General features: G+C 42.6%; 3 protein-coding genes across 3 annotated transcripts; all 3 read right to left on the bottom strand.

The window, feature by feature from the left end:
• Positions 1-59,091: 59,091 nt before the first annotated feature.
• LOC124470814 (protein phosphatase 1 regulatory subunit 15B) lies at positions 59,092-77,294 on the bottom strand. Its single transcript, XM_047024938.1, has 2 exons — positions 74,473-77,294; positions 59,092-61,754 (listed from the first exon to the last, which is right to left on the bottom strand). Exons 1-2 carry the CDS (start codon positions 76,474-76,476, stop codon positions 61,554-61,556), a joined length of 2,205 nt encoding a protein of 734 aa, XP_046880894.1. The 5' UTR covers positions 76,477-77,294; the 3' UTR covers positions 59,092-61,553.
• A 19,852-nt stretch (positions 77,295-97,146) lies between these two features.
• Positions 97,147-236,225, bottom strand: pik3c2b (phosphatidylinositol-4-phosphate 3-kinase, catalytic subunit type 2 beta). The gene is made up of 33 exons (XM_047024937.1): positions 235,941-236,225; positions 230,080-230,962; positions 229,627-229,727; positions 229,050-229,210; positions 227,903-228,023; positions 219,078-219,189; positions 218,780-218,859; positions 206,991-207,054; positions 206,744-206,890; positions 206,539-206,572; positions 204,364-204,559; positions 192,410-192,532; positions 190,231-190,398; positions 173,890-174,001; positions 169,522-169,664; positions 153,277-153,465; positions 152,746-152,839; positions 152,364-152,458; positions 151,769-151,949; positions 151,508-151,615; positions 151,260-151,352; positions 133,869-133,998; positions 133,577-133,713; positions 133,143-133,312; positions 130,933-131,089; positions 129,022-129,131; positions 128,303-128,504; positions 128,036-128,160; positions 127,713-127,830; positions 119,940-120,027; positions 119,287-119,393; positions 119,062-119,190; positions 97,147-97,820 (listed from the first exon to the last, which is right to left on the bottom strand). The coding sequence occupies exons 2-33, from the start codon at positions 230,893-230,895 to the stop codon at positions 97,629-97,631; spliced, it is 4,803 nt and encodes a 1,600-aa protein (XP_046880893.1). The 5' UTR covers positions 230,896-230,962; positions 235,941-236,225; the 3' UTR covers positions 97,147-97,628.
• A 1,393-nt stretch (positions 236,226-237,618) lies between these two features.
• Positions 237,619-243,606, bottom strand: LOC124470638. The gene is made up of 6 exons (XM_047024586.1): positions 243,313-243,606; positions 238,903-240,606; positions 238,304-238,372; positions 238,109-238,183; positions 237,832-237,898; positions 237,619-237,739 (listed from the first exon to the last, which is right to left on the bottom strand). Coding segments are annotated over exons 1-6 (2,211 nt in total). The 3' UTR covers positions 237,619-237,737.
• Between the last annotated feature and the right edge of the window lie 44,752 nt (positions 243,607-288,358).

The raw sequence follows: 288,358 nt of genomic DNA, 5'->3' as shown, positions 1-288,358 counted from the left end.
TGCTGTGTATTGACAATGAGGGGTCTGGGGGTGACATTGTTGTGGTGGGGCGCACGACAGCGGGGTACTTTTGCCACATTCCTGTGGCGGTTGAAGGGACACCGTGCACGGCCTTGGTGGACACGGGGTCTACTGTGACGATTGTGTGGCCAGACGTAGTTCCAGTGGGGTTTGTGCGACAGCGGTACAACTTAGAACTGTCACAGGTGAGACGGCCTTTGTTAGGGAAGAAAATTATGTCACTGACAGTGGGGGAACAGACGGTCCAGCATTTGGTGTGGGTGGCTGGTGTACAGGACCCCTGTATATTGGGGTTAGATTTTCTTATTTTCCGGCTGCCATTCGGACTTAAGCGCGGGCACCTTAGCTTTTGGGGACGGGCCTGAAGTTAGGATGTCTACACCTGGTAGGCTGTTTAGCGAGGGGGGCTGTCATTCTACACCTGGGGGGAGGAGGGGGAAGTGATTCGGACCCGGCTCCTGTCCACCAGCTGTCTCCAGTGGCCCCCACCTTTGTGCCGGGCGACAACGCTGACACGCTCCCATCCACGTCCCCTGCCCTGCCTCCACCTTCACAGGCTACGGGGGTCCTGACTACGCACTGGCAGCAGCGGAGGAGGTTGTCAGGAGAAACAGTGAGGGACTCGACGTGGAGCAAGGTGAACAGCTGAGACATCTCATGACAGAGTTGAAGGACGTACCACTAACGTCGCGTGTGGGGGGAACACAACGTCGGCCTAACTCACCTAATGCAGCATGACATCGAGACGGGCAGCGCTTGACCAGTCAAGATCAGACCTCAACGCATCCCACTGGCAAGGCAAAAGGCTGCTGACAAGGCTGTGGAGGAGATGGAGACGGCGGGTTTCATTGTGCCATCTAATAGCCTGTGGTCTGCTCCTGTAGTCATGGTTCCTAAAAAGGGGGGCAAGCTGCAGTTTTGTGTGGATTAAAGGCGGCTGAATGCGGTCACTGAGAAGGACCTTCCCCTTATCGATGAGAGCCTTGACACGGTGAGGGGATCTTCCTGGTTCTCTTCCCTGGATCTACGTAGCGATGTTGGCAGGTGCCCCTCGCCCCAGAGGACCGCGCTAAGACAGCGTTCTCCACCCACCGAGGCCACTGGCAGTTCAGAGTGCTGTGTTTTGGACTGTGCAATACTCTCGCCACATTCTAGCTTCTGATAGACCGGGTGTATTTGGACGACATCTTGGCTCACCGCACATCCTTTACCGAGGCTCTGAAGGCACTCAGGGCATTGCTGGAGAGGATGGTGGGGGCGGGTCTGAAGCTGCACCCTGAGAAGTGTCCCTTTATGAGAAGGGAGGTGACGTTCCTGGGCCATCGTGTAGGGGGGAGGGGCATCAGCACCGAGGCTGATAAGATGGAGGCTGTAAATAGCTGGCGTACTACGACGTCAAAACAGCAGGTAAAAAGCTTTCTGGGGCTGGCGTCCTACTACCGCATGTTTGTGAGTGTTTTTTCCGCCATTGCTGATCCTCTCACAGGCCTGTTGGGAAAAGACAGGGAGTTTTGTTGGACTGCAGAGTGCCAACAAGCCTTCAGCTCCTTGAAAAATTCCCTGGGGGAAGCGCCCGTCCTCACCTCACCTTACATGTCATTGCCCTTCATACTGGACACGGACGCTAGTAACGTGGGTAAAGCAGTGGCGGAAGTGAAGCAGCTGGGGCTCCTTGTGTGCAGTGAGACTAGCCTGGTCGGCGTCAGTGAGTGGAGGGAAAAGCAGGCGGAAGGGGCCCCCCGGGCAGTCACACGCCCCAACTCCAGCAGTTCCCAGTAGGGGCTGTGGAGAGGGTGGGGGTAGACGTGATGGGCCCCGTCCCTGTGTCCGAGGGGGGAAATAGGTGGGTGTTGACAGCCATGGACTACTTTACTAAATGGTCCGAAGCCTATGCCCTCCCAAAGCAGGAAGCTGAGACTGTCGTCAACACACTGCTAGGAGGGTTCGTTAGCCGGTTTGGAGTCCCAGAGGTCATTCACACAAACTAGGGAAGGAACTTTGAATCCAGAGTGTTTGCTGAGATGTGCCATGGCTGGGGGTGGAGAAGACCCGCACTACGCCTTTCCTCCCTCAAAGTGACGGTTTAGTGGAGAGGTTCAATAAGACTTTAGCCCAGCAGCTATCCGTTGTCGCCGCTCTGCACCAAAAGGCAGTGTTGTGCATGAACGCGTTCAAAAGAATCATAAAAATGAACGCGTTCATTTTTATGAAAACGATGAACTGAACGAAACTTAATGACAAATAATGAATTGAACGGTGAACACGTTCATATTATCTGAGGTCTAGCTAAAACGTTACGGAGGAAGAGACGCTGTCTAAATCGAATGCTTGCACCATGTCGTTGCTCAGTGCCCGTAAAATGTTCGCTATGTAGCCTAACCTAAACCAACTAACTCGACTTTGCATTACGTTACCCATGATTGCTTCTTAACACATGTAGATCAAACAAGCAACGCTAGGTTGCTAGGTAACGGAAGCTAACGAAAGCTGGCTAGCTTCCGTTTCTGAAAAATAACTCACTCTGCTGGCAGCGTCGGAAATATATAGAACTCAGGCACCATGACCATGTGAATGCATAAATGTCACAAATGAAATGACACAAATGACATAGGCTATATGATCATTTATTTATACCTTAGCAAAATACAAATGTAAACAAATCTTTTTAGTGCCATTTAGTCCAGTGCTTCTGTGGCTTTCAGTGGTTGTTTAATGTGGCTTGTCCATATATTAAAGCAATTAATATTACTAATAAGAAAATAAAGACACATTTACGTTTCGGCATGGCTGCAGATGTCATGTGCTGTTGTAAACAATGCACTAGTGGAGGCGGTAAGGTGCTTAGTGTTGCCAGATTGGAAATGCCAAAGTATCATACCAAAGGCTCAAAATTATCGTATTTGGAGGATAATGATAGTGCATCTGGCAACACTGAGAAGGCGGTCGACCAATGACAGTTTTCTCTAGTCAAGAGCTCGCGCAAGAAGGTGGAACGTAAGGGAGATACACTTTTCAAAACTTGTAAGGGCGTAATAATTAGTTTGTGAAAGACATAGACATATATACATGTATACAGTCATGGCCGAAATTGTTGGCACCCCAGAAATGTTTCCGGAAAATCGAGTATTTCTCATAGAAAAGTATTGCAGTAACACGTTTTGCTATACACATGTTTATTCCCTTTGAGTCCCAAAATGGGCTGGTCAAAATTCTTGGCACCCTTAACTTAATATTTGGTCGCACACCCTTTGGAAAAAATAACTGAAATCAGTCGCTTCCTATAGCCATCAATAAGCTTCTTACACCTCTCATCCGGAATTTTTGACCACTTTTCCTTTGCAAACTGCTCCAGGTCTCTCTTATTGGAAGGGTGCCTTTTCCCAACAGCGATTTTAAGATCTCTCCACAGGTGTTCATAGGGATTTAGATCTGGACTCATTGCTGGCCACTTGAAAACTCTCCAGCGCTTTGTTGCCATCCATTTCTGGGTGCCTTTTGACGTATGTTTGGGGTCATTGTCCTGCTGGAAGACCCAAGATCTCGGACGCAAACCCAGCTTTCTGACACTGGGCTGTACATTGCGACCCAAATTCCTTTGGTAATCCTCAGATTTCATGATGCCTTGCACACATTCAAGGCACCCAGTGCCAGAGGCAGCAAAACAACCCCAAAACATAATTGAACCTCCACCATATTTCACTGTAGGTACTGTCTTTTCTTTGTAGAACTCATTCTTTTTTCGGTAAACAGTAGAATGATGTGCTTTACCAAAAAGCTCTATCTTGGTCTCATCTGTCCACAAGACGTTTTCCCAGAAGGATTTTGGCTTACTCAAGTACATTTTGGCAAACTGTAGTCTCGTTTTTTTATGTCTCTGTGTCAGCTGTGGGGTCCTCCTGGGTCTCCTGCCATAGCATTTCATTTAAATGTCGACGGATAGTTTGCGCTGACACTGATGCTCCCTGAGCCTGCAGGACAGCTTGAATTTCTTTGGAACTTGTTTGGAGCTGCTTATTCACTATAGTCCACCGGACTATCTTGCGTTGCAACCTTTCATCAACTTTTCTCTTCCATCCACGCCCAGAGAGATTAGCTATAGTGCCATGGATTGCAAACTTCTTGATAATATTGCGCACTGTGGACAAAGGCACATCTAGATCTGGAGATGGACTTGGAACCTTGAGATTGTTGATATTTTTCCACAATTTTGGTTCTCAAGTCCTCAGACAGTTCTCTTCTACTCTTTCTGTTGTCCATGCTTAGTGTGGCACACACTATCAAAGCTAAGTGAACTTCTCTCCTTTTTATCTGCTCTCAGGTGTTTTTATATTTATATGTTACTTGCCCCAGGTGAGTTTAAAGGAGCATCACATGCTTGAAACAATCTTATTTATCCACAATTTTGAAAGGGTGCCAAGAATTTTGACCAGCCCATTTTTGGAGTTTGGTGTGACATTATGTCCAATTTGCTTTTTTTCCTCCCTTTTTTTGTTTTGTTCCAATACACACAAAGGGAATAAACATGTGGATAGCAAAACATGTGTTACTGCAATACTTTTCTGTGAGATATACTTGATTTTCTGGAAACATTTCTGGGGTGCCAACAATTTCGGCCATGACTGTATATGTCTATGGTGAAAGACCCAGAGAAACACAAACATCCGACGAGACGAAATCCCGGACGTTTTTGGAATCCCTGCCAGGACGCATTTTTTAGGGTTTTGAAAAGAGGACATGTGTGTCCTAAATGTTAAAAAACAAGTTAGTCTTTCATTCTCACTTTCCACATAAAAATTATGAAATGAACTCAACTATGAACGCGTTCAGAATTTAAATGGTGAACTATGAACATGAACGATTCATATTTACTTGTATGAACTGAACTTTGAACGTGTTCATGAGAGGTATGAACGTGCGCAACACTGCCAAAAGGACTGGGATACCCATCTCCCTCTGGTCTTCATGGCGTGTTGCTCTGCCATGCAAGATTCCACCGGCTGCTCTCCTGATGCTGGGAAGAGAACTGTGCACGCTGAAATGGCGATTGGGCATCTACCGGGAGAAAGGGGAGCTGCCCCCGGCCTCGACTATGCTGGAAAGCTCCAAGACCGGCTAGAGACAGCCCATGAGTTTGCCCGGCTTCAACTAGAGAGTGCAGACACGAGACAGAAGCCCAACTATGACACACACACACTAGGAAGACACTTCGACGCCGGCGAGCTGGTCTGGCGGCACAACCCAGCCAGAAAAAAAGGTTGGTGCCCGAAACGAAAAGACGATTGGGGTTGACACTGGGAATGGTGGGGACAACCAAGGGCCTGACACACAAACCGAGCCCTTGCTTCAGACTGACACACCGACTGGGACCCCGACTGGAACAAGGACCAGGTCAATTCTGCCCTACAAAGGCAAAAGACCGTAACTCGCCGAAGTGTAGAACGGAGAAAAACGACTTCAAAGTTTTTGCACTTTCAAAGTAGTTTTCCTGCCAAATGTATTTTAGGTAGGACACTGGAAATCTAGCAGTTTGATGTTTTAGTGATAACACATTATCTAAATTAGAAATCTTTGAAATTGTTGATCTTAAACTGCACTTTTGACCCCTATTTTGAAGTTACAGTAGTATACTATAGTCTATCGTAAGTGGTCATGCCAAGGAAAAATACAGTAACTTCCGTTTCTTCGCTCACTTAGTTGCTTATCACGATATAAACTCTGTATTTTATAAGCCAATGTAACATACACGTGGATACCTGTCACAAGACTCACAAGACAAGAGTGTTTTTGATTTAACTGCCAGGGTAAGATACCTACAAACGACTCATGTTTGGGATGTTTGGTGTTGAATGCCAGCGAGTAGGCTAGGCTAATACTAGATGTGTTTGTTGTTGCTAGGTTACGTATTAGTTAAATTGAAACCGTAACTCTATTTGAACGTTTTTGAGTGCCGCAAAACAAAGGCAAACAACCGTAACTGATTTGGCTGGCTTTCTAAAGCCAAAGCAGGCTTTTGGAAGTTACGGTGAAGACAAAAACCTTATTTTCTCTGAAAAACAGACAAGTTCATGTAAGATATTTGGCCACATGATAAAGCAGACCTTAACTGTTCCGAAAATTAAAAAAAATCATTTTCGACAAAATTGAAGTTACGGTCTTTTGCCTTTGCACGGCAGAATTGTTGGGGAGGAGGGGCCCACGGACAGACCCAAAAGGGTCGGGAGACCTCCGGGTTGTCTAAAGGACTTTGTCTGCGCCCTCGGGGTCGAGGGCTTGTAAAGGGGGAGGCTGTGTGGTGACCCTGCACTGTAGGAAGTGGACTAAGGAATGGTCAGGACAATATTGGTGTATTACGGGGGGGGTCATCTTGAAGTTCCGGATGACAACAGATGTTATGAGGGGAGGTTTTGGGCAGGTTCGGGGCTCTTGAGTTGTGGCTGTTGTGGAGAACCTGTGTTCCACTGCTATTAGCAACTGCTGGTAATCTGCTGTGTTAGCCTGTTGCTAACGAGTTCTATTACAGTTTTTTTACGATTGGATAAACACCCAAATCAAAAGTATTACACAATTTCCTTCACTCAAGAAGCAAAACAACGGCTCAGATTTGCACCACTATAAGCACATGTCAACATCACACTTTTTGCACTTTTCCAAAGCACTGACAGTCAAATTACCACACCTATGTGGCAGTTGGTTAAACACAGCCATCAGGTGCGCAAACACATGATTGCTTAACTCTTGTGCTGCCTTCGGGTCACATGACCCAAAGGTTCATAACTAACCATCGTTGTGTTTACCCAATTTTACCCAATACAATATTATTATTTTTTTAAGCGTTGCAATGTGGGGGGTCTGAGACAGCCCAGCAGTTAAAAGAAAATGCTTCACTTTGTTTTTGTATGCGGTAAAGTTGTCGCAATACAACGGTGGGTCACAATGACTGAGGCCGAAGCGGAGGCCGAGGCCGGGGCAGGAGAGGCTCAAAGAAGAGGACCAAATTTGTCTGATGAAATTCGCGCAACACTTGTTGACCATGTAGTAAACCATGGGTTGACACTGAGGGAGGCTGGACTACGAGTTCAGACGAATCTTAGCAGATTCACAGTGGCATCTGTCATTAGGACCTTTCGATGAGAAAAGAAGTAAAACATTATCTGTTTACAGCTGCTTATTGTATGCACCATATCAGCACTTTTGATACCCCTTCCTGTGACATTTTACAGTATGTTACATGTACTTTGTTCTACATGGGATTGAGGGTCTAGCACGACAAGGAGAAAGGGCGCCCATATTCAATGATAAATGATTCTATGCTTTATATTGTATAAAAACGTAAATTATAAGTTTTTCTGTTTTACTTTTTCTCCTTCCATTTTTATTTTATATTCAATGTTTTTACTGTACCCCTGATTTTGAAAGGCACTTTCTAAATATAATGTACTTACTTACTCCCCACAAGCTCAGAGAGAGTAGTTAGCATGTTAGCATGTGTCACCCCTGCAGCATGTTAGCATGTGTCCTTTCCACAGGCACAGACAAGGGAGAGCTGTTAGTATGTTTGTATGTGTGTCCCCTGCAGCCTGTCAGCATGTGTACCAGCTGCTCATGTTAGCATGTGTCCTCCCTACTGGCCCAGCCCAGAGAAAGCTGTCAGCATGTGTCATCCCTGATGGGCCAGCCCAGGGAGAGCTGTTAGGATGGAAGATAAGGTGGTAGAGGGGGGTAGAGTGGGTAGCAGACAGATGGGAAAATTAGGAAACATTTTTTTTTAAATAAAAACATTTAGGATGACAACAATTTTCCATGGCTGCATCTAGGGAACAGGAGGCCATATAGCTTCCCTAGTGTTCCCTAATATGGCCCTACCCAGACAGACGGCCAGCTACGATTACATTAACCATATAATCCCAGGATAGCACTGACACAGGAGTCAGCTCTGGGTGATTTTAGGGTTGGGAGAGGTGAGGGATGGGAGAGGTGAAGGTTGGGAGTGGTGAGGGATGGGAGAGCTATGGGGATAGGTGAGGGATGGGAGAGGTGAGGGATTGTAGAGGTGAGGGATTGTAGAGGTGAGGGTTGGGAGTGGTGAGGGATGGGAGATGTATGGGGAGAGTTGAGAGATGGAGAGGTACGGGTAGAGGCGAGGGATGAAAGAGGTGAGGGTTGGGAGAGGTGAGGGATTTGGATACTCTAATGAGAGAACAATTGAGGGGCATATTTGTGTGTGTGTGATCGTGTGAAGGAAAAAGTTGTTCAAAGAACTACACTTTGTTCTCTATATGCAGCCACATGTGCAGGTGGCAGCATCTCATATAAACATACAGGACCTCATGTAATTACCCTATTGCGCCCACTTCAGGCATATTTGTTTCGCAATTTATGAGTAAAAGCATGGCGAGGTATGTAGAAAAATGCCTCAATGAGGTATTGCCGCAGACTGCCTGTCGCGGTAACTGAAAATGGTAAATTGCGCTTGTACATGCATATGCATTCACGGGAGGGTCATGGAAAAGTGGGAGTTTCCTATAAAAATATGGGAGGGGATGCGCAAAGTGCGCCTAATTATTTATTCGGCGGTATGTACAAAAACCGCTTGTTAAAAGCAGACGTACACCAGGATGTGCGTATGCCTCCTGGTGAAATGGCAGTCGTAACCCGAGCAAGACGAAGACATAGGGCAAAGGATTTTTGCCACAAGGACCACACTTTTTGAGTTGAGTGAACACGAAATCATTAGACGTTACAGATTAAGCAGCCACACAATAGTACAGAGACTGGAAGAATTACATCGAATCTCCGACTCCGACATTCCATTCCAGCAGTTGTTTAACACCTCGCTACATTACAAATATTGGCATCAAGATCATTTCAAACAGTCATCGCTGTTTTGACTTTGGTGGCTGATCTATGATAGAAAAAGAGAAGGAGGCCCATTCTATTGCGCTTTTAAATGCTCGCAATGTACGGTAAAGTGGGCGGAGAAAGGCGCTGATTACCTGATGACCTGCAAGTTTCGTAAATACAACGTACACTGAAGTTTCACAGCGTGTGCAATCTGCGGGTTGGCCATGGCGCTAATAACGCTACTTTAGCGAATGTACGTAAATGAGGTCCACAGTGTGTGTGTGTGTGCCATCTTTAAATCCCCATCCACCCCAATTCCTCCCTCGTCCTCTTATGCCAGGACAGCTTCATCCCAGAGCTGTGATCATGCAAGCTCCTCAAAGCACATCACAAGAATAGTTCTAATCCACTGTGGTAGACCGGCGAATATCCCCATCCCTGTTATGTCTAACTGGCTAGTCAGACTCCCTCCGGAGATTACGCTCTGAGTTCTGTGGTGGACAACCCAGGGATATGACTCTGCAGTTCTGCAGGGCTGCAGTGACACAGCACAAACACACCCCCGGGCTCGGCCTGGCACGAGAAGCTAAGACCCAAATGTGCACATAAAATATCTCGAAATCCACACAGTTGTCACAGGAAAACACCTGTGTAAACAAAACACACACATCAAAAATTGGGAAAGAAGAGGATTTCATTGCAGCACTGACAACATTATTTTTAGCGTGTTTTGTTTTTGTTCGATATGCAAATTGTCTTTGCCTTCAGAAGCCAAAATCAAACACTGTTTGTTCCACTCGGCAGAAAAAGAGTCTGAAAATCAACGCCTGCTCTGTTTACAAAGCTGGTTAGAGCTCATACAGACACAAGGAGGATAAAAAGAATGTGTGGTAGAGAGAGAGGCAGAGAGAGAGGGATAAAGAGTGTTTGTGTGTGACAGACTCGGACACACAAGAAGAAAGAGAGAGATGTAGAGAGTTTGATAGAAAGTCTTACTTTGTTTATTGAACTTGAACCATAGATAAAGATAAAAGGAAGCAGCTTCTGTAGTGTACATCTGTCCATGTGAGAGGATCTGGACCTAACTAGAACCACTGGTCATCCAAGGCTAGCAGTACTCATCTGCTGGTACAGTCTGCTTAATAGTTGACCGGAATCAGCAAATGTGCACCACCCCACTGTGTTTTGGCAGATTGGCTTCCATATTAATGAGGCTGTTGTCAAAAGGCATCTCTCACATGTACACACACGCACACAAAGTTGAAAGATGTGACACATGCTAACCCTGATACTATACGGTTACGGTCTCCTTCATCTGACATCAGTGACTTTGAGCTTTAAACCCATCCCCTCAAACACGTCACAGTCAAGTCACTTCCCATTCAACTAATCATTTATGTATCTATATTTGTTCATTTAGGGCCAGGAAGTTAACTGTGAATGATGTTGTGAATGAATCTTATATGACTTTCTATATTGTAGGGAATGAAGTCTGATTGTCTTAAGGTATTTATGACCCGAGGAGAAGTTTTGGAAGGGTCGGTGAAGTAGCTGTTTGACCTTTTGCCATATACTGTTGCCTTATTTGTATTTAATTAACTCTTCTTTTAAAGGGGCGATTGATTGCAAAACCGATTTTACCTTGTTATAGTTGAATAACGACAGTTCAGTGGGTAAAATGAACATACAGTGAATATCAAAGTCCATTGACACCTCTTTCCTATGCAAATCTCAAAAAGAAAAATATTTGGCTGTAAAACGCTAGCTTTTCAATAAAGCCACCGGTGTGACGTAGGACGGGGGACCGCCTTTTTGGCTCTTGTCTGTATCTTTGTCACGCCCCAAAATGTACATCCAGACCACCCCGAGGTAGCGTCTATCTCCGATACTAGTTTAGCTGCGCGCTGCTCTGTGTAGGCTACTTATAAGGAATTACAAAGAAGAACGTTTTGAATTCTAACAAGGATATTGAAAATGGACCACGGTCGTAAATGCTGTGTTCCAGGCTGTACAGGGAAGGCTAACACTTAAGGCCGATATATGCTTCTGCGTTTTTCGAAAAACGGACACATGGGAACGCCCTCGTCTCCGTGGAACGCCCTCTACAAGCTCTCCGTCAGCCCTCGTAGAGCTTGACGTGCACATCCTTAATTTTGTAACTGTCCGTCGTAGCTACGGAGAGCTATGGGGACCCCCTTGGCTGTGATTGGTCAGTATTAAGTACCGCTTGCGTCAGGGGTAGGGGCGGGGTTGCCGTGATAGCAGGACGAACAGAATCCTTTGACCGCCATTGCTTGTAAAGTTTTTACAATTCATATTTCAGCTAAACGGTACATGTGAATCAGAATCTGAATTAAAATGTGATGAGAAATGGGCAGTGTAGTTGCTGAAAATATGCGTATTTTATTGATGGAACGGCTAATTTGTAAAATTGCTCCGACTTTTTGGTAACCTAGGTAAATAAACACTCAACGACGTCTAAACAAAAAACCGTTGCGCCACCTACTCTTATGGCGGTGAATTGTTTTCAGCACCCACAGCCTACGGAGAACCATAAACGCAGTCTATCCGTGCGTATCTGTGCGTATCCGTGCGTATCCGTGCGCCCGCTCATCCGTAAACGGAGACGCAGAACCATATTTCGGCCTTTAGTCTTCCCAAGGAGCCAAACATTCAACAGGCATGGCTGCTGTTGTCTATGAGAAGATCCCGGCGAAGTTCGACACTTAATCATTCATTTGCTCTGAACATTTCACCCAAGACAGTTTTGACAACCTTGGACAATTTCAAGCAGGATTTGCTAGGAAGCTGAACCTGGAAAGAGGTGCTGTTCCGACCGTATGCTCATTGCAACCGCAAGCTATAAGGACAGTATGATGTTGTGCTAACAGTTATTAGCAATGCTAACGTGTCCTGTATATAGCATACCAGGTAGAATGCTAAATACGTTTCTACACACATCAAATGACTCTAGCTAGACTAGCTGTAGTCGGCATTAGAAGGGAAGCTTCCGAAAAAATTGCCAGGAAACGAACAGCAGTCTGGCTTATTGCTAACGCCTGTCTAGATAATCTATTTGAAAGAACTGGAGAAAGGTAGGTGCTAGATACAGGATACGTTAGCATTGCTAGTAACTGTTACTAGTAACACCTAGACTGTAGGCATGTAAACTAGTTTAGTTTGCTAACGCAAGAGCACAGGTAGAATGTGTGATAATTTAGGATAATATGGAATGTTAAAGAATGTTATGAGGACAACCTGTGAGGTTATGCTGGATTTTACAACGGCATGGAATGCCATATAGCCAATCACAATCAAGGATGGGAACAAGCAGTTTTAGAAAAATCTACAATTCACGATGCATGTTTGTCCAGATCTTTGTCATGTTATTTTTCAGCAAGATATCTAGAGCTAGCTAACTGAAGAGTAGAATCACGATATGGTTTGGTTGCTAAGCTGTAGCCTAACGTTCTACCCACCTAAATCAACCCAGTTTGCTTCAATAACAGAAGTGGAAACAAGTAATGTTATCATTTCAAATGAAATGTAGTCAATCTGTTGAAAACAGTGTTGTGTAGACACAATAGATTTATTTGCGCGTTTTTATTTCAAGTCTCCACCTTCGGTGTTTCAGTGCTGCTGTTGGCCGTGTTGCGTTTTTGCTCCCCAGCTTCACTCGTTGAAAACCAACCAATCAGCGCGCAGCTTATCTAAATATTAATGAGCATACCATAAAAGGAGAAAAGCTAGTGTTTTTTCCCGGGAACATTTCAGACGATCTATCAGGGGGCATAGAACAGCACCCGGGCCATTTTCAACCCAACCAATGTTACATACCCTATTCGGAGACCTTATGGAAAAGTGTGAAATACCCCCAAAAAACAGTCAATCGCACCTTTAAATGACCACAAGGGACAGATGGTCAGCTCCTGTAGCTTTATGACCTCCTGGTATGGGGAGAGATGCAACATCAAAGAACTTTGGGACACCTGGCCTGAGATTATATGGTTTTAACTGTCACTGAGAAGAATTAGCCAATCACAGAGACGGCTACATTGATTGATTGACCAACAGAATGACCATTTGTTATAAGTTTCGATAAGGCAGTGTGTATGTGATGTGCTTTACCACTCTTCCGAATGACCCGTAGCTTACATATCCTTCGTTATGACAGGTCCAGAGTACTCTGTTTGAACTCTGTACAAACTAAAAATAAATTGTATTAGACCACCATCTTGACTATTCAAACTACACAGCACCGTTAGAATTTTCCTCCCCACCATCCCCGCCTCTCTCCCTCTCATTTCTCTCCTCATCTCTCTCTCCTCTCCCTTCACTCTCTACCTCTTTCTCTCCATCTCTGTCTCTCCCTCTCTCTTTCTATCACTGTAACTCAAAGTGAGTTACAGAGTTTACAAAGTAAACTGTAAAATTAGTTTACTTTGTTATGGTTGAATAACGACAGTTCGTGGGTAAAATGGACATACAGCGAATCTCAAAGTCCATTGACACCTCTTTCCTATCTAAATCTCACAATTAGAAACTGCTGCTGTAAAGCGAGCGGTAAAAAAAAAAAAAAAGGCTCCACCTTTTTTGATTCTGGTCTGTACCTTTGTCACGCCCCAAAATTTGCTGCGTACTGCTCTGTGTACTTCCACGGAATTACAAAGACAAACCTTTTTCAAGGATATTGAAAATGGACTACGGTCGTAAATGCAGTGTTCCAGACTGTACAGGGAAATCTGACACTTTTCAGAGTCTTCCCAAGGAACCAAACACTTGACGGGCTGTGATGTTTGTCTATGAGAAGATCCCTGTTGCTCCAACCATTTCATCAAGGACAGTTTTGAACACCTGGGACAATGTAAAGCAGGATTTGCTATGAAACTGTTGCTGAAAAATAGGTGCTGTTCCGACCTTATGTTCATCACAACAGCAAGCTGTAGTATGATGTTGTCGTTAACAGTTATTAGCAATGCTAACGTATCCTGTATCTAGCATGGGAGGAATGTGAAATGATTTCGTTTATTGGCAATGGGGCTAACGTTGTTTCATGTTCCTGACTGTGTTTCATTCGAATAAATAACCTGTGTTGTCATGTAAATCTACAATTCACGATGCATGTTTGTCAGGTTATTTGTTATTAGTGTGCAAGATAGCTAACTGAAGCTGAGTTGAATCACGATCATTTGGTTGCTAAGCTGTAACGTTATACCCACCTAAGTCGATCCCGTTTGCTTTAACAACAGAAGTGGAAACAACTAACGTTATCATTTCAAATGATATCTAGTCAATCTGTTGAAAACAGTGTTGTGTAGATACAATAGATTTATTTGCATGTTTTTATTTCAAATCTCCACCTTCGATGTTTCAGTGAGTGCTGCTGGCCGTGTTAAGTCTCTGCTCCGTAGCTTCACTCTTTGCAAACCAACCAATCATACACATTCATGAGCATACCATAAAGGGGAGAAAACCTCTTGTTTTATTCCAGGGCTATTTCATAGGGTGCATTAGGGCGCATAGAACAGCACCCGGGACATTTTCAGCCCAACCAATGTTACATACCCTATTCGGAGACCTTAAGGAACAGTGTGAAATACCCTATAAAATCAGTAAATTACCCTTTAAAGCTCTTAGCGTTCTCTAAGCGGAAAACGCCCCCCTCCCAATGTCCCCCCCAGCCCCAAACACAGTTTTTGACTGCTACACATGCCATATATCGTTGGACTAGAAGCTACCATTCTTCTGATTGATGTAAACCATTTCAAGATCTAGTCGCAACAGCAGGTACAATCAACGTCTTTGTCCGACCACAAACGGGTCAACAAAGTGAAAGCAAACAGAGACCTACCTCACCTAACAAGGCTCAGAGTTGTGTTGTTTTGCAAAACATCCCAACAAAAATTGTCTGGTTACATTCTCAAAGGAAGGGTCGGCCCAAGCCTTTATGGGGCCTTAAGCAGAATTGATTTGGGGGCCCCTCTGAGTCGCTTAAAAAATAAATTACATTACACTGTAATTTAATGTGCTCTTGGGGGCCCTGATGGCCACGGGGGCCCTAAGCAGCCGCTTAGTTCGCTTATGCCTTGCGCCGGCCCTGCCCAAAGGTCCAATCTATCTAACCAAGTAAAGTATTTTGTCCAAAACAATGTATACATTCATAAATATCCATGAACTCATGTTGCATCATTCTGAATTAGCAGACTGAAGTGTCCAGTACTCAGAAACACTCGGTCAAAACTTTGGTACCCTTTAAATAAAAAATTATATTGCGGTGTCAAAATGGCCACTTTACTCGACCTGTACAGTCTGTACCTTTCGATTGACCTGATCCTGTCCATAGCCTTCTAAAGCCAACCAGATGGCTCCCAAAATCTGTGCGTTCCACTTTTCTGCATGTGTAAGATAAAGCACTCTGTGTTAATGCTTCAGTTGCTGTGTGTCAGCATGTTATTAGGGGATTTTGATATGGGATATGATAGCTCAAAGTACCACCTTATAGAGAACAATTATGAAAATACCTTTTTATCTTAAGTATTTAACCATGGTTTATCAAGGGTCCTTAAGGAGTCGCCAAAGGGCACTTTTAGAAAACACCTGTATGTACCCTTAGAAAAACATGTTTAAAATATTCATTTATTGTGGTATTATATTCGACTTTTGACTTGGATTAGGTAAGGCTTCATGATGTGGTCCCATTGTGTCTTCCAGCTAATTCCTCCCACCTAAAGGCATCTGCAGGCATCTATATGCAACAACAAAAAAATTGCAGAAATAAAAACCTTCTCTTTCACTGTGTTCAAGCTTCTACTAGTCAGAACCAGTAGCACAAAGGGATTCTGACAACAGGGAAAATAACTTCAGTGTCACTTTTCAAAAGACACCACAACCATGCATGTACTCCAAATTGTTCAAGAACAGCTTTCAATTGACTGGGAATGCTTTATTTAGGAGTTTTAGGCAAATTTGACCAGATTGTTAAATGTTAAATCTCACTTCCCCTCTCCCTATCTCTTCTTTCATGTTATTGCCCTCCCTCCCTCCTCCCTCAGTTCAGTAAAAGGCTTTATTTGAAATACATTTGTAAATATGGCCAAAGCAACAACAAAAGTATGTAACAATGATAGGGAGAGGAGGGAGAAGGTTTAGCAAACATTAAGTTAGAAAAGACACCCTAACTCGATATAAAATCATATTTCTAATAATAAAGTACAAATATGATATAAAAAGTATGCTTACATGGAAATATTTTTTTTAACTAGGATAACAAATTACTAAAAGACAAACTCATTGTACTATGTATAAGATATGTATCACCACTGTTCCTCCTCTAGACATAGATATCCTTCATTTGTTTTTTAGTTACTCAATCAGACAGGGCCGGCCCTAGGGTTTTGGGGGCCCTAAACAAAAATAGTGTATGGGGCCCTTTTGATTGCCCAAAACTTTTTTTGGGAGGGGGCCCAAACCAATCGCAGGGCCCTAAACAAATGTTGAGTTTGTTTATTGGGTCAGGCTGGCCCTACAATTAGACACACACCACTCCCCCAAACGTCTTACATCTTTCTCTGTCCCTAACACCCCCCCTCTCTTTATTTTCCTCTGTCCCCAACAACCCCCCCCCCCCCCCTCTCCATCTCTGTGTGTCTCTCCCTCCCTCTCTCTTTTTCCTTCTTCTCAGACGGAGGAGTTGCCCTGGCTTCTGAAACTCAACACTGGGTTGCCATGGTAACTAGGGGGGTTTCCATGAACAGCAGGGGACTTGACCCTTTAAGTCACAAGGTGATCATCAGGAAACAGGTAGAGAAGGTGAAGGCCACAGTGAGGAGCACAGACTAACCACCCTCACTGATTGGCCTCCAGCTACCTCTTCCAAGCCCGGCCTGGGACTGGTCAGGGAAAGCAGAGGTGCTTGAGAGTTGTAAAAGATAAAAGAGAAGGGAGAGAGTGATGGAGGCAGAGAGAAAGGCTGAAAGAGAGAAGGGAGAGGAAGGGAGGAGGAGGGCAAAGACTGTTTCAGTAGAGCTTTACCAAGAACTGTTCACAACAGCTTCTTGCTGCTTAGAATATTCTACTAAAACCTTATCAGTGTGTGTGTGGATGATGTGTGTGTGGATGACGTGTGTGTGTGGATGTGGATGAGGTTTGTGTGAATGGGTGGATGACGTGAGTGTGTATGTGTGTGCGTTTGTGTGTGGATGATGTGCTGTATATCTTAATCACAGACCCTGGCTACTTCCCCCTTCCCTAAAAAGCTGCAGAAAATAGGCACTGCAGCATTAAATGTTGTGCTAAAACACACACACGCTCCCTAGTAAAGCAACAGACACAGCACAGGTTTGACTGAGCCAATCTCAAACCACAAAAGCTTCTTTTGAGAGGAAGAGAGAGAGAGCAATAGAGAAACAAAGAGAGAGACAGAGAGAGTGAAGTGCCAAGGATAAGAGTAGCAATCAAAAGAGATGCCTGTCCGGGCTAAACCTGGCCCAGTCCCATAGCCTGATCTGACAGGGTGCATGATGTGTGTCTGTGTATGCATGTGTGGGTTCCCTCATGTAAAAACATCAGCACTAATCCAGTTTGATTGCCAACATCAGAAGCACCTTCAGTGCTGGTTTTCACACACGCACATGCTTACGCAACACCACTGCACAGCACCGGACACTGTGGCAGTAATGGGACAGTCTAATCCTCACTGGGCTGTCAGGGTTTATCAATGCTAATGTTAACATTAACTGACACACACACACACACCCCCTTTAATACACATTAACCTTCCTCAATCCAGCCTTCCTCACTGCCAACACCCATCTCACACACATGCGTGCAAGTGTGGACAAAAACACACACAAGCCTTAAAAATACACACACATGCAAGTGTGCGCACACACACACTCAGACTCCCCCAAGCCTGAAACAACACACACACACATGCTGATGAAGTGAAGGCAGCTGATCGCCTGATTCAAAGTCCTCCTGATCCTCCCTCTGCTGAGGTTTAGATCAGCCTGGCTTGGCTTGACTCGGATTAGCCCGGCCATGTGGCCTGCAGCATGCGGGGAAACACTACTGACACACAAAAACACACCTTCTTATGTGTGCAGGCATGAGAGACTGTGTGTGTGCAAGACGGTGTATGTGAGTGAGTGAGTGAGTATGTGTGTGGGACACTGTGTAAGCCTGGGGATGAGGGCACAGTAGAACTGCAGAGTGGCAGCCAATGTGTATTATGCTACAAGACCAAAGGTAGATAAATACCATGGCAACAGATCCCCCCAAGTCCCAGCTCTAGCCCCAGTCTAAGTCCCAAACCAACCGAGCCGTCCCTGGTTCCCAGTCCTAGTCCTAGTCCAAGTCCCAACCCAGTACCAGTCTCAAAACACTTTCACAAGTTGATCTGCCAGCCCAACATACATATTCATCCACTGCATACACACACACATACGTGTCACCTACCAGCCACCCACTGACGCCGATTTTCACCCTCCAGTGTGTGTATGTCAGACAGCCTGATGTCCAGAGATCAGAAATCCAGGTTGGAAGCAGGCTGGAAGCAAAAAAAGAATGACTCAAGGAGAAATAACCACCTCCTACAACCCAGACAGAGGGATAGAGACACAGAAGGAGACTTGAAAGAGGTAGAGGGAGGCTGCACAGCTCCTAGCACTGTCAGTGACTGGGAAGAGGAGACAGGACAACACTAGCCATCCCTGTGTCAGGAAGGGACAGATCAAGGAGGGAGGAAGAGAGGGAGAGGGTGGCTGGGTGGTGGAGCGTGATGCTACGGAGCATGCTCAGTTGAAAATCCCAGGATATTTAAATGTCACATGACCACTCCTCCCTGTCAGTCACACTGTTAGCAGTAGAGATGGAGGACGAGACAGAAAGAGGGGGAAAGAGGGAGGAGGGGGAAGGGAGGGATGAAGACAGAGAAGGGGAGAGGAGGGTAGGAGGGGGGAAGGGAGGGATGGAGACAGGGAAAAGGAGAGAGGAGGGGAAGAGGGGTAAGGGAGAGGGATGGATGGAGACATAGATTGAGAAGGAGAGGGGAGTGGTGAGGGGAGGTGGGGGAAGGGAGTGATGGAGAGTGCCCCGTGACTGGAGGGTGGAGACATAACAGCTGGTCCTCCCCCTTTTCATTAGAGAGAGAGGAAGACTTGTAATCGCCCCCAGGGCACACAGTCAGCCAATGCCAGGGCCGTAATGGCCAGCAGCTGATTAACCCTTTCCAGGAAGGCGTGTACCTGCAAGAAACAGCTGTTTTGGAAATACTGTCTTCAGATTATTATGTAAATATTTTTATGTATTCATAATCCATACACAAATACCATTAAAATCTAAATACATATAGAGACAGAGAAAGAAATATACGAGATATATACCTTAAATACATTCTTCCACAGCTGCAGTTTTGGCCAATGAGGTTAACATATTTCTCAGTCAAGGCAAGTAATTCCTAGAGCAAAGCATTTACACAGCTGTAAGACTTAAAATAACTCAATTAGATTGCAAGGCCCCTCAACTAACAGTACGTGGCCTCCAGCGGCGCATCAAAGACTTGCGGGCCCGAGTGCAGATCTCACCAAAGGGCCCCTTAACCTATCGTCAGACGAAATTATTGAGTATTGTGCTTAGCGAGGCGCAGGGAAATGTAATTATGATATACAATACACATTAAGGGTTGCTACGATATTCCGCGACGTCGTACCTTGGTCGGCTGGTTACGTTATTTTTTGGTCCCATGGACAACGTTGCCGCGACGTCGTACCTTGGTCGGCTGGTAATGTCATCTTTAGGTCCGTGGGCAACGTGAAGTGCCTTGCCCAATGACACATCATTTGGCAACCTTCTGATTTAATAGCCTGATTCCCTAACTGCTCAGCCATCTGACTCCCCTTTAGTATAGGTAGACCACATATTTAAGATTCCTATATGTTGAATGTATATACCTTCCTGCCAAAGTAAATTCCTTGTCTGTGCAAACTTTCATGGCGATTAAAACACTTTCTGATTCTGAAATGCTGCCTCGTTTATGATTTAGCTTGAGTCAGGCTACACATCACACAAACATATTCCTCCTAACATTGGCTATCTATTATACCAAAACAAGTAGCCTTCTGGGCAAATGAGGTCTGCATATGAAATATAGGTTACTTAATAATTAAGTAAATTATTAACTTCGCCGTTACGGACTAGCAACGTCACAAAATTACGTTGCTAGGAGGTCGCGGTTACGGACTGGCAACGTCGGAAAATAACGTTGCCACGACGTCGCGGTTACGGACTGGCAACGTCAAGAAACAACGTTGCTAGGAGGTCACGGTTACCGACTGGCAACGTTGGAAAATTACGTTGCTAGGAGGTTGCGGTTACGGACTGGCAACGTCGGAAAATAACGTTGCCACAACGTCGCGGTTACGGACTGGCAACGTCACAAGATTACGTTGCGGCAACCTACTGGCGCCCCACAGATGCACGGTCCCGCAACGTCGCCAAATGCCTATAGGCCTATACGTGCATTTTATGACGTTTAATAGCCATGTGTAACTGCATTCAATTAGGATACCAGACAGTAAACGTTATGTGATTAGCCTACCCTGGTGGCTGAGTTTCACGCTCATTGCTGTGGAGCTGGGGGTCGGACGTAGCGTCCTCTTGAACACTCTTCGCCACAAATGCAAATTATTTTGCCTGCTTTGCCACCCTCTCATCCTGCTCTTTGCGTTCTTGCCGCTTCATGCAGACACTTTTGTGTTTGAAGGGCAATGGGTAGCCTACTTATCGCTTAGCCTACTCAACACCCAACGCAATGCAACACATGGGAAACAATCGCAACATGTGTGGGTGGGCGACAACAATATTACCCAGACATCTATGGAAGTGTATTAGATTCTTTATTCAAATGGAAAAATGCATTTGTCAAATGGCAATTCAATGCGCAAAGTGGCAATGCAATCCGCAATTCAAATGGTAAGCAGTTATCAAATGGGAATTCAATGTGCAAATGACAATGCAATCCGCAATTCAGTTTGTATTATTTTGAATAGAAATTTGAATGAACACTTATTGTATGGAGTTAGATTAGTTTCATAATTCAAACAAACAAAAATAACACGATTCAAACAAACGTAACACGATTCATACAAACATAACACGATTCAAACAAACGTAACACGATTCACAAATGTATTTCGTGATTCACAAATGTAACACGATTCACAAATAAATGACCGTATTACATTAGTTTGCAACCTGACAAACACAAGTTACAAATCCCCGCATCCGTTGGTGTGAATCCCTGCATTCGTTGGTGTGAATCCCTGCATTCGTTGGTGTGGATTTTTGGAACTTTCCTGACGCGCTTAGATTCACAAATGCATTTTTTCTAAAAGATATCCTCTGCAGCCTATAAGATCGTCTCTTCCAATTTTAGCCAATCACATTAACGTGTCTATTTGGTCTTCAACAACCTGCCATAATGACGGACATCTATGGAGTTAGATTAGTTTCATAATTCAAACAAACAAACGCAACACGATTCAAACAAACTTAACTGGATCCAAACAAACGTAACACGATTCATACAAACTGTCACGATTCAAACAAACAAACGTAACACGATTCAAACAAACGTAACAAGATTCACAAATGTATTTTGTGATTCACAAATGTAACGCGATTCACAAATAAATGACCCTATTACATTTGTTTGCAACCTGACAAACACAAGTTACAAATCCCTGCATTCGTTGGTGTGAATCCCTGCATTCGTTGGTATGAATCCCTGCATTCGTTGGTGTGGATTTTTGGAACTTTCCTGACGCGCTTAGATTCACAAATGCATTTTTTCTAAAAGATATCCTCTGCAGCCTATAAGATCGTCTCTTCCAATTTTAGCCAATCACATTAACGTGTCTATGTGGTCTTCAACAACCTGCCATAATGACGGACATCTATGGAGTTAGATTAGTTTCATAATTCAAACAAAGAAACGCAACACGATTCAAACAAACTTAACTGGATCCAAACAAACGTAACACGATTCATACAAACATATCACGATTCAAACAAACAAACGTAACACGATTCAAACAAACGTAACACGATTCACAAATAAATGACCCTATTACATTCGGTTGCAACCTGACAAACACAAGTTACAAATCCCTGCATTCGTTGGTGTGAATCCCTGCACGTTGGTGTGGATTTTTGGAACTTTCCTGACGCGCTTAGATTCACAAATGCATTTTTTCTAAAAGATATCCGTTGCAGCCTATCAGATGTCTCCAATTTTAGCCAATCACCGGAGAATGTCTAATATGGGTAGGGCTCTGAAACACGGAAAATGACTAAACAGGAATCCTGCCATTCTCAACAATATTCAATCACGTATGATCATCGGTTTGATAAGATTAACAAGCAACATTTCACAGGAAAGTTCCAAAAATCCACACCAACGAATGCAGGGATTCACACCAACGAATGCAGGGATTCACACCAACGAATGCAGGGATTTGTAACTTGTGTTTGTCAGGTTGCAAACTAATGTAATAGGGTCATTTATTTGTGAATCGTGTTACATTTGTGAATTACGAAATACATTTGTGAATCGTGTTACGTTTGTTTGAATCGTGTTACGTTTGTTTGTTTGAATTGTGTTGTGTTTGTATGAATCGTGTTACGTTTGTTTGAATCGTGTTAAGTTTGTTTGAATCGTGTTGCGTTTGTTTGTTTGAATTATGAAACTAATCTAACTCCATAGACATCGTCTCCTTCAGATCACGAGCAATGTTGTCTGGTAGCATGTAGGTGAAATGTTGCTTGTTAATCTTATTAAACCGATGATCATACGTGATTGAATATTGTTTAAGCGTATTACTTCCTTTGTTTACATAATTAGGGTTCATTGTCAGCTGCGCCTTGCATATTTAAGGCGGCTGGCACTCCAGAGGTAGCCTCGCCTGGCAGCCTCGGTGCACGAAGACTCAGTCGAACAAAGACAGGGAGTCTACTGGCGGGAGTCCACCGAGGAAGGCAGATGGGGCCGGATCACCTCTTCTGATAAGTATCAACCTATTTATATTTATATTATATCTTACCTAGAACATTTTCATAGCATGTGTTTCTTTAGCATTCCTGTTCATTACACTACCCGTAGACGGAGATATGTCACAAAGTATATACGGTCTACTTCTAACCTTCACTACCTATCCAGATCTTCTCCACCTGCACTCTCTCTTTCTTTAGGGCTCTGGAACTGCCAGTCTGCTGTGAACAAGGCAGACTTTATCCCAGCGTTTGCATCTCATGCTTCTCTTCATGCCCTTGCGCTGACTGAGACATGGATCCGCACAGAGAACACTCCAACTCCACTCACCCCGCTCAACCGGGCGGGGTGGTGGGACAGGGTTGCTTCTATCCCCACATATAAAATACACATCCACACCACTCCCTGTTACTGCCAAATCATTTGATTATGTTATGCTAACTGATCCTATCAAAGCATGCTTATTGTTCTTTACCGCCCACCAGGACCGCTAGCCGACTTTGTGGAGGAGCTGGACATGCTCCTCAGCGTCCTCCCGGATGATGGAACCCCCCTGATAGTCCTTGGGGACTTCAACATCCACCTACAAGGAACGCAGGCCGTCGACTTCTTGTCTCTCCTGACTTCCTTTGACCTGACGCTGCTGAGCACACCGGCGACCCACAAGGCAGGCAAACAGCTAGACCTCGTCTTGACACGTAACTGTATCACTGACTTAACCTCTGTAACCCCCCTCCACACTTCTGATCACTACTTTATCCAATTCTCTGTCTCTCTCCCTCCAACCCCTCCTACCTCCCCTCCCCTTGTAACTTTCCGCCGCAACCTCCGCTCCCTGTCTCCCTCCCATTTCTCCTCTCTTGTAACATCCTCCCTCCCTCCCATTGACGAGTTCTCGTCCCACCCCACTAACACTGCCACCGACTCCTTGTTAACCACTTTAACTGCATCACTTGACTCTCTCTGTCCCCTGTCAACCAGGCCTGCGCGATCTTCTCCCTCCTGCCCGTGACTTACGGATGTTATTCATGAAGAGCGGTCCACCCTTCGAGCAGCTGAGAGGAAATGGCGCAGGTCCAAAGACGGTCTGGACCTTGATAAGTATCACTCCCTCCTTAAATCCTTCTCACATAACTGGTGCTAAAACCCTCTACTTTCTTAACAAAATTAACTCTGCTTCAAACCCCCACAAACTTTTCTCTACCTTCTCCACCCTTCTTAACCCACCTCCCCCACCCCCTCCCTCCACCCTGACAGCAGACGACTTCTCCTCCTTCTTTGAGAAAAAAGTCGCAGACATTAGCAGTCGGTTCCCTAAACCCACCTTTCCTACCCCCTCACCCTCCATGACTGACCCTACTAAACGTCTAAACTCTTTCTCTCCCCTGTCCGAGGCAGAGCTCTCTGACCTCATTCTCTCTCATCGCCCCACCTCTTGTCCCCTTGATCCTATCCCCTCCCCTCTCTTTCAAAACATCTCCCCCTCCATCATAACTTTTCTTCTCCATGTCCTCAACTCCTCCCTTACCTCCGGCACCTTTCTCTCTGCCTTCAAACAGGCCAGAGTCACCCCTCTACTCAAAAAACCCTCCCTTAACCCTGCCATCCTCCAGAACTACAGACCGGTATCACTGCTACCCTTCTTTTCAAAAACAATTGAACGTGCTGTATCTAACCAACTGTCTCACTTTCTCTCTCAGAACAACCTGCTTGACCCCAACCAATCAGGCTTCAAGACTGGCCACTCCACAGAGACTGCCCTTCTTTCAGTCACCACTGCCCTCCAGTCTGCCAGAGCGGCTTCCAGGTCATCCGTCATCATTCTGCTGGACCTTTCTGCAGCGTTTGACACGGTTAACCACCAGATCCTGCTCTCCAGACTTTCTGAGATGGGCATCACTGGCACTGCACTCCAGTGGATCTCATCCTACCTGTCGGGAAGATCCTACCAGGTCTCCTGGGGCGGCAAACTGTCAGGCCCTCGCCAGCTCTCCACTGGTGTCCCACAGGGCTCCGTCCTTGGCCCCCTCCTCTTCTCTCTGTACACCACCTCACTTGGACCAATCATCACCTCCCATGGCTTCTCCTACCACTGCTACGCTGACGACACGCAGCTGTACCTGTCGTTCCCCCCGACTGATACGGGGATCTCAGCTAGGATTGAGGCCTGCCTCGCAGACATCTCTGCCTGGATGACCGAGCACCACCTCCAGCTGAACCTCGCCAAAACAGAACTTCTCATCATCCCGGCTAAACCCTCCATCTCCCATGATCTGTCAATCACCCTGGGATCTGCGACGGTGACCCCTTCATCCTCTGCCAGGAACCTTGGGGTTACCATGGATGACGAGCTCTCCCTCACGGCCCACATTGCCGCAGTCTCCCGGTCTTGTAGATTCACCCTCTACAACATCCGGAAGATCAGGAGATACCTGTCTGAGCACTCCACCCAGCTGCTAGTCCAAGCAATGGTCCTCTTCAAGTTGGACTACTGCAACTCGCTGCTCGCTGGTCTCCCAGCATGTGCAACCCGCCCTCTTCAGAGGATTCAGAACGCAGCGGCCCGCCTGGTCTACAATCTACCCAGACGCTCCCATGTTACCCCGCTCCTCATCTCTCTCCACTGGCTACCCATCAACGCCCGTATCAGATTCAAGACCCTGGTACTGACCTTCCGAGCAGTGAACGGGACTGCACCCGACTACATCAAGTCTCTCCTGCAACCTTACACCCCCACCCGTCACCTACGGTCTTCCTCAGACAACCGCCTGGTGGTCCCACCGCTCAAGACTGCCAGGTCCCAACACAAGCTCTTCTCCTGCCTGGCCCCCCAATGGTGGAACCAGCTCCCCACCTCCATCAGGGACACCGACTGTCTCCCCACCTTCAAGAAAAGGTTCAAGACACACTTGTTCCGGGAGTACAACGGCACTTAGGAATGCTTGGCTAGACCTGTTGCTAGTTTCCTCCAGGATCACAATGACTCTTATTGAGTGACTTGTTGCTCTTGTAGGTTAGTTATAACGAAGTTAAGTCTTGTACTCGAGCTAGAAATGGAGCTAGAAAGCTGACAAAAGTATCTGAATTTGAATATGAAAGATCTGAAATATTTGTGTGTCGAATTTAATAAAACTGAATTATTTTGCTGTTGAATATATAATATATGAATTATTTGTATGGCGAATTTAATAAAACGGAATTATTTTGATCCAGAGCAACTCTTAGCTTTTGTTCTGAGGTAAAATTCGGTCCTTCTGAAATCGTCTACTTTTCCCTGTGAAAGCAAGCTGTTTCACCTTTGGCCTACTAGACACAATCGGAATTTCCCCAAACTGAATTTCAGCAATCTGAATTTCAAGAATCTGAATTCCCACAATCTGAATTTTAGAAATGTGTATTTCTGGATCAAAATAATTCAGTTTTGTTAAATTCAGCATACAAATAATTCAGATAATATATATATTCAACAGTAAAATATTTCATTTTATGAAATTCGACATACAAATATTTTAGATCTTTCATATTCAAATTCAGATACTTTTGTCAGCTTTCTAGCTCCATACATCTGAGGCAGCTGTCACAGCCAACCTGAGATTTTGGATAAACATTAAGACAAATTTGTGGAATGATAATGATGATCAAACATTAGGAATGGCAAAAACTGGCACTGTCACTTATAATAACATTACCTCTTATACAAAGAAAACACTATAAACACTATAAAAGTATTGTATTCAATACCAGTTGACAAACTATTACCCAGTGAGTGCCGCCATCCAGATTGTCCACATCCCTGCATAGTTGGGGTGTGTCAGATCTTATAGCCCCAAGATATGGAGGGGGGGGGATTTCGGCAGGTATGAAAAAGAGTGTTGCCAAAATCCTACACCCCTTCTAACTTTTACATTTTTGCAAATAGTATCTAAAGCTTTTTCTGGCACACTTTACAGGGTATGAGGAGCCACCAAAATAAGTTGGGGGTGTGTCAAATCGTATAGTCCCAAGATATGAGGGGGGGAGGATTTCGGCAGGTTTGATGTTATTCTCCATCATCCCTGAGCCCAAAAAGCCAAGGCCAACAGGACATAATGACTACAGACCCGTCGCCCTGACTCTGCCTCTGTGGTAATAAAGTCTTTTGAGCACCTGGTGCTGGCACACCTCAAATCCATCACAGATCCTCTCCTGGACCCCCTGCAGTTTGCCTACAGTTTGCCTACAGAGCCAACAGGTCTGTGGACGACGCAGTTAACATGGCCCTCCACTTCACCCTACAGCACCTGGACTCCCCAGCATCCTACGCCAGGATCCTGTTTGTGGACTTCAGCTCTGCTTTCAGAATCAGAATCAGAATGGGATTTATTCGCCATGAAAGTTTGCACTGACAAGGAATTTGCTTTGGCAGGAAGGTGCATACAATAAACATATAGGAATCTTAAATTTAAATATGTGGTCTAACTATACTAAAACTAGCAGTAATAAGTGGAATACACTAAAAGTGGGCATAAAATAAAATATAAATTGACAAATTACAATATAAAATACAATATAAAATACAATATAAAATACAAAATTACAGGAATTGAATGTAGTGCAAAAGTAAAAAGTTTTAAGACATGAAGTCATTAGAGTCAGTGTGAGCTGTTGGCCTTGTTGAGGAGGCCAACAGCGGAAGGGAAAAAACTGTTTGTGTGGCGTGAGGTTTTGGTCCTGATGGACCGCAGCCTTCTGCCGGAGGGGAGTGTTTGAAACAGGGAGTGACCAGGGTGGGAGGAGTCCGCCACAATCTTCTTCGCTCGTCTCAGGGTCCTCGAGGTGTGCAGGTCCTCGAGGGAAGGCAGATTGCAGCCAATCACCTTCTCTGCAGTGCGGATGATACGCTGCAGCCTGCTCTTGTCCTTGGCAGTGGCAGCAGCGTACCAGATGGTGATGGAGGAGGTGAGGATAGACTCAATGATGGCTGTGTAGAAGTGCACCATCATTGTCTTTGGCAGGTTGAATTTCTTCAGCTGCCGCAGGAAGTACATCCTCTGTTGTGCTTTCTTGGTCAGGGAGCTGATGTTCAGTTCCCACTTGAGGTCCTGGGAGAGGATAGTGCCCAGGAAGCGGAAGGACTCCACAGTGTTGACTGGGGAGTCACACAGGGTGATGGGGGTGAGTGGGGCTGTGTTCTTCCTGAAGTCCACAACCATCTCCACTGTCTTGAGAGCATTGAGCTCTAGGTTGTTCTGGCTGCACCAGGTCACCAGGTTGTCCGCTTCCCACTTATAGTCAAACTCGTCTCCACCAGAGATGAGCCCAATGAGGGTGGTGTCGTCCGCAAACTTCAGGAGTTTGACGGACGGATGGCTGGAGGTGCAGCTGTTGGTGTACAGGGAGAAGAGCAGAGGAAAAAGGACACAACCCTGGGGAGATCCAGTGCTGATGGACCGGGAATCAGAGACTTGTGTTCCCAGCTTAACGCACTTCTTCCTGTCAGACAGGAAGTCTGTGATCCACATGCAGGTGGAATCAGGCACGTTCAGCTGGGAGAGCTTGTCCTGAAGCAGAGCGGGGATGATGGTGTTGAAGGCAGAGCTGAAGTCCACAAAAAGCGTTCATTACCACAGAGGTCAGGGCGACGGGTCTGTAGTCATTATGTCCAGTTGGCCGGGGCTTTTTGAGCACAGGGATGATGGTGGAGGATTTGAGACAGGCTGGCACATGGCATGTCTCCAGGGAGGTGTTAAAGATGTAGGTAAACACCGGAGACAGCTGGTCAGCGCAGTTCTTGAGGGTGGCTGGAGAGACAGAGTCCGGCCCAGCTGCTTTGCGGGGGTTCTGTGTCTTGAACAGTTTGTTCACTTCTCTCTCCTGAATGGAGAGAGGGTCGTCACTGTAGATGGGGGAAGGGGGGGGGGGCCTCACGGGTGGAAAAGGGTTGTTCAGGACTGTCCAACTGTCACTTTCAAATCTACAGTAGAACTCATTCAGGTCGTTGGCCCGGCGGGAGTCGTTAGTGGAGTAGGGGGCTCTGGGCTTGGAGTTGGTGATCTGCCTGAGGCCTCTCCAGACAGAAGCAGAGTCGTTAGCAGAGAATTGGTGTTCTAGTCTCTGCGAGTACAGTCGTTTAGCCTCTCTCACCGCCTTGCTAAACCTGTTCTTCGACTCCTTGAATCTGTCCTTGTCCCCACTCCTAAACGCTGCCTCTTTGTCCAGCCTCAGCCTTCTGAGTTTAGCTGTAAACCAGGGTTTGTCGTTGTTGTAGCTCACCCTGGTGCGTGTTGGTATACAGCAGTCCTCACAGAAGCTGATGTATGATGTCACAGCCTCTGTGAGCTCATCCAGACTATTGGTAGCAGTCATGAACATGTCCCAGTCAGTACAGTCCAAGCACGCCCGCAGTTCCTCCATGGCCTCACTGGTCCACTGTTTCGATGTCCTCACAGCAGGCTTACAGCGCTTAAGCTTCTGCCTGTATGCAGGAATCAGATGGACCATGGCGTGGTCTGAGTGACCCAGTGCTGCTCGGGGAACCGCATGGTATGCTTTACTGATAGTAGAGTAGCAGTGATCCAAAGTGTTCTCTTCTCTGGTAGGGCATTTGATGAATTGTCTGTATTTGGGGAGTTAGATTGCCTTTGTTAAAGTCGCCTAGCACAATAACCAAGGAATCTGGATTTTCATGCTCCACGCTCAATATCTGGTTTGCGAGTACACGTTGAGCCTCGTTGGCGCTAGCCTGAGGGGGCATGTAGACGCCGACCAGTATGAATGAAGCAAACTCACGTGGCGAGTAAAAAGGTTTACAGTTAATAAAAAATGTTTCCAGATCAGGAGAACAATGCTGCAGAATCACTGTCACATCTTCACACCAGCCACTGTTAATAAAAAAACAAATACCACCGCCTTTAGTTTTGCCAGAAAGCAGGGAGTCACAATCCGCTCTCAGCAGTTTGAAACCTGCTAGCTGTAGTGCAGAGTCTGGGATCATTTCACTCAGCCATGTTTCCGTAAAGCACAAAACGGAAGATGAACGAAAGTCTCTGTCTTTCCATACCAGTAGCTGAAGTTCGTCCAGTTTGTTGCTCAGTGAACGAACGTTGGAGAGAAATATCCCCGGTAACGCTGTGCGCACTCCGCGCCGACGAAGTCGCACCAAAGCACCGGCCCGTTTACCTCTCCTACGATTCTTCGCTGCTAGGACAAAGCCGAGAGTGGCTTTGACTATAATTCCCACTAAGTCTGCCGCTGGAAGCAGAAAAGTGGGAAATAAATCCACAGGGGTTGTAGTCCTGATGTTAAGAAGTGCTTCTCTTGTTAGAGAACCCCGGAAATCTTGGCAGAACACTGAATCAACAGACAAAACAAGACAAAACAGAGCACACCGAGCTACCGTGGCTGCCATCGTCGGCGCCATCTCATAAATATCAACACCATCATCCCCATCATCCCCGCCCTACTTCAGGACAAGCTCTCCCAGCTGAAGCTCTCCCGGTACACCAACAGCTGCAGCTCCAGTCCTCCATCCGTCAAACTCGAAGTTGGCGGACGACACCACCCTCATTGGGCTCATCTCTGACGGGGACGAGTCTGATTACAGCTGGGAAGCTGACAACCGGGTGACCTGGGGCCTCATGTATAAAGGATATTGCAGCTTTCATACCATAAGATGGCGTACGGCCAATACTCGAAAAGTACCTACGCACAGAAATATGCAGATGTATAAAACCGGTCGCACGCTAGGTCCTGCGCACCTTTCCTTTATAAATCACAATCAACGTGAGATTGACCGCAAGTGAACGAGCCACTGACCCCGCCTTGCCTCCTCCCATAAATGAATATGCAGATGGACTATAAATGCGCTCCTGAGGTCATTACTTTGTCTGAATTAATTATTTATCTAATAAACGCTGCACCAAAAATGAACGTTATATAATAAACGCTGCAGCATTTATTCTAACAAAATACGGTAAAATGGCTAAACACGCAAAAAAGAAATAAATCACAGACTGTGAGATCGAGGTTCTGACAACAGAGGTGAAGGCGAGAAAATGTGTCCTGTTTGGCGGCCACAGGTGGTGGCGCATCGTAACAGTGATTTTGTCGTTCGTTTGACACCCTCAAGTTTAACAGAAGTTATTTAGTGGTTGCGGATTAAACAGAAGGCTATATAGCATTTCCTGTTTTGGGTTTTGATGTGATCATCCACATTAATGATCAAACTTGTATTTCTATGTTTAGTCATAGTCAACGTCATAAACGTTGTAGTGGTAACTTTATGTTGTAATGTTTGGTGAGTTTTGGCACTTTTCAGTTAGAATTCGCCATGTTACAGAGCCAGACAAGATGTTGCGGACGGTCCGCACATTCTCACGTCTGCTCAAAATTTTCCGTGACAGCCCGCACATTCTCACGTCAAGTAAATCTTTATACATTACAAAATGTGCTTGAAAACTAGCATACCCAAGCTTTTTGTGCCTACGCAACGTTTATACATGAGGCCCCTGGTGCAGCCAGAACAACTTATAACTCAATGCTCTTAAGACAGTGGAGATGGTTATGGACTTCAGGAAGAACACAGCCCCACTCACCCCCATCACCCTGTGCAACTCCCCAGTCAACACTGAGGAGTCCTTCTGCTTCCTGGGCACTCTCCTCTCCCAGGACCTCAAGTGGGAACTGAACATCAGCTCCCTCACCAAGAAAGCACAACAGAGGATGTACTTCCTACAGCAGCTGAAGAAATTCAACCTGCCAAAGACAATGATGGTGCACTTCTACACAGCCATCATTGAGTCCATCCTCAACTCCTCCCTCACCATCTGGTACGTTGCTGCAACTGCCAAGGACAAGAGCAGGCCGCAGCGTATCATCCACACTGCTGAGAAGGTGATCGGATGCAATCTACCCTCGAGGACCTGCAAGGAAGATTGTGGCCGACTCCTCCAACCCGGGACACACTCTGTTTCAGCCACTCCCCTCCGGCAGAAGGCTGCGGTCCATCAGGACCAATGCCACACGCCACAAAAACAATTTCTTGCCATCCGCTGTTGGCCTATTCAACAAGGCCAAGGGCTCACACTGACTTTAATGACTTTAATCACAATCTGCACAATGACACGTTGCCACATTGCAATTTGCACTATATTACACTATTTGTATATTTTGTACTATTTGTAGTTTTTGTATTTTTATGTTGTAAATTATGGCTACTTTATATTTTATATTTATTCTAAATCCCCTTAGTATTAGCTAGACTTTGTACCTTTTGTAGCTATAGTAAGACCACATATTTAAGATTTAAGGTTCCTATATGTTTAATGTATGCACTTTCCTGCCAAAGTAAATTCCTTATCTGTGCAAACTTTCATGGCGATTAAAACCCTTTATGATTCTGATGAAAAACACTGTTGCCAAAATCGTTGTTGGTTTTTAGGATTGTTAAATTGGTGAGGTAGCATGTGAGGTAAAGAGAACTCATACACAGTAGCCTACTGCAATGCATACAAGGTGCAAGTGCAGCTCAACATTAGCTACGTCTATTTTCGTGAGACAATCATTCGATCAACAGATTTTACATTTAGCACGACATACACATCGTATAGGCTCTGAAGTGCAGCACAACATAACTTATATTTTAATGAAACATGAATTAAATAGCCTACTGACAGTTTGCTCAAAGACTAAGACGAAGGAACCATAGGCTCAACACTTAAATCTCCCCGGTTCGCCAATCAATCTACACATAGCAATACACTAGGAATGCAGTGAGCGTTCACGCGTAGGGGAGTGGAATTCTGCGAGGGAGTGAGAATTTGTTCCAACAGGGGGCGCTGTTTAGCTACCACATTAAATTGCCATTTGAATAAAGAGTCGAAAAAACCGTATCAATATGAAATGCATTAAGCGTTCATATTTTTTTAAATTCAAAACAGGCCCGTAAAGAATACCCCTGCAGCCCCTGCACCGCGGGGGGGGGGGGGGCCTCGTGTGAGGTCCCCCGTTTTTTTTCAATTGGAATTACATGGGATGCACACTATGGTCTTATTGTCTTGTCTGTGTTTCCAGAGGTGGTATGAAAATGAAGAAAAGTATATTTAATTGTGCTTTCTTTGTTAGCTAGGTAAGTGACGTGACGAAGCAGGTCAGGTGGTCACACAGACCGGCGAGCCCGCTGCAAATAGGTAGCTAACTGTAGGAAAATGAAAACGCACATTTGAAGGCGGAATTTAAATGCCAAACTTACAAAAAATGTGACAGGTACGTAACAGATGTAGCCACGCTCCGTCACGACAAGGCTCTTTCGCCACTCACTGGGCTCGAACACAAAACCTCCGACTTGCCAAGCGTGTCCACTACCAACTACGCCAAAGAAAAGCTAGCTCTTCGTTGACGCGGGTGGCCTGTTACATACCTGAGGAGCGAGTTTCACGGTTCTAACTCCGTTACACTCACCCCTCTGAAACTCACTCCGGCGGTTAGCTGCGCTAACCTCGTGAATCTATTATTATACAGCGAAAGCAGTCAAAATTATTTTAAAGTACATTACAGGTTACATTTTTTAGATCCATCTCATTCTAATTATTAATGTCTATGAAAATCTATTATGCATTGCACATTGAATCTTTTTTTGGTACTGAAACTGTAACCTTAATTACTGCCAAAACATTCTGAAGCCCTATACTCTTATACTAATAATTATCAATTGGAGTATTAATGGAAAAAAAACTAAAAAGCTACAAAAAAACTAAAAAAAAAAAGCGAATTTGAAGGTTATACTGTCAAACTGACTGAAGAACGAAATAACGACGTGAAATAATGAAGATAGTGTGGCTCATTAGCTAGTCAATTCCCATGATGCAAGGCGGTAAATAGTGTAAACAATTGCTGATAAGTTTGCAGTTTGTTCGAAATACAAATGTAAATTCACGAATTTCGTTTTTTAAATGTGTCTGCTTAGAATGTACTTTAGTGTTTTGTTGCGTGGCAATTGTCATTGTTGTGCTGGTTTACCTTTGTAACCATTAGTTAAATAAGTGTTACGTTTCATGAGAAGAGCTGGATTCGAAAGTTGTTCATGCCTCTGCATTAAGTAGCTTCTTTCAGAATCTGCAGTGTGACTTTTTGAGGGCCCCCGTTCTCGCCATGTGGTGCAAGATCTGAGTCGTCTGAGGGGCCCCTAAACATTTTTCTTTATTAGTAAGTCATAGTAAAATTATGCTTATTAAGTTTACTTCTTGAGGTACTTACATCAATTGAAAGTGCACTTGAAAGTATTGCAAAGTATACTTTGAGGCTCTTTAGGAAGTATACTTCATGAACTGAAAGTGCACTACACGGGTTACTTTACAGTATTCAAAAGTAAACCTTAAAATGCACTATAAGTGTACTTTAAAGTGTACTAAATTACCTAAAAAGTGGGCCAATTCAGTTTACTTTGTACAAAAATAGTATATAAATAAGAACACTGCTAGTATACTTTAAGTAACATGATAATATACTTTTTATACTAAGTATACTTACAAAATAAACTTGAAGTATACTTCTTTTTTGTAAGGGTAACATTACTGTAAGGGGCCCCATTATCGTCCACAACCGTTTCTTCCGTTAATTTCTTAAAGAAGATATGCAGCAGCAACGAAAGAAAGTATCTTATCGATATGTACACATATTATATTGCTGCACACCAAATTACAGCTTCTTACTTTGAGATTTGAGTATCTAAATACGCTCTCAAACCATATGTAGCATCTGCCTTGCGCAGCGTCAAACTGACATTTCTCCATTGAAAGTGGTTGGGTGGATGATAATAGGACCCCCTGGCTAACTGCTAAAATCAGGAAAATAGCTAGCTAACGTTATATTTTGACAGCTGTACTGCTCTGTCTGTGTTGTGGTTCCTAGCGTTAACAGCGAGTCTCCTTTTCAAGAGCAAGGAAAATTAGCCTTCTTGCTCCTTTATTGACTTCCTATCAAGCTGACAACATTGAAATGGAGTGAAACTACAAAAAAGAGAAAGTAGAAAAAGTGCTTAATTAGCCTATAAAATATATTACATAACTGACATTATTAGCAAACATGCTAACGTATGCGACATAGTAGTATCGTGCAGTTGCAGCGATTGCGTTTGACTATTTACAGTAAACATACAAAAAACATAATCAAATTTACAATAACTCATTGTATTTCAGTTATATACATATTATGATCGTGTAAAACGTAGGCTACAGTCATTGCTTTCAACAAGTTTCACACGACAGATCGAAAATACATTAAACTTCACAGCTATTTGACAGTTGCTATCAGAGCCATAGAAAAAGAGTATATAGTAAAATCTTTTTCTATGGCTCTGGTTGCTATGTGAACGATGCCCGGTTTGTGTACGTTCCAAACTTCCTTTGCTTTCCCAATCTCTATGGGCGTCAAAGTAAAAGTCCCATTCACCGTTTACACTTAAATCATATTCTGTCACGGATAAGGGAGAGCCAGGCGTGCGCCAAGCTTTTTTTCTGATTGAATAAATTTCCCTCACAAGACAAGCTTGAGTTTTGATGTTGTGCATTTATTATAGGCTATGACTCTCAGAATGTTCCAAAAGTTCAGTTGATCGTGTCTGGGTCCTGTTCGGCCCGTCGGTAATTGTATTAGGCTACATTAGGCTATCCCTTACATATGTGGGGGAGGGGGGGGGTGCTCTCAGACTTATTCTGCGGGGGGGCCTCATGTGTTTCCGTTACTGGCCTGATTCAAAATGTACAAACTGAATGGCGGACTGCATTGTCATTTGACACATTGAATTACCATGTGTCAACTGCTTTACCATTTGAATTGCGGATTGCATTGCCACTTTGGGCATTGAATTGCCATTTGACAAATGCATTTCCATTTGAATAAAGAGTCTTAATACATTTCTATAGACATCAGTGTTGTGCATGAACAAGTTCAAAAGGAACGCGTTCAGGCTATACGTTCTTTTTTTATGAGAACGATGAACTGAATGCAACATAGTGACAAAATGAATTTGAACGGTTAAAGGAGACATGAAATGCTGTTTTTGGATGCTTTTATATAGGCCTTAGTGGTCCCCTAATACTGTATCTGAAGTCTCTTTCCCGAAATTCAGCCATGGTGCAGAATTATACCCAGCTAACACATGACGTTGCGGCAACGTTGCCAGTAAGTGCTCAGTTGGTAACCCGCGACGTTACCTTCTGGCAACGTCGTGGCAACGTCGTAGCAACGTTATAAAGGGAATGTTGCCAGTTGGTCCCATGGGCAACGTTGCCACGACGTCGTTCCTTGGTCGGCTGGTTACGTTATTTTTAGACCAGTGGGCAACGTTGCCGCGACGTCGTACCTTGGTCCGCTGGTTACGTTATTTTTAGACCAGTGGGCGACGTTGCCGCAACGTCATACCTTGGTCCGCTGGTAACGTCATTTCTAGGTCCGTGGGCAACGTTGCCGCGACGTTGTACCTTGGTCGGCTGGTTACGTTATTTTTTGGTCCCATGGACAACGTTGCCGCGACGTCGTACCTTGGTCGGCTGGTAACGTCATTTTTAGGTCCGTGGGCAACGTTGCCGCGACGTTGTACCTTGGTCGGCTGGTTACCTTATTTTTTGGTCCCATGGACAACGTTGCCGCGACGTTGTACCTTGGTCGGCTGGTTACGTTAATTTTGGTCCCGTGGACAACGTTGCCGCGACGTTGTACCTTGGTCGGCTGGTTACCTTATTTTTAGACCCGTGGACAACGTTTCCGCGACGTCGTCCCTTGGTCGGCTGGTTACCTTATTTTTGTCGCAGGACAACGGATCTTGAGTGCAATATAGTGGTTTATATATATAAATGTAGACACTGCATGTAATTCATGTGCTGCTCACCCAGCTAACACATGACGTTGCGGCAACGTTGCCAGTAAGTGCTCAGTTGGTAACCCGCGACGTTACCTTCTGGCAACGTCGTGGCAACGTCGTAGCAACGTTATAAAGGGAATGTTGCCAGTTGGTCCCATGGGCAACGTTGCCACGACGTCGTTCCTTGGTCGGCTGGTTACGTTATTTTTAGACCAGTGGGCAACGTTGCCGCGACGTCGTACCTTGGTCCGCTGGTTACGTTATTTTTAGACCAGTGGGCGACGTTGCCGCGACGTCATACCTTGGTCCGCTGGTAACGTCATTTCTAGGTCCGTGGGCAACGTTGCCGCGACGTTGTACCTTGGTCGGCTGGTTACGTTATTTTTTGGTCCCATGGACAACGTTGCCGCGACGTCGTACCTTGGTCGGCTGGTAACGTCATTTTTAGGTCCGTGGGCAACGTTGCCGCGACGTTGTACCTTGGTCAGCTGGTTACCTTATTTTTTGGTCCCATGGACAACGTTGCCGCGACGTTGTACCTTGGTCGGCTGGTTACGTTAATTTTGGTCCCGTGGACAACGTTGCCGCGACGTCGTCCCTTGGTCGGCTGGTTACCTTATTTTTGTCGCAGGACAACGGATCTTGAGTGCAATATAGTGGTTTATATATATAAATGTAGACACTGCATGTAATTCATGTGCTGCTCAGCCCCAGCAGGTCATTGGTCATCAATGTTCTCATATGCAGACACATCGTAAATTAAAAAAGACAGAATGTGGAATATAATTTAGTCTTTCATTCTTTACTATAAACATGTACAAAAGCAATCAATGTGTGATGAGTAACATGATTAAGCAAACATTATTTGTAGGCTATAGCACACCAAAGCTGTATGACATGCAAATTTGTGCTCCAATAGTTTTTTAATAGGCCTACAAAATTGTTAAATGTGACCAAAAGGTAAGCGACTCTTAAGGGTTTCATTTTCAAAGACAAGTCATCACAGAATATTACAATTCTTCCTTAGCAAACCTGCCCCTCAGTCTGCCCCTGAGCAACAACTTTGCGCATGCCCATTTCAAGGCATAGCTGAAACTGGGCTTCCTAAACAGTTTTTGCCGGGGTCCTACCGTCTTTCACACAATGGATTTTACCTGGAAATAAGTTACTTCAAAGGTGAGTTTCTTTACAGACATAGTTTTAAATATATAAACATATTTTTAGAAATTGGATGGGGCATATAGGTTTGAAATTGAGTTGTTTATAGCGTTATATCAGATTCACATTGTTTACTAGTAGGCCTACGTTAGAATTTCGCTAGCTAGGTTAAACCCTCCAGAAAGTTGTTTTGAAATACTGAAAATGCATACATGTTATCAAAGTTTAGAGTCTCAAAAATCACCCTCAAAAGAATCAGTGAAAATAAAAGTTCAGAACTGTTAGAAAACCTTGTCCCAAAATAGTTTATTTAGTTAGCTAGCCCTGAATTTTCAAAGACGCTAGCGCGTGGCTGATCACGTTCACAGTCGGTCATGGCATGCACAGCAATGGCGTCTGTAAAAGTATCATGTCACTAATTCTTCCAATTTGTACATGACATTTGTTTTTGGATAAGTGTATTCGTTTTAACCTTTAGATGCGTGAGTTCTAAATATTTCAGACACTTTCACCAGAGTACGTGAGTTATTTTTCCAAAACGGAAGGTATGTAGCTTTAATTAGCTTCCGTTACCTAGCAACCTAAGATAATACTCGTACCAATGCTACTACTTGCTAGTGTTACTTGTTAGCCTACTAATTGTACATTTTGAAGCCATACTGTAGTGTTTATCATATAGTTTCTGCCCATCGGAAAATAGTTGGTTGGAATGTTCAGAATCACACATGTGCGATGCTACGCTGTGGGGCCCTGCTTTCGAACGATCACATATGTGCGATGCTTCTTCAATATCAATATACTAATAGGCTACTATGTACGTAAACTACATTCCACTTTCATTTCTGTACAGGTGATCCGACCACCATCACAAGTACTGTGTCCCTTGGAAATTATGGTAAAGTAATGAATGACCGTTTATAACAGTGACAATAATTGTATGAGCCATGGCAACCCTAAAGGCTATGCTTTGAAGCAAAAGTATGACTTAAAACGTTTGCATCACCAGATGCCATACCTCTAGGTGTCAACTCTGGTCTGGTGGAGGAGAACCCATAGGGTGCCCCGGAAAACAGCTGGCAGCCAGGCAAGTGCAAATATAAGACACTCAAAAAAATACTCATACCATTGCCATTGTAAGGCATACCTAATTGTAAGGCATACTTAAGTTGTTCTGATCGTGGGGGAAACATATTTGTCAAAACAACAAATGTTGTCTTACTAATGCTTTGTATACCCCATTCAGCTGTACCATCTTGGGCAAAGACCAATCAAGGTAACATTTGTTATGTACATCAATGTTACAGCTAATCTAGAAGAACCACAGTGTATGCCAATCATGCAAACTCTTGTAAACTTGTTTTACTTGTCTTTAATTACAGACACATTACAGGTTATGCTCCGGAAGATGGAGACATTGGAAGAGAACCAGCGAGAGGCTCTCCTGTTCAGGCGACCACAGGGCAGACACACTGAAGAGGTGCCAGTGATGGACCTACAGGTGGCCCAAACACAGGCTGAACTTCAAGACCTTGAGGAGTGCCTTAAGGTGCTGGAGTTGCGAAAGAGAGCGGTAAGTGTTTGGAGATCCCACAAACTATGGCTTACACGCATTCAACGTTCACATTGGTGCTGACAATAAGTTAATGACTTCTAATTCCAGACGCTGTGATGAAGTAGAAGACGGGACTGGGAGAGAAAGCTGTGGAGCTCCGCATAGAGGAAACACTCAAACACACCCCGGCAGCCCATTCAAAACCAGCCAGGTGAATGATCATGTTTGCAACTTCCATATCCAATCTTTCACATGGCTATGACACAAATCTAGAATCACATAATATTTTAATTGATGACGTATATTATTTTAGATGTGATTTTTTTAATGACTTGTATAGCCCCTTTTCACACGTGCGATTATGTTAATCGAACACTAACTTATTTTGTGCTTCCTTGTCAGGGCCAACAGACAGAACTCATAGCGGGGACTGGAAGAAGATTTTAATTCATTTTTTGCACTTTGTTTGTTTGGCACTTTTGTTTTGCAGTGTTTGTTTTGCAGTGTTTTTTTCTTTGCAGTGTTTGTTTTGCAGTGTTTGTTTTGCAGTGGCACTTTTTATCACGTATGTACATATTTTGGCCATTTTAGTTTTTTAATTGTAAATGTTACATGCATACTTTGTGCATTGTCATTTTAGCAGATGCTCTTATTTACAGTAAGTACAGGGATATTCCCTGGAGGAAAGTAAGGTGAAGTGCCTTGCCCAAGGACACATCATTTGGCAACCTTCTGATTTAATAGCCTGATTTCCCAACCGATCAGCCATCTGACTCCCCTTTAGTATAGGTAGACCACATATTTAGGATTCCTATATGGTGAATGTATATACCTTCCTGCCAAAGTAAATTCCTTGTCTGTGCAAACTTTCATGGCGATTAAAACACTTTATGATTCTGAAATGCTGCCTCGTTTATGATTTAGCTTGAGTCAGGCTACACATCACACAAACATATTCCTCCTAACGTTGGCTATCTATTATACCAAAACAAGTAGCCTTCTGGGCAAATGAGGTCTGCATATGAAATATAGGTTACTTCATAATTAAGTAAATTGTTGACGTTGCAGTTACGGACTAGCAACGTCACAAAATTACGTTGCTAGGAGGTCGCCGTTACGGACTGGCAACGTCACAAAACAACGTTGCTAGGAGGTCGCGGTTACCGACTGGCAACGTCGGAAAATAACGTTGCCACGACGTCGCGGTTACGGATTGGCAACGTCCCAAAACAACGTTGCTAGGAGGTTGCGGTTACCGACTGGCAACGTCGGAAAATAACGTTGCGACGACGTCGCGGTTACGGACTGACAACGTCAGAAAATTACGTTGCTAGGAGGTTGCGGTTACGGACTGGCAACGTCGGAAAATAACGTTGCCACGACGTTGCGGTTACGGACTGGCAACGTCGGAAAATTAACGTTGCCACGACGTCGCGGTTACGGACTGGCAACGTCACAAGATGACGTTGCGGCAACCTACTGGCGCCCCACAGATGCACGGTCCCGCAACGTCGCCAAAGACGTTGCGGCAACGTATGTTTGGTCATCGCGTGACGTTGCGACAACGTCAGGGCAACGTAAATGTGTTAGCTGGGTAGCCACTACGAGTAGTCCCACAATGAGCTTTCCTCAGAACGCGCTGTTTTGGTGTCTGTAGCTTTAAATGCTAATGAGGAGGAGAGGGGCGGCAACATGCGCTAATGTTTACAACGGATGTATCGCAATGTCTCGTAGCCCACGTTGCTGTAAGATGCCTCGAATTGAGCCATTCTCATCTGATAACTCTGGTTTGCAGAGGTGCACACTCAGTCATTTCAATGAAGAGAAAGGCGGAAATCGCGCGCCATAACACCAACAGCAGAACGGTTTTCCAAATAACAAAGAAGTGTACAACACTCGCGTTACAGCTTTGTATTCACACACACACTTGATGCCATCTACCTTTACATTAGCGACAGTAACTCAGCTAGCTCGTAGCCCCGTTGCTGTAAGATGCCTCGAATTTGCCCATTCTCATCTGATCACCCTGGTTTGCAGAGGTGCACACTCATAAATAATTTCAATGAGGAGAAGGCGGATATCGCCCGTGCCATAACACCAACAGCATAACGGTTATCCAAATAACAAAGAAGTGTACAACACTGGCGTTACAGCGTTTGTATTCACACACGTACTTGATGCCATCTATCTTTACATTAGCAACAGTAACTCAGCTGTTAGCTGCAGAGCTAATGTGTAGCCACATTCCAAGGGTAGCAAGCTAGGTAACCATATACAGTAAAGCAACAAAATGATATAGCGTTAGTTGACTTACTTGTCCAAGGTTTGTAGCTTGACCAAGGAGAGTTAGTAATGATCCAGAATTTAAGTTGAGGAAACAGTAGAGGTTGAAATGTTTGGCGCAGACATACAAAACTGTGAAGTTGTGTCGGCGCAATTCCAGCAAAAATCAAATTAAGATACTGGTTGTGCAGAAGCTTGGATGAAGGAACAAAAAAATTAGTTTTGATTTGTACATCCAAGCACTGAGCAACTGTTATGCTTCGTTTGTTTGCTCGCCATGATGTCTCTCCAGGAAAAAACGATATCGCACTCGCCCTTGCACGGTGGTAGCTCAGTTTCTCATGGGCGGGCCAGATGATCTGGACGGGCAAAGCAGAGAGAGGGGAGGTAACCTTCCCCCTATCCACGTCACTACGGGGAGATTTTCAAACAGAGCAATTGAGCCTTCATTTTGTCAAAGGCGGAGAAGAACACGCAGGGCTTGGTTTACACTAAAATTCTAGCCACTGGGGGACCAAAGGTAGGCTAGGGGAACTCATATTAATGTTAAATAACCTCATAAAATGAAGTTTTCATGTCATGTCTTCTTTAACACGTTCATAGTATTTGAGGTCTAACTTTAAGGAATGTTTTTGTTCTCCTGAGGAGAGAGGCTGTTGTTACCCATGATTCTATGGAAGCAAATAGTGACCAAAATTAAAATGCACTTTCCATGCTTTTTCATTTTAAGAATGTAGCTGCATTATTTGACTCATAAATTTAATTAATAATCAATTATCCTATTTGCATTTAAATTTCTTCTTCAAGAGTGCTCAATCTTTCAATTAATTAAAATGAAAAATAAATACACATTTGAGATTACATTTTCAAAATATGCCCCAGCAAACAGATACCAAAATTCAATTTGAAATGTAAAATTTGAAAATTAAAATGCATTTCCAGAAATGCTTTTTCATGTAGAGCATGTGGCTGCATTATTGGACTCATAAATAAAATTAGTAATCAATCATCCTATTTGCATTTTCTTCTTCGAGACTGCACATGCTATGCCATAATCAAAAAGAAAACAAAGCGGACATTGCTTTTTCGTTTTCGTGGTCTGCCCTTAAAGTACTAGCCTGGCTCTGCCGTCCTACGTACTTCCGCTCAATTTAGATTTTGCTTCTGTACTCGGTCTGGCCATTCAGTACGTAAGTCAGATTTTGCAGGTTAATTTTTAACCGGCCAATCAGCGAACAGAGGGAGTGGCTGAGAACGATGACGTTGATGTTGTGCGCTAGTTTGTGTTGTAGTTCCGTAATGGTGGCGGAGAAAGATGCGAGCGACGCCTTTCGGTCCTTTGTGGCAACGCTGTCGAATATCCAACAGCTAAAGCCGGAGCAAGAACAAGTTTTGCTGAGTTTTGTTGGTGGCCATGATGTTATGGCCCTCCTCCCCACGGGGTTCGGGAAAAGTTTGATTTTCCAGCTATGGCAGCTGGCTCTGTTACAGTAGTGGTGAAGGAATTGGCTAAGGCGAACGCTAGCGATTGGTTATGGCAGATCAGAGTGGTTCTGGGCAGATCCAATAGTTTTAAACTTCAACAGAGCACCCGCCTACAAGGAAGTCAACGCTTGTCAATGGAGCGAGGCCAGACTCTGTAAAAATGAAATATACGAGAGTCTGGTTAGGACCAGGCTAGCAAAATACTGCCCATAATTCGAAAACGAAAAAGCAATCTGACTGGCGCAGCAGAGTGACGTCAGCAGCCGCTCTTCTTCAGCTCCCTGCTGACCAAGCTACCCGTCTTGGTAGGTAGGCTACCTGTATTCCCAGCACTTCGTCTACTTGAGTAAGTACAATAATATACTAAATTATAACCATGCACAGAGACCGGAAGGGTACTTATATACAGAAATAAATAAATATATTCATATAAATCAAATAGCAAAAAAAAAAATCTGGACTTTTTAATTTCAGATTATAATGGTAGACAAGTGGACCGAAGACGATGTCTGCATATGGCTACAAAACATACATCTAATTGATTGCAAAGAAACCTTCAGAGGTAAATTCTGCAATGTAATCAAATTTTAATTGACAAAATATCTAACACACTTGCAATTACTGCACAACCAGATTTTAGTGTTGTTTGCAACATAGAAGGATGCAAAAGGAGATTCAAGGAGTTACAACTTGTAACTTACAAGTATGAGAAATCTTATAGAAAGCATAGAGAAGCTTTACACCCAGCAAGTTGCAGTCAGAAAAAGCACTCTCAGAGCAGATTGAAAAAGAGGAAATGTTTTATATCAATGATAACAATGATGAAGATAGTGAAAGATGTTTATCTGGAAATGATTTGGAGACACTTTTGTCTGGACTGAAACAGCATGTGGCTCTTTTCATCCTAAATATTCAAGAGAAGCATCTCCTTCCAAAAGTCACAAGACACAATTGTTACAAACCTTCAATTCATACTTCAATTTTTTCAACAGCATTATGCTGAAATAATCAAATTCCACTTGACCATTTCAGGATTTAAATTAGAAGACTTGGACAATTAGCTTTCCAATGAGAGAGTATTTAACTGCATTTGAGTATGTGCAGTCTGAATACAAACTTCATGTGAATGAAGATAGTGTGGTAATTCGATCTTCTCAGGTGCACAAGTACCATCTGCAAGCACTGAGAGAGTGAAATATCAAAACAGACATACGGTGTGGTCAGTGAATGTCCATTAAGTGAGCTGGAGTACTTTGATGTGACAAGTGCATTTCCCCCTGACTCAATGCACGACTTCTTGGAGGGCATTGTACCTATTGTGATCTGCCAAGTTATCAAGGCATACATCCCTTGCATATTGTCTCACTGGATAGCATCAACGCTGAGTTGGAAGCATTTAAGATAGGGAAGAAGGACAGGAGTAACATCCCACAGAAGTAACCACAAAGTGTGTTAAAGACCAACAGACTACAGGGATCTGCAGCTCAGAATTGGTGCCTCTTCAGAATTTTGCCATTTCTCATTGGACATTATATTCCAGAAGGTGAGGTCCATTGGGATATTTATCTGAAGTGTCGAGAGATAGGCAAGATCCTTTTTTCACTCGCCATAAGGAAAAGCACCATCCCTGTCCTCAGCTTTCAGATAGGCGAATTCCTCTCCATTTTCCAGTCTGTGTTCCCAGACACTTTCACCCCCAAGCTCAATTTTCTCATACACTATCCCCGTCTGATTTACAGTTTGGCTCTTTGAAACCATTATGGTGCATGAGATTTGAGGGAAAGCACCAATATTTCAAAAAACACCTGCAATTTTAGAAGCCTGTGCTACACCCTCTCCAAAAGGCATCAGTTAAGTCAGTGCTGGGAGCTAACATCACTGGATGTTCTTCACCAAAGCAACTACACTGAAGGTGGACGACTCATTCCATTTCGGGCTTTGCCATAGGACATACAGGAAGGTCTAAGCGGAAAAAGTGGGTGAGGACATCCCTAGTGAGTAGAAACTTAGTCAGCTGTCTCTTGACAAATAACATCAAATATACTGTGGGTGACAACTTAATCGTAGATATTGTGGAAGAGGATATCCCCATCTTTATCAAGATTGACAAGATTGTTCAGTTCAGGGGTGTTTGGATGATCATTGGACAGTTGCTGATACCAAAAGCATTTGACAGCCATTACCATGCCTTCAAACTGGAAGACCAGAGAAAGTGGGTTGTGGTTCAGCCAGGGGAAGAGATAGATTATCATCCTCTTGACACTTACGTCCATGATGATGATACATTCATCACACTGTATCACTGTGCAAAGTTCAAGGTGAAAATACCGTAGTAATTTACATTTTAATTATTCAATTCATGGCTAAATTGGTGCACAGTATAACATGAACGAATGCAACAATATTAAAAATGTTAAAGAACAGCAAATTGATGGGGAGACTCTGCTCGGCCTCACTGAAAGGATGGTCGAAAAACCTTTCCCTGTAATGAAGTTACAGGTGATGTTTATGAAGGAATTAACTAAATTAAGAATCTCCTCATCCCCAACACAGTAAGTAGGACTTGTTCATTGTTAAATAGAAATGGTTGTTGGCATTCAAGTCTGAAATGTTACCATTAATTTAACATATTTTCACCCAGACAAGAAGCTGAAGTGCCCATTGATGTCAAAGTACCATGCACTCAGTAGGTACATTGGTTTTAATGAAAGATTAAGGTGCTGTGAAAATGATACAAATAACTTAAGACTATATATTCATCTATAGAGACAAGGACCATGCAAGTCATATGTGGTCCAACCATGGTCGGCAGTATTCAGTCTGCCGATTCAAGTTCAAGTCTTTTGTTTGTCAGGTACACAGAACAACACAAGGTTAGACTGAGCACTGAAATTCTTAAGACAAGACAACGCAAGCACCTGGCATAACACAACATATAAGTACACGGAACAAATTTACATCTACGCTGAGCTTAAATAAGTGAAACTTCCGAAATATACAGATAGCAATAAATAATCGACTATACTAACCCTAATACTAAAACTTCCTAAATTACAGATAACAATAAATAGTACACTATACTAACCCTAAATGCACATAAAACCTGTTTCAACCCTATAACCTATTCTAACCTAAGTGGAGTACAGTACAATATTTGCAGATCAGTGACTAAGTCAATGATCATACAGGAGCCTGGTGGCGAGGTACAGTGAGGTACAGTAGTGCAATGTTACTGATAGCGCAACCAGTAGCTGAAAATGACAGTGTATAAGTGACTAGTGTGCAGTAAATCAATGTCCATATCAGTGTCCATTCAGAAGCTTGATGGTCCTTGGGTAAAAACTGTTATCCAGTCTGCGTGTGCGCGACCGGATGCTGCGGTAACGCCTGCCAGAAGGCAACGGGGTAAAGAGACTGAAGGATGGGTGGGAACAGTCTTTTAGAATCCTGCCGGCTTTTCTTAGGCAACGTGTGTGGTAGGTGTCCTGTAGGGCTGGGAGCTTCCTGACGATGATGAACTCAGCAGAACGGACCACACTTCGTAGGGCCTTGCGGTCCCTGTCTGTGCAGCTCCCATACCACACTGTAATACAACCAGTCAGAATGCTCTCGATAGTGCATCTGTAAAAGTTAGTGAGGATGACTGAGTCCATACCAAACTTCTTCAGTCTCCTCAGGAAGAAGAGGCGCTTACAGGCCGCTTTGACCACCTTGTCCGTGTGAACCGACCAGGTCAGGTCATTGCTGATGTTCACCCCGAGGAACTTGAAGCAGCTGACCTTCTCCACTTCCGATCCATTGATGAGTAGGGGTGCATGCTCCTCCTCCTGCCGCCTCCTATAGTCCACAATCATCTCCTTGGTCTTGCTGATGTTAAGAGAGAGGTTATTGTCCTGACACCATGATGTCAGGGTGTCAACTCCTCTGTAGGCTGACTCGTCACTGTCAGAGATGAGGCCCACGATGGTGTTGACTGCATTCGTCAACGTTGATGGTGACAAATGCAGTTTATTGACTGAGGACCAACTGTTTTCAGGTATCCAAATCACAAGATGTATGCTGATGTTCTGGGGAGTTTGATCACCAGATTTCCATTCCTGAGGGATGGCAGCTCTTCTGGACATGTATGTATCATTAAGTATTGGTATGGACAGTGTTGTTGTTGTTATTTTATTATTCTGTGTTCGTTAGTGTGTTCAATAAAAAATGTTTTATAAAAAAACAAACTGTCTCCCTCAATTGAACACTTTTTCAAACAAAAATGTCACAACGTGAACTACCACTTGATGGAATCCTTATGTCTAGGAGACCTTGCTGGAATGCCTCCAGAATAAATTCAAAAAGGAGAGGATTCCACTGGTAAATGACTCTGTTGTTCTCCAGATGAAGAAGAAGTATGGGACCAAGAAGAGAAAATCCTCTGAGGACCTTACTCCAGAACAAGAGGTTTGTTTCAGTAATCGGGGTCCACGGAGTCTTAAAAACAATTTTACAAATATAATGTATCGTATTTTCTATTATGCAGTTGTTGAATATACAGGACAATACAGATACTTTTGCAACAAAGAGAAAAGAGCCAGAGACTCTAATGAAGATGCCATTAGATGATCCTATTCCCTCACAAGAAGTATTTTGGTTTGTTTTCCTTCATTTCAGTAATGCTGACTATGACCAGTTTCAAGGAGCACATCAAAGCCATTAATCAGGAGATGCGCAAAAAGCAACCAGACTATGCCCAAATAAAGATAAAGATGAGGCGGACTCTATTCCAGAGAATAGAGCAAATGAAAGGGCCAACAGAAAAGGTCATTTCTTGGAGTTCCACAGCTTGTAAGTACAATTTGCTCAAGCCAGGCAACATAAACCTAAGAATGGTTGTGTTCAATGTTTTATTTACTGTTATGATCTTGTGTGTGTTAAAGATGCATTATGAAATGATGATGCAGTTTGGAACAGACATGGAAAATAACATGCAAAATGCCCTAAATGTGATGGCCCCCACGTCATCAGAGCTGCAAAGCAGGGGGAAAAAATATTAGCCACCAGCCTACTTGAGCCAGATGAGACCAAAAGAGATGGCAAATGTTCTTTATATTATTTTTATATATTTTGTTGTCTTTACCAAACCTGACGGTTCCCTGTTAAAAACAACGTTATTCTTGCAGTGATTCTAAACTGTATGAATGAAAGTCTGAACTATTATTTGAATGTCTGCTAGCAGATGCTGCCCTACTGTTGCTGCCTGGATTGTTCAAAGAGAACACAAGCTTCCTCTACTGCGTAGATGATCTAAGTGTTGAACGTTTTTGTTATATTATTTAAATGTCATATTTTCAATGAGTCACTAAATAACTTTAAATCGGTTAATTTTTTTGATTGTTGGATACATTTTACATGTTCATGGCTTGATGGTAATACCAAGCCCTGATGTTTGCCTACTAATTTCTTCTTTTCAGGAACCAGTCAGCCCAAACCCAACCATTGTGCTCCATGGCTCGGCAAATCCCCTCAAAGCAAACTTTGGCAGCATCCAGCTGGATAAAGTTACAATTCTGTCTGCAGAATTGAACTGTTGCTAGGCAACAATACTCCTGTTCCTTAAACCTTTTATTGCTATTGTTTTCTTTTTGAATTGTTTCATATATGTAGAGTATGCTTCTTAGGATGGCATAATCGAGTGTAATCGAGTTTTAGAATAGATGTAAATAGTGTTTGGTAAATAATCTTAATGTTATACTCTTTGTTTGTTTGCTTGGAATAAAATACATATTTGTCTTAAAATAGTTGTTTACATGGTGATTTATTATAACATGTTCTTCTGTTGATAGACTTTTGGAACTAGTTGTTTTGTCTTTTTTATTATACATTCCTGAATCTATAGAGTGCATACTACAAACTCAAAATATTAGGCATTGAGAGTAGCCTTATATATTATCATTATTATTATCATAAATTATTTTTGAAAATATTCAAAGAACCCCTTAATGGTTCCAAATAGAACCATTTGGTTTGACTTCAAAGAACCCCAAGGGTTCTTTTAAATGAACCCTTCAAAGGGGTTGCATATAGAACCTTTTAGGGGTGCAATATATGAAGCAAGCGATAGAACCCTTTTTGGTTCTATATAGAACCATTTATTCTAAGAGTTTATACAAACCGTCTGCCATTCAATGTGAGCCAACAGCACCCCCTAGTTGTGACCAGTGTTGGGTAAGTTACTTCAAAAAATTAATTAATTACTAATTACTTCATCAATATTGTATTTTAAATACTTTTGTAATTACTCTTTCTGAAAAGTAATTTAATTACTCGATAAGTAATGTAATTTATTACTTCTTACAATTCCTATAAACCTTGACCGGATAGACAACAGAAAGGAAATAATTAAATACGAGTCAAATTTTGAATAGTTTAGCCTTTTAGCTTTTTAAAACATCTTAGCTTTTTAAAACATAGCCTATTAATACTTACATACATTTTCGTAACAAACATATCTTTCTTTACTCTTTAGTTACCAAATAATATGTGCATAACAAGAGCTTAACTTTAAGTTAGGGGAGTCAGATGGCTGAGCGGTGAGGGAGTCAGGCTAGTAATCAGAAGGTTGTCGGATCGATGCCGTGCCAAAATGACGACAAGGCACTTCACCCTACTTGCCTCGGGGGGAATGTCCCTGTACTTACTGTAAGTCGCTCTGGATAAGAGCGTCTGCTAAATGGAAATATAAGTTAAACATTACATCAAGCTGATGAATGAACAGAATTCCTATGAAAAAATATCTGAATAACAAAAAAAATATGACTCTGCAAAATTCATGAATAAAATAAATGTAAGTACAAAATATACAAATTACACAAAATAGAATTACTCTGTAAAATATCAAGCTGTAAATTTTACATTTTTCAAAGCAATGAGCACCATATTTCAGACATTTACATTTAGTTTTTGGATACATAATACTGTAGTAATTTCAGATTTTTTTTGGATCATACATACTGTATGATAACATATGTTTTTCAGCCAAATAAACTATTTCCACTATTTCTACTAAATTCATTTCTACTGCTCAGCCGACAGCCCTGCCTCATTTTTGAAAAAGTGGTTGTATCTCATTAATGTAAGACTCTCAAAACGTTTGCTTGACAGTCTGTTCCTTCTGGGGGTGAGCACAAGATTGCCCAGACTGAAAAGCCTTTCCACTGGTGCGCTTGATGGTGTGGCTGTGTTTTACCTCACTGAAATGACCTTGATCCTGGGAAACTGTCTAAGAACACCCACCTCAGACCCTGCAGATTTCAGATATTCCATGACCTCTGTTTCAGCAGAGTAGGCACAATCCTCCTCCTCAAATGATAAAAAGTCATCAGTGGAGTCAGCAGGCTTCTTGTCATGTTGATCATTATGCTGTTGGTCTTCAAGGGGCAACCCACGGCACTCTGTTGTAAGCATTGCCCTAACCATGTCTTTTTTCTCTTCTTCTCTGATCCAGCGTAACTTAAATTTGGGTTAAGTGACTGCAGCCAGGAGAGCTTCTTTGTTGTCCATCATAGAGGAAAAGCGTACCTTGATTGCCTATGAAGGGAAAAAAGGGAGAAAAAAATACATCAGACACTTCACTTTATACAGGAGTATGAAAGATAATATACCAAGAATAAGTACCAATAGATAATAACCAAGAATTTAGCAATCTATATAAATCTCAGATTACCTGAACGATGACATCAGGGAGAGATGCTGTCATCCTAAAATCATCCCGCAGTGCCAGCGTCCTGGACATTAGAATCTCCAGAGTTGGAAGAAGAGTTCCAAAATAGCAGTTATCTTCTCCTTGCAGTATGTCTAGGGCTACAGTGAGTGGCTTCAACACATTGCCATATTCCTTTAGGAACAGATACTCCCTATCAGAGAAGCATTTTATTCCAAACTGAGTGCAAACAGTATTTAACTCAGCAACTGGAATGTCAGTGATCCTGGACAGGGCGTCGTGAACGGAATTCCATCGTGTTGAAGTTGTCACAATGAGCTTTTTCTTGAAAAAATTCTCTACTAACTCTGAAGCCACAGAAGAACGGTTTGCTTTTGTCCACAATGCAGAACACTTTGAAATTGCATTTTTCTAGATGACTTTGGACTCGTTTTCTTTTAGCCATTTCTCAACATCATGACAGATTAAGTTTAGTGTGTGTGATGCACACCTTAAGTGAGGAGGGAGAGAAAACTGTCCATCTGAGTCTGTGGAGAGAGACTGCTAAACGTCAGTAAATTGTCACCTCTTCCTCTGACTCCTCTGACTCCTCATCACAATCTGATTGTTGGAACATTCTAAAAGCTTTGACAAAATTGGACCCGTTATCTGTCACAGTTGCTGTCACTTTAGAGTTAAGTCCATATGCTGAATGGACTTGCTTGATTTCATTGGCGATGATATCATACGTGTCTCCCTTTAACTTTTTTACAAGCTAATGCTGCATGTCCACGTAGAAAATAAATTGGATCAATCCAATGTGCAGTCATTCCGAGAAAACGTTTGTTATGGCTCGTCCAAATGTCGGCAGTTGTGGAAATATATTCCAAACTCTCAAATGTCATTTTAAGCTCTGTTTCCATGTCGGTGTTACACTTATCTAGGTACGAGGCAAACGTTTTTCGATCAGGTAGGGCTGCTTTTTTGCTACACACAGGTACTTTATGCGCCTAAAGTATGGAGATTCAACAGTACGCAGCGGTAGCATCTCTTCCACTGTGTAGCCTGCAATCATCTTTTTAAGCTCACTTTCAGACACTTTCTGCACTGGCGATGTGAAAGAAAGTTTTGCCTGCTTAATAGGTGTTGCTGAGGTAGTATCTGTTGATGAACATGGATCACTCAATAGTGTTCTTCGAAGCTGCTTTGTGAGGTGCTTCAGGAGATTACTGGTACTAGCCGCAGCCGCAGAGAGTTTTGGCAGAGAGCCCAGGACATAGATAGCAATTAACATGAATGTTCTTGTCAACTTTTGACAAAAAGTGAAGTATTTGGAATATTTCCATTTGCTAAAACAGCTAGGGATACTAGCTTCGGCCGAGTCCGACATCTTCAAACCGCTAGAGCCCGCGCTTATGCAGCAAACTCACATCTTACGTACAGCTACAGCTAACGATTTTAAAGAGGCAGCACTTTTAATCGATACATTTAGATTAAAATTAAATATTGATTTATACAGAATTGTTAGACTAATTTACAGTATGTAACGCAAGTACATTACAAGTAACTGTAATTAAATTACTTAAAAATTAACAGTAATCCCTTACTTAACTTTTTCAGTGGATAATAAAGAATTTATAATAGCCTACATGACAATAAAATTCGAGAACTGTTATCATTAGCTGCATCACGGGCACTGTGCCCTAGTGAATATAGCAACGGGAACAATGCTCGCACAACTTTATAAAGGATGCATGTATTAAAGTTATGTATTGTGCTTATTAAATTGATGTCTTATGAATTTAGACGTGTGCTCAGGCTTAAACATTGTGTCTTACACAGGGTGTGGGAAACAGGCTGTATTTTGTGTCGTTATCTCTCCATTTCAGAAGCAACCTTGAAACCGGGCTGAGACAGCACCCGAGCAGGTGGGATGCGTGGGGAAGAACAAACTCCCTGATACACGAGAGAACAAGCTCAACCCTTTTTTTAATGTTTCTGTTTCAATTGCACTGTATAATATATGCTGGGGCAGGGACAGATAGCCAGTTGGACTTCGTGAACCAGCCCAAACTCTGTTGCGGGTAGGAAAATGTAGACAACCCCAGAGCTCTGTACTTGTTGATTTCCAACTGCTGCATTAAAGCTGATATTATCGGACCTCTGCGACTCCAGACCACTCTTTCTAGAACACATATTTGTGTCATTGATTACCATCATTACATATTGGATTAGACACAAAGATATTCAGTCCTTCAATAAGTAGGCTAATTCAATTACAGTAACGCGTTACACCCAACACTGGTTGTGACAGTGGAACAAGACAAAAAAAGAACATTGAAGTCAGCGTACCTCTGTGGCCATTTTACAAATACTGTTTTTCAATTAACACACCTCAAAAAAAGTTCGAAAACTTTATTTTGGTCGATTATTCCTCCCCTTCAATAATACCAATTGGTATTGTATTTTTTATCGATGGAAAGCCTGATTAGTCACCTTTACAATGAAGTACATACAACTTGTAAGGATTGTGCATTCGTGGAATGAGCAACACCTAACCGTGTGGGTAGCGGCCCCCAAAAATGGCCAAAATCCCCTGCAATATTCTTCTATTGAGTTTCTGCTGAGTTTATTTTAACATCAGGGAACCAACCAACACACAGCAGATACTGGTCTATCTAAGGATTACAAGTCAGTACGTTTCCATGATGGTATCAATTCGAATCTAGCTTTATTCGCATAATGCTAATTTTTGGGGCAACTGCTATTATCCTGTGAATAAGCCGAATCATTGGCCGAAAGCATGTCATCCCAGTACGATACGTGGCGCTGTTTTCATTACAACTAGAACTTTCCGCTTGACCTCTTCACCACTACCAACAACATCAACATTTCGAGAAAGACGGCGAACGGAGAGCAAGGTGGGACCCTACGCCCCTCTACATTTCGTGCATGGTGACAATAGGAGTACTGCAAACCAAACGGCGCTAATGGCTTGCGTTGTTTGTTTCTGCCGGGCCAGCTCCCAGCAGCGACAACTTATCGTCTTTTTCGACTTCCAGGGGTCTCATGTATAAAGGATTGCGCAGCTTTCATACCAGAAGATGGCGTACGTCCAAAACTCGAAAAGTACCTACGCACAGAAATATTCACATGTATAAAACCGGTCGTAGGCCTACGCCAGGTCCTGCGCACCTTTCCGTTATAAATCACAATCATCGTGAGATTGACCGCACGTGAACGAGCCACTGACCCCGCCTTGCATCCTCCCATAAATGAATATGCAAATAGACTATAAATAGACTTTTCAGACCCTGAAAAGATGCCTATCCATATTTTTCTAGGCCTACCCAAAAATATTATTCTGGCAATGCCCCTGCTGTGAGATCGAGGTTCTGACAACAAGGTGGGGGCGAGAAAATGTGTCCTGTTTGGCGGCCTGCCATCAGGTATTAGCGACAAAAGAAAGTCGGTGGAGTGGAAACCTATCACTATTTGCGCCCTTTCTTGTTTTTAACCTGTAGCACTTTGAGATTTAGCTAAAGGTAAAGTGCATTACAAATACAATTATTATTATTATTATAGGGCCATCTATGCTTAGGGTTCAGAGAACCGGACAATGGCAGAAATTAAGAAGAAATGGTCCGATATAAAACTTAAAATTAAGAAACGAGTGGTGGCGCATCATAACAGCATGGCAGCTATAGGGTTAGCGTGTAGGGTTAGGTAACAGCATGCATTTCCTGAGTTATTTTGTCGTTCGTTTGACAGCCTCAAGTTTAACAGAAGTTATTAAGTGGTGGCGGATTAAACAGAAGTCTATATAATATTTCCCATTTTGGGTTTTGGCATTTTGATGTGATCATCCACATTAATGATCAAACTTTTGTTAGGGTTCCTCCGTCAGGAGGACCCTATTGTGTTTGTTGGTATTATTATTAGGGTTCCTCCGTCAGGAGGACCCTATTGTGTTTGTTGGTATTATTATTATTATTCTAGTAATTTATCTCATGAACACATTGGTAAAAAGTTTTGAAATTTGGCATATTGATACAACATGCCACAACTACGGCCCAAACACAGACTGGCCCACATCAGACCATAGGGGGCGCCACAGGAAGCGCCCAAATGTCCGATTTTCAAAGTGATAGCATTTCCACCCCATTGCTCCAATTCTTCTGAAACCTGGTGTGCATGTCTTATTTCTCATGGCTACCAAAAAAGCCTCAAGGAGCCATAAGGTCCGCCTGATCGATTTTCCTGTACAGTGATAATTTGGGAAAACCTTCAAAATTCCTCTTCTCTTGAACCAAAGGTCTAATTAACTTGAGATTTTGTACAGATATGTATCATTGACGTATTTAAAAACGTTACTTATAGCAATTGAATAATATACTAAATAGCTGAAAGGGGTGTATTTATGTAAATTTCCACATTGCCTCAATATGTTTGTGTCACTAAATCAAAGTTCATTTTAAATGATGGGTTTTCAAACCTAATAGGCTTTAAGGTGACACGCCCATGAAGTACCATAAACAATTTCACCTTGATATGTCAAAATATGACTGAATTACAGCTGTTTGAACTTGGACCATATCTGACAATGCTTGCCATTGGAGAAACAGCTTTTTTTTGTTCAGTAACTGAACATGCCAATACTCAACACTGAGAATAGCTCAACGAGCTGGAACGGTGACCTGCAAAGTACAAGGTCGTAGGTTCAAATCCAGCAACACTGAATCTGTCTTAAATTTGAATACATGTTTAGTTAAACAGGATGACATCGTTCTGAAGTACCATGCGCAATTTCACCTTGATATGTCAAAAAATCATTGAATTACAGCTGTTTAAGCTTTGGCCGAATCAAACAAGCCATGCTACAGGATATACATCTTTTTTGGGGGGGGACAGAAACTGATCTGAATTTCTCAGCCTTGCGGGTAGCTCAATGGGTTGAAGCGTTGTACTGCAAAGCATAATGCCACAGGTTCGAATCCAGGCACAGTCTTTTGGCCTGTCATAATTTTGATTACTTGTTTAGTTAAACAGGCAGACATCATTCTGAAATACCATGCACAATTTCATGCAATTTAACCTTGAAATGTCAAACCTTTCTTAACCTTTGTCCCAAAGCTGACAAAAAACTAATACTCATATCACGCAGTCGGAGCACAGCCAGATAATCAGCGTCAGCACCCTTGGGTACCCAGCATGCAGTGCGGCATGTCCAAAAATGCAAAGACTTGTGGAAAATAGTTTGGTTACAACAGCTTTGCGAGGGATTTCACTTGTTGTGTTTGTTCATTTAGATGTTTGTAATGTTTTTGTTGGTTAGTTAATATAATCTTGTTGGTCACCCTGATTGTGTATGTTGTATAGTTTAATCGGACTAGAGAGTCGGCTGCTGAACTGATACAGGCTCTTCTTGCAAGAAGCTGAATATGAAAGCTGTCTTGCCCAGTTGACCACATGATTTCAGTTAGTTGTGCATTGACTGAGAATCTGGAATGAACGGTGGCCAAACATGAAGTCGTTTTGCTCTCTTGTTGTCAAAAGTCTCGATCTTGTGCAGTGTATATGTTTATAATATTTTGCGGAGGAACCCGCATCGCTGCTTGCAGCTATATTTTTTTGTTTGTTTTTTGAATAGTCAATATCATAACCGTAGTAGTGGAAACTTTATTTTGTAATGTTTGGTGAGTTTCTGCACTTTTCAATTAGAATTCGCCATGTTACAGAGCCAGACAAGACTCTGCGGACGGTCCGCACATTCTCACGTCTGCTCAAAACTTTCCGTGACGACCCGCACATTATCACGTCAAGTAAATCTTTATACATCACAAAGTGTGCGTGAAAACCAGCGTACGCAAGCTTTTTGTGCGTACGCAACGTTTATACATGAGGCCCCAGGTCACGACCTGGGAGGGAGGGCGGCGGGATCGAGAAGGGTCCAAATGCAGTGCTCCCTCCTCAGGCCCCTCTAAACCGGAACTCTCTCCTCAGGCCCCTGAAGCCGGAACTCTCTCCTCAGGCCCCTTTTTTCATGTGTATCCGAGGTATTAGCGCCACCGCTGGTCGGAGGATACAGTAGGCTATTTATATTAATAGGCTAACTTACATTGAACTTCGGTTTTAGCATAAGTCAATAGTGTTTAACATAGCGGAAATTAGCATTGCGGCTAGCGTTACGTACAGGGTTCTAAATTAACACCCACCAAATGTGGCGCTAAACTGCCAAACCTATTTTCTATGCTTGCCAGGGGCAGAACAGTGATCATGTTCGTAATGTTAGCAATACGTAATGCTCGCCGCAATGCTAATTTCCGCTATGTTAAACACTATTGACTTATGCTAAAACCGAAGTTCAATGTAAGTTAGCCTATTAATATAAATAGCCTACTGTATCCTCCGACCAGCGGTGGCGCTAATACCTCGGATACACATGAAAAAAGGGGCCTGAGGAGAGAGTTCCGGCTTCAGGGGCCTGAGGAGAGAGTTCCGGTTTAGAGGGGCCTGAGGAGGGAACACTGCAATTGGACCCTATTGGCGGGATCTCAAGCATGTGAAAAGACGCTGAGTCCTGGAGCGGGTTGCACCAACAGGATTTAGGACCAGTCGACTGGCGTAACTCAACGTTCTATGTCTAAAATGATGTTGCGCCTGTTGCACCACGCTGACTTAAGCTGCTTTTTCCCTAAGTCTAGTCCTAAATGTTACGCCCTGTGGAGAGGAGTCTTATGTTAAAACAGAACGTTTTCTGTGTTGGTTTCTATAGTAGGCTAATTTTCACAAAACCGTTGAGTGCAGCTAAAACAACAAGTAGCCTATACAATGGCGCGTCTAATTTATAGATTGTATAATGAACGCGCTTTAAGACGTGAGAGAGTAGTGCGAGACAGAACTAACCCGCTGGATATGTACAATGATGAGGAGTTATTTCAGAGGTTTCTTTTCAGTAGGGTTGAGATTTTTTCTCTAGTGGACGACGATTTGCGCTTTCAGGCAGACCGAAATGCTGCCCTGACGCCAACGTTACAGTTTTTAATTGCACTGAGGTTTTATGAAAACGGTGCATTTAAAAACACCGTGGGGGACATGATCGGCGTGCATAAATCTACAGCTCGTAGAGTTATTCGTAGGGTCTCGCTGGCACTGAGTCGCCGCCTACCGCATTATGTCAACTTGCCTAACGAGGCCGAGGCAATCGCTGTCAAGCAGCGTTTCCGCCAGGCGTCTGGCATCCCTGGTATCATCATGGTAAAAATGTATGGGTATCATGGCAACGCACGTTCCATTCTAGAATTCCACGGGCACTTTCATGAACGCGCATGTTACCACCAGTCTTAGTTAAGACTGGTCGTAAATTCAGTTGGTGCAACAGGCGTTAGATATGGGCCTAAGACCGTTCTTAACTAAGACTGACTTAGGACTTATGACAGTCTTAGCAAAGACTAGTTGGTGCAACCCACTACAGTTCATAGTCCAATTCACCGTTTACAAGCATGCAATGTCCGAATTATCAACCGACTCGGATCGAGTTATCTCAGGGTGTCGATCGGATCGTAGTTGGACCGCAATTATTCGAACAAAGGTGCTTACAAGTGATAATTCTATTTCAGTCCAAATAAGCCAGTAATTCGAATCCATGTAACCACGGTGACTGTTGAAACTGTAGACCCAGGATGTCAAACACAAACTCAACATCTAGTCATTAAGTTTCTTGAAGACTGTGATAAACTCTTTTGATAGTGCTTCTGAATAGGATAGTCCAAGGTTAGTGTATGGACCTTGCTTTAGGCATAGGAAACCAAAACAGCTTTGGGCATAGGAATCCAAAATCTTGCCACAAAGTTTGAAGCACAGAATTGTCTTGAGTAACAATTTATGCTTCAGCATGAATCAAGGCCGTAATCATAATACATATTGGGGGGGACACATCCCCCCCAATATTCAAATCTGGTCAAAATGTCCCCCCCAATATTTTGATATAGAAATATAAATGTGCTACGCTACAACAGGCAGCCACGCACGGTGTCCGGAATGATAATTTAAAAAAAATATTAGTCCCCCGCAATGTTGACTCCATGCTACGGCCTTTGCATGAATAAATCCATAGATCTAAGGCTCTTCTCCATTGTTAATGTGGCTTAATTTGAACTAAATGAACAAAGCAAGGTCCGAACAGTAATGTTTAGTTGACTTTGGTGTGGAAAAACTTTATTGGTCTGCACAGACCCCTGACCTAAACACCATCAAACACATTTAGGATGAATTGTAACGCCATCTGCAAGCCAGGTGTAATCACCCAACAGCAGTGCACAAACTCCTTAATGCTCTTGTGACTGAATGGGAAATTCCCCACACACACACCAAAATATTGTACACAGCCTTTCCTGGAGAGGCAGCTGTTATAGCCACATGGGGGGAAACTCCATATTATTGCCAATGCCTATGGATCTAGAATGGGATGTCATAAAATGTCCTTGAGGTGTAATGTCTACGTGTCCCAATACGTGTCTTTATAGTATATAGTAACTATATAATATGTATTTCGGTATTCATTTGAAGATATTCAGATGTTCAAATCCTCAAAAGAAGACAGAAACGAGTCATTTCCCAATAGTGATTTAATTCCACAGAATACTTATTCCATTTTGTGAGGCGCAGCTATCAAACAGGACAACTAACCCAATTTAAAATGTTTTTACAAAAATAAAACAATTTTGTTGTTAATTGCACTGATTAAAATAACACAAAACAATATTTATATATATGTGGATGTTGTTTAACAATCTGAGCACATCTTAGCGCCTCAGTCACATGCATCCCTCTTTTAAGCCACCTCGATATGGTAACTCCATGGCCACTACTAGTCTGTAGTAGGGGTTAATGTGGAAGAAGGGTCTAGGGCGGAGGTACTCAATAGGCGGACTCCAGTCCGGATCCGGACCCAGACACAATACAATTTGGACTTAAAACAAAATCAACTTTCTAATTTAGTCATGATCCAAGCGATTTTTCATTGGTGTGTGAATTTGCGCTATAGCCTATATATTTTTCCTACTATTTTTCTATCTTCCGTGTCCAATCCAAAAGGTCCAATCAGGAGCTGTAATAACTGTGGGCCACGCAGGTTGTGTGTGTCATCCGCAACAACGCAGGCTAACGATTTGCTAACGGTGCCCGTTTCTTCCTTAGCGAAAATCCCGACCAAAAGCTAAAAGTTTATTCCGAAAATCGCAAATTTCAGACCGAGTGGACTGACAAGTATGCATTTGTGCTGCCGGTGGGGAGCTCAAACAGATGTGTTTAATCTGCAATGAGACGGTTGCCCTTGTCAAAAGCGGTAAGGTGAAAGGTCACTATTACACAAAGCATAGACACTTGGAACAAAATTCCTACCCCCAGAACTCTGCGGTAAGGGCCAGAAGGGCCTTCCCCGTCTGCTTCCCTGGATGGCCGGGTGATAGAGCGTCTAGAAGGGACCAGGTGACAAAACGTCTAGAGGGGACCAGGTGTCGAATGTTAGAGTAACACACACTTAATCAAAACCAATACCCATAATCCTTTGCTTCAGACCAGAAATAGCACTGGTGAGGGAGGAGCTTGGTTGCGTCGGTTAAAAATACCTGGACAGCTTGAAATATAGAAGGGGAACAGACTGGTAAGGTGTGTGGTGGTAGACTGGTAAGGTGTGTTGTGGGAGACTGGTTAGATGTGTTTATACTGCTGACCCACACTTTGTGGGAGGGTGGTGCTCCTATTTCTAATACTGCTGCAGAACTGGACTAGATAGTCCAGGACCACAGCTGGCTTATCTTTGGTGTTAGCAAACAGGAGTTGGCAGAAGACCCGGTTCAATGGGCTGAACCCTTGTTATACAAAGGAAATGAGTGACGACTCTTTTTAGACTGGACGAGGTTTCTGGGTAAACCACAAGCATTTAACGACTAAATGCCTTTCCAAACGTTTGTTTCTGCGATTAAAAATAACAAAAAACTAATCGAATACAGGAGAAGGTAGTTTGTCAGTATTTTGCTGGTGAGGGTTTCCTGGAGTCTGGTCCTGTTGGAACATTACCATGAGAAGGGAAGGGGCAAGAATGTGTTATGAAACTGAAACTGCCTGTGAGCGAACATCAGATGGTATGCAGATGCTCTTGTAGCTCAGCTGCTTGCCGAGTGTGTGTGAGACAATGTATGGGTGTGAGGGAGGAATCACCAGCAGCGCTAAATTAAAAGGAGCAGACATTGGGGAAATGAAAACATTTAAACATAAAACTGTGTAGCCAGTTCTTCCTGAACAAATCAGACCATGGAGCCCATAGGGTACCTCTCTATGACTATGTCTCTTCAGAGGAACATTCCTGTTTGATTTAATGATTAGACTGGCTCATGTTATTTAGGTTAGGTTCAAACACACAACAGCAAAACAAGGTGGAGAACATGGGTTTTGTATGAGTCTGGATGAACACTGAAGTCTTTCATCTCACGAACACAAAGGGGGGGAGGGAATCTCCTCTCTGTAGTATCGATGCTGTCTGCTGTGACCCAACCAGGAGGGTCCTGAGGGCCGAATGGAGATGTAGCCCAGCTCCTCCTCTGAGCTCAAGTCAGAAGTGAAGCGGTCTGGTTCCTCCTGCTCCTCAGCTGTGCTCACACTGCTGCTGGCCCAGTCTCTGATAGGCCAGCAAGCGGGAGGCGGGCACCAACACGTGACCTATGGCCTCCTCCACTTCTTGTATGCGTCGCAGAAAGCGGCAACGGTCACGGGCCAGCTCCTCCCAGGGGCCACGCCGGTCCTCCGGGCCGCTGTAGAACTCCTCCACCTCCTCGCAGAAACGTACCTGGAGAGGCGACACCAGGGTCCAGTCACTCAAACACACTGCACAGATCCTGCTGTTAACACTACCGGAAACACTTTGCCTTCAACCGTAGCAGTTCTGCAGAGCAGCCGAGACCTGCTACAGCTTGTGCAGTTACACACAAGCATCTACTTGCACATCTTTTACTTTCATTCAAGAATGACTCAATTAGATATACACAGTAATTAGCTAATGATGTGCCTATTGGCTATTCAACCCGGTAATAGTTATGATGTATGGAAAACAAGAACACCGCTGTTATATCAAAAGCTGGCTGACCATTGTCAGTTTGCAGGTGAAGAAATTAAGTGCATAGTTGTATTGAATCCTGTGTTTTCACCAATGACCTGGGTTGGTTGACTGCAGCTTGTGTTGTACGGTCTTGAGTTTGATACTTTAAATACATTTTCTATCATAAGATGGGTTTGAGACAACAGGAAGAGCATGGCTGTGTGTTTCATGTTCAGAAAATGTTTTTCTAACAAGTCCTGAAAAATTGTAATGTAATCATCAAACAGATGAATTTTCATCTGTTTCATCCATTTACCAAGATGTTATAACGGTTTCATTAATTCACCAACAACTATGAAATTAATGTGGGGTGTAACCAAGTCCGCTCAACGCAATGGCAACGTGGCTTAATTAAAGCGAGGGTTGTTGGCTGGTGCTGAGTATGCCTGTGGAGCTCAGCAACGCTGAGGGCCCTGGATAAAGGGAACGTAATTATATGATGGCAAAAGCACTGAGACTAAACACTCAAGAGGCAGAAAGTGTACGAAAAAATGAAATGGGAAAAAAAAGTAAATCGGTGAAATTAGATTTTTCTTCCCTCAATCTTCTCCCAGGTCATTATGTCTTTTGCTAAGTAACATAAGTGGGTGTGTACTGGGGACTGTGATGCAGGAGCAGGAGGCTGGCTGGCTCAAATGACTCGGAATGACACGGCACACTCATGGATAATTCTATTTCAGTGGAAGTGAAATGCCTCATATTTCTACCAAACAGACTGCCAAATCTGGGGGGGGGGGGGGGGGGGGGGAGTTGAGCCCTGTCTAGCTTAGTTACTGCCTTCCTATATGGCTTGCCTCTCCCTCTGTCCCTATAATGTCTATGTGCACGGCTGGCTCAGAATTGTTGCTAAAGCATAGCCTTTAAAGGGGTGATTGATTGCAAAATGTATTGCCTTTAAAGGGGTGATTGATTGAATAACAACAGTTCGGTGGGTAAAATGAACATACAGTGAACCTCAAAGTCCATTAACACCTCTTTTTTTGCAAATCTCAAGATGAAAAAATTTGGCTGTAAAACGCTAGCTTTTCAACAAAGCCACCGGACTGACGTCAGTCCGGGGACCGCCTTTTTTGGCTCTGGTCTGTATCTTTGTCACGCCCCAAAATGTACATCCAGACCAGCCCACTCACTGGTGTTCTTGCCCAGTCCGAGGTAGCGTAGATCTCCGATGCTAGTTTAGCTGCGCGCTGCTCTGTGTAGCCTACTTCTAAGTAATTACAAAGAATAAAGTTTTGAAGTATTACAAGGATATTGAAAATGCACCACAGTCTTAAATGCTGTGTTCCAGGCTGTACAGGGAAGGCTAACACTTACAGTCTTCCCAAGGAGCCAAACATTCGACAGGCATGGCTGCTGTTTGCCTATGAGAAGGTCCCGGCGAAGTTCGACACTCAAATATTCATTTGCTCTGAAAATTTCACCCAAGTCAGTTTTGACAACCTTGGACATTTTCAAGCAGGATTTGCTAAGAAGCTGAACCTGGAAAAGATGTGCTGTTCCGACCGTACGCTCATTGCCACCTCAAGCTGTAAGTAGGCTACAGTTTGTCGCCAACAGTTTTTAGCAATGCTAACGTCTCCTGTATCTAGCATAGGTACAATGCTGTTTCTAAACACATCAACATACTTTACTTAGCAAATGACTCTAGCTAGGCTAGCTGTAGTCGGCATTAGAAGGGAAGCTTCCCAAAAATAGCCAGAAAAAGAATAGCAGTCTTGCCTATTGCTAACGCCTGTCTAGATTATCTATTTGAAAGAACTGGAGAAAGGCAGGCGCTAGATACAGGATACGTTAGCATTGCTAATAACTGTTACCGAAAAAATCATACTACAGCTTGCAGTTGTGATGAACGTAAGGTCGGAACGCAGCTCTTTTCAGCAACAGCTTCATAGCAAATCCTGCTTTACAGTGTCCCAGGATTTCAAAACCGTCCTTGGTGAAATGGTTTGCGCAAATGTGTCGAGGGGTCGAACTGCACAGGGATCTTCTACACTACGGTATAGACAAACATCAGCCATGCCCATCTAGTCAATGTTAGCTAGACTGTAAGCTCATCTGCTTTTTATTAACGCTGATTTGCAAGGAATGCAAGAACAGCTAGATAGCAAAAACACCTAAACTGTAGGCATGTAAACTAGTTTAGCTAGCTTGCTAATGCAAGAGCATAGGTAAAATGTGTGATGATTTAGCCTAGTTTATTGGCAATGGGGCTAACATTGTTTCATGTTCCTGACTGTTTCATTCAAATAAATAACCTGTGTTGTTATGTAAATCTACAATTCACAATGCATGTTTGTCCAGATCTTTGTCAGGTTATTTTTCAGCAAGATATCTAGAGCTAGCTAACTGAAGCTGAGTTGAATCACGATATACTTTGGTTGCTAAGCTGTAACGTTTTACCCACCGAAGTCAATCCAGTTTGCTTCGACAACAGAAGTGGAAACAACTAACGTTATCATTTCAAATGATATCTAGTCAATCTGTTGAAAACAGTGTTGTGTAGACACAATAGATTTATTTGCGCATTTTTATTTCAAGCCTCCACCTTCGGTGTGTCAGAGAGTGCTGTTGGCCGCAGGGGCGGTCTTTCCTACAGGCGGTATAGGTGATCGCCTATGGCGCCTCAGAGGGGGGCGCAAAAAAATGCGCCCAGCAAAAAGAAAATAAAGGTGCAACACTGGATTTAACCCTACTGGAGAGAGTTGTGGGAGACGACGATGATTGGTCAAAGTTGTGGGAAAACTGCGGTGATTGGTTAAAATTGCAACGTTGCGCTGAATTCGTCTGAATTGGTGCGATCGCAACATCGCGAATTCCTGGAGGGTCTGGTTAATACAGGCAGTGAAAAATAAATGTATCGTCAGCTAAGGCAGCCATTGTTTGCCAAGGCGGAGCCAGAGAGGATACCATGGGAGATTGCCTACAGTGTTGGATTTACCGCTTCGAATTGAAATTGGAGGCCATATTAGTAAAGACAAGTTTCTTAATATGTATTGTCAACATTGTCAATTAAGTTAGTAACTTTTTACTTACAAATAATTTGTTTTTGGGAGTGAAGTGAGTTATTTCAGGAAAGAATTACGTGACCGGTTTGGCCGTTTGTGACAGGCAGCTATGACAGTAGTCGCACTGTTTAGCCTCGATTTTAGCAGATTTCTGTGAAACTTGGAAAAACAACATGTACTAGCTAAATTCTGTACACTTTAAGCCAAATGTACATGCCTTGTTTGGCCAATTCGGTCGATTGTGGAAGAAAGTCGAGTGTTTTTTTGTTATGGAAAGGAGTATCCAGCCATAGCGCTAGCTACTTTTGGAGGGGAATTCAGTTTTTTCAAAATATTTCACTAATCACTAGAATGGTCATAACTTCTATATCTAAATATATTTCTAATCTGTCTTCTGTTATAAATTGCAGACAGATTTGTGGATATTCCATCTACTAGTTCCTACATCTGTAAATAAAGTGGTTAAAAATGAAGTTGTCTGATAACGTATGGTAGATGGAGAAGATTTTTGTAAAAAATGCCTGAAATCCCCTTGATAAAGGATGATTTGCCTTAAGTAATCATATATTAATTCACATCATAAAAATCCCCTAGTTCTCCTCTTCAATATGGTATAAACAGTTAAGGTGTATGATTTAATTCATAACATATGAATATCATATTTCAACAGCATATGGAATGTTCCGAATTTTGGCTTAGGCAGGAAAAGTTTGAAGCTACAGACACAGAAACGGCATGTCCTGAGGAAAGCTCATTGTGGGACTGCTCGTAGTGGCTGTAATTCTGCACTAGTTTAAATAATTTCCTAACCTAGCCTAAGCATGTTGTTTATTTTAGTGAGTGGCTTCTTCAACAATTTAACTTGTAGCGGACAATACGGGTTGCTGAAAAATTGATCTGGACCAACATGCATCTTGAATTGTAGATTTACATGACAACACAGGTTATTTATTTGAACGAAACACAGTCAGGAACATGAAATAACGTTAGCCCCATTGCCAATAAACTAGGCTAAATCATCACACATTCTACCTATGCTCTTGCGTCAGCAAGCTAAACTAGTTTACATGCCCACAGTCTATACCTTAGCGTAGAAGATCCCTGTGCATATCGACCCTCAACACATTTTCGCAATACATTTCACCAAGAACGGATTTAAACCTAGGACAATGTAAAGCAGGATTTGCTATGAGGCTGTTGCTGAAAAGAGGTGCGTTATGACCTTATGTTCATCACAACCGCAAGCTGTAGTATGATTTTGTTGGTACCAGTTATTATCAATGCTAACGTATCCTGTTTCTAGCACCTGCCTTTCTCCAGTTCTTTCAAATAGTTAATATAGACAGGTGTTAGCAATAGGCTAGACTGCTATTCGTTTTCTGGCTATTTTTCGTAAGCTTTTCTTCTAGGGAGTCAAGTGGCTGAGCGGTTAGGGGATAGGGCTAGTAATCTGAAAGTCGCCAGTTCGATTCCCGGCCAGGCCAAATGACGTTGTGTATCCTGTTTCTAGCACCTGCCTTTCTCCAGTTCTTTCAAATAGTTAATCTAGACAGGCTTTAGCAATAGGCTGGACTGCTATTCTTTTTCATTCAAAACTGTCTTCGGTGAAACGGTTCGAGCAAATGAATAAATGAGTGTCAAACTTCACAGGGATTGTGGTAGAAATGTTGGTCATATGCATAGATTAGGGCTGTCCCCGACTAAGATTTTCTTTGGTCGACCAAAACTCGACTAAGACGTCTGAAAATCGACTCATCGAACTTTGAAATGCTTAAAAAAAAAATACAAAAACGTACAAACATTTTCGCCATCTACCTCAATGGCTGCTGGACATTGCAGATTCAGCCGCTAATAGCCTACTAATAATAAGACTTGTATCACCAGTCCTGTTGTAACCGAATGCCGATGGTATTTAGTATCTCTTACAATGTACTACAAATTAAAAATATTGTTTGTTTAACATGCAAATAATCAGAGCGCGCTTATCACTGCCTGAAAACTTGCAGCATGTGAACTTAAGTAGAAGCTGAGTGGGGAACGTTGCAACAGAGAAAGATGTTGTCTTGGCCGGAGAAGATAATGTCATTCGATTTGGATGTGATTCTTATAATAGGCATATTCCTTTTTCAACCCAGCACGTTAGTATGAGTGAAGTAGGGCTAGACCAATTTACGTTTTTCAGGTGGTAGGATACATTATTTTCGACGTTGAACTATGAAAAATAAACCGTTGTTGGCAGAGTTTGCATTCAACGTTTTTTGAGTCACCCGGTACTTTGTAAATATACGTTAATGAAATGCCGCCATAGCACAGATGTCTTTGCCATTTTGACTAATAACACCGACAAAGTAGGCTATGGCAGAGTTTGTAGTTCTGCAGCCAATTGTGCTTGTGCAAAATACCAAACCAAAACAAAGCGCAGATTAACGAAAGGGAAAACAGTAACACCTTTTCTTTTAAATTATATATTTTTAGAGTTGGTTTATTTGTCTTAAATAATATAATCTACAATTTCTGTTGAACATTTCGTTAATTGAGCAATGATGAAACAAGCGGGAATCAGATCTCACACTGTCATATGGCACCTCGACTAAAACAATCTTAGTCGACCAAGAGCATATCGACCAGAAAATTGACTAGTCGACCAAGTGGGGACAGCCCTAGCATAGATGTATGTGTATGAAATCTATAAGCTTCTATGTTCATTGGTAAGAGACAGGAAGGGAAGATAATTAAGTTGAGTTCAAAGGAATGTGAGGTGCTGATGGCCCTGTGGGCAGCTTGCCCTGGGGGATGGGTGAAGCATCTTATATGGCCTTCTGTCCTCTGGTCAGTGTAAGGGGTCAATGAGGCAGTTGCTCTGAACTTCGGCTAGAGAAGGACTGTGTCCCGTTTCATTGTTTATGTTAATTAAAAGTATTGTTTGAAGATGACCACACAAAGGACATTTGGCTGGCCAACTCCTAGGGTTTTATTATCTACTGCCCTGGAGAGAGGTGCCACATCAAAGAACTTTGGGACACTTGGTATGGAGATGTATTGTTTCAAGCTGTCACTGACTTGAGTGACCCAATCACAGAGTTTGCTACATTGATTGATTGACCTTATAGAATGCCATTTGATCTACAGTTTATATAAGGCAGTGCATGTGTGATAGTTCTCTATCACTCTTGCGAACGATTTGTGACTAGCGCACCCTTCGTAATGACTGATCAGCAAAGCTTTGTTTAATCATATGTAATTGTATAATCTAAATAAATTGTATTGAAACCGCCATCTTCGACTATTCAAATCTACAAAGTCCAGCTAGAATTTTCTTTCACAGGATCTTCTCAGACAAACATCAGCCATGCCCGTCGAATGTTTGGTTCCGTGGGAAGACTATGACTGTCAGCATTCCCTGTACAGCCTGGAACACTGCATTTACGACCGTGGTCCATTTTCAATATCCTCAGAAAAACTTGGAAAACTTCTTTCAGTTCCCGTGGAAGTAGGCTACACAGAGCCGTGCGCAGATAAACTAGTGTCTGAGATCTACGCGACCTGCATTTGTGTTCCTGGGCCAGAACACCGGTGGGCTGGTCTGTAGGCAAATGTTGGGCGTGACAAAGAGCCAAAAAAGGTGGAGCCCCGTTCGGACGTCACAGCGGGGGACTTTTTCGAAACCTATCGTTTCACAGCAGCAGTTACAAATTGTGAGATTTTTAAACATATGTTGTCATTTGTAGTGTTATTATTATTGTTATAAAATGTCATTGCGGAGCTCTGTTGCGCTGTTCGCGGCTTTACTAGCTAACAACCAGATTTAGCTAAATCTGTGGCTTCAAGGACAGTGTGTTGAACACACACCCACGACAACAAGAGGATTGTTCTTGTGACAAACGGTACAGTTTCCATCGCTTGCCAACAGATGAGGACTACAAAAGAATGTAGCTGAAAAACCTAGCCTTGAAGTAGTAGTGTTTTGGGTGGTCTCTTCAAAGCTAGTATGTGTACTCATTTCATGGACAAAAAGCCGACGGAGGAAATCCGCATCATACTTTGTGTTTGGGCAACGAAAGACCTCCACAATTTAGTTGCAGTTCTGCCAGTAAAGGTGGGATGCAAGTGTTCATATAGGAATTTTTGTGGGTTAGTAGTGTGCTGGTCCAGCAACACATGAGCACCCAGCCGTTTCTATTTCACCTGACAATGAAACTAAAACCCAGGACCGGTGTTGTGGGACTTGTGGCTCTATGTCTGCTTTAAGGTAGACAAGGTTGTGTCCCACCTTTATTAAAACGCGACCAACTTTATTGCTGTGGAGGTAGCTAGCTACTGATAAGACTCAGAGCTTTTCAGGTTATTAATCGCTTCACCGTACGTAGCAACACAGTAAATAAAGTAGCTAAATATGCTAGTGTACGTTATTTGAGGCCACTTTTTCAGGTCGGCCTCCCATCTCTCGATAGCAGAAGGCAGAGGTATGATCAAATTGTCCCGTTTCAGGTGTAACAGGCTGTGTTCCCCCATATTTTATTTCGCATAAGAATTAGCTTACCGCAATGACTGTTTATGAGCCTTACCATGACAATCGCCGGCTCCGGAAGTCGCGCCCATAATTCAGGAAATGGATGATGGGAGCTAGGAATAAGGTGGATAGCCTAAACATATCTTCAACGATTTACATCTTCTCGAGTGATACTGACATTTCAAGTAGCCTTATTGTCTTTCCGTAACTGTCTTTGCCATAACCTCGATCCCCGCTCCATGTTTGTAATATTTACTTCCTACTAGAGGTAACTCGAAAGTGCGCAAGGGACTCGATTGGTTTAGGCATTTAAGGCGGCGCTCTCTAATTTGCTCGTGCTATCTGTCGGATCAAGCTGAGGTAGAGTTGACAGCTTCGATCGAAGATGTCTTAAAGGCGTCATTGACTGTTTTTGGGGTATTTCACTGTTTATTTGTAACTAGGGATGGGACTTTACAGGAGTTTTCATGTTCGACTATTAATAACGTTCTAGAACAATTAATCGATTATTTGCTAAGGCATGACGTCATACAGGTTGCGATTGCAACGCATCACTGCTTGGCTGCAGCAGAGACCTTTGAAAAATGAATAAATAATAAAGACTTGAATCCATCCTTTTAAACGTCAGGCTTCTCAACCCTGGCGGAAGCCTAACTATTTGACAATTGAGTTTTAACTTGACCTACGTTACCTAACGTAAAACTATGAGCAAAGTTGACTGGTCATCAGACACAAATACACAAGAATAATAACAAAACATGTCTTAATGCCATATTAAATAATTGTTTTAAACTGACAGTCGTGGCAACTTATTAGCAAGATATAGGCTATAGCTACCTTACAAGCTATCCTACTTTCGTTAGCTCGCTTGTCATCCGTCCTCTGAGCTAAAGTAGCCTGAATGGTTTGCTGCTGGAGACCTCCGCTGGTGCTGGCTTCGCTGGAATTTACGTTTGGATTTATATTTGTTAAATGATATATTAGAGGAGACGTTGTACTATGGTAAGTAAATACAGCGTCACAGGAACTGCAGTTGACTATCTTTTCTTGAGAAATGGTCCCAAACTGCACTTCTCCTAGCCCGCTTCATCTTTGCTCGTCTGCTGTAGGAAGTCGCACTCGCGCAAAACACCGGAATATGTTGTTCTCTTAATGCGCGGCAATACAACGATTATTCATTAGCCTTGGATTTTTATTCGAATGAATTCCTTAATGACAATTAATCGATTATTCATTACCAACCCTATTTGTAACTCAATGTTTTTAATTTCAGTGCTAAATAATAGTTTAAAATCACTATTCATGTAGGTGTTTTATGTAATTTGCAGAGGACTGGTCCAGACACGTCACATCCATGAATTTCAAAAGTCATATCCGAAATGCTGGGTTTCCAAAAAAGACAATTATTTTCAAAAATACTTTTTTTCTGTTCATTACTCACAATCATTTGTAAGACTGTGTGAGAGTATTCACAGCTAAAGATGATCGGTGACCATTCTGAACTTTTATAATAGTAATTTGACAACAACTCCATCTAAAAAAAGATAAGGGGTCCTTATTTTGCACCCAGCGCAATTAACTTTGTACACCGACGCAAGTATCATTCTTATTTTGCACTCAACGCAAAGCGAACTTTTCCCTTAACAGACGCAAGTCAGTAAATTAGGGAATTAATTTGCGCTCCTTGGGGCGGTTCAGCAAAAAGAGGGGGCGTGTTCCAGCGCAAATGTTCCTTGGTGTTATTTTGCAGTTTGTGAAAACAATTCCCCCACAGACCAGGAAAAACTTGGTCTAAAGTCAATTGCGCGTTATTCAGATGCCATTTCAAGGGCGCATGCTTGGCCCGTGCGCACTACTGGTGAGACCAGCCTCCTTTTCCTGCAAGCTACGTTACATTGTTTTGCTTTATTGTATGGCTGTGTTACATTTCTTCCATGTCAATGATTAAAAAGAGTTTCATGAGGAATCTCTGTATGTAGGGGTGGGCGATACGGCCAAAATCTTCTATCACGGTATGAGTAATTTTATATCACGGTACTGCATGTATTACCTGGTACTACAAGACGTTACTGGATATTATTTAAAGGCAACGACAGTACGAGCGTTCCGATTGGCTGATGCGCAGTCATGCCATCAGCGTGGTGACCTACTCGCTCAATACGGATCCGTAATGCCCTTTCGACGAAGATTTCAAAATAAGCGAAAGCGATCAGTCTGAGTTTTACTATCCATATCCAACTTCAGTTTCGGTGTATCAACCTCGTTAAAGTTTGGTCGATACCTTTAAGCCTCAGTTTGATATTTCCCGGCATGACCTCACTCTCAGTTAGTAAGTATAGTTAGCCTTCACTAGTCATTCTAGATCAAAAATGCTAGCAACGCCACCAGTGTAATTTCACTACAATAATTTTACAGCACGAGACATAAAACTTGAACAACAAATCGAATTGGTTACCTGCAGAATGGGTCATCAAATATATAATAATTAGCATCGGCATGAATGTGGTCCGCCTACACAAAATACACTCAACATCGAAAATTCCGTCAGACCAACGCAAATGTGCTTCGAGGTCAAACGAAAATAGCAAATCAATTCTAAATGTCGCAAGCATGTGATTTATATGATGGCTTATATACAATACAACAACCAGACATTTAATTGGCTTTAATTGAAATTTAAGTATACCGCAGTTGAAACGGTATAGCCAAATCTCTCATGGTAGACATTTCTTCAGTTGCACGGTATATACCGTCATACCGCCCAGCCCTATCTGTATGCGAACATGATTTGTAACAATTATGGCAATTTCCGATATAATAGCAATCCGCAAGGAAACAAACGTGCCTGCTCTTAGAGGGAATGTGAGATGTTGTTCTGATTGGTTTATTGCACGTTCTTATTTTGGATGGTACGTTTTTTTTTTTTTTTTTTTTTTTAATCGAGACAATTTTTGAAAATTCCATGAATTTTTTTCCGAAGGGAAGATACCTTTTGGCCGAATCCCAATACTCCCCCTTACCCCTTCCCCTCACCCCTTCCCCTTAGTTTTGCGCGTTCCCGTGAGAGCTAGTGGTGTCCCAATACTCTTTTGGAGCTAGGGGAAGGGCTAAGACTAAGGGGTATACACCCCTTAAAACCAAGTAAGATCGGGAGCTTACTTGAAACCTAGGGCTATGTGAAAACTGCGCGACTGGCAACCAAATCATCCAGAGAGTCTGATAAATGTTATGTTATCGGCTTAATTAATTGATAAAACAATTATGACAGTCTTGTTTTGTGTTATATACAGTCATGAACATATATATTTGCAACCATTTTCCTAATTGAAACGTTTCTAAAAATCGCTAGTTTGGTACGTTAATGTTACAGTTCTGAATTGCACTACAGTCCCGCATTTCTTTGACTAGCATGTCTACAGTTCTAAGTAAACTCCATTAGCAGCGAATTTCGTTTAATATCAGTGCATAACGCTACTTGCTTTGGAGATATCGATATGTGCTAGATGACGTACCTGTAACCAAGTGGCGTCCCATTTCCTAGGGCTATGTAGCCCTTACCCCTTACTTTCGAGGGCCAAGGGGAAGGGGTAAGTTAAGGGGAAGGAGTAAGGGGAAGGGGTAAGGGGGAGTATTGGGATTCGGCCTTAAACTCTGATGTGAAAACGTTAGCTACCTTAGCTAGCTAGCTACTGGCAAGTAGCTTACATTAGCTAACGACGTTAGCTACCAACTGAAGGTTGTCAGCGCAAGCTAGTAAATGTTAGCCAGAGCCTCATTATGGCTCTGATGTTAGCTCTAGCTACTGTACACTCACATAACGGTTCCCATTCAGCACACCAGCATGACAGTAACAACCTATAGACAACGAGCCTCTCATCGTCAAATAAAAATCCCAGGGTATTACATTTTTTTTATTTGCGAACTTGCTGTTAGATACTTTGAAGGTGTAACTAGTACTACTGGTGCAAGTTCAGGATTGTATGCCGCACAATACGCAGAATATGAGGTGCTGCGAGATGATGTCATTAGAAATATCACAGCACCTGCAATTGTGCTTCGCGGCAGTCGTGTCTACTATAAGTTTGTTGAGGTATACCAGTAGTCATGGCATGTTTGTTATTTCCAAGCTACAGGCATTGAAGTATTTTCCTAGCAATGCTTTGGTAGTGGTTGTCATGTTGACTGTAAGCTGTTTTAGGAAAAGTGATAGTACTACTACTATGTTTTTAACTAGACAGCCTCTTTTTTCATTTTGTAATAATTATGTATTTCTAGTGGTTTTCATGTTATGTTGCAGTCATGTTGACTGTAACTTTCTGAGGAAAAGTACTACCATATATTTGTAACCAGACAGACTCTTTTTTGAAATTTTCTAACAATGATTAAGTATTTCCAAACTACAAGTGTTGAAGTTTATCCTAGCAATGGTATATTGTAATGCAATGCAATGTTTGTGATGTTGTTGGCCAACTAATTATTAGGCTATTTTTTTTTATTGTGAAATATTGTTCCAGGTAGTCTAGTAACTTTAGCTAGAGCTAGATCTGTAGACTACTCAAGCTAGCTAGACTAGCGAACTCAGTTAATATACCAGTAACGTAACTTCAGTAAAGAAAATACATTCCAAAAATGTTTAGGCTACTTAAGCTAGGTAGCCTATGTGTTCAAATATTGTTGATTGTATTGTCAGATAAGTTTGACTACAACGTTTTCTCCCAGAAGAGACAGATGCCTGATTGCTTCAATGAAGAAGATAGCACTAGTACATTATAATTCAGATAGCAGCCCCCCCCCCTAAAAAAATAAACACTATGACACTTCTCTCTTTTGCTCTGGATATGAGGTTCATGGTGCAGCCTGAGTATGTGTATCAATGCCATCAGACCATACTGACCTTCTTCATAGCCACACAGCAGGGGCTGGTGATGGTGGTGGCTGGGAGTGTGTTGTCCAGGGTCTCAGAGAAGCCGCTGTCCAGTCTCTCCTCAGCCTCGCTAGTCTTGTCCTGAGGCGATGAAGAAGGGCCATGACGGTGACCCACCCGGGCCTTCCTGCCCTGGCCCCCTTCCCCCTGGCGAGGCACTTGAGTCCTGAGGGGGGCCTGGAAGTTCAGGGGGCTGTAGGGGTCCGAGGAGGCGGTGAAGGAGTTCCACAGATGAAGACTCTCGGCATCGTCCATCTCGCTGGCACTGGACTCATCCCAGGACTCCAGAGGTGCTGGGGATGGGGGGGAGAAGGAGGAGGACAGGGGCGAGGGGGAGAGGGGCTGGTTGAGGGATGAGGCATGAGCCAAGCAGGTAGCGCTGCTGGAGGTCGAGGGGGGGACCGTCCTAGGTGGGCTGGCAGCGGTAGTTCTGATGGTGGCTGTGAAGTTGTGGAGGTTGTAGGGGTCTTTGTTTTGGCACAGCGAGTTCCACAGGCGCTCGGCTTCCGCCTGCTCCGAGTCAGATTCATTGTCTTGATCGTCATCTTTGTTGTCTAGTCCCTCTGAGTCCGATGAGTCAGAACAGCCCTCGCTGTCAAAACCATCGTCGTCCTCTTCATCTTCGCTGAGAGAGTCATCTGATTGGCTGTCGTCGCTACAGGTGCTGCCCATAATGTAGGCAATGGCCCTGTTCTGGCAGGTGGGGGTTGAGAGGGGACAGGCATGGGGGCCTGCTGGGTACAGAGGTTCCTCCTCATTTTCTGATTCAGAGAGGTCGGAGTTCACCCTCTCCTGCTCCTCTTCTCCTCCGTCCATGTCACCAGATGCTGCAGTTTCTCCCTGCTCCTCCCTTTCTCTCTCACCTGCACTCATCGTAGCAGAGCTAATACTGTCTCCATTCATCTTTGCCATGTAAAGTCGACTGGTTGTGTGCTCTTCTTCCAGACTAGAATAGCCATTATCTTGGTCAGGGGTCAGAACTGCCACCTCACTGCAGGCAGTGGCAGCACCGGCGCTAACAAGGTGGCTACTGATGGCGGTAGCTGGCCAGTGTTCTAATGGGAGACCTTGTGAGCTCTGGAGCGATTCAGGACGGGTTGTTTGAAGGTTGCCATTGTACGGAAGTTCCTCTTTGTGGCGCGGAGGTCCAGCGCTTTCGCCGTGTATTGATTCAACATTATGCCACTGGGCAAACAGCTCCGTTGGCTTGGCAACAGCAGTCTTTGTGCCCATCTCCGACTGAATATAATGCTTGCTGCTGTGTTGAGGGCTGGTTCCCGTCTTCTCTTTACTCCAAGACAAATTTGAAAACCAACTTTGAGACTTATCTTCGCTGCCCCAAAACCCGCCCCACCAGTTGCTGGTACTCTTTGACGTTGAAGTCACTGCGGACGACCAAGTTTCCCTGCCGATTAATTGCCCTGTTTCGGCGTGTCTCATTTCCTGAGCCGACGCTGTATTCAACCCAACTTGACTTAGCAAACTCCGTACGGTTCCCAAATACCCAACAGAAGTTTGTGGTTGAATGTTAAAATTATTTTCTGGAGCATTTTCGATCCCCCACTCGCTCAAAGAATCGGCAGTTAACCAATTGAATGTGCATGCACAGTCTGATTGTAGCCCTGCGGAACACTCGTGCTGACAACGCAGGTAAGCCATGTGAGTTGAATGCTGAGTTGCGGGGATAATGTTGTCTAGCTGTCCTAAAAATACACTTTCAGCGTCAACTAGGTTCTGCCTAAACTTTCCACTAGGAAACCCTGAAATACAGTCTGAAAGGGCAGGGGTACGAGTGCGCCCGGGTAAAACCTTTTGAAGCAATGACAGTGCGGGCCTAGAGACCACAGAGAACATGCTAACCCACGAGCTACCCTGGCTGTCTTGCCCGAGAGAGGCCACATCAAGACCGGTGGGAGAGACAGGAGGCGTCTTCGCTCCTAAGAAGTGTTCCTCGTGATTCGCGTTCTTAAACATTTTGAACACTATCAAATACTACATATGTATCCAACACAAAATTGTGCAATAAATATTGAGATGTGCGTAATACAACTTCTCCTAAAGGTGACACATTCACTACCCAATGGAAATAGGCACTCGGTGCTAAATGCTATGCTAATTTGACAGCTGTTTGACAGCAATTTGACAGGCTTGGACAGCGCGGATTTTTTGTCCCGTTCCCTTGCAAGCTTGCAAATGCACAGCTACTAAAACGGTTCAGTTCAATGCACTAGTCCCTAGTTACTTGTGTAGTAGACCTGTAAGCCATATTCCTTAAACCGAATGGCTAACATACCGGCAGTTTCTCCTTGAGATCCAGTGAATAGCATCGGCCATATTGTCCGCGACTCTCGCGGCGCTCATAGTGGTACCGGGGGCATTTTGCTGAGAATGGTGATTCGACTTCTTACGGGCAGTAAGCTTCGTAGAAACGGGTGTTGTGAAGAGAGGAAATAAGTTACATCCTTCGAAATCCTGGTCAAACGTTGCCATTTTGTCTTCAAGGTGAACAAAAATGGTTAACCAGAAAAACCTTCCCACACGGTGAAGCTCGCCTTAGCTTATCAATAAATACGAATACTGAAATTCGGCTTCTACAACCTTTCAAAAAGACTACAAATGCAAAAGTCATGTAGTCCGTTAAAATGACTGATATTAAACGATCGCAAGGATAAATAGAACTAGCTTAAAAGGCTAGTGAAAATAACTAAGGTTCCCTCAATTTGAGTCGTTGTGTTTCCTTCTACGGTACGAGTCGGTTAGTCTCGTTTTGCAAGAGGAGGATTTCATCAGAAACTCAAGGGAGCGTTGTCAAAGAGTTGGCTGTTGCGGACATAACTTGTGCTAGGGGGCGTCGTTTTTTATAATCTGGACAAAAACGTGTTCCTGTTATGTGATAGAAGTGAATTCAATGTCCGGACTGGACCCTTGAGTCACTGTAAAGGAACATTTTCGACATGTGTTTATCAGTGTGTGCTTTCCCATTTAAAAGAAATACCATATCTTTGGACAAATTGTCACCACAATCAGTAAAGTCCCTAACACCAGATACTGTCCTTTAATCCTCAAAAAATATGTCAATTATTGTCTACTGGCTGATTTACAAATTTACACCTGCTACGTTTATTCCTGTATACAACCATGATAGAGCAGCCAGTATGCGTGTCCTCTTTTTCTGTGTATACTGCTGTATGAAATATCCATGAGAGGAGTACTACTCTTTTTACAAACAAATTAAACAACGAGAGGCAGCCCCTCTAGCTGTGGCTGCTCTCGGTGTGAGCAAAGAGTAGTTGATATCTATATTTGCTTGAAGCGTCCAATTAGTCTGGTTGTTAATTCATAGTCTCCCTATATTTGCCCATAAATAGGCTGTAAAGTGGAATCGAAAATTGGTTTAAAGTTCATCACACCACAGAAGAATGTGCTGTTAAAGGGGTGATTGACTGTTTTTGGGGTGGTATTTCACACTGTTTCAAGGTCTCCGAATAGGGTATGTAACATTGGTTGGGCTGAAAATGGCCCGGGTGCTGTTCTATGCCCCCTGATACATCCAGTGAAATTTTCCCTGGAAAAAATGATAGGTTTTCTCCTTTTAAGGTATGCTCATGAATATATAGATCAGCTGCGCGCTGATTGGTTGGTTTACAACGAGTGAAGCTGCGGAGCAAAGACGCAACACGGCCACAGCACACGGCCACAGTCCACTGAAATGAAGGTGGACACTTGAAATAAAAACGTACGAATAAATCTATAGTGTCTACACAACACTGTTTTCAACAGATTGAATATATATAATTTGAAATGATTACGTTAATTGTTTCTGTTGTCGAAGCAAACATGATTACCTTAGGTGGGTAACATTAGCACTACAGCTTAGCAAACAAACTATCGTGATTCAACTCAGCTTCAGTTAGCTCTAGCTATCTTGCTGAAAAATAGATCTGGACAAACATGCATCTTGAATTGTAGATTTACATGACAACACGGGTTATTTATTTGAATGAAACACAGTCAGGAACATGAAACAATGTTATCCCCATTGCCAATAAACTAGGCTAAATCATCACACATTCTACCTATGCACTTGCGTTAGCAAGCTAAACTAGTTTACATGCCTACAGTCTAGGTGTACATTGACTGAGACTCTGGAAAGATATCAACTCAATAAGAGTTTAAATGTCTATGGTATTCACCGTGGCATTTTATATGTAAAAAATTGGTGGGGCAAAAAACATTTCAAAATACCAGTAAGCTACAAAAGTCCCTCTGCTACTGATGTGTTTATTTAACACGTCAACAAACACACAACACTTTTAACGACAGAGCGGCTTGCTTCTACCAGGTGTTGTAGTACACAAACTGGAGAGAGAGAGACCTTCTTGTCTAATTGCTCTCCTTGTCTCTCACACACATGTAAAATTACCACTGTCATATTTACAAACCTAAATTAGGAATGCAACCAAGCTCAGAACCAATGTGCCTACAGGGCCATGCGCAAACAGCAATGGTGGAACCAGCTCCCCACCTCCATCAGGGACACTGACTGTCTCCCTACCTTCAAGAAAAGGCTCAAGACGCACTTGTTCCGGGAGTACAACGGAACTTAGGAATGCTTGGCTGGACCTGTTGTTAGTTTCCTCCAGGATCACAATGACTCTTATTGAGTGACTTGTTGCTCTTGTAGGTTAGTTATAACGAAGTTAAGTCTTGTACTCGCTGTGAAATATTTTACTATTGATTGTTCTTCTACAGGTACAGTCCTGCACTTTATTTTATTTTTTTGTGGTTCATGTTGTTTTAATTTGTAACTTGTATAACTACATGCTCTTATGGGTCTTCCCTTTTGGCACTTGTTTAGTTTTTTCACAATGTATGCTTTATGTTTTGGCTGCTCGCAATGTTTAGGACTACCTCGTTGTTATGATCAGTGACCTATACTCTTTTGTAAAGCTCTCTCTTGGAAGTCGCTTTGGATAAAAGCGTCTGCTAAATGCATAAATGTAAATGTAATATTTTGTGATTTTGCGGAGAAACCCACATCACTGCTTGCAGCTATATTTAATTAATTGCTTTTTACCTGACATCTTTGAAAGGCAGCAATGATTAATGCATCCATGGCCAGGATATAATGATAAAGTATGACATGATTTTAAAAGTGACCTATAACATCGACTATGCAACACTTTAATGTATTTACTGCTAATAAAATTATTAAGCCTATTGGGAAAAATATGTTTATAATGTGACAATATGTCAGTCATCGTGTGATAATGAAAATACTACTAGGCCTAGACTCAGGGGCGATTCTAGGATCAGACCTTTAGGGATGCTCAGCCCCCATTGACGATGTGACATGAATACAGTGCCTTGCATAAGTGCTAAACCCCTTTGCTAATAACAGGAATGTAAACAGGTCAGGAGTGAAAAAGGTGAGAAGGATACGGCTATCCCCCAACCCTGTAGGGGTGTCCGGGGGCATGCTCCCCCGGAAGAAAATGTATTAAATTTAAAAGTTAAACGCATGAATCTGGTGCACTTTGAGACCAAAATTAAGAGGCTAGATCAATGTAGAATCTGTGCTCTTGTAAACAATGCCATGTTCTTTTAACCATAAAGACATTTTTTGTATAGCATTGGTTCCAGAGCCAGTTGTAAAGTTGGGAAGCACGGGTAAAATGCTACGGCCACAAATCACGTAGGTTACCCATTTTCAATTCAATTCAATCTTTATTAAACCAACATCGCAGACTGACGTCTGAATTGCGTAGTTCTGACATTTCTCTGAAGTGCTTAATACTCATCTCCATTATAAAAGTCCTAAGCACTTAACACTTGTATGAATCATTAAAAGTTTACAAATATTCTAAAATCCATCATTAACACGATTAAGAGACATTCATAAACACTCATTCATAAACACAAGCACATCACGTACAATTGTACAATATAGGAAAGACATAACTTATAAAAGAAGCTGGGAAATGGTAATGTAATGATTAACTAGTATTCAACAGTTCGGCGAGGTACGGTAAAGGTGAGTTTTTGTATCATGCAGTCCGACAAAATGGAATTTCAAGTTTGTCTGCATTCCGCGTTCGTCTCATAGAGTTAATATAACTAGAGTAAGCTACTTTTGTCTTCCAAGATGGCGTCCCCATTCATTTCTATGAAAAGTGCTCAGTGGCGCAGTGAGGCAAGCGAGAGCGCGAGACTGGACGCAGCCATCTTTCCACTTCCGTGTCTTCCTGTTTAGCTTTAAACAGTGGCTCTTTTTTTCCCTAGCTCCGAGAGCTCATGTAAATCGGCTATCGGCCAATGTGAACTTTTGTGCTCGTGCCCTGTTAGTATACGCCAGCACATTTGCAGGCAACTTTCATTGACTAAGCAAATAAATGAGTTGCTAGTTTACCCATTTCGGATTGGTTTCAAACTTAGCAAAAATCTGGAAAAATTATTCGATGAAAAAGCTAGTAGTATGAATCAGGTTCGAGAATCAAACAAAAATTATTGGGGGAGATAGTTTTGTAAATGTTGAATGGAGTTAATAGAATAAAAACGACCGGAAGAGTCGGAAACCTAACCGTACATGCAATATCACCTACATCCACCGGGGCCGTTGCTTCAAGCCGAGGGGCGAGGGGTGGGGGCTTGGTTCGTCTACCGCAGGGGTCCCCAAACTACGGTCCGCCAACGCATTTGGCCCGGCCCTCTGAACAATGCCAGTCTTTTTTCTGATTAATTAGATGTTTTGATTTCAATAGCAATGAATTACAAAAAAGTTATTCACAATATTAATAATGCTATTTTAATAGGCTGTGATATGTACGAATGTACGGTGCATAACATAGTAATAAACAAAAAATTTGAGTAATCATTACAACGTAAGTTTTGGTGGAGCGAGCTAGCCAGTTTAATTAGACATGATTTAACTAATCAAGACCTTCTAAGATTGATGTTTGCCAGTCATCAAAAGAAGGAGCCGAGTGCACCAGCTGGGCATACGCCTGGGCGTACGCTTAGTCCGACGTAGAAATGAAAGCTACGACTAACTTTAAGTTACGACTAGTGCACCAGTTAGACTTAAGCCCTTTATGTGCTGCACCTGGGTGTACATTTTACGCCTAGTGGGGAGCAGGCGTAAGTTGGAAAATCGGACCAATATCCATGGTAGCCTAATTAGGGCTAACAGTTTGATCGCACATGCAGCGCGTCTTGTTAATAGGCAACATGGAAAGGGTATTAAGGCGAGAAAGAGTCGTCCGTGGTAGCAGAAATCCACTGTTAATTTTGTTGTTGATCGATTTCCAGCTGATTTTTTCTGTTTGTGTTGATATTATTATACATTTCCCTGTGAACAAACTTCTATTCTCAGTATACAAACTATATGTTTTCTAATTTCTCTATCAGTAAAATGTATTTTCCTTTTCTTTTGTTTTTCTTTATCCATGGCTTGTTTTGAAGGGAGATAGGCTAGCTATAAAGTGCGCTGCGGATAGGCTCAGAGAATGTCTAATAAGCCCATGGACTGGCTCTGATAGGCTCTTAAATGTGTTGCTTAGCAACAATCGACGCTTTCGCATTTTCACAAGGATCTTAAGACCAGACGTAGCTACGACCTTGGTCTGTCAAGCTTGGTGCACTTGGTGTAAATTCAAATCACAAAGTCGGACGTAGCTAAGACCGACATAAGAGTTAAGACAACTTTTTTACATCATTACAACGTAAGTTTTGGTGGAGCGAGCTAGCCAGTTTAATTAGACATGATTTAACTAATCAAGACCTTCTAAGATTGATGTTTGCCAGCCATCAAAAGAAGGAGCCGAGTGCACCAGCTGGGCATACGCCTGGGCGTACGCTTAGTCCGACGTAGAAATGAAAGCTACGACTAACTTTAAGTTACGACTAGTGCACCAGTTAGACTTAAGCCCTTTATGTGCTGCACCTGGGTGTACATTTTACGCCTAGTGGGGAGCAGGCGTAAGTTGGAAAATCGGACCAATATCCATGGTAGCCTAATTAGGGCTAACAGTTTGATCGCACATGCAGCGCGTCTTGTTAATAGGCAACATGGAAAGGGTATTAAGGCGAGAAAGAGTCGTCCGTGGTAGCAGAAATCCACTGTTAATTTTGTTGTTGATCGATTTCCAGCTGATTTTTTCTGTTTGTGTTGATATTATTATACATTTCCCTGTGAACACACTTCTATTCTCAGTATACAAACTATATGTTTTCTAATTTCTCTATCAGTAAAATGTATTTTCCTTTTCTTTTGTTTTTCTTTATCCATGGCTTGTTTTGAAGGGAGATAGGCTAGCTATAAAGTGCGCTGCGGATAGGCTCAGAGAATGTCTAATAAGCCCATGGACTGGCTCTGATAGGCTCTTAAATGTGTTGCTTAGCAACAATCGACGCTTTCGCATTTTCACAAGGATCTTAAGACCAGACGTAGCTACGACCTTGGTCTGTCAAGCTTGGTGCACTTGGTGTAAATTCAAATCACAAAGTCGGACGTAGCTAAGACCGACATAAGAGTTAAGACAACTTTTTTACGCCCAGCTGGTGCACTCGGCTCCAGAAGACTAAATAAATAGGTGCGTTCGACATGGACTGACTTCATGCAGCGCTGCAGCCGGCTGCGGGCGGCTGACTTGAAACTGTGAATTCTGGTTAGACTTTTTGTCCGACTTGAGACGACGCCGAGGATAGGTCACTGTGACTTCGCCATCACAGTACCGTGAGATCGATTCGAGAACTGCCGGCTGTGTAACCAAGCGCATTTTCTCAAGACCAACTGCATGGGTTCTAGTGACGACACAGCTATTTCATGATTGGCCAGACTCACACACGACAACTTTGACGTGTGTTTTGTAATTATTCTGACACCTTCAGTTTCGCCAAAGCTCAAATCCGGACCAAACTGTTTAATTGAATAAAAGATTTGTGGAAGAAAGGGTTTTACTCCGCCTCTTGACTAACGGAAAGACTACGTTTAATTATAAATTAGTGGTGGCCCGTTATCGGCGGTAATGTGCTGCGTTAATGTGAGACTCTTATCGCGCGATTAAAAAAATATTGCCGTTAATCTATTCTCAAAGTTGGGTTGGGAACTGGGTCTATACTACGCAAGCTATGATGACTTTCACCTTGATATTTTAGCGCGGATGTATACCCAGCCGAATTGCACTGTAGGGGGCGAGAACGAGTCTTCGAACCTGTGTGTATGCCTTGTGTATGAAATGATCAAATGTGACGTGCTAACATGGATGCAGCTATGAAGCGACCTGGTTTGCTTCAGTGAAAATGTATTTTTAAGAAACTTCCCTATGGAAACTGTCGTAAATTTTTTTAACCAATATCAAAATGTAAAACAGCACGGAAACGGCAGCAAAGTATGATGTAAAGTGTTTATTTGAATCTAACACAAAGGATTGATTCCAACAAACGTGAGTAGACCCCGGAGTCTGACTGAAATTTTTCACACATTTGCTTTATATATTTGTTCTCCATTATTTTTTATATTTTACCATTGGTACATTATGTGTAGTCACAGATTCATATATGCATTTCACACTTGGTTGGTCCATTGTCACAGAATTTGAATAGCGTGGACTTTCCCTAACTTTCTCCCATCCAGTGCCCACGTGAGGCCTTGCGGCCCAGCTGCACAGGTTATACTGAGTTTAAGGACATAATGCCCTGATGTCTGGTGCTTGTAGTTCTCAATATCTGGGCCTTGTAGTCTTTCATGGGAGAGGCCTACACACACACTTCTCTCTGTTGCTCTCAAATTCTATCTATCTGGTCTTCCACATTTGTCTTCTATGTCTTATATGTTTTAGTGGTAATACTAATCAGTCATCAGCTTTGCATCTGGTTTTCAATAATATAGCATATAAAAATAAAAAGGTGATTACGAGGTTCATTTTCAATCATATAATTATACCCTTTTCTCCATCTTCATAATTACAGCAGTGTGATGTTTTTTCCACAAAAAAAACTCGACAAGACTAAGGTTGTTTGCAATTTGTGCTATGCGGAATTAGTTTACTGTAGGAGTTCTTCCAGACTCAAATACCACCTAAACGCAAAGCATCCCTTAGCTAATGCGGATGATACCGGGCCAAGCACTGATGTAGCACAGGGGAAGAGTCGTCGTCAAACTACGATGTTTGAGTGCAACCGAGGCAAGCCCATCAGCACAGTTCTCATTGATTCTTGGGAATTTGGATAAAACAGTTTTTAATTTTGAAAATAAAAAGTTAGTTAAATTACAGAATGTGAAGGTATATCATTATAGACCAAGGTCTTGGCTGTTCAGCAATGTACCAGTGCAACCTCCTAATTTTGTATTTTTTCATAAAATAGGCATTTTTCCAGTCATTACTTTGTTTTTTTCAACACCGTCAGACACAATAAAAAGCAAATGATTTAGTATTTATTTGGTCTAATATGTATTTAAAGTCTTTTAAATCATTATCTGGCATTCTTAATACACATATATGCTGTTAAATGTTGAATATTCACTATTGTTTATTTTTTATACTGTTTCACGTGTACTCCTTTAAAGGATCTAACATCATACAATGTATACTTTAAGCCCAAATAGAAAAACTACGTTTTAACATTTAACAAACATATTTTTGTATTAAAAGAGACTATTACTTTAATAAGTCAACAGCACTGAAGAAACATATTGTAAGCATATTCATTTAAAACAAATAAAACTCCCTCTGACGGTGGTGACTTAATCAGCCTATCAGAGCCAACTGACGGGGGTGACACTAATCTGACGGTGGTGACAGTGGCCTCATTACAACATACAATTCTGAAATGTATACCACTCAAGTCAATCGCTTCTTGTTTAACAACCTTATCTAACTATTGGGTCTAAGAAATAACAATCATGAGCACTGTGATAAACATTTTTCAAGGAATATAAGGTACAATTAAGCAATATCATTATTAAAAGTACCCCATTCCCATATCATCAAATATCAAATCATCATAGTAAAAAATACAATCATTACCAGTAGGAATAATGTACTATGTATCACTGACATCATCCTAAACTGTCATCTAGTGCCCCATACTCATAAAATAATACATTATATTCTTCTGAAAACTGTAACCTGTATATTGGACATGAAGAACATATAACAATTGTGTGCACTGTGGCAAACATTCAATAAGAAACATATAGGTTCAATTAGCAGTAGGCTATCAAAGTAGTAATAATCATCTGAATAAACTGAAATGTTCCAAAATACAGAAAGCATTCTGTGTAAATACCACAGAACATATTTGGCACAAAAGTTCTTGCTCCATTGGCTCTTGCTCACTTTCCTCCCGTTCCATTTCCTCCATCAACATTGCCAAAGGACGTTTCCTCTTTGGCATTGGTATAGGACCATCATCCTCAACCTGTACCCTGGGTGTGTTGGCAGTCAACTGAAATATTGTTGGGCTGAAACACTCGCACATCAGTGGCTCACTGCAGAAACAGGAGAGTGATCTGCAATGGATCTCAGAGTTGTTTCGGTGTGTCGGTGTGACCTGATGGAGTTTCCTTGTTCCAGGTACAGGTTTTAGTGGTTGAGAAAGGAGTACATCATATGGCTGCATGTCAGCTTCAGTAATGATGTAGAGCTTAATGCTGCAGAGGCTTCTGCCAACCATCTCATGGAAGATATTCCCATTCACAATGTCATTCCCCTGCAGTATAAGGCTGTCTGCAGTCCTTTTCACAGTTCCTCCAATGCCGTCTGGGGCTCCCTTCCCATGTGAGGTGGGGAAGAAGTTCCAGGTTGTTCTCTCGAAACCTATAGTTGGAGGGACACTGCAGAGGAGAGAAAAATTATTTCTGTTCTTGTATTGCTTGCTGGGCCCATCTGACCAAAAGTGAATAGTATCCACTTTTGGAAACTTTAAACAAATATCTGTTAGGACTGGTTTCATGTGAGTCCAAATGGCAAACGCATCTTGACGCTTGGATTCTGAAACTGTGCAAAAGCCTGTCTTCTGTTCTTTTGTATAGTACATGCCAGTGTGCAGGTTGAGCTGTGGGAGGTTCTGACCAAAATGGCATGACTGTACCTCAGAACTATACTTGCATTTCCACGCCTCAGAAAAGTCCACATGCACAATTACTGTGCTATCATTGCACTTCTCGATCATGCTCCTGTACTCTCTGGTCTGGTTCTGAACTGAGCACACGTGTGTTGTTGTTTCTGTCTTCAGTTTGTCTTCATATTGTTGGATAAGCTCTCCCAGCGTGCCACTGTGCATCACAAGTCTTGTGTTGAAGTGGAGCCCATCTGCTATTTGATCCTGAACTCGTTCCCATTGCTGCCATTCAACATTGGTCTGGTCTTGCTGTGGTGTGGGAAGTGTATGTTTGTGGAGACACCGGGTGCAGGAGCGCAGAAGACATGCCTCGCTTGTCTGTGAACAGCAGACAAGTTCAAAACTATCTTCCAGTTTGCTAGACTTGACTACACCATTTTTTCTTAGGACTTCAAGCATCAGCTTAGCATTTTCATGGTACTGACATTGGCATGTCTTACGATCCGATGGTCTTGGTGCTGTGACATAGAATGGACGTAAAGCACAGAAGGATGAATAACTGAGCTTCACTCTTGGTTCCTTCTTGGTGAACTCCTTGTGGAGGTTCAATACTGTATCACTCAGAATCATTCTCTGATGCTTTATTTTCTTGCGTGTGATTGTGTCCTGTTTGTCAGTTGTCATTCATGCTGCATTATGGTAGAAATCATGAACCTTCTGAGTAATTGTTTGAATGTATGCAGGTTTTTTGTCAGTAAGCGTCCTTTTCAACAGTGTGTTATTTGTTACGACAAATTGCTTTGTCTGGTGAATTAGCCGATATTTTTTGAGAACTTTGCCTGACAGAGTCAAGTTCTTAGTCTTGTGGGCTGACTTGTTTTGTTTCAATTCATGAATGAGTGCGTTGTGGAACAGCAGAGTTTTCTTAATGGAGGGGTTTTTGAGTTGGCTTCCCCGCAGCAGCTGCTCTGTTTTTCTTCTTGGTGATTCTTGTGTTTTTTTTATTCCTAGCTTGTTCTCGTACCCAACGCTTTTTCATTTTGTTCCTATCCTTTGTTACCTCTTGAAGTTTATTTCTCAAAGCTTTCACCTCTCTAGGGTATCTTGCCCTTGTTTTCTTTCTTTCCCTTTCTCCTGCTATAGCCTGCCTACTCCGAGCTGGCTCGTGTATGGCCTGATCCACTGGACTGTCTGGGGGAGTTTCTGGGTGATCTGGGCCCTTTCTCTTACCTTCTCTTGATACTTGTTGTCTACTTTTCCAAGCCTTTCTCTGACTTCTTTTTTCTCTTTCATTCAAGTCATTGATATTTTTTAGCTTCCCTTCCTCTACCCTCTTCTTCCATCTTTGCCTTTCCGCTCTGAGGTATTCCTCCTTTAACTCTGCCTCACTGTGTATTTTCTCTCTACGCTTCTTTTGATATTCCCTGTGTCTTCGCCTTCTCTCCTCCACAGATAGCTGCTGCCTAGCCATAACTTCCTAAAATACATAAAGTCAAAGTTGAGTGTAATGACTATGAAATTGGGGGGGATTACAGTGAAAGTTAGATTTGGTTAAAGGTTGTCATGCCATTTTCAATTGGCTTTAGTCATTGGAGATGCATAGCCTACAAGGGATATCATATACTATGTGCTATGTAGGTAGGTAGTAAGTGCACTATGTGCATCCCAAATGATGCAGCTACGACACCGTAGGCCTCACAAACACATGTTCGTGAGGCCTTCGGCCTCGTAGCTGCGGCCGAACCACAGCTGTGAGGATATCAATGAACATCCTCTCACTCGTGCTATATTGCTTAAGTGTAGGCCTGTATGGAAGAAATATAGGGGTAGTTACATATATAAAAATATAAAAGAGGTTAATGAAACATTACAGGTCATATTGGTATTTATTGTGATCAACAATTATATTCCAGCCTCCGTTGAGGACCATCTGGAGATTTTTGTCACCCCCGTCAGACTGTACGTCACCACCGTCAGACAGAAAACCTGACGGTGGTGACGTCTGACGGTGGTGACAAAAAACTACTCTTTCACATGATATGCATGAGTTGTTCACATTAGCCATCTTGTTTCCCCTCTGTTGCTAGCTACTTCAGACCTCTTCTTCAAAAGTATACATTTATGTCATAATCTAATCTAGTATTTTTTATACGAAAGAGACGGTGTTGACATGTTATGGTTGTGACAGTAGCGGTGTCCAAAAATATGAACAAGTTTAAGAGAAAATAGCAAACTTACGGGAGCTTGAGTGATCTTGAAGCATGCCGTAGAGCTGAAGGTTTGAAAATGGGGTCCCCAGGAATGTAGTTGACCTTGTAGTTGCCTGATTTTATTGCTTTTTATAAATATCTGACGGTGGTGACGAATATGTGGGACACATTTTGAGCAATCCACAAAATAATAGTAAATATTGTTCAAAACTCACCGTTTGTACTTTTTAATACATATTACAATGTACTCTTTCACGTGGTAAAGATATTATTCAATTCAATTATAACTTTTTGTTTTTTTAATTAAGATAAACAGATTATCTCCTAACCGAGGACAACTTATTCTGTAGGCAATGGGCCAGCATATGATCATTAAATTAACACAAATTACAAATAAACCTATAAAATAACCTTACATATGTGCAAAGGACCCCCTGATTATAACCTTGATTCTTTTTATTCATGAAAGTTGTATTAATTTCCAACAAAATTTGCACTTTTCTAGTGGGACATGTTTTTGCCAAAGTTTCAAGAATCAGTGTTCTATCAGCCAAGCTAACTAATCTAATAAACATTTAATAAACACAAGTAGGCTTCATCTTATTGAACATCATTTATTTTCCTCACCAATTATCATAGTAGAACAGCTTTCTCAAGCAATTTGTAATGCATTTTGGAAACAGGAGATTATCTAAATGCGCCACCTGGCTTGAGAAACCCGTTCTCAAAAACTTACTTTTAGTCATTATTTGGGTAGCACACATATTCTGAATGCCTTCGGCAGAATTCAAATAAACCATTTTAATCTAGATTAAACTAGATTAACGCCAAGATTACAATGATATTAATCTAGATAAAATAAAATAAAATCTATGCCCACCACTATTATAAATAAAGTAAAGTAAGCAAACAGCGCTTTATCGGCCGTGACTGACATCAACGCAGCAAACCACAAGAAGCTGAAATGTCTGACTTCACAGAGCCGTTTTCAACCCCTCCCCGACTGCAAGCGGCTACTCTCGCCATACGTTTCATGCAGCCGCAGTCCATGTCGAACGCATCTAATGTGACCATGCACCGTGTGTGCACCGTTGAACAGGGGGACGTGGCTGGAGCGTAGTTCAGCACAGACGTGACATTTTCTCAAGGATTTTGTTCTATAATTAATGTTTGTTCATCGTTGCGCACGTGTAAAAACACTGCCAATTGAGAGGCCAGCCTTTGTGACTATATATTTGGACAATGTTTTACACATACACAAATTGCGCATTTGTGGATCCTTGTACGCATTTGTGGATCGCGGTACGCATTTGTGGATAGTACACATTTGTGGATCGTACACAATTGTCGTGGAAGTTTTTGAGAGAATCAATCGTGTAAGCTGAAGTCGGGAGTATAGAGTTTATGTTTATTTGACGTAGGTCTAAACATAATAACGTTACCAACATAACATCATCAGAACACAAACAAGACAATAACACAAAGACAATTCCATACAGCTCCATCCAGCATTCTAGAATGGAACCGGGAGAATCCAGCCCACCAGCACTACCCAGCTGATGGCCCTGAACCCCCCATGGAATTCTTTCAACAGACCATTTTATAGATACGACAGTTCTCAAAAGTCATTGGTCCATCCTACAGACATGAAGCCATACCAAATCTCTTCTGTCATTGGTTAAATCCTTGGAACAATACAGTTGAATCCACATTGTTTTCAGATCAACTGTCTCTTCCCCCCAGGTGACAAGAACTCTTTCAGGTCACCCAGACTTCGCGTCTCCTTGACTTCATGTCTCCTAGTTAGGTGTTATAAAACTACAGGTGGCATCTCTACCAAATGGAGTTGAATAAACATACATTGTATCAAGCTTCTTAACCAACTGTAAACTTCTCCTAATCACATTCATTGTACATAGGCCCAACATTTATTTCACAACAATTGAGCGAGGTGAAGTTAGTTTCATATTCGACATTCCACATTCGTCTCACATTCGGAAGACGTTACTTTGCAGCGTCGACTTAGGGACCGGGTGAAAATTACCCATACATTCTTTTTAAATCATGACTTTTATAATATTTTAATTAGGGCTGTGAAAAAAAACGCGTTAACGCTTTATGATTAAATTACAGGATTAATTCGTTATTTTTGTTTAACGCATTTAATGTAATATAACCACAATTCCACCCAATCTGCAAGTTCGTGTTCCAAAGAAACTAAGATGGAACATCCAATAAAAACAAAGTGATATACACACTCTGGAAGTGTACGTATATTCGCAAATGTAGCGTTATTAGCGCCATGGCCAATGTGAATACACCTGTGGGCACAAAAGCTTTAGTACATGAAGCCCTGAGTGTTTGTGTTAATTACTTTGACTTTGCATTGTACCAGCTGTGTAACAGAATGCAACCATCTGTGATCTGACGTAGATCGTCGCTGTGACGTAGATAGGTTGGGTTTTTTCCACGCCTATACAAAACCTTAGCTGAAAACAGGAGAGAAACTGTTCAACGGTCGAACTAATTTCAGTGTGACAACGTTTTTGCGCTTTGCACATGCTTTTATGAACTCATTTCACACATATATAATGTACTGAGAAGCAAATCATGGAATTTGCTTTACAGCATCTTTAATATATTTATCAAAATGTGTGAAAATTACAATATACAATTTGTATATTGAAGAGTTTGTAAAACTGTGCATTATTTATATTAAATGATTACATTATTATAAATTCTACTTCATAAGCAGTGACCACGTAGACACAGATTATTACACACATCATCCCATAGCTTGGCCTATTCATAAAGTCTTCCACAATTGAACTGTGGTGTCTTGGTTGTCACGTTTGTTGAGTAACACACATGCAATACGATGAGCTTTGTTTCTATAGTAGAGGCTGTGAACCCAGGGTAACGTAGCCTGATGCAAGTCTTACATGTAGATATTGCTTTGGGTGTGGCACACATTGTAGTCTTAAAGGTATGTGCGCACACACACACACACAGTTAAGAGGATTAGCAAGGACAATCTACATAGAGCATCAACAATGAGCTTAGCAGCATATACAGTGAGTCAGTTGAAACCGTTTAAATCTGAGAAGGGAAGCCAAACAGGACAATACCAGTATTGTTTGTGTCTTCCTATCGATGAAGAAAGCTTTCTGGTACAGGCTATATCAAGTTTTATCTGCTTATGTTGACTCCGCAAAGACACTGCTAGGTCCAAAAGGATGCCTATACATTTTTTACCTTTGTGTAGTGTTGTGTTACTCGCCCAGTGTTCACAGGTCTGATGAACACACAATATTACTGGGGTTTTAAATGATACAACACTTTCCGTAAACTAATACCACATTTGCACATTATATTTGAGTGTTTTTTCATTTATTTTTGTATTTTTATTAAGTATATCAGTTAATGTATTATAATGACATTTAGACATTTGAATGGGGGGGGGGGGGGTGTGGACTGAAAAGTGAAAATGTGTTCTTCTGAGTCTCACGTAAAACACCACTCAAGAGTTGCAGAAATAAAAGTAAGCTGTTTTGTGCATCCTCAAAATAGAGAAGATGATCGAGCTGTTCCATAAACGAAACCTTTCCTCTACAATCAGAAAGGGATTGACTAGTGTGGAGTTGTCAGGACCCAGAAACACAAGTCCTTGTGATTTGGTGTAAAGTGTTATGACTGATTTCACAGCTATGGACTGTGTTCCAGAAAATGGATGGTGCAACAGTAAGACATGATGACTAATGCATTTGCAATCTCAACATCTGACACAGTTCTTTCATAAGACACACAGCTAACTTTAGATTCAAGTTTATTGTTATTATTTAGTGCAAATAATATTACAAAATCATGGATCAAAAAATGTAAGTAAAGTAACAGTAACAGCTTTAAAAAAATCACAAGCATCAAAAGTGGGGTAAAACTCTAATGAAGTGATTCATGAAAGTGAAAATCACATGAACAATATTTCTTGTATTTACAGTACTCAAGATTCAGTTCATTTTGAACTTACATTCTGTTTAATTTCCCCAACATCAGATCCCTAGTTGTCTCAGAGCCCAGTCCCATTCCTACTCATCCTTGTCTCCTTTTCCTGAGGGACACACCGTTCAGGGCATCTGTAGGTGTCAGACTCCTAACTTCATGAAAGGTCCTGGCAGAGTAATGCATTAAGCTTCTAAGCCAGATGGGCAGAAGTATATGATTGGTATGAGGATTTGACACAATCTCTGGAGGTCCTAAAGGTAAAGAGACCAGGGTACGACATTGTAATATTTGGGACATATAACCCATATTTCCCAGAATCACCTGTAAATCTGACACTTTTACTTCAATGTCTCTCATAAGGATAGAACGTAAACACAAACTTCAACTATATCTGTCTATTTTCATTAATACATTTCTGCCCTTTCAGTTGGGACTACCAGGCATCAAAACACACCTGATTGAAACAAAATGTCACTAATGTATATAGACATGACAAGTTATGACCAGATACAACTGCCATAAATCAGAAATAATCAATTAGTCGAATCACACTTCAGCCATGGCACTATGCAGGCAAACCAGACCTGTGTATACAAAAAAATTAAATAAATTGTTGGTCAAAATATGGTAGCCAATATTGTTAAACAGTTCTGTGGTCATGACAACTTGCCCCCCAGTGACTGTTGGAAAGATTCAAATCCAAGATATCCTTTCCCAAAAACTTTTTAAAGAGACTACCGTATTTTTGGGAAAATAAGCCGCGGCTGGTTCTCCGATTTTACAGTTTTTCTTGTGCGTGTGCGGCTTATATTTCGAAGCGGCTTATAGTCCAGTTTTAGAAGAAAAAAAAATCACTCTTATAACCCTATTCAATTAATTTCATAATTACTATTTTTTAGCAATGTGCATGAAATCGCCTGGGTGCCTGTGGTAAATAAAGGCGGAACAAACTCGCTCTGCCATTTCCACACTCAGCTGGTCAAATTTCTTCGCGAGACGCTTGTGAAATCTGCTGCAGGATGATAAAAAACACCATATTCGTTGATATATTTGAATAAAAAAACATGTTATTAAGATTTTACTACATTAATTGTGGACTACAGTGAACATTTGTAGACTTTATAATTACTTTGGAGGCCTACGTACTTATACGTACCAATATTCACCCTATATTAAACCTAACTACACAATGTCGGTAATGAACGGCCTTTCCATGTGGTTACCCTGATGAAAACAATGAAAATAAACGGATTGATCTGTTGAGCTAGCATGCCCGTAGTTGTTTTGTTTGCTTGAGAGAAACGAGTTGTCACGCGTTGCACGCAACACACGTGTGCAGAAATAATCTACCGAGAGAGAACCCCCAAGTCGATTTCTAAAATCAAGGAGATGGAGCACATAAAATTAATTCTTGAAGTTGAAAAGCACAGGGAGTTGTATGAACCCCAGCAACAATTTTACAACAGAGCTGGGATATGGCCAATACATGTTTATGTACCATGTCAGTGAAAAAGTAAAACTCAGAGTAGCTGAAAGGCTTGGTGACCGTCACGGAGAAATGCGCGTCTGGTGTGAACAGACGCGCATTTGCTCTTGTCGTAGCTGATCGTGCAGGTTTCTTTTTGACCCTGGGAATCACCTGTCGTCACATGACTTCGACTGCCGACGGTAGTAATGATGGAGAGACGGCTTTTAGCAGACCCCCACCCCTCGGCTTGAAACAACGGCCCCGGTGGATGTAGGTGGTATTGCATTTCTTGTTAGACATCCGGCTCTTCCGGTCGTTTTTATTCTATTAACTCCAGTCAACATTTACAAAACGACTGACATTCTGATTCCGCTTCGGATGCCTCAAGCGGGAGCTCTGGTCATAGTCAGTCCTTCACTAACCAAAAAGTATTCATTAGCAGAATGCTAGCGTGTTATGGGAAACAACAATTCACCCTGTAAGAAATCAAGAGACAAATTTAGCCGTTTAGCTCCATAGACTCCCATTCAACATGCACTCGCTCGCGATCACCCCCAGTGTTACCTTGGTGGAACTGAAACCAAATTTGGTACAGTGGGGCTTATTAGAAAGTGGCAAGGCTCTCCTTAAACAGGCTCTGATATAAGTCTATGGTTCAGCATCAAGCCTACGGCAACTCCCGAGGGACAAAACACCCTTGTCCGTTGTCACATAGAAAGGTCTGCTACAGCAGGCTATCCTCAGGATTTGCAACCTAGCTAAACTTATACTATATGACGTAGGGAGTCAGATGGCTGAGCGGTGAGGGAGTCGGGCTAGTAATCAGAAGGTTGCTGGATCAATTCCCCGCCGTGCCAAATGACGTTGTGTCCTTGGGCAAGGCACGTCACCCTACTTGCCTCGGGGGGAATGGCCCTGTAATTACTGAAAGTCGCTCTGGATAAGAGCGTCTGCTAAATGACTAAATGTAAATGTAATGTACTATATCTAAAATAATTTTGTAGACATAACAATCAATGGACGTTGCCACAAAATGAGTGACTTGGCTTTATTTCTGGACATACTATCCACAACCAAAGTGTGTTACACAATGCTGTAAGATCGCCTATACTCGTGCATTGCTTGGTAATGTAGCGACAATGCTCTTGGTACCCAGAATGCCCTGCGGCAAACTGAAAAGCTACGAAGTTAATTGCATTAGCTTAGTCAAAGAGTATAGAAGCACAATATCAATATAAGTTTTTGTCCAAGTTAAATAAGCATAGTTTGGAGTTCTATTGTTTTGTTCATTCTGTTTTGATGTGTAATGCTATGGTCTGTAGTTTAGATAATTTGAGTGTTCACCCTGATTGGGAATGTTGTCTCGTTAGATGGCTATCCAAGCTGTCCGCTGTGTCGGTGTGTCTGGCCAAATAATCAATCGTGAGATTTATTCCGCACAATGCTAGCCGGCGCAATGGTAACGTTGTTTGCTATTAAAGTGCGGCTTATATTGCAGTGCGGTTTATACTCCGAGCACTCCTTGCTCATTCTGGGGGGGTGCGGCGCACGATGCGGCTTAATTTCCCAAAAATACGGTATTCATTTACTTTGCTTGCGTAAACGATGAACTAGGACAGATTAAGATTAAATGTGGAAGTTTTACATTCTGCACAGAGGCAGGGTTTCAATTCAGATGAAAGTACACTGTTTGAAAAGAGTGAAATGGGAACAGCACATGGTGTTTCATTGCCAAAAAACTGTTGCCGAAAAAGAAAAGAAAACACACACGGACAACAGTACGGATCGAGTCCCCTCAAGTAGTACAGCAGACAGTTTCATGATACTGTCAAATGTGTATAACTCCCACCCAGTAGTAACTAACTGCTTGCATTGTAACATTGTTGTGATGAGCAGAATAAATGGAAGTACATGATTAGTAAAACTGTTCTCATAAGGTTACCACAGAAACACAAAGTCTGTAACTACTATGTTGATGTCTTTTGAATGTGACCTTTACAAAACAATCTACACACGTTTTGTTTTCATGTGTGGATTTTCCCCTATAACACAAAATATGCTACATCTGTGTAATCTCAATGTACAGTACTACATTTGAAACACGAACAACTAAGCGTTATAGCAACAGTGTGTGTGCTTGGATAGATCAGCTATTAGCATTAGCATCAAACTGGTAAGGGAGCTCAACTGTACAGCTGTAACACAGTGGCTATACAAAAACAGGGCACTCCTGTGTTCTTTAGTCTAGGACACACACTTCCTCTCCTGTATTCTCTGGGACACACACTCCTGTGTTCACATCTTGTCAGTCTGAATGGTCTCCACTCCAATGTTCGGTTCACTGAAATATCTGAGGTAATCCAGGTATTCCTAACTCCCTGTGTTCATCCGCCCAGCTAAATCTAGAACAGATCACTTCATACCAACTAACTCTAGAACAGATCACTTCATACCAGCTAACTCTAAAGCAAATCACTATAGACCAGCTAACTCTAATGCCGATCACTTCCTATCGGGGGAAGAGAGGATAGAAGGAGGAGACAGTTCAGAGATGGAAATACTTGTGACCTCCAGGACAGACAGGAGACACTCAGACACACCTGGGCCAGTGAACCAGGCCACTGTCTGTAAAGTGATAGGCTAGGACCATACCATAGGCAGGTCAGGTGACTAAATATCTACCATATCATACAAGGCAACCATTTTTTAGATCTTACCTTCTCTAAAAGCTTAAAGCAAGGACCCCATCCAATTAATCAAATTTAAAATTAACATATATTTGCATGTTTCTATAGCACATCAATGCAAGTAAGCCTACATACACAGTTATCAATTCATACACACACACACCACAACCAGGCAATCCAACTGAGCTTGGCAATCTATCCGCATTAAACAAAAGAAATAACTTATTATAAATGTTCTTTATAAAAAAAATACATTTTCCATCAGACTTGTCGACGGAAGGCTCGTGTGGTCCTAGGAAGGCCCCCACCCCCACAAAGTAGGGGAAGGTCCCATAGTCATGGTAACTAGCGAGGCATCTCTTTGCAACACAGTTTCCATACACATTTTTACTTCACCGTTTTAACTTTCTTGTGCTGGTCAGATTGGTACATTTTTTACTTCTGAAACTTCTAGAGGTTGAAACCCTATGGAATACAGTGTCCAGTACTAAACGTCTTCATCTTTGAAGCTGTCGTCTATACACAAACACACCTCGCTTGGGACGAGTCACACACATAAAGACACTCACAGTCACACAGTCACATAGGCATCTATTCAGGACACCCACACCCCCACTGGGGGGTGACACACTGTCATGACACACTGTCATGCTGACACAAACACACTCCTTCTGTCTCACACATCCAAATACACTGTCAGCGGGGGACATCGGTGCCGGGCGTGCCCAACGCGTGCCAGTCCACCCAGTGCTGGCCAGGCGCCAGGCTCTTCAGGGGGATGAAGGTCTCGCCCAGCAGCGTGTTCTCCCAGAACGCCCCGTCACCCAGAACACGCAGGTGGATCACACGCTGCTGCAGGTCCCCCCGAGGAATACGTTCATACACCAGCTGTGAGAAGGAGGGGGGGGGGAGGGGAGGTAGAGACCGAGGAGGTAAAGAGAGGGGGAGAGGAGGTAGAGAGCGAGGATATAAAGAAAGAAGGGGAGGAGGTAGAGTGAGGTAGAGAGAGGGAGAAACGAGGCAGGGAGAGGTGAGAGAGATGTAGAGAGCAAGGGGGAGGGGATACAGAGCGAACAAGGAGAAGAAGGGAAAATATCAATAAGTGCATTTACATGCACACTAATACACCATAAAATAAGATAATTCTTTATTAGTCCCACAATGGGTAAAATCTCAGGATTTGAGCAGCGCAGAGAGTGCAAACTACAAACAAGAGTAAAAGAAAAACATAGTGCAAAACGTCAATGTAGCAAATCAAGTAAATATAATAATAATATGACTGAGTAATTAAATATATTGCACAGATTTTGTGTTTGGTGGTATACTGTACTAGGCTACTATAACCCGATAATGGCAATAATGCGATTATTAAACTGATCATGTAAATGCCTTTATCTGATTTCCATGGTCGGGTTAAGGTCTTAATCAGAACCTGAGAATTCAAAGAATTCAGAACCTGATAAAGACACCTGGATTTTTGTCCAATCTTTCGATTCTTTAATGCATGTTAACACCTTACTCTGCTTTCTTGCGGTTTTTGGAAACTGCGTATGTCTGCCACTTGATATGAAGTCACAGTGCGTATCATTTAATTTAACCTACTTAAATAAACGACCACATACATTACATCTGCATTTTGTGATGAGCTAGAGCTAGTGTAGGTGTAATGAGCGTAGACGCCTGAATTATAAGATTACGATGTCTTCCATTTTCCGTTAGCCTACTATTAAAAGTAACATGAACGCCGTTGTCATTTGATTCTGCATCAAATAGGCTACCTAAAGTAAAATCCTTTTTACAATAAGTTATCCTCAAACGATAAGCTAAGTAACTAGTTGTTAACATGGAAAAATGATAACTGTGTTTCTTATACTAGTAGTATAATTGGACCAATACGCTGTTCTCATTGGTCCAGAGACGTTCTCAAAAGTTAACAAATAATAAACAGTTTGCATACCTCCTGACAGTTCGCAGAGGTAAACAAACGTTTTTTACGGTGCCTTAGAGATGTAGCGATTGACCTTAACAACGTGGCATCTGCTCGGCAACAAAGTATAACTGTAGCTCTAGCCTAAACAACCAAATATGGTTTTTGCACGGGTCCGCAAACGCCTCGATTTGTTACATACGGTCTCGGTTAACGAATGTTTTAACAAATCTCTGCTTACAAAGGCGTTTGCAGACCTGTCGAAGAGTAAACATTTGCAGTTTAACGTGTGTTTGTGGCGCTAGCATGCTCGTGCAACAAAGTTGTTACTCAGGGGCGGTCTTTCCTACAGGCGGTATAGGCGGTCTCGCGATCCCAGATTAGCATTAACAGTATGTTGACGTATAAAGCTTTAACCAACTAGACCACCGAAAAAGCTGTTACTTGTTGATGCGGGTGGACAGAATTTATACTATATGGTCTTCATATCAATTAAACTAGGTAACACTGATTTTTTCTTAACATTTGTGATATGTAGGTCTATTGTGACTTTATTTTTACAAATTATTATTACTGTTGACAATGTTGACGAATCATCAACATTTGTTTTCAAGGCACTGTATAGACCTACATAGTCCTATCATGTTACGTTTCATTTCAATAAAATAACACAACACAAGTGCACAGATTTATAATTATTACTATACGGATTTGGCTAAATAATAATGACTGATGGAAGAAATTCGAGCGATGCCTGGTGCTGCTTCTCTGACAATGTGAGATTTGTCTTTAACAAGAAGCGGTGGCTTCGTTCCTTCTATGGCTCTGGTTCAGAAGAGCGGCAAAACTTCGAACCAGTTCGTGACGTTTGAAGCATTGAACGTCATCTATCACGTGGTTTCGTAATTTGATACAAGCTCCAAAACACTTTTTCGAAACTGTGCGTATTGGTTTTGCGACACAAGCATCGATGCATCAGTGCCATACGTCCCATCCCAAGTAGGAATGTGGTCGTGATTCGGCGGGACACCATAGGATATGTTTGTCTGCGGGTGTATGTAGCTAGGAAGGACAACCCGTTTTTCCTGAATACGTTTAATAGTATTCTGAGGAATTGCAGTATTCAAATACATCTTAACGATTCTAAAATATTTGTGCACGATGATGTCAACGATATACTCTCAAGATCAATCAAGAAAAATGGCGGCGTAAGCAACAGGAGTGTCAGGTGTAGTCTGCTAAATGTCATAATTTCGGCCTTCATGCCCAAATTCTAAAGTTCCATTATCTCGTAACAAATCTGATACGAACTGAACTTCTGCACGTTGTAAAAGAAACTTTGTTTGTTGCATAGAAACGTTGTTTGTTGCAAAGTTCCCTAACTGAGATCCGCGTGTCTAGAGTTCGCCATGGATCAGACACCGATTTCCAATCAATCAATTTGGAACGCTATACAGCAACTGAAATTGGATACGTTTTCCCATTTTGATGCGAAAATGGATACTATTCAATCGGGCTTACAAACAATACAAGGCTCGCTGTCCACACTCGGTGATCATGTGTCACAACTTGAACAAAGAGTAAGCGCAAATGAAGACAATTTAACTGATCTACAAAAGCATGTTAAAACACTTGTGAGCGAAAACTCTTACCTGCGCGACAAAATTGAGGATGCAGAGAATCGGAGTAGGGCATACAATCTGCGCTTTTTGCATGTTCCGGAAAAATCTGAGGGCCAGGACATCCTTGGTTTCATGAAAGACCTTATCCAGCTACTCCTGGGGGCAGAGAACTTTAAGCTGCCTCCAGTCATCGAGAGAGCCCATCGTTATCCCACTACGGTACACACGAATGTGCAGAAACCTGGGCCAAGGCCAATCCTGGTAAAACTCCTCAGCCTCCAAGATAAACAACAAATACTACGTCTCTCACGTGAGAAAAAGGAACTAATGTACAAAGGCAACCGCGTCCACATCTTCCCTGACTTCAGCGCTGGCTTGGTCATCAAACGTCGGCAGTTTGACAACATCAAGAAAAAGCTCCGCAAACGGAATATGGAATATTCTCTTCTCTATCCGGCCTCACTGAGGATCATTGCAGCGGGCAAAGCAGTCCTGTTCAAAAGCCCTGGAGATGCAGAGTCTTTCATTCAGGATCTTGAGACTCATTACCCAAAATGACTTACTTCGTCTCATTTAATTGAGGTATAAGATTCAATTTGTTAAATATTATTTGTGGCAATGAAAGGCTTATATATGAATTAATTGAAGTGAACTCTGTTATTTACTGAGTAGCTTTGGCTACCTGTTTCTCAGGCCACTTAGATACATTTTGGCCATTCTCCTGTGTTCTTCTTTAAGGTCCTATGGTTGATATATGGTAAACCTAAGTAGGCCTGCTAACCTACCTAGCTATTGAGCTTTTTCTTTTTGACTAGAATGATATTGGCCAATAGTATTTCCTCTTATTTCATACTATTAAAGGCTGGGATTTAACTTGACCTAAATTATTATTTCCTGTATGAAAAATATGTAATAATAGTCCCTCACTCCATGTTATTTCAGTGAGAAATTTAGCAGATGGAATCTGCATTCTGTAATGCTTTGGCCTAGCCAGTTTGTGATTTGTGTATGTGTGTGCGTGGGGGGGTGTGTGTGTGTCTGCGTGTATGTTGCTCTCTCTCCCTCACTATACCCCTCATCCCCCTTCCACCTTTTCTCCTATGTCCCTGAATAGTATATATGGGTAAAGGCTTATTTGTCATTCACCTGAACATAAGAAGTTTGCCACATAAAATTGATCTTTTAAGAGCCTGGCTTGTCTATAATAAACCCAGTGTTATCACACTATCTGAGACTTGGCTGAATACAAAAATATCAGATGATGAAATCAAACTGGATGGCTATGTTGTGTATAGAGCTGACAGGGGTGCTCGTGGTGGAGGAGTAGCCACTTATGTCTCCTCAAATTTATTTTCCGAACTTGTAATCCCGAAGGAAAACCCTGTACATTTTGAATGCCTTTTTGTTAAAATTTGTTTTCACGCAAATAAACAGCTGATCATAGGGAATATTTACCGACCTCCCCCTCAGAGTCAATAAACTGCATAGGCACTACTATCAAATCCGTGGATAACTCAAATGAGATGATTATACTGGGTGACTTTAACATCAACTGGTTAGACCGTTCATCTCTAAACGACAGACATTTTTTTGAGACCCTAAACCTGACTCAACTTATCCGAGAACCTACTCGGGTTGACCACAGACCTAAATCTTTATTAGATTGGATTTTGGTCACCCACTCACCCACTCAGAATCACTGAATCTGGTGTACTACCCGATTGCTTTAGCGATCATTCTATGGTTTTCTGTGTATGGAAAATTAGATTGCCTCGCTTACCACCCAAGGTAATCAGGGTAAGGCAGAGTAAGCATCTTAACACTGAGTTTTTCATTCAAGATATAGTAAATATAAATTGGAATAGGCTTCACCTTATTCCTTTTGTTGAAGATGCTTGGCATTTTTTTTACACTGAAGTTCTTAAAGTTATTGACAAACATGCCCCTTGGATATCAGTAAGGGTTAAGGGCAGACACCTACCTTGGATTGATGCTGATCTAATACATCTTTTTAAACAAAGAGATAAGGCATGGGAAAAGTACCGCCTGTCAAAGGACTCAACAGACTGGGCTGTATATAAACAATTAAGAAATATGTGTACAACTAAAACAAGAAACGCCAAATCAAACTATTATAAAGATTCTCTGTCTAATAACTTCAGAAGTCCTAAGAAGTTCTGGAAAAGTCTCAATTCTTTACTCAACAAATCGACTAAAAGCATTGCCACAAAAGTCAAAGTTCACAATGACATTATTAGTGATCCTTCTGCGGTTGCCAATGCTTTTAACCAACACTTCTCCACTATTTGTAGTTCACAATCGTTCAACCTCTCTTACTCTAATCCGATAGATGAGTTAAGCAGCTCCTTCTCATTCGCTACAATGAATCCTATTGACGTCCAACAGGCAATCTCTGATCTAAAAGCAGGTAATGGTACTGATCCTGATGGTCTGGAGATCAAGTTTATCAAGCTCGCCTCTCATGTACTGGCATTTCCTTTATCGGATTTATTTAACTTATCGTTATCCACCTGTGTGGTTCCATCAATGTGGAAGTCTGCCAGAGTAACACCAATACACAAGGGTGGCGATGCACTTGACCTTAACAACTACAGACCCATTTCCATCATAAGTAGTATAGCAAAAGTGTTTGAAAAACTAATATTTAATCAACTATTTAAATATATTAATGATTTCTCCATTCTGTCACCTAATCAATTTGGTTTCAGACCTAAGTTTTCTACAACTACTGCTCTTCTAAAATTCACCAATGATGTTACATCCTCCTTAGGCAATAACATGTCGACTGGTGCAATATTTATAGATCTCACTAAGGCCTTCGATATGGTTGATCATTATATGCTTCTTGACAAACTACATGCGATAGGCCTCTCTAAACAATCTCTTTTTTGGTTTAACTCTTATCTCCATTCTAGACGTCAGCGAGTCTCTTTTCAGGGTTATTTATCAGAATCCTTAATAATGGAAAAAGGTGTCCCTCAAGGCTCTTCCTTAGGGCCTCTTTTATTTTCTATATTTATCAATGATCTTCCTCAAAAATGCTCTGACTGTCTTATTCATCTATATGCAGATGACACGGTGATCTATGCATCTAACGCGTCGATTTCTAGGATTCAATCCACACTGCAATCTAACTTTAATGCCATCCAACTTTGGTTCCATTCCAACCACCTACTACTCAATAAGAAAAAATCATATAGTATGCTGTTTCCCACCAGATCAGCTACATTTAATCAAGACAACAATCTCTTACTCAAATTCTCAGATGATACTCCGCTAGTTAAAGTTGATGAACTCAAATATTTGAGCCTTGTACTTGACTCACAACTCTCCTTTAGGCGTCACATTCATTTAGTAGTCAATAAAATAAATTGTAATTTACGAATATTGTATCGTTCTATTAACTGTTTCACTCAACTGATTAGGTTAAGAATTGTGACACAGCTAATATTTCCTATATTAGACTATGTAGATGTTGTCTATCAAAACACATCAGAATCTAATCTAAAAGCACTAAATGTTGTTTTCAATAGTATGTGCAGATTTGTGTTGAGATGTCCGTTCACTACTCACCATTGTATTATGTATAACACACTGAATTTATTATCACCAAAAGCCAGAAGACAGTTTCACTGGTACCAGATTATATTCAAATGTATCTACTCTGACTATCCTCTTTACCTGAAGGAATATTTAATTCCATATAGACCTATCTACAGATTGAGACACACCGAATACCCCTTCTTTACTGTACCAAACATCTCAAAAGAGAGTGGCAGGCGTACCTTTAAATTTAAAGCCCCCTCAGACTGGAATAGCCTACCAGGGTCTCTAAGATCTATCACTTCTTTGCACTCCTTCAAAATATCCCTTTATAATCACTTACAAGCAAATTATCGCTGTAAATGTTTTGCTCATGTTTGACTGGACTTTTCTTTCTTTTTTCTTTATTTTTTCTTTATGAATAAATATTGTACGTGTGTACGGGTGAAGGTTTGTGTATATGTGTGCATATATATGTAAGTATATGTGTATGTATGTATATGTGTATATATACCTCTCAATATTACAATATGTATTCAATAAGGAGTCGGTGGGGTGGGTGAGGTCTGGGAGTGGGGGAACTTGAGCGAGTTTGAATGTGCATGTATTTGTCTTTGTCTTGTGTCTTGAGGACCCCCTCGAAAACGAGATGCTGCATCTCAAGGGGTTATCCTCCAAACAATAAATTTCTTAATTTCTTAATATTGCTACATGTAGACGTTTAAGGGTTTTTAATTTTAATCGATCGAAACTACTGTATCTGGTCATCAACGTCTGGGCTGGTCCGTGTTGGAGTGCGTTGGTGTGTTCTGCTGCGATTGTTTCAGTAGGAGCTAAATCTCTGAGAGCGTCATGGACGTCCATAGACTGACGGCGATGGCTGCTGATCTTTGCATGGATGGACGGACGGCGATGCTGTTCAGAGTGCCGTCCATAGAGGGAGCATATATTTTGGACGGCGATGGATTAGCAGGGACGTCCTTCGCTAGGGGGAGCATAGATCATGGACGGCGTCATAGCCGTCCATATGGACGTCCATAGAATGACGGCGATGGCTGCTAAACTTTGCATGGATGGACGGCGATGCTGTTCAGAGTGCCGTCCCTGATTAGCAGGGACGGCGCTAGCACTTGAATGGTTGAGAACGACGGCCATGTTTAGCAGGCTGTTGAGCTAACAGAACTGCCGAAGGCTACCATAGCATGTAACTAGCTACATTAACTTTGGATGACTCAATCTTTTGTCAAGTTAATTTGTATGAATTGCATGTTAGTGTAGGCCATATATTCACGCCTTTATTTTATTTTTTACATAATCAGCAGTATAATCTCATGACAATATAGACTTGAAAAACAATGTTATGGTTTGGGTTTGCCTAGATATAGGCTACATATATTTTAATTATTTCGAGAATTGTTAATAAAGACTAATAAATTTTTTTAAAATTGTGTTATGACCCTATGAAATACATTGCCCTTTAGGTCTTTTAAACCGTCAGTTTAAAGTGTTTTATGGGTGGATTTGGAGCCACCAGTCAGTAGCTCCAATGTTGGGCATGAACTTTGAGCGGAGACAAACGCAAAACAACAAACACTCAGTTTGAGCGGAGACCAATGCAAAACACAATACGATGTGTTGAGCCAAACCAAAGCCGTCAAAGGCTACCATGAATGTAGCTACAGCAACCGTGGAACCATGACGCAAAAAAAGATTTAGCTGCCTCTCGGTTGTTTCTCCCTTTCTACTAGTCTGTGCCCTCAAACTGTGTCTTCAAGTGGGTGGTCCTCCGCACGATATGCAACTGGTCTGGGGTCTCATTTATAAAACTGTGCGTAGGATTCTTACTAAAAGTGTACGTACGCCCAAAAGCCTAAAATGGCATAAGCACACAAAAATTCAGATTTATAAAACCGTGCGTACGCACACCTGTACGCAATGTTCCCATTATAAATCACAGATTACCCACAAGTGTGCGTACGTGATTCAGCATTGTACCCCGCCCTGAACACGCCAATTTTTAACCATAAATAGTCAATGCAAAGCACCTCATGAATGCTAATCTAGTATCTCATCATGACCCTGGCATGCGATTGTTCTTTACAGTGAATCATAGCGCATGACAACTTCTCAGACATTGTTAGCCTATTGGTGGAGCCCGAAAACTCCTAAAATGTGGTGGCCAGTAGATCACCAATTAAAAAAAAACTGTGCGAGTGGCGTCAACTGTGCAAGTGATACCGCGAGTGGAGATACAATTTGAAAACAAAAGCGTTTTGTTATGAACAGTAATCTATTTAAGTCTGGACTGATAACGAGGACGTAAAGTGTAGCGATTGCACGGGAGCTTAACGACTGTATTTCCAGTTTTTGACATATGATGATATATGCACAGTATTAAAGAAATATATTTAGTTATACACTGTATTCTGCAGTTATTTAAAGGTAGGATATGTGATGTTATCTGCATTCCATGCAGTCGGGCATTTCCCCCTCCTGCACTCCGGTATAGTGGACAACATGATGGAGAGACAGCGCAGATTTTTTTTAAGTTGAGTTGATAGTAAGGTGCTTCTGGAACAATTATCACTCAGTACAAGTTAAAATAATACTGCTGGATTACATTTTCATGATAATGATGAAATCAAGTGAAAAAAACATGTGTGAGGAAAACAAAATATATAAATATTACGAGTAATCGTTGTTCCCAAATTTACTTTCTGCAGTCTGACTACAGTACGGTCATCTGCGTCGCCAATTCCAACTGTTTCCAAAATGTGCGTAGGCCTACGGGAGGGTCAGAGTTTGCGTGGAGGACCGCACATTCTCCCGTCAAGTTTGTTTTTTATAAATCACAACCTTTGCGTGGAAAGTGGCGTACGCACATTTTCAGCCCCGTTTTGTGAGTACGCAAGCTTTATAAATGAGACCCCTGGTGTCTTGGAGCATCGCTCGTCAATGCTGGTGTCTACTACGGGTCCACTGATGTCGTATGTGAGCGAGGTGAAGTTAGTTTCATATTCGACATTCGACATTCGTCTCACATTCGGAAGACGCTACTTTGCAGCGCCGAGTTAGGGACCGGGTGAAAATTACCTATACAATTTTGAAAAATGATGACATTTATAATATTTGTATGACTATAAAACCTCAAACAAACAGCAGAGCATTCCAACAATGTCTGACCTACTTCCACACCCTTTACTTTTTCAATAAAACTTTTTAAATGATAGAAAATCGCTAATCTCTGAAAATAGCATGACATCCTTGCAAATCTCAAAAAAATCTCAATATATTTTCCAGACTTGGGTCAAAAAATCTCAAATATACACCCGATTATTTTAATAGTGTCTGGCTTACTTCCACACCCTTTAGTTTTTTAATAAAACCTTTAAAAAAATGATAGAAAATCGCTTATCTTTGAAAATAGCATGAAATCTTCACTAATCTCAATAACTTTTCCAGACTTGTGTCAAAAAAATCTCAAATACACAGCAGATTATTCTAATAGTGTCTGGCCTACTTCCACACCCTTTACCTTTTCAAAAATGCTTTTTTTTAAATGATAGAAAATCGCTAATCTCTGAAAATAGCAAGAAATCCTTGCTAATCTCAATAATATTTCCAGACTTGGGTCAAAAAATCTAAAATATACACCATATTATTCTAATAGTGTCTGGCCTACTTCCACACCCTTTACTTTTTCAAAAATGTTTAAAAAAAAATGATAGAAAATCGCTAATATCTGAAAATAGCATGAAATCCTTGCTAATCTCAATATCTTTTCCAGATTTGGGTCATGAAATCTCAAATATACACCAGATTATTTTAATAGTGTCTGGCCTACTTCCACACCCTTTACTTTTTCAATAATATTTTTTTTTTAAATGATAGTAAATCGCTAATCTCTAAAAATAGCATGAAATCCTTGCTAATCTCAATATTCTTTCCAGACTTGGGTCAAAAAATCTCAAATATACACCATATTATTCTAATAGTGTCTGGCCTACTTCCACACCCTTTACTTTTTCAATAATGTTTTTAAAAAAATTATAGAAAATCGCTAATCTCTGAAAATAGCATGAAATCCTTGCTAATCTCAATATCTTTTCCAGACATAGGTCAAAAAATCTCGAATATACACCTGATTATTCTAATAGTGTCTGGCCTACTTCCACACCCTTTACCTTTTCAATGAAACATAAAAAAAATGATAGAAAATTGCTAATCTCTGAAAATAGCATGAAATCCTTGCTAATCTCAATAATATTTCCAGACTTGGGTCAAAAAATCTCAAATATACACCATATTATTCTAATAGTGTCTGGCCTACTTCCACACCCTTTACTTTTACAATAATGCTTTTAAAAAAATTATAGTAAATCGCTAATCTTTGAAAATAGCATGAAATCCTTGCTAATCTCAATATGTTTTCCAGACTTGGGTCAAAAAATCTCGAATATACACCTGATTATTCTAATAGTGTCTGTCCTACTTCCGCACCCTTTACTTTTTCAATAATGTTTTTAAAAAAATGATAGTAAATCGCAAATCTCTGAAAATATAATGAAATCCTTGCTAATCTCAATATCTTTTCCAGACTTGGGTCAAAAAATCTCAAATATACACCAGATTATTCTAATAGTGTCTGGCCTACTTCCACACCCTTTACTTTTTCAATAATGTTTTAAAAAAAATGATAGAAAATCGCTAATATCTGAAAATAGCGTGAAATCATTGATAATCTCAATAACTTTTTCAAACTTTTTTCAAAAAATCTCAAATATACACCTGATTATTATAATAGTGTCTGGCCTACTTTCACACCCTTTACTTTTTCAAAAATGTTTTAAAAAAAATTATAGTAAATCGCAAACCTCTGAAAATAGCATGAAATCCTTGCTAATCTCAATATCTTTTCCAGACTTGGGTCAAAAAATCTCAAATATACACCATATTATTCTAATAGTGTCTTGCCTACTTCCACACCCTTTACTTTTACAATAATGTTTTAAAAAAAATTATAGTAAATCGCTAATCTCTGAAAATAGCATGAAATCCTTGCTAATCTCAATATCTTTTCCAGACTTGGGTCAAAAAATCTCGAATATACACCCGATTATTCTAATAGTGTCTGTCCTACCTCCACACCCTTTACTTTTTTAATAAAACCTTTTAAAAAATGATAGTAAATCGCTAATCTCTGAAAATAGCATGAAATCCTTGCTAATCTCAATATCTTTTCCAGACTTGGGTCAAAAAATCTCGAATATACACCTGATTATTCTAATAGTGTCTGTCCTACTTCCACACCCTTTACTTTTTCAATAATGTTTTTTTTAAAATGATAGTAAATCGCAAATCTCTGAAAATATAATGAAATCCTTGCTAATCTCAATATCTTTTCCAGACATAGGTCAAAAAATCTCGAATATACACCTGATTATTCTAATAGTGTCTGGCCTACTTCCACACCCTTTACCTTTTCAATGAAACATAAAAAAAATGATAGAAAATTGCTAATCTCTGAAAATAGCATGAAATCCTTGCTAATCTCAATAATATTTCCAGACTTGGGTCAAAAAATCTCAAATATACACCATATTATTCTAATAGTGTCTGGCCTACTTCCACACCCTTTACTTTTACAATAATGTTTTTAAAAAAATTATAGTAAATCGCTAATCTTTGAAAATAGCATGAAATCCTTGCTAATCTCAATATGTTTTCCAGACTTGGGTCAAAAAATCTCGAATATACACCTGATTATTCTAATAGTGTCTGTCCTACTTCCGCACCCTTTACTTTTTCAATAATGTTTTTAAAAAAATGATAGTAAATCGCAAATCTCTGAAAATATAATGAAATCCTTGCTAATCTCAATATCTTTTCCAGACTTGGGTCAAAAAATCTCAAATATACACCAGATTATTCTAATAGTGTCTGGCCTACTTCCACACCCTTTACTTTTTCAATAATGTTTTTAAAAAAATGATAGTAAATCGCTAATCTCTGAAAATAGCATGAAATCCTTGCTAATCTCAATATCTTTTCCAGACTTGGGTCAAAAAATCTCGAATATACACCTGATTATTCTAATAGTGTCTGTCCTACTTCCACACCCTTTACTTTTTCAATAATGTTTTTTTAAAAATGATAGTAAATCGCAAATCTCTGAAAATATAATGAAATCCTTGCTAATCTCAATATCTTTTCCAGACTTGGGTCAAAAAATCTCAAATATACACCAGATTATTCTAATAGTGTCTGGCCTACTTCCACACCCTTTACTTTTTCAATAATGTTTTTAAAAAAATGATAGTAAATCGCTAATCTCTGAAAATAGCATGAAATCCTTGCTAATCTCAATATCTTTTCCAGACTTGGGTCAAAAAATCTCGAATATACACCTGATTATTCTAATAGTGTCTGTCCTACTTCCACACCCTTTACTTTTTCAATAATGTTTTTTTAAAAATGATAGTAAATCGCAAATCTCTGAAAATATAATGAAATCCTTGCTAATCTCAATATCTTTTCCAGACTTGGGTCAAAAAATCTCAAATATACACCATATTATTCTAATAGTGTCTTGCCTACTTCCACACCCTTTACCTTTACAATAATGTTTTAAAAAGAATTATAGTAAATCGCTAATCTCTGAAAATAGCATGAAATCCTTGCTAATCTCAATATCTTTTCCAGACTTGGGTCAAAAAATCTCGAATATACACCCGATTATTCTAATAGTGTCTGTCCTACTTCCACACCCTTTACTTTTTTAATAAAACCTTTTAAAAAATTATAGAAAATCGCTAATCTCTGAAAATAGCATGAAATCCTTGCTAATCTCAATAATATTTCCAGACTTGGGTCAAAAAATCTCAAATATACACCAGATTATTCTAATAGTGTCTGGCCTACTTCCACACCCTTTAATTTTTCAATAATGTTTTTAAAAAAATGATAGAAAATCGCTAATCTCTGAAAATAGCATGAAATCATTGATAATCTCAATAACCTTTTCAAACTTGTTTCAAAAAATCTCTAATATACACCTGATTATTCTAATAGTGTCTGGCCTACTTCCACACCCTTTACTTTTTCAACAATGTTTTTAAAAAAATGATAGAAAATCGCTAATCTCTGAAAATAGCATGAAATCCTTGCTAATCTCAATATATTTTCTAGATTTGGGTCAAAAAATCTCAAATATACACCAGATTATTCTAATAGTGTCTGGCCTACTTCCACACCCTTTACTTTTTTAATAAAACCTTTTAAAAAATGATAGAAAATCGCTAATCTCTGAAAATAGCATGAAATCCTTGCTATTCTCAATAATATTTCCAGACTTGGGTCAAAAAATCTCAAATATACACCAGATTATTCTAATAGTGTCTGGCCTACTTCCACACCCTTTAATTTTTCAATAATGTTTTTAAAAAAATGATAGAAAATCGCTAATCTCTGAAAATAGCATGAAATCATTGATAATCTCAATAACTTTTTCAAACTTGTTTCAAAAAATCTCTAATATACACCTGATTATTCTAATAGTGTCTGGCCTACTTCCACACCCTTTACTTTTTCAATAATGTTTTTAAAAAAATGATAGAAAATCGCTAATCTCTGAAAATAGCATGAAATCCTTGCTAATCTCAATATCTTTTCCAGATTTGGGTCAAAAAATCTCAAATATACACTATATTATTCTAATAGTGTCTGGCCTACTTCCACACCCTTTACTTTTTCAATAATATTTTTTTTTAAATGATAGTAAATCGCTAATCTCTGAAAATAGCATGAAATCCTTGCTAATCTCAATATCTTTTCCAGACTTATTGAGAAAAATCTCAAATACACACCAGATTATTCTAATAGTGTCTGGCCTACTTCCACACCCTTTACTTTTTCAATAATGTGTTTTTAAAAATGGTATAAAATCGCTAAACTCTGAAAATAGCATGAAATCCTTGCAAATCTCAATACATTTTCCAGACTTGTTGAGAAAAATCTCAAATACACACCATATTATTCTAATAGTGTCTGACATACTTCCACACCCTTTACTTTTTCAATAATGTGTTTTAAAAATGATAGAAAATCGCTAAACTCTGAAAATAGCATGAAATCCCTCTGAAATGTTATAGAAGACGAGTAATCATGTCATACAGGATCACAATCCACCACAACGGATCAATTGACAGTCTCAGCTGTCAAGTCTTAGGTAAAACACTTTATATATAAGGAATATTTTGAATCCAGTCGATACTGACCTGACTGAGAGAGAGAGAGAGAGAGAGAGAGAGAGAGAGAGAGACAGACAGACAGACAGACAGACAGAGAGCGCAAATTAGAGAGAGAGGTATGTGTAAGATTACTCTGATGTAACCCCTTGACACACCCCATCACTTTGAGTGTCTGCCTGTCAGAAAAATTGAAGATGTATCTTTTTTTATTCTGTATAAAATGATACTGTGTTCAGCATTCCTTGAGTGGAAAGAGAGGCCTACTTCCAAACCTGGAATAGATGGAGACGCAAACTCTGGTGACCATTTGCTTGACACCTATATGGTCAACTAGGGTTGATGACGCAAACACTCACACACACGCGCGCAAGGTCTATGCAAGGGAGCCAATGAAAGAAGAGTTATGAAGAAATTGGGATTTCCTATGTGCTTACATTATTCACTTATCAATAGAACTAGTCATTGGATACTAGTTAGTAAGTTCTCATGTAAACTTGCTATTAATAAGAGTAGATTGTGTCTATGTGTCAGGATTAATAGATGTTCGGGGTCAGGAGAAAGTACTGGCTAAACGTTCCTTGTCATGACTACAATTAGAGCTCCATATGAACTCTCTAGTCTGAGAGTTGTCATGGTGTTGGGAGCAGTGAATCTCTTTCTCTGAGACTGTCGTAACGTCAATACTGTCTGACTGTCACAATCTATGTTTACATTCTTGTGCCCTATAAAAGATGGTCCTCCGGCTTTCAGAGCTGAGAGAGACATGATTGAGACCTAAGCCTGGTGTTGTCATTTATTGTCAGAGATCTGGTTCTTTGTTTGGCAAAACTCATTGCCACAACTTGTGCCACTGTGTTTAAATGCACGCTTAAGATAAAAAAGAAACAGGCAATGAAAATAAGCAAAGGCTGTAATCATAATATATATGGGGTTCCATAAAAGTTATTGATTGAGATTAGTGAAGATTTCATGCTATTTTCAGAGATTAGCGATATATTTTCTATCATTTTTTAAAATGTTTTATTGAAAAAGTAAAGGGTGTGGAAGTAGGCCAGACACTATTAGAATAATCAGGTTTATATTCGAGATTTTTTTAAACAAGTTTGAAAAAGTTATTGAGATTATCAATGATTTCATGCTATTTTCAGAGATTAGCGATTTTTATCATTTTTTTAAAAACATTATTGAAAAGGTAAAGGGTGTGGAAGTAGGCAAGACACTATTAGAATAATCAGGTGTATATTTGAGATTTTTTGACCCAAGTCTGGAAAAGATATTGAGATTAGCAAGGATTTCATGCTATTTTCAGGTATAAGCGATTTTCTATCATTTTTTAAAAAACATTATTGAAAAAATAAAGGGTGTGGAAGTAAGCCAGACACTATTATAATAATCAGGTGTATATTTGAGATTTTTTGAAACAAGTTTGAAAAAGTTATTGAGATTAGCAATGATGTCATGCTATTTTCAGAGATTAGCAATTTTCTATCATTTTTTAAAAGGTTTTATTAAAAAAGTAAAGGGTGTGGAAGTAGGACAGACACTATTAGAATAATTGGGTGTATATTTGAGATTTTTTGACCCAAGTCTGGAAAAGATATTGAGATTAGCAAGGATTTCATGCTATTTTCAGAGATTTGCGATTTACTATCATTTTTTTTTAAACATTTTTGAAAAAGTAAAGGGTGTGGAAGTAGGCCAGACACTATTATAATAATCAGGTGTATATTTGAGATTTTTTGAAACAAGTTTGAAAACGTTATTGAGATTATCAATGATTTCATGCTATTTTCAGAGATTAGCGATTTTCTATCATTTTTTTAAAAACATTATTGAAAAAGTAAAGGGTGTGGAAGTAGGCCAGACACTATTAGAATAATCGGGTGTATATTTGAGATTTTTTGACCCAAGTCTGGAAAAGATATTGAGATTAGCAAGGATTTCATGCTATTTTCAGGGATGAGCGATTTTCTATCATTTTTTAAAACACATCATTGAAAAAGTAAAGGGTGTGGAAGTAGGCCAGACATCATTAGAATAATCTGGTGTTTATTTGAGATTTTTCTCAACAAGTCTGGAAAGGTTTTTGAGATTTGCAAGGATGTCATGCTATTTTCAGAGATTAGCGATTTTCTATCATTTAAAACGTTTATTGAAAAAGTAAAGGGTGTGGAAGTAGGTCAGACATTGTTGGAATGCTCTGCTGTTTGTTTGAGGTTTTATAGTCATACAAATATTATAAATGTCATCATTTTTCAAAATTGGATGGGTAATTTTCACCCGGTCCCTAACTCGGCGCTGCAAAGTAGCGTCTTCCGAATGTGAGACGAATGTCGAATGTCGAATATGAAACTAACTTCACCTCGGTTCGTATGTGTATGTATTTCGCTGGGGGGTACGCATACGTGAATGCACGTTTCTGATAGATTAAGTCACATTAAGTCACGTTTGCAGTCGGTGCTGCTCGCATCATCCGATGTCGGCCTGCCTGTTCGGTCGAAAGGCGGGTGGGCCATTAATGTTAAACATCCTTTCAACAACTTTGCTGTTGGTCGCCTCTCTAAACCCCCGCGCTGGCATCCCGAACAATGTTTTGTGATCAACCTCAATGGATGCGTGCGGTTGACCTATTGTATTTGCTTTGACTTGTATTGTTTCTTGCTTCTATAGGTACACACTTGCACTTTGAGGATTGTGTTGTTATATGCAACTTGTTTAACGGCATGCTCTTTTAGTTCTTCCCTTTGACACTTATTTGCTTTCACGATGTATGCTTCGTTGTTTTGGGGCTGTCTCGTTGTTTATGGTTATTGACCATAGACCATAAACCGCATTGACCACTTAAGCTCTCTCTTGGAAGTCGCTTGGGTAAAAGCGTCTGCTGAATGAATGTACGTACATATAAGGGATTTATGGCTTGGTCAAAATGTCTGCTCAGTGTCTCTCGTGTGTGCTAACTGCAATGTTCTCTCAGGAGCCCGATGTGACGCTAGGCGGTTGCAGATGTCTTCTTGCTCTTTGGCTTCGGCGTCGTAGCGGGCACGCATTTCGCATTCTGTCCGAGTCCTGTGTAGGTCAGCTGGACGGGTTGCATTTGTGCTGCACCTGCCGGACGATTTTAGTGGTCGATTTCCATCCTCGCACCGGCTCGGTGTGTTTCCTCATTTGTCGTGCTCGGGCATCATTTTTGCATGCGCATCCTTCCTCATGGTCGGTCGTTATTTTGTCTGTGGACGTGGCTACTTGGGTCCGGCGCTACACGTCTCGTTCATGGATGAGGGTTGCAATCCGATTTGTGTCTGGGCCGTGCTCGGGGGCGTTGGAACGGTTGGTTGTTTCTCTAATAGTTTGGTGCAACTCTAACCCGGGCACTGTCTGCTCTGAGCTACACTCTCATAGGTAAGCATGGCTAGTTAAAGCTTAGGGGCAGTGTCTGCTCTGAGCTACGCTTGTGAAGGTTAATCATGGCTAGATAAAGCTTAGGAGCACTGTCTTCTCTGAGCTACACTCGCGTAGGTTATGCATGACTAGATAAAGCTTAGAGGCACTGTGCTCTGAGCTACACTTTATTAGGTCAAACGTGCAACACAATGCTTGTTCACAACAGATAAAGCTTAGGAGCACTGTCTGCTCTGAGCTACACTTTTACAGGGTAAAAATGGCTAGATAAAACTTAGGAGCACTGTCTGCTCTGAGCTACGCTTGTGTAGGATAAACATGACTAGATCAAGCTTAGGGGCACTGTCTGCTCTGAGCCACATTTACTTCAGTTAGTATAACAACTCTCACTCACTTGTAGTGAGGTCAGCAAGACCACACGGAGGCAACATCTTGCCACACCTGAAGAGTGATTCAATCACATCAGACAAACCTAATCAGCCTTTGTGACACCCTCAGTATAGTGATTACCCACTAAACGCCGATGCAAAGGAACCATAGAATTGGGGGGGGGACCTCCCCAATCTCAGCCCTCCTGCTAGCTTGCAAGCTTCAAAGGGCCTGCTTGAGACAACAAGTCTCCAGAAACCATTTGCATCCGTTTTGGCGGCAGTTGAACAAAGAAAATACCTTAATCAGAACTTTTGAGGAAAGTTCTTCAGACTCCACCTTTACCACGAGAGTACAAGGTGGAGAATTATGAGAGGGATATTTGTGTCATGTTTGTTACTTTGTTTTAATGTTGTGTTGACTAAAATCTTGATTCTAGTAACTAATCCTTCTTCCTGAAAGATAACCATGTCATTCTTGGTATCTACACAAAGCTCTCATAATAAAACAACCATTCAACTATATTTGTAACTGTACCAAGATGTCCAGAACAATATTTGAATGATCTTTTGAACCAGCCAGAGACCAGATCACACCTTTGGTAGGTGTGAAGGAAGGAGGGGGGAGTTGAGAACCCAGCTTCCCCCAATCAACGTCTGACCCCAGACAGGTCCTCCCTCAAACTCTGAACTGCATAAATATGTGAGATGACCATCAATCTCTAACTCCAGCGAAACCAACCATGGCATGAACGCCATCGGGATTGGCGTTCCAAAGGACGTCCCCAAGCTTCTCCTGAGATTCAACTTTATAGTGATCGCGACACTATCTGGATGGTTCAACAGAAGAACCAAAAACGAAATTATCATTGCGACTTGACTGAGATCCCGCAGATTCAGCCACACGACCCGGCAGCGCAGCCGCGCTTTCACTTCCGATTCTTCAAATGGACCTTTGGCGCAAACCGCCCTTAACCTCATTGATCAACCCCTGATCAAACGTAACTATGGCTAACGCTCTTTCCTACCCGACTTGGCATTGGCGTGAGCTCTGTTTATGATTTGTAAGGATGTAATCATTGACTTAACATTTCTGTCTTTCTTTAAGTTAGTCCATTTCATTCTGTTCATTGAAACCAATAACTTATATCAAACCCATAATCTAACTTGTTCATAACATCTGTTTACCTTACTTGAATGAATTCATTGTAAAGATATTTTGACGTGCGTGTTCACTGATGTTACGATTGGCTCTACACTTAGAACGAATACATTCCTAAAGATGAGACTGATTATTACATGTTAAATGTAGGATTCCCTAATGTCCTAAACCAATATTAGGGTGGTGCCCCGAACTTAATGATAAATTAAGTATTTCTGTTTTAACACGACGAGACCCCGCTACACACTCGCGTCACTCACACACACAGATACGACTCAGGACGCGTCTGCCGAGGACACCTGTGAAGGTAAGTATGGCAAACACAACACTCATATCATTCACATTTCCTAGCACCTTATGGTCTCCACGTTCACGCAGCAGTCTCATACATTTGTCTCGTCTGGCATGTGGTTTGTGTTGGAGAACACTCGACATCTGCCCGGATGTCGAGTGAGGAGACAGTGTCTCAGTTGTGTGCGGCAGGGAGCCGCTGCGATCACAACCATTTGCCAAATCAAATATTACAATAATGTTTTGAATCGTGTGGAATAAAGTATCAGTAACAACAATACTGAGTCCTCCTGCCTGGACCGACAATTGCTAGTAATCGGGTTTCTCATGTAAACGCACTCAATGTTGTCCCCATTCTAGAGTACATGAACAGAAGTGCAGAAGTAGGTCTGCCCTGGTGTTGTGCGAGTTTCGTTTAATGCGGATAGCTAGCTAGCTTAGCCCCACATGCATCTCTGCCAGGGGCCTATTCCATAAAGGCCGCTCAAAAAAGCTAGACTTAAAGTCCTAAACTAGACTTGAATAAGTTTAAATAGTCAAGCGGGGCTTAAGCGGTTCCATAAAGGCCCATTTCAGCTCACGCAGTCCAACTAATTCAAGTCAGATTTAAGCTAATTGCGCGAGCACCCAATTTTTTAACAGCCCGAGAGGTAAAACATGGATCATACAATCCACCACGGCAAAAGCAATGCACACGGCCACGGGACTTCTTCCAGAAAAAACGTTCCCTTTAAATCGTGTACAATGACAGCTCCCTCATCCACCGCTTCAATCAAATTAAATTAACACGCCATGATTGACGTAGTGAACGATAGGCTACGTAGGTTGAGGACCTTTTTAGACCTTCGTTGATTAAAAAATACCATCTAAACTAATCTAAATTGACTTTTTTGACATTGTTTAAAATAAATAGCCTACTATTAATTAAAACATTATCCAGTAGCCTAACTTTTTAACATGGGTTTTGTGTCGGGGAAATGGGGGGCGGATTTAGGTTCGTTTTGCAATTGTAAGCTACTGTTAACAATTATATTGCTATGATAATTATACTCGGATAATTCTGATTGAGATATAGGCCTATGCCTGATGCCTAAACATTTTAAATCACAAACTAACATCCATACATTTAACGGCTATGGTGCGTGGCCTATCAAAGCATTGTTCATCATTGTTTAATGCATTAGGCTAAATGGTGTGGCCTTTGTAGGCTATTTACGTTGATTTTCTATCAATGTTGAACAGATGAGCATAAGAAAATTTGAATATACGTGGTAAATTATCGTCTTCCCGTTGGGTCAGTGTTACAGGAACGTCTGGTTAAGCACCAAGTCACGCTAAGCCTGACAGTTAGTCTGACCCTGACCAGACTAGTTTCGCAGCCTAAGTTGCCATAGTAACCAAGTTCGAACTACGTTGAGCTAGCTTTATGGAACCGAATGAACTAGAAATGAGTCAGACAAACTGACATAAGTCTGGCTTATTCAGTAAACTCGCTTTATGGAACAGGCCCCTGGTGTAACTTGGCTGTTGACGGGACCCCTCCTCACCATCTCGTTGTAGGTGGGGTTGCAGGTGCGTCGCGCCGCCTTGGTCTTCCTCTTGCTGGTCTTCTGGGGGTCGGGGAGGAGGTAAAGTTTCACGTAGGGGTCTGGGTCTGACCCGTCCTGCAACGGTTGCTGAACACACACGGTCAATCACCATGATAACACATACAAAAAGTGTTTATGAATCAAATCCCTTTACAAATACAAATCTCTGTCACACATGCTCACCAGGCCTCGGATATGCATCACCATGATGAAGAGCTTGTCACTCTTGAAGGAGATGGAAAGTTTGACCTCCCCCACCACCCTGCCTGAGACCGGAGCCCACAGTATCTCTGGAGGGGGGGGGGGGTCAAACAGTGTTAGTGTTTCCTCAGGCAAGTGGACAGAGGCCGAACACCTGTGTGTGTGTGTGTATGGCTGTGTGTGTGTGGGTGGCTGTGTGTGTGTGTGACATGCCAAGTCACTGTAGACACGTTCAAACATGTGATAAGAGATAATTGGCTGTAGGGGTTATAAAGTATCTCAGTTGTCAAGGACATGAGCTGGGCTGATGCTGGTGAATAAACTGGACTCTATACCTGTGTGTCTGTGTTTGTGAACTTTGACCCTGCACCCACATGCTGTGTAGTGGGACGCATTCAGTGAGTTGTCTTGACGATCTGAATCGATTGCCCGAATAAGTCACGTGTTTGTGTGCATGGTGTTCGTGTATATGTGTGCGTGTTTGTATCTGTGTTTGTGTGTGTGTTGTGTGTGTGTGTGTATATGTGTTGTGTGTGTACATGTGTGCCTGTGCATGTATGTGTCTGTGTGTATCGGTCCGTGTGTACAGTATGTGTTTGTGCCCATATATGTATGCTTGAGCATGTGTGTGTTACCGGAAGGTCTGCTATGAAGTGCGTTCACCACTGTCCCTGGTCTCTCATCCCTTGGCAAAGGATGGAAGAAAGTGTACATGAGGTCACACTAGGGAGAGAGGGAGAGGGGGAGAGAGAGAGACGTTATCAGAGAAGAAGAGAATCTCCAGGACTCCAAGTCTGATGTTCTGGGGCTTCACAGTCAGTGGGGGCAGAGGTCATAGACTCAACAACTATCATCTCAGAAGTGGCTGTGTGGTTTTATACAACACTGACCATGTAAAAATAAGGGTAGGTTACAAGCATGAACTAATTGTCAGAGTATGACACGTTTGTCTGTGTGAGAGTATGTGTTAAAGTGCCTTGTTGGTGAGTTAGTGAGAGATATCCTGTTGAGGTTGGTGAAATATAACCACCCTGGTAGTAAGGCTGTAGCTGATCAAATTTCAGACTCTCTCCACCCTGACAGAGAGAGAGAAAGGAGGGGGCAGACGTTGGGAGACAGACACAGAGAGAAAGGCATAGAGAGAAAAAAAGAGAGAAAGACACTGAAAGAGGGAGAAGGGGGGAGAAAGGGAAAAAGAGACAGAGAGGGAGAGATACCACTCACCAAGGAGAAGCTAAATTCTAAGAATTTGGCCGAATCCCATTTCTCTGTCTTTCCCCTACCCCTTTCCTTGTCCCTCGAAACCGCGTAGTAAGGGCTAGGGGTGAAAACATACCCTTATGAAATGAGACACCACTTGGTTACGGTTACGTCATCATACATCGTCCTCTGCTGACTGCTATGTCACCAGAGGCGACGTGTTTATCACAATACGATATGTGTGTTGGACGTATCGATTAGGGCTGCAACAACGAATCGATTAAATCGATTAAAATCGATTATTAAAAGCGTTGGCAACAAATTTAATTATCGATTTGTTGTGTCGCGCGATCATTTCACCCCTCAATAAGTCGCGGAGATGTTTGAGTATTTAAAAAAAGTTTTGTTGAGCGCGGAGCAAAGCGGAGGTAGAGGAAACACCATCGGAGAGACGTTGTTGAGTAACGTTGTTCTGAAACACATGGCGGAGAAATCAGTACGACCTAAGTCATGCAAGGTGTGGGAGCATTAGCAACTTAGCATTTCACACTAAATACGTTGAAAAGGTGTGTTAATTTACCGAGGTGAAGTTAGTTTCATATTCGACATTCGTCTCAAATTAGGAAGACGCTACTTCGCAGCGTCGCGCTAGCGACAGGATGAAAACTTCCCATACCATTTAGAAAAATGTAGACTTTTATAATATTTTTATGAATATAAAACCTCAGACAGACATCAGAGTATCTTAACAATGTCTGGTATACTTCCACAGCCTTTACTTTTTCAATTAAGTTTCAAATAAAATTATAGAAAATCACTAATCTTCGAAAATTGTTTAATCCTCGCAACTACTTGTGTGGCCTACTTCCACAACCTTTCAATTAAAAAAAATATTTTAAACAAAACTCAAATAAATTGGTAATCTCGCTAATATTAATTACTTTTTCAAAATTGTGTTCCTGTTTGTGCACATTCTGAAGATGATTTGCACTGTGAATTTGCACTGTCAGTTCTGTTTTTGAATGAAGGGTTGGAAATTAATGCCTCTTGTTTTTTGTGTGTTTTTTTCCAGATTCATCGACAGAATCGACAGATTAATTGATAACTAAAATAATCGTTAGCTGCAGCCCTAGTATTGATGTCTCCAAAGCAAGTAGTATTATGCACTGATATCAAATGAAATTAGCTGCTAATGGAGTTTAGTTAAAAATGTATACATGCATGGAGTCCATTCAAGGCTAGTCAGAGAAATGCGTGACTGTTGTGCAAATCAGCAATGTAACGTTAGCGTAGCAAACTAGCAATTTTGTACGTTTCAATTAAGAACATGGTTGCAAATATATATGTACAGGATTGTGTAGAGCACAAAACAAGACTGTCGTAATTTTTAAATAAATTATTTAAGCCGAAAATACATTTATGGGACTCTAGATGATCTGGCCGCCATTGTTGCCGGTTGCTCAGTGTATTATGGGTATCTATTGGTTTAAAATTAGCTTTTAAATTATTTTTGCGTTTTAAGGGGTAACATATCTACCCCTTAGCCCTACCCCTCGATCAAAACCAGAATTGGGATAGCCCTTACGCTCACTTGAACACACAAAACTAAGGGGAAGTGGTAAGGGGAAAGTGTAAGACAGAAATAGGAGTTGGCCTTATCGTTGAGTCTGTGGAGGAAAATGGGATTTCCTGTACACTAATTAACATAACTCTCACTAATCAATATAACTAGTCATTGAATACTAGCTAGTATGTTCTTATGTGAGTTTGCTGATGATAAGTAGAATATTTGTCAGGTTGAAAGAATGTTCAGGGTCAGGAGACAGTACGGGGTAAACGTCCCTTGTGATGAATACAGGGAGAGCTCCATCTATGATCTCTCTCTGCCCCAAGAGTGGTCATGGGCTGGGAGCTGTGAATCTCCTTCTCTGACTGTTGTAACACCATTACTGCCTGACTGTCAGTGGTGTAGTGGTAACATTTGAGGTGGGTAAACTATGAATTGTATTACTTATTTATTATTACGTTTCATTAGGCCTATTTAGATGGAACCAGGAAAGTTGGCTTGTACCTGCATCATCGTATTTGAAAGCACGTTATTAATAGTAGGCTACAGTAACATTTGTCCCTGTCTTAATGCGATGTTGTGCGAACCAAAACAACGTTTAAAAACGTGAATTGATCTTACTCTGTACTTGAGGCCTTTTGCGGGCATCTGTGGGAGTGGGAGCACAAGATGGTTTCTTCAAAAATCGCCTGATATCCATGGCTAATTAATTCATTCCGAGGCAGGCTAAACCACAACATGTATGTGTTTACATACTTCGTGGATCCTGATTGGTGTCGCTGCCGCAGCCCCAACGGATTGATTGGAGTGTCACAGACCATATACAGCGCAAATGAAATTATTTAGACTTCAGCATTTCAGTGACGTGCAGTCAAGGTAGGCACTGCCTACCCTGCCAAAATTCAAACGTAAAAATGTTTATTAAATCATTTTATTTAATAAACTTGTATTTGTATTTTTACTGATTATTCTTGTGATTTATATATGAAATATGTATGTAATTCCAATTGTTTCGACGTTACGATGACAAATGTAGCAGTTAAGCATAATCAAATACAAGAAAATGGTAGAATAAGCAGTGCTTTTACTATCCATTCATTGCGGACCACAAGCGAAAAAAAGATGAGGCGCATGCGCACTTCAATCCTATATTCTTCAACATGTACGTCGAAAGGCACAACTCTTCTGTGCCTTTGCACGTAAATATGTTATGCCAGTAATCCAGAGGCGAACCGTGAGTACTACAGCTGGGCCTTCACCTCGGCCATCACCGGCGAGAAAAAAATCATCGCGGAAAAAAGCAACAATACGATTAATTGAATGGGTTAAACAAGTGCAATCCTTTAATTAGCTAACGATGACACGGATGTAAACAAATAGACCATGGCGTCAATAACATCTGTTCAGGCACACCAAGTACAACGCTCGCCTTCTGCGTAGGAGTAACGCGTGTCTATTAAGTGATAATACTTGTATCTGAAGTAGTACACTAACTAAACCCGCCTTTTCAAATGTCTCCGGCTAGGGGAGCGTATTCGAAAAGCTCAGTTTTCAGTGTCCGAATACGCCGTATTAGTGTGGACGGGAGGTGCAAATGGAGACATATGTATGCGTTTTTAAATTTACCCGGGCTAGTGTGGACGGTGCCTCTGTCTCTCAACCGCTCTCACCACTCTGCAAGAGATTAGGACTTCATTAGGACTTCATGAAGGCCTAGGATGTTTTGTTTTGTTCCCGCCCACTTGAAATCAAAGCGTGATTGATCGATTTGCCCGTCACTCTTCACACCAAAACACATAGCTTGGCCTTCCCCAGGATTTGTGAAGTCCTAACCAATGAATGAGCCAGCTAACTGGGCCTTAGAGACAGATGATTTTGATTGGATAACATGTTTTCAGGACATGAACTTAAGGTAACGTAAGCTTAACTATAGAACATAGATGAGAGAAAATGTATTCAATGTATTGTATTAAATTAAATGAGATATATTTTTTTTTATTATTTATTAAATACTTTATTATTAGTATTAAATATATTATTATTTATAATTTGTTTAGGCCTTCTCTGAAGGCGTAGAAGGCCCTGAAGGTTCCCCACTGCAGTAATCATCTACGTTACGTATCAAACCAGTAGCACAGGGATGGAAATAAAAAATGTTGTCCACTGGCCACTGGCTGGTGGATTTCAAAATCTACCAGCCACTCAATGATTTTACCAGCCACTTTCTTGTTTTTAACCGACAATGTGTAACTGCATGTGAAAATCAATACTACAAGATCTACAATACTTCAAGGGGCGATTGATTGCAAACCCGATTTTACCTTGTAATCTTGTTGAATAACGACAGCAGAAAACTGGGAAAGGATAGCATTTTAAATGGCAAAAGCACCACACGGATAATACAAATAATTAGATTTAAAAAGACCAAAAGCGTCGAGGAGGACATGCCTATAGGAGAGAAAGCGATTACCCAATGATCTGGCGCATCAGAATTTTGATTTGGGTCACGAAAGTCTTGAAATATAAATGAGAATGTCGCCCGGTACACACCGCATAGTCGAGCGGCAACCATGTCTTCACGTCATGTCACAAAGTTCATAATTTTACACTTTAACAGTCAATTCTACATTTAAAAAGTCGAGCAGGGCAGCTTTCAAGAGATATGGGAATTCTGCTTTTAGTCAGCTGGTCCGATTATTTTTCTGATTTGTTTAAACTGGCAATCTGAGTGAGACTACATCCCAGTTACACTGTTTTGACGTTAGCCTCAGTCAGACTCGCTCACTGGCAGTGTGCACAATGTTGTATTTCACTCCATTCTACACCAGAAACGTCAGGGAGGACTGCCTAATGTAGACACGAGTCTGGTGAAGAAAGCCAGAATCTCGGATTTCTTTAACCTGTCTGTTTCATTCGTCATTTGCCTGAGAAAGCGACCTCCGTTAGCCAGGCTAGTTTTGCCCGATCACTTGGACAGGCTATTTATTTAAGGGTATCGGGGTCAAGTGACTTTTGTGCATAGACAAGTGAACGTAAATGTATTTGTCCAAAGGCCAAGAGCCTCAAAAAGTTAATATCAAGCCCTGCAATCCAGTGGCCAGAGATATATGATGACCTGAACGACACTTCAAGAGTAATAGAACGGGGTTCGTCTTTTGCAACCCACATGCGCAGTTGAGCCTGCTTGACAGTTGTGTGACGTAGGGTGATAATTGGTCTATACCGATGACGTGCAGATATTACCGTGCATCCCTAGTTGGAACGCACCTCTTTTCAGCAACAACTTCTTAGCAAATCCTGCATTACATTGTCCCCGGTTTTCAAAACCGTCCATGGAGAAATGGTTCGCGCAAATGTGTCGATGGTCGAACTGCACAGGGATCTTCTATGCTACGGTATAGACAAACATCAGCCATGCCCGTCTAGTCAATGTTAACTAGACTCTAGCTCATCTGCTTTTTATTAACGCTGATTTGCAAGGAATGCAAGAGGTATAGGTAGGTCGCTATAGGTAGCGAAAACACCTAGGCTGTGTCTACTACCGCGCACTTGTGCACTTCGAGCACTGACTTTCAGTGCTTAGGGCGCTTCACTCACAAAACCAGAAGAATTCAGTGCACTGAAAGTACCCGAATGGCGCACTGCAAACGGTCGAAAAAAACTGTGTACAATGATGGACACTACTCCATGGACACTAGCCATCTTGGCTACGTAGCGGAAAAGGAGGAGCCCTTTCGGCAGCTTTTTCCACTTGAGTGGAGAAGCGCTTTCATTTTAGCAGGTTTTGCGGGTGTGGCGAGCAGATTTGCGTCTGTCACTTCCACCAAGTGTTTAACGTAAAGGTGCCAGTATGGTACTCCGACTCCGTTAAGGATGGGCGGGCCGCCGGATAGGACGGATTAATTAGCATTTCTGTTGCCTTTATGGTTTATGGTATGCTGGTATGGTCCGAAGGCTGGGGGTGCTGAAAACAATTCACCGCCAGAACAGTAGGTGGAGAAGCGTTTTTTTTGGTCGAAAACACGTTGCTTTGTTGCGTCTTTGTAAGTTAAAAATCGTCATTGTTTATCTCGCACCTCTCATCACACGTGTGACCCTCCTACCAGCTGTCACTAGTCAGACGATGAGTGCTGCAGGTGCAGTCACATAATATTATATTAAAGACTGTGTCTAATGCAATATAACCACCTGAAAGAGCAAACGTGGCCAAATGTGGCCCGCCACGTCATTTTATGTGGCCCGCGGAAGCTTAATGGGCTATTTAAATAAGTCTACGCTGCTTTACAGCGTGCATTGACCATAAACGACATCTCTCACCATGCATTTCGATTGTGTTACGGCAAAGTGACGACATCCCGCCTCTAGAAAGCAGTGTATGCACATCAGTGTTAAATGCAAAGTATAACTGGGTGAAGGTGAGCATGGTTTGAATGACAGCACTCCAATGCAGCCGGTTCTTCGAACGTACCCCATGTGCATTTTCAGCCAAGGTCCCCGGGCATTCAACCCAAGTTGGTATCGCTCTCGAACTTGGTTAGAGTACTCAGCCAAGCTAGCATGTTTCTGCTTCCCTTGTCGACAGTTTGGAGCCAGAAATGATGAAGACATCACCTTCATTAGACAAGGTTTTACCAATTGGAAAACGTCAAAGTTTATTTTACATAAAGCTCAAAAAGCTATTCTGCGTTCAAATGAAGGGCAAAAAACGTTTTGCTCTTGCGCTATGCGCGCTTGCATTTTGTCACCAAACACTGAGATAAATATGCACATTTATCCTCCAAGAAAAACAGCAGATTGTCCAAGAATTAAAAGGCGGACTAATAAACTAATTCAACCCAAGCGCTCTTTCGTGACGTTGTTGATTACGTTACTGTTGATCATCTGTCCATCATCGTATAAAGCCCGCCCTGGCAATTTCATTGGTCCGTCCCGATTCTGGTTTTCTGTAGTTGTCCCCAATACGAGACCCTCCAGACCCAACTTCCCAACCAAATTTTTTTGTGGGCGGGGAGAAGTTGGGCTGGCAGCCAGGCTAGGCCGCGCCCATCGCGACTTCCCGAATAAGGTCAATACAACCGGATTGATTACCTTTTGAGAACGTCTTCTGGACCAATAAGAACAGCGTATTGGTCCAATTATTACACTATATAAGAAACGCAATTCCGCAATTTCGAGGTGGATAACACACTTTGTAGGTGGGTAAACGCTATTTCCGAATTTCGGGAGGTGCGTAAACAGCGTTTACGTGCGTTTAGCCTCCACTACATCCCTGCTGACTGTCACTATGTTTACTTTCTTGTGCCCTATAAAAGATGGTCCTCCTGCCTTCAGAGCTGAGAGAGACATGATTGAGACCTAAGCCTGGTGTTTTGTTACTTGTCAGAGGTCTGGTTCTCTCCCAATCTGCAGATTGATAATACTTCCATAAATAAATCCAGAACTCAACTGAACTTAATCACAGGAGGCTTGAGTGTGTGTGTGTGTGTTTGTGTGAGATAGAGAGAGAAGGAGGGTTGAGTGTGTGTGGAAGCAGGGCTGAGTGTGTGTGTGAGGGGAGGGTTGATTGTGAGTGTGTGTGAAGGAAGGGTTGAGTGTGTGTGGGAGGAGACTTGAGTGTTAGTGTGAAAGTACTGGGGGTTACCTGGGCGACGTCGGGGCTTGTGTGTACCAGATGCCAGACGTATCCATTCAGCTCATCTTTCCTCCGGTCAGCCATGGCCTCCCCCCGTCCACGGCCAATCACGAAGCGGCTGGGAAAGCTGAAGAGGGAGGAGGGAAGGGGAGAGGAGGGAGAGGAAGGATAGGAAGATGAAGAGGGAGAAGGGAAGGGGAGAGGAGGGACAGGAAGAGGAGGAGGGAGGGCAGAGGTTAGCGGTGACACAGTGAGTGACTGTACAAGTGGTTGTATTGTATGTGCGTCTGTGTGTGTGTGTGTGTCTGTAAAAGTGAATGTGTGTGGATTACCTGGGGAGCTTGGAGGAGGGGAAGAGGAGGCGGAGTTTGCTGTGTAGCTCGTGGAACTCCTCGAAGCTCCTCTGGACCAACACTGCCACCTGCTGGTCCTCTCTCTCCACCTTCACCACGTACGCCTGCATGCCACACACACAGATGTCATGTCATACTACAAGGCAATGTTGCAGTATTGCGGTATTGCGCTGCCACAAACACATTTAACACATTCAAACACATTAAAACATATCCCCTGTGCTGGTCTGCGGAGGGACAGCGTACCGTGCCCTTGCTGGGTGTGTAGGTGCGGACGTGACGACACACATAGAGGTTGCGGATGGCGCCGTCACTCTTCAGGGTGTGGACACGCGGCGCAAAGGACAGCACGGGCCGCTCCTCAGACGAGGAGAACTTCATCTGGGCCAGGTTGTGGATGAAGAAGTTGAGCTTGGTGGCCACACTTCCAAGACTGGACTCTATCAGTCTGGGGGGGCGAGTGGGAGATCAGAGCAGAGGAAGAGAGGAAGGGGAGAGAAGGAGAGACAGAGGGAGGAGGAGTAGAGGGAGAATGGGGCAGAGGGAGTGAGGAAGGGGAGAGGAGAAACAGAGGAAGGAGGAGTAGAGGGAGAATAGGATAGAGGGAGTGAGGAAGGGGAGAGAAGGGGAGAGGGAGAAAGAGGGAGGAGGTGTAAAATGGGAGAATGGGGCAGAGGGAGTGTGGAAAGGGAGAAAAGAAAGGGAGAGATAGGGAGTGTAAAATATAAAGAGGAATATCTAGAATGCGCGTGTCTCTGAGTGTGTGTCAGTGTGTATGAGTGCATGTGTATGTGTAGTTTCTGTATGTCTGTGTATTTTCTTTGCATATGAGTGTGTGTGTTTTGGGAGTATGTGTGACACAAGTGTGAAATACATGGTGGTGTCTGCCTTGTGGGGTCTTGAGTTTGTGTGTGTTAGTGTACATTGTGTGTGGATGTAGTTTCTGTGTGTGTGTAGTGTGTTACCTGGTGAAATACATGGTGGCGTCTGCCTCTGACTCGTGAGGTCTCAGGGCGTCGTATACGTACTTCAGGTCGTCCAGGTCTGAGAGCTCCGGGATCCCACATGACAACATCTACACAGGGGGGAGGCGCATGTGTATGTGTGTGTGCACTCACCAGTCCATACAGGTCCAGGAACAGGTATGTGTACATGGTGTGTAGGTGTGTGTACGCTCACCAGTGCCCGTAGGCAGGGATGTAGTGGGGGTTTAACGCACGTAAACGCCATTTACGCACCTCCCAAAATTCAGAAATAGCGTTTATCCACCTCGAAATTGCAGAAATGGCGTTTGTCCACCTCTAAATAGCGTTTATGCGCGTTTACGCACATGTAAGTTCCCTGCGCCTCGTATTCTGCCGTTGGAGTAGTCCGAAATACATTTGGTGTAAAACGCTGTCTAAATCATTTTATCTGCGCTGTATGGTCTGTGACCCTCCAATCAATGCCTTGCGGTTGCGGCGGCAACACCAATCAGGATCCACGAAGTATGTACACACATACGCGTTGTGGATTAGTCTACCTGTTCGGAATGGATTAAGTTGGACTACTGCAACTCGCTTCTCGCCGGTCTCCCAGCATGCGCAACCCGCCCTCTTCAGAGGATTCAGAACGCAGCGGCCCGCCTGGTCTACAATCTACCCAGACGCTCCCACGTTACCCCGCTCCTCATCTCCCTCCACTGGCTACCCATCACGGCCCGCATCAGATTCAAGACCCTGGTACTGACCTTCCGAGCAGTGAACGGGACTGAACCCGACTACATCAAGTCTCTCCTGCAGCCTTACACCCCCACCCGCCACCTATAGTCTTTTTCAGACAACCGCCTGGTGGTCCCACCGCTCAAGACTACCCGGTCCCAACACAAGCTCTTCTCCTGCCTGGCCCCCCAGTGGTGGAATCAACTCCCCACCTCCATCAGAGACACAGACTGTCTCCATCTTCAAGAGAAGGCTCAAGACGCACTTGTTCAGGGAGTACAACGGTACTTAGGAATGGGTTGCTGAACCCAATGCTAGTTTCCTCAAGGATCACAATGACTCTTGCTTAGAGACTTGTTGCTCTTGTTTGTTAGTGGTAGCTGATTTAATCTGTTGTCTTCTATTTTAGTTTTTTTTTATTTTATTTTACTGTTGCTTGTTTTTCTACAGGTACACTTGCACTTACAGATTCATGTTGTTTAAACTGTAACTTGCTTAACTACATGCTCTTATTGTTTTTCCCTTTGGCACTTATTTTTTGGTTGTTCACAATGTGTGCTTGTTTTGGCTACCCGCAATTCTTTGGGGCTATCTTGTTGTTATTATCAGAGACCTATGCACTTTGTAAAGCTCTCTCTTGGAAGTCGCTTTGGACAAAAGCGTCTGCTAAATGAATAAATGTAATCTAAATGTAATTAGCCATGGAAATCAGGCGATTTTTGAAGAGACCATCGAGTGCTCCCACTCCCACAGATGCCCGCAAAAGGCCTCAAGTACAGAGTAAGATAAATTCACGTTTGTAAACGTTGTTTTGGTTTGCACAACATCGCATTAAGACAGGGACAAACGGCTAGCCTACATAATGTGCTTTCAAATACGATGATGCAGATACAAGCCAACCTCACCGGTTCCATCAAAATAGGCCTAATGAAACGTAATAATAAATAAATAAACAGGGTTCTCAGGCCCCTGTGAAGGGTCTGTAATGCGTGTCTCACGGTCAATGCGTGTAGTTTTTCGGCGACCGTACGTTCGTAAGCAAAAAAGACGGGGGGGGGGGGGGGTGAAACAGACGTGAAATTCATAGTTTACCCACCTCTAATTTTACCACTACACCGCTGCCCGTAAGCTGAGTAACAAGTGTATGTGTGTAGAAGTGTGTGTATGTATGCTTACCAGGCCCAGCAGATTGAGGAACAGGTGTGTGTGTTTGCGTATCAGGTTGTAGGCCTCACAGCAGAGGTCTACAAAGTCATGGAAGCGGCTGGATGGCTTGTCTCCTCCATTGATCACGTACGCCATGTCAGAGGTGAACACAAACGGAGCCCGGTCCCTGCCAACCACAGTACGCCGCACAGACACACCAATCAGAACACAGGACCAAATTTCTTGGAGCTGGCCACTTCTGAGATAATTATTTTAAATGCTGTATAAATATACATATTAAAGTGTATTCATTATATTTTATGTCATCCAGTCTATAGGTCCAGGAATCTCTGCCTTTGTGTGTGTTCAAAGTTTTTGAGGCGTGCGGTGCCTTGAGTTACATTATTTGAAGGAGCTGTTTGTAAAACAGTTCTTTCAAATGATGTACCCATGGATCTTGCAAACCCCTCACCCAATCAGTATCCTCCTTAGTCTCAGCTCGCAATGGTGATAGAAAAGGCTGCCAACATTAGCTTGTATAATTATTTCTTGCAAACATTCACATGTGATATTGCATTGCAAGTTAAAAGGTGGTAGGCCTATGTGTATTGCTGATGAATGGTTTGCATTGAAATTAAATAGGCCTATGAAGTGCACAGCTTTCTACTCATTAAAGACAAGGGGACTCTGCAAAAGATGGCCTTGTGAACAGTACAACAGGCCACCGGACTCCACTCCCCCGGAATCAAATGAACAAAAGTGCCTAATTTGGTTGGCTACCTTAACAGCAAGACAATGAAAAGTGGTTTAAACCAGTTAATTATTCTTTGATTAAATAAGTGTAGGGATATGTCCAAGAAAAAAAACATTCTGTCTGTTCATTAGGGCTGTCCCCGACTAACATTTTCTTTGTTCAACCAAGACTCGACTAAGCACTTCTGAAAATCGACTAATCGAAATTTGAAAAGTTTTTTTTCTTTTCTATAAATGTCACAATGTTTTTCATTAAACCATTTTGTGTGATGTTTTACCTCAATGTTTTAAGAGATAATATGAAAGAAATACATACGTAAGAAGGGAGATTGACAACTAGACAAACATAAATGTACAAACATTTTCCCGATCTGACTCAATGTAGCTGCTGGACATTCCAGATTCAGCCGCTATAAAATAAGCTAATAATAAGCCTTATGTCACCAGTCCTGTTGTTACCGAATGCCAATATAATACAAAATGCCTGATTGGTTATTATTTATTATCTATTACAATGTACTACAAATAAAAAATATTGTTTGTTTAACATGCAAATCATGCAACAGAGAAAGATTGTGTTGTCTTTGCCGGAGAAGATAATGTCATTCGATTTGGATGTGATTCTTATAATAGGCATATAGATTTTTCAACCCAGCGCGTGTTAGCATGAGTGAAGTTGGCCAACTTATGGTTTTCAGGTGGTAGGCTACATCACATTCAACATCGAACTATGAAAAATAAACCGTTGTTGGCAGAGATTGCGTTCAACGTTTTTCACCCGGTAATTTGTAAATGTACTGTAAATGAAATCCTGCCATACGACAGATTTATTTTCCATTTTGCCTACACAAAGTACGCTATGGCAGAGTTTGTAGTTCGTCAGCCAATTGTGCTCATGCCATGTGCAAAAAAAAAAAAAAAAAGAACAGATTAACGAAAGGGAAAACAGTAACACCTTTTCTTTTAAATATATATTTTTTGAGTTGCTTTATTGTCTTTAATAATATAATCTACAATTTCTGTAGAACATTTCTTTAATTCAGCAATGGTGACACAAGCGGGAATCAGATCTCACACTGCCATTCCCAACTCAACTAAAAAAATCTTAGTCGACCAAGAGCATATCGACCAGAAAATCGACTAGTCGAGTCGGGGACAGCCCTACTGTTTATTTAGAATAACTAGCAACCACTCACAGTCTGAAATAGATACCATGGGCCCTGCAATAGTATATAGGTAATTTCAAAATTATAAATCTATTCTGCTGAAACAAAATGTCTTTGTCTTCATGTATTTTCATAAAACTGTCCTATCAGATTCTACTTCTTGTTATAAGACCATGGATTCTTTTCAGTCCCCAACCACACAGTAATATATCGATTACAATATATATGTACAGCTAGGACTACATTTCCCAGAAAAGTATCTCCTAACCCTAACCTGCGAGCCTGAGAGGTTTCTGGGCACGTGTTTCCCAGGGTCCTTACCGTTTGATGTTGCCGAACATCTGAGCGTGGCCCAGGAACTTGCCGAAGTCAATGTGGAACATGTGTCCGCTGGTCCTGAGCATGATGTTGTCATTGTGGCGATCGCAGATCCCCAGGATGTATGTGGCCACGCAGCAGCCTGCACACGAGTAGATGAAGTTCTCTACCGCCTGACAGGATTCAAGTCAGAGGTCAGGGTTCAGAGTTTAGGGTCAGGGTTTAGGGTTTGGAATCAGAGTTTAAGTTGGGGTTTATGATTCAGGCTTTGGAGTCAGGGTTTAGGATCAGGGTTCAGGATCAGGGTTTAGGATTCAGGTTTAGGGTTCAGGGTTCCACATTCAGGGTTTGAGGTCAGGGTTTAGGGTCAGGGTTTTTGATGATGCAGGGTTTAGGGGTCAGGGTTTAGGATTCACAGTTTTCTAGTGTTGTTGTACCTTCTCATACTCATCCTCGGTGGGGTTGTGTTTCTGCAGCCAGTCCGCCAGGGGGCGGTCCTTAAAGGAGCCCGTCACCCCATGCTCTCCCTGGATCTTCCTCAGGGTATCCGCCTGGGGGATCATCTCCACCATGCCTTAAAAAAAGGGATCCATCAATCCTACCATCCTCTTCTTCCCTCCATCTCTCTACTATATCCCTCCCTCTCACTCCTACTCAGCTCCCCCTCCACCCTCCCTCATCCTCCTCACTTTCCCTTCCTCCACCCTCCCTCCTCCTCCCCCTCTTTACCTCTCCCCCTCCCAGTAGAGAAGCATCTGAAGATGACCATCCTCATGTCCAGTCCTTCCTGGATCCAGATCTTGTTCATCACACGAATGATCTGCAGTGTCAGCATGTCCTGCCGTAGGTCGTCCCCCGACTGGGGAAGGACAAGGGAGAGAGATAAAGATATGGAAGCAGGTTAGTTTCTCAGGGTTGTCTCTAACTAAATGGATCTGCACCAGACTCCCTGGAGAAGACACACACTAACTCAGCATACTGGGCCCTCACAGTATTTCTACTGAGCCTTGAAATTGCGACTATTTTGGTCACATATGCTCCCGACTGTAATCAACTGTATCTGTGTGACCTCAAAATATATTTAGGAGCATTGTGCGAGTGAAAGTAATCAGTATTAAATTGCATAATCTCTTTACAAAACGCTCGCTAATTAGCCTACTGCACAGTATGTGCTTGCAGTGAGCTGATTTCTGGTGAGTTTTCGGCAAGTTTCCGGTCTAACGTTCTATCCAACAGAACATAACCATTTAAACCTCATCTTTACGTTTGTAACTTATTTGGGGGGAGGGGGGGGGGGGAGTACACATGATGATTGTTCCTACAGAGCTGAAATTTAAAGTTGAACAATAGCAATAGGCATCCATAAAGATGGTTTACACTGCGGCTAGCTTGATTTTATTTTTGACGAGTGATAAATGGGTTCCATAACTCAAAAAAACTTTATTTTATTTTCTATTTACGTTTCATTTGCGTGTGTATGTTACACATTTCAGCATTGGCTCTGATAGCCCCAATAGCTGATATGGAGTTTTGTCCGTTAAAATCAATTGATCAATTTTTGGCATTTGTGTTAAATGCTGATTACCAGCAACATTTCAGGCTGAAGGCCTCCATAGTTTCATGTCAGGTAGTCAGGTGGCTGAGCGGTTAGGGAATCGGGCTAGAAATCTGAAGGTTGCCAGTTCGTTCCAAATTACATTGTGTCCTTGGGCAAGGCACTTCACCCTACTTGCCTCGGGGGAATGTCCCTGTACTTACTGTAAGTCGTTCTGGATAAGAGCGTCTGCTAAATGACTAAATGTAAATGTACGTCAGAAGGTTATAAGGTGTGGGGAAATTACATAGTTTTTGATGGCATTTTAGTGGCTCTCCATCAATTAAATATTATCTGTGATGATTTTTTTTTCAGGGGTCCATGCCCACCTTTTGCAGCATTGTCCTACTATATTTAATTTCAAATTTTTTGATGGCCCTACCTCATTGTTCCAATTGATGCACTCTTTATGTACAAAATACACGTTGGTATGATTTTAGTATTTAAGTATTTAATGTTTAAATATCATTTGTTCCAGTTTTTAATGTGCCCCACTGATTAAACACAATTTTACTGTCCCACCCAGTAAAATTAGTCTAGACCCGCCACAGGAATCCTGGAACTATAGATGGATAGTGAAGAGTGCCTGTGAAGAAATTGATGACACTCACACAGAATCCTGGAATTATAGATAGGGCACAGTGCCCGTGGTGCAGTTGATGAGTAAGATGACACACACAGGTTTCTATAATAATAGATAAATCCATCAGGAGAGACCAGGGGGGCATTCCAGAAAGCTGGTTTTGTGAAAACCTTGACTTTGGTAACTCTGAAACAAGGCAAACTCTGGGTTTTCCATTCCAGAAAGAGAGGTGATGCAAACTGTTGGTCAGTGTCCATGGTAACTGACTCAGTGACCCTAACCTGCTTGCTGGCAAGTTTTCCATAACAAACTCTGCATTTTTACCAATCCCCTACCACAGAGCCCCTTGAGTGTTTTTCTAGTTTAAGAAAATATAGCACATCTTCAATCCAGTGTGTAAAAGTGAGAGGATGGGGATCTTTCTGCTAACGTCTAAAGCTAACGTTAAAATAAGACACATTAACCACAGCCTGAGTTGGCTCAGGCTAATAATAATAATGCGACTAAACGAGACGAAATAACGTTGTAACATTTCGTCTCGTCACGGTCAACGAAAATTTCAACATTTTAACACAGGGATGCAAACACATGCATGGTCAAAAAAGAGAGAAGTAATTTCAGCCCTCGCCCCGCGGCAAATATCCATATACTTACATTGCCACCAACCCCCTGACATCCCTGGCCCACCCCTATATGCACAGAGTAAAATGACATTCTGAAGATAAAAATACTACAAAACTAATTTGTAATATTCTTTTTTTTTTTTTTTTCAGAGACATAAACTCTTATTAAACTATCTAGCACTTCTTCTGGTTTTACTCCTTCCTATTCTTAGTGGCCACCTCTAAGGGCACTAAATGTTGATGATCCTAGCCAACTCCTTCAGCTGAGTAACAGCCTGGGAATGGCCCCTCACCACAGGATCAATGGAGGACAAGGCCTGTAGGTTCTTACTTTTAGGTAGTTTAAACTACTACTAAAATTAACTCTGCTTCAAACCCCCACAAACTTTTCTCTACCTTTTCCACCCTTCTTAACCCACCTCCCCCACCCCCTCCCTCCACCCTGACAGCAGACAACTTCTCCTCCTTCTTTGAGAAAAAAGTCGCCGACATTAGCAGTCGGTTCCCTAAACCCACCTTTCCTACCCCCTCACCCTCCATGACTGACCCAACTAAATGTCTAAACTCTTTCTCTCCCCTGTCCGAGGCAGAGCTCTCTGACCTCATTCTCTCTCATCGCCCCACCTCCTGTCCCCTTGATCCTGTCCCCTCCCCTCTCTTTCAAACCATCTCCCCCTCTATCATAACTTTTCTGCTCCATGTTCTAAACTCCTCTCTTACCTCTGGCACCTTCCCCTCTGCCTTCAAACAGGCCAGAGTTACCCCTCTACTCAAAAAACCCTCCCTTAACCCTGCCGTCCTCCAGAACTACAGACCGGTATCACTGTTACCCTTCTTCTCTAAAACAATTGAACGTGCTGTATCTAACCAACTGTCTAACTTTCTTTCTCAGAACAACCTGCTTGACCCCAACCAATCGGGCTTCAAGACCGGCCACTCCACAAAAACTGCCCTCCTTTCAGTCACCACTGCCCTCCAGTCTGCCAGAGCGGCTTCAAGGTCATCCGTCATCATTCTGCTGGACCTTTCTGCGGCGTTCGATACGGTTAACCACCAGATCCTGCTCTCCAGACTTTCTGAGATGGGGATCACTGGCACTGCACTCCAGTGGATCTCATCCTACCTGTCGGGAAGATCCTACCAGGTCTCCTGGGGAGGCAAACTGTCAGACCCTCGCCAGCTCTCCACTGGTGTCCCACAGGGCTCCGTCCTTGGACCCCTCCTCTTCTCTCTGTACACCACCTCACTTGGACCAATCATCACCTCCCATGGCTTCTCCTACCACTGCTACGCTGACGACACGCAGCTGTACCTGTTGTTCCCCCCGACCGATCCGGGGATCTCAGCTAGGAGTGAGGCCTGCCTCGCAGACATCTCCGACTGGATGACCGAGCACCACCTCCAGCTGAACCTTGCCAAAACGGAACTTCTCATCATCCCGGCCAAACCCTCCATCTCCCACGATCACCCTGGGATCTGCGACGGTGACCCCCTCATCCTCTGCCAGGAACCTTGGGGTTACCATGGATGACGAGCTCTCCCTCACGGCCCACATTGCTGCGGTCTCCCGGTCGTAGATAGAAATCTGGGGTTGTAGAGGGTAGATTCACCCTCTACAACATCCGGAAGATCAAGAGATACCTGTCTAAGCACTCCACCCAGCTGCTTGTCCAAGCAATGGTCCTCTCCAAGTTGGACTACTGCAACTCGCTGCTCGCCGGTCTCCCAGCATGCGCAACCCGCCCTCTTCAGAGGATTCAGAACGCAGCGGCCCGCCTGGTCTACAATCTACCCAGACGCTCCCACGTTACCCCGCTCCTCATCTCCCTCCACTAGCTACCCATAACGGCCCGCATCAGATTCCCAAAGACCCTGGTGCTGACCTTCCGAGCAGTGAACGGGACTGCACCCGACTACATCAAGTCTCTCCTGCAGCCTTACACCCCCACCTGCCACCTACGGTCTTCTTCAGACAACCGCCTGGTGGTCCCACCGCTCAAGACCGCCCGGTCCCAACACAAGCTCTTCTCCTGCCTGGCCCCCTAGTGGTGGAATCAACTCCCCACCTCCATCAGAGACACAGACTGTCTCTCCACCTTCAAGCGAAGGCTCAAGACACACTTGTTCCGGGAGTACAACGGTGCTTAGGAATGGTTTGTTGAACCCAACACTAGTTTCCTCAAGGATCACGATGACTCTTGCTTAGACTGTTGCTCTTGTTGGTTAGTGGTAGCTGATTTGAACTGTTGTATTATATTTAATCCTATATTTATTGCTTTCCTAAAGGTACACTTGCACTTAGAGATTCATGTTGTGTAATTGTAATTTGCTTAACTACATGCTCTTATGGTTTCTTCCCTTTAGCACTTATTTTTGGTTGTTCACAATGTGTACTTCTGTTTTTGGTTACCTGCAATGCTTTGGGGGGATCTTGTTGTTATTATCAGTGACCTATGCACTTTGTAAAGCTCTCTCTTGGAAGTCTCTTTGGATAAAAGCGTCCGCTAAATGAATAAATGTAATGTAAATGTAGTTTGTTCTACTTGCCACAAGCTGTGTATGGTCACCTTCCCAATAAAATCTATGACAGTAGGCGATTTTCTTTAAGACTGCAAGGGAAGCTCGGCTTCCCCTAAAATGTCAAAAAAATGTATGGTCAAATATTTACTATTGTGTTAACATTTTAAATGTGTTAGAACACGTTCATCTCGAAGACGCGTTCGTTCAGAATCAGATACATTATATTAGCAGGTCGACTGACTCGATTTCCTTCTCATACTTTCCGGTAGCGTCACAGTGCATTTCTCTGTTGAAGGCCAGCGTCCAGGGACTTGAATGGGGCTGCTTTGAACAGTTTTTGTGTTTCGAAACTATACGGTCATTGGATACATTTTGCGATTATGTACCTCCCACGGACGCTCAGCGTCACGCACGCCGGGTTTTTGCTTGAGGGAGGGTCTGTCGAAAGACTGCATCTCCTTTTTAATGATAGCGATTTTGTACTATAAAAGGTCGCCGAAGCTATTCGAGCTCAGTCCCATTAGCGGATTTTGCAAGTGTGGTCAAAAGACAAACTGCTGCAACCTATTCTTGGTATTTGTTTGCGCGAAATTGCTAGCCAATTTTCATCATACATTTCATATAATTATACACCACATTCCTTGTTTCAGTTAACCTATTTTCCACATTTCCTTCGATGTTTATCCTAATTCATCCCCACCGGCAGCACAAATGCATACTTGTCAGCCCACTCTGTCTGAAATGTGTGATTTTTGGAATCAACTTTTCGCTTTATGGGTTTGTCTCGCCATGATGATAAAGAAGAAACAGGTACCGTTGGCAAATCGATGAGCCTGCGTTGTTGCGAATGACTCACACGACCTGCGTGACCCACAGAGGTTGCGGCCAACGTTGAGTGAGTGATTCCTGATGGAGCTTTAGATTGGACACGGAAGATATAAAGCACATCTAGTAGGAAAAAAATATAGGCTATAGCACAAAATCACGCATCAATGAAAACTTACTTGTATTGCGTCTAGGTCCGGATCCGCCTATTGAGTCACCTCGCCATAGACAGTAAAAGATACGCAGCAAGAAGACACACGAGTAGGCTAGTTCACGCTTGCACGCATACTGCTGATTTGCTTATTTCCTATTTACTTGTTTGGTGGAGGCAATCCAGAATTACTGTTAGTGCGATTATAATCACCCTCCCCCGCCCCCCCCTAAAAGAAATTCGGATTTGCACGATTCACACAAGTCACCCAAACTGACGTGAAAAAGCGGGAGGCGCCGAAAAGCGTGCCGTTTGCATCCCTGTTAACAGTTTTTATTTTTTAAACCACATTTAGTCTTGTTTTTATACGTCAACAATATTGCATTATACATGTAATTATAGTCATTTTCACATGACATGTTGCGTCACGTCTTGTTTTCGTCACGTGATAAAGGTTCGTTGACTACGATATTTAGTCATAATTTTTTATTGACGAAAGCGACACTACTGGGGAGGCACCAAAAATTGCCATAAATGGGCAAGGGCCGATGCATTCTGAGAGAGCCTCAAAAACCAAAGACCAAAAGTTTGCTGCAACCCCAAAACATGTGGGCATGAGTAGCAGGGAATGAATTGCATCGACCATAGATAGGACTAAGTGCCTTGAAAGTTTTAGGTTGGTCCAGTGTGATCGGTGTAGAACAGGGGTGGCTAACCAGTCCAGCATAAAGAGCCACAAAAAAAAACACACCATAGCAAAGAGCCACACAACACATGCACTGTGCACCGACTCAGTGGGAAACTTGGCAGTCTTTGTTATCCACAAGCCTTTTCAGGTCTGGCTTGTACTCAGTTGTGGCCACTACAATAGAAGCAACTCCTTCACGTGTGTATCGGTAAGAACAGAACGATGTTTTGACTTAACTTGTTTAAGTGTAGAAAACACTGATTTACATACATAAGTTGCTACAAACATTGACATTAGCTTGAGTGCAGCCTGTTTAACATTGGGATATCTGTCTGTGGGCACTGTTTTCCAGAACTCTGTGGTTCCTTCTCTCAACACAGATTTCAGTCTATCATCCTCAAAACGTTCAATCATCTCCAACTGGGACGCTGCTTCATTTGTTACTAAAGGGGCTTTCAAACAGTCTGATTCAACAGTGAAAGCAGGGCCGGATCCAGGGGGGGGGGGGCCGGGGTGGGCTGCGCCCCCCCAGAATTCTGCCCCAAGCTCCTTCTGACTTCAGCCTAAAGGCCGATATATGCTTCTGCGTTTTTTCGAAAAACGGACACATGGGAACGCCCTCGTCCCCGTGGAACGCCCTCTACAACCTCTCCGTCAGCCCTCGTAGAGCCTCGGAGAGCTTGACGTGCACCTCCTTAATTTTGTAACTCTCCGTCGTAGCTACGGAGAGCTACGAAGAGCTACGGAGACCCCCTTGGCTGTGATTGGTCAGTATTAATTACCGCTTGTGTCTGGGGTAGGGGCGGGGTTGCCGTGATAGCAGGACGAACAGAATCCTTTGACCGCCATTGCGTGTAAAGTTTTTACAATTCATATTTCAGCTAAACGGTGCATGTAAATCAGAATCTGAATAAAAATGTGATGAGAAATGGGCAGTGTAGTTGCTGAAAATGTGCGTATTTTATTGATGGAACGGCTAATTTGTAAATTTGCTCCGACTTTTCGGTAACCTAGGTAAATAAACACTCAGCGACGTCTAAACAAAAAAACGTTGCGCCACCTACTCTTCTGGCGGTGAATTGTTTTCAGCACCCACAGCCTACGGAGAACCATAAACGCAGTCTATCCATCCATATCCGTGCGTATCCGTGCGCCCCCCATCCATAAACGGAGACGCAGAAGCATATTTCGGCCTTTAATAGTTACATGTTGAAGCTATGAAAAGCTGTTAGTGCTTTCATTAATATGCAGTTTTTTCAACCAATCTTTTTAAAAGATTCCCCAGTGATTGTCTGGTTGATAATGGGCAACGTAGGTTAGAGCTCCGCATCCATGTTTACCGATAAAAGTGAAATCAACCTCGAATCTCTTGCCACTCACTTGGTCTCAAAGTTAATGTATATCGGTCTTCTGTGGAGGGCTTTTGACGAATAGTAAAGTGCAGCATTGGTGTTTAATGTTAGACCCTGGAATTTCATACTTCTGTTTCAGTTTTAATCTGTATTTGTTTTCATAGAAGATACACGGGTTAAACACATTTACAGTCTTTTAGCTTCGTTAGCCATGGATTGTTCTTTGCGTGAGTGTTTGTACCTACAAAGAAAAACCTTTTATCATGCATCGATTTCTGATCCCCAAACCATATACTACAGCCCCTGCGACAAGGGATATTAAACTCATACTCCAGAGCAGGCAGAGCTTGCTGGTCCTCGTGGAAGCACTTCCCTGTCTCTCGGTACCAACGTTACCGCTGCTGTGGGTGAAGGCGAGCATGGTTTGAATCACAGCAATCCAATGCAGCCTGTTCTGCAAACGTACCCCATAAGCATTTTCAGCCAAGGGCCTAAGCCTCGCTCTCAAACTTGGTTAGAATACTTAGCCAAGCTACATGCATGTTTCTGCTTCCCCTGTCAACAATTTGGAGCCAGAATGATAAAGACATCACCTTCATAGACAAGGTTTTTTACTAGAGCTGTCAAACAATTAAAATATTTAATCGCGATTAATCGCATTAATGTCATAGTTAACTCGCGATTAATCACATTTTAATCTATTCTAAATGTCCCTTGATTTCTTTTTCATCCAGTATTTTTTCAAATTTTAATGCTCTTATCAACATGGAAAAGTGGTTCGGATTGCTTCGTGCAAATGTTTTTTTTTTTATTGAAAACAACATTGCAATTGCCTGGCTTTGACGAGTGGGCGGAGAATTCGCATCAGCTGTGTGCTTGGCCATCAAAATGGTATTTTAGACTCCACGACGTGCTGCAATGATAGCTCAGTTCACAACGACAGAACACACTGATCACTTTGGTCTTGTCAATGGAACCATTTGGCAACCTTTTAAAAGTAAACTTTCCATTCGGAATCTTATTGACATCTATTTCGACGTCTGGCGCTGGCAATCAACTCAAAACGTAACGTTAGCCTACTACCAGTGAATGTCTAATATCCGTAAACGGGCTCTGCTACTACTCTTTAGCCGGCTCGCAAGCCCAAACAAGTGTGTGTGTGGCGTGCCTATTGTTTTGTTTCCGGTCTAGCTAGATCCGGTGCGGTATTGTAGTTTTTCTAATGCAGTGGTTGTTGCAACAGAATGTGAAAAAAACTAAAAGGTTTGCTAGGTCAAAAAGAGCGTTAATCGCGCAATAAAAAAATTGACGCCGTTAATTTGGGTTTGTTTTAACTCCATTAATAACGCGTTTAACTGACAGGACTATTTTTTACCAATTGGAAAACTGCGGCGGTTTATTTTACATAGAGCTCAAAAAACTATTTTGCGCTCAAATGAATGCCCAAAAATTTGGCTCGCTCGCACTGTGGAGGATCCTATCCAGCATCAAATCAAACCCAGGATATGTCATGGGTTTGGGTTAAGCCCCGAATGTGTATAACGTCCGGCTCAATGCCTGATTAACACTCGGATCATTAAGCAGACTCAAAGATGATAACAATGGCTATATACAAAATTATACGATCCCCTTCCATAATCATGATGCCCCCCCATAAATGTTCACTGCCCCCCCAGTCAAAGCAGGCTGCATCCGGCCCTAAGTGAAAGGGTTAATGAGGAAGGTGATCTGTGGCCGTTTTTCCCTCAGGTTGCAGAATCTGTCCTCAAAACTCTGCTGCAGATTTTCAACCAGTGTTGCATAGCATGCCATGCTCCAATGTAAGACCTCAGCTGCTCCTCCACTTGCCTTCAACAAGGAGGGGAAATATGTGAGCTCTCTCTTTTTAAGATGGGTCTGGAGTAGCTTGAGCTTGTTGACAAATGTGAAAACACTTTGCACCAGGTCAGGCAGCATTTTTTACTTTCCTTGCAGATATACATTCAGTTTGTTCAGATGATGCAGCATGTCAACCAGAAACCCCAAATCTGAAATCCACTGGGGGTCATGTAGCTGAGGATATTCCTTATGTTTCTCTGCCAGAAACAGCTTCACTGGGTTCAACATTTCAAAAAAGTGTGAAAGCATGTTACCTCTTGAAAGCCATCTCACAGTGCAGTGGAAAAGCAGATCACTGGGAAGATCTTCATCAAGTTCAGCTATGAGGTTTTTGAACTGTCTGTGATTGAGAGCATGAGTGCGAATACAATTCACAATTTCTAGAGTTTCATGACGTGGTCCAAGTTCAGCTTCTTAGACACCAGATACTCTTGATGGATGAAGCAGTGAAATGCCAAAAAATCCAGGAAACGGTAGTCAGCTTTACACAGCCCAACATGGCCATTTGCAGCTCCTAACATAGCTGGCGCACTGTCTGTGGCTATTGCTGTCAGTTTTGACAACTGCAAATTTGCCTTCTCAGCAACAGTCATGAGTGTCTCTTTCAGGTCGATGCCACGGGTCCTGTCTTTTAATGGCACAATGTTAAGCAGCTCCTCCGTAATTGTGCAGTCTTCTGACACAGACCGTACAAATATTACCAACTGAGGCTTATCCTGAATGTCACAACTCTCATCCAAAGCAATGCTGAAATACAGGCATTTCTCAAGGTCCGTATGTAAATGTGTTTCAATGGAGTTGTTGATATCTGATATTCTCTGTTCAACTGTCTGCCGTGACAGCTGCAGGTCGGACACTTTAAACTGTTATTTTCAGGCGCGAGGATAGCGATGACATCTTTGAGACATGTTTTCACAAAGTCCCCTTCACTGTATGGCTTTTTAGCACGAGCAATGTTCCATGCTACCTGATATGATGCTAACGTGAAAGTCTCTGAGTGCTTTGATTATTTTATTTTTTGCTGAGTCTGCTTCTCTGACTGCCGTTTCAACGTGTTCATTTTGTGCTTGCGAAGTTCACTACCTTTGGGGAAATCCTGGGCGATTTTAGCATGCAGTGATGTGAAATGGCGCTCCAGGTTTGATGCTTTAAAATGCGATAGCGAAGTCTCGCAAATCAAGCAGAGAGGCTTCCCATTTCGTTCCACAAAAAAATACAGTTCCTCCCACTCAAATAAAAACTAATTCACTCATTCACTAGCATCAACTAACCTATTCCTATTAGCCGTTGTGTTTTCCTATTTGCCGTTGTGTTTTCCTATTTGCCGTTGCGTTTTCCTATTTGCCGTTGCGTTTTCCTATTTGCCGTTGCGTTTTCCTATTCGCCGTTGTGTTTCCTATTCGCCGTTGTGTTTTCCTATTCGCCGTTGTGTTTTCCTATTTGCCGTTGTGTTTTACTATTTGCCGATGTGTTTTGCTATTTGCCTGTGTTTTGCTATTTGCCGTTGTGTTTTGCTATTTGCCGTTGTGTTTTGCACTTCAGGGCCACCGTATAGAAGCCCAGTAGTAAGCAAGACAATCTGGAGCTGCCATACCACCAAGACATTTTGGGTGCTGTAAGATACTTTTCGCTATGTGGGGAGCTTTGTTATTCAACACAAAACATGAAATGATAGAATTTAGTTTGTAAAAGAATGATTTGGGAATGAATACAGGGATACATTGAAATAGATAAGTGCATATGGGAATAATATTGGATGGAATTAATACAGCCTGCAACAGAGAGTGGAAGGTGTCCCCAATGCTCAAGTTTAAGTTCAAAGTCAGCTTGAGGAGAGGTGAAAAATTGGCGGAAAAGAAGTTGGAGAATTTATCCACTACATTGACAACTAGATATCTACATTTATTTGAAACCTTGAAAGGCAGAGAACTGGATGTGTATTTATGGGCTGCCTCATTAATTAGAAACAATTTACTCTTCTGTAAATTTAGTTTATAGCCTGAGACATGACAAAATTGATCTAAAATGCAAAGCACGTGAGAAAAATTGGGCTGGGTCTGAAATGTATAGAAGTAGGTCATCGGCATATAACAAAACTTGTTGTTCCTGACTCTCTCTAATAACACTTTTTATCAGAGGACTATGGGCCTCATTTACCAAGCCGTTTGCACCTGTTTCCAGGTGTTAATTGATCGCTAAGACTGACTTACCGATGCAGGCTATTTACAAACAGGACGCACTTGGGTAAAATTGCAGATTGCCTGCCACATGAGCGTGAACAGGCAAATTGCGCTTTCAATGTGTTTGTGGAAGGGACATGGGGAAAGTGGGAGGGTCATGGGGAAAGTGGGAGTTCCAGCCAAAAAGGTGGGAGGAAATGCGTAAAGTGCGCCTAATTATATATTCTGCGGTAAGAGTGTAAGAGTGTGCCTCTATTTTGCGGGGGAAATTCTCCGCCTCTTAAAAGCAGGTGTAAACCAGTAGCGCATTTCCCTGTGTGTACAAATTCAATGGCAGCAGTGATCTGAGCAAAGCGAAGACATAGGCCAATTTTTTTCCGAGGGTGTGGATGTTGTTTAATGTTCGTATGCTTCATGTTTTGGTTACCGGCGTTGTTTATGATCATTGACCTTTTCATTGACTTTTGTAAAGCTCTCTCTTGAGAGTCGCTTTGGATAAAAGCGTCTGCTAAATTAAAACATTTAAATGTTCTGCCCTGTAATATATTCAGGATGGCTGTTGCTTCATGCACGTCACTAAATTTAAGCTTGCGCTTTCTTTTTCCCGTAGGAAGATCCATGATAGAAACATGCAGGCCCATTGTTCTTTTACATTACATTTACATTTATGCATTTAGCAGACGCTTTTGTCCAAAGCGACTTCCAAGAGAGAGCTTTACAAAAGTGCATAGGTCACTGATCATAACAATGAGATAGCGCCAAACATTGTGGGTAGCCAAAACATGAAGCATACATTGTGAAAAACCAAATTAGTGCCAAAGGAAAGAACCAAAAGAGCATGCAGTTTAACAAGTGCAAGAGTGTACATGTAGAAAAGCAATCAACAGTAAAATATTTCACAGCGAGTTCAATAATTTAAATCCGTTACAACTAACCAACAAGCGCAAGAAGTCTCTCAATAAGAGTCATTGTGATCCTGGAGGAAACTAGCATCAGGTCCAGCAAATCATTTTAGTGGCGCGCTATTACGCTTGAGGGCGGAGTATGCACTGAGTGTCAGGTTTAATAAATACTACGCAGGTTTAATAAATACTACGCAAAATGAGGAAGCATATTACCAAACTCGCAAAAACAGACGTAGCGTAAACTGCGCCATTGTTAGTAAATGAGGCCCAGTGTCTCAGAGAGAAAGTGTTATTGGTACAAACTGAAGAGAGTGGAGAAGTGTATAGTAATTAAACCCAAGAAATAAACTTCTTGCCAAAACCAAATTTTTCAAGGGTGTAAAAAAGGTAGCTCTTTAACCCTATCAAAAGCCTTTTCGGCATCTAAGAAAACTACAACCTCTGGAATAGGGGAGTCAGATGGGTGGGATACAATGTTGAATAAGCGCCTCACATAAAAAAATGAAAATCTGTTCCTGATGAAGCCTGTTTGGTCAGCTGATATAATGTCGGGTAAGATTCTTTCACGACAATATGCAAGGACCTTTGCAAAAAAATGTATTAAAAAAATTCAAATGTATCCACATTCTTTGTTCTTATTCAGAAGTAGAGACATTTGGGCAGATTGTTAAGTTTTGAGAAGAATGTCTGGGGTAAACATGTTAAGAAGCAGAGGAATGAGCTTCGCAGAAAATCTTTTGAAAAACGTAACTGGGAATCCATCCGGTCCAGGGCTCTTACCACTTTGCATAGCCATAATACCTACCCCCAGTTGATTACCCCCACCTCTCCTGCAGTGATTGGTCTATCAATATTTTCAACTGTGTCCCCTGATAGTTTTGGCATGGAAAGATTAGCAAAGACATTTAACAGGTCCTCAGTGGTAAGTTGCTGTTCTGAAGTATAGAGTGATACATACAAATTTGTGAAAGCATTATTAATTTGTTGGGGATCCCTAGGAAGGCTACTGCTTGTGTTGATTTCTGAAATGACTCATGAGGAAGCAGATCGACGAAGTTGGTGTGCCGAAAGGCCCATCCCAAGATTGTGCCCCAGACCGTGCAGCTAATTTCATGCTCAACACTTCAACGGGGGCTTATTACTTGAAAGAGGAATTATTTACCGTGTCCTCTCAGTTACACTCTCAGGGGATACTGTGACTTGCTAAAGTAGGCAAATGGCTAGTAGAACATAACATTTCATAATAATTTCAGTTAATCAAACAGCTGCAAGACCCAGTGAAATGTTATAGGCTAGCTAGCTTTAGCAAAATAACGCTAGCATCGCTAACAACATTACTAATTCAACTTTGGTAGTGTAACCAAGCTCTTTGTAAGTTCGGTTTAGATCTAATTGTATATGATCCTGTGGACAAAAAGACACGGACGCTGTCTCTTTTCATAACTTGTATTTTACCACTGCTCTTCTTGACATCGCTATTCGAACAGCCCTAACTGATTTCACAAATACATTCAACATCAAGCCTACAGAAACTCCCGCGGGACAAAACACCCTTGTCCGTTGTCACAGCTACAGTGGACTCGAACGGGATGTGGATGGTTGGTCGTCCCCGTCCCATTTGAGTCTCCACAGCATCCAGCCGTTCCAGGACTGAAGAGAGGTTTACTATGGCAACCTCATTAATGTGTACGTCTGTGACGGCAGAGTATGCAGCCAAGCTCTCTGTGACTTCTTCTACTCGGTCACGGGCATCACACTCAGATATATTATTAGTTTCTACCAGCTCAGCTAATTCTATCAGTGACTGCACAATTTGAGGGAGCGCCATGATCTGTGATGCGTCCTCTAAAGACCCGGCAATTCAATCAATTTCCCGGCACATTTGCCATGTAATGCAATGCGTATGTGCACACCGCCCCCTACCGAACAAGATGGGTAGCTCGGTCAGCAGGGAGCTGAAGAAGAGCGGCTACTGACGTCACTCTGCTGCGCCACTCAGAATGCATTTTCGTTTTCGAATTATGGGCAGTTCTTTGCGGGCAGAACATGAAAATGAAAATGCAATGTCCGCTCTGTGATTATGGCATAACATGTGCAGTCTTGAGGAAGAAAATGCAAATGCAATAGGATGATTGATTACTAATTTTATTTATGAGTCAAATAATGCAGCCACATTCTTAAAATGAAAATGCATTTCTGGAAATGCATTTAAATTTGAATTGTGGTCACGATTTTGCAGCCACGTTCTTAAAATGAAAATGCATTTCTGGAAATGCATTTTCATTTTCAAATTTTACATTTCAAATTGAATTTTGGTATCTATTTGCTGGGGCATATTTTGAAAATTAAATTTCAAATGTCTTTTTAGTTTTCATTTTAATTAAGTGAAAGAATGAGCAGTCTTAAGGAAGAAAATTAAAATGCAAATAGGATGATTGATTACTAATTTCATTTATGAGTCAAATAATGCAGCCACATTCTTAAAATGAAAATGCATTTCTGGAAATGCAATTTCCTTTGAATTTTGGTCACGATTTGCTTCCATAGTCTAGCTCCATCGACTCCCATTCATTTTGCACTCCTTGCCTCATGCTGGTGATCGCCCCCAGTGGAACTCTGGTGGAACTGCAACCAAATTCGGTACAATGAGGCTTATTAGGGAGTGGACAGGCTCTCCCTTAGACAAGCTCTGGTTTATTCCTCCGGCGAGCTAGCACCACGAGATCCCACTTTGTTGGACGACGATCAGTAAACGTCCAAGTATTTTAGATTACAAAGTCTATCGATGTCTGAGGTAAAAAATCAAAATGATCTGTTAAAAAAAAGCCTTTCAGAGCTTGCCAAAAAACAGACTACATTACTCAACGCAACAGCGCCTCAACCGTCCCCCTTACACTCTTAACTTTAATGCAGATTTTATATTGGTTAAAATCAACTGTCAATTACTCCTTGTCACTGCGCTCCGTTGTCACGTGACAGGGAGCTAACCGCACTCAAAATTTGAAGAGCTGAAAAGACATATACCCCTTTTCCACCAACACATTTTGGGTGCTGGTTTGGAGCCATTGCTTAATCTCAAACCACATCTTTCTCTTTAGACAGCCTGAGAACCGGCTTCGAACCAGGGAAAGTGGTTTGCAAGTAGCACCACATCATAGCTGGGTTAAAAGTGGGAACCAAGTAAGAACCGCTTGTGTCAGGGGCGGGGTTACCCTGACCAACAAGACAAACATCCTTTGACCGCTATTGCTGTGCGTTTTTACAATTCATATTTCAGCTAAACGGTATGTGTAAATCAGCATCTGAATTAAAATGTGATGAGAAGTGGACAGTGTCATTGCTGAAAATGTACTTATTTTATTGATGAAACGGCTAATTTGAAAATTTGCTCCGACTTTTCAATAACCTAGCTAGCATCGCAGTGCAGACACTAGTTGCTGCATTTGATCATAATCCTTTCCAATGAGTTAAATGACAAACACAAATTTTGAGTTTGTTTTAAACTTTATTAAGTATGAGCCTATATTTAACACAAATGTAATACACAAGCACTATACAGCAAAACTTTATAAAATGTTGCGCTGATAATGCCAGTGTTGTCATATTGCAGCGAGGCCAGGGTATTACGCAATAGCCAAGAAAACACGAATCTCAACCTCGCGTTCTTAGCGTTTTTCGGATTGATAAACAGCCTTTAGACAGGCTCTGCTTTGTGTTTGGCGCTGCTGCGCTAGTGTTGCTGGGAAAGATGAGACATATACAGTGATGTAATGACGTGGCTCTGTGGTGGCTCTCTAGCTCGTGGAAAAGCAAACCGGTTCTTGGAAGTCTCGCAAATTGAACCACCTCCGAACCGGCTCTAGCGCCAGCTCCGAACTAGCTCCTGGTTCACTTTGGTGGAAAGGGGGTATCAAACATTTTCGGTGGGTGCTCCTAAATCGGGGGGTACTCAATAGGCGGACTCCGGTCCGGAGCCAGACCCAGACACAATACAATTTGGACCGAAGACAAAATCAACATTCTAATTTAGTCATGATCCAAGCGAGTTTTCATTGGTGCGTGATTTTGGGCTATAGCCTATTATTTTTTCTTACTAGATGTGTTTTTTATCTTCCGTGTCCAATCCAAAAGGTCCAGGAGCTGTAATAACTGTGGGCCACGCAGGTTGTGTGTCATTCGCAACAACGCAGGCTAACGATTTGCTAATGGTACCCGTTACTTCCTTGGCGAAAATCATGGCGTGACAAAACCCGACAAAAAAGCGAAAAGTTGATTCCGAAAATTGCAAATTTCAGACCGAGTGGACTGAAAAGTATGCATTTGTGCTGCCGGTGAGGAGCACAAAACCGATGTGTTTAATCTGCAATGAGACGGTTGTCAAAAGTGGTAATGAGAAACGTAACTATGACACAAAGCCACTTTGAACAAAATTCCTACCCCCAGAACTCTGAGGTAAGGGCCAGAAAATAAACCATCACTTTTCCGGACCCTGGACTGAATGGACATTTGGTGAGTGGACCTTTTGGGTTTCTAATTGAGTACCCCTGGCCTAAATATTTGTTGGTGCTCCTAACTTTTCAAATTTGGGAGCACCAATGCTACCAAGGAAAAAAGTAAAATTCAAGCCCTGTCTCACTGTGTTTCCACTGGGCCCTCACTGTGTTTTTACTTAGACAGTGTTTCTACTGGAACTGTGTTTCTACTGGGCCCTCACTGTGTTTGTACTGGGATGCTGTTTCTACAGGGGTGCTCAATGTGTTTCTACTGCGGTGCTGTATGCCTGTGACCCAGAGGTGTTGTAGGACTGTGACCCTGACGTACCTTGAAGATGACATTGACATTGTCTCCTCTGGGGTCTAGAGTCTGGAAGGACAGTTTCAGGGGCACAGCGTTGGAGTTGAAGTAGGAGCATGACTATCCCAGGGGAGAGGGGGAAAGTATCAGACATCAGGAGATGATAAAGATGACTTGCATTTACAAAATCGATGGAACCCCGCCCAACACAAACACATACAAACAACAATACACCACTAAGACAAAAGTCTTCAAGTGCAGACAAACACACTGACCTGGATGTTGATGGCTTTGACCAGCAAAGCTGGGTTGAGGGGCAGACGACAGCTGCTGCTGACAGAGAAGAAGTGTTTCACCTCCTCCAGGCCCTCTCGCAGGATGGCCTGGAAACACACACACACACAAGCTGAAAAAAACAAGATTCCCAGCAGCCAAATGTAAGCTACAAGTGAGAGGTATGAATTATCACCACCCTCCTTAATCACCATCCCCCACAACCACACCAATACACCTGACACACACACACACACACACACCTGTCGGCTGGACGGTGAGGCATCACGGACGCACTGTGCCAGCGTGGCCAGGATGGACACCAGCCAGCTCTGGCGGTCAAACTCATCCCTCAGACCACGGCCCACGCAGCACAGCAGTGCCGCCAGCAGGTGCTGGTAACGCCCACTGAACTGGCTGTCCTGAAGGGCATCCTTCAGTAACCTGGGGGAGGGAGGAGGTGGGTTAGAGGAGGAAGGGTGGTGAGGGGAAGGTGAGGAAATAGGGCGTGGAAGGGATTTGGGGGCGGGGGGAAAGTGAGGAGAGAGGGATTTCATGTTTCCAAGCCTCACATAGTGAAAGTCTGGCATTTGCAGTTCCTCATCTTTCCAACAGGGGACATGTGGCATCGCTGCGTTCAAAGGATTCATTGTCTGACACATGCTGTGATTACATTCCAATAACTTAGTTGTGGGTGTGTGTTTCTGAGTAAAAGTGCGGTAAAGGTGTGTGATTTTCTGTGCAACAATAATGGTGTTTGACTTGACTGTGTGAGTGAGTGTGTGTGTGAATTAGTGAGTGCGTGTGTGTGAGAGTTAGTGAGCATGTGTATGTGTGGGCAGAGGGGGGGAAGCTCACCAGAAGAAGTAGTGAGCTATGCGGATGTCTCCTATGGCTCTACGGAGCAGGAAACGAACCAGGGGGCTGTCCAGGTAACACTCATACTTTAAAGCCTGGGAGGGAGAGAGACAGAGAGATAGAGAGAGATAGAGAGAGATAGATAGAGAGGGGGAGGGAGGGGTAGTTGGAGGGAGAGACAAAGGGAGAAAAGAACAGACAAAGAAAAAGACAGGGGGTAGGGAAGGAGAGAGGGGTTATAGAAAGATATTTTCTATAGGATCTTAACAGGCTTTACAGGTGACAGACTGGATAGGGGTGGTCTTTCTCCAAGGTAGGTTGGGTTGGAGTGGTCTACCCCCAGGGCAAGGTAGGGCAGGGGTGGTCTATCTCCAGTGGGTACCTGCACCAGCTGAGGCAGGAAGTCGAGAAGTTCTGAGTCTGAGATGGAGTCCATCCACTGGACAGCTGTCCGCCGCAACTCCTGGTCTGGAAACCTGGTCCACACACAAACGAACACTCATTAGGACAGTGTACAGATTGCTTATAACCCTCAGACACACACACTCTCTCTCCACTGCTTAGCTAAGATATGGCTTCAAGTTCCAGTTCGTTGGTCAGCATGGTAGATTCACCAGACTGAGGTCTCTCTAGCCTCTAGTAAACCTTGCGTCCCGCTCACATCACACCCAATAACACAACTTGACAAGGTGCACTGACATTGCCACGCGCCTGGCTGCAACGGTTGCCCCTGGTGACCGTTACTCTGGGGGAGTCGGTTGCTGGGGTTACTGTTGCTTCGGTGACAAGCAGAAGATCAGTGTGGTCTTTTCCATTTTACTCATTGAGGGTGTGTTGATATGGGATTGGTGGATGATTGTGGGTGTGGCCTGGTGATTCTACATCTGTGTGTGCCTGTGTGTGTGTGTCTTACGAGGCGTGCAGCAGTCCGAGGGCATCCAGATGGTTGAGGCAGGCCCACTGGCGCAGCAGAGCGTATATGTCGGACAGGCAGGCCCACTCCCAGCAGGGGGCGCTGGCCAGCACCAGGGGCAGGGCTCCACTCTGGGCCTGGCAGAACGCTCTCTTCTCCCACAGCAGGCGCCGGTCCTCCAGGGTCAACCTGGAAAGATAGGGGCTACAAATCATTCTGAAGACACACACACACACCACCCCTACCCACCAAAACACACAGACACACACACCACCCCTAACCACCAATACACACACACCACCCCTAACCACCAACACACACACAAACAAACACATAACCCCTGACCACCAACACACACACATCACCTCTAACCACCAACACACACAAACCACCCCTGACCACCCACACACACACACAACCCCTCACCACTGTTACAGACACACACACTTTAATTACTGTATGACACACACCATTGTTAACTACTGTAACACGTTCATAACCAACCCTAACTACAGTGACACACATACACATATCATCCCTAACTACTATAGACCTGGGGACAGTTTCATCTGTTGGGATTGGCTGTCCTCTTGCTATTGTCTATTGGCCAGGCCCAGGTGTCTTTGTTAGGATTGGCTGATCTTGACGGATCTGGCTACTGTTATAGAACAGTTATGTTGGCTCAAATTGTGGCTTAGACAATGATCCAGCAAAAGAGGACCTGAGGAGAGCAGCTTCCTGTTAGCTTTTCTTCATGAGGAACCCAGAGCATGATTCTGGAGCATCTCTTCCTTTTCATTTCAAGTTAATAGGTTTTACGAGTTTTGTAATACAGTTTGAATGATCTGGAGTTTGTTTCTTGGAAATACTCAAAGGTATAAGACAACCATGACACACACAAAAAGACCCTCACCTACACATGTATACACACTCATCTCTCTAATAATGTCTTTAATAATGACCGAAAACTGTGTGTGTGTGTGTGTGTGTACAAATTAGAATGGGTTTGGTTTTCCACGTTCAACCAATGAACCGGATACTCGGCAAAGTTCATATTCTGCATACGTCCTCTTTATAACCCAACGGAGTGCAGTGCCGGGACTGACATTGTTTGATAAGCATTTAGACTTCCAATAATTACAAATTATTTAAACATTATTTGCCGCAGCTTGGCTTGCTCTCCGCGTCACAGCCCCTTCACTCTGATTGGTCCTCTGGTCTGCTGCGAGTCTGGTCTGAGATTGCGAGAACTGGGCACCCGTCACGGAGCCAGAGGGGTGGCTGGGGTGGCACTGGACCCCCCCGATATCGGACTGGCCACCCCAGGTGCCACCCCAAAATGTAATTTTCTATCCCTGGCAATTGGATGCTGATTGACATTTAATTGATCTTGTTAAAAGAAGCATTTATTTTGACATCTGGCAGCGCATTTTTTCAATCTAGGATATTTTCACTGTTCACCAGTCATCACAAATCACTACGCCAGCGTCTGATACAGTGCCAGAGACGGAAGACAAGAGCATCATATTACAGTTACCGTTTTAAGGTTTAGGATTGGGGTTGAGGCTTCCTGAACAAAATGTTATGAAAGTTGAGTTGCTGGGCCGCAGAGCCATAGACAAAGATGCATATTGGCAATTTGGTTCCATAACAGATTCATATAAGAGAAATATCTGTTTTTGTTTAGCACTACCTTAGTAGCTATAACAGCGTAGTTGTCGTACTGTGGTGTGGTTGATTCAATTTTGTTTTTTTCATTTTCATATAGCACACTTTTAAAACAACAACAGTATCATTTAGCCATTTCAAATCTATTGTGATGACCTGACTATGTAGGTCAGAAATGAACAATCGTCCAGACATAAGCCTAAAATGAAATTCCCTAGTTGACGTTTATTAACCAAACGGTACACAGGCTACTAGTAAGCCAAACAGCTGTTTGGCTCTAGCCCACGCCAAATAAAAGAAAGGTAGCCCACAAAACAATAGTGACCGTGTCTTGTGAAACCCAGACGTAACAGAAAGAACAGTCGCTAAACCTGGTCCTAACTTCGAATGCTCCATCCCCCCAGCCCAACCACCCTCCATGCCCAGTGGCGGATTTAGTGATTTGGGGGCCCCAGGCGAATACAGGCATGGGGCCCCCTTTAACTTCTATTCTCACTCGTTTCAATCCATATAATAATTGTTAATATAATAATAATAACTAGAGAGGGTACAATTTCTAGAGAAATTGTAGGGTGTGCTCTATGACACCTTAAGTTTTTCCCTTCTAGCGATATTTTCAAGCATTTAGCCTACTCATATTGCATTAATTCATTAAGAACCCACTTTGAAACAAGCTATTGTACAACATTGTCGCCGGCAGTATTTCAGATGGAATCACGATTCAAACAATACCATCTGCCGACTGAAAATATTCCCCCAAAAACGTAAATAAGCTTTACATTTATTTAGGGGGAAATGGCTCATTCAAAAAAAGTTTGCTGGAAGCTATCATTGTCAGTAACAATGACAAATTTGGTCTCAGTATAAGTATAGAGACCTGCGTGGAGAAGCTGACCCCGATAAATTGTGCAACGAGCAAGATAGCCTACAGTAGCTGCTGTTACTAGCAAAGCTTCATTGAGCAGCACTTACGTGCTAGCTGCCGCATCATTGGATACCAGTGGAGAGAAAAATGATGTTTCCTTCAGTAGTTTCAGTTTGGCAACTACTTGTTTACTCTCGTCTTTGTCTATCTCTTTTGTGCTCCACTCGGGGAGTTGCGTTTCATTTAGCAAATTGTTTTTTGCATTCACTTCACTCTTCTACTGTCTCATATTAACCAACTGAAATGACTTTGCTGCAATCGATGGAATAGTCCACAGTAGAATGGGGTGGGAGGGGAAGCCTGCGTTGACACAAATAGAATAAACGCTCTGTTGATACTTTTGGGGAAGGTTTTGACTTTTAATTGATTTGTATTATTATTATTGATCATATAGTATTTTTATGGAGTCTTTCAAGGGGCCCCTGGCAGCTTGGGGCCCCAGGCGGTTGCCTACTTTGCCTAATGGTTAAATCCGCCCCTATCCATGCCCCTTCGCCAACCACTGGATGCCCGGCATCCGAACATTCTCGGCGTTCCCGTGATTAGCAGACAGCAGGTTGATTGGCATGTCGGACCACGCGAACACTACTGGTAAACAACCGCCTAACATATAACGCGTCTTTCGGTGTGGGTCGCTACACTATGTTTGAACTTTAACTGCTAAAATGTGGGTAATTGGATGTGTAGGCCTACATGTTGTTTTTGCTTAGGTTCACTTCAAACATTAAAAGAAAGGGTGAGATAGCAGACTTCTTCTGTTTTAATGTAAAAGATTCATCAAAGGGTCAACCTCTAACCCAGATTATATATTCATGAAAACAGACGGACAAAAGTATCTCCAGTTTGTGAGTACAGCGTGTGTAAGAAAGAAATGAGTTGCAATTCAGATGTGGACATAGTCTATTCATAGTAAATGTAGAATTTGATTAAAGTAAACCTAGTGGACAATACTAGGCCACACTGAAGAACTTAGACTAAAGTGAATTGTAATTTCTACTTCTAATCACTAATCATATGAATAATTTACACTGCTTAGATGCCAGGCTAAGGTTACACACACATTTTCAGTCTTGGTCTGTGGACCCCCTGAAGTATCCCTGGCCACCCCTTGGCCAACCCATATATAAAAGTCTGGTTCCGCCACTGCCGGGCACTCAGCATTCTGCAAATGTAATATTATGCAGGTGTCCTTTTTATAATCCAAAAGAGTGCTGTTGGCTACCGCAATTGAATTAATACGATTAACAAAGGCATTCGCAATTAAATAAAACCAAGTGTATAGGAAAATAGAGAATAGAGGTTTTGCATTTCCGATTTGCTACCCGACTCGTCCGGTCATTTTTATTCTATTAACTCCAGTCAACATATTTAAAACTATCTCCCCCAATAATTTGTATTCGATTCTCGAACCTGGCTCATACTACTAGCTTCTTAATATAATCATTTTTGCTAAATTTGAAACCAATCCGAAATGGGTAAACTAGCATCCTATTTATTTGCTTGTCAAGAAAAGTTGTCTGTAAACATGCTCGCGGATAGGAAAAGGGGACGAACACAAAAGGCAACATCAGCAAATCGCTTATTTACCTGAGCTGAAAGGGAGAACAAGGAGAAAGGGCTTGATAATCTACAGTTGCCTGCCTTTAGTGTAGCACGTTTTACAAATGGTTGCACACTAAAATGACGGTTGTTTGTATTTCCGTTATTTTAAAGCAGATTCAACCATTTTGTAATTAACGTTTTAAGCTCATGGCATGACAAACGTAACTAGAAGGTACAATTTCTGGGGAAATTGTAGGGTGTGCTTGCTTGCAGGTGGGTCCGTTTTCCCATCTAGTGATATTTTCAAGCATTTAGCCTACTCATATTGCATAAATCATCAAGAACACCCTTTGAAACAAGAAACCCCCTTCGAAACAAGCTACTGTAACAACGTTGTCACTGGCAGTATTTCAGATGGAATTGCGATTCAAAAAGTACCGTCTGCTAACTAAAAATAAGCCCCCCAAAACGTAAATAAGTTTGATATTAATTTAGGGGGACATGGCTAATTCAAAAGCAGTTTGCTAGAGGCAAGCTAGCTGCCGTTGCTATACACACTTCACTGATTGTTTGAAAGCGCCGGAAATGAGAAGGTTTCTTTTGTAAGGGATAATGTATAGAACGCCTGTCATTATCGGGAAATTAAGCCCCGACAGGGCGAATAGCACCCCGACGTGAAGCGGAGGGGTTTGTTTCGCCCTGAAGGGCCTTATTTTCCCAAAAATTGACCGGCGTTCTATAGACTACAATATCCCGCTTATTACACGGCTACTTGCCAACAAAAATGACTTAACACTGTGTGTCTTTTTACAATGTATTTGTTACCATTCGTATTGTTGATCAGCAGAGAAATAGTTTGCCAAAGACGTTGAACTTCATAGACTTTGAACATTCTTTAGGCTTCAAATCAGCTGACGTCGCTAAGCAACAGAGTACACTGGGGTTGAAAGTTAGATTAGATGCAATTTCCCGCATTCTTGTGCATTTACCACAACTATTTACCGTAGTTGTTATACATATACTGAGGGGCTGGACATACAAATATTTTGAAAACTAAACTTCCCAATAAGCAATGGGACATCTTCAACTACCTGTCACCTTTCAGCACTCACCTCAGCAACAGAGGTGTCTCCACTGCCCCCGCATGCTGCCCCTGCCTCTGACTCACTCTCTACCACCTACAGTGCCCTCCAAAAGTATTGGAACAGTGAGGCGAATTCCTTTATTTTTGCTGTAGACTGAAAACATTTGGGCTTGACATCAAATAATGAACGTGAGACCAGAGATCAACGTTTCAGCTTTTATTTCCAGGTATTTACATCAGGATCTGATGCACAACTAAAAAAATATCACATTTTGTTTGAATCCACCCATTTGTCATGTGATCAAAAGTATTGGAACAGATATACTTAAAACATATTTAAGTGAATAAGACTTAATATTTAGTTGCAAATCCTTTGCTTTCAATAACTGCAGCAAGTCTGTGACCCATTGACGTCACCAAACTTTTGCATTCTTCCTTTTTGATGCTTTCCCAGGCTTTCACTGCAGCCTCTTTCAGTTGTTGTTTGTTTTGTGGGGTTCCTCCCTTCAGTCTCCTCTTAAGCAGGTAAAATGCATGCTCTATAGGGTTTAAGTCTGGAGATTGACTTGGCCAGTCTAATACCTTCCATTTCTTGCCCCTGATGAACTCCTTTGTTGTTTTGGCAGTGTGTTTTGGGTCGTTATCTTGCTGCATGATGAAGGCTCTGCCAATCAGTTTGGTTGCATCTTTCCTTAAATTGGCAGACAAAATGTTTCTGTAGACTTCCGAGTTCATTTTGCTGCTGCCATCATGTGTTACATCCTCAATGAAGATTAATGAGCCCGTCCCAGAAGAAGCCATGCAAGCCCAAGCCATGACATTACCTCCACCGTGTTTCACAGATGAGCTTGTGTGTTTGGGATCATGAGCAGTTCCTTTCTTTCTCCAAACTTTAGCCTTTCCATCACTTTGGTAAAAGTTAATCTTTGTCTCATCAGTCCATAAAACTTTGTCCCAGAATTTTTGAGGTTCATCTCTGTACTTTTTGGCAAATTCCAGCCTGGCCTTCCTATTCTTCTTGCTAATGAGTGGTTTGCATCTTCTGGTGTAGCCCTTGCACTTTTGTTCATGAAGTCTTCTGCGAACATTAGATAGTGATACCTTCACTCCTGCCATCTGGAGGTTGTTGCTGATCTCACTAACAGTTGTTTTAGGGTCTTTCTTTACAGCTCTCACAATGTTTCTGTCATCAACTGCTGATGTTTTCCTTGGTCTACCTGTTCGACGTCTGTTACTTAGTACACCAGTAGTTTTCTTCTTCTTCAGGACATTCCAAATGGTTGTACTGGCTATGGCCAATGTTTCTGCAATGGCTCTGATTGATTTTCCATCTTCTCTAAGACTCACAATTGCTTGTTTTTCACCCAAAGACAGCGCTCTGGTTTTCATGTTGTTTTCACCTCTGAATACAGTCTGCATAGACAAAACCTATCTTACCCAATCTGAACCTGAGTGTAGACATTCAGTGGTATTTATTGATTGAATAATGTATGTAATAGGACACACCTGGGCAACAAAACACACCTGTCAGTCACATGTTCCAATACTTTTGCTCACGTGACAAATGGGTGGGTTCGAACAAAAAGGTGATATTTTCTAATTTGTGCATCAGATCCTGATGTAAATACCTGGAAATAAAAGCTGAAACGTTGATCTCTGGTTTCACATTCATCGTTTGATGTCAAGCCCAAATGTTTTCAGTCTACAGCAAAAATAAAGGAATTGGCCTCACTGTTCCAATACTTTTGGAGGGCACTGTATATCAGGAGACATGGAGATGCATTGAGCATTCTTTCATAATTGATAATAATAAGCTTAAAGTAGATTTTTCATATGAAGACTTCTGAGATGTAAATCATGTTATCAGCATATGAAATTTACAATTGGTATAGGTTTAGTAGCCTAATAATTATGTAGGCTACATAAAAAAAACAGCATCTCCCTAAAGCATGACTGGACAATTCAGAAATGATCAAATTTGTGTTCAAACCTGTAGTCTTTTCCACATATCACATCCTTAGGATGTAAGCTTTCAGAAAAAACATATAGCCTACTCCATTTACCAATACCGAATTTATTATGCATGGGCAGCATACTAATATGGAGAGATGGACGTGTCTCTTGTCTCATTAGATAACATCCTGAGGGTATAAACTTTCAGGTGATATATGGTTTTAATAGTTGAATCAGTTTTGCCTTCATGTTACGGACTAACATGTAGCAATTAAATTCTGCGAATTGCCAAAATTACAAGTTGAGCCACCTTATTTAAATTGGAAGACAATTCTGAAATAAAGGTTTTTTTCTTCTTTTTTTCAGTCGTTAGAAAAACTAGCATGTGAGCTAAGGTTAACTCCAGATTAGCTCAAGGTTGTTATGGCACACCATAATACCATTTAACACCAGCAATTTCTTTTGTAGCTACTTGGAAAAAATATCCTCTTTCTGCCTGAAACAGACGCCTAGGTCTGAACACGGCCAAAAGCACAACATATTTCAGACCCAGATTAAGAAATCAACAAATGCTGTTCTACTTGTAATGGGTAAATAAAGTATGGTATTGCCTAGTGCTAGATGTAGGTAAAAAGCTTGCTTATCTAGCTAGCAATAATCATAATGTTTGCAGAAGGATCTTTGTGACTTAACTGATGCTATTATAGTCAGAGAATGTCTTATAAGGGTGCTTTGGCCACTGAAGGGAAAACTGGGCAACTTTGACTTACTTTCCTCTTCCTCGAAAAAACCCTCCTTATGTCCATCTCCTCTGTGGAACAGTCATGTCTGAAGTGCTACTAGCTACAAGCGCGATGCGTCGATCAACGAGTATGGGAGTTGAATCTGCGTGCTTGATGCTGTTTTTCTAGAAAACGTGGAGTGGAATTCTATTGCTATGGGTATTCTCCCTACTTATAAAGTGGAACGGATTTGATTGTGAAGCAATGGAACGATCGCTGGACTAATAAACCAGTCATGCACTAATATTTTGATCGCAAATGTGGCGGGGTCCAAACGACTTTTATTGGGGGACCACCCCAAGTTACATTGCGGCGACGCCCATGACTATTAGTAGCCTACTAGTAGTCACAGACTCTGCTCGCCAGTAGGCTATGCCAGTGGGCGAGCAGAGTCTGTGACTCTGAGGCTAACGTCAAAACAAGACGCGGTCTCACTCAAATTCCAAGTTTTACACAAATCACAAAAATATGCTGACCAGCTGGCTGTTTTAACAATCGCCATATCTTTAAAACAATGCTCTCCATTTGGATGTAGAATTGACCCTGGTACGAAATTAAGAAAATTGGAGTACAATGGTACTTAGGAATGGTTTGCTGAACCCAACGCTAGTTTCCTCAAGGATCACAATGACTCTTGCTTAGACTGTTGCTCTTGTTGGTTAGTGGTAGCTGATTTAAACTGCTGTATTCTATTTTAGTTAATCCTATTTTTATTGCTTTCCTACAGGTACACCTGCACTTAGAGATTAATTTTGTGTAATTTTAGCTTGTTTAACTACATGCTCTTATGGTTTCTTCCCTTTAGCACTATTTTTTGGTTGTTCACAATATGTACTTCTTGTTTTTGACTACCCGCAATGCTGTGGTGCTGTGGGGCTATCTTGTTGTTATTATCAGTGACCTATGCACTTTGTAAAGCTCTCTCTTGGAAGTCGCTTTGAATAAAAGCGTCTGCTAAATGAATAAATGTAAATGTAAATGTAAGAAAAGACTCATCTGACGCAGATCGAGAGTGTCAACACTCGTTGACAACACTCACTGTTGTGTTGCTGCCGCAATCGTCAATGGAGGCTGACGGGGCTCTCACGTAGCAAATAAATCAAAGTTTTTACAGCAACCTACATTAAAATCTCACCACCTGGATGTCTTCACAATAGTCATTTTGTCATAACATTTCCCTCTTTCAGTTTTTTCGTGTAAAATTGAACTACAAAATTTGCTACGAAAATACTACAATGCAATTTCTAGCATGGCTGCCGCCTAAAAGACTAGGCGGTCTCACGGGCGACCCGTACTCGCTCCATTTACAAAGACTTTAGTGACCTAAATCAAAAATCCGAGAAGGCAATTCCACTCAAAATCTCTTTCTCAACAAAGCCAAATGGGTGGTATTTTTCACTCATAATCGAAGCTCTAATTTGCGTTCTGGAACGTCTCTATCACGTTGTATCCATGCGACGTTGCTAACGTGTGTTGACGTGGTGACGTAGCTAGCAGAGATTACCCACAATATTGTTATGGTCGTTATATTGTTATAACTTTGTCAGTTAACACCACAACGATGGCATTAACAATAACTGTAAGCTAGTAGCCTAATAGTAAGCAACACTCATCATAATTATAATAGTAACATAGGTATAGGCTTAATTTAGCTTGCTTTGCTGAGCTAGAACAACGTCGGAGGCAGATATTCAAGTTTACAGTTTCTTTAATCCGACACAATACTTCAGCAGTCATACTAAAAACACGAAGAAAAAAGAACAGCGTATATTTGGTGAGTCTGAAGGCCGAGTTTTTAGGGTTCTCTGTTTTCCAAAAAACGGACACATGGGAACGCCCTCTCCAAGAGCCCCCCTTTGGCTGTGATTGGTCAGAATTTACAACTGCTTGCGTCAGGTGCGGGGTTGCCGTGATAAACAGGACGAACAGAATCCTTTGACCGCCATTGCTGTAAGTCAGTCGTTCTCAAAGTGTGGTCCGCGGACCACTGGTGGTCCGTCACTGCCCCCGTAATAGCCAGTAAGTAAATTATTAAGTAAATTATGGCGACATTTCTAGCATACAACTCAGAACGAAGAAAACACAGTCAGTAGTAGCCTATTACAATGGACTACACACGATCCGCATTCTGACATCGCAGCCTCTGCATGGGTTTTACCAGAGCCTGTCTGGTTGTACCATGTGAGGGAGTTCTCCCCTCCCAAATAAAGTTGGTTGGGTCCATAGCCCGTCTTTTCTAAAAGGTTCTCAGATAGGCCAACTCCCACCTCCGGGAGAGCTTCGATCATGTCTCGGGGGGGGGCGGGGACATTGAGTCCGAATGGGCCATGTTCCGGGCCTCCATTGTTGAAGCGGCTGACCGGAGCTGTGGCCGCAGGGCGGTCGGTGCATGTCGCGGCGGTAACCCTCGGACCCGGTGGTGGACTCCGGAGGTGAGGGATGCCGTCAAGCTGAAGAAGGAGGCCTATCGGACTTTATTGGCTGGTAAATGCGGTGCATCGGTCCGTCGTGGTGAAGAAGGAGCTGAGTCGAAAGGCGAAGCTCTCTATTTACCAGTCGATCTACGTTCCTACCCTCACCTATGGTCACGAACTATGGGTAGTGACCGAAAGAACGAGATCGCGAATACAAGCGGCCGAAATGAGCCTTCTCCGCAGGGTGTCCGGGCTCTCCCTTAGAGATAGGGTGAGAAGCTCGGTCATCCGGGAGGGGCTCAGAGTAGAACCGCCGCTCCTCCGCGTCGAGAGGAGCCAGCTGAGGTGGCTCGGGCATCTGATTAGGATGCCTCCTGGACGCCTCCCTGGTGAGGTGTTCCGGGCACGTCCCACTGGGAAGAGGCCCCGGGGAAGACCCAGGACACGCTGGAGGGACTATGTCTCTCGGCTGGCCTGGGAACGCCTCGGGGTCCCCCAGGAGGAGCTGGCGGAAGTGGCCGGGGGGAGGGAAGTCTGGGCTTCCCTGCTTAGGTCGCTGCCCCCCGCGACCCGATCCCCGGACAAGCGGCAGATGACGGACGGACGGACGGAATAGCCTACATTATCCGTTACAAAATCATGTGCCGCTAACAATTGTATGGCACCAGGCCTGGAGGCCTGTTGTTACGGGGATTTAGCCTAGTTAGATGGTCCGCGAGTTTTTATTTATTGGCCAAGTGGTCCTTGGTCTGAAAAAGTTTGAGAAACACTGCTGTAAGTTTTACAATTCAGATTTCAGCTAAACAGTACATGTAAATCAGCATCTGAATTCAAATGTGACGACAGCGTAGTTGCTGAAAATGTGCATATTTTATTGATGAAACGGCTAATTTGTCAATTTGCTCCAACTTCTCGATAACCTAGGTAGATAAACACTCGACGACGACTTCCACACAAAGACGGTTTCTCTAAGGTCGTCTTTGACAAAAAACTGTTGCGCCACCTACTCTTCTGGTGGTGAATTTTTTTTAGCGCCTAAGGAGAACCATAAACAAAGTTTATCCGCCCGTATCCGTCCGTATCCATCCGACCGCCCATCCGTAAACGGAGTCGGAGTAGCATGAAGCCTTGAGTTGTATGTGGACGTATGTTCCATCTAAAATAGTCATATTTCTAAAAACCAAGTGAAAGGAATACTACAGCATTAAAAGCATTGATTTTCGTAAAGTCACATGTATCTGCTTCTTGATCGTACTTGTACCACATTCTGCCAGTTTTCTGCAATGCCTTAGCTCCAGCTCACACGCTCGCGGCCTTAAGGCCAATATATGCTTCTCCGTTTTCCAAAAAACTGACACATGGAAATGCCCTCCTTTACATGGAACACCCTCTCCGAGAGCCCTTGGAGAGCCCCGGAGAGGTTGACGTGCACCTCCTGAATTTTCGAACTATCCATCATAATTTCATATAGTTACGGATACCCCCTTGGCTGTGATTGGTTCGTATTAAGAACCGCTTCAGTCAGGGGCGGGGTTGCTGTGACCAATAAGACGAACAGAATCCTTTGACCGCCATTACTGTAAGTTTTTACAATTCATATATCAGCTAAACAGTACATGTAAATCAGCATCTGAATAAAAATTTGACGAGAAATGGGCAGTGTAGTTGCTGTAAGTGCTTATTTTATTGATGAAACGGCTACTTTGTAATTTGTTTCTAAGGTCATCTTTGACAAAAAACTGTTGCGCCACCTCCTCTTCTGGCGGTGAATTGTTTTCAGCACCCACTGCCTACAGAGAACCATAAACAAAGTATATCCGTCCGTACCCGTCGGCACGCCCATCCGTAAACGGAGTCGGAGAAGCATATTGCGGCCTTAAGTCTATGCTTGCGACTGGTTGTCGCAAAGTATGACGTGTACAGCTAGTTACAAACGTGCACGAGCAGTGGCGGATTTAGTGATTTGGGGGCCCCAGGCGAAGACAGGCATGCAAACAGGCCCCTTAACTCCTATTCTCACTCTTTTCAATCTATATAATAATAACGAATTAATAATAATAAAAAAAGAGAGGGTACAATTTCTGGGGAAATTGTAGGAAGTGCTTGCAAGGGTCGGTTGCAGATGGGTCAGTTTATTAACTGTCATTTTTACAACTGATATTTCTGTATATTTTATATAAAATTGCTTACTTAGCCTACAATTTATGAAGATTGCATAGATTTAAAAGCATACATATGTTGCTGCTCATTTACAATTAAAATGTATTCAAAATACAAAAAGTGAAGTGTAGAATGAAACGGTTGTCTTTTCGTTTCCCCTGCAAGAGGGAATATTGATAAGCTATAGCAGCCTCAGTTGAAAAGTTGGATCAAACGAGGATATTGTAGCCTGTCTGCCAGCCCAACTTAGCCCCGCCCACAAAAAACATTTGGTCGGGAAGTTGGGTCTGGGGTAGCTCGGTTGGGGAAAAACTATATCCGAACAAGAGCTGTTCGGACCAATCAAATTGTCAGGGCGGGCTTTATACGATGATGGACAGATGATCAACAGTAACGTAATCAACCACGTCACCAAAGAGCGCTTGGGTTGAATTCAAACAACATATTACGTTGCTCTGATTGGTTGTAAGTCTATCCAATTTAGCGAAGAGGCATTTTTTTTCCAGGTTCAGTTAAAACACGCCCCATACTCACAGCCAAACGGAGCGTTATCAGACTCATATTCTGACCAGAATTATGAGTATGACAACGTCAGGCTAAGGATATCGGGCAATCCGGTGTAAAACGGTGCTAACCTCTATGAGTCAAACAGTAGAAAAAAATGTAAATAAACTTGACATTTATTTAGGGGGAAATGGCTAATTCAAAAAAAGGTTTGCTGGAAGCGATCATTGTCAGTAACAATGCCTAATTTGGTCTCAGTCTAGAGCCCTGCGTGGAGAAGCTGAACCCGGTAAATTGTGCTACGAGCAAGCTAGCCTAACTGCTGTTGCTAGCCAAACTTCACTGAGCAGTACTTGTGCTAGCTGCCGCATTATTTGATACCAGTTGAGAGAAAAAGGACGATTCCTTCTGTAGTTTCAGTTTGACAACTATTTGTTTACTCTCCTTTTTTCTCTTTCTCATTTGAGCCAGGGGAGTTGCGTTTCATTCAGCAAATAGTTTTTTGCATGAAATTTACTCTTCTACTGTTTCATATTAACCAACTGATATGACGTGCTTTGCTGCGCAGTTGCCGCAATCGATGGAATAGTCCACAGTAGTATCGGTTGGGAGGGGAAGTCTGCCTTGATACAAATAGAATACACGCTCTGTTTCTTTGTTGATACTTTTGGGGAACGTTACGACTTTGAATCGATTTTTATTATTATTATAGTTATTATTAATCATATAGTATTTTTATGGAGTCCTTCAAGGGGCCCCTGGCAGCTGGGGGCCCCAGGCGGTTGCCTACTTTGCCTAATGGGTAAGTCCGCCCCTGTGCACGAGTTTCAGAGCTAGGTAAATATCACATCCATAAATGTAAGTTCAGGGGCTCTAAAACTTTCTTTCCTGTGTTTGAGAGTGAAGTCAATGTAAAAGAACTGTAAAACTCTGAAGACTGTGTAGATATATTCAACACTTGTGACATCACATGACTGAATGAAATTGGAATTCTTCTAACCGTAACAGTGCGTGTCTACTGCAGCGACGCAATGTGAGCGACAACAGGTTTTCCATTCATTTTCTATGGAGCCAGGCAAATCGTTTGCGTGGTGCATTGTGGGTAGCAACGCAACGCGATCCAAGCGATGCGAGTTGAGATTTTCTCAACTTTATGCAAATGATGAGCGATTTTCGCTAGAGATGGCCAATCGGATTGGTTTCTTGTTTCTCAACCATGGTAAACATTTCTAGCTTTCAGTTTCAAAATGTACGAGAAACTCCTGGTGGGTTTTGAATACTTTCAAATTCAGTCTTGTCACATTAGCTACGTAACTTCGTTCTGTGGTAACTAGATAGCCTGGCTGGGACACCCTACAGTAGTCATATCGACAGATTAGAGACTTTGAGTAATATAATAAAACGTTTTTGTGTATGTCTATTAAACAGTTTTGTATTTTGTATACAAGTTGTATTTTGACCGATGTAAACCCAAGTCTGCACAGTTTGTCATGACAACTACAACAGTGACTTTAGAGAACTACAATTCTACATTAATCTGTCTGATACGCCCCTGAGCGAGGTGAACTGTGGGAAGGCAAGCGATGGCAAGCGATTTGCGTTGTTGCAGTGGAGATTAATGTAGAATTGTACTGTAGTTCTCTAAAGTTACTGTTGTAGTTGTCATGGCCAAGTGTGCAAACTTGGGTTGACGTACTCGCAACATCGATCAAAATACAACTTGTATACAAAAAACAAAACTGTTTAATAGACATACACGTTGACATGTGTGAAGGTGTTTTACGATATTACTCAATCTCGACTCAATCTGTCGATACGACTAGAGAGTACCGGCCGGGCTAGCTAGCTAGTTACCACAGAATGAAGTTACGTAATGTGACGAGAGACTGAAAGAGTACAAAAAAAACACCAGGAGCACCAACAACGTCGGCAACCCTGCGCCGGGCCTCATTCTTTTTATTAATGTCTTTGTACAAACACCGAGACGTATCGTACAGGAGTGGATATGCAGCCACACAGGCGATTAGTTTCTCCTCCATCCTAAAAACTGAAAGCTAGAAATGTTTACCATGGTTGCTACGTTACGAGAAACAAGAAAACACTCCGATTGGCCATCGCTAGCGAAAATCGCTCCTAATTTGCATAAGGTTGAGAAAATGTCAACTCGAATCGCTTGGATCGCGTTGCGTCGCTACCCACAATGCACCACAAAAGCTCACCCCTCGCACCAAATCTCACGCCAAGGTTTTTGGAAAAGTTGGCAGCCCTGCAGCACATTGCAACTGTACAAGCGCTGTATGGCGAATTAGGCCTATCAATATTACAACTGGCTCAACCATTGTGCATGTAATGACTTATGGTATGAACTAAATGTTTGTGCTGGTAGGCAATTTAACCAATATAGTCAATTTTGATCAATAAAGCAATTTATAATGTAGGACACAGCTGACAAGGCTACATAATCATTTTTATGAATGTAGGATACCACAGCATTGGCAATTTGAGTAGAATAGATGTGGAGGTTGAACAAGTACTTGAGAGATGACAAAGAATTTCAATTGTGATCTGACAAATATTGGTACCAAAACCACTGAGAAGAAATGTCCTCACCAGCTGCATCATGGGCACTGCACTATTTATAATTCCAGAAATCTGTGTGTGTCACCGACATCATCGCGGGCACTGTGCCCTATATATAATTCCAGGAAACTGTGTGTGTGTGTGCCACCAAATTTCTCACTATACAGTATATACAAATACACCCATGCGACACACGCACACGCTCTCTTCTTTCCAGTGCTTCTGCTGAAACATCCCTCACCAAAGACAATAAAATAATAATAATAAACGCAAAAAAAATTGGGAATCGGGCTGGTAATCAGAAGGTTGCCGGTACGATTCCCGACCGTGCAAATTATGTTGTGTCCTTGGGCAAGGCACTTCACCCTACTTGCCTCGAGGTGAATGTCCCTGTACTTACTGTAAGTCGCTCTGGATAAGATGTACAAATTATAAATGTAAATGCATTTTAATAATGAATAATAAACGCGGAGCTGAGCACTGGGGTAGTACCAGCCTTATCCTAAACCCCAGGGGACAGACAGACAGAAAAACAGGAAGACAGACAGGCAGACAGAGAGGCTGATAAGTCAGTCAGACAGCTAGAAAGGCAGACAAATAGACAGACAGAAATACAGGCAGGCAGGCACTCACCAGAAGAGGGACTTCTTGTGAAGCACGTTCTGCAGCTGGATCTGGCTGATGGTGTCCAGACGAGAGAACTCATACTGGGGACAGAAGTCAGCGGGTGGAGGGGTGCTGAAGCGCACCTCGAAGGCTGAGGTGGGAAAATCCACCTTGTTGGGGAGAGGTGGGGGGGGGGGGGTCATGTTTAGTCAGCTGGTTTGTTGACTCCACCAGAGAAAAGGGTACAGTCAGGGTCTATTATAGTGGAGATTAAGACATTATCACCTGGCCAACACCCCGCCCCCCCTCCCCCGCAAACACAAACATACATACACACACCTAAACACATATGTACACACAGACACACACCCAAATATACGCTCACCCGACTGCATTCACACACACAAACACACACACACACCCAAACACCTCCAACTGGTATCCAGCTGTGAGACCTATCTTGTACATGTGCTTGATGTGAAAAAGAGGAGAGAAAGAGAGAAAAGGAGAAATAAAGAGGGGGGAGAGGGAGGATGGGGGTTGAAATGGAGAGATATGTGACAGAAAATCATATGAAATGCCGTAGGAGATGATATTCCTGGCTAGCAGAGAGATATTAAAGAAAGGGTAATGCAAAAAACGAGGCCAGGAAGAGTAAAGGACGATATATGCTTCTGCGTTTTTCGAAAAAAGGACACATGGGAACGCCCTCGTCTCCGTGGAACGCCCTCTACAAACTCTCCGTCAGCCCTCGTAGAGCCTCGGAGAGCTTGACGTGCACCTCCTTAATTTTGTAACTGTCCGTCGTAGCTACGGAGAGCTACGGAGACCCCCTTGGCTGTGATTGGTCAGTATTAAGTACCGCTTGCGTCAGGGGTAGGGGCGGGGTTGCCGTGATAGCAGGACGAACAGAATCCTTTGACCGCCATTGCTTGTAAAATTTTGACAATTCATATTTCAGCTAAACGGTACATGTAATTCAGAATCTGAATTAAAATGTGATGAGAAATGGGCAGTGTAGTTGCTGAAAATGTGCTTATTTTATTGATGGAACGGCTAATTTGTAAATTTGCTCCAACTTTTCGGTAACCTAGGTAAATAAACACTCAACGACGTCTAAACAAAAACCGTTGCGCCAGCTACTCTTCTGCCGGTGAATTGTTTTCAGCACCCACAGCCTACGGAGAACCATAAACACAGTCTATCCGTCCGTATCCGTGCGTATCCGTGCGCCCGCCCATCCGTAAACAGAGACGCAGAAGCATATTTCGGCCTTAAGAGGTTTGATGGTGTGTGTGTATAAGTTTGTGTGTGAGTGCATGATTGTGTGTGAGTGAGCGTGAGCACGTGAATGTTTATGAAGGGGCTCGATGTAGGTTAATTAAGGGCAGGTGTACATTGGGCCCCAGAAGTGGTTCATACAGGATGAGGGAAGTGTGTGCGCGAGAGAAGTGAGTGTGTGTATGCACAGGACCCTATTCCCTCTATGTGCAAATAGCAATTAAGTGGCTAATGAGGTAAGAAACCAGCACACACACTCACACACATTAAGACACAGGCCAGTGCACTAAAACCAAGGGTGCTAGTAGGATCCAGTGGTCTGGAAGCAGAGGCTGTCAAAGTTTGGTATTACTGAGACAATGTGTGTCTAAGTATGTGTGTCTGTGAAAGTATGTGTTTATGTGTGTCTTGGTGTGTGTGTGAACTTCTCCATCTGTGTTTACACTACATGGTCATTCCTCCTGTGAACTCAATGTGTACCTGGGTATAACAAATGTGACACCTGGGTCAGTCACACACAGATGCCTTTTACAGGCACCTGTGAAAACCAAACCCGAGTCATCACTCTAGCCTGGCCATGTAGACACCTGAAGCTTTCATAAAAAGTCCATACTATATCTATTCCAACGCCATTCTTACCAGCTGAAGAGATAGATGAAAGATAAAACTGATGTGTTAAAGGTCACATGATGTGCTGTTTTTGGATGCTTTTATATAGGCCTTAGTGGTTCCCAATTACTGTATCTGAAGTATCTTTCCCGAAATTCAGCCTTGGTGCATAGTTACAGCCACTACGAGCAGTCCCTCAAAGAGCTTTCCTCAAAACGCGCTGTTTCTGTGTCTGTAGCTTTAAATGCTAATGAGGAAGAGAGGGGCGGCAACATGCGCTAATGTTTACAACGGATGTATCGCAATGGCTCAAAGCCCCCGTTGCTGTAAGATGCCTCGAATTTATCCATTCTCATCTGATCATCCTGGTTTGCAGAGGTGCACACTCATAGTCATTTAAATGAGGGGAAAGGCGGATATCGCGAGCCATAACACCAACAGCAGAACGGTTATCCAAATAACAACGAAGTGTACAACACTGGCGTTACAGCGTTTGTATTCACACACACACTTGAGGCCATCTATCTTTACATAAGCAACAGTAACTCAGCTGTTAGCTGCAGAACTAATGTTACAGCCACATTCTAAGGGTAGCAAACTAGGTAAGCATATACAGTAAAGCAACAAAATAATAATGCGTTAGTTAACTTACTTGTCCGAGGTTTGTAGCTTGACCAAGGAGATTTAGTAATGATCCAGAATTTAATTTCAGCAAAGCCAGCTTTGTGTTGGCTCAAGTTGAGGAAACAGTAGTGGCTGAAATGTTTGGCGCAGACATACAAAACTTTGGGAAGTTATGTCGGCTTTTTTCCAGCGAAAATAAAATTAAGATACTGGTTGTGCAGAGGCTTGGATGAAGGAACTAAAAAAAATACTTTTGTTTTGATTTGTACATCCAAACACTGAGCAACTGTTTTGCTTCGTTTGTTTGCTAGCCATGATGTCTCTCCAGGAAAAAACGATATCGCGCTCGCCCTTGCACGGTGGTAGCTCACTTTTTCATGTGCGGGCCAGATGATCTGGGCGGGCAAAGCAGAGAGAGGGGAGGTAACCTTGCTCCTATCTACGTCACTAGGAGATTTTCAAACAGAGCAATTGAGCCTTCATTTTGTCAAAGGCGGAGAAGAACACCCAGGGCTTGGTTTACACCTATCGAAAATTCTAGCCGCTGGGGGACCAAAGGCAGGCTAGGGGAACTCATATTAATGTTAATTATACCATGGTCTGGGTGAATACTCAATTCTGATTGGCTGCAGGGGTGTATATTATAGGGTGATAACGGACACCTACTGCGTCATTGCAGAAAAACTGTCTTTTCACCGTTCTAAATTATTCTGCTGGCTACACAGGAGCCTGTACAAAATATCTTAAATAAGTAACCATAACAACAGTGACGTAGTCTAAGCCTCCATTTACAATTGTGAAAGACTTTAATAAGTTAACTTGTATTTACAACAATGAGTGACTTCAATATTTATTTTAACCTATTTGAAAAATGTTTCTTTTCTAAATGTAGTGTGTCAGTGTCACGTAACCTCTCATCTCACATCCCATTCGCCATTCACCTCGCTAGTCAATCTACTTCAGACAGGCTGCGGCCAACACGACAGTAGCAGCAACTCTACACATGGCCGGCTATTTTTTTCTTAAATTTTTTTATTTTATTTGGGGACAATGACATGGCTCGATAGCTGGCTAGTCTTGTTGTTAAACATACTGTCAAATTATAATCTCTGTTTGGAGAAAATGCCAACTTTGATGCGATCATCTCACATCCATTTGCTATTCAACTCGCTCCACAGGCTGCGGCCATACTGTAGCCTAGTAGGCCTACTAGTATATGGCCGATATTGTTCGTGAAAATCTTGATATTGATTTTGAGACAGTGACATGGCTGGTTAGCTAGCAAATCTTATTGTCAAACATACTGTAAAATTATAATTACTGTTTGTCAACCGTACACAATGTTATTGATTTTGAATCCTGCTAGCATAAAGTTAGCATTTGGGCTAATAGCTCAGCCAAAGGAAAGCCATTGTTGGTTCAATGAGCTGAGCGGACTATAAATATCAGAGTTGGCTAACGTTGAAAAACGTTAGATTTCTATTGGAAAACGCCTTAAAACATAAATTACTGTTTGTAAAAAAAAAATTGTTGGCAAGTGACCATGGTATAAACGGGATAATGCCCTTCGAGGTGTCCAATATTGGACACCGCTGCGCGTCGGACGGTTCACGCCTCCGCATCGTCCATTATCAGATGATATTGGACACCTCGTTGGGCATTATCCCTTACATAACCTCCTAAAATGAAGTTTTCATATCATGTGACCTTTAATTGATGGGCGTTTGGTGGTGTATCTGTGTGTATCCGTGTGTGTATCTGTATGTGCATTGTGTGTATCTGTGTGTGTATATCTTTGCAAATTGTGTGTCTTTATGCATATTTGTGTATCTGTGTGTATTTTATGCATACATGTGCATATGTGTGCTGTGTATTCCCTACTTGCAGGATGATGCTGTCCGGCTGGCTGAAGTTGGGCGAGCTGGAGCGGGCGTTCCCACTTCCTGGCGTGGACGGCCACAGGCCCAGTAACCTCCTGCCACAAGTCAAGATGCTGTGGAGCAGAAGGCAAATGTTCACATTTTGCCCTGAAATACTCTAAACAAGTTCCTAACAATACCTAACAGCCAATATAAACCTCTAAAAAGGCATCTACATTTGTAATACTATTACTTAACCTTTGAGTAAGTGATAAGTGATTAGTGATAAGCTGGGAACCCAACCAACCTGCGAGCTCATGGTTTATTTGCTTGGTAGATGTGTGAGCAATCAACACTGGCAGCAGAGTAGGGGAATATATATATACAGTTACAATATATAAATATAGCTGCAAGCAGCCATGGTGGATTCCTCCTTCAAAATGGCAAAATTGTGTAAAATTTACATAATAGTTACACTGGGATTAACCAGAAGAACTGAAACTGTAATTTCTGTCATAATAAAAAAATATGTTAATACCGCTGACTGGACTAGAACCCACCAACCTTCACACATCAGCACTGTGTCTCATCCTACTTAGCCATTCACAGACTTAGACAATTGATTGTTCAGTTTGTATCAGAAAATAAGATATTTCTCCAATGGCAAGCATTGTCAGATTTGGTTAAAGTTCAAACAGCTGTAATTTAGTCTTATTTACATATGGGACATAAAAACGGGACAACGGGATGACTGGGTTGCTGCTGTTAAGAATAGCTTACTCATAGTGCTTTAAAAAGGTTGCTTGGGGTGCCAAAACTTGTGTTAGGGAATTTCAAATCATGCCTAGCATCAGTTGCGATTTGTCCTGGCTTAGGTTCCTGAAATGAATTTGCGCAACAGGCAACAGGCTGAACAATCAGTATACTTCCTTCGAGCTAATTCGGTTGTGAATCTGACACTACCATGCGTAGACTCCAAGTAGCTAGCTACTGTTGTAAACATGTCTTGTTTTGCACTGGTTTACACAGTCTCGCTAAACAGATGATTGGAGTGTTGTTATGGGCTCAAATAAACACTCATTGCCATGTTTTACAACCGGAGGATTGACCAGAAGGCGAGAAACCGATGCGTAAATACAAAAAAACTTGAACCTACAACCCTTTGTTTATCAGCACAACATCTCAGCCAATTGAGCCATTGCCAGATCTGGACTCTGCCATGTTCAGTCATCAACTGGATAATAAAATAAGATGGTTCTCCAATGGCAAGCATTGTCAGATTTGGTCCAAGCTCAAACAGCTGTAATTCAGTCATATTTTTACATATCAAGGTGAAACTTTGCAGGGTACTTCAGGGTGGTGTCATCTTAAAGCCTATTGGGTTTGAAAAACCACCATTCAAAATTACATTCGATTTAGTGTCACAAACGTATTGAGGCAATGTGGTCATTTACATAAATACACCCCTTTCAGACATTTTGTATATGGTTCAACTGTCTTAAGTTAGATTTTTAAATATGTCAATGATACATATCTGTACAAAATTTCAAGTCAATTTTACCTTTTTTGTAGGAGGAGATCCATTTTGAAGGTTTTCCCAAATTATCACTGTAAAAGGAAAATCCATCATGGTGGACCTTATGGGTCCTTGAGGCTTTTTTGTTCTTCATGAAAAATGAGGCATGCACACCAAGTTTCTGAAGAATTGGAGCAATGGGGTGGAAATGCAATCACTCTGAAAAGTGGACATTGGTCTAATGTGGGCCAGTCTGTGTTTGGGCCGTAGATGTGGCATGTTGTATCAATATGCCAAATTTCAAAACGTTTTACCAATGTGTTCATGAGATAAATTACAAGAATAATAATAATAATAATACCAACAATTACAATAGGGTCCTCCTGATGGAGGAACCCTAATAAGAATACCAACAATAAAAATAGGTTCCCTCCTATCGGAGGAACTCTAATAATAAAACTAACAAAAACAATAGGGTTTCCTCCTACTGGAGGAATCCTAATAAGAAGAGTACTAACAAATGCAATAGGTTCTCTCCTACTGGAGAAATCCTAATAATAATAAGAATACTAACAATAAAAATAGGTTCCCTCCTACCGGAGGAACCCTTAATATAGCTGCAGGCAGCAATGGCAGGTTCCTCTTCAACATTGCAAACCATTATAAAATTGACATGACACCTGTATGTATTTCATAAATGTACACAACATTTCAAGACAATTGGATCAATGGCTGATCTTTTTGCGTCAGGGCGTGGCCTGTAGCGTCACCTATAGGTAATGTTGGGCCATGTGTGGTTTGGTAGTTACTCTTGGCCTAAACTATCAATGTTTTTGAAAACTTTTTACCAATGCATACAAAATCGGAAATGCAATTACACCAAGGTCCTCTATGCTGAAAATCAAGGAGTGAGTGGGGGCTTGGTCAGCCCACATTGTTCTGAAATGTTGTGTGTGTGTCTCGCCAAGCTCGTGCGCGTGTCAAAGGAAAGGCTGAATGTGTGAGAATGTGGAGCGCGCGCGCGCGTGTCAAAGGAAAGGCTGAATGTGTGAGAATGTGGAGCGCGCGCGCGCTGAGGAGCAGGGGAGACATTTTATTGGAAATGTCTCTAGCAATTAGCAAAGCATGCATGTTTCAAACATTCACAAAAAATCAAATTTTCATCTTACGGTCAACTTTTTCTCAAATTTGTGTACTAAACATTCTCAAGAGTCTTCATATTAACTTGTGATTGAATCAGAGTATCAGTTTTTGGCCAGCGGATGTGTAAACTATTATTTTACCGGTTAGCCATAAATTCGATTTGCTTTATATCCATAATTTTGGAGGTATGAAGTTGCCTTTGTACATGGTAACATGTTGTAGTGTCTTCCACCGATAAACCAACTTTGGTGTTGATATCTCAAAGATTTGCTGAGATTTTACAACATTTCCTGTTTGGTTGCTTTGTTGCAGATTTTGATTGGCTGTACCGCACAAACAGTTTCGAAAATCAACAATTTGTTGAAGAATTGATTGAAGGTTGCTCTGAGAATGATGTCTGCCAATTCTGGGGAAGATTGGATCAGTTTTGAAGGAGGAGTAGCGAAAAAACGTGTTTTCTTAATCTTTATTGTACAGAAAAATCCAATATGGCGGCCGTTATAGGCTCTTGAGGGTTTTTTGTTCCGCATGAGCAATAGGGCATGTATACAACATTTCTGAATTTTGGAACAAATGGGAAGCAAATTGCATCACTTTGAAAATGTTCAAATTGGGGTGTGGCCTGTAGCGCCACCTTCTGTCTAAAGTGACCCATGTTTGGTATGGTAGTTACTAATGTGCTGCAGTTTCAACATGCCAAATTTCACAACTTTTTACAGTTCTGGTCTAGGGGTTGCCATTGACTCCCATAGGACTACCATAATAATACCACCAATAACAATAGGGTTCCCTCCTACCAGAAGAACCCTAATAAGAATAATAAGAATACCAACAATAACAATAGGTTCCCTCCTACCGGGGGAACCCTAATAATAAGAATACTAACAAAAACAATAGGTTCTCTCCTACCGGAGGACCCCTAATAATAATAAAACTAACAAAAACAATAGGGGTTCTTCCTATCGGAGGAACCCTAATAATAAGAATACTAACAAAAACAATAGGTTCCCTCCTACCGGAGGAACTCTAATAATAATACCAATGTTACGTCCCCAGTCCTGTCATGTGTTTTGTGTGTGTTTGTTTTGCTCTGTCTCCATTCTCTACAGGTGGCGCCAATCGCCTAGCCTGACGTTGTCATACTCATAATTCTAGTCAGAATATGAGTCTGAGAACTCTCCGTTGGGCTTTGACTACAGGGCGTGTTTCAAACGAGCCTGGAAAACAAATGCCTCTTCGCTCAATTGGATAAATCTACAACCAATCAGAGCAACAGAGTATGTGACGTATGTTAAGCACCGCATAGTTGTTGTCAACAGAACTAAACTACAAGCAGACTTGAAGTATGCTTGAAGAATGAATACAAACGATTTTTGCCGGTGTTGTAAAATTAATTTAAGGGTAGGGAGAGTACTTGTTCACACGGTCAACCTTTTTGAGCGACACAATAAAGGGCAATGCATATACGAAGTTCTCCGTTTAGGATTACAACTCCATCGGGGCCATCTGATAAATTAAACTTTCACCGAATCCCGTAGGAAGGACGGCAAAAACATATTTTCCATCGACAAATGCCTTGATTGCGTCTCTCTGTTCCTCTTTCAAAATTAATGCGCTGTCGATGTCTTCTAAAACAGACTCGATGGCAGTATCATAACATCCCAGATCTCCAGCGGTAGCCATGTTTCTTCAAAACGAATTCAACTTAAGCACTCTTTTGTGACGTGGGTGATTACGTTACTGTTGATCATCTGTCCATCATCGTATAAAGCCCGCCCTGGCAATTTAATTGGTTCGCCCAGATTCTGGTTTTCTGTAGTTGGTCCCCAATACGAGACCCTCCAGACCCAACTTCCCAACCAAATTTTTTGGGGGGCGGGGAGAAGTTAGGCTGGCAGCCAGGCTACCAATCGCCCTCATTTCCACTCATCAACCACTACCAATCCCGTCGTCCCCTCAGCTGTATACCTACCATTGTTTGTCTCGTCAAGATGCGCATCCTTTTTGTGTGTTTGGCTGCGCTGGTTGTGGAAACCTGAGAGACCTGTTAGTTGTTAACTGTTTTGTGTTGTACTGTAATTCACTGTTTGATAATCCCATTTTGTTAACCTTATTTATTGTTGTCTTCCCAGGGAGGAGGGGAAGCACCTTGTGTGTTAGGCAAGACGCCCTGGGCTTACAGCACCCGTAGGGTAACTTCCTTGTCTAAACACACCAGGTTAGATCTGGACGGACCACCCCCTGTATTTTGGTTAGGGCGTTCTGCTCGAGCGCCAGTTAGTCAGTATTGTTTAGTAGGTAGTTAGGACAGGTAAGGGTGGTCTGTATTTTGTTTTCTTTGCTTTGGTCCCGTCCAGCCCCTTCTCCCTACTATTGCCGTGGCTAATAAATGCCGTTTTTGACGGTGACATTGTGTCTGTGCCTTTGCTTGCACCACGACTCCATACCTCTTTGTCTTGCCACTGGGGGTTCTTGGGCAGCAAGGCGTAGCTTCCCCTCCCTAACGGGGGTAGTGCGTAACAACCAACAATTATGATAGGGTTCCTCCTGATGGAGGAATCCTAAATATAGCTGCAAGCAGTGATGCTGGTTCCTCCGCAAAATGGCAAAATATTATAAACGTGTACACTGTTGAAGATCAAGAGTTGGACAAGAGAGCAAAACTACTTCCTGTTTGGCCCACAACAACACGCTGAATGGGGATTTGAACTCATGAGCATAACGTTACAAGTCAGTCTTTATATCCTCTCTGCTACACACCAACTGTTGAGATTTTATGACTAGAAAGGGCAGAGTTTTAGTTTTTTATAGGATATTGAAACTGTTCTTGAGTTGATCTCTTTCCAGAATCTCAGTCAATGCACAAATACCAATAGTCATGTGGGCAACAGAGCTAGGCAGAGCTCATGTTCAGCTGCTTGCGAGAATAACTTGTGATACTACAGCAGCGACTCTCTGGTCCGATTAAACTACACAACATGCACAATCAGGGTGACCAACAAGATTATATTAACTGACAAACAAAAACATTACAAAGATAAAACTGAACATACAAAACAACTGAAATCCCTCGCATGGCTGTTGCAACCAAACTATTTTCCACAAGTCTTTCGCTGGTTACCCAAGGGCGCTGAAGCTGATTATCTAGCTGTGCTCCAACTGCGTGATATGAGTATTCACTTTGGTCAGCTTTGGGACAAAGGTTAAGAAACGGTTAACATTTCAAGGTAATATTGCATGAAATTGCGCATGCCTGTTTAACTAAACAAATAACTAAAATTATGACAGGCCAAAAGATTGAGGCTGAATTCAAACCTACGACCTTATACTTTGCAGGTCACCATCCCAGCCCATTGAGCTATTCTCAGTGTTGAATAGTCATGTTCTGTTACTGTAAGTAAGCTGTTTCTCCTGTGGTAAGCGTTGTTAGATTCAGCCACCATTGAAACAGCTCTAATTCAATCATATTTTGACATACCAATTGTTTATGGTACTTCAGAGTGATGACATCTTGAACCCTATTAGTTTTGAAAAACCATCAGTCAAAATTACAGTTGATTGATTGACACAAACATATTGAGGCAATGTGTACATTTACATAAATACACCCCTTTCAGCCATTTTGAATAGTATTTCTTTCTTATTCTTATTCCATTACACATATGTACAAAATTTCAAGTCAATTGGACTTTATTTGGCTCTCGACGAAGGCGGTCGCATTTTCTCCCTCTCCTCCCCTGACCTTCCCTGCTTGGCTTCTATCGTATTGTCTAGTCCTGTGTCTTGTGTTATACTGAGAGACTCTCTCGGGAGGTTAGCAGCTGGCTACTCGATGGACGCGTCGGGTGTCCAGGGGCGTTTTCCGTGGAGGACAATGAAGACATCTACCTATTTGGATCCACGATTACAGGCTTTTGCTGATTGGATTAGGCGCTGCCCTGGCATATCGAAAAATTAAGGAAATGGCTACAGCTGTAAAAAAGCCCCCTAAAGCTGGCCGACATGATTGGACCGACGGAGACCGGTGGAAAAAGGAGTAGACGTGCCAATTGGAATGCGGCTACTCGACCAAACAACCCCAATCTTATCTGCTTTCGGCACCCTAACCAGCACAGGCCTTGGCCAAGGCCGTTGCTGGAACAACAACTCCCCTGAAGAGCGCTGCAGCGAAACTTCTCTTGCATTCCCTACCCCCTTCCAACAGACACCTGAGGATTGTTGTCTCTGTCTGGGACCTGATTTAGGCTGTCTCCATGGCAATACAATTTGCGAACTGAGAAGTGTCTAATTGTGGCCTAGGCGATGGTGACAACCCAGGCCTACTCATACACTAAATTTCACTTGTGGATTGCGTCTCTGTCTTGGGTCATGACCAAGGATATCTCCATGGCAATACTATCTGCGAACTGAGAATCTGACTGATTGTGGCCTAGGCGAAGGCGTCAACCCAGGCACACTCATACACACCCCTTCCCCCATCCAACGCCTTTGCCCGCTTGTTCCCCTGCTTGTTCCCCCGGTGTGGCTGGCGGGTCTGTGACCAGCGCCTAGCATTGGCTGCAGGTCCAGATGCTGCTTGTCCATACCCCTCCCCCCCTCCCCGTTGCAAGTCATGTGGTTCTGTAATGTTGTACAATGTATGTGCTTACGTGCTGAGGTGTTTTTTGCCTGTTCCCACACTGTACTCCTCTAGGAGCATAGTCTGGGGGTTGCCTTTTTTTCTCCTCTCTCTCCTCATGTTATGCTGAACATTTCTCCTTGTCCTGTCTACCCCCTTGTCATGTTTGTGTATTAGAAACTGCAAGTGGCAGCTCGGATCTAAGACGGATTCGAGAGACCGCAGATAGAATGCGGCTAGTTCGATCAACACTTGTATTATTGTTTTTGTTGATTTTATGTAAAGCACTTTGAGCTGCAATTCTTGTATGAAAAGTGATATATAAATAAAGTCTTACTTACTTACTTACTTTGGTTTAAGAGGAGATTAATTTTGAAGATTTTCCCAAAGTTTTCACTGTACAGGAAAATCCATCATGGCGGACCTTATGGGTCCTTGAGGCTTTTTTGTTCCCCATAAATGAAATGAAATGAAATTTTCAGGCATTTTGGAGCAATGGGGCGCTGGGGAAATCACAAAGACTTTGGGCTTGGCTTATAGCGCCACCTATGGGCGTACGTGGGCCACTAGCTGTCTGGGAGTAGTGAGTGACCTGTTGTATCATTGGGCCAAATTTTAAAAAATCGGGTCAAGGACTTTTTGAGCTATTGAGCCATTTAACTGAGAAATATAATAATAATAGGAATACTAACAAAAACAGTAGGTTCCCTCCTACCGGAGGAACCCTAATTAAATATTTTACAGTAGAAGTGCCGATGGATATGTAGCATACATTAAATAGATTAAGGTTGCTGGTTGAGAAGTTCTAGGGAAATAATTTACCGTACTTTTCGGAAATAAAGCCGCGACTTGTAGCCTACCCTGATTTTACAGTTTTCTTGTGGTTGTACGGCTTATATTTTGAAGCGGCTTATAGCCCGGTTTTGGAAGAAAAAAGTGGCTTTGTCCCAAGATCTCTACAGATCGTGCAGCTAATTTAATGCTCAACACTTGAACCGGGGCTTATTACTTGAAAGAGGAATAATTTCTACTGTGTCAGATACACACTATCGGGGCTTGTAAATAGCCTACAGTAACTTGCAAATTGCTAGTAGAACATTTCATAATTATTTCAGTAAATCAAACAGCTGCTAGACCCAGTGAAATGTTATATACAGCTAGCAAACTAACGCTAGCAACGACATTGGCTAATTCAACTTCGGTAGTGTAACCAAGCTCTGTACTCCCAAGGGGAGTAGCATGTACCTGCAGAGCTGGAGAGCTGCAGTTTCAGGACCGCAGTTTCAAGACCGCAATTCTAGGACCCTCGTTTTATCTGACAGCTCCACCTAGCAAATTGGATGATGAAATATACTATTGACTACGTGTCACTAGATCGCAACAAGATAGGCTATTTCAATGTGGCTGCTTTGAACAGTTTTTTTCAGTGCTTCGAAACTATACGGTCATTGGATAAATGCTGCGATTATGTCCCGCCCACGGATGCTCGGCGTCTCTGGGGGTGAATGAAGGAGTGTGCTGGCCTGGACGCTGGGCTTCTGCGTGATGATTGGAGGGTCTGTCAAAAGACTGCATCTACTTTTGATTGACAGCGATTTTGCACTATAAAAGTCGCCGAAGCTATTCAAGCTCACATTCCTTGTTTCAGTTTAACCTAATTCCCACATTTTCTTCGAGTGTAATATCGTTTCGTTAGATTGTTCGTTCATTCATACATCCATTCTTTTTTACAGAAGGCTAGTATCATAGGGGTTAACTAGCCAGTGAACAAGCCAAATAAATGGACAATGTTTATGATGTAGCAGAAAATGAGCTTCCCCTATTTGAAAGACCAGCAGCCGCCACTGATAGAAAGGTCTGCTACAGTAGGCCAGTGGTTCCCAAACTTTTCTGGCTCGAGGCACCCCTAAACATATCTCTCTCCATCCACAGCACCCCTATTTTTTACGTTTTACTCTCAACCTCCTTTGTGTCATATTTGTACTTTATGCCATTTGATTTAACCTTGTGATATGCTGAATAGGCTATAACTGCTTTTACTATAGGCATTTACTTCAACTCATTTAATAGAACTTTTGAATAAATAGTAAACAGAATATGAACAGACAACGTCTGTCCCTCTCAAAACTATATCACAGCCAAAATGTGTCCAAAGACAGTTCACTGTGTTGCAACTTGAGTGTGCGGTCCATTTGCAATTCAGCAAGCTCATCCTGTCCTCTTGATGACAGGCATCTCGCTGCTGATTCAGTGGCAAGAGAGTGAAATGGATCTCGAACCCAATCAAATTCCTCGTTTTTTGTGGGGGAAATAGGTCTCAAATCTTTTCTTGAGGGCAGATAAATGTTCAGATATTGAATAAAAGACTGCAGACTTGTCAGTAGTATTGGTAGCTGTCAGTGGACATGTCGATGTTTTTCTTTGCCACTCTTTGTCGCCACTGAGCTCATTTTGACCTAAATCCATAGATTTTGTATGTTGCAGACAGTTTTGTTCCTCCCCTGCATTTTCGCATTTAGCTCATTCATGTGGGCAAAAATGTCAGCTAGGTAGGCCTAAACGAGTTGAAGTCATCATTTATCTTCTCTTTGAAAGGAAGGTCATGGTCCCTCGTAAATGCCCGCTCTTCTCTTAGTTCATAAACACGGGCCAGTGTTCTCCCCCTTGATAACCACCTGACTTCTGTGTGCAGTAAGAGAACCTGGTGTTCTGAACCCATTTCACTGCAGAGGGTAGTGAATAACCCTGTTTGAAGGGGATGTGAGTTAACGTAACTAAAAATATTTTAGGGCTGTCAAGCGATTAAAATATTTAATTTAATCACAATTAATCGCAAAATTATTCAATCTATTTAATCTGTTTAAAATGTACCCCAATAAATGTTTTTAACATTAAAAGGGTGTACTTAAAAACTTCAAATAGGCCTAACTGGATGATAATGTCCATATAACAAGTTCAGATGGAACACAACTTAAATGTTTTAGTTTTATTCACTCCCAAACTATACTGCTGTATAAACATCCACAAAATTAGACTTGTTCTGGAATATAAAATACATTAAAGACATTTCTCATGGCCCCATTCATTTCTATGAAAAGTGCTCAGTGGCGCTGTGAGGCAAGTGAAAGCGCGAAACCGGACCGCGCCATCTTTCCAGTTCCGGCTTCTTCCCGTCTAGCGTTAAACAGTAGGTGCGTTCGACTTCACGCAGCGCCGGCGTCGCCTGTAGCCGCCTGCAGCCCGGCTGACTTGAAGCAGCCAAATGGCATTCTCAGCTTCAAGGCAGCCAACTGCAGCCGGTTGTCGGTGCCACCGGAACTGCATGAAGTTGCACGCTTGCAGCTAGCTGTACACGTCATACTTTCCGACAACCAGTTACGAGCATAGACTTATATGGTCGCGAGTGTGTGAGCCAGAAAAAGTGCCAGAATGTGGTACAAGTCCGATAAGAATCAGAGACATGATGCAAACTTTACGGAAATGTATGCTGTCACTGTACAGTATTCCTTCCACTTGGTTTTTAGAAATAGGCTATAGGGCTAAATATAAGGCTATTGTAGATGAAACTCATCATATATATTGTTTTTTTCTTCATGATTTGAGTATTTCCAACGCCTTGTATCGGATTAAATAAACTGTTAACCTGAACACCTAGCTCTGTCGTTGTTCTCGCCAGGCAAAGAAAGTTTAATAGTTATTTTGGTAACAGAAAATCTTCCATAATGCAGACTTACCATAGCTTACTGTCAACTTTATATTCAAACAAAATGCCACGAAATTCACACTGCCTTCAATTTAACATCAGTGTAGAAATGTGGCCTGTGTTTTATACGTTCAACCTACTAAACCAAACACCTACTAATGGATATAACGTGATATAACAAGACTTGGTAATAATGTAATAAATAAAAGCTTGAGAAGTGTGTCTAAAATGCATTTTATTTCACATTTGCCTTTAAAAGGGGCATATTAACAGAACTATATACAAGATGTTCCCATCAGATATAAGTGGGGGTGAAACATAGTCACTGAGTCTGGCTTGATGACACGATAAAAACAAGAATAATGGGTGTGTTTAACAAAAGCTTCTGAAGGCAGAACTAATATTATTTAAATATATATAATTTCCTATTGTGGTTATCAGTTAAAGTATTAATCTTCGTCTTTGCTCCAGATAGACATGTCAACAAGATGCTCACGCTTAACATATAATATTTGACATTATGAAAAATCTAATCTGTTTAAAAATTACGGGAATAAACTATATTAACAACATTTCATGTATGTGTGACAACCATTTGTTAAACTTGCTACAACTAGTCTATGGCTCATTCAGCTCCAGGTAAATCGGCAATCGGCCAATGTGAACTTTTGTGCTCGTGCCCTGTTCGTATCCGCGAGCACATTTGCAGGCAACTTTTATTGACGTAAGCAAATAAATGGGGAAAAATTATTCTATGAAAAAGCTAGTATTATGAGCCAGGTTCGAGAATCGAACAAAAATTATTGGGGAGATAGTTTTGTAAATGTTGACTGGAGTTAATATAATAAAAACGACCGGAAGAGCCGGATGTCTAACAAGAAATGCAATACCACCTACATCCACCGGGGCCGTCGCTTCAAGCCGAGGGGTGGGGGTCTGCTAAAAGCCCTCTCCATCATTCAGCTACTGTCGGCAGTCAAAGTCATGTGACGACAAGTGATTCCCAGGGTAAAAAAGAAACCTGCATTAACGGCACTATTTATTTTTTCTTGTCGCGATAAAGTGAGATTGCATTAACGTGTTATTAACGCGTTAACTTTGACAGCCCTATTATTTTTACGACCTTATTCAAAACATCCGTCAGGGAGGCATAGTTTTTGCAGTTAGAGCCTCCCGATGCAACATGCAATGCGTCGCTACCATGGTCTTCTGCTTGGCTTTTGTTACGAAGCCTTTGACCCGACCGGTCATCGAGGCCGCCCCATCAGTGGAAACACCTATGCACATATCCCAGCTGAGATCATGGTTCCTCAAGTACTAGTCTGTCACGCTGAATATCTCATCTCCGGTAGCATGGATGTCCAGTTCTTTGCAAAATAAAAAGTTATCTGTAAATTTGTCCTCCACGTATCTCACGTTAGCAATCAATTGGCAAAGGCCACTAGCATCTGTGGACTCGTCTATTTGAAGCGCAAATTTACCCCTTAGGGCTGGGACACACTGGCTGCAAAGCGCCTGGACGCGCTGCGATCGGCTACGATCAGCTACAACTGAGCAAAAGCTGTTCACACCAGACACGCATTTCTCGGCGCCGGTCACCAAGCCTTTCAGCTACTCTGAGTTTTCCTTTTTCACTGACATGGTACATAAACATCGCATTGGCTAAATCCCAGCTCTATGTTGTCCCTTGCTCTATTGTTGCTGGGGGTCATACAACTCCCTGTGCTTTGCAACTGTCCTCCATCTCCTTGAATTTCTCGCTGATTTTAGAAATCGACTTGGGGGTTCTCTCTCGGTAGACTATGTCTGCACACGTGTGTGTTGCGTCTAACGCGTGACAACTCGTTTCTCTCAAACAAACAAAACATCTACGGGCATGCTAGCTCAACAGATCAATCCGTTTATTTTCATTCGTTTTCATCATGGTAACCACATGGAAAGGCCGTTCGTTACCAACATTGTGTAGTTAGGTTTAATATAGGGTGAATATTGGTAAAGTACGTAGGCCTCTAAAGTAATATAAAAAACATTTTGTTTTTAAGTCTACAACTTTACAAATGTTCACAGTAGTCTACAATGAATGTAGTAAAATCTTAACATGTTTTTTTAGTCAAATATATCAACTAATATGGTGTACTGTATTTCTTCGATTAAACGCCGGCCTCGAATAAACGCCGCCCTCGAATAAACGCCGCCCCAAAAATGGACATAGTGTAATAAACGCCGCCCTCGATTAAACGCCACACCCAAAAAATCTGAAAACTGTTATTGAATTGGTTAACTTAAAACGCAGTCATTATTACACAAGTAAATAACACAAGTATTATAATTCCCTCGACACTGGCTTTCTTGCTACAGTTTTGAAGCTTCTTCTCCAAATCCACCGTGAAAACTAAACCCACAGTATAACGAGAAAATAAAGCATTAGCTTAATATGAACGTACAATGACATGCACAGCATGTAGGCCTAAATAACCTTTACCAAAGTAAAATACAGACACAAAACAACATACCCCGTTGGCTGCATGCTGTACACCAGGGAATAGAGGTTTCCTTAGATCCTTAGCTAACATCCGATCAACAACCTTAAACTTTTATCGGAGCATTGAATTGTCAGTGCTTCGCTTGCTGTGGACTCTCACTCATTAGCGTTCCAAAAGGCCTTCAAAATAAAGGCACTGTACTCTTACCAAATAAAGTCACTTAATAATACTGAATGCAAGTATTCTAAATTAGGACATTGGTTGAAAACAAATGATACATTATGTCATTGCAACAATTACATGTAGCCTCCAATATTGCGAGGTAGCTGACTTCACCACTGGCGAATTCGCCTTTCATCAACCCCAAGTTCGCGTGCTAGTTCTGTTGCTGCTGGTGAGTGCTTTCTGCACAGCTTTCTGTTTGAAAGCTGGAAGTGTAAGAATGTTTCGGCATGCTGCTTCAGATTTCTACACAATGTAGACACACGCACGGCTTCAATTTTATACTAGGCTTTGTGTTTGACCTCCTTGTCTATTCTTTGTTTGTCTATGGCCGCACTGCAGCTGCAATTCTCGAAATCTCTCTTACTAATTAAACGCCGCCCTCGAATAAACCCCGCCCTCGAATAAACGCTGCACCAAAAATTATCATTGTGTAATAAACCCCGCAGCGTTTAATCGAAGAAAAAAGGTATTTGATCATCCAGCACCCAATTCCGCAAGCGTCTTGCGAATAAATTCGACCAGCTGCCGAAACGATCACTGCAGATCGCAGGCAATCGCGGTGCTTCGCAGGAAATGTGGCCGGTCCCCTTTCATAGCATGGGTGCCGAAAGAAAAAAGGCGGCGCTTCCAGGCACTTCGCAGAAGATTGCAGCTAATTGCAGCTGATTGCAGCCAGTGTGTCCCAGGCGTAGTTTCTCATTCAGTACAGATTCCATGTCCTCCGACATATCATCAATGTAACGTTTGATCGTGTTATCAGAGAGGGGGATTTTTTCAATTTATTTTGCAGCACCTGGCCCTAGCATTACCTCAACCATTTTTTAGCAGGCTGATAATATGAGCGACTCTGCTAAAGTGTGTGGCTTTTTAGATTTAGCAAGCAACTCGGCAACTAAAAAACTAGCGTTTTGTGCCTTCTCAGACACAAGCACGGTAGAAAGCATACGTTCGCTCTGTGTGGTATTCTGTGTTTTAAGTCTTTTAAAATATTCAATGTCTTTGTTTTGGTGTGCCGGCTGCTTGGTCTCCAGTACCTCGTTTCCACCGACATGGTGCTGGTGCCGCTGCTGAGAATCCGTCACCGGCACGGCTCTGGAATTGCTGGGCCCAAAATTGGGCACCACCAACGTCACAGAGGTTATGGATGTGGCTATCCTACCCGCAACAAAAGTTTTCGCCGCCATTGTTTTTCAGCTGAGCCGTCAAAAGCCGTTACTTTATAACAGATCATAAAATTAATTAATTACAATATCAACAGAAAACACTATACAGCAACAGGACCACCGACGAATGTGATATGCTTATAGCGATATGGACATTGTCTAAAATACAAGATAAGTTGGATAAGGCAGTTAGAAAAAACAATGAGGAAATACGGAGAGAGTTGGAGATTTAAACGAACGACCAAATAACAAATACCTTTTCTTTTTATAAAGAAAGACTACAAAGACTACAAGGCAGAGTCGTCTAAAAGTGGTGCTGGACGGATCAGGACTGGTCTAAATATACATCTCCTGGATAATGTGTTGGGCCGGCGACCAGCAAACAATTTAAACAGAGCTTTAAATTCAGCAACGGCTACCCAGATGCTGGAAGTTATGTGTGACACCTCCTCATATGAACAAGGTAAGCTTTCATCCGTCATATAGTGTTGTTTTGTCTGCTTAGTATACAGTAACAGTAACTCTGTTCCTTCATGTGCTAGCCAGCTAGCTACTTGTTACCAGTCCCCTGCGACTGTTCCTTCATGGGCTAACCAGCTAGCTACATGGTACCAGTCCCCTGCAACTGTTCCTTCATGGGCTAGCCAGCTAACTACATGGTACCAGTCCACTGCAACTGTTCCTTCCAACAGAAGCTGGAATGTCTATTTTTGCTGGGTCAGGGATCATGTGATTATGCTAAGTTTATTTATGTCAACAGTTATCTAAGTGCTATGCATGTCAATTTGGTACATTTTCTTTGTGTCAGCCATCAAGGCCAATTTATACTTCTGCGTTTTTACGGACACGCACACAGGGAACACCCTCTCCGTCAAGGAACTCCCTCTCCGTGCCCTCTCCGAGCCCCTCGCAGAGCTCTGCGTGCACCTCCTGATTTTCCTGACTGTCCCTCCGTCATTTTACGGATACCGCTTGGCTGGGATTTGTCTGTATTAAGAACTGCTTGAGTCAGGGGCGGACCATAACCCTAACCCTTGCCGTGACCAACAAGAAAACAGAATTCTTTGATCGCCGTTATTGTAAGTTTTTACAATTAATTTTTCAGCTAAACAGTACATGTAAATCAGCATCTGAATTAAAATGTGACGAGAAATGGGCAGTGCAGTTGCTGAAAATTTGCTTCTTTTATTGATGAAACGGCTCATTTGTAAATTTGCTCTGAGTTTTCGATAACCTAGCTAGCATCGCAGTGCAGCGCTATCTACTGTTCTGGCGGTGAATTGCTTTCAGCACGCAGAGCCGTCGGAGTAGTATAAATTCAACCAATCCTTCTGACTCCATGCGTGCGTCTGCCCGTAACGGAGTCGGAGAAGTATAAATCGGCCTTTAGTCCCACTACAGTGAGAGAAGTATGTTTTGCCAAAATTAACATAAACCTAGTGGCGTATTTTATTGCACTGTAAATAACTTGTCTGTTAGCCTTTTGCTAGCTATCTGGTCCTGTTGACTCACTGTCTGAAGTTGAAAAGGGGCATGGTGACCCAGCCCAGGGCCTCGATGCTGCGGCGCTGCTTGCCCTTTTCCTCTGCCCCTCCAGGTGGTGGCAGCGCACTGGCATACAGGGTCACAGTCAGCTGAGTCTCCCGAGGCAACTGGTTGATCTGAACTGGGAAGCATATCCTTGGGAGGGAAAGAGGGAGGGGAGGAAAGGAGAATAGGAAAGAGGGAGGGGAGAAAAGGAGAAGAGGAAGGGGAGGAAAGGAGGACAGAAATTAGTGATGCAAGGCTGATAAGGGCGGTGTGTAGAAAAATCTTACAGGAAAACGAGGCTGCCAACATTCACTATACTCATTGTGACCTTTTAATGTACAGTTAAATCCAATCTTGAGGTATTACATAGTGTATGAAAACAATGTATATAGAGAGATCTATACATGTTATATATGTCACATGGGGAAGAGCCATAGCTCAGCATTAGACAGCAGATTAGAAGGTTGCAGGTTCAAATCTGGACATCTCTTTGAATAAAACCATCTAAATAAATACATTACATTGTATATGGTATTGTTTTGTATACAGATCTATAAATGTAAAACATGTTGATGTATATATAACATATACTGAATCAACATGTTGTATGGAGTTTACTATATCCATATATATGTAACCCCCTGGGTTATTTTATGTGTGCACAAATATTGATAACCCTTAACATATATTGTTAAACATATGTTCACCTTTAGTGAGTCATATCTACATTCCTTACATGTTTTACAATCCGTATTAGCGTCCTTATCATTTATTCTAAAACACCTTTTATTTACTCAACCAGTAAATTTGTATTATGTGTTTGGTCAATGAACTGAAATTGCACTGTTGTAATTGGTTTTCGGTTGATTTTGGTAGGGCGGAAGTTACGCCCTACCAAATAGGCCCCGACAGGGCGAACAGCATCCCAACGCGAAGCGGAGGGGTGTAGATTCGCTCTGAAGGGGCTTAAGAACAGCCGTGTAATAAATATAGTTAACTATTTCCCTCAGGACACAGTAACTCCTGACCAGAACAGGCTGGGTGAAGCATGGTGTGTTCTGCTACTCAAGCTCAACCAGGTCCTTGACACACAGAGGGTCACCTTCAACACCAAGCGTCTGTGAATGCCTAACAAAGCTATCAAACACCCTTCATGGAACCATACATATACAAGCAATGGTTTATACACGAGGATGTCTGACAAAAAATACCTCAACAATGGTTCCTCAAAATAACTGAACAACAACAGGGACAGGAAGAGGGACCCAATGGAGGAATCTGCTAACAACTCTCTCTCTGCACGAACAACACATCGGACTAGGTAGCATGTAACTTATAACTACTACTACTAGGACACTAACACCCAAATACACAATGTCAACTGCTCCCCCCCCCTCCCCCTGCAGTTGACAAACAGAAAATACGTTAATGCAAACCTAGAAGACAAATGAAACACCTGGTGTCATCTACAGGAATGCAATGTGCTTGTTCATCCATCCGTCCATCCATCCGCCTATCTGTCAGTATGCTTGCATTTTGCATGCAACATAACGTGCTTTGGAAGGGCAGCTTAAGGGTTGGCACCCGTCCCTTAATATACAGAATTGTCCCGTAAATGAGAATAAAATAGCGCATCCCGTTTTGAATCAATACGGGATCGGGTTTGTCCCGTATTTTCAGAGTTTTCTTCAATGCAGCATCCCATGCAGATCATCTGCCCCATATTGGGTAATACTCGCTGCCATCGTTGGTTTTATTGGTTCGTTTCAGGTTCACGGCCAATCAGAGTCAGAGGAGGGCGGGTCTCTTGGCGGAGAGTCGATTTGAAAGAATGGCGGAAGCAGCTCCAGATCTCCCCCCCCCCCCCTCTCCACCCCGTCAAACTTTGTTGGCCTATATTTATTATTGTCATAGGTGTGTACAGCTATGACGATATGACTACTTAAGTTGTGATAGAGAGAGACTGAGTGCATCTGTTCACACTGATTTCAATAGCAGATTGCATATTGCATATTTTGTCCATGTATCAATGTTAATATATTTAAGTTGTGATTTACCACCACTGGCACGTCATCGGGTGAGCCTTGGATAAGCGTTGTTTACACAACTTTCCATGTGTAAGGTGTGCTGTGATTGGTGCAGGCCTCTGAGGCTTGCCTACCTCTGGTCCCACACCACCAGGTGGAAGAGATGCTTGCTGACAGCCTGCTTGCTGGTGTGCTGAGGGGCGCAGAGCTCCACCCCTCCGTGGGTCAGGGAGCACGACAGGAAGAAGCCTTCATAGCTGACAGGAAGAGGAAGCAGAGGTCAGCCAACAGGGTCACATGGGGTAGGAAATGTAACAAAAAACTGCCCTTTAAAAGCTGCGATAATGCGGTAATGCATGCTAATGTAAATCTAATACAAATATATCTCAACGGATGGAAATGGGCTAGGAGAAGTTGTTGTCCGTTAACCTCCATGAGAAAGCTAACCTTGTCACGGCAACAGCTGACATTCATGAAAGGGAACATGAAAGGGAGCGAATCCAAATGCACATTCGAATCATGTGACTGTGAGTGACAGTTACAACAAAACACTCCTCAGAGCAATACTTCAGAATTGATGAATTCAGGCTTTTCTGACTTTGGGAAAACAGACAGGAGCTCTCACGTGAGTGTGAGTGTGTATGAGAGTGTGTGAAAGTGTGTATGTGTGGGACTGTGGCTAACTTCCTACAGTAAGAAAGTCGGGTGATTATGTCCTAGCCCCTGTACTAATCTTCTCTCTGCCTCTTTTTCTCCTACTTTCTTAGCAATTCCCTCTTTTTCTCTCTCGATCTTTCCATTTCCGTCTCTTTTCCCCCCTCTCAATCTCTCAGCCTCTATTAAAAGCTTCCCTCACTGAGTTCTCTCTCCATTCCTCGCTTCCTCCCTCCTGGATTCCCCTAGACTCTGGCCCCCACTCCTGCAGTAGTGCAGGAACCAATGGGCCTCCAGAGGAAGGAAAGAAGGAAAAGGCTTACAGTTTTTTTCAATCGCTAAGAAGCGCTTACCCATACTTCGGATACTTTTTCTAAACTCTTAACACAGACTGACACCTACAAAACACAATTGGCCAAATGGATAATTTTCTTCTCAAAAACCCATTTTGTTAAATATATACTAACTCTCCATTTCAAGACAGAACACATGTTTCTCTGCACACACTGACTTTACCAAAACACTGGAAATCTGACTTAAAATGAAAATATTCTGTCAAAGAATAACACTTGTTTTCACTTCAAAAGGTACATGCAGTCAATCAAAGTACACCAGGTTTCAAAATACTGGCTATTGTTGACATTATAAAAACTGCATAGACTTATGTTTCGGGTATTTGCATGGAAAACATACAATCCACCTTTTACACAAAATGTCTTGGTTGGGAACTGTATGTCCACATATACAATAATGTTCACATTCAAACACATTTCAGTAAAAAGCAAATCAGTTCTTTTTTTTCTTACTGTTTACTACGTAAAGGAAGTACAGTAGAAACACAGTATACAGTAATAGAACAGAAAAAGTTTTACAGTAATGCTTACAGTGAACAAAATATTGGTTTGTTGAAAGATGCGTATAATGGAGGCAACCATTGACCGCCTCAACTTGGGTTGCACTCTTTCACCAGCCTCTCTTAGTGAAAGACCGTGGTTGATTACATGGTCAATGATAGTGGTACGAAGTTCATCACTGACTACTGTTCTTGCAGCCCTTGGAATGCCACCACCATGCATTCTTACACCTCTACCTTGCCCACTGCTTGGGCCTGGTCTTATCCCCAGCCCTGCTCCTCTCACTGTACCTGCACCTCTCCCTCCATCTCTCACTGGGCCTGCTCGAATCTCCCTGGGCCCCTTGCTCTTCCTCGTCCAAACATTACAGTGTTTGTTTTTGTCTGTTTCTGTTTCCTAAATCCAAAAACATCTCTCCTCAAAGTCCTTCTTTTATAGTAATTGAAGGAAATAACCCCTGCCTCTGAGTCTAAGCTACACTGGAATCAGCTGTGGTTGGCCCACTTTACCCAACATAAATCAGCTGTGTGTCCATTTTTCAATTGTCTTTTTTTTTTTTTTTGCTGAGATATGTTGTTTTTGAACTAATATCATTGCAGAAGCAGATGTTTTTATACCGTATCTAAGGTTTGGATAATTGTTTTTGCTATTGTGGGATGTTGTGTGTTAACATTCATAAATACTACACAAACAATCCATCATTTTGTTGGGAGGTATAGGTTGTCTGTTAAGAAAATGTAAGCGTTGTGGAAATGTCTTCACTGACAGCTTATTGTGTGAAAAAGACATGAAATATGTGAATTGTATGGCCAAAAAAGACTGATGCTGTGCTAATTGTGTTAAGAGTTTAGAAAAAGTATCCGAAGTATGGGTAAGCGCTTCTTAGCGATTGAAAAAAACTGTAATGTGAGACCAAGGAAATTGGATTGGAAAATTGGATTCAGACCTAAAGTAAAAGTCTGGAAATCAGGATTGTTGTATTTCACTATAAAGAGAATGTCCCAGTTACTTGGAATACTCTAATATTAAGTGGTTTCCAAGCATGCTGTCCCTTGTTAAAACCCAACTGTTGCCACACACATACACTCCTCCATTCCTCTCTACCACACAGATGGCATGTGAGCACCCCTGCCCTCCACCCCTGCCGGACAGGTGCCTCGTGACCGACGACCCTGCTCCCTGGCCCCGCCCCCTGGGGTCAGGAGGTCAGGCAAGATTCCCAGGCTGTCAGCCAGCCTGCCCCCATTCTTGACAGCGACCAATCATGTTGCAGTTTCAAGGGGGATACAAAGAGACGGGTGACTAAAGGAAAAGTGATGTGTGTGTTGGTTGGGGGGAGGGGGAGAGGGCAACAAAGCTGGAGCAAGATTCTAGAGTATAGTGGAGGACATGTGAGAGTGGTCTGGTCTGAGATTAGTGTGTGTGTGTGTATTTATGTGTGTAAAGTGAGTGTGGTCTGGTATGGGCTGAGATTAGTGTGCATGTGTGTGAGGTGACATCTGCCACTTGATGTGGAATCATGCCAGTGGAGTGAAGAGAGAGGGGGAGTTGTTCAGTCAGAATAAATGAACGGAGAGAGGAGGGGACAGCAGAGAGGGGGAGAAGGAGCGGGGGGAGCAAGGCTGAGTACACAAACAGGAGAGAAGCCATGTGGAAGGAGGAATAGGGTGATAGACGAGAGAAGTAGAAAAGGGGGATGAAAAATAGACACAAGAGAGCACAGCAGGGGCATAGCCACGGGTAGGCCCAATTTGATCTAAGGTCAACCCCAAAACAAAAGAATCTCAGAAGAATTATGCACCTCACAAAGTAAATAAGTTAAAAAACTGAAAAAATACCTATCCATATTTTTCTAAGCCTACCCAAAAAGATGATTCTGTCTACGCCCCTGGAGCACAGGCAGTTTGAAAACCAGAGAAAAGGAAATAGGGAGGAGTGTGGAGTAGGAAGGAAACAGGAGAGAATGATAGAGGGAAGTAGAGAGGAGGGGAGGAGTGGAGGAGGAAAACAGGAGAGAAGAATAGAGAGAGGGAAGTAGGGAGGAGACGAGTGGAGGGTAAGAGTGGAGGAGAAGAGTAGAGGGGTAGGGGAACCAGAGAGAAGGGTAGACAGAGGGAAGTACATTTACATTTATTCATTTAGCAGACGCTTTTATCCTAAGCGACTTCCAAGAGAGAACTTTACAAAGTGCATAGGTCACTGATAATAACAACAAGATAGCCCCAAAAACATTGCGGGTAGCCAAAGCACCATGAAGCACTTTTTGGCATATTGTGCCAAAATAAGTGCCAAAGGAAGAACCATAAGGGCATGTAGTTAAACAAGTTACAATTAAACAACATGAATCGCTATAAGTGCACGTATACCTGTAGAAAAGCAAGCAACAGTTAACAAAAATATTACACAAGGAGTACAACAATTTAAATCAGTTACCACTAACCAACAAGAGCAACAAGTCTCTAAGCAAGAGTCATTGTAATCCTTGAGGTAGGAAGTAGGGAGGAGGGATTGTCAGGGTTCTCTCTCCTCCATACAACGATGTAATCCTTCATGATTATACATCTGCATATCCAGCATTAACAGCTGGTCTGTGTATGTATTGGTGTGTTTGCGTGAGTATGCGTGAGAAAGTGTATGTGTGTGTGTATATGTGTGTGGGTGGCCAGCCCTTACGGAAAGAAAATATATTCACCAATATATGACTTGAAATATATTGTAATGTATTAATCTCTATTACATATTCCAATATATTATATATGGAAATACATGGGATAATATATTGATGCTAAATATATTATACACTATAATACATATTCATGTAATATATTGCAATACATTGCAGAATATACAAATAATTGGCGTTTACCATATATTGCAATAAACGGAACATTAATATATAATATATGTGGTTATATATCCCCAAAATTATGCAATTATGTATTTTTTAAAATCACCATAATTTGTGCCGCTGTATATGGGAAAATGTATGGGTAATATATGTGAAGATATAGTGTCACATCAGGGATGGAAATTACATTTTTTGTCCACCGGCCACTGTGGCTGGTGGATTTCAAAATCTACAGGCCACTCAATATTTTTACCAGCCCCTTTTTTGTTTTTAACCGACAATGTGTAACTGCATGTAAAAATGAATACTAAAAGATCTACAATAGTTCAGCAGTTTATTTTACCTCAAGTCTAAATGAAACACTGGCACTTTCTCTTTCTCTCTTATACATACACAAACCACAAACTGATATACATTTCATTAAATGAGTAGGGCATATTAAACAACAAACTAACATTCCTGCCCCTCCTTGAGTCACCACCTTACCGCGGTGGAGGGGTTTGCGTGTCCTAGTGATCCTGGAAGCTATGTTGTCGGGGGCTTCATGCCCCTGGTAGGGTCACCCAAGGCAAACAGGTTCCAAGTGAAAGACCAGACAAAGCGTGGCTCAAAAAACCAACCATGAAGAAACACAACAATGGTTCTCAGTTGCCCCTGCCCGGAAGCGGGTCACCGGGGTCCCCCCCTGGAGCCAGGCCCCGGGGTGGGGCTCGATGGCGAGCGCCTGGTGGCCGGGCCTTTTCCCATGGGGCCCGGTCGGGCACAGCCCGAAGAGACAACGTGGGACCCTCTTCCAGTGGGCTCACCATCCGCAGGAGGGGTCATGGGGGTCGGGTGCAGTGTGAGACGGGTGGCGGCCGAAGGCGGGGGCCTTGGCGGTCCGATCCCCGGCTGCAAAAGCTAGCTTTAGGGACGTGGAACGTCACCTCGCTGGCGGGAAAGGAGCCTGAGCTGGTGCGCGAGGTAGAGAGTTTCCGGCTAGATATAGTCGGCCTCGCCTCGACCTACAGCATAGGCTCCGGAACCAGTCTCCTTGAGAGGGGCTGGACTCTCTTCCACTCTGGAGTTGCCCTTGGTGAGAGGCGTCGAGCTGGGGTGGGAATACTGGTTTCCCCTCGGTTCGGCGCCTGTATATTGGGGTTCACCCCGGTGGACGAGAGGGTAGCCTCCCTCCGCCTTCGGGTGGGGGACAGGTCCTCACTGTCGTTTGTGCTTATGCACCAAACGGCAGCTCAGAGTACCCACCCTTTTTGGAGTCTCTGGGGGGGGTGCTGGAAAGCGCTCCTCCCGGGGATTCCCTCGTCCTCCTAGGGGGACTTCAATGCTCATGTGGGCAATGACAGTGAGACCTGGAGGGGCGTGATTGGGAGGAACGGCCCCCCCGATATGAACCCGAGTGGTGTTTTGTTGTTGGACTTCTGTGCTAGACACGGTTTGTCCATAACGAACACCATGTTCAAGCATAAGGGTGTCCATATGTGCACCTGGCACCAGGACACCCGAGGTCTCAGTTCGATGATCGACTTTGTAGTCGTGTCATCGGACTTGGGGCCGCATGTCTTGGACACTCGGGTGAAGAGAGGGGCGGAGCTGTCAACTGATCACCACTTGGTGGTGAGTTGGCTTCGATGGTGGGGGAGGACGCCGGTCAGGCCTGGCAGGCCCAAACGTAATGTGAGGGTCTGCTGGGAACGTCTGGCGGAACCCTCTGTCAGAAGGAGCTTCAACTCCCACCTCCGGGAGAGCTTCGATCATGTCTCGGGGGGGGGGGCCGGGGACATTGAGTCCGAATGGGCCATGTTCCGGGCCTCCATTGTTGAAGCGGCTGACCGGAGCTGCGGCCGCAGGGCGGTCGGTGCATGTTGCGGTGGTAACCCTCGGACCCGGTGGTGGACTCTGGAGGTGAGGGATGCCGTCAAGCTGAAGAAGGAGGCCTATCGGACTTTATTGGCTGGTAGGACCCCAGAGGCAGCTGATGTGTACCGGCAGGCCAAGCGTAACGCGGCTTTGGCGGTCGCGGAGGCAAAAACCAGGGCATGGGAGGAGTTCGGCGAGGCCATGGAGAATGACTTCCGAACGGCTTCAAAAAGGTTCTGGACCACCATCCGGCGGCTCAGGAGGGGGAAGCAGTGCTCTGTCAACACTGTATACGGTGGGGATGGTGCGCTGCTGACCTCGACGGGGGACGTCCTGGATCGGTGGAAGGAATACTTCAAAGACCTCCTTAATTCCACCAACACGCTTTCCGACGTGGAGGCAGAGTCTGGGGACATCGGGGATGCCCTTCTATCTCTGGGGCTGAGGTCGCCGAGGTGGTTGAAAAGCTCCGTGGTGGCAGGGCCCCTGGGGTGGATGAGGTCCGCCCGGAGTTCCTTAAGGCTCTGGATGTTGTAGGGCTGTTTTGGTTGACACGACTCTGCAACATCGCGTGGGCATCGGGGACAGTGCCTCTGGACTGGCAGACCGGGGTGGTGGTTCCCCTCTTTAAAAAGGGGGACCGGAGGGTGTGCTCCAAATTTAGGGGGATCACACTCCTCAGCCTCCCTGGGAAAGTCTATTCAGGGGTCCTGGAGAGGAGGGTCCGTTGGATTGTCGAACCTCGGATTCAGGAGGAGCAATGTGGTTTTTGTCCTGGCCGTGGAACAGTGGACCAGCTTTATACCCTCCGCGGAGTCCTGGAGGGTACATGAGAGTTCGCCCAACCAGTCTACACATGTTTTGTGGATTTGGAAAAAGCGTTCGACCGTGTCCCTCAGGGGCTCATGTGGGGGGTGCTCCGAGAGTACGGGGTACCGGATTTCCTGATCGGGGCTGTCCGGTCCCTGTACGACCGGTGCCAGAGTTTGGTCCGCATTGCCGGTAGTAAGTCAAACTTGTTTCCGGTGAGGGTTGGACTCTGCCAGGGCTGCCCTATGTCACCGATTCTGTTCATTACCTATATGGACAGAATTTCTAGGCGCAGCCAGGGTGTTGAGGGGGTCCGGTTTGGTGACCTCAGGATCGGGTCGCTGCTTTTTGCGGATGATGTGGTCCTGTTGGCTTCATCGGGCCGTGACCTTCAGCGGCTGGGATGCGAATCAGCACCTCCAAATCTGAGGCCATGGTAATCGACCGGAAAAGGGGGGAGTGCCATCTCCGGGTCGGGGAGGAGATCCTGAACCAAGCGGAGGAGTTCAAGTATCTCGGGGTCTTGTTCACGAGTGAGGGAAGAATGGAGCGCGAGATCGACAGGCGGATCGGTGCGGCGTCCGCAGTGCTGCGGGCTCTGCATCGGTCCGTCGTGGTGAAGAAGGAGCTGAGTCGAAAGGCGAAGCTCTCTATTTACCAGTCGATCTACGTTCCTACCCTCACCTATGGTCACGAACTATGGGTAGTGACCGAAAGAACGAGATCGCGAATACAAGCGGCCGAAATGAGCTTTCTCCGCAGGGTGTCCGGGCTCTCCCTTAGAGATAGGGTGAGAAGCTCGGTCATCCGGGAGGGGCTCAGAGTAGAACCGCTGCTCCTCCGCATCGAGAGGAGCCAGCTGAGGTGGCTCGGGCATCTGATTAGGATGCCTCCTGGACGCCTCCCTGGTGAGGTGTTCCGGGCACGTCCCACTGGGAAGAGGCCCCGGGGAAGACCCAGGACACGCTGGAGGGACTATGTCTCTCGGCTGGCCTGGGAACGCCTCGGGGTCCCCCAGGAAGAGCTTGCGGAAGTGGCCGGGGGGAGGGAAGTCTGGGCCTCCCTGCTTAGGTCGCTGCCCCCGCGACCCGATCCCCGGACAAGCGGCAGATGACGGACGGACGGACTAACATTCCTCCCCACTCCCAGTACAATTTACACCTGCTCATCAGAATCAGACTCTGAAGTTTCAGATGTGCTTTCCTGAGCTTTCTTCTTCCAAGACAGGGCGAACAGCACCCACGAAGCGGAGGGTTGTAGCTTCGCTCTGAAGGGGCTTATTTTCCCGATAATGACCCGCGTTCTATACATTATCCCGCTTATTAAACGTCTACTTGCCAACAAAATTACTTAACACAGTGTGTCTTTTTACAATTTATTTGTTAACATTCGTAGTGTTGATCAGCAGAGAAATAGTTCGCCAAAGACGTTGAACTTCATAGACGTTGAACATTCTTTAGGCTTCAAATCAGCTGACGTCGCTAAGCAACGGAATACGCTGGGGTTGAAAAGTTACCGGACTACTTGCGGAGTGCTATGAAAGACGTGAATCAGAAGCAAAAAGGACACTTTCCTTGACAGCGGTCTGTTATACATAGCAACAGTCTGTTATCAGAAAATAATTGACCGCAGAACGTTGGGAAGCCCCATTCAAGTGAATGGAGCTTTCTACAGCGTTAAGAACAGCCATGTAATAATTTACTTTACCCGCCACGGTGGCCGGAAGGTGAAGCGAGTTTACCCGCCACAACACAAAATCACCCGCATTTGGCTGGTGGCGGGTGCTAATTTCCATCCCTGTGTTACATGGGTTTGCGTTAACGCGTTTAACTGACAGCACTAGTACATATATGAGAACATGCACGTACAGACATAGTGATATATACAGAAACTTTTAGAAGATGATCTTATCCAGAGCGAGTTACAGTAAGTACAGGGAAGTACCTCGAGGCAAGTAGGGTGAATTGCCTTGCCCAATGACACAGCGTCATTTTGCGCTACCAGGACTCAAACCGGCAACCTTCTGATTGCCCGATTCCCTAACCGCTCAGCCATCTAGAAGGTATTCTAATAATGTTGTAAACGGCAGTATTTCAAATGGAATCGCGATTCAAACAGTACCATCTGCTAACTGAAAACATGCCGCCAAAAACTTAAATAAGAATGACATTTATTTAGGGGGAAATGGCTAATTCAAAATAATTTTGCTGGATGCGATCATTGTCAGTATATATTTCCAATATTTTTCCATATCATTTTACCTATATTTAAAATGTATTCCACAGTAAATTGAACACATATCTGTACCTGTATTTCATGTATATCTTTACATATAATTAGGATTCCCGGGTCAGGAATTAGGCTTTAAGGTGACACCCCCCTGAAGTACCTTGCAAAGTTTCAGTTTGATTTGTGAAAATGTGACTGAATTACAGCTGTTTGAGCTTGGACCAAATCTGGTAATGCTTGCCATAGGAGAAACATCTTATTTTATTGACCAATTATCACCCTACGTCACACAACTGTGAAGCAGGCTCAACTGCGCATGTCGGTTGCAAAAGACGAACTTCTCCCCGGTCTATTACACTTGGAGTATCGATCAGGTATATATCTCTGGCCACTGGATTGCAGGGCTTGATATTACAATTTTGAGGTTCTTGGCCTTTGGACAAATACATTTACGTTTGACTTGTCTATGCACAAAAGTCAATTGACCCCGATACCCTTAAAATAGCCTGACGAAGTGATCGGACAAAACGAGCCTGGCTAACGGAGTTCCCTTTCTCAGGCAAATGACGAATGAAACAGGCTCGGTTAAAGAAATCCGAGATTCTGGCTATTTTCATCAGGCTCGTATCTACATTAGGCAGTCCTCCCTGACGTTTCTCGTGTTGAGAATGGAGTGAAATACAACATTGTGCACACTGCTAGTGAGCGAGTGTGATGAGGCTGACGTCAAAACAGTGTAACGGGGACGCAGTCTCACTCAGATTGCCAGTTTAAACAAATCAGAAAAATAATCGGACCAGCTGGCTAAAAGCAGAATTCCCATTTCTCTTGAAAGCTGCCCTGCTCGACTATTTAGATGTAGAATTGACTGTAAAACTGTAAAATTTGAAATTATGAACTTTGTGAAATGACGTGTAGACACGGTTGCCGCTCGACTATGCGGTCTGTAACGGGCGACATTCTCACTCAAATTTCAAGACTTTTGTGGCCCAAATCTAAATTCTGATGCGACAGATCAATGGGTAATCGCATTCTCTCTTTAAGGCTGTCCTCCTCGACCTTTTTGGTCTTTTTAAATCTAACTATTTGTATTATCCGTGTGGTCCTTTTGCCATTTAAAATGCTATCCTTTCCCGGTTTTCTGCAAACACATTGCGTGTGCATCTAAATATTGTTTACAAACAAATAATTGGTCTATTATTCAGTTACTGAACATAGCAGAACCTAGATTTGGGAATGGTTCAATTGGATGAGAAGTTGTGCTGGTAAAAGAAGGCCTGCAAGTTCAATTCCAGGCATAGGCATTTTTTGTTGTTGACAGAATAGTTACTAGTCTTCTGAGTAATCCCGGTGTAACTATCTATTATGTAAATTTTACAACATTTTGAAGGAGGAATCCACCATTGCTGCTTGCAGCTATATTTTTTTACTTATATTAAAAATATATTCTACCGTATATTAAACATACATGTGACACTATATCTTTACATATATTACCAATACATTTTCCCATATAAATCGGAAAACATTATGGTGGTATTTGTAAATATGTATGTATTATAAAATATAAATATTCAATCTCATATATGGAAATATATTGCCTAATATATCACATGATATTTTCCAATATATTTTCCTTCCGTAAGGGAGTGTGCATGACCTCATAAATAGTTGGTCCTCTGGGGACTTTACAGTGGACAGAAATGGAGGCTTGTGCAATGTGTACATGTCCGTGGCTTTAATGTCAGGCCAGCGTGTTTGCACTAATGTATGTGTATATGTGCGAGCAGTGTTGAAAAGGTTACTTGGAAAAAGTAATGAGCTAAGCTACCAGTTACTCTATAGTAAATTAAGCTTCACTACACTGATACCCTTCAGTTCTCCTGGGGGGAAGTGTATCAAGCTAAGCTACAGCAACATTGGAAAAGTAGTGTACTACATCTAAGATATTAAAAAATCTACCGTATATATTCATAATTTATTCAAAATGTCAGTGATCAATAAAACTGTCAATCAAATAGAAAGGCAGGCAAAATTGTTCAGTTCAATTGTTTATTATGGTTTGTACGGTTTGTAAGGTACAGCCTCGGCGACTCCCTCAGGATCAATTCCTCTACGTCATCACCTTCTGCCATCTCTCCATTAAGTAAATTCAATCTCGCATGTCTTTATTCCCCTGCAGCAAAATTGCAGGAATCTGCCCAAAGATTGATACATGATGTCACTGTCCTATAAAGTGTTTCTGTTGGCTACACATACAGGTATGGCTGTGGCTCCATACTCATACGTCCTACTTTACTGATCTTTAGCAGTTGTATTTCAGACTTGAGCTTGAGCTTCAGAAATGCTTGTGAAAATATTGTAAGCAGTACTTGATCAATAAAATTGGTTCGCTACTGAAAAGTGATTTGATTCAGAAAACAACAATGCTATCACCATAATACTGAGAAATGTAGTTAACGGTGATGCTTGTAGCAACGTTACTGCCCATCTGGGAGTCAGATGGTTAAGTGGTTAGGGAATCGGGCTAGTAATCAGAAGGTCACTGGTTCGATTCCCGGCCGTGCCAAATGACGTTGTGTCCTTGGGCAAGGCATTTCCCCCTACTTGCCTCAGGGGGAATGTCCCTGAACTTACTGTAAGTCGCTCTGGATAAGAGTGTCTGCTAAATGACTAAATGTAATGTAACACTGCATGGGAGCATGTATTTGTGTGCATGTTGATGTCTGTGAAGCCATGATTGTGTCAGGCCAGTGTATGTTTATTTAGGATGGAAAAACAAACCTGTGTGTGTGGGGTGTGAATGTATTTGTGTGTGTGTGTGAGTGTGTGCTACCTGGCAGCCCAGGTGATGGGGACACGGTGCGCTGCATAGACGCTGAAGGAGAGGACGTTGGTGACCAGGCCAGCCTCCTGGCTGGGTGTGGCTAGGCGTGTGCCCTGTGGCGCCGGGTGGAAGTTTGCGTTGAACGTGCTGCAGTACAGATCCACCAGATCCAAGATGGCCGCCGTCAGCTTCTCCACCACAGAGTCTTTGAATACATAAAAAATATAAACATTAAGCATTAAGCCTAATTTATACTTATTTTGCTGACACTTTTGAAATGGTCGCCGACGGAAAAAAAAAAGTGTCGCCCAGACTGCTGCATTTATACTTCGGCAAACAGTCGCCTGTGCTCAAGGTTCGCGAGACGTAAACTGAAAAATGTTACCGTTCCATTTATAGCCATGGTTACATTGTCAACGCTTTGTAGCCTAGGTGATTGATCGGATCTGTAGCTAATTTTGAGAGGCATTATAAAGCATTATATGTTCTAACTTGCTCCGCCAATCTCTCCTCGATTCCTTCTATCATTAACAGCTGTTGAGCGTTCACTGAAAATTCAAAACAATGAAGTCAACGACGCGTGCCATCTATCTAGCCAATCACACTTGAGCGACACTTTGTGACGACATCAGCGCCAGTAGAAATTTCTCCTGGTAGGGGACACTTGAAAGTGTCGACCGTGACGCCATTTCTGTCGGCGACCTTTTCCAAAGTGTCTGCGACCTAAGTATAAATTGGGCTTTAACTTCCTAATTCAGCTTTTTATACTTTTAAAAACGTTTTATTTTATTTTTGAAATATCTAAATGATTCTTCATCCTAAGTTCTGAAGAACAAAAATATATAAAGATAGCAAACATTCAAGAATCATAATAGTTTCTACAAAGTCTACATGCCTCTATAAATAACAGTAAAAACTAAACACACCAAGTCCTTAAATACTCCATTATGTTACTCCATAAAGCCACATGCCACAATCTAGAGCTGTAATCGGGCTTTAAAAGTTAGGCCCAACAAGGCCCGAGCCCAACAAAATTTGGCCCGACCCCGACAAGTACATTTTGAGGGACAGCTTTTTTTAAAGCCCGAACTCGTTTACAGCCCGACATTATTCAAATGTGCCCACGCACACAGCTCTTTTGCCTTTTGTCAAGAATGAGTAATTTATACAAATGTTAACATCATTTATTCATGACTAACGTAGGCTTAGGCCACTTGGGAGTTGGAACAAAGAAATAAAATCTGACTTTGCTTTCTTTGTCGGTGCAACCAAAAAGTAATCGCCAGAGGCCAGCATCCGTTTCACCTCCTCAGCATCCATTTTCGTGCTATTCAAAATGCATCACCTGACCACTCCCGTCTGGTTCGGGCAAAGATCTTAAGCTCTACTTCAACCTATGTTGATGCTAAATTGAATCAATCCAACATAGACCTTTCACCCATCTCCACTTCTGACAAGAAATGTAAACATAACTTCCATCAGACATTCCACAGTTGAGCTAAACAGGCACAACCTCACAAAGCCTGAAGCAAAACCTTACGTCTACAAGGCTAAGCTAAACCAGCACAACCTCACATTTACACAGACTGAAGGAGCGGCTGCTGAATCTGTCTGCTGTGTTCAATCCAGAAACATTACCTGGGCCAATAACTGTAGGTTTGATCAAGTCAACAAGAGCCTCTGTGTATTTTGCAGTAGTAAATGAGGCCCGTAGCCAGGCTGGTGGAAGGGGGGTTATTTTTTCAGAAAGTGGACCTTTTTGCAGTTTTTCGCAGGTGTGTCTCTGTGTGTTTGTGTGTCTCTGTGTGTGTGTGTGTGTGTGTGTGTGTGTGTGTCTGTGTGCTCATGTGTCTCAGTGTGTGTGTTTGTGTGTCTTTAAGTGTTTGTATGTGTGTGCACGTCCTGTTTACAGACCAGTCTCTTTCCTGTTGTTGTGAATGATATTAAGATGGTAATGACAGTATGGACATCCGTGGCGGTTCAAGGATGCCACACGCGGTGAACGTGAGGCATGACCCTGTGGTCACCTCCTCCTCACTCTGTCCCTTCTCCACTCTCCCTCCTCCTCCTCTCTCTGGCCCTCCTCTCTTCTTCTTTATTCTTTGACTCTTCCTTCGGCTTCCTCTCTCCTCCACTACAGGTTTCGCCGTTCACTATTATAGACTGTGTCCATAGATAGCCTACCTCTGTTCTCTCTCCTGGCCAGCACAGACACATCCTGGAGGAAGGAACACACACACACACACATTCTTAATTCTTACAATACAATTATCAGAGGTGAGCAACCCACAGCAGTTATCTTTTCAACTTAAAGGTCAAAACATGTGGTCATGTCTAAAAGTGACCCAGGAAAAGGGAGAAACAATGGTGGTTTGCTGCCTGTGTTTACTTTCAGAACTCTGGGATGCAGGCGACATGGACATGCTGGCAGATGGTTGAGGGCGGCTGTGATGTCTGGCGTTTCCACAGCCGCCAGAGAGCTGCAGAGCGCCTTCACTGATTGGACGAGGCGCTCCACGTGCAGAGGAAGCTCACCCTAGACAGAACAGACAGGTCAGGGCTTCATGTTGTCAACATCAACACTGGTGCAAAAAAAAGAGAAAGAGAGAGAATTTCTGTGTGTCAAAGTAGGTTACCTCAGAAAGCAGAAAGGATTCTGCCTCATTGTGGAAGGTATCCAGGAGCAGAGTCAAAGCTTCCCTGTTCAAAAACACATCCACATCCTGAATATTAAAGGAGTCATTGATTGCAAAACCGATTTTTACCTTGTCATAGTTGAATAACGACAGTTTGGTGAGTAAAATGAACATGCAGTGAACCTCAAAGTCCATTGACACCTCTTTTCTAAGCAAATCTCAAAATGAAAACATTTGGCTGTAAAACGGTTCAACAAAGCCACCGGACTGACGTCAGTCCAGTGGCCCGCCTTTTTTGGCTATGGTCTGTATCTTTGTCACGCCCCAAAATTTACAACCAGACCAGCCCACTCACTGGTGTTCTTGCCCAGTCCGAGGTAGCGTAGATCTCTGATACTAGTTTAGCTGTGCGCTGTTCTGTGTAGGCTACTTCTAAGGAATTACAAAGAGGAACGTTTTGAATTATAACAAGGATATTGAAAATAGACCACGGTCGTAAACACTGTGTTCCAGGCTGTACAGGGAAGGCTAAAACTCATAGTCGTCCCAAGGAGCCAAACATTCGACAGGCATGGTTGCTGTTTGTAGCCTGGCTCTGCCGTCCTACGTACTTCCGCTCAATTTTGATTTTGCTTCTGTACTCGGTCTGGCCATTCAGTACGTAAGTCAGATTTTGCAGGTACATTTTTTACCGGCCAATCAGTGCACAGAGGTAGTGGCTGAGAACGATGACGTTGATGTTGTGCGCTAGTTTGTGTTGTAGTTCCGTAATGATGGCGGAGAAAGATGCGAGCAAAGCCATTCGTTCCGTTGTGGCAACGCTGCCGAATATCCAACAGCTAAAGCCGGAGCAAGAACAAGTTTTGCTGAGTTTTGTTGGTGGCCATGATGTTGTGGTCCTCCTCCCCACGGGGTTCGGGAAAAGTTTGATTTTCCAGCTACGGCAGCTAGCTCTGTTACAGTAGTGGTGAAGGAATTGGCTAACGGTGCGTTCACACTGCAGCGGGGCGGGCAGAGCGGGGCGTCGGCTTCCAATTCATTTTCAATGTAACCAGGCGTTGACGCCCGCGTAGGGCATTATGGGAAGGCGAGCGGGGCGTCGACGCTCGCGTAGGGTATTGTGGGAAGGCGAGCGGGGCGGCGAAAGTTGGATTTTTCTGAACTTTATGTAAATGACGAGCGTGAAAACGCCAGCGATGGCCAATCGGGTTGGTTTCTTGTTTCTTGTAACATAGCAACTGTTGGTCATGGTAAACATTTCTAGGTTTGACAATTTCAAGATGGAAGAGCAAATCATCGTATGTGTGTCTTCATACCCAGTATTGTATGATACGTTTATGTTCAATTACAGAGACAAACAAAAAAAATGATGCCTGGCGCAGGGTTGCTGAGGTTGTCGGCGTCCCTGGTGTGTTGTATTTTGTACTTTAATTCAGTTTCTTCACATTACGTAACTTTCTTCTGTGCTAGCTGCATAGTCTAGCTAGCTCACCCGGCACACGATTGACATTCAACGCTGAAATGCTGGCTGGCAGCCACTCGCTATCCATACAGTGAATGTGTAGTGGCAAGTCATAATCTAGCGATTGATTTGCAGAGATTTCGAGTAATATAATAAAAGGTTACACATGTCGTTTATGTCTGATGCATCTTTTTTTCCAGCTGGAACAAGACCCGTTCCATAGAGTGCAGGTGGCATTTAATCTTTCACTCGGCCTAAAAAAAAGTGTGGAAAAAGATAACCTATTGTGTGCTGTAGATAAGATCATGTCAGATCTAGAATGTGTGTCGGATTTTTGCTTAATGTGTGTAAAAGTTGTATTTTGTCCGCACATTTGCCATGACATTATACGAACTACAACAGTGATTTAAGAGAACTACAGCTCTGAATGAATCTGTCTGACACGCCCCCGAGTGTGGTGCACTATGGGAAGGCCGGCGGTGCTGAGCGGTAAAAAACTCTGCAGTGTGAACGCTATCAAACGCTAAGGCAAGGTAAACGCTAGCGATTGGTTATGGCAGATCAGAGTGGCTCTGGGAAGATCCAATATTTTTAAACTTCAACAGAGTACCCGCCTACAAGGAAGTCAACGCTTGTCAATTAGTGATGGGAAGTTCGGTTCTTTTTACTGATTCGGTTCTTTGAATCTCGTTCAGTAAAATGAACAAATCTTTTTTCGAGTCATTTGTTCATTTCAGGGGGGGGGGGGGGGGGGGGGGGGGGGGGTTGGGGGCTATACGTCCACTGCAAAGGACGTATAGCCCCTATACGTCCACTGTAGGTTAGTGCATGACATGTGCACCAGCAAATACTATTTCAAAATAAATTCCTGCATTAAAATAATGTATCATGAGTTTGTATGATTTGGTCATGTATTATCACACTAGCATTTAATTATCACGTCAAACAATTACACTGCACTAAACTGTAAGTGTAAATGTAAAGTGAAAATAACAAAACCAGTCAGTATGATGACTTGAGCGAATATCATTCATTCACGTCTTACTAAAACAGCGGCCACGCGAAAGGGAATAAGGAAACTGTTTCCTCTACTAAAAAATACAATGCGGGTCACGTGAAAAAAGGATCCAAAGACTCGTAGAAAGACCGAGTCGGGGAAGGAACTAATCATTCGTTTCCTCTAGCTACAGAGCCTATGCAGGTCACGTGAAAAATGATCCAAAGACTCGTAGAAAGACCGAGTCGGGAAAGGAACGAATCGTTCGTTTCCTCTTGCTACAGCCTATACAGGTCACGTGAAAAATGATCCAAAGACTCGTGGAAAGACCGAGTCGGGAAAGGAACGAATCGTTCGTTTCCTCTAGCTACAGAGCCTATGCAGGTCACGTGAAAAATGATCCAAAGACTCGTAGAAAGACCGAGTCGGGAAATGAACGAATCACTCGTTGAGAGGACTCGTTACTACCGAGTCCTTATAAGGATTCGTTCAAAATGAACGAATCGTTCACGAACGACACATCACTATTGTCAATGGAGCGAGGCCAGACCAGAGAATGTCTAATAAAGAGGCTCTGGCCGGACTCTCTGTACAAATGAAATGTACGAGAGTCTGGTTAGGCACTAGGCTAGCTGTTTGTCCCGGCAAAGTTAAATTATTAATTTGCTCTAAACATTTCACCCAAGACAGTTTTGACAACCTTGGACAATTCCAAGCAGGATTTGCTAAGAAGCTGAACCTGAAAACAGGTACTGTTCCGACCGTATGCTCATCGCAAACTGTACTAAGTACAGTATGATTTTGTCGCTAACAGTTAGCAATGCTAACATATCTATTTGATATATCTACCATAGGTAGAATGCTAAATACGTTTCTCAACACATCAACATACTTTACTTAGCGAATGACTCTAGCTAGACTAGCTGTAGTCGGCGTTAGAAGGGAAGCTTACGAAAAAAATTGCCAGAAAACAAATAGCAGTCTGGCCTATTGCTAACGCATGTCTAGATTTATCTATTTGAAAGGACTGGAGAAAGGCAGGTTTTAGATACAGGATATGTTAGCATTGCTAAAAACTGTTACCGACAAAATCATACTACAACTTGTGATGAACGTAAGGTCGGAAATGCAACTCTTTTCAGCAACAGCTTCATAGGAAATCCTGCTTTATATAAGGTTTTCAAAACCGTCCTTGGTGAAATGGTTCGCGCAAATGTGTCAAGGGTTGAACTGCACAGGGATCTTCTACGCTACGGTATAGACAAACATCAGCCATGCCAGTCTAGTCAATATTAGCTAGACTCTAGCTCATCTGCTTTTTATTAACACTGATTTGCAAGGAATGCTTGATAGCGAAAACACCTAGACTGTAGGCATATAAACTAGTTTAGCTTGCTAACGCAAGAGGATAGGTAGAATGTCTGATGATTAAGTCTAGTTTATTGGCAATGGGGCCAGGGCATGACATTAGCACCCGCCCACCAGCCAAATGCGGGTAGAATTCGGCAGTGGCGGGTAGAGCAGTCTCTTACTAGCCACTTTGGCAGGTGGAATTCTACATATCTCTCGCTATAAGATTTTTTATTGTAGGCTTCTAAAAACAAAATAATTAACTCATTGCAGGGTTCTCAAGCCTCACGCATTGACCATGAGACGCACGCATTTCTACCAGCAAGTATCGTTTCACCCTTCGTTAAAGACAGTGTCTCGACTACTGTACGTTCATTGCTAAGCAACATAGACGCGCAAACACACGCAAAAGCTTGTCTCGTGGGGCTTTTGATAAAACTTGAGGACCCTGCTCAGTGCAAGGCAAGAATGTGGTGGTAGGCTACATAACAGGTGTAGGAAAACCCAGAGGGCAGACATAAAAAGAGAAAAACTGGTGATGAAAGTGAAACAGAAAATAAAGAGTAAAATAATTGTGTTGTTTATAAATATTTAACTGGACAAAAAAGAAATTGTTTAGTTCATGTCAGGGGCGGATCTAGAAAAATATTCATGGCGTGGCAAGAGGGTGGCTGGAGATTTTGAGGGGTGGCACCCCCGTGGCAGAAGTATATATGCTGATTTAATCGCAGTCATATTAATCAATGTTTATTTAAAAATCAATGTCTATTCAAATGGCTGCTAGGTTTTTTTGGCATTCAGGCTGTCTACTCTTTTACCCCGGTCCCTAAATATGACACAAAGCCTGAACGGAGGTACGAATATGAATGTCTGTTGAATCTCGAATATAACATTTCACCTCGGTCTCGGTCGGCTTAGTGGGGAGGGTGGGTTGGAGTCGTCTAGTGCTGCATTCACTTGCAGTGGGATATTAGCAGGCCCAAATGTAATTTGCAAATGTGCAGAATTCCGACGAAAACCTGCGGAATTTCAAATAGAATGCATTTGTCTGAGGTAAAATTTAAATAAGCTTGTCAACTCATATTACGTCTCTATTCTTTCAAAATATTTAACCTGTAAACAGAGCCCATTGCCACCAATGTAGGTAGTAGGTCTGTAATAGCAATCAATTAGCCTGGCTGCCAGCCCAACTTAGCCCCGCCCACAAAAAAATGTGGTCGGGAAGTTGGGTCTGGGATCGCTAGGTTGGGGAAAAAGTATGTCCGAACAGGAGCTGTTCGGACCAATCAAATTGTCAGGGCGTCTTTATACGATGATGGACAGATGATCAACAGTAACGTAATCGACCACGTCACCAAAGAGCGCTTAGGTGGAATTTGTTTTCAACAAACAACATACTACGTTGCTCTGATTGGTTGTAGGTATATCCAATTGAGCAAAGAGGCATTTGTTTTAAGAGTTTGGTTGAAACATGCCCCATACTCACAGCCAAACGGAGTTGTTTCAGACTCATATTCTGACTAGAATTATGAGTATGACAACGTCAAGATAGCAATCAATGGAAGTCTGTCAATCCTGAAATTGATACAGTAACGTTTACGTTGGACTAGCTACTGTAGCCAATATTAAAATATTAGGCTAGTCAAAAATGCTCAGATTCAGAATCCATTCAGCCCTGAAGAATTGACAAGGAAACACTAATCAACCAAAATTACAGGAATAGACAGGGCCAGTGAGTTTTCAGGCGATCTTTATGAGGATGGATCAATGCTTTTCTGCAAAGTCTGTCAACATTTATTCGACCATAGCCTATTCCGCGTCAAACTGTTGTGGAACATCTTCGGTCGCTCTGAAAAAAGAACAGGAAGGCTATCGGAATTCCGCAGATTTTCAGTCTAATTTCAGAATAATTGCAGAAAATGTGAAAAAAACCCGGACGATTTTGTTCGGGCTTGAATATTACAAAATTTGCTCTCATGTCCGACTCGGTGGAGTGGGTAGGGGGGTTGGAGTCGTCTAGTGCTGCATTCACTTGCAGTAGGATATTAGAAATTTGCTCTGGAAAATGTCCAACTCGGCGGAGTGGGAAGGGTGGGTGGGGTCGTCTTGTGCTGCATTCGCTTGCAGTTGGATATTAAAAATTTGCTCTCGCAAATGTCAAATGAGCCACAACTTTTCTTTGTTTTTAAAGCTGCCAACTGGGGTGGCAGCAGGGGTGGCAAGGATATTTTTAACTGCCACCCCATGCCACCCCGGTAGATTCCTTTCTAGCAAATCAAACCCAGAATACCTTGTTGGTTTGGTCTAAGCCCCGAATGTTTACAACGTCTAGCTCAGCGCCTGATTAACACTCAGATTGATAAGCAGTCTCAAAAATGGTAGCAATATAAAAAATAATACGATCCCTTTCCATAATCATGATACCCCCCCAGAAATGTTCACTGCACCCCCAGTCAAAGCAGGCTTCATCCATGCCAGCTAAAATCACAAATCTCACAAAGAGAAGCAGTTCCAGCCATCACATTAGGGGTGAGTTAATTAAATGTTTGACCAAATATAGCAGGCATATTTTTAAGTTGATAAGGGTTAGTCTGTACGGCCCCCGAATAATTTTATAAATATCCAAATGGCCCTTTGCAAAAAAAAGGTTCCCCACCCCTGTCTTAATTGGTTGCATATTTTCATACAAAAAGAGCTTTACACACTTATAAGAGCTGAAGATTTGGCGACACATAGCTACATTTTATGTTGTCTTGATTTTGTGTTGCCCAATAACAAAATTGTGGCTAGTGAACCTGCTGAGTGGCTAGTAACTTTGGAAAACCACTAGCCACAGTGGCTGGTGAGCAAAAATGTTAATGTCAAACGCTGAATGGGGCTAACGTTTTATGTTCCTGACTGTGTTTCATTCAAATAAATAACCTGTGTTGTTATGTAAATCTACAATTCACGATGCATGTTTGTCCAGATCTTTGTCAGGTTATTTTTCATCAAGATATCTAGAGCTAGCTACTGAAGCTGAGTTGAATCACAATATAGTTTGGTTGCTTAAGCAATATAGTACGAGTGTGAGTGGGGTTGGTAAGGGATATTCCCACGGGTGGTGTTCGGCCGTAGCCACGAGGCCAGAGGCCTAGCTGTGTTTAATTAACATTTAAACACAGCTATTGATAAAAAAAAATATATATATTTTGCCATAGTTCCTCCGCAACGAAAAAGGTTGAGTCAACGTAAGCTACGAAAGCTAACGTTATGTTAGCAAGATTCAAAGGCAATAACATTGAGTACGGTTGACAAACAGTAAATATAATTTTACAGTATGTTTGACAAGAAGATTTGCTAGCTAACCAGCCATGTCACTGTCCCAAAATTAATATCAAGATTTCCACAAACAAGGTATCGGTCATAGCACTACTAGTACTAGGCTACAGTACGGCCGCAGCCTGTGGAGCGAGTTGAATAGCAAATGGATTTGAGATGACCGCATCAAATTTGACATTTTCTCCAAACAGTAATTATAATTTGACAGTATGTTTAACAACAAGACTAGACAGCTATCGAGCCATGTCATTGTCCCCAAATAAAATCAAGATTTTTAGGAAGAAAGTAATCGGCCATGTGTAGAGTTGCTGCTACTGTCGTGTTGGCCGCAGCCCGTCTGCTAGGTGAATAGCGAATGGGATGTGAGATGAGCGGTTACGTGACACTGACACAGTACATTCTGAAAATGAAAATTTTTCAAATGGATTAAAATAAATATTGAAGTCACTCATTGTTGTAAATACAAGTTAGCTTGTTAAAGTCTTTCAAAATTGTAAATGGAGGCTCGTCCAATCATAAACAGCTAAATAAGTCGATAGAACCCTATTGTTTTATAATACGCTGTAATGTTCTACCCACCTAAATCAATCCAGTTTGCTTCGACAACAGAAGTGGAAATAACTAACGTTATCATTTCGAATGATATCTAGTCAATCTGTTGAAAACAGTTTGACTAGTAGTAAAGTTTGGTAAAATCTGTTGAAAACAGATTGACAAGTAGATTGACCAGATTGAAAACAGATTGACAATCAGATTGACCAAAAAAATAGATTTATTTGCATATTTTTATCAAGTCTCCAACTTCGGTGCTTCCGTGAGTGCTGTTGGCCGTGTTGTGTTTTTGTCCCCAGCTTTGCTCGTTGAAAACCAACCAATCAGCGCGTAGCTCATCTAAATATTAATGTGCATACCATAAAAGGTAATGTAACACCAATGTTACATACCCTGTTCGGAGACCTTAAAGTGGAACTGAACTGATTTATGAAGTACGGTTCATATAATTATTAAAATAAAATCACAAAACTTTATCTGAAAACGAGAAGAGCAAAATATTCAATTTGTTAATAAAAACGTTTTAAACTTTACTACTTAACTACTGGGCCATCTTTGGTCATGTCTGTGACTGCCGCCTGCTAGCAGTCATCAAGATTGGCATTGATAGATTCAGGGAGATGAGAAGTAGAAATGGCTTTAAACGAACCAGCTAAAACAAGGTGCAAAGTAGGGTCTTATTGGCTGGTTGTACAAACACATTTTACAAGACAGAAGGCATTCACTATCATGTCCTACCCAAGCGGCAACCGGTTTTACAAAAATGGCTTGTAGCTATACAGCGCCAAAGTCCCCCAGTTGCCCCCGGATTTAGAGTTTGCAGGGATCACTTTACAGAAGTGGATTATATTTATAAACCTTTTAAATACGCTAACGTTACAAAAACTCACTGGCGTTTTTGACTTACCTACGCTAGCTAGCTCTAGCTCCTAAATTCACATCTGATTGTAGCCAAAGTTAGCTCCGTTAGGTAAAGTTCACAACCAGTGAGCATGTTTCACACAACTTGAAGGGGCTACCAGAAACTGAAACTTACCAACTATGTATAGGGCACTCCAAGTTAAAGTCTTTTATAGTCAGACCCACAGAACAACACAGGGTCAGACCGAGCACTGATATTCTTAGTACAGACAAGACAACGCAAGGCAACCTGGCATAGCATGACATATAAGTAGCTGTTGGAAAAATTGAAGATGTAACACATTTATCCTGTATAATAATGATTCTATGTTCAGCATTCCTTGTGTGTAGAGAGAGGCCTACCCACAAATCTGAACTTTGGGTAACACAACGCATATGTAAACAAGGTGACCTGGGCTGACCAATCTCTCTTACTGGAGAGGCCATAAAAGATATCTGGCCTTATCTGTGATGGGTGAATCATATGGTCAAGCTTACAGGGGTCAAAAGGCACAAACACGCACACACTCAAACACGCACGCACACACGCGCACCAGGTCTACGCAAGGAGCCGATGAAGAAGAACCATGGAACATTTGCATGCCTTTGTCTTAACCAATGACTGTAAAGGGCTGCTCAAATAGCTAGCTAGCACACCATGCTAGCAGACAAACTTTGTATTGCGATCACCTTTGTCTCCTTGCTGGCAAGCATTAAACTATTGTACTTTCTTTGAATCCGACGACATTAATTGAGAAATTATCTTAACAGTAGCCTACTCAGATCATACTATGATTCATAGGTTATACCTATGATAGGCTACCATAAAAGGTATTTCTCCACACAGCATGGGAAAGAGCCTATGCTCAATGATGAACGATCATTTTGGTGGACCACCAATACCCAGGTCATGCAGGTCTGCCTTTTGGATCAGATCGATTCTATCTGTTGGCATTGTTGTGCAGTTATGACAAGTAGCTAGCTACAAGCACACCACTACGTGTTGTTCAACCTGTCAGTGTTAACTATATTTATATCTTCCGACAAAACTACATATTTTATATATATATATAGAACAACTGCGTTCCTGCGGGTACACAATTACGTATTGGTTCGAAAGCATACGCCATAGGATGAACAGGGTTCGATAGGGATGGGTCGATTTTCTTCAATCTTTAATGCAGTTTGGTGGGTTGAAATTGAGCCCAATCATTCTCGTGACCGCATTTAAACATGGCGGCGCCCAGTTCTTTAAGTACATCATTTACACACTAGAGATTATATTATATCCTCTGAGATATATATTTTTATGTCATTACATGTATATACTATTATAATATCACTGTGTCTAATTGCAGTTCAGTTGCACTTTAAGGAACAGTGTGAAATACGCTTAATAACGGTACTAAAGAGAATGTCTTAAACAGGCTTTGGTACTAATCTAAGGCTAATAGAGATGCCCAGCGTGAGCTGTGCAGTTCGTGGCTGCCATAACAGCTGGAGAAAACTGAATCAGACCCTGTATTATCATTCTTTTGATCATGGAAAGAAGAGGTCCGAGTGTCGTGGGTGACATTTACTTTTCACCGACCTCCAACCAAAGTTGAGGATCTGCGTCCCGGGCTGAAGGCGCTGAATTAAAAATAACCCACCGAAGTTTCCTTTTGTCTGCTCGTATCACTAAAGTGTGTACGAAGAGATAAACTAGTTATATTTTAGTATGTTTTAGTGTTCTCAATTCATGATATTAGTAGATACAAGATTATAACCAAATGTATGGGCATGGCTGTGAGCAAAACAACTGCTGCAGTGCATCTAAATGTTACGTAAAGCTTTTGAAACAACGCATCAATCAAATTATTTAATACTGCGTCTTTCTAATTGCCATTAAATAGGAGGGAAGATTACTAGTGTAAAACATCTTGTAAGTTTTAACACGTTGCATAAAGCTTGTACCCAAGACCCTCGATTAAAAAGTTTTAACTATTTATTATTACAGCACAATTTGTCACTCATACATTTGCAGTTTATGGCTAATAGCAGAGACCTGATGTAAAAACTAGAGCCTCAAGTAGCTACATAAACAAGAAGCTAACATTCTACTGCAAAAAATGCTAGCTGGTCGGTTTTGCGGGGAAATCTCAAATATAGACTGTAAAATTAATCACGCGACTGAATTCTAGAAGACCTAAGCTTTCAAACAAAGTGTAGCAAATGCATATGCCCTGCAGTGAAATTGTTAGAACATCTTATGTTTGTGGTTGATGTAATGTCTGCTTATCGCAGCACAGCAGAGTGCAGGGCAGCGATCTGACCGGCAAATAAATTATATAAACACTTAAAAGTCGTTTTCAAGCCATCCAGTGAAAGGGTGTATTGTTGACTCGTTGTAGCACACGAACATAGCACATTTTGCACAAATCCACCTAATTATTTAATATTTTAGCAGCGGGACTTCTCGGCAGTTCTCCATTCAATTGAATGATATCCTCGGTAAAGCGGAAGTGCAAATACAACGGAAGTGCAAAAAGATGAAAAAAGTGGGCGGGGTGGAATAAGGTGAATTAAGCCCCATTGTACCAAATTTGGTTGCAGTTCCACCAGAGTTCCACTGGGGGTGATCGCTGGCGAGTGGAAAATTAATGGGAATCTATGGAGCTACACGGCTAAATTTTTCTCTTTCGCCTGATTGTTTTTGGAAATCTCAGATTTGATTGTAGTTTTTGCAAGTTCAATATGGATTATAGGTCGAAAGTTGAATGAACGAGTACTTATGTCCTTTCGATTTTTTACAGGGTGAGTCTTTGTTGCCCATAACAAGCTAGCATTTCTGCTAATGAATGCTGATTGTATGACGTCATTGACATTTTAAAAGGCTTTTTAGAACAAAAAAGCAACTTAAAAAATGTTGTGTGTATTTTCTTTGCGTCCCCTTACGAATGCAACGTTCAAATTACTAGACAAAAAATGATGTCCTGAGAAAACATGTATTTTGAGGGGTAGAGCTCTGTAGACCTCCATTCATTCTGCACTCGCCCGTGAGCGCCCTCATACGGAACCTCGAGTGGAACTGCAACCAGTTCAGAAGCCGGAAGTTTCCCGAGAGTGGTAGTTATCCCCTTGTTAGACATTCTCTGTATAACATGGGTCAGCTTTCTGGTTCAACCAATGATGTCTGACAGAGACTGCATAGTCCCGCCCTCTCACCTGGTGACAGTCTGTTTGATTGGTCGTTCCTGGAGCATGATGTTGTGGTTCATAGTGGAGGCGGTCCCATCATCTTCCTCCTGTCAATGATCGAGGGATGATGGGAGTTTGAGATTTATAGTCAAAATGCATCTGCAAAAAAACATGAATGTAGGCTTGTTTGCGTGTGTGCGTACGTGCTTGCGAGTGAGCCTGTGTGGGTGTAAGACCATGTATGTGTGTGTGTGTGTGTGTGTGTGTGTGTGTGTGTGTGTGTGTGTGTGTGTGTGTGTGTGCGTGCGTGCGTGTGTGTGTTCACCACGCGGGCTAGCTCTGTGTTGACAGTGCTTCTCTTGGTGAGGAAGAGACGAATGTCCCAGTCAAACTTCAGACACTGCTGGATGTACTCAAGAGTTGCTAGAGGCTGATCACTGGAGCAGAGAGATAAAGATGGAGTTGGAGGCAAAAAAGACAGGAGGTAAGAAGAGGACAAAGACACAAAACAAGAGAATATACAGTGCCTTTCAAAAGTTTGGAAACACCTAGCATTTTGTCATTGTTGAGAAAGACATGCACCACCTGTTTTTTATTGTTTTGAATGCATGGTCTGTATTTAACCTACATAATGAGCTAGCATGTTCTCCAACAATTGCCGAAGGTAACATCCGTCAGGAGTAAACCTATTGGTTTTGTTGGTATTATTATTGCCTTCGGCGAGCACAAACCATTGTTCTCTCTCATATATATTTATTATATTTATTTATTTTCCCACCCCTAAAACTCAGTCAATATTTGGACTACATAGACAACCTAGGTGTCAAAAGTTGTGTCTTGGTAGCGATTGAGTTGCTTGTATTTGTATTTCCGTTCCGTTGCACGGTTTAAGTAGAAATTACGTTTTTGTGCCGAAAAGTGAAGCTAGCGGTGGCTAACTTGCTAGCCACAGTCACTGACGCTACTAACGTTGAGAAAACGCGCGTGACTATCTCTAGCAGAACATTCATTTAGCAGCTTGTTAACTTCTGGGAGATGGCTAGGCTAAGTGCTTTACTTCAAGGCAGCTGCAGAAACGCCACAAACAAAGAGGCCTAGGTGATGACTATTTGCTCATTTTACTTTGTGATATGACACACAATTGTGATGTGTAATGTACAATTTAAGCTGATATTATTAAGAAAGTACATCTACTTTCCTAAACAGTAGTCTACTATTTCACTGAAGCATTAACATCATGACATTAGCCTCTGTTGCCCGGGCAACACATACTACAGCGGTCTATGATGCATCTGTTTTCAATCGTTAAAATAAACTTTCCTCACAGGATTTATTATGACATTAGATAGCAGGTAAACGATTTGTGGGTGAAATTATCATTACCTGTAGTTTTAGTGTAGCTCACTGCAACGCTGTAGCCTACACGAGCCAGACTAGTTTAGTAGCTACTGTAGGCTAACAAAAACATCTCCACAGCTGTTTAGGAAGTCAAACGGCGACAGAACATGTTTGGCACTATCCTTACTTAAATCAAAAGTTTGATTTGTGATAGGTCAAACTATCTGACTAGTGACTACTAACCTGAACTCCATTGACACAGCCTGAACTTTGTCAATCTGTTCACAAACAACAGAACGTTAAATTGAATTCAACCAATTCAATTTACCTACCAAGACGAACACAGTCGCGTACTGTACTGTACTGGTAGTAGTACAATTTACTGGGGCAGCTTCTCCACACAGGGCTATATCGCATTTTGCGTTGTTACTGACGATGATCGCTACCACTGAGTAGTGGGAAGTTCGGATCATTTTACTGATTCGGTTCTTTGAATCTCGTTCAGTAAAATGAACAAATCTTTTTTCGAGTCGTTCGTTCATTTCAACGGGTACATGGGGGGGGGGGGGGGGGGGGGGGGGCTATCCATCCACTGCAAACACGTATCATATTGTCATGTAGGTTAGTGCATGACGTGCACCAGCAGATACTATTTAAAAAGAAATTCATGCATTAAAAATATAGCTGCAAGCAGCAATGTGGTGGCCAAGCAGGTCAGATGAGGTCAGCCATAACCCTTCCTGACGGAGGAATCCTAATAATAATAATAATAAGAAGAATACGTAGAAACACTTAAGGTGGCTTCGCCGCTTCGCGACTTGGCCACCAATAATGTATCATGACAGTTTGTATGATTTGGTCATTCATTTTCACACTAGCATTTAATTATCACGGCAAACAATTACACGTCACTAAACTGTAAGTGTAAAGTGAAAATAACAAAACCAGTCAGTATGGTGACTTGAGCGAATATCATTCACGTCTTACTAAAACAGCGGCCACGCGAAAAGGAATGAGGAAACTGTTTCCTCTACTACGTGAAAAAAGGATCCAAAGACTCGTAGAACGACCGACTCGGGAAATGAACGAATCGTTCCTCTAGCTACCAGTACAGAGCCTATGCAGGTCACGTGAACAATTATCCAAAGACTTGTAGAAAGACCGAGTCGGGAAATGAACGAATCATTCCTCTAGCTACCAGTACAGAGCCTATGCAGGTCACGTGAAAAATTATCCAAAGACTCGTACCCGAAGACCGAGTCGGAAAAGAATAATTTCTGTTTACTTGGACGAGCCTATGCAACAGTCCCGATACGCGGCCATGAGAAAATGAACAAATTACTCTTTGAGAGGACTTGTTACTCCCGAGTCCTTGTAAATATTCGTTCAAAATGAACGAATCGTTCACGAACGACATCACTACCACTGAGCTTTTTATGAATGAGTGATTTTCCCCTAAACAAATGTCAAGCTTATTTACGTTTTTGGGGACATGTTTTCAGTTAGCAGATGGTACTATTTGAATCGCGATTCCATCTGAGATAGCTACTGCCGGTAACATCGTTGTTAGAATAAGCTTCAAAGGGGGTTCTTTATTAATGAATGAATGCAATATGAGCAGGCTAAATGCCTGAAAATATCACGAGAAGGGAAAAACTTAAAATTACATTTAAGTCATAGAGATTAGGTCCATCTTTACACCGGTCTGCCAAATTTATTTGTTTTAATTCAACTATGAGGCTGCTGATCACCATTCCCTCTTGCAGGGGAAATGAGAAGACAACTATTTCCTTCTACTCTCCACTCTTAGTATTTTGAGTGGTAAATGAGCAGAAAAAAATATGCTTTTAAATCAGAGGCGGCTGCTAGTCTTTCAAAGAGGGGAAGCTCTTTTTCGCCCTACATCATAAAATGTTTCAATTTATTTGGCTAGTTCACTGGCTAGTTCACCCCTACGACACTAGCATAGCCTACTGTATGAATGAATGAACAAACGATCTAACAAAACAATATTAAACTCGAAGGAGGAAATGTGGGAATTAGGTTAAACTGAAAGAAGGAATGTGGTGTATAATTGAATGAAAATTGGTTAGCAATTTCGCCAAGCAAATACCAAGAACTTAGCCTGACGTTGTCATACTCATAATTCTAGTCAGAATATGAGTCACAGCCCTCTCCGTTGGGCTGTGACTATGGGGCGTGTGTCAACCGAGCTCGTAAAACAAATGCCTCTTCGCTCAATTGGATAGACCAATCACCAATCAGAGCAACGTAATATGTTGTTTGTTGAAAACGAATTGCTCTTTGGTGACGTTGGTGATTACGTGACTGTTGATCATCTGTCCATCATCGTATAAAGCCCGCCCTGACCATTTCATTGGTCCGCCCAGATCCTGGTTTTATATAGTTTGTCCCCAATAAGAGCCCCTCCAGACCCAACTTCCCAACCACATTTTTTTGTGGGCGGGGATGAGTTGGGCTGGCAGCCAGGCTACCAAGAACTAGGTTGCAGCTTCCCTTGCAGTCTTAAAGAAATTGCCACAGTTTTAAATCTATGTAATCTTTATAAGTAATAAGTAGGCTATGCATTTTTTATATAAAATATACAGAAACATCAGTTGTAAAAATGTCATTAAAAAACGGACCCCTCTGCAACCGACGCAAGCAAGCACACCCTACAATTTCCCCAGAAATTGTACCTTCTCTAGTTATTCTAGTAACTCATCTCATAAACTCATGTGTAAAAAGTTTTTTTAGATTTTCACGCCACAACTAACGCCCACACCAAGAATGGCTCACATCAGACCATAGGGGGCGCCACAGGCCCCGCCCAAATGTCAACTTTTCAAAGTGATGGCTTTGCAACCCCATTGCTCCAATTCTTCTGAAACTTGGTGTACATGCCTCATTTTTCATTTGGAAAAAAAGCCTCAGGACCCGTAAGTTCCACCATGATGGATTTTCCTGTACAGTGATAATTTGGGAAAACTTTCAAAATTCCTCTTCTGTTGAACCAAAGGTCCACTTGACTTGAAATTTTGTACAGATATGTATAATTGATGTATTTCAAAACGTTACTTGGGACAACTGAATCAAATACAACATGGCTGAAAGGGGTGTATTTATGTAAATGTCCACATTGCCTCAATATGTTTGTGTCACTAAATCAAATGTCATTTTGAAGGATGGTTTTTTCAAACCTAATACGCTTTAAGGTGATACCCCCCTGAAGATTCATGCAAAGTTTCACCTTGATATGTGAAAATGTGACTGAAATACAGCTGTTTTAGCTGGGACCAAATCTGACAATGCTTGCCATAGGAGAAACGTCTTATTTTATTTATAAGCCAGGACATATCGCCACTGATGCTAGGCATGATTTGAAATTTCCTTCCATGACAAGTTATGGCACCCCAAATAACCTTTTCAAAGCACTACGAGTAAGCTATTCTTTACAGCAGCAACCCAGTCATTCCGTTGTCACGTTTATATAGGAAATGTACATATCTTGATTGTGGACAACTTTTTCTTTCCCAATCTCAACAAATAGCCGAACACAGCAACAGGATTGACATTGTTTAAAAAAATTACAACAGTAACTTGCTCACTTCTTATGCTCCATTAAAACAATAATTCCCGCGTTTGAAAGCGGAAGCTTTCAAGGGCCAAACTTAAAGATCCTGTAAAGTGGAATTGAAGAGGAGTTTTAAGTTCATCACACCACAGAAGAATGTGTTGTTAACTACCCATCCAAATTCGTATAAAAAAAAACACTGACAAGTATGTTAAATTAGGCTTTGAAATCGTGAGAAAATCAGCAGTCTTCTCGGCTTGAGACTGGGGGGGCGTGTCGCCTGAAGGAGCTGAATCTCCGCCCCCTCAAATTTATAAAATTTAGCAACAACAGCAACTGTAGCTAAATCAATTGCAGATATCAGAACAGACCTACCTGCAGAGTGTTTTATGTATTAATTACTTTGTCTTTGCATCGTACCAGCTGAGTAACAGAATGCAACCATCTGTGATCTGACATAGATGGGTCACTGTGACGTAGATCGGTCGGGTTTTGGATACACCTATACAAAAACTGAGCTGAAAACTGAACTGAAAACTGTTCAACAGTCTAACTCCACATTTCAGTACGACAAAGGTTTGGCGCTTTGCACATGCTTTCAGGAACTCGTTTCACACGTATATAATGTACTGAGAAGCAAATCATGGAATTTGCTTTACAGGATATTTAACAAACGAAAATTCTAGAAAGTTCATCAAAAAAGGTCTATAGGCATCCTATACAAATTCTACGTTTTACATATTGCTGCTAACATTTAGCCTACAATATTTCTATATCACAGTAGCCTAAACTATGGCAGAATCCCAATACTCCCCCTTACCCTTTCCCCTTACCCCTTCCCCTTAGTTTCCCCCTAGCCCTTGGCCCTCGAAACTGAGGGGTAAGGGCTACATATCCCTAAGAAATGGGATGCCACTTGGTTACAGGTACGTCATCTAGCACGTATCAATATCTCCAAAGCAAGTAGTGTTATGCACTGATATTAAACGAAATTTGCTGCTAATGGAGTTTACTTAAAACTGTAGACATGCTAGTCAGAGAAATGCGGGACTGTTGTGCGATTCAGCACTGTAACATTAGCGTACCAAACTAGCGATTTTTCAATTTTCAATTCAGAAAATGACTGAGTTAACAAATAATTTTTTATCGGACTCTCTGGATGATCTGGCCGCCATTGTTGCCGGTCGCGCAGTATTCACATAGCTCTAGGTTTTAAGTAAGCTCCAGATCTTACTTGGTTTTAATACCCCTTAGTCTTAGCCCTACCCCTAGCTCAAAAAGAGTATTGGGACACCACTAGCTCTCACGGGAACGGGCAAAACTAAGGGGAAGGCGTAAGGGGGAGTATTGGGATTCGGCCAAAATCTTGTCAGTACTATGTGGATAGGATGAAATACAGTTGTTTTCAGTCAGTTTGGCCTGTTTTAAGCATTCACCTGGAAGTTGTAAACAAAACCATGCAAATGCATTGAAAATGCTATTCGGGAGCTGAAAAGCACTTTAAAGCAATACAAAACTCAAAGTCTCCAAAACGGATTCTGAAGCCAAAATCTCTTCAGTAGTATATGGATAAGATGAAATACAGTTGCTTTCAATCAGTTTGGCCTGTTTCAGGCATTCACCCAGAAGTTTTACACGAAACTGTCTAGCTATCTAGCTAATAGGCTATACATTGTGAATTTGGTTTCCATGTTGCAATTGAGTAAGGACGTTGTGTTCGAAGAAGGAGAGAGTCTACGAATTTAGAAGATAATTATTGAAGTAAAGGAGCTTTTTTTTATCTTTTAACATTTACATCAACGACCCAGTTTGTGTTTTAGTGCAATACCGCAAACTTCTTGTCCTCAAAAGTAGGTGGCCCACACGTTTTTTCAACATCCGGCAAAGCCTGACAGAATTACAGTCGTTTAAACTTTAACCAAATCTAACAATGCTTGCCATTGGAGAAACTGCGTATTTTCTGATACAATAACTGAATAGTCTAATGTTTAAGTCTGTGAATGGCTTAGTAAGATAAGACACAATGCGGATGTGCAAAGGGTTGTAAATTCTAATCTAGTTAGAGTTATACAGTATATAATTTGGGGGGGAATCTGACAGAAATTACGGTTTTAAGTATTCTACTTAATCCCAGTGTAACTATCTATTATGTACATTTTACATCATTTTGCCATTTTGATACCTATATCTGTTCATTTTTGTCAAAGTAAATCTTCCTATTGTGAAATTACCTAGTTTTTTTGCTTTAAAGCAATAGCAACATGTAGGTGTCTCTCAAAAAATATTAAATATTAGCTGTTTCCAAACTTTTGAAAGGCACTGTATTGTGGACAATTAATACGTGGACAATATGACAGCATATGATTGAAAAATGTCCCATTTAATTCCATTTAAATCCCAACACATTGAAACAGTTTCTTCCATTTGAACTGGAGAGCAGCAGACTAATTGCTGATGTAATAGTGTTAAAAGTTGAACAAACAGTAATTGTTTTAGACTGGGTAACAAAGCCTGCTCTCTTCCCTACACACTGTCACAACACACACAATAACACTGCACAAACACAATAACACAGCCACACAAACACACAAAAACACACACACACAATAACACAGCACACACAGACAATGAAACAGCAGGCACACAGTAACACACACAGACACACAATATAACACAGTCGAGGCCGGGACTCACTCCACTAACTCTGGACAGCAGAACACTGTAGGACCATTGTGAGGGAAAGAGAGAGGAGAGTGAAGGAAAGACAGAGGGTGAGTGTGGGAGAGGAGAGAGTGAGGGTGAGGAGAGAGACGGTAAAAGGAGGAAGAAAGTGAGGAGGGTGGAGAGAACGTGAGAGGAAGGAGTGAGAGGGTGACAGGAGAGAGAGGTGGTGAGGAAGATTTTAGAAGTAGAGGTACAGAAAGAGCTGTTCATGACCTCATCATAGAAATCCCTCTATCTTTATACAGGTGGTGGTTATCGGGGAAACACACTTCCTGTGGCACACAGAGTGCACCAGGCTGGAAACACGCAAACACACACTTCCATACACACACACAAACACAGCTGCAACTACTTACACCGGAAACAGTCTTGCTATTGAACTAGTCTGTTTCCCAGTGAGGTCTATAGAGTGTGTGATGGATGGGAAAGTATGTGCTCTGTATTTAGGGAGGGAAGCCCATTGTGGCTAGAACTGCCCACATACAGAAGTACTACTTGTTTAAAAAGGCCACAATTGAGGCCTTTTTTCATTTGAGACGCGTGTACATAGAGACGCATCCTCAAACATTCTTTCCCATTCCAATACTTCAGAAGAAGAAGCTGACCACTGACTCTGAATTGTTGAATGGTGTTATTCCTATAAGGCTCAGATAGACAAGTCATACTTTCTGGATATACGTACACACAGCAGGTTTGGATACACACACACAGCAGGTCTGGATATTCACATGGCTCCATGGAAGAGGGGGGGGGGGGGGGGGCAGTATGCTCTCTGCTTGGTGTTGGGGGGGGGGGGGGGGGGGGGCTCCAGAGTGGTAGGAGGGCAGTCCCTGCTCTTCCCAGCCAGGGTAAGCCCAACTGGGCTGGGAGCAGACAGCCTGCCCCTCCTGGCACAGAGCGAGGGGGTGGGCACAGAGCCCAGGAAAAGACGGGGAAGATGAGGGAGAGGGAGAGGCTGCAGGAGGGAAAGAAAGGGGTAGGGAAACTGAGGAGGAGGGGGAGAAGGATTTTCCTGTAATCATGCCAAAAGCAGTTTGACATTTGGACTGTGCTATGTGTGCGCGCTTCTCGGCTTGTGTGTGTGTGCTTGTCTTTGTGTGAATAATGTGTGTGATGTGGTGCTTCTATGTGTGTATGTATCGCAACTGTATAGTACATGGCTTCTTGTGCATCAAAAGTGGACAGAAAAACACTGGTCCTTATCAAGAAAATAACTCCCAAAACTCAGATACCCACAACCCCCTGCAGGAGCTGTCTGAGCGCCATCCATTCCCTGTCCCGGTAACGAGGGTGGCACTGCAGCAAACACTGTCTTGGCGAATCAATCCTGATTTTGTTTACCAGTTGACTGGTTATCAGCCTTTTGGTTAGTACAAGCTGACTAGGGACTGTTAGCTGACTAGTCGACTGCTGACTGGTTGGGGTGAAAAGAGGGGGGGTGAGAGGAGGAGAGGGGGGGTTGAGAGGTGAGTGACAGGAAGAAAAATATCCTATAGAGAGGGACATAAACTTACTTGTTGAGGAACTCGGCCTGCCCACATATCTTGAGCAGATAATCGTCCATGTCGATGTGGTCCAGGTCATCCTGAGTGTAGCACAGAGTCTGGTAGATAAGCAGGTCTGTGGTGGACGAGCCTGAGGGGTCAGAGACAGGAGTCAGACAGTTCAGAAAACAGAGACCAGAGGACAGAGGACAGGACTCAGATAGGACAGAGACCAGAGGACAGGACACAGACAGCACAAAGACCAGAGAACAGAGACCAGAAGACAGAGATCAGAGTCCAGAAAACAAAGACCAGATTACATGAGTCAGACAGGACAGAGACCAGAGAACAGAGGCCAGAGACAGGAGTCTAACAGGACAGAGACCAGAGGACAGAGACAGGATTCAGACAGGACAGAAACTAGAGGTTAGGGTTATCATGGTATGATATATTGCTATGCAAAAAGCTTACAATATGTATCGTAGAGTTATGGAGATTTCTTTACAATATGACATGCATTTTATCCTATAGGTTGAGGTACCAACATGCAACCTATTCTGCACCTGCGTCACATATGCATTCACTGCACAATTCACTGCAGGCCAAAATGAGTTTGGCTGAAACTGAATTTCTGTTTCATTATTATTTTTTTTATCGTGTCATGTATCGTATCGTGAACCCAGTATCGTTACACCCATAACATAGACCAGAGGACAGACACGAACAGACAGAAGCCAGAAGACATGGACCAGAGAACATTGACCAGAGGACAGGAGTCAGACAGGACAGAGTCCAAAGGAAAGGACTCAGACAGGACAGGGACCAGAGGACTGTGTGTGTGTAGTTGTGTATGTGCGTGTGAAAGCAAGATGAGTAAAGTGTGTTGCTAAACTTAAAACAGGAGGACCAGCATGTCTGTGCAAAGAGTTACTGGTGGTAACATATGCACACAAACACACCAGCAACCCCCCTGTCGGCGACCCCCCCCTACCAAATGTTGACGTCCATAACTGAGGTCAAATTAAGCCTAATCAAGGCCTTATGGCCCTAGGCCCCACATTTGTTTGGTGCAGGCACCCTGTGCCACCCCCAGCAAGATGATGCCTTGGGCTGCCCATGTCGCCTATGCCTAAATCCACCACTGCACACACAAAAGTAGACACACACCAAGTCTCACCATCGCAGGTGAAGGTAAGAGGTTCTGTGAAGTGGTCACTGATGACTGTGACCTTGATGCTGATCCCCAGACCATGCTGTAGCTGGTCCGGGCCCACACACGCTGACCACACCAGCCCCGCGTTCTTGGAGCGCTCGTTGCAGGGGTACGCTGACCGCAACCTGACCACAACATGACCACAACTATATTACAACCATGTTACGACCACTGCACGACCACAGCTCACATCAGAAGATTGAAACACAGACGGCATTCAACAGCAAATAGTGTGTGGGTGTGTCCGTTCGTGTGTGTGTGTGTGTAAGGACTCCCCACATTCTTGCTTGTGTTAGACATAAGCCTTAAAACGCTTATGCTTTTCATAATCCCCAGTTTAGCTAATTAGGGAGTAATTACACTCACTAATCACTTTAACAATTAATCACCTCATCACTTGGCAGCTTATATTAGCTGATTAACACAATTGCTCAATAGCACCTTTAAACCCTGTAAAGTCACATTGTAGCTCTATAACACAGACTCCACACCCCTCCACAGATTATGTTACTAGGAGCTTTCAGGTGTGTGTACCACTCACACGTCCAGCATGTGACAGAAGGTGGCCACCTCCTCGTCCTTTTCCTCGGACACCTGGAACAGCTCGTAGCCAAAACCGTTCACCCTGGAGCCCAGAGACACCTAGTACACACACAGACAGAGATGGAGAGAAACAGAGGTGCGTGATAAGGAACGACATAAGGGTTATTATCATGCAGTAATACGGGTTATCATGATGTTATCTGTGTCATAGTAAATTAGTATACTACCATGAGGGTTATTATTATGATGTTATCATTCTGTCAAAGATTGTCATTGTGTCATAGGGGTTATTATTATAATGTCATCAGGCTGTCATAAGGGTTATCATTATGATATCATAATGCTGTCATATGGGTTATCGTTATAATGCTATCATGCTGTCAAAATAGTTATCTTTCAGATGTAATAATGCTGTCATAAGGGTTTTCATCATGATGTGTGCCACATGTACCGGGTCAGCTGACACCCTGCGCTGGTTTTTGTTGCTCTTCTGAAGGGGCGTGTACGTCCTGGGAGGGACCTGGGGGGGGAGGGTCTTACTGCGCGCCACAGGTTTCCCTGATTGGTCCCCATTGACTCGCCTCCCCCTGGGCGCCAGCCAGTCCCCGTTGAGTCTGGAGAGGGCGTCGTTCAGGTTGTCGTAGTTCAGCGATTCCCTTGTGGTTAGCTTGGGCAGCTCCTCCTCTGGGGTGAACAGGTTGACATCGCGGGGCACATGGGCAGAGCTCCTGGGGGGCAGGAAGGGGTTATCTGAGGATGATGATGGGGGGAGGGGGTTCCTGGGGGGGATGGCTGGAGGGGGGTCATCCGGAGGGAGGGGTAACCCTTTGGAAAGACTCAGAGCAGAGCCTGAGCCCATGGAGTCCCCGTAGCTAGAACCAAAGTAGTAGTCCTCTTTCCCCGGAGTCTCCAGGATGTAAAGGGGATCCTTGCTGTAGCTCCCCCGGGAAGTGCTAGCCCTGGCTGGGGAAGGCCGGGGCGTCTGTGCTCCCCCAGGCTGGAGGTGGTTGAGGGAGGGGTCCGAGCTTGAGAGGCCCCTCAACAGGCTGCTTCCTCCGGGGGGGCTGGGGATGGGGCGGCAGGGGGGGGGGCATTCTTTAGGAAGTGTGGGGGCTTTCCCACTGTCACCCGGGGGGACCCCCTTGTCCTGTTTGAGGCGAGAAAGGGCATCATATTCCATTTGCAGGGCCTCGGCCAGTACCAGCTCCTTCTGGGACAGACCCAGGGCCTCTAGGCAGCTCCACTCCTTCTGGGTCTGCGCCGACATGCTGTACCCTAACAGGGGGCGCCACGGCCTGGAGATGGGGGGGGCAAGGAGGGGGGGGCGCCACGGCCTGTAGATGGGGGGGGGGGCAAGGGGGGGGAGAGCGAGAGAAGGACTAAGGTAACCACGAAGGAGACATGGGCGCTGGAAAGGTGGGAGGGGAGGGAAGGAGGGAGGGATTACACAAACATGTAAGAAACTGTCACCATGAAATCCATTTTGTCTTCCAATGCACCGACAGGAAGGTTGCACTTACAACGATTTCGCATGCAACACAGCAAACTATCTTATATTGGTATAGTTCCTATCAGTATAGTTCCTATCTTTGTACATACTACATTGTCATCAAAAGTTTTGAAAGTGTGTTTTTCACTCAATACAGACAGTATTTTTGCTTCTTTTGCATGGCTGTGGCCTTGCCTACTCGCAATAATTTTTTGGCCCAGAATGACTTCTTATACTGTCCATTTGGAAAAAAATCTCAGTATCATATTCCTAATTCCCCATGGGCATGATTAACCCTTTGTTTACACACTACATATACACACACAGCTGTAACGCATATTCACACAGGAAGTGCTGTATGCTGGCTACAGTCTGGGTCAGCATTCTTTAGACCCTTCAACCCTCTCTTTGACTTTGAGCGTTTGAACCCTTATACAATGTGCACACACAACATTTATAAAAGGGACCAGGCAGCTCACCCACACATTCCTGTTTAAGCAGTGTTGCTGACTGGTTGAAGTTGAGTTTGCTCAGAATAAGAATTTGGTTTATTCGCCATGTATGTTATACAAACACAGAATTTACTGTGGCAGGGAGATGCAAAACACTAAACATATACGAATCTTAAATTAAGTAAAAGTACAAAAGTATAACTATTTCTAAGAACTAAACAATCTAAGAATAAAACTGCTACTAGAACTAAAACATGATTGTTTGAACAGTTAATGATAATGTGTAATAAATTGACAGTCTGTCAATTACATGTTGCAATGAATGTCTCCAGATAAATTGTATGGATTTCTTTAAATATAGGTCGTCGGTGTTTGTATTTGACATTTAGTTGACACGTCGATTTATAAGCACTTTTCAAATGAATGGTTGAAGTTACAAGCCAGCAGAAGCGATACCAAAAGGTGAAACACTGCAGACTATTGATTGGTCAAAGAATCGCAACACGGGACACTACACAAATCTGCCATTTTTAATTAGCCAAGCTTCTGTTCTAACAGCATTTAAAAGCAACGTTAGTACGGCAGATTCTTGTAGTGTCACTATGATGACCAGCTACATTGCATGGTATCAGCGGAAAACAAACATAGCTAGAAGAGTTGAGCCGGTATCATGCAGTGGAAAAGCGGCTTAATAGACGTAATAGCCTATATAGATATACTGTTGTTATTTTCCTGGCTGGCTGGTAGTGTCGGTGTTATTAATATAGCTGTGTGTCTGTTAAAATATGGTGTCTCTGCACTTTTATTACACAGACAGAACTGTGAGGTTGTATTTGATGATCTTCCACACTTAATACAAACATATAATAAGTAGTGTCTTATTAACAACTATTAATACATTATTATAATATAGTAGTATATTATAATGAATAAGTAGTAGCTTTAAATCTGTGCTGCGTTTTAGTGCTTTTTGAAAGCCTTCCCAGAATGTTAAGGCCAGCTGTGTCTCCATCTCATTGCCCCAAGGAAGCTCACAACCTTTCTGACCTCCTGGTTGCCATGACGACTAGGGCTGCCACCCCCACTGTGCTCACCAGAGCAGTCTTCTCCTGGTTTAGTCTGCCCTCGCTGTCTGTGTGTGTATGTCTGTATATGTTTTATGTTTGTCTGTGTGTGTGTCTACATGTGTGTGTGTGTCCATGTGCAAAAGATAATGAGAGAGAAGAAAAGAGAGAGGTAAACCATCCATGGAGGAAGAAATGTGAATGTGCGCCAAAACGAGAAGAAGGAGGATGACTGGAGACAGGAGAGGGTGAGGAAGACCTAACGGAGGAGAACAAGCAAGCGACGGTCCTTGGTGATGATGACTTAACTTTGACCTCAGCCATCCACACCATCCAGGAGGGGAACACTGTGTCCACTGGGGTCTCTGGTCTCTCTGGCTATGAGTGTAAGATTCTAGGCTAGCTCTATAGAGGCTCCGGGCTGGGTCTAAGACTCCTGAACTGGGGATAGTTAGTTGGGAGGGTGGGGGTATAGATTAATGCAGGGTGACATTGTTGGAGAGGGATTGAGGGAGAGAGATGGATGGAGGGATTGATAGAGGAAGAGGGGGGGTATATTCCACACCCCTGGAATGTACCCCCACTGGTATATAATCCCATTCAATTAGGGATGGGGGGAGGTGTCCCAGAGTGAAAGAACAAAGGTCTGGGGATGGGGGATGAGAGTGTGCTTGGGTGTTTTTGTGTGTGGGTGTTTGTGTGTGTGTGTCACGTGAGAAGGGTCAGTCTCCGACACCTTCACACGGCAGCAGTCCAGAGACAAAAGGGCTGCCGTCATCCACACACGCCCTCCATTTCCCCATCTACTCATCAACACACACACCAAAACAGTCTCTCTTTTCCACCCTAACTGTTGCCAAGCGATGCCACATTGATGATGAAATGATCTGTCACATTCGTCCATCACTGCACCTCTCTCTGTCATCTTGTTTATATGTGTGTGCATGTCTGTATTGTGCGTGTGTGTGCATGTCTGTATTGTGCGTGTGTGTGCATGTCTGTATTGTGTATATGTATCTACATCTCTGTATTGTATATGCATGTTTGTATTTACATTTACATTTAGTCATTTAGCACACGCTCTTATCCAGAGCGACTTGCAGTAAGTACAGGGACATTCCCGAGACAAGTAGGGTGAAGTGCCTTGCCCAAGGACACAACGTCATTTGGCACGGCGGGGAATCGATCCGGCAACCTTCTGATTACTAGCCCGACTTCCTCACCGCGCAGCCATCTGACTCCCTTGTACTTGTGCGTGTGTTGTCTCTTGTGGTGCTCAGTAGTTGCTACTAATTAGACGCGCGTCATAGCGTGATCACAGTTAAACAAACTGGTCTTACAGCTGATCTTATCGCTCCGATGAGACAATGTTGTTGTACTTGTACACTTGTATTGTGTATATGTGTGTGTATGTCTGTATTGTATGTGTGTATGCATGTTTGTATTGTGTATATGTGTGTACATGTCTGTATTGTGTACGTGTGTACGCATGTCTGTATTGTGTATGCATGTTTGTATTGTGTATATGTCTGTGTGTATGTCTGTATTGTGTATGTGTAGGTTAAACTCAGGTAAGTATAAAGGCCACCCATGCCAGCAAATCGCTAGCTTTTCATTGGAGTAGTTGGTAGTGGTCTAACCTCACTTGAGATGTCGGAGGTGGCGCATTCGATCTCGGGTGCGGGCGTATGTCAGCCAAGTGTACCTTTGACGGGGGCGCAGTCGTGCATGTGTGCATGTTTGTATTGTGTGTGTGCATATCTGAATTGTAGAGTGGGGGCCGTATATTAGTTGACAGTTAACCAATAGAGACTACAAATGTCTGCAATTTTAGACTTCTGAATAAATAATTTAATTTAGAAATACTACAGGGAGGGTGGGTAGGCTACTATGTAGCTCTTTACAGCATTGATACCATGCCTGTCTGTAATGACTCATAATAACTCAGCTGTCATCGACTCAAACTTTTCTACTGTCATGGTTCAGGTATAGAAAGCCAGCACATGCAGGTCCCTCACACATAGGCCTACATGGTTCTTGGTCACATAAAACTAGACGATAGTTAGGCTTATAACATTGTCACATCGGAGCGATAAGATCAGCTGTAAGACCAGTTTGTTTAACTGTGATCACGCTATGACGCGCCCCTAATTACTAGCAACTCCTGGGCACCGAAAGAGACAACACACGCTCTAATTCACAATTTTAAGTAGATAAATTGTGCAACAGTCACAGTAAAACCTTAAATTAGTCAACATTATTAAGTTTAGATTCGATCCATGTCGAGCTATTGTCGACTTGTAGCTACATTTTTAGTAGAAGTGTGTTTGACTACAGCATTGTGCTGTTTCGGTTTCCTATGCTACAAAGGTCACACGTGTTAAACGGAAATTAGCGGTGGTCACCATAAAGTTGATCGTACATTTTATGAATGTGCAAAGATTTGTGTGACTTCTCCTCTGAATACAGTTGATGTCAGCCTAATGTTTTTATGGGCCGTTAAGTCGCCCAAGTGTTTGTTAAAATATGAAGACTGCTTTTAAAGTTGTAGGCTTTGGGCAGAGCTACCATAACATTTACACGATAGGCCTATCTGTAACAGAAATAAACTGTCTTTGAATTTAAAATATAGGAACCATGCCATTCAAGTCAATAACTTGGCCTATTGGAAGCCAATCATGCAGTAAAGATAAGAATGTAGGCCGAAATGTTGGGCTAGGCTACTCAAAACACCTGCATCGTCGGAAATGATTCATTTTTCGTCGGCTAGACTAAGAGACAATCAAACAAGACTCAAGAGACAACTTCAACTTGATCAATGGCATACTAGTCGCGTCAAAGGATAACCTGACGTGACTGGAAACAAGCAGACGGAAATAGTGACTATTTACAAATACAGTGACTAGCTAAGTATATTGCCTCCTAAAAGCTTAAGCTCAAGCAGTTCAGTCTGCTTGCTTGGCTACGTTTAACGCCTATATTGTCTTATTTAGCTATTTTAACCAACCATAGCCTCAACTGTAACATTGCTGCGACATATTCAAACAAGCCTACACAAGTGACTGATAGGCTATATATTTATATGTAGGGATGATTAGCATTTGCCAATTCTGTAAAACGTAGTCGCTGGTGGTGGCTTGCTGCTAAGGAAAAGAAGGCTACTGCTGAAGCTAGGGTCGCACACTGCGCTAGTCGGTATTTCACAGCAAGTGGACACCAACTTCACGGATCACAAAATGCATCAAAATATAAAGTGTAGCCTACAAACCGTGTTTGATCATTTATATACCAAGTAAAAATGCCATACCTGTTTTTCCTCTATGGCCGCCACCAACGTACTGGTTCCATAATATTCCCTATATTTTCCTTCCAGCGCTTAAAAATATTGATTAAAATATCGTTGTTTCTGAACTGTAACCAGCAATTTCAAGACAGTAGCCTACTTTCTGCCTTTGGTATTGTAAATATACCAATCATTAATCACGTCGAAACCAGTCCCCCGCCTCCCCGTTTCATGCAGTAATTGTGGAACAATGTCCCCACTACCACGTCCCGGTTATTTTGTCAGCGAGTTGATGAGTACGGGGCTTGAGGGCTGGAGCACGGCAAGAGAATAACATAGGATGCAACGACATCTACCGGCTGTATCACTAACAGGTGTTGTGCTAAAATCTCACTCCCTGACAGAATTCCACTCCCCCACGCGTGAACGTTCCTCATTCCAGGGGCGTTGTTTGACATAAAACTACTGGGGCACAAGCTTGCTGCGCACAATGCACTACCAGGTTTTAGGAACTCCCCTTGCCCCACTATACACAGTTCAGGGACGCTAGTTTGATATCAGCTTTGGCAGGGACATCCGTTTAAGGGGTCATTGATTGCAGAACCGAATTTACCTTGTCACAGTTGAATAACGACTTCAGTGGGTAAAATGGACATACAGTGAACATCAAAGTCCATTGACACCTCTTTCCTATGCAAATCTCACAATTAAAAAATTTAGCTGTAAAACGGTAGGTTTTGAAAAAAAGCTCCACCTTTTTTGGCTCTGGTCTGTACCTTTGCCACGCCCCAAAATTTGCTGCGGGCTGTTCTGTGTACTTCCACAGAATTACAAAGAAGAACGTTTTTCTAGCATATTGAAAATGGACTACGGTGGTAAATGCAGTGTTCCAGGCAGGGCTGGACTGGGACAAGAAATCAGCCCTGGCATTTTTGGCCATGGCAGCCCACCAAGATTATTTATACGATATGCGGAGGCACACAACATACCAGAGGATATATGCGCATATTGTGCTGTTTCAACAATTAAAATAAAGCGCAGTAGCCTACATGGATGAGAGTAACCATGTTGAAAAATGCATACACTCTTTCACTATACTTACAGAGACTTTCATCTTTGGAGAGATGGCTACAATGCCACAATACCCATCTTGAAGTGAAAGTGGTTGTCAAAGAAACATTGCTAGAGATGTCTTTTCAGTGTTTAATGAAAATACTGTTTATACAAACGTGAACATTGTTTATAAAAATAGAAATTAAACAATTAGGTACGATCATAATTTTAATCTTTTATATAATAGCCCAAAATAACCTTTTGTTCTTTCAATGGCCACATGTAAAACAGGAGTGGAGATTAAAAAAACTATTAGATCCTCGTGATTAGACGCTTACAAAATGTTTACACTCAAAAAAACAAGGCAGATTACAGGACTTTGAAGAAGAGAGGGTTCTGCATTTGTATTTGGGCACAATGGAGGTTTTGCAGCTAGGTCAAATCTCCTCTGAAATGACTAATGCTTATAATATGTACAGTTTGAACCGTCTCACAGTCAGCAAAAAATGCAAGAACAGAGAACAACAACAACAGGAAGTATACACAATATATGTATTATCTTATTTACACTAACTAGAACACACCAAATTATAACACAGTAAGTCAAAGTGGCACCCTGAAGTATGAGAGAGAGAGAGAGACAGAGAGAGAGAGAGAGAGAGAGAGATCAGTTAAGGTATAGTTTAAATAATCTTTAGGTGAACAGAGAGATAATAGCTCATTTTGTACTTACATATGCTGAGACAAAAGGCTGCATGGACCTTGGTGCTCTGAGGGAGACAGAAAGGAGCAGTCAGATATGATAGATTCATCTGATACTGTCTCTTCTATAATCAAAATAAGAGCTATTTAGTAAACTCACAATGAAACAAAAAGAACACACGTGAACTCCACATCAGGGGAAGGCAATCCTTCACTCCAAAAATTACCTAAGGGGAGAGAAAGAGAGGCCAGGTGGGTCAAGAGAACAGTGAAAATTTGAATGTTTCAAAAAATTTACATTGATAGTATTGGTGTCTTTAAAGTAATACAATAATGGATAGTTGCATTCATTACAGTCACTCTGTAAAAGTAGTAGGCTTTATGACCATCCAGGTGGATGCCAGCAAGAACACAAAACAACAGTATTGTAAACTTACAAATTTGAAGAATGCCTGTGAAGTCCACACCAATGAAATGCACATCCCTGGAACACCCCTGGGGGACAGGGCAGCCTTAAAAAAAAGAGTTTGACAGACACAAAAAGTGAGTGATACAAACCAATTGCATTATAGCAGGACAGGACTGATGACTAAAAAAATAAATAGAGCTAGACAACAGTCTGATATACATACTGGTTGAGAAAATGTTGAATGGCCCTCCAATAGTCCACAAGAACAAATATGTAGCAAGGCAATGAAATTGGATGAGCAGGAACTTGAGCAACTGAAAACAGCAAGGGCACCCTGAGAGAGGAGGAGAGCAGAGAGCAAAGCAATAACAACATTATTTTCTGTCAACATTTTTTATTAAATCCACTAATTTAACACAAATGTATTTATTTATCATAAATCTCACCTTATAAAAGCAGTTTCTTCATTGATTCGCTCTTCTCTGCAACTCTGTCAATCACTGTGTCAGTTTCAAGGGACACAAGGACATCCTTTTCAATGGCCATCAACATGAAGGCTTCCAGTTTGCTGGCAGACAGGCAACTCCTCAGTCGGTTTTTGATGTAGCGAAGGGTGGAAAATGACCGCTCACAGGCTACCTGAGTTATTGACAGGGTTAGCAGAAACTTGTATGCCAACCCAAGTAGCGGATATGCGTGAGTCAGCATGTTAAACCTGAGAAGGATTTTGTAGCAGCACAGGGGGCACTCTTTGCAAGACACACAGGTTTTGCTTATTATTTCCATCTCTTCTTGGCCATCTGATTCCTCTTCAACTGCTTTAGTTGCGTAGTTATCCAATTGTGATTGTACCAGCCTGTCCCATTGCTGTGCCAAGTTTCTGAGTTCAATCTGTAGATCTGTAACAGTTGCCCTGCTGTCATACACAACTAGACACTTGCTGAGTTCTTGAAGTGCAGATACAGGGAGTGCACCGCCACTGGTCTGGATGAGGGGGAAGTTTTTGGGATGTAGGAGGGATAAATCTGCATACAGAGTGCCATGAGTGAGGAATCTGTGGTGCATGGCCTCAACAGCTGTATCCAGGATCTGGTGGTGAACATTGACCTCATAGGCCTTCTCTGAATCACTGAGGCTTTCATCCTGGGCCATCTCTCCTGGCAAGACTTTCTTCTTCTTTAGCCTTTTCTGAGGTAGTGCTGCCTCCACTTCCAAATCTAGATCATCCTGCTCCTCTAGCTTTTCATTTGCCCAATGGACAAAACAGTCAGCTGCATCTTTGACGGCCGGGAAATCTCTTGCTATCTTTGTAAGTGAATCGTGTGTTGTGGTGACCATCCTATGTGCAGAGAGGATGTCCATTCCTCCGGTCTGTAGGTATTTTGACAGTGGTGAGGTGAACTCAAATACCCGGAGGAATAACTGAGCTGTGAGCACAGTTTCGTATCGAAGTAAGCCGTCTCTGTATCCTCTGGCTTTGTTTCTTGCATTTGATGCAAGTGACTTCAGCTTCATTATGGCAGAAAGTGTGGACACCACTTCAACAAAAAGGCCGCCATCAGGTCTGCCAAAGTTTCCAAAAACTTTCCTCAGGGCATGATGTTTAGCCCACCATCTCGTCTCTCCAATTGTTGAGATGCGTTTGTGCCTCTTGTCCTGGCTCTCGGTCTCCCACACACTCACTCTTGTGTATGAGTCCCTGATGAATACGGCAATGTCGTTCAGCAGGTCAAATAGTGATCCACTTTCAATGACGCTATGGGTGGTATCGGACAATACAAGGTTCAAGACATGTGCATAGCACCACACATGCTGATGGGTGGGGTTTTTGGATGCCATTAATGCAGAGAAACCTCTGTATTGACCCTGCATATTAGAGGCTCCATCTGTGGCGTTTCCAATGCACAGGCCTATGTCCAATTGCAGACTCTCAAGGACTTCTGTTAACAGCGTCACGAACGACTGTCCTGTAGTTGTGCTGCATTGTACGACTGCAACCAGCCTTTCATGGACTGCATCCGTCACAAACCTCAAAATCACAGAACACTGCTCTCTCCCTGTAACATCTTGTGTTGTGTCGAGCTGCACAGAATACATTCCGGCTTTTTTGATGTCTGCTGAGATGCTCTCTTGAATTAAATGCTTGATAGCATCGATTACTGCATCCACAGTTGTTTTGGACAGGAGGGTAATGAGAGAGCCTCTGCCTTGTGTGCCTGAAGCATGGATCTGCTTGCTTTTCTCAATTACACTGCTGAGGTGCTCCTTTAAACACACATCATATTTCCCCAACAATATAATAAGTTCTAGGAAATTGCCATGGTCGAGACTGTTGATGTCCAAGGTGTACGCAGCTTCATTGTGCTCCTGCCTGTAGCTTAAGCCTCTCTTCCCTAAGACTCTCACAACCTCCACCACACGTTCCAACACCTGACGTCTCTTCTTCACCTGCTCACGGTGTCCTTTCAGCTGTCTTCCCTCAAGGAGGTGATCAACACTTGCTCTGGAGCAGTTTAATACAGTGCCCTCCAAAAGTATTGGAACAGTGAGGCCAATTCCTTTATTTTTGCTGTAGACTGAAAACATTTGGGCTTGACATCAAACGATGAATGTGAAACCAGAGATCAACGTTTCAGCTTTTATTTCCAGGTATTTACATCAGGATCTGATGCACAAATTAGAAAATATCACCTTTTTGTTCGAACCCACCCATTTGTCACGTGAGCAAAAGTATTGGAACATATGACTGACAGGTGTGTTTTGTTGCCCAGGTGTGTCCTATTACATACATTATTCAATCAATAAATACCACTGAATGTCTACACTCAGGTTCAGATTGGGTAAGATAGGTTTTGTCTATGCAGACTGTATTCAGAGGTGAAAACAACATGAAAACTGGAGCGCTGTCTTTGGGTGAAAAACAAGCAATTGTGAGTCTTAGAGAAGATGGAAAATCAATCAGAGCCATTGCAGAAACATTGGCCATAGCCAGTACAACCATTTGGAATGTCCTGAAGAAGAAGAAAACTACTGGTGTACTAAGTAACAGACGTCGAACAGGTAGACCAAGGAAAACATCAGCAGTTGATGACAGAAACATTGTGAGAGCTGTAAAGAAAGACCCTAAAACAACTGTTAGTGAGATCAGCAACAACCTCCAGATGGCAGGAGTGAAGGTATCACTATCTACTGTTCGCAGAAGACTTCATGAACAAAAGTACAAGGGCTACACCAGAAGATGCAAACCACTCATTAGCAAGAAGAATAGGAAGGCCAGGCTGGAATTTGCCAAAAAGTACAGAGATGAACCTCAAAAATTCTGGGACAAAGTTTTATGGACTGATGAGACAAAGATTAACTTTTACCAAAGTGATGGAAAGGCTAAAGTTTGGAGAAAGAAAGGAACTGCTCATGATCCCAAACACACAAGCTCATCTGTGAAACACGGTGGAGGTAATGTCATGGCTTGGGCTTGCATGGCTTCTTCTAGGACGGGATCATTAATCTTCATTGAGGATGTAACACATGATGGCAGCAGCAAAATGAACTCGGAAGTCTACAGAAACATTTTGTCTGCCAATTTAAGGAAAGATGCAACCAAACTGATTGGCAGAGCCTTCATCATGCAGCAAGATAACGACCCAAAACACACTGCCAAAACAACAAAGGAGTTTATCAGGGGCAAGAAATGGAAGGTATTAGACTGGCCAAGTCAATCTCCAGACTTAAACCCTATAGAGCATGCATTTTACCTGCTTAAGAGGAGACTGAAGGGAGGAACCCCACAAAACAAACAACAACTGAAAGAGGCTGCAGTGAAAGCCTGGGAAAGCATCAAAAAGGAAGAATGCAAAAGTTTGGTGACGTCAATGGGTCACAGACTTGCTGCAGTTATTGAAAGCAAAGGATTTGCAACTAAATATTAAGTCTTATTCACTTAAATATGTTTTAAGTATATCTGTTCCAATACTTTTGCTCACATGACAAATGGGTGGATTCAAACAAAATGTGATATTTTCTTAGTTGTGCATCAGATCCTGATGTAAATACCTGGAAATAAAAGCTGAAACGTTGATCTCTGGTCTCACGTTCATTATTTGATGTCAAGCCCAAATGTTTTCAGTCTACAGCAAAAATAAAGGAATTCGCCTCACTGTTCCAATACTTTTGGAGGGCACTGTACATATGCCTCAGCACACTGTCTATGTGCCATGCCTCTCTCATGCTCCTCTATTCTTTGGTGCACATGCCTCCAGTCTGTCATGCCTCCAATGAAAGAACTTGGGTCATTGGGCTTGCTAAAAGCAAGGCAAAGAAAACAAAATAAAGCATTACGTTCATCACTATAAGTCAGCCATTTCCATGCCATGTCGTCCGTTCTTGTGAAGAGCCTCTGGATGACAGGGTTTGTGGCATTCTGCTGTGGGTGAAACTTAAAGAATTCCTGCCTTTTTGTGGAATGAGGGCGGCTAAAATAGTCTACAACTGCCTGATCTTCCTGTGACTCCTCCACTCCTACTCCAACAGTCTGACTTGACTAAACATAGAGAAAGAGAGAGAGACAGGAGCATTAATTTCACTAGTGTTATTTCTCTGGTTACCTACTAATGAATAATCATTATTAGCAATTAGAAATAGCAATATTTCACTATTACATGATAATAAATAATAACTGTAAGCTATAACACCTGCAAACTATAACATAATAGCAAGCAAGCTAAAATAACACTGTAAATTGGACACAAAGTCTACTCATAGCGCACACACACACACACACACAAAAGAAATATTAGAACACATGTTTTCTCCAGGGAATACATGTTTGTCTAAATTTTGTTTATTAAGCTGGCTCACAAACAAGTTTTATCTATGTTTTCATGTCCCAAAAAAGCTGTTTACCCATAAAGCCTAATAAATTAATAAAGCAATTAAACACTGACAGCTTCCTCACATTAATGTTGTTCAAATAGCAATAGCAAAGTGATGCTCTTTCAATACACAGTCAACAGAGCTATTTAACTCCCCAAAGAAAAGCTAGCAAATGTTTAGTGGGCTAACTGTTGTGTTAGCTAAAATAGCCACTTTGACCGGGCTCAGTCTAGATTACTCTGTACAACATGTTGTTATAACGCAGGAGCTAACTGTTAGGAAACTACATACTGTGTTCAAGTTTAGGAATCTAGCTTAACAAATATTTCTTTATCAACACAAACTTAAATTTCAACTTCTTACCGCCGCCACTTCGTCTGAGGCTGAGCTCGGCCCCGGGGCCGGGCCGCCGCCAGCGCCACCCATCTCTGCGCTTGGCCTCGGCCACCATTCAGTCACCTCTCCGTCCCCATCATCACCGACATCCTCCTCAGCCTCCGCCGCCGCAATTTCCACCGTCGCAGGTGCTAATGAAGCCGGGCCAGCTGTCGCGGCAAACATGTCCGATATTTTAGCACATGTTGCAGAGTTTGCCTCTAGGGCTTTTCTCTTTTTATCTCGGACTTTCTCCGCGCCTCCTTTCCGTTTTTTCTCCATTTTTCTGTCAGTGTCAATAAGTGACGTGACGTGACTGATTGACAGCCGAGACCCAAGGGCGGGACCTCGGCCCTCTGCTGTGTATGTGATTGGGCCAGGCCCAGCATAGAACTAATCATAATGAGTAATTGCCTGAGACCGCCAGGGACAAAGTATTTTTTTTAAACTTTCAGGTGAAGTTGACAGCCTGCCTGGCCTGCACGCACCTATGTGCCATGGGGGACCTCGGCCCTCGGCCTCGGCTGTGTGACTTGGCCGGGCCGGGCCGGGCCAGGCCGGGCCGGGTCCATTAAAAAAAAAAAATTGTAATAATTATATTTTAATTTTTTTTTTTTTTTTTTTTTTTTTTTTTTTAATGGACCCGGCCCGGCCCAAAATGCCTGCCGGCCCACCGGGCATTGCCCGGTACGCCCGATGGCCAGTCCAGCCCTGGTTCCAGGCTGTACAGGGAATTCTGACACTTTTCAGAGTCTTCCTGAGGAACCAAACACTCGACGGGCTGTGTCTGTGATGTTTGTCTATGAGAAGATCCCTGTGCAGTTCGACCCTCAATTACACATTTGCTCAAACCATTTCACCGAGGACAGTTTTAAAAACCTGGGACAATGCAAAGCAGGATTTGCTATGAAGCTGTTGCTGAAAAGAGGTGCTGTCCGACCTGATGTTCATCACAACCGCAAGCTTTGGTATGATGTTGTCGATAACAGTTACAACGTATCCTGCTTGTATCTAGTATCGGTAGAATGTGTGATGATTTAGTTTATTGGCAATGGGGCTAACATTATTTCATGTTCCTTACTGTGTAATTAACTTGTTGTCATGTAAATCTACAATTCAAGATGCATGTTTGTCCAGATCTATTTTTCAGCAAGATAGCTAGAGCTGACTGAAGCTGAGTTGAATCACAATAGTTTGTTTGCTAAGCTGTAGTGCTAACGTTACCCACCTAAGTCGATCCTGTTTGCCTCGACAACAGAAGTGGAAACAACTAACGTAATCATTTCAAATGATATCTAGTCAATCTGTTGAAAACACTGTTGTGTAGACACAATAGATTTATTTGTATGTTTTTATTTCAAGTCTCCACTTTCTTGTTTCAGTGAGTGCTGTTGGCCATGTTGCGTCTTTGCTCCGCAGCTTCACTCGTTGTAAACCAACCAATCAGCGCGCAGCTCATCTATATAATCATGAGCATACCATAAAAGGAGAAAACCTAGCATTTTTTCCCGGGACAAATTCACAGGAAGCATCAGGGGGCATAGAACAGCACCCGGGCCATTTTCAGCCCAACCAATGTTACATACCCTATTCGGAGACCTTAAGGAACAGTGTGAAATACCCCCAAAAACTGTTCACTGATCACCCCTTTAATGCAAGCTCGCACATTTATTTTGCATTCATTTGAGCACAAAGTTTGTAACGCACACAAACATCTAATATTTTTACAAGATTCATGTTAAATCTTCAACTTGCATGTACTATCCATGCGATCCGATCAGGAGGACACGCTGGATGCATACCTATCTGACCATCTCACCAAGCAAGGACAAACACCATCACCTGACCAGCTCAACAGCAGCAGTGGGCCAAACCTGTCCACATCCGGTCATTAGCTGCCATTACCCAAGCCCACACTTTGCCAGTCCATGCCATCCTCCTTCTTCTTCAAACAGAAAAAGCTTTTCATTAAAAGAAGTTGACCACAGCTCCACAGGAAGTGAAGGGAGGACAAGCCTCAAAAGACTCTTAGGAGAAGAATACTTTCATTGTGCAGTGTTGTCATAATGAGATAGTGTGGGGGCAAATTTAGAAGGCCTTATTGATTGTAGATTAGAAATTTGTAGAGAAGACGCAGAGTTCACGATGTTTCTTGAAATCAAGTTCAAGTCTTTTATTGTCAGATGCACAGAACAACACGGTCAAACTGAGCACTGAAATTCTTAGGACAAGACAACGCAAAGCTACCTGGAATAACATGACATACAGTACCAGTCAAAAGTTTGGACACATTGTGTCCAAACTTTTGACTGGTACCGTATAAGTACACAGAACATAGATTACATCTCTGATAAGCTCAATTATAGTAAACCTCCTAATATACAAATAATATACAATATTCAATACAGTATAATAAACCTCTAAACACACATAATACACATAATAACTGATACTAACCTAAGACAAGTGAAGCACAATAGTACAATATTGCTGATGCTGCAACCAGTAGCTGAAATAACCTATACTAACCTTATAAACCTATGCTAACCTAAGACAACGTGCGTAAGGGAAACATCTGTTTCCCGTCTTTCTCAAAATAAAATTCACTTAGCCTCATCTGACTCCTAAACGGCCCTACACAGGGGAACATAGATGGAACACAATCCTTCATTTGTTAGAGAAGAAAAACCGACGTGTTACAAGGACTGGGTTTCCCAGATTTGTTAAGAAGCTCTTAGTGTTAAGAGCTTCTTAACGAAGGCCAAGGTCTTTTGAGCACATAATCATGTCACATGTTTGGAATCTGTGTTGTAATTCTGACACAACAATAGTCTGACATCTTTCATATGACCAACCAGGTAAGATGACCTTCAAACACATTTATATTCTAGAGACTGTTGTTTCAACATATGACATATGAGAGTATTAATACAAACCTCACCACAAATTATAATGGTTCTATTTTACGAGGTTTCTAGTAGCCTCTCATCTGAGTTGTCACTTAACTGTATTGGAGAACTAGTATCCACAAGAAGGCACCAACCACATGTTGTGGATATGTTGTTTTATTCATGCAGAAGATAGTTGTAGTCTTTTAGAACTCGAGTGTTGTTCTGCTTAGCGCTGGAGGCTGTAGAGAATTATGAGTCATACAAAGGGTCATACAGTCATACAAAGGGTCTTCGGAAAAAAAAAAATGGTATCCTTCCATGACTGAATCTGGTGCTGAGAACACATTTAACTGCACACTCCTTTCTCCTCCCTCCCACCCTAATTCTACTAACTCCTTTCTCCTCTCTCCTACCCTAATTCTACTCCTCACTCCTGTCTCCTATCTTGTAGTATAAAGACACTGTTTCTTACATAATGGAAGTAATCTTCCATTTTTGTCACATAGACTGCAAGTTACGTTCTAAAAACATAAATCAATTGATAACAGTCCCAAAAGTTAAAGATAAGTATTTTCAAGAACAACAAAGTTGCAGTAATGGTATTAATGGTAGTTGACATATAGCCAGTGACGCATGATGTCCAATTTAGTGGGCAGATAATTAATTGTAATTTCCTTCCAAAATAAAAGCAATACTTTGAAGATTTTACAATTGCATTACTCCTTAGTAATTCTTAATGTAAAAAAAAATAATATATATTCTACTCCTATAGAAGGTTTGGCAAGATATTCTGTCGGCAATCTAGGATTTTCTAAAATGTTGTTTCACTTACAACAACTGGCCAATGGTTAGTAATGTATGGGGTGATGCAAAAGCATCCACTGGAAAGACTGATGTGCAACTAGACCACCAAAGCCCATGCATATACAAGAAAAAGGGGTTTGAATAGTTGTCCACTGTAGTAACCACTAAGCGTGAAAGGGCTAGTAAACGTTCTACAGAACATTGGGTTTCCATACAGTTTGCTGATGACTTAAGGTTGACTGTCCTGAGTCATCCAAAGCCATCTTCCCAGAACGAGTGAGGTAAACCTTGATTTGATGTTTGGGTCAAACAGGGGACATGAAGAAAGTGTCATTGTTTGTCATGTATGGCTGGGTGTCACCCTGCCCCCACCTCTCATATGCTAAAATCTAGTGTTGCTGGACATAAAACTACTGGCGCACAAGCTTGCTGCGCACAATGCACCAGGCTTTAGGAACTCCCCTTGCCCCACTATACACAGTTCAGGGACGCAAGTTTGATATCAGCTTTGGCAGGGACATCAGTTTAAGGGGTCATTGATTGCAGAACCGAATTTATCTTGTCACAGTTGAATAACGACTTCAGTAGGTAAAATGGACATACAGTGAACATCAAAGTCCATTGACACCTCTTTCCTATGCAAATCTCACAATTAAAAAATGTCATCCTGCCCCCACCTCTCATATGCTAAAATCTAGTGTTGTTGGATGGAGTCTTTGACTGATGCGTCTCACACCTCATTGTGACGCATTGCTAGTCATATGTTGATAAGTAAGGGTCAAGATGTGGTCTGATTGGTTGTTCTACAGATAATAGTTTGGTGCAAAGGGAATTGTGAAGCATTTTTCTTGTAATTATTTTTCCTAAGCTCCTCAGCTCTGGTTTGTCCACTCCTTCTCCTTCCTCACCTCTTGCTTTCTCTCTCTGATTTACAATAATCCTGGTAGAGTAGGAAAGATTTACGTAAAACCTTCATTTTGTAATATGTTTGCCTTGTAATGTATTTTATTAATTTGCAATGTTATGAAATGCCTCATATATTCATTTAAGTTTCCCATCTTCCTTTAAACTGGGAATCGTTTTGGTTGTTTGGCCAATATTTAACCCCCTACAGTCATCACTGAGCAGGCAGACTGTCTTCTCAAAGGTCTACCACAACAGGTCAGCAGGGATAACAGGTGAAAAAATATTGTTGCCGCTTTTCTTTTTTGTCACCTCCTTTTGAGGTCTCTCTTTCACCTGGGTCACTTTGGACCTGACCCATTATCCCAATATTTGTTATTATCAAATGTAAATAATTAAATAACTATTGTTATCTGTAATGCGAAACTAGTGCACTGCTGTTCTTTCTGGCTCAGTCTGGTAATTCTGAAATATTGACTTAAAATTGAAGTTGTACACCTGATCATAATTGTAAGGCTCTGTCTTGCCAGTTTTTGGCATGACAGCTCCATCACTAATTAACATGTCATTGTGACATCAGAATCCACAAGTTTTATGTGGAGAGATTTGGATTGTTACAGGCCTTCAGAAGGAGGCTAATTCAAATGACCACCAGAACCTTAAAGGACAATTTATACTTTTGCGTTTTTACGGACACGCAATCAGGGAACGCCCTCTCCGTCAAGGAACTCCCTCTCCGTGCCCTCTCCGAACCCCTCGGAGAGCTCTGCGTGCGTCTGTCCGTAACGGAGTAATATACGGAGAAGTATAAATCGACCTTAACTCAACTTAGGCACAAGCAAGGTGGTTTGTGTTGGAGCGCAGTTGACTTACAAAGCTTCTGTACAGTGCTGTAACAGGTTAATTAATAGCCATGTACAATAATCAATGTTGTTGTTTGTGCATTGGTAGAGTCAGGGTTATGGTGGTCATTAGAATTTCCTTTTTTAGGGCTTTTAAGAAACTTTAACATACCAAATGTTTTAATTTACCAGGCCAAATGCAAGGTTGTAAAATGAAGTTGCGAGATGGTTGTGAGATGATGTTGCGATAAGCGCAAAACCACATCTTCCAGATTACAATGTTTGTTAGAATATCACTAGTGCCTCACATAAATGTATGCATGTACAGTATGTGTCAAATATAAAATTAAATGACTTATTATATTACTTAGTTAAAAAAACATGTTAACTCCTCACTAATTACTCAAGCGTTAAATTGTCATCCTCAGGAACTACTAGTGATGTGGACTGTTATTTTAAAGTGACAAACAAGTTAAATCCTCACTAATTACTCAAGCGATCCCGCAGGAACTACTAGTGATGTGGACCATTATTTTAAAGTGAAAAACTTGTTAACTCCTCACTAATCACTCAAGCGTTACCTTGTCATCCCGCAGTAACTGTGATCTGGACCATTATTTCAAAGTGAAAAACATGTTAACACCTCACTAATATGTCATCCTGCAAGAACTACAACATAAAACAACTGCAGTGATTGGGTCAAAACATTTTTTTTTATTATATGCACTGGAAGATTTCCATGAAATCGTAAAAGAAAATCTTATATAATGCAAAAATGCACATTGGCATATGTGAGACTACTGCAAGGTTTTATCTTTGTTTGGGGTGAACCAGAGATGTTAACGATTTAGCCTGTCATGTAACTCCTACTCAGTACGTGTTTTTGGACACATACCCTTTTTTTTTGTTGCTAAAACACAGACTTGACATTCAATGTAAAAGTTAATTCTGAATTAGCCCGAACAGAGGTCTGTTTTTGAGTATATAGGTGACATTATACACTAAACCCAACAAAACTAAATTCACAATTTTCAGCAATTCAGAAGATGGTGGAAGAGAATACTGCTATTTATTTAGCAAGCGCTTTTATCCAAAGCGATTCCAAGAGAGAGCTTTACAAAAGTGCATAGGTCACTGATGCTAACAATGAGATAGCCCCAAACATTGTGGGTAGCCAAAACATGAAGCATACATTGTGAAAAACCAAATAAGTGCCAAAGGCAAGAACCATAAGAGCATGTAGTTACTGTAAACAAGTTACAATTAAACAAAATGAACCTCAAAAGTGCAAGAGTGTACCTGTGGAAAAGCAAGCAACAATAATATATTTCACAGCGAGTACAAGAATTTTAAATCAGTTACAACTAACCAACAAGAGCAACAAGTCTCTCAATAAGAGTCATTGTGATCCTGGATGAAAACTAACAGCATCAGGTCCAGCAAATCATTCCCAAGTACCATTGTACTCCCAGAACAAGTTTGTCTTGAGCCTTTTCTTGAAGGTGGGGAGACAGTCAGTGTCTCTGATGGAGGTGGGGAGTTGATTCACGGGCGTAGGTTTGGTCTCAGCTTTGGTAGGGACACTGCCCGGCAACCCCCCCCCCCCCCCCCCCCCCCCCCGCCATAAAAAAGAGTTTATATTTGGTTGAACAACTTTGGCAAACTTTATTAAATAATGCCTTAATGAATAAATGTAAACCTGATATGAGTAGTATATGTATTTATTTTGAAAGCAATTTAGAATATTTAGGTAACAGGTTCAGGTTTTATGGAACAACCTTGTTTTTTTCACACATCATTCACATAATTCTTAATGAAATGCCATAAGTAGGACCTCACCTGAAGCCCTGATGGTCCAGCTGCTGCTTCCTCAGCCTGCACTATATCTGCACTGGATTTCTGAGAGTTTCCTGAATGCATTTTAAAATAATGCCTTAATTAACTAAATGACCTAATGAGAAGTACATTCAATGCATTTGTTTGTTCAGAATTGTATTTCTTTATTTGTAGGTAATTTGTTCAGGTTTTATGGAGCTCTACTAGGCCTACATCTTCTGTACTTGACTTCTGAGCAATGAAATAATGTATTAAATAATTATATGATGCATATATTTGGGCATCCCAATTCATAGCACCTTTTTACTACATACAAGTATAAGTGGGAATAATAACATTCATGGGTAACATTGTCCAAACATCCCTTAAAAAAACAGCAATTTAAAGCAATCTTTACCAAAATGGACAATTCACTAGTTGCAAGACTCTACTTCCGTTCTACTTCCGCTCCCTCAAGTGTGTGTAAACTTCTGGCAATATGGCAATGTTTTACACCAGGGGGGTATTCCAGGTCAGCCTGACTCTGCCGTCCTACGTACTTCCGCTCAATTTTGATTTTGCTTCTGTACTCGGTCTGGCCATTCAGTACGTAAGTCAGATTTTGCAGGTTAATTTTTAACCGGCCAATCAGCGAACAGAGGGAGTGGCTGAGAACAATGACGTTGATGCCGAGCGCTAGTTTGTGTTGTAGTTCCGTAATGGCGGCGGAGAAAGATGCGAGCGAAGCCATTCTGTCCGTTGTGGCAACGCTGCCGAATATCCAACAGCTAAAGCCGGAGCACGAATACGTTTTGCTGAGTTTTGTTGGTGGCCATGATGTTGTGGCCCTCCTCCCCACGGGGTTCGGGAAAAGTTAGATTTTCCAACTACGGCAGCTAGCTCTGTTACAGCAGTGGTGAAGGTATTGGCTAAGGTGAACGCTAGCGATTGGTTATGGCAGATCAGAGTGGCAGACAAGGGAAATCCTTTCCTGGTTCAGCCAAGCGATCTCGAACAACATTTATTTCGCTTAGTTATATGCTGGGAGACGATTTTTAGACTGCGATTTGGCGTGCTTTAATTTCCTGATGAATACCTAAGTTAACGTTACCGTTTCCCGTCACAATCTGTAATTTATTTTATTTTAAGCCCTTGGCCCTTCATCGCTAATGTTACACCAAATGCTTTTTGGGACTGAAATAAAGACAAATAATAGAAATTGTATTTTGTATTTGGTCTTCTTCATTGTCTACAAATAGAAATCCAATGAGTATTTGTATTGGTTATTGTTCCAACTTCCTACAATTTACATGATTCACCATGTACCGTCCTGTAGCTGGTGTTTAAGCAAATCTATTTCAAGATTGTAGTGGGTCAATATTGGCCAAACAACTTAAACTAATTCCCCTATGGTTTAAAGGAAGATGGGAAACTGAACAGTGTATTAGCATTAACCAAATAATGCCAATACCATTGGAATTACAGTTAACTAGGCTACAGTTAACTCTATGGGTTAAATCAGAGTAAGAATGGTCAAATTAAGGTTAAATAATATAATAATTTAATCATATTCCAAATGAATGAAATCAATGAAGGTTAAGGCCGAATCCCAATCCCATACGGAAAGAAAATATATTTACCAATATATGATTTGAAATACATTTTAATATATTGTAATATATTATTTTCCATTACATTGACCAATATATAATGTATGGAAATACATGGGATAATATATTGATGATAAATATATTACAAATATATTATAAACTAATACATATTCATATAATATATTGCAATATATTGCAGAATACATCAATGATTGCCGTTTTCCATATATTGCAATATATGGAACATTAATATATAATATATGTGGATATATGTCCCAAAATATATGCAATTTATATCCCGCTTTTTATGGGAAAATGTATGGGTAATATATGTAAAGATATAGTGTGCGTCATATATGGTAGAATTTATTTTAAATATATGTGAAATTATATGGAAAGATATATTGTACAATGCATGTGTATATAAATGAGAACATGCCCATACAATGTACAGACATATATGGTGATATTTACATTTAGTCCTTTAGCAGACGATCTTATCCAGAGTGACTTACAGGTAAGTTATAGTAAGTACAGGGACATACCCCGAGACAAGTAGGGTGAATTGCCTTGCCCAAGGACACAGCTTCATTTTTGCGGTTCAAGGAATCGAACCGGCAAACTTCTGATTAATAGCCTGATTCCCTAACCGCTCAGCCATCTAGAAGATATTCTAAGAAGGTTGTCAACGGCATTATTGCGAATGGAATCCCGATTCAAACAGTACCACCTGCTAACTGAAAATGTGCCCCCAAAAACGTAAATACCGTAAGATTGACATTTATTTAGGGGGAAATGGCTAATTCAAAAGAAGTTTGCTGGAAGCGATCATTGTCATTATATATTTCAAATATTTTTCCATATAATTTTACCTATATTGAAAATATATTCCACAATATATTGAACACATATCTGTACATTTATTTCATGTATATCTTTCCATATAATTAGGATTCCCCCGTCAGGAATAGGCTTTAAGGTGACTTCCGCCTGAAGTACCTTGCAAAGTTTCACCTTAATATGTGAAAATATGACTGAATTTGAGCTGTTTGAGCTTGGACCAAATGTGACTGATTGCCATAGGAGAAACATCTTATTTTATTATTGAGTAACTGAACACTGCAAAGTCTAGATCTTGGAATGGCTCAATTGGATGAGAAGTTGTGCTGGTAAACAAAGGGTTCCAGGTTCAACTCCAAACATAGGCATTTTTTGAACAGTTTTTGGTTTTCTGGGTAATCCCGGTGTAACTATCTATTATGTCAATATTACAATATTTTGACATTTTAAAGGAGGAATTCGCCATTGCTGCTTGCAGCTATATTTTTTTCAAATATATTCCACCATATATTAAACATACATGTGACACTATATCTTTACATATATTACCAATACATTTTCCCATATAAATCGGAATACATTATGGTGGTTTTTATAGATGTAAAATTGCATATATTTTGGGATATATAAACAAATATATTATATATTCATGTTGAATATGTTGCAATATATGGAAAACGGCAATCATTGCTGTATTCTGCAATATATTGCAATATATTACATGAATATATATTATTGTTTATAATATAAGTAATATTTTTATCATCAATATATTATCCCATGTATTTCCGTACAATATAAATATTACATCCCATATATGGACATATATTGCCTGATATATCACATGATATTTTCCAATATACTGCAATATATTTTCCTTCCGTAAGGGATACTCCCCCTTACCCCTTCCCCTTAGTTTTGTGCGTTCCCGTGAGAGCTAGTGGTGTCCCAATACTCTTTTGTAGCTAGGGGTAGGGCTAAGACTAAGGGGTATGCACCCCTTAAAACCATCTAAGATCGGGAGCTTACTTGAAACCTAGGGTGAATCCTGCGCGACCGGCAACAATGGCGGCCAGATCATCCAGAGAGTCCGATAAATGTAATATTTTCGTCTTAATTAAAAAAAATTATGACAGTCTTGTTTTGTGTGATACACAGTCCTGAACATCTAAAATTCGCTAGTTTGGTACGCTAATGCTACAGTGTTGAGTGTCCCACATTTCTCTGACTACCATGTCTACAGTTTTAAGTAAACTCCATTAGCAGCGAATTTTGTTTAATATCAGTGCATAACACTACTTGCTTTGGAGATATCGATACGTGCTAGACGACGTACCTGTAACCAAGTGGCGTCCCATTTCCTAGGGCTATGTAGCCCTTACCCCTTACTTTCGAGGGCCAAGGGCTAGGGGAAACTAAGGGCTCGGGGTAAGGGGAAGGGGTAAGGGGGAGTATTGGGATTCGGCCTAATTCTACAATTCGAAATTCTAGTGAAATTCACTTTGTCGTTATCTAAGGGATTATGTTAGCCAAATACTGGATATTTACTAGGGAAGGGCAATTAATCGACGATCGATTAATTGATCAGTAAGAATTTCGTCAATGACATTTTTTCATCAATAAAACTAATGAGTGTTCTGTTGCGTAGTGTGAGTCTTGAAGGAATGCAATGGATTTCGCTATGTGGCAGCAATTAAACATTTAACCAACACTTTAAGGCAATGTTTGGAAAATAATTGATAGCCTTGACAGGTTGATAGCCTTACAAGATCAGCCTTTATTCTTCTGCCAAAAGTACACTATCTCTTGGTCAAAATAGAAATTCAGAAAATTCTAAAATTAATATTTTTATAGGTTGTTGTTCCTACTATTCACCTGTGACCATGCATCCTCCTGTAACTGGTGTTCCAGTAAATCTTTTTAAAGATTAGCCTTTATTCTTCTAGCCTAAATAGGCCTACACCATCTCTTGGTCAGTTTTTGACACTTTCTTCATGAGATGCAGTTTGCATACTAATTTACTTGTAACTGGGAATACATGATATTGCTTTAAATTTCACAGTTCCACATGTATAATTCACCTGCCATGAAATGAACATCTCACTATATACAGCATCCATGCTCTGTTGTCAGAATGTGCAAATTGTTTTTATAGTCATTATTCTCATAATGTCAGTGTAACTGACAATTCCATACAAGCCTGTAAATAAAAGTACATGGAGAGAGAACTACCCAGGGCCGTCGTTTAGGGGTGAAAGGTGATGACAATTCTAGGGGCCCACAGCCAAGGGGGGGCCCACAAAAACCCCAGTAGCCTTATGCAGGCTTCCCTTTCTATGACAAAATTATTATGCATAGGCCTAACTAATACTTGTACTAATGCATCAGAGTTAAAACAAAGCCGCAAAAAAATAATTCTGAGCAATGACACCCTTCTTAAAAAAAAATTGTTTAGTCAATGGTTCGCTCCTCTTTTGAAAATGTGCAGCAGCCAGCTGGTTATAAAAAGGGAACTGACAATGCCAAAACTGTGGTTCACGAGAAATAGCATAACTCGCCTCGTCCAACGTCACAATGTTGGAGTGACTATTGTTAGGACATTTACATTTAATCATTTAGCAGACGCTCTTATCCAGAGCGACTTACAGTAAGTACAGGGACATTCTCCCCAAGCAAGTAGGGTGAAGTGCCTGCCCAAGGACACATCGTCATTTTGCACGTCATTTGGCACAGCCGGGCTAGTAATCAGAAGGTCGCTGGTTTGATTCCCGGCCATGCCAAATGACGTTGTGTCCTTGGGCAAGGCACTTCACCCTACTTGCCTCAGGGGGAATGTCCCTGTACTTACTGTAAGTCGCTCTGGATAAGAGCGTCTGCTAAATCAGTGTTTCCCAAACTTTTTTTCAGGAGACCCATATTTTAAGTCACAAGCCTTTGCGACCCAAACCAATAGACCAATAATTTGTTTGTAAACATTCGTGATGCGTGCGCAATGTGGTTGCAGAAAACCGGGAAAGGATAGCATTTTATATGGCAAAAGGACCACACGGATAATACAAATAGTTAGATTTAAAAAGACCAAACATTTCCAGGAGGACAGCCTTTAAGAGAGAAAGCGATTACCCATTGATCTGTCGCATCAGAATTTTGATTTGGGTCACGAAAGTCTTGACATTTGAGTGAGAATGTCACCCGGTACAGATCGCATAGTCGAGCGGCAACCATGTCTTCACGTCATTTCACAAAGTTCATAATTTTACAGTTTTACAGTCAATTCTACATCTAAAAAGTCGAGCAGGGCAGCTTTCAAGAGATATGGGAATTCTGATTTTAGCTAGCTGGTCCGATTATTTTTCTTATTTGTTTAAACTGGCAATCTGAGTGAGACTGCGTCCCCGTTACACTGTTTTGACGTCAGCCTCAGACTCGCTCACTGGCAGTGTGCACAATGTTGTATTTCACTCCATTCTACACCAGAAACGTCAGGGAGGAATGCCTAATGTAGATACGAGCCTGATGAAGATAGCCAGCATCTTGGATTTCTTTAACCAAGCCTGTTTCATTCGTCATTTGCCTGAGAAAGTGACCTCCGTTAGCCAGGTTAGTTTTGCCCGATCACTTGGTCAGACTATTTAAGGGTATCGGGCTCTATTGACTTTTGTGCATAGACGAGTGAAACGTAAATGTATTTGTCCACAGGCCAAGAGCCTCAAAAAGTTAATATCAAGCCCTGCAATCCAGTGGCCAGAGATGTATGATGGCCTGATCGACACTCCAAGTGTAATAGACCGGGGAGAAGTTCGTCTTTTGCAACCGACATGCGCAGTTGAGCCTGCTTGACAGTTGTGTGACGTAAGGTATAATTGGTCAATAGACATTATTCGTAAATCACAAAATAAAGATGGATTTGACCATTATTGAACATAATAAAATAATTGGGTTCTATCGACTTATTTAGCAGTTTGTGATTGGACGAGAGACGTTCCATGAGTTGAAATATTCCAGAACAACCCAACTCTGACTTTTCACAGCTAATAATAAATCACTCCACGATGAAATATTCGCGTTGACACAAATAAGTAACCATAACAACAGGGACGAGTCAAAGCCTCCATGTACAATTTGGAAAGACTTTAACAAGATAACTTGTATTTACAACAATGAGTGACTTCAATATTTATTTTAACATCCTTTGGCTATCTGTAGATCCTGTCTCCTCAGCTCCCAAGCTCTTGGAAATTATGGAAACCTTCTCGGAAATATCAGGCTACAAGATTAATTGACATAAGTCTGAAGTAATGCCAGCATCTAGAACCTGTCTTTCAACAATTAATAATGCACTTCAGTTCAAGTGGATAGATTCCGGTATGCAATATCTTGGTATACGGCTTACTCCAACTATTAATGACATGGTACAGGCTAATTTTAACCCATTACTTCAGCGCATAAAGGTTAACCTGGATAAGTGGAAACTGATCAACATTAGCTTATGGGGCAAAGTCAACACCATTAAGATGATGGGTGCTTCCCAGGTGAATTACATATCAATGATGGTGCCACTAACTGTCCCAGACTCTTTCTTTAAACAGTACAACCAAATAATTACAGAATTTCTGTGGAATGGCAAGAAGCCCCGTATGAAGCTTGAAAAGTTGTATACTACAAGAAGCAAGGGAGGGTTGGCTTTGCCTAATGTTGAATTATACAGAACAGCTTTTGAGATGTCTAGATTGGCTAAACACTGGTGTGGTGAGCATTGTAGTCTGGGATGGCTGGATATAGAGAGGGAGCTTGTGTCTCCATTTAACCAATTGAGTCTCTGTCACAAGGTCTTAAGAAGAATAGGCACCCTAACCCAATACTGCAGTATTCCAGGGAGACATGGGCAAAAACACATAAGCAACAGATAGTATGGCAGATAGTATGTATGGTCACTGTGATTCCTTAAGGCGAATCTGGGAGAGGGACTTGAACTCAAGCATTGAGGGTATGGCATGGGAAAAGGTGGTTTTCAATGCAGGATGGCCTGTGAGGGCTGCAATTAGTAAATTTAAACACTATAAGGTTATCCACAGATACTATTATACACCAGTTAAGCTTCATAGAATGGGATTAATGAAAGACAATACATGTTGGAAATGTATGAAAGCTACAGGTTCCTAACTCCATCTTTTATGGGATTGCCCTCTAGTTTTTCCTTTTTGGAGACAAGTCATTAAGGCTATTGGAGAGTGGTTAACAACAGCATTACCAGAGTCTCCACAACTGTGTCTGCTTGGAGATAGGTCCCTTCTACCACCAGAAGTGTCTAAGGCAGAGTCTGCCCTGGCACTAGCTGGGTTTATCACTGCAGTAAGAATTGTCCTTAGACACTGGAAGAGCCAAATAAGGCCTAGTAATGGTCATTTTAAGGACCTGATGGCCACCATTTTGAAAATGGGGCCTTTCTTGGAGTAAAATGTTGGTAAACTTTTAGGATGTTTATCTACTACTATCTAAGTACATCTGATACTACTGTAAACCACTGAGAAACCTTTTGTTAGAATTTTTGGGGGTCAATCCATATTTGCAGCTGACTATAAGCCAATTCAGAGAACAGGAACGTGGCCCAAAACGCTAGCTACAGTTGTTGCTAGCTGTAAGCCAGGCTAGCTGTTGGCTAGCTTGTAAAAAGTCAAATTCATAAAAGCTGTATAGTATTGCAATCAAAATTTGCACTAAGGCCGAATCCCAATACCCCCCCTTACCCCTTCCCCTTAGTTTTGCGCGTTCCCGTGAGAGCTAGTGGTGTCCCAATACTCTTTTTGAGCTAGGGGTAGGGCTAAGACTAAGGGGTATACACCCCTTAAAACCAAGTAAGATCGGGAGCTTACTTGAAACCTAGGGCTATGTGAATACTTCGCGACAGGCAACAATGGCGGCCAGATCAGAGAGTCCGATAAATGTAATATTTTCAGCTTAATTAATTGATTAAAAAATTATGACAGTCTTGTTTTGTGTCCTACATAGAATCAGAATCAGAATGGGATTTATTCGCCATGAAAGTTTGCACTGACAAGGAATTTGCTTTGGCAGGAAGGTGCATACAATAAACATATAGGAATCTTAAATTTAAATATGTGGTCTAACTATACTAAAACTAGCAGTAATAAGTGGAATACACTAAAATAGAATAAAAGTGGGCATAAAATAAAATAAAGTTGGCAAATTACAATATAAAATACAATATAAAATACAATATAAAATACAAAATTACAGGAATTGAATGTAGTGCAAAAGTAAAAAGTTTTAAGACATGAAGTCATTAGAGTCAGTGTGAGCTCTTGGCCTTGTTGAGGAGGCCAACAGCGGAAGGGAAGAAACTGTTTGTGTGGCGTGAGGTCTTGGTCCTGATGGACCGCAGCCTTCTGCCGGAGGGGAGTGTTTGAAACAGGGAGTGACCAGGGTGGGAGGAATCCGCCACAATCTTCTTCGCTCGTCTCAGGGTCCTCGAGGTGTGCAGGTCCTCGAGGGAAGGCAGATTGCAGCCAATCACCTTCTCTGCAGTGCGGATGATACGCTGCAGCCTGCTCTTGTCCTTGGCAGTGGCAAGTCCTGGACATATATATATGCAACCATTTTCCTAATTGAAACGTTCAAAAAATCGCTAGTTTGGTACGCTAATGTTACAGTGCTGAATTGCACAACAGTCCTGCATTTCTTTTACTAGCATGTCTACAGTTTTAAGTAAACTCCATTAGCAGCCAATTTCGTTTAATATCAGTGGATAACACTACTTGCTTTGGTGATATCGATACGTGCTAGATGACGTACCTGTAACCAAGTGGCGTCCCATTACTTAGGGATATGTAGCTCTTACCCCTCAATTTCGAGGGCCAAGGGCTAGGGGTAAACTAAGGGCTTGGGGTAAGGGGAAGGGGTAAGGGGGAGTAGGCCTATTGGGATTCGGCCTAATTCTACAATTCGAACTTGTAGTGAAATTCACTTTGTCGTTATTTAAGGGATTATGTTAGCCAAATACTGGATATTTACTAGGGATGGGCATAATTAATCGACGATCGATTAATTGATCAGTAAGAATTTCGTCGATTACATAATTTTTTCATCAATAAAACTAATGAGTGTTCTGTTGCGTAGTGTGAGTCTTGAAGGAATGCAATGGATTTCTCTATGTGGCAGCAATTAAACATTTAACCACACGAAGGCAATGTTTGGAAACAAATGCCACAGGCCTACTCAGTTACCGGCGAGTTTCCATGTATTTCAAAAGTAAACATGAAGAGGTCACGGCGAAGTGTAGCTTGAGATCATTTAGACTTTGTTCGCTGCCAACACTGCAAAGCTGAGTATAAATACAACTCCTCCACGACTCAAATGATGTAGCCTACCACTTGAAGAATGTAGCCTACATCCAACCCTGGTTAGTGGTGGTGCATCCTGCTCTCGGTGTTAGCACGGAGGAGTTGCGATTAGGGATGGGGATCGATACCCGGTTCTCTGAAGACCCGGTTCCAAATTTGTCAAAACCCGAAGATCAATAAGGTCCGAGCTTATCGATACCGCTATCGAGACTAGGTAGGCTAATATAATGTAACTTGTCTCAAGTCATGTCATTTAAATCAAATCACTGGTGCACAAACATACATCGATTGTCTAATAACATTTCTAAATTCAATTGAATGGTCTGCCAAATGCTCAAACTAAAAGAAGAATTTAATTGGCTCACGCCCTACTTTGCTTTATTTCTCATTTTGTTGCTAGCTACGATGGCTGAACGGACTAAGCGGTCAAAGGCTTGGCTGCATTTTAATAAAGCCAAATTTAAGGACGAAGTGACGTGTTTGAAGATTTATTTTTGTAAGGGGAGGGGAATACTACTGCAATGAATAAGCACTTCAACGTTGTGCATCAGCTAAAGGTAAAATGCATTCGTCTTCGAGAAACAGATGCCAACCAGCTGCCGGACAACCCTACTCCACCCAAGGTATGCATGGTGAGCGCAGTCCGCGCACCCCAACTTCGTAGCAAGTATCCATCGTGGACAATAATAAGCCTCAATAATAAGAGCCAGGGCTCTACAGTGCAACTTTTTCACTCGCATATCCCCCTAAAATTTGATGCGTGCGCGAACCTGATTTCTTTTTTTTTACAAGCACAGTCAGTGTGTGAGTAAAGACTAGCCTCCCCCGCCCCGCTGCTGATCATTCAAAACACAGTCACCGGAGCATGGCTCTGTGGGCTGCTTAAGCATCTTGTTAAACAATAACATAGACAGAACAAAATAGGGATGAGATAAAGAAGGTTTGGGTTTGGTTAGCTGGTCATTTAGCTAGATCAGGTGCCTTTAGTTGAAACGTGAACTTTTCATAAAGTCTTGAACAATGACGGCTTGTCAATGTCACTTTTTGTCAAACAACCAATCACAGTCATTATACTACTCATCCATGTTGTGGATAGTACATCTGTAGTGGACAATTGTAGATTTAGCCAGAGCCAGGATCCATTGTGCCAATATGGAGAGGCAGCTAAATCTTTTTTTGCGTTATATGGACGTCCATAGACTGACGGCGATGGCTGCTGATCTTTGCATGGATGGACGGACGGCGATGCTGTTTAGAGTGCCGTCCATAGAGGGAGCATATATTTTGGACGGCGTCATAGCCGTCCATATGGACGGCGATGCTGTTCAGAGTGCCGTCCATAGAGGGAGCATATATTTTGGACGGCGATGGATTAGCAGGGACGTCCGTCGTTAGGGGGAGCATAGATCATGGACGGCGTCATAGCCGTCCATATGGACGTCCATAGAATGACGGCGATGGCTGCTGATCTTAGGACGGCGATGCTGTTCAAAGTGCCGTCCATAGAGGGAGCTTATATTTTGGACGGCGATGGATTGCATGTTTAGCAGGCTGTTGAGCTAACAGAACTGCTGAAGGCTACCATAGCATGTAGCTAGCTACATTAACTTTGGATGACTCAATCTTTTGTCAAGTTAATTTGTATGAATTGCATGTTAGTGTAGGCCATATATTTACGCCTTTATTTTTTTTTTTTTACATAATCAGCAGTATAATCTCATGACAATATAGACTTGAAAAACAATATGTTATGGTTTGGGTTTGCCTAGATATAGGCTACATATATTTTAATTATTTCGAGAATTGTTAAACTCATTTAAAATTTTAAAATTTGGAGTGTTAGGCCTATAGGCTATTACGTTTTGCATTTGTCTCTGCTCAAAGTGGTTCGTGCGCAACATTGGAGCTACTGACTGGTGGCTCCAAATCCACCCATAAAACACTTTAAACTGACGGCTTAAAAGACCTAAAGGGCAATGTATTTCATAGGGTCATAACACAATGTTAAAATCTTAATTGAGTCTTTATTAACAATTCTCGAAATAATTAAAATATATGTAGCCTATATCTAGGCAAACCCTAACCATAACATATTGTTTTTCAAGTCTATATTGTCATGAGATTCTATTGTTGATTGGCCTACTTTTGTATGTTAAAAATAAAATAAAGGCGTAAATATATAGCCTTCACTTAAATGCAATTCATACAAAATAATGTGACAAAACTTATTGAATCATCCACGGTTGCTGTAGCTACATTCATGGTAGCCTTTGACGGCTTTGGTTTGGCTCAACACATCGTATTGTGTTTTGCATTGGTCTCCGCTCCAAGCGAGTGTTTGTTGTTTTGCGTTTGTGTCCGTGCGCAAAGTTTGTGCACAACATTGGAGCTACTGACTGGTGGCTCCAAATCCACCCATAAAACACTTTAAACTGACGGTTTAAAAGACCTAAATGGCAATGTATTTCATAGGGTCATAACACAATGTTAAAATCTTAATTGAGTCTTTATTAACAATTCTCGAAATAATTAAAATATATGTAGCCTATATCTAGGCAAACCCTAACCATAACATATTGTTTTTCAAGTCTATATTGTCATGAGATTCTATTGTTGATTGGCCTACTTTTGTATGTTAAAAATAAAATAAAGGCGTAAATATATAGCCTTCACTTAAATGCAATTCATACAAAATAATGTGACAAAACTTATTGAATCATCCACGGTTGCTGTAGCTACATTCATGGTAGCCTTTGACGGCTTTGGTTTGGCTCAACACATCGTATTGTGTTTTGCATTGGTCTCCGCTCCAAGCGAGTGTTTGTTGTTTTGCGTTTGTGTCCGTGCGCAAAGTTTGTGCGCAACATTGGAGCTACTGACTGGTGGCTCCAAATCCACCCATAAAACACTTTAAACTGACGGTTTAAAAGACCTAAATGGCAATGTATTTCATAGGGTCATAACACAATGTTAAAATTTTAAATGAGTCTTTATTAACAATTCTCGAAATAAGTAAAATATATGTAGCCTATATCTAGGCAAACCCAAACCATAACATATTGTTTTTCAAGTCTATATTGTCATGAGATTATACTGCTGATTATGTAAAAAAAATTATAAAGGCGTAAATATATGGCCTACACTAACATGCAATTCATACAAATTAACTTGACAAAAGATTGAGTCATCCAAAGTTAATGTTGCTAGCTACATGCTATGGTAGCCTTCGGCAGTTCTGTTAGCTCAACAGCCTGCTAAACATGCAATCCATCGCCGTCCAAAATATAAGCTCCCTCTATGGACGGCACTTTGAACAGCATCGCCGTCCGTAAGATCAGCAGCCATCGCCGTCATTCTATGGACGTCCATATGGACGGCTTTGACGCCGTCCATGATCTATGCTCCCCCTAACGACGGACGTCCCTGCTAATCCATCGCCGTCCAAAATATATTGTAGCGACCCACGGATTGGTCGCGTGTTAACTCGCGCTGTTGGCGCAAAGGATTGTGGGTGGCGCAATTCACATACTTGTTTCATGTTTGGTTAATGTTGTATGCATGTTTGAGTTGAGTGTTGTTGTTCTGTCAATTAGGTTTGTCAGTGGATGATGTATGGATATTAGTAACTATAAGTTATCGTTGTTGCCATAACTGTGAATTGTATGTGAGTTAATGACTTGTTGTTGGCATTCACATGTGATTGGTGGTGTAATAATAAAACCTGTAGTCGAGCGGTGTATGGGACACAGGATAAAAAGGTCTTCTTCTCTGCGTCCGATTATTACGCATCCACTCCAATATAGACCCCTAGCGCCATCGTTACATTGGTGTCAGAAGTGGGATGGCGCAACCACGCAGGATGGAGGAAGAAATCGCAGATCTTGAAGAGACCATTAAGAGGACTCAGCTACACCTGGAGAAACGTAGGCTGAAGATGGAGCGTTCCAGGGCAAGAACGTCGTCCCACGCTGATGGGTCCAGTCTGCCACGGCCTTGTCGCCCCCTAGAGGCCGGGAGTGGAACCACAGAACACACAGCCATAGCTGTGGACATCCAACCTGACCTACCTGGGGCGTCCCCACAGGTGGATGTTGGGGCCATCCTGCCCCGTTCCACTGCCATGCCAAGAACACCAGCGAAGGTGCCCAAGTTCAATGGAGAGACGCTCCTGGAGCCATATCTTGCCCAGTTCCAGTTGGCAGTGTGGCATGGTGGTTGGAGCAGCGAGGAAGCCGCCACTCATCTTGCCCTGGCGCTGGAGGGAAATGCGCTGCAGGTGCTCCTGGATCTGACCCCGGGAGAACAGCGGAACCTGGAGACCTTGACCGGGGCCTTGGAGAGGCGGTTCGGGCAGCCACCATTCCCTGACCAGAGTAGGGACAGGCTAGCCAGCTGTCGCCGCCAGGAGGGAGGGAGTTTGGGCGCTTTCGCCGCAGATATCCAGCTCTACGCCCGCCATGGCTATCCAATGTTCGACGCCGCTGCAAGAGGGGAGCTGGCTCTCCATGCATTCCTCAAGGGGCTTATGCCAGAGCAGCTACGCCAGCATGTGCGTCTCACCATGCCCAGAACCCTGGAGGGGGCTCTTCAAGAAGCGGTACGGGCAGAGGCGGTGCTCTGCACTCAGGCTGCCCCACGGCTGTCCCTTCCACACGTCCGGGCCATCGACTGTGAGGGTGAGGAGGCCGAGCCAGTTTGTCAGGTGCAGTTTCAGCGGCGGCCAGCCCCAGCTGGGAACCGTCGACCTCGATCCACTCTTCGGTGCTATCGTTGTGACGAACCTGGTCACATTGCCCGTGACTGCCCAGCACCAGCACCAGTCTCCAGAGCACCACAGCAGACGGGAAACGACGGGGGGGTGGCGCAGTGAGGGGCCCGCCACCCCAATCGTTGGCCCCTCCCTTAAGCCAAGAACTGTTGATTGGTCGTGTAGGCAACACTAAGGGACTGTATTTGGACTGCTGGCTTGATGGCCAACCCTGCCAAGCTCTAGTAGACACGGGGTCTACCGTCTCACTGGTGCGTCCTGGCGTCCTTCCAGGAACCATGGGGACGCTCTCCGGCGCATGGGCAAAGTCAGACACGAACCTGGTGACGGTGACAGGGGAGAAGGCTGCTACAAAGGGGAAGAAGCATCTGCGGATCCAGGCTGGGAACCAGGAGGCGGAGCACGAGTTCTGGCTTGCCAATATTCAGGACTCGTGCATTATCGGCCTGGACCTGTTGTCCCGTTGGGGTGCCTATGTTGATGTCCTGAGGGCAGCCATCACCCTTGGTGGGGAGACTGTGGCGCTCCAGGCCGGCCAGGACAAGAACACAAAGGTCAGAGACCAGCAAGCCAGCTGCCAAACAGCTGCCACCAGCGACTCCATGCCAGGTCAGCCTACCAACCATACATCGGCGGAGACGTCTGAGGCGGTGAGGGAACTCTGCCGCCGCAGCAGTGATGGCCTTGACCAACAGCAGTGCGGCCAGTTGAGGCACCTCCTAGAGGACTATGCAGATATCTTTGCAGCAAAGGATGAGGACTGTAGGCGGACGGGGTTGGTTCAGCATTCCATTGACACCGGTACCGCCCAACCCATCCGCCTGCGGCCTCACCGGCTGGCCCTCGGCAAGCGACAGGTGGCAGAAGACAAAGTTAGGGAGATGGCTGCTGCTGGGGTAATTGAGCCCTCTGACAGTCCGTGGGCCGCACCAGCTGTCCTGGTTCGAAAAAAGAATGACAGCTGGCGGTTCTGCGTGGACTATCGACGTCTCAACGCGGTGACCAAGAAGGACTCTTACCCCCTCCCTCGCATAGATGACGCCCTCGACCATATCACAGGCTCCAGCTGGTTCAGTTCCCTTGATCTGCGTAGTGGCTACTGGCAGGTGGAGTTGGCCCCTGACGCACGACCAAAGACTGCCTTTACCATTGGACAGGGACTGTGGCAGTTTCGTGTTATGCCGTTTGGACTCTGTAATGCACCAGCGACGTTCGAACGGCTGATGGAGAGGGTACTGGCTGAAATACCACGGAGTCGTTGTGTGGTATACCTGGATGACCTGCTGGTGCATGCCAGCGACTTTGACCGAGCCCTGGGTAACCTGCAAGAGGTCTTTGAAGCCATTCGTCAGGCTGGGTTGCGGTTGAACCCTGCCAAGTGTCGCCTGCTGACAAGAGAAACGCAGTTCTTGGGCCATGTGGTCAGCGCGCACGGGGTAGCTACCGACCCCGCTAAGGTGGCCGCAGTCCAGAATTGGCCACCCCCTGCCAACGTCACCGAACTGCGGAGCTTCTTGGGCCTGGCGTCCTATTACCGGCGTTTCGTCCGGGGCTTCGCCACGATTGCCAAACCCCTCCATCGACTGACTGACAAGGGACAGCCCTTTGACTGGGACGACGTGTGTGCCGGAGCCTTCACCCAGCTAAAAACTGACCTTACCGAGGCTCCCATTTTGGCCTACCCAGATGCGGAACAGCCCTTCATCGTGGACACTGATGCCAGCAACGTGGGAGTTGGCGCCGTACTGTCCCAGAGTGTTGGAGGGGTGGAGCGCGCAGTAGCCTACTTTAGCCGCACTCTGAACCGAGCTGAAAGGAACTACTGTGTGACCCGGCGTGAGCTGCTGGCAGTGGTCCTGGCACTGCGACAATTCCGGCCGTACCTGCATGGCAGCCATTTCCTTGTGCGCACCGATCATGCTTCCCTTACCTGGCTGTTGAACTTTAAGAACCCGGAGGGCCAGGTGGCTCGCTGGCTGGAGGCCCTACAGGAGTATGACTTCGAGATCCAGCATCGACCAGGGCGGTTGCATGCTAATGCTGATGCCCTCTCCCGCCGCCCCTGTGCAGTCTTGGAATGTCGGTATTGCCAACGACAAGAGGAGCGGGACCAACCACTGACGGTGGCAGCCATTCAGACAGCTGACTGCGAGGGGAGTTCTCCATGGACCTCCGCTCAGCTGCAACAATGCCAGGAGGCCGATGCAACCTTGGCGGTGGTAATCAACTGGCTGGCGACGGGGCGGCGTCCCGAATGGACAGAAGTGTCTGCCCACGGACCGGAGGTTAAGGCTTACCAATCACAGTGGGGCAACTTGGAGCTCCATGACGGGCTGGTGCACCGGAGGTGGAAAGCTCCTGGCCGGGGAAGCGACCTCCTACAGCTGCTGGTACCCCGTGAACTCCGCCAACAGGTCCTTCAGACCGTCCATGGCTCGGTGGGGGCGGGGCACTACGGCATCGCCAAGACCCTCCGCCGCCTCAGGGGCCGATTCTATTGGCCAGGTTGTCGACGGGACGTGGAGCTGTATGTGCACTGCTGTGACCTTTGCACTGCTAAGAAAGGGCCAACGCAGCGCTCCCATGCCCCATTGCAGCAGTACCTGGTGGGGGCTCCGATGGAGCGAGTAGCGGTGGACATACTTGGGCCCTTTCCAGCGACTGATTCCGGCAACCGCTACGTCCTCGTGGCCATGGATTATTTCACCAAATGGCCGGAGGCATACGCGGTGCCGGATCAGAGTGCCACCACAACTGCGGAAAGGCTGGTAGAGGAGATGTTTGCCCGCTTCGGGGTCCCTGCGGAACTCCATAGTGACCAGGGGCGGAACTTCGAGTCCCAGGTCTTTAGCGAGGTCTGCCGACGGCTGGGAGTATCCAAGACGAGGACGACACCTCTCCACCCTCAGAGCGATGGGCTGGTGGAGCGGTTCAACCGCACCCTGGCTACCCAGCTCGCCATCCTGACCAGCCAACATCAGCGGGACTGGGATCGCCACCTGCCCCTGGTCCTGTGGTCGTACCGGACGGCCGTCCAAGAGTCCAGCCAGTGCACACCAGCTGCCCTCATGTTTGGGCGGGAATTACGGACACCGGTGGACTTGGTTTTTGGGACCCCGCCCGAGCCGGAAATTGCTGGAGGAAAGGAGATGGATTACTACCGGAGGTTGATAGATCGCCTCCAAGTAGTCCATGAGTACGCTCGTCAGGCCCAGGCTAACTCTGGGGTGCGGCAGAAAAGAGCCTACGACACCCGGTGTCGGAAGCTGACCTTCAAGCCCAGTGACAAGGTCTGGGTGTATTGCCCTACTCGTAAGAAGGGGGTGTCACCCAAGCTATGCAGTCACTGGCAGGGGCCCAGTGAGGTTATGGAACGGGTTTCTGAGGTGGTGTATCGGGTGCGCATGCCTGGTCGGGGGCGTGTGGTGGTGCTGCACCAGGACAGACTATCACCATATCGCCCGCTTGCTCCAGAGACGGGTGGAGCAGAGAACGACACCAGCGGCACCATTCCCACTGGACAATGTAACCCCCCCCCTATGGCACCTTCTACCAGTCCCAGGAGGCCAACTCGGCGGCGGTTACGGCCAGGACACTTAAGAGACTACCTGTTGGGTGATGGGGTTGTCGGGGACGACTGACCCCTCAGGTGGGGGCTATGTAGCGACCCACGGATTGGTCGCGTGTTAACTCGCGCTGTTGGCGCAAAGGATTGTGGGTGGCGCAATTCACATACTTGTTTCATGTTTGGTTAATGTTGTATGCATGTTTGAGTTGAGTGTTGTTGTTCTGTCAATTAGGTTTGTCAGTGGATGATGTATGGATATTAGTAACTATAAGTTATCGTTGTTGCCATAACTGTGAATTGTATGTGAGTTAATGACTTGTTGTTGGCATTCACATGTGATTGGTGGTGTAGTAATAAAACCTGTAGTCGAGCGGTGTATGGGACACAGGATAAAAAGGTCTTCTTCTCTGCGTCCGATTATTACGCATCCACTCCAATATAGACCCCTAGCGCCATCGTTACAATATGCTCCCTCTATGGACGGCACTCTGAACAGCATCGCCGTCCATATGGACGGCTATGACGCCGTCCAAAATATATGCTCCCTCTATGGACGGCACTCTGAACAGCATCGCCGTCCGTCCATCCATGCAAAGATCAGCAGCCATCGCCGTCAGTCTATGGACGTCCATATGGACGTCCATAACGCAAAAAAAGATTTAGCTCCTACTGCCAATATGTGCTCCTTTAATCCAGCCTCCTCCTGAGAGCAACACGTTCCCCTTGTTCTATTTGATATCTGTTTTACTTAAGTTGTTCTTATAAATGTTGTTCAGTAATCGTGTTTACATAAAGTGTGTCGTGGGTTGTGCGGGTGCTGCTATATGTTTAACATTTGCCAAATGTATTCATTTAGATGGTGGTAAGCTCAAGCTCACCCCAAAAAAGTATCGATAATGGTATCGATAAAGACTCGGATTGGTAAGCAGTCTCGAAAATGATATCGATAAAAATGTACGATCCCCATCCCTAGTTGCGATGAACACCGAGCAGAGAAAATTACCCAACCGATCTGCAAGTCCATCGAGATGGATATGCTACCCTTAAGTATTGTTGAAAGCGAAGGTTTTTATGAAGCTTTGTTAACTAGCCGGAAAAAAACAAGGGTCAGTTGTGTTTGAGCATCGGCTTCTAGCTGTCGGCTCTGCTGCTAGGAGTACAGAACGAGTTGTTCTTTTGTAATACAGATCTCAATGCGGAAACACGCTGTGTTTTTTCTATTTTCACTGCATTTTAATATAGCCTATAAATAGTGCATTTAATATACATTTTTTAATGATTTATCGAAAATCGATCATTAATTCTCCCGACGATCCATTTAAGACAATTTAATCGAATGCCCATCCCTAATATTTACCATCCATAAAAATGTGCCAAATGTCTGTCTGATTTTGCGCTCCAAACTCAGTACTCTGGTGTGGTGCACCAGAGTACAAAGGTATAGGGAAAACATGACATGGATTTCAGGACAAATAGGTTTCGTTAATGTATTGTAAGGCAAGTTGAATGGATTTAGAAAATGGACCGGACGGTATTTGATATTTTCGGAGCTGCAGAAAGACGTACTAGCAGCCACATCGAAATTGCCCGCATAATCATACAGTATGATCAAATATGGGGGGGGGGGGACGTGTCCCATAATGATAGTATGAAAAAGAATTGGGGGGGACGTTGTTATAACGTTAATATTCATAACTGCTTTCCACAAAGAACGACGGAGATCGTTAACAACGGACCATTATTCTAAAGTGTTACCATGCACTGTAGACTTGATGCATGTACATACAAAAACACACACAAACACCTTTAGTCACACTATGCACACATGGAAATACACTCAGACACTTCCACGCTATTTGCACACACACACATCCTGTACACACAAACACAAGGTTGGTGACAAACTGTTATCAATGGCTGTAATATGAAATCATTGGAGGAGGGAGAAGGAGGGAGGATGGATCTTGTTATGTTCAGCCCGTGCCATCACTTACACGCTGTGTCAATGAAGCTGAATGGATACTTCGACATGGATCACAGTTCCCTTCAGCAGTTAGAAGTGGGCTAGTTTCTTACTCCATCAGCACCCTGCATTAGTGTCTAACAGTGATTAGTCTGGCACTTCATATGGAGGCTGTACAGAACAGCTGCTTTCTCTATCTCTCGTTCTCTCTCCCTTCTTTTCATCTTCCCTTCTTTCCTCGTTCTCCTTTTCTCTCTCTCCCTTCCTCATCCTTCTCTCTTTCCCTATATCTCTCTCCTTCCATCTCTGCTACGCCTTTTGTCAGTGTGAGGCTGATATAATGTTAATTTTTTCCATCCGTCAAAGACCTGATTGTTGCCCTGACAGAAAGGCATTGTGGGTAACAGATTGGGTCTGGTCCAATGGGGCAACAAATACGCCTTCAAGAATCCATAGCTCTTGTGTGTACAGTGGAGTAGGTGAAGATGAGCTCATTGTGCTAAATGCAAAGGTTTGAAATGACCTCTGACTCTTGGGAGACTTCCATAATAAACACTGAAGGCTGTTTAGATCTTTTTTTGCATATATTTTCAACTTTTTTGTGCAATACAAACTTGTTTGGAATTGAGCATTAATTTAAGATCACAGTAGTAAACTTGATAGTCATTCCTGAAAATGATCTTAAGAATCCCCTATGTAAAAAAAACAACAAAAAAACTGTATTATGTCGGGGTTCCTCTAGTCTTGGACCCATAAATACACACATGGACCAAACTAGACACAGATGAAACCAAATACAACAAACTAGCAAACAGAAAAGCTCACAAAGACACCTAACAAGACAAAGGGGCAGGTAATCACATGCTCAGAGAGAACAGGGGAAACACTAGGGGCAGAAAAAAAACCTCAAACTGTGGCACGGCTCTGGGCGTAACAGAGAGTGAAAGAGTGTTGTGAGAGAATGAGTGGTGTTTATGAGAACATAGACTAGCCTACATAGTATAATAAATATATATTTTAACTGCATCATCAGCAAGCCAGTTATAAATGTAAATGTCTACATGATAAATATATTGATGCAGTGCTTTTGAGTTTCAGTTTTTACACAGGAAATCAAATGGTCAACTTCCTGTAAACCTCCACATTTTGGCGGATGATGAAAAAGTGAGAGTCATGACAGAGTGGGTTCACAGAAAGAGACATACAGAGAGAATGATACCAAAAAATCACATGTTGCTTCAGGCTTGATGCATTACTGGAATGAAAGTTATTACTGTTGATTGTTTTTCTACAGGTACACTCTTGCACTTTTTGAGTTTCATGTTGTTTTATTGTAACTTGTTTAACTGCATGCTCCTATGGTTCTTCCCTTTGGCACTTATTTGGTTTTTCACAATGTATGCTTCATGTTTTGGGTGCTCGCAATGTTTGGGGTATCTCGTTGTAATGATCAGTAACCTATGCACTTTTGTAAAGCTCTCTCTTGAAAGTCGCTTTGGACAAAAGCGTCTGCTAAATGCATGAATGTATTAAATGTATTACATTCTTACGTTAGTTAGACCATATACCATAAACATAAAGTAATACATAAATTCCACCCTCACAAAATTATCTTTCACCCACTATAAATTCCCATAATGCATCACATTCTTTCTTCACGGTTTCTCTCCATCTTCACCTGTTCAGCCTTAACCAAGATGCGCCCCGTGCGGTAACACCATCGACCCACCGAGCAGCAAGCGCGTGGGCTCTAGGCGGGTGCGCGCGCTCTAGCTAAAAATACGATTGCGACTCATGAACAGCGACGAGAGGAGGAACGAGAAGAGAGAGAGAAAGGGAGGAGAGAATACATGAGAGACCTGTACCGCAATACACGAAAACGAGCACAGTCAGACTTCAACACACATCACATGTCACCGCAAAGCTGACAGCTGGAAGTTGAAGCGGAGGGAGAGGTCTTACTACACCGAAATCCCCTCGGTCACACCAGAGGCAACACAGGTAAGCAGTGCATCACTCGCCAAAGTGCTATCTATTAATAGCTCACTCTTGCGCATCGGGTGGTGTCCCGTGCTAGCGACTCCGTCTCGTGCTTACACATCAAGATAAGGAGACGCTATGATGCTCAGATATGGATGGGGCAGTTTGGTGTTGCTTGTTTAGAACGTCTCCAATACCCCCTCTACCCCCGTTAATCCGCAGTCGTTCTAGGTCGGGTGCAGCTGCCTCACGTTCCCTAGCAGGGGCGCAGCGCATCGCTGGATGACGCTGCGGTGTGTGATTTTGCTGCTCTGCGCAAATCAAAAACAGGCTACAAATCTATTGTAATAACTACATCATACTTCGAAAAAACAGCCTGTTACCTGAAGTTAATGTTGTTATAAATCTATACAGGAGGTATCGCACTGTAATTGCGCTATAATCGATAGGGCAAAGCTGGATGTTTTCTAAGGCCGGGTGCTGCGGGTGCACTGTAGGGATGGAGAGAGGTTGAAACTATAGACCTTTTAGTAGTGAAACTGTTGTCGCAGACTTATTTTCAGAAGGGCGGTAGCCAAAACGCCAAACTCATTCGTGGTCTGTCAACGAAGTGCTTATGTGTTTACCAGAATCCTCTCGTGTCATCCAAGGAGTTTCCGGCGGCCTTCCGTCCACTTGGAGAATATCACGTACAACATTTTTGATGCTTTCAATTGCATCTTGCGCTTTGAAAAGTAGGCTACATTGTTTGTGCGGGGTTGACGTCATAAAATGCTGATATGTTCAAGCAGCCTACACGTCGAAGCACCTTTCCCCGGTGATGGAGGACAGTGCCTCAAAGGTAAGTTATGTCTACCCGCTAATCACTTCAGAACTGTGGCATTATCATAGCGTTATTTCACCCGGACAGTCATGCTGACTAGCTTATACTCACTGCTGTAAGGGGTTGGTAACCTGGGCCTGTGGGCTGTGGTTCATGGTCTTACATAAGGATAAAGCCGGCATAACATCTGTCTCTCTCACTCGGCGGTGATAGGTGGCGCTGATAAAACAGGGACATAGACGGGATCTGCATACCGTTAGTATTGGGGTCAGTTCCCAAAAGAAAAACATTAATTTTTTATTAGCGTATACATATATATTTTTAGTAGATTATTCAAATTAAATACATTACATTTGAATGAGCCTACTTTTGTTTGTGTGATGTGGCATCAATGTTTGTTGCCGATTATTCTGGGTTTCCGCGGGGTTTTAAAAAGTCTTAAATTCTGAATTTAAAATTTAAGGCCTTAAAAAGTCTTATAAACGGCTAAATTTTCATCCGAGGTCTTAAATTTAATCTAGTCAGGTACAAAAAAAGTTTTACCCTCGTTCATTTCCAGAAGCGCAGGCCGCAGAAAATTATTATAAAGTAGCAAAAAATTATTGAGTCGTAGCCTATAGAGTGGAACTACAAAACCAGCAGAAAGGTGCCCTCAGAACGTTGGTTCGGTGTGTTGTAGTTCTTTCTGTGGGATCTTGGTGTTGGTACATATGCGGTGATAAAACTACAAATCCTGTGATGCAATACCTGCCCGCAAATACGTCAGCGTTTCCTCACAGTTTGTTAAAGTTCGGCTACGTGTGGAAAATGGGAAAGTGTACTTTCAACGCGAGATGGCTAGATCACAGCGAATTCCGCTGTTGGTTACAAGCGGTCCCAGTTAAAGGTAGGCTACGAGGCTCGCTGCAAACTTTGCCCAAAAAATATTCATTTGGGTGTTAAGGCGCTGGAGTCACACACTCACTCACACACTTTCTCTATTTGAAGGGCAAGTTTGTTTTACCCTATTTTCATTTTGGGGGTAAGGTTTTGTAGCCATAGCCTACTCATAATTCTAGTCTGAATATGAGTCTGAAACCGCTCCGTTGGGCTGTGAGTATGGGGCGTTTTTCAACCGAACTCGTAAAGAAAATGCCTCTTCGCTCAATTGGATATACCTACAACCAATCAGAGCAACGCAGTATGTTGTTTGTTGTAAACAAATTCAACCCAAGCCTCCTTGGGGACGTGGTTGATTACGTTACTGTTGATCATCTGTCCATGTGTAAAGCCCGCCTTGACAATTTGATTGGTCCGAACAGCTCCTGTTCGGACATACTTTTTCCCCAACCGAGCGATCCCAGACTAGCCTGATGTTGTCATACTCATAATTCTAGTCAGAATATGAGTCTGATAACTCTCCGTTGGGCTGTGACTATGGGGCCTGTTTCAACCATACCTGTCAACACTCCCGTTTTCCCCGGGAGTATCCCGTATTTCAAGGCCGTGATCATAATACATATTGGGGGGGACACATCCCCCCCCAATATTCAAATCTGGTCAAAATGTCCCCCCCAATATATTGATAAAAATATAAATGTGCTACGCTACGACAGGCAACCACGCATGCTGTCCGAAATTATCTACAAAAAAAAAATTGTCCCCCCCAATGTTGACTCCATGGCTACGGCCTTGCCGTATTTCAAACCCATCTCACGCCCCCCTCCCGTTTAGTAATTTCTCCCGTGAAACTCCCGTAATTTGTATGGCCAAACCTCATATATAAATATTCATATCAATATATTATTTCAATGTTGTCCAGTTGCCAGATCTTGTATGAAACGCTATCATACAATTTTCAACCCATTTGTGACCGCAACCAGAGCCTAGAGAACCAGAGAACTACATTCTCTGTCTACAACCCAGTTGCGCTGTTGATATCTCCGCAGGTAGGCGGGAGAATGTGAAAAATACATGGTTGATTTTTGATACAGATTCACTTGTAGAAATGGCAAAAGTCTCAGGTAGTGCTATAGTCCAAAAAAAAAAATAGCTGCAAATTAACAGTAGCGGACTGGCCATTGCACCTGGAGAATTCCCGATGGGCCGAAGCACTTCTGGTTGCCTTATAATTCGCTTGCCTTATATATTTTTTACTACTAATAACAATAGGGGTTATGCGGAGCACTCAGCGTTCGAACCGGAAAACAGATGTAATCGTTTCCGCTTCTCACTTCTGTACACATCTGCAGCGCTAGGTGATCCAAATAACTTATATTGACAGGGAAGTTCAAGGATTTTATAAGTTGTATTACTCCCTACATTAGGCTAAGTGTGACAGGAATAAAGTGATGAGTTCATATAACGTTATAATAGCCTAACGTTAGACCGTTTCCCAGGAGGTACCACTAACACTAGCTCTACACATTAACTACAACGTTACAGTAGTCTACATAGCTACACAACTAGTGCTAAGTTATCAATGAAATATATGAATTCAGCAAATTAATTTAAGAAGCTCATTTTAATTTAGTGTCATATCCATATCATTATTCTGGTTTCTATAGCTAGGACCTATCGTTCCTAGAAGGAATTACGTTTACTAACCTACTACTAGGCCAAAAAACCCGTTAAAGTTAGCAGGTGTATAAGATTACGCTACCGACAAAATTTACCTGTAAATAAATACTGTCACACTGGTAGTTGTTGCAGTTGATTGCCAAACACTGCATTCTTCGAGTCCACTTGGACTTCTACAAGTACAGTCTTCGTTTGACTGTTTTAATCGTCTGCGAGCAAAAAAAAAAGGGTACTCCCCAGGGTACTCGGGGCTCTGGAAGTCCGTTTGGCAATCCTGTGTACATGGGAAATTGTAATTGAGGGTAGCTCCTTTAAACACCGGCTATAGTAGCCTAGTAGTAGTGGCCTTAACTACGCTGTGTTTACCTCAAAAGCAGCCGGCCGGAAGTAGTTACATCTGTTTTGTAGAACCCGGAAGAATGTTGCGCATAACCAGAGAATGTCTAATAAATGTCCTAAGAACTCGTAAAACAAATGCCTCTTCGCTCATTGGATAGACCTACAACCAATCGGAGCAACATAATATGTTGTTTGTTGAAAACAAATTCAACCCAAGCGCTCTTTCGTGACGTTGTTGATTATGTTACTGTTGATCATCTGTCCATCATCGTATAAAGCCCGCCCTGGCAATTTCATTGGTCCGACCAGCTCCTAGTCTTATATAGTTTGTCCCCAATATGAGCCCCTCCAGACCCAACTCCCCGACCAACTGTTTTTGTGGGCGGGGCTAAATTGGGCTGGCAGCCGGGCTAACCCCAGACCCAACTTTCCGACCAATTTTTTGTGGGCGGGGCTAAATTGGTCTGGCAGCCAAGCTAAAGGTTTTGGGGATTTGGCACAATGTTGGGTGTGGAAGGTTACTAATGTGATTAACCTATGTGTAAAATTAATGCTCTTTCAATGACTGAATTCATTTAAATCAAATTCTTTGATTTGATTTGAATTTTGGTAATGCGTCATGTAGGTCTTAAATTTTGATCTTTAATGTCTTTAAAAGTCTTAAAAAGGTCTTAAATTTGACTTAGTGAAACCTGCAGAAACCCTGTTATTGGAATTTCAGTTTTTGAATGGTCAGTTTGTTTGTCTTCAGTATTTATATATTCTTTTTAAAGGTAGGGTGATTGCAGTTGATGTGGGACACTTTTTGGTAGAGGCTACAGTATACTTACAAAATGACTGTTAACTTGCCCCAGTGATGTTTCTGTAAATCGTTTTAGGGCTTAGGAACATTTTCATGTTGGAATGAAATGAGAATACACAATATTTTAGAAGCTACACACTTTCAAACATAACATGACCCCCTCGCTCACTCAGGCAGCATTTTCAGGTAATGTGGGACAGCTTGTCTGGTAAAGTGGGACAGTCATTGTCTGTCAGCCTATTCTGCTAAATTAATAATATTTAGTTTATATACAACAATGCTAGGTGCAAGGGTGTGGCAAGATTTATTTAGTTGTGGGGGTTGACTTATATAATAGGCATAAAGTAAAACTGATGTAAACCTTAGTGATCTGCAGTCTATGTGCTAGCTAGTCCCGCTGCGTTAGCATTTTGTTGGACTAGCGTTAGCGGTCAAGCTTACAAGTCTGAAAGCGCTGGTTCGATGACAGTGTAGTTGTTATTTAGTTGGGAACTTAAGTGCAGTATGATGCATTGGTATTAAACATTTGAGAACTGTCGAATAAAATTACTTTTATAGCATAAACACAGCATTACTAGATGTCCCACTTTACCTGAAAAATGCTGTCCCACATTACCTGACATAATCAGGTAATGTGGGACAGTCACATAAAATGTTTTTTTTTCATCTAACAAAGCATTATTTTACACCTTTTTGTGTGTGTTTCAATCAGTGGTTAAACCCCTTCAATATGCTGCAATAGTACTCATTGTAACCTCATTTAAATTCCTTTACCAGCCTTATCATTGAGAAATATAATGTCATATGCTGCTGAACTTTCGATGCATTTTTTCTGTATAGACCTCTTGTCAAGCCAGATCACGCCTACTCTGATGATGTCAGACAAATAAAAACCACTGCATAGTGACTAGAAGTGTTGTATTTACGAGTCAAGATCAGCTCTGGTGATTGGATGTCAGTTTTGCACATATTAAATCATCAAAATGCATAACTGTCCCACTTTAGCTGATGTCCCACATTACCTGAACTCACCCTACGTGTGATTTGTTGTGTGACTTTGTAAACTCCCCCGGTCCATCAGCAAATCTCACCCTACCACTTCGACTAACACATTTTCTGCGAGTAAACCCTGAATACCCTTCAGCAGAGCTGGTCATCCAAGTGAAAGACTGGAAGGCTGGATATAAATTAGTGTGTGTATAAGTATAAATAAGTGTCCCAGCATCAGACGTATTGAGGGTATTTATCACACACACTCACAGACACACAGACACACACACGTACACAAACACACTATAAACAATATATTGACCCGTTCTTCGTATAATCTAGTAGACAAATTGTGTTTTTGTTGTTTTCTGCCTGGAAGAACTAACCCTAACCCTGTTATTGAATGACTAACCCTAGTGTTTACTGAAGGACTAACCCTAACTGTTTTAATGAAGGACTAACCTAACCCTGTTACTGAAGGACTAACACTGTTACTAAAGGACTAACCCTAACCCTGTTACTGCTGGACTAACCTTGTTACTGAAGGACTAAGCAGGCCAGTTATATATTTAAATGATCCATACAAGACAAATATCTGGCAGAAGCAGTGTTTTTGCGTTTCAGCTTTTACACAGGAAATCAAATGGCAATTAAACTTCCTGTTCAATTTTCATATGCCATAGAATGTGTCCACATATGGCCCTCCATGCCTGTGTACTGTAAGTGTGGGAGTCATGGTAGCTGGTGCTATTTGTAATCACATGGGGTGAGCCAGGCAGTTAGAGCTGATTGCAACCTGGCCCACCTCCACAATATGGCCTAATTTCCATTATGAATTAAAGATGCTGGTCTGAATGGTGCCCACCAGTACGTGAAGCTGTGACGGCCTGGTTACGGCAGAAAGATGTGTTATAGACCTGGTTAGTGCAGGGAGATGATGCGTAATAGTGCTGGTTACAGCTGGAGAGATGTGTTATAGAGCATGCTTACTCAGCTGTCATTGCTGACTGTATGGATCGTGTGCTTGTGTCCAGTCATGCCGATCACGCAGGCACAATAGCACCTACAGAAGATTACAGAACACATACGCACACACACACTGAGGAATGTGACTCCCTTGTATTCTTGGTGTGTGCCTCTCCCAGTGCAGCACTTCCTAGATTTGACCACCAGGTGCTGATGTTGTCATGCTGAACTGTTTTAGAAAAGTCAAATAATTTATTTAGAGTTTATCTTCTGGAATAGCTGTAAATATTTCATTTGAGAAATGATGTTGTTGAGAGACTTGTTGGAAGGGTCTGTGTGTAGTGTGTGTGTGTGATGTGGTATTTGTGTGATTTTGGTGTGTGTGTGTATGGGTTGGAAGGTTGGGGTGTATGTGCATTGGTGTGGTGTTTGTGGTGTCCTCCATAGACACACAGTTTTGGAGCCTTATGGCTTTATGCCATCCCCATGTCTGGCCCAGTCTGGACTGCCTGGCCAGTCCTGAGCCAGGACAGGTGGGTTTGGGGAGGACGTCGGGAGGTGCACAGCGATAGGTCAATTAAATCTGCATTAGAGGACCCTGCTGTCCTCTCTGTGGCTCAGCTGGCTATGTGTGTGTGTGTGCGTGCATGTGTTTGTTCTTGTTTATTTTGTGTATTTCAGTTTGTGTGTGTGTGTTGTTGTCCTCTCCCTGACTCACCTGGCACCAGACTGAACCAGAAAGCCAGAGTACAGGTTTTAATACACAAGCTGTCAGGAGAGTCTGGACCCCAGGCTCTCATCCTGCCAGGTACACGTATTTTGGTTTTAAAAGCTGTTACATGGCATCCTGCACTGGAATTTAGATTTGTGGAATTTTGAGTTTTTAGTGCTTAGGTGTTTGTAGAATGTATAATTGTTTGTTCTGTTATTATATTGCTAAATCCTTTGGCTGCTTCTTAATGGAGACAAGACTCCAGGAAGTATTCCAGAAAGAGGGTTTAGTGAAAACCCTGATTTGGTTAACCCTGAGATGAGGCAAACTAAGTGTCCATGGTAACTGACTCTGTAAACCTATCATGCTCGCTGGCATGTTTTCCTTAACAAACCCAGCATTTCTCATATCCCCTCCCACTTTCTGAGCCTGATACAGTTGGCAGACATGGGGTGTCCTTTCCTGATTCAGCCGATCAATTTCGTACAAAATTGAATTTGCTTAGCCTTATGTTGGAAGAGGATTATAAGACCCTGATTAGATGTGCTTTCATTCCTTGATGAATACCGAAGTGTACGTTACCGTTTCCTGTCGCACTCCATAATTTATTTTAGCACATTCTCAGCCCTTACATCGCTAATGTTACACACCATGGACATGCACTCAGAACCGACCAAATGCTTTTGACACTGAAATAAAGACAAATCATTGAAATTGTATTTGTTTATCTTATTTAAATAGAAATGCTACAATGAGTATTTATATATTGTTCCAACATTTTAACATTATTCACTTGTGAACATGCACCCACCCATGGTGTTCTAGCAATTACATTTCAAGATCAGCCTTCTTAATCTTCTGTCCTAAGTACACCATCTCTTGGTCAGTTTTTTGCACTTGCTTCATGAGATGCAGTTTGTACAAGTGCTTCACTGGTAACTTGGAATACATTAGATGACGTAACATTCCATAGTTCTACATGCAGAATTCACCTGCCATTTACTGAACATCTCTCTGTGTGTGCAGTGGAGGTTGATGGACAATGCCCAGCCATGCTCTGTTCAACAGGATCAGAATGTGCAATTCATTTTTCCATTCATTATTCTCATCACTTCAGTTTACATTTAAAACTAAATTCCACACAAGACTGTAAATAAAAGTACATGGGGAGAGAACTACCAGTAGCTTCCATATATGTAGGCCTCTCTGTATCTCTCTCTGCGGCAGCAGTCAATTTCTCTTCATCATAATCATCATCATCCTGTGTTGAAAAACATTCTGTTGGGGGTTACTGCTACTACAAATTGAAATAGGAACTAACTGATATTTACTTTGTATCATGTTGAATGTAATCAAAACCAAAGTGAAGTAGGCACAATCACGAGTCTAAAGGCCTAAGCCTATGCCTTACCTGTTCGTAGTATGTTTTTATATTTAATTTTAAGCTGCTGCCAATGTGTACTTTGCGCCCATGGGCTGCCCCTATGTGAACATGATATTGAATTAATTCCACAATTTGTTCACCTGTAATATTAATGGACAGTGTGGTTAAATGTTCAATGATGGACTACTGCATTCAAATTCATGCATTGACCCCCACGCCAATTGTCTCTCCTTCGCTGCTACAGCCGTGTTGCTTTTTTCCGGAATATGTGCTCAGACTCACCATAAGCACGTATTAAAACTTCTAACTCAAGTGGGGTGAAGCAGGAGGACCTTTTTTGTCGCCGGATACCATGGTGGATCCTAGTATCGGAGTTCCATTAATTTTGGCTTTTCATACACCTCAGAGTGGACATACTCCAAGTTGATTAAACTAATTCAAATCAGCTGTTCTAGATCCGAAACGCCAGAGTTTCCTATCTCAGAGTAAATCAACTAGTAATTCAGGGTTAGGCTAAGAGTTTGTTAAACCTGCTTTCTGGAATACACCCCAGTCCTCTCACCTTCTTCTTTCCTTCATCTCCTCTTCCCTCATTTCCCCCCTCTCCTTGTCTTTACTTCATTCCTCTCATCCTCCCTTCCTCTCCTCCTTCTCACTCTCCTCCTCTTCCCCCCTCTTATCTTCCCACCCCTCTTCTCCCCTTTCCTTTTCTTCCCCCCTCTCCTCGTCACCCCTTCCTCTCCTATCCTCCTCTTCCCTTCTCATCCTCCTTTCCTCATCCCTTCCTCTCCTCTTCCTCCCCTCTCCTCTTCCTCACCTTCTCAGGTTTCCCACAATACCACAGGATGCTTAGCTGTGTCTGAAGCTCTTTGACTTCTCAGAGGCTGTTTTGAAGATTTGTAAAAGCAGCGGATTGAGAATGAACTAGAAAATTAGAAGATATAGATGTAGGCATAAAGAAAGAGGTAGAGAGATTGCGAGAAAGATAGACGAAGAGAGAGATATGTGTGTAGGCCAGAGCTATTTTGAAGCGCAGTGCCTGGCTGAGTGCCAGATGGTGACCATGGAGAATCCTGGAGGGGAGGGGGAGTGATCTGTAGTGTTTCACCCAGGGAGGAGCAGCAGGAAGGGGGTTGTAACCTGGCACAGCCCCAGGCCTTTCTGTGGCCTCCAGTGGGACCTCAGTTTGGGGAGGAAGAGAGCAGAGATATGGGGGGGAGTGGGGGTGGGGTAGATATGTAGAAAGAAAGAGGGACAGAAGTTGAGAGAGGGGGATAGAGAAAGAGAGAAAGAGAGAAAGCGAGAGAGAGAGAGAGAGAGGGGGGGGGGAGTCCAGATATTAGATATTTTAGTATCAGCCCAGGGGCAGCTTCATCTACAGCGTCCTCATCATTAAAGAACAGACCAGAACAGAGAGAGACTGAATTTGTTCACCTAAGAAATCTTACAGTCTGAAAATGATGCAGTGGGGGAGGCACACACACATAAATAAAAACAGGGGGTTCTCTTTGGGTGCTCTCTTCCCTTCTCTCTCTGTCTTTACAGATTTGATTTATTGGCTTACTTTTGTAAATATTGCCAAACATCCATCCATCTCTCTCTCTCTCTCTCTCTCTCTCTCTCTCTCTCTCTCTCTCTCATCTCTCTTCCTGTGTGCAGGGCTTTGATCCTTGGGTGTGTTGGTGGTTCCCAGACTCAGGGTCAGACAAAGAAACTTCAATACCGCTTCCGTTGTCTTGATCCATGGTTTGAAGTGGCAGTTTCAAAGCTACGTACAGGTGGAGGGAGTGCACTTAAGAAAGAGATCCATGTTGGGTCTGCTATCTGGTTCCCCCCCCCCCCCCCCCCCCCCCCCCCCCCCCCCCCCCCCTCCTTCCCTCTTTTCCCCTTCTCAACCTTTACAAGTCAGACACCAGACAAAAGCGCTAGTGTTTGTTTTGGTGGTGAAAGCAATAGGTGAACCTCAGTTGCCCCACCCTCCATCCACTCCATTCTCATGACTCTGTGTGTGTGTGTGTGCGTGTATTAGCAAGTGTGGTGTGCACAAGTGTATGTCTTTGTGAGTGTGTGTGCGTGTGTTCTTGCTTGCCTACACAATTTGTTTCTACTGTGACACCAGGCCATGTATACTCAACAAGGGCATGTCTGACATGATGAATTTCCACTTGTGATGAAGGACACAAGCCTAGCTAGATGTTAGTTCTCGTCGACACCGACTGAAAGCATACCGTACCGTTGACTAAAATCTTTGGGTGAACTATTTTTTGTTGTTGCTTGAATGCATGTATCCCTCTCTACTTTTCCTTCCTTTTCAATTCTACACATCAGTTTTGTCTGGATGTAACTGGGGCAGTGTTTCTCAAACTTTTACAGACCAGGGACCACTTGGCCAATAAATAAAAACTCAGGGACAAAAATCAATGACATGCAAATATGAAAATACTGTCAATGGAGTATCTCTTCAGGTTTGGAGTGTATACCTACAGGAGGATATTTCTCCAGGTGCAGGGCTGGAGTGTAAACCTACAGGTGGAAACCTTCTTTCTCCAAGGTAATCACAAAAAAAACTAATGGACCCAATAAAAGGCAACAGCCACAACAGCTTCACAATTTGTAGTGTATCTAGCCAGCCCCCAGTTAAGTTTAATGAGTTTCTCAGGTTAAAAGAGTGAAATAAGCAGTACAATTTGACTGTTCCCTGGGAAGATGATCGTCCTCACATCGGATACCAAAAATGGCTGTTAAAAGATTTGGATCTATTGGTCTTTCCAGTATCTTGGATAGGGCATCAAAGTGGAGGACCAGTAACCTGTGCACATGGACTATTTATGCGTCCCTGCCCAGCCTATGTATTTCCTGTTTGAGTGTTGACTACTAGAGATAGGAGCAGAGAGCGTCTGTTTTGGCTGTGTTATCAATGCTTGTGAATTATTTACATGGTCCATACATTGTTTTTGGATAGATTTACAACCCATGACTAAGTGCAGGAAATCAGAAACATTTATACAGGACATTGATGTGGTAGTCAGTCTGCCTCCTGACCTCTCAACAGAAGACAGTGTTGGACGTTGGAGAGATGTTCCACACTGGAGCAGGAAATAACTCAACTGAAGCTCCTGTATGTTTCATGTAAGATACTGCTTATGGGCTCTCCACTCACCAACCCCCCTTTGTTGTCTGGCTGCACTATCAGTAACATTGCACTACTGTACCTCGCCACCAGGCTCCTGTATGGTCATTGACTTAGTCACTGATCTGCAAATTTGCACTATTGTACTGTACTCCACTTAGGTTAGAATAGGTTATAGGGTTGAAACAGGTTTTATGTGCATTTAGGGTTAGTAAAGTGTACTATTTATTGTTATCTGTAATTTAGGACGTTTTAGTATTAGGGTTAGTATAGTCGATTATTTATTGCTATCTGTATATTTAGGAAGTTTCACTTATTTAAGCTCATTATAGATGTAAATTATGTTCCGTGTACTTATATGTTATGTTATGCCAGGTGCTTGCGTTGTCTTGTCTTAAGAATTTCAGTGCCCAGTCTAACCTTGTGTTGTTCTGTGTACCTGACAAATAAAAGACTTGAACTTGAACTTTGTTGCTCTTTGCCAATGTCGCATTTCATTTCAAGGAGGTCTCCGGAGGTCTCAGGAGAGACCTGGGATGAGTAAAGGGATGTTTATTTACAGAATGATAAATGTACTACAAGTGTTTGGAGCTTAAACCGCATGGGGAATTATTGATCAAAGGGCGCCTGCCCAACATCCGAAGAAGAATCCCCCACAGAGTCCAGACACTGGTGGCAGTGGCCCAGCCAGAGGTGTCGAAGAACAGCGACAGAGGCACCAGGCGGCGACGGGGAAGTGGAGGGTCGCACACTTGATAGCATAGACAAACTTAACAGTTAGAGAATCGTATTTAAAGGCACGGCATCATTGTGATAGGCTGACAGCTACGAGGAAGAATTGACACCGCTAATTGATAGACGAGAGCGCTTATCGATACTGAAACCCAGATGACAACCCGGCATAGGCAAGAGGGAAAGTAGAGCGTTCTTAGTGGGGGGAGTAAGTAGTGAAACATTATTGAATATGCCCGAGTGCAGTGATTGGTCTTGCCTGACTGAACTTGTGCTAAGCTTAATTTCGCAGACACTTTGATCAAAATCTATATAGAAATAGTGTATGTAGAAAGTAGAGCATATGTAGGACCAGAAGTGTTTAGTACTATCAGTATTTCTGAGGTCAGTCAGGAGAAGTGCTGAGTCAGCACACTAGGGAGTCAGGTGGCTGAGCGGTTAGGGAATCGGGTTAGTAATCTGAAGGTTGCCAGTTCGATTCCCGGCCGTGCAAAATTACATTGTGTCCTTGGGCATGGCACTTCTCCCTACTTGCCTCGGGGGAATGTTCCTTTACTTACTGTAAGTCGCTCTGGATAAGAGCATCTGCGAAATGACTAAATGTAAACGTAAAACTAATCCTTTCACCCCCCTGTCCATCCCCTCTACCTGTCTGGACACTCAAACAGGTGCTCTTGTCATGAGTTTGGAGCTAGGAACCCCACACTTCAACAAAAGAAAATGTGTTTTTCTCAGTTTATTAACATAAGCCTATGAGTTTGTGTGTGTGTGTGCATGTGTGTGTGTGTGTTGTGTGTCCGTGTGTGTGTGTATGTGTGTGTTTGACCCTAAGGCTATAGATGTCAGTAGCATATTGATTTCCAAGTGATGGATCAATAATGCCTGATGAGGGTCACCTGATATGATAGTCTTTGTCACCTTGGCGCAGTAAGATGGGTAGAGTTAGTTTGACCACCTGTCACCACCCCCTCCCCAGGTGCCCACACAGAGGGCTACTAAAATCAACACCCCCCCATAGTGCCATTGTATGATAATAGGTGGGAGAGATACAGTCATTTATACAGAGTATTGACTGACAGGCAGACAAAGAGACAGGCAGACAGACAGACAGAAGGCAGATAAAAAGAGGGAGTTTCTCTCTTTACCAGTGTCATGTTATGTTTTCTGTCCTATTTCCTCTCTGTCCACCAGAGGGCAACAGCGGGCCCTGTGTCTGACACCAGACAATGGCCTCAGTCCTCATACACACACAACAGATGAATTACTTATCATTATTACCATCCCCCCAACACACATGCACGTACACACACGCACAGCTATTTCCTTGGCAGGTGGGTGTCTGGAGTGTCCGTATTGATGGGCTCTGATGGGATAGGGTCATAGTCTCCCATTATAGAGCGTCATGTAGTTAGCAAGGTGGTGGGAGGGTGTGGGTGGCTTTTGCGTTGACACGTGTGTATGCGCGTGTGTTTACCTGTGTGTGAACATGTATGTATGTGTGTGTATATATACAGTATGTATGTTCACACACATGTGCACACACACATTCATGCACACCCACAGACACACACATATATATATGGGGGTGCAATAATTCCGGAGGTGACTGCATATATATATTTACATGTGAGTTTGTATACCCATGTCAATTGTTTGTTATAGCCACACACACCCAAACGTACCCGTGTGTGTGTCTCCAGGTGGTAGTTCTGACCATATAAACTAGGCCATGATGAATGACAGAACAGCTTCTCTAATGGTTGGTAATGACTGTGTTCTGGTTCTCTTCAGTTAAACAGGCCTTGAGACACACAGACCTCAGGGAACATTCCACTGTGACGAATGACAGAGCAGACAGCATCATAATCAGCTTTTTATTCACCAAGTGTGATTAAAGTTTGTGTATACAAACAAGGAATTGGCTATGGCAGGCAGATAAAATAAAAATAATAAAATAAAAATATACAAATCTTAAAGGTCCCATGACATGCTTTTTTGGATGCTTTTATATAGGCTTTAGTGGTCCCCTAATACTGTATCTGAAGTCTCTTTCCCGAAATTCAGCCTTGGTGCAGAATTACAGCCACTACGAGCAGTCCCACAATGAGCTTTCCTCAGGACGTGCTGTTTCTGTGTCTGAGGCTTTAAATGCTAATGAGGAGGAGAGAAGCGGCACCACCATGCGCTAATGTTTACAGTAGATGTATCGCAATGGTTCGTAGCCCCGTTGCTGTAAGATGCCTCGAATTTGCCCATTCTCATCTGATCACCCTGTTCTGCTGAGATGCACACTCAGTAATTTCAATGAGGGGAAAGGCGGATATCTTGCGCGCCATAACACCAACAGCAGAACGGTTATCCAAATAACAAAGAAGTGTACAACACTCGCGTTACAGTGTGTGTATTCACCCACATACCTGATGCTATCTACCTTTACATTAGCGACAGTAACTGAGCTGTTAGATGCAGAGCTAATGTTACAGCCACATTCTAAGGATAGCAAGCTAGGTAACCATATACAGTAAAGCCACAAAATTATATAGCGTTAGTTGACTTACTTGTCCGAGGTTTGTAGCCGGACCAAGGAGAGTACTGATCCAGAATTTAATTTCAGACGGTCAGCAAGGCCAGCTTTCTATTGGCCCAAGTTGAGGAAACAGTTGTGGCTGAAATGTTTGGCACATTCAAAACTTTGGGAAGTTGTGTCGGCGCATTTCCAGAGAAGAAAAATGAACACACTAGTTCTTCAGAGGCTCGATGAAGGAACAAAAAAAAACACTTTTTTTTTCATTTGTACATCCAAACACTGAGCAACTTTTATGCTTCGTTTGTTTGCAAGCCATGATGTCTCTCGAGGAAAAAACGATTTCGCACTCGCTTGGTCGTAGCTCAGTTTCTCATGGGCGTGCCAGATTCTCTGGGCGGGCAATGCTACTTTTATGACGTCATAAAAGTTGTATTTTCAAAACCAAGCGTTTCAGCTTTAATTTTCTCAAAGGCGGAAAAGAATACCCAGGGCTTGGTTTACACCTATCAACATTTCTAGCCACTTAGGGACCAAAGGCAGGCTAGGGGAACTCATATTAATGTTAAATAACCTCCAAAAGGGAAATGTTCATGTCATGGGACCTTTAAATAGATAATGTAGATACATGTGTTCTATTTGTATTTACTGGAGAGCTTGTTATAAGGCTAGACATAATGATACCATCCAAATTGTATGTCTACAACTAGAAACATTATATTTTAGAT

This window comes from Hypomesus transpacificus, chromosome 9, assembly GCF_021917145.1.
Source record: "Hypomesus transpacificus isolate Combined female chromosome 9, fHypTra1, whole genome shotgun sequence".
NCBI classification, from domain to species: Eukaryota; Metazoa; Chordata; class Actinopteri; order Osmeriformes; family Osmeridae; genus Hypomesus; species Hypomesus transpacificus.
This window is presented reverse-complemented; position numbering and strand designations above follow the sequence as displayed.

Excerpts from the sequence above, each read along its gene's own strand:
- LOC124470814 (XM_047024938.1), bottom strand. The coding sequence starts at position 76,476 with ATGTTTAAGAACGCGAATCACGAGGAACACTTCTTAGGAGCGAAGACG. Across the intron at positions 61,755-74,472 it reads GCTGTGTGGCTATGAAGAAG|GTACGTTTCTGCGAGGAGGT; the intron begins GTCAGTATGGTC and ends TCGCCTCTCCAG.
- pik3c2b (XM_047024937.1), bottom strand. The coding sequence starts at position 230,895 with ATGTCGGCGCAGACCCAGAAGGAGTGGAGCTGCCTAGAGGCCCTGGGT. Across the intron at positions 131,090-133,142 it reads ATGTTCGGCAACATCAAACG|GGACCGGGCTCCGTTTGTGT; the intron begins GTAAGGACCCTG and ends TGTGGTTGGCAG. Across the intron at positions 127,831-128,035 it reads CCCTCCTCCAAGCTCCCCAG|CTTTCCCAGCCGCTTCGTGA; the intron begins GTAATCCACACA and ends CTCCCTCTTCAG.
- LOC124470638 (XM_047024586.1), bottom strand. The coding sequence starts at position 243,606 with ATGGAGAAAAAACGGAAAGGAGGCGCGGAGAAAGTCCGAGATAAAAAG. Across the intron at positions 240,607-243,312 it reads CCTCAGACGAAGTGGCGGCG|GGCACTGTATTAAACTGCTC; the intron begins GTAAGAAGTTGA and ends ATACTTTTGGAG. Across the intron at positions 238,184-238,303 it reads ATTCAACATTTTCTCAACCA|GCTGCCCTGTCCCCCAGGGG; the intron begins GTATGTATATCA and ends CTTTTTTTTAAG.